This window comes from Peromyscus eremicus, chromosome 10 (assembly GCF_949786415.1).
Source record: "Peromyscus eremicus chromosome 10, PerEre_H2_v1, whole genome shotgun sequence".
NCBI lineage: Eukaryota > Metazoa > Chordata > Mammalia > Rodentia > Cricetidae > Peromyscus > Peromyscus eremicus.
The window spans coordinates 32,714,129-33,002,486 of NC_081426.1; the positions used below are offsets into that span (position 1 = coordinate 32,714,129).

Genomic DNA, 288,358 nt, shown 5'->3' on the forward strand with positions numbered 1-288,358 from the left:
CTCATTCCCTCCAGCTGCTAACAGGGAAGAAGCCTGCCCAGACAGGCAAGCCTCACCCTAGCTTCTTAGCAGGAAGACATTCAACGCTTCTCTGCAGTGTTTGCATGCTGAGCCAGGCAAGCAATCCTTATGACCCTGCATTGGGGGAGGGGTCATTTCTATACCTTCCCCTATCACTGAGGCCAGAAAATTCTGCATGGTGAATGGTGCTTCCAAGGTCATGACACCCAGCCCCAAGCTGAGGTGACTGTGTTTAGAATGGGCTGGAATGTCTGAGCCAGTCTGTCCCCAGCTGATGATTAGTGCTGACTGTGTTCTCGAGAGTTCAGTTGTGCTGGAGTCCAGAGGACCTTCATGCAGCCTTTCCCCCATGGCTCATGCTTCTCCTGGTGGTGGGTAGAAACCCCTAGAGAACTGAGTCAAGGTCAAAGCCTAAGTGTAGCTGCAACCATCTCAAGACCTTGCCACACACATGCTGTTGGCCAGAACCCAGCACATAGCCTCTACTTGGCAGCAAGCAAGTCTTGTGCCATTGCTGCTGTTAAGAAGCCCGTGATGTAGCCGGGTGGTGGTGGCACATGCCTTTAATCCCAGCACTCGGGAGGCAGAGCAGGTGGATCTCTGTGAGTTCAAGGCCAGCCTGGTCTACAGAGAGAGATCCAGGACAGGCACCAAAATACTACACAGAGAAACCCTGTCTCGAAAAACCAACCAACCAACCAAACAAACAAACAAACAAACAAAAAAAGAAGCCCATGATGTCTGTCCAAGGACAGCTGGAGCTGACTCTCAGGAGAGGGGTGATGGAGAATGCCCTGAATATTGCAGAGATGGTCAAGTGTATCCAAAATAATGATTGTGCTGAAAGGGAGGGTTGGAGACCTATACACCAGTCATCTGGTACTTAGAACATGGTTCAGTGTCTTCACCATGGCAACAGGGCTCACCTCCTTCTCCCTTTCACACCTTTTCTTTCTCTTGGTAACTGCTATAATAGTCTTGCTGGCCCTTGTATTTTTTCTCCGGGAAGGTCATTCTGCCTCAGGGCCTTTGCATCAGCTTGTCTTCTGTTCCAGAGTGATTTGCTTTGCCAAATCCCTTTCACTTGTTTGAGCACTCATTTGGAAGCAGCTTGTTCCTCCAGTCTAGATGCTCTCAGTTTGGCTTCCTGAATAACACTTACCAGGAAATAAAACTCTTATTTTGCAATTAAATTATTATGACTATCATTTTTTGTTGTTCTTTTTTTTTTTTTTTTTTTTTTTTTTTTTTGTGCTGAGGATTGAATCCAGGGCCTCATGCATGCTAAGAACAGGTTCTGCCACTGAGATACACCCTCAGCCCCCAACTGCTTATTAGCTTATTATTTGTCTCTTCTCAGAATCCAAGGCCCAGATGGGAAGGGGCGTGTCTGTGATTTTTCCCTGTGTCCCCAGGGCCTAAGCAGGATCTGTAGATCATAGTTCTGCCCCCGACATGGACAGCAGCTTTGTGTTCATAGGGACACAGCCTGTGGATGATCCGGTGATCCTCCTGCCTCACTGTGCAAACCTCTTGCTTCTGTGACATGCATGTGCTGCCCCCCTCCCATCAGCAACCGCTTCATGGTTGTTGGATGGATGGATGGAACTGCAGCGTTCCAAAGCATCTGAGAACAAATGTAGACTTGTGCACTGAGCAAATACCAGAGTGCGAGCTTGAAAGCTCGGTATCCGTTTATATCTGCATGTATCTCATCCACCTGTCTATCCACGTATCTATATTAGGACCTCATATCTAGTAGTTGCTCAATGACTGGCTGGTCTTCATGCCTATTCATAACAACCCCAGTTATTTTCCAGCATCACGAGGGGTTCCTCTCCAGGATATCAGGGTTGGGGTACAGGGTAGCTCAGGTGTGGGAATTCCCACCTGACCCATCTGGGCCTTGTGGTGACTGATCTTTCTTTGGAATGGTGCTGTTGCCTTCTCAAAGGCAGGTCAGGCATGGCGGAAGCTCAGAAGAAAGAGGAGGAGTCATGGGCAGAGAGGCAAGCAAGTGCAAGCTGATGAGCTGTCCTGAATGCCTGGTCAAAGGCCCAGCCTCACAGGGAACTTCCCAGCCAGGGAAACTGTACTATATTGCTACCCAGCTGCAAAGTAGAAAAAGAACTCTGCTTGTGGTTGAGCAGAGGGTGGGCATGGGACCAGGTCGGAGCCTGGAGGCTGGAATAGTGGCACCATAACGGATTCGGGGACAAGGCCACTAGTGGCAGAAAGGAGAGGCAGGAATGAAGGGGGACTGTCCAATTTGTGCCCTGGCACTGGGACGGGTGGTCTGTCCATCTCTCCCAGGAGAAGCCGGGAGCAAGAAGGTTAAAGGGGTAAGGGATGTTTGGGGAGTGTTTGAGGTTCAGAAGCGAGGGTTCCTGTGGAGCTGGTCCAAGCGCAGGTGCGTCTGGGGAGAGAGCCAGCAGCTGGAATAGGAGGTAACACCTACAGCAGCTGGAATAGGAGGTAACACCTACAGCAGCTGGAATAGGAGGTAACACCTACAGCAGCTGGAATAGGAGGTAACACCTACAGCAGCTGGAATAGGAGGCAACACCTACAACGGCAGCACAACCGTCAGGCATCTGCTTTCCTTCACCAGCAACGGAGCTCCACACCACCAGGAAGACGGGAACACATGAGAGGCTTGGTGTCTGAGAGATGTACAAAGGCTGGGGGACCCTGCCGTCTCTTCACGCTTTCCCCACAGTTCCCCTCTCCCTCTCCAGTTGGGCCTTTTCGGCTTTAGTTTCTGTGAAACACTGAGTCAGCAGCGCTCCCCTCCCCCCAGTAGATTGAACACATCCAAAATTAGGAAAGGAGGGACCGGTTCCAAGATGAGGGTTGGTGGGGAAGCACTCTTGTCAAGGCCGGGGAAAGCTGTGTCTCAGGTAGGCGTGAAGGAGAAGGCAGGTTCAGGGGCCACTGTCTCCTGAGCACCTTGTGGGTGACTTCCAAATTCTTATGCATCCAGAGAGTAGACCTCATTGTCTCTCTTGGGAGAAGAAATCAAGGTTCAGCGAAGTTAAGTAGGAAATTCGGGGTCCTGTGACCCAGAATACGGTTCAGGATGCGGCTGTGACATCTAAGGCCACCCTTCTATACCCAAGTCTCTGGTTTGTCTGGATCCACTGTGTCCCACCTCTCCTCTACTTGTCTTTACAAACGTGGCTAGGGCTGGGGCCCCAGAGGTGGCCCGGAAGAGACACCTGGTGTTGAAAGGGGGGAGGGGCTATTTCTCCCCGAATCGGGACGAGGGTGTGGCACTGGGGCCCCTCTCCGACCTGCGCGTGGCCTTTGGAGTCGGAAGACTTGGAGATTCCGGACGCCAGGGCACAGGTGGGAGGGCGCGCGGGCGACAGAAGCGCGTCTGATAGGGGAGGGCGTGCGGGACCTGGCAGCCACCGCACCACAGAGATCGCCCGGTGCCGGCGGCTCCGGCCCCCGCCCCCTTTGGCGGCCGCTCTGAGCTTTTCCGACTGGGAACCAGAAGGAGCAGGATCACAGCCCGGGCGACCCGCGGGCACCGTTAGCTTCCTGCCCCAGCGCGGGGACCAGAGGCGCGCAAGGCGGTCACCACTCCGGGATCCCGTACAGCGCAGGGTGAGCGCCCCTCCGGTCCGGGGACGGTCAGTTGCAGGGCCCGGTGCACCCTCTGGGGTGCCAGATGGGGCTTCCCGGGGGGCGCGGGGTCGAAGTTAGGTCGACCCTCCAGTGCTACCCAGAACGACATGCTGCCGCCTGGGCGCAATGGCACCGCGCATCGGGCACGGCTGGGGCTGCAGCGGCAGCTGGCGCAGGCGGGCGCCCCGGGGGGCTCTGCGGCCCCGCTGGGACCCGCGCAGGTGGTCACCGCCGGCCTCCTGACTCTCCTCATCGTCTGGACCTTACTTGGCAATGTGCTAGTGTGCGCAGCCATCGTCCGCAGCCGCCACCTGCGCGCTAAGATGACCAACATCTTTATCGTATCCTTGGCGGTCTCGGATCTCTTCGTGGCATTGCTGGTCATGCCCTGGAAGGCCGTGGCTGAGGTGGCTGGGTACTGGCCCTTTGGGGAGTTCTGCGACGTCTGGGTGGCCTTTGACATCATGTGCTCCACTGCCTCCATCCTGAATCTGTGTATCATCAGTGTAGACCGCTACTGGGCTATCTCTAGGCCCTTCCGCTACGAGCGTAAGATGACCCAGCGCGTAGCCCTGGTCATGGTGGGCCTGGCCTGGACCTTGTCCGTCCTCATCTCCTTCATCCCGGTCCAACTCAATTGGCACAGAGACAAGGCAGGCTCCCAGGGCGGAGAAGGCCTGCTGTCCAATGTGACGCCCTGGGAGGAGCGCTGGGAGCGAGAAGGGAGGACGGAGAACTGCGACTCCAGCCTGAACCGAACTTACGCCATCTCCTCCTCGCTCATCAGCTTCTACATCCCGGTGGCCATCATGATCGTGACCTACACGCGCATCTACCGCATTGCACAGGTGCAGATACGCCGGATCTCCTCCCTGGAGAGGGCAGCTGAGCATGCTCAGAGCTGCCGGAGTCGCGGGGCCTGCGAACCTGACCCCAGCCTGCGGGCATCCATCAAGAAGGAGACCAAGGTCTTCAAGACACTGTCAGTGATCATGGGGGTCTTCGTGTGTTGCTGGTTGCCTTTCTTTATTCTGAACTGCATGGTTCCTTTCTGTAGCAGTGGAGACGCCCAAGGCCCAAGGACTGGCTTCCCTTGCGTCAGTGAGACCACCTTTGATATATTCGTCTGGTTTGGCTGGGCCAACTCCTCTCTCAACCCCATCATCTATGCCTTCAACGCTGACTTCCGGAAGGTGTTTGCCCAGTTGCTGGGATGCAGCCACCTCTGCTTCCGGACCCCTGTGCAGACTGTGAACATCAGTAACGAACTCGTCTCCTACAATCAAGACACCGTCTTCCACAAGGAGATCGCTGCTGCCTATGTCCACATGATCCCCAATGCGGTGTCCTCTGGAGACAGGGAAGTGGGCGAGGAGGAGGAGGAGGAGGAGGAGGGGCCTTTTGATCACATGTCTCAAATCTCTCCAACGACCCCAGACCGTGACCTGGCTGCTGAATCTGTCTGGGAGCTTGACTGTGAGGAGGAGGTTTCCTTAGGCAAAATCTCACCTCTCACCCCCAATTGTTCCCATAAAACTGCTTAGAAACACCCTCATGGGAATATACAACTGCAGCCATATTTACAGGCATTCACACATACATGCACATAAATCTACACACTCCCAGTGTGCATCTGCTTTCTGTAGTCCAGCTGCATAGAAACCAAACGATACTTAGCTGAGAAAATTAGCCGAGGCTGTTGGAATAAACTCAGACTCTGAGTTCGTTCAGAAAAGTGTTCCCTTTAGGGAAGAGAAAGTGGAGCCCGGTCCTTTAAGAGCACACCTCAACTTAACCTTCCTAACACAGACTTGTTCTGTGATTCTGTCTAGGCTGCTTTTTAAATGACAGGTCTCTGAGTGGCAGTTGTTGGAGTGCACTGTGGCTTTCCAGAGACTTGGGTCTGTAGCCCGGTGCTCTGGTAGCTTCTGTTTAGTTTAGATTGGGGCTCTTTCCTGGGCCCGGGATTTTTTCCCTGATTTGTTCTGCTTTTTAAGGTGTACAATACACATGCTTAGGATTGGGGGAGGGTCATCTTTGCGTTGCCAGTTGGTGTTTGATGTTGCTCCCGGAGAAACCTCAGCATGCTCTTAGCAGACAGCTGCGTTTTGGAGCACACATTTGTTTTCTGAGCAGCTTGGTTTAGGGAGCACGCTACACAAAGGGCCTTGAGGATCGGCTGAATTCTCAGCTTTCTTACTATTAGTCAGTCACTCCTCCAGGGCACACTGAAGGCTAGTTCCACCTCCACAGTGTGTTAGATTCGGACTTCTCAAGCCTGACTAGTTCTCTTTTGACTCTTGGAAACTTTTTCTAGGATCACAGGAGACAATGGTCCCGGTTGCTACACAGATGCTCTGAGTTCATTGAAAAGACCACCTAGAATAACAGCCCCGTCATCTCCATCTCTCATCCGCAGTGTTTCAAAGTGACGTGGCTCCAGTAGACCACCTTTTCTTGGGTCTTTTAGTTGCGATATGTTTCAAAATGCTTCAAAACCAAAATCCTGCTTGGAAGCCGATGTTTTTTATTTGCAGACAGTAGCAAATGGAGTGAACTTCAACCCGCATGCAGAAAGCCAGAGGCGACAAGTGAATGGATGAACTCATGGGGTGAGGGGCTCACAAGGGAGCCCACCTGTCTTTTTGCTGTCCCTCTCTGCACTGAGTGCAGCGAAGAGTACTTTATTCTGCTGTCATTTCACTAGTCACAAATGTAAACGTATAACAAAAGCAAACGGACTCTGCATATGTGAGCTCCCACACTCCCCTGCTCCAAAGACGGCTTCTCAAGGGCAGTTCAATCAATTCTGGTTTCCTTATGGATAATTGTGTTCTAAGTCTTCTGAACAGCCGTGTCTTGTTTCTTGTAAAATGTGCAGTGCCTGTCACACCATGCTTAATAAATGTTGGTTGAATGAATCATTTTCTGAATAGTGAGGCTAAAAGCAAACCTCACTTAGTGTATTGAGTCCTACGATTTTTGTCAAACTGATGCTGGGATCTGAGGACGGTGTTCCAGTTTTGACTTCTTGCAAACCCGGAGATAAGGAGATCATCAGGGCACAGGCAGGGGCTGGGAAAGGTGCGCTGTGCCAGGATTCCTGAGGTGGCTGCATGATCCCGAGTGAGCCTATGGCCCTCTCTGGGACTCACTTTCTGGAAGCATTTGTAAATGGAAGGACTTGATCATTAACTTATTTTTTTTTCTTCTGTCATACATTACATCCCAACTGCAATTTCCCCTCCCTTTACTCCTCCCAGCACGCCCCACCCCCATATCCCCTCTCCCTCAGATCCACTCCTCCATTTCCCTTCAGAAAAGAGCAGGCCTCCCCGGGATATCAATTAAACTTGGCATAGCAAGTTACAATAAGACTAGGCACAAACCCTCACATCAAGGCTGGACAAGACAACTCAGTATGAGGAAAAGGATACCAAGAGCAGGCAAAAGAGTCAGAGACAGCCCCAACTCCCACAGTCAGGAGTCCCACGAGAACACCAAGCTACACAACCATATGTATATGCGGAGGACCTAGCGCAGACCAATGCAGGCTCCATGATTGTTGCTTCAGTCTCTGTGAGCCTCTATGAGCCCTGCTTAGTTGGTTCTGTGGGCTGTGTTCTCCTGGGGTCCTTGACCTCTCTGGCTCCTACAGTCCTTCTTCCCCTCCCCCAAAGGCCTCCCTGAGCTCTGCCAAGTGTTTGGCTGGATCACTAACTTTCAAATTGTGTTTAATGATGTGGATGATCACAGGTAGAGTCTGAGAAGCCCAGCAAACTCAGGTTTGTTGCTCATTTTCCCTATAGGGCTCTGGAGAGCTTTTTCTGAGCACGATGAATCCCAAGTGTGTGAACGGCATCTCCCAGCATCTTTGACCCTGAGAATCCTTGTTGGCTTGGATTCCTATTCTCTCTCTGGTCCTCCATTATAGGAGCACAGTTTGAGAAACTTAGAAATTTAGAAGCTAAAAGACAGCTATTCCATCCCATAGAACAGGTAGTGGTAAGCCAATATGGGGTGGTGGTGGTAAATGTCTCAGTTTAAAGAGGTCTGTGTTATGGGAAGTCCATCTTGTGAGTACTGTGAAACCTCCCCCCCCTACACACAATACATCATTCCTCCTGTGTACTATTTCCATGTCAAACATGCTCAGCACTGTCTTACACTCTGGGAATACAGTCATCTGTCAGATTCTCTGCTGTCTTGGAACCTAGTATTAGTGGGCTCAGGTAAAGTTCACATTACATTGCCTTGAATCATTCCATCCATGACATTCACCAAGCAGTGGTAATGGCTGTGACACATAAGAAAATGAAAAAGCTGTGCCTACATTTAGTATTATCAGGGGAGGTATCTCTGAAGAGGAAGAGCTGTCTGGGCAAAGGGAATGGCAGGTGCCATAGTCTGGAAATGGACTGCGCTTTGCCAGGCTAGAGAAGAGGAAGGCGGCCAGCGTGGCTTGGAGACCATGGATGACAGGACATGCGTCAGTGTCTGCAGCCATCACAGCCATTGTGACTACAGTGGGGGGCGGGGGGCAACGATTGCATGAACTTGGTGACTTTCGTGTTCCAGAGAGGCAGGAGCTTTTGTTAGGCCATTTTACAGATGCAGACATGAAGGCACTAGTAGGTGAAGCAGCCTGTCTGTGCTCACACAGCTTATGAATGGCAGAGCGAGACTTGAACCTAGGCAGCTTGGCCAAGGAGTCTTTAATCCTTTGTGTGTGTGTGTGCGCACGCGTGTGGTGTGTTTATGTACATGTGTGTTCAGAGGTAATTGTCTCTGTGACTGGGGGGGTCACAGGCTGACATTGTTGGGATATCTTCGTCAATTTTCAGCAGGAGAGGATTTCTCACTGAAAATGAGGAGCTGCTTTGACTGGACTGGTTGACTAGTGGGCCCCCAGGATACTCCTGTTGCAGAGACTCATTGATTTCATGTGGGTGCTGGGAATCTAAACTCAGGTCCTCATTCCTGCAGAGCAAGAACTTAACCCACAGAGCCATCTTTCTGCTCCCAGGGTCTTAGAGGGGCTTCCAGGAAGTTCAGAATATTCAGCTCTTAGCTCCTTGGATCATTTACTCGTATTAGCAGACCGGCCCTGTGCATCTGCTCTCCAATTTGGAAAGAGACGCCATGAGAGCAGTAGATGAGGCAGCCCTTGGGCTAAGACTAAGCCTTGCCATGGATGGGCTATGTGCTTTCCTGGGCTTTCATTTGACCTTCCCAATTAACCTTACATATTGCAATATTCCCATCTCCTTCAGTGGCTTACCCAAGGTCATATGATAAGTAAGTGATGGACCCAGAGCTTATATCTGGCTCTCAGTGGTGGTGTGTGTGTGGGGGGCTTCCTTTCCTGTCTATCACTGTCAGCAGTAGGGTACGAAGAATCATTTTCCCCAGAAGCTCTACTTTTCAGCTTCTTAGGGAGACCCAAGCAAAGGGTCACTCTCTCACACAGATTGTCCTGTGGCCTGGTCTAGAGGTAAATTTTTCTCCATGTTGACCCTCTGTGTTCTTCAAATGGTCCTGGAACAGTGGATGATGATGCTCAGCTTAGACATGGGGGGTGGGGATCCCATCTTTCCTCACTCTTGACAGTTCAGATTTGAGAAAGCATGCTTTCCACCATGACTTGTCAGGGAGGACATGCATGCCAGTTTCTGTGTCAATTTCGGCCTCATTGCTGGAGTTCTGTGATGATCAGGACTCCAGGGCTGCATTCCAATTGGTTTCAACAAGGGGCTGATTGATGATCAGTGACTGAGATGGGCATGGGAGATGAGGTGTGTGTGGTGCTACAAGCAATTGCTAGTCTAGGTCTACCAGTTGTCCTCTCTCTTATGTGCCACTTGGAACCATCAGAGATTAAAATACTGGTGTCAGAAATCTGCTCCAAATTGATTGAACACTGTTTTCTGAGGATCATGGTCTAAGCTTTGAAATTTCATGTTGTTCAGTGTGCTTGACTATGTAGTCACACCTGAGAAACAGCACAGGGATGCACTTTCATCAGTGTGCTTCATATCAACGTGCCTTGGTCCTACCTTGGAGGGTCCTGTTACACGGACTCTGAGAGTTGATGACTGTGTCTGTGGACTCTTAGGTCTCATATTAACTTGAATTATTCCTAGACATTCTGCTACATTAGGGGATTTGAGGGCAGGGGAAGTGGCTCAGTCAATACAATACTTGCTGTGCTAGCATAAGGAGTTTTACTCCAGTACCTGCTTCAAAGCTGGGAGGGGTTGGGTGAGATGCTTCTGTAACCTCAGCTCTGGAGTGGGTGGAGAGAGGTGGATGCTGGGGGCTCACTGTATAGCCAGTTTAGTGGAATCGATGAGTTCCAGGCCAGTGAGAGACCCTGCCTCAAAATTTAAGGTGGAGAGAAATTAAGGAAGATACCCAGTATTGACCTCTGGCCTCCATGCATGTGCATTTGTGCCAGTATATACACATGTACAACCATGAACATATACACACACACACATGCAACACCATATACATATTCATGAGCACACACACACACACACACACACACACACACACACACACACACAGAGGAGAATCTGATTAGTCAGTCTTTATGGTTGATGATGTAAATAAGCAAACCAGCTCAAATCTCATGGCCCAAGTATCTAGAAAGTGTTCAGAAAATGCCCTCACCGATGGAGAACTCTGGGGGTGCTTTTCCTCAAGGGAGAATCATTCAATAGTTGAAGCTAGAACCATTTGTCTCTGATTCCTAGATTTCTCATTTTTCAAACAGGAAAGCAAAAACAAAAACAAAACAAAAAAGAATGTAAAAAAACCCAAGCACATAGCAAGTATCTAATGAATGTATGTGTATTAATGGACTGGTGAAGTAAAAACAACAACAAACCCACCAAAATGTTTGCCACGACAAAGGGAGAAGCCTATGGCAGCCACTCTCTGATGGCCGCATGATTGTATACTGGATATTTGGCAGCTGTTAGAGTTCATATCCCAAATGCCACATAGGCTCATATACTGAAGTCTCGGTCCCAGCAGATGGGGTTCTGGGAAGTGGTGGAAACTTTAGTATATGGAACTGCCTTGGAGGAATCAGGTCAATGGGGGTGTGCCCTGAAGGGTAAGATGGGACTCTGGATTCCTCCTCTTTCTTCACTTCCCAACTTCCATGAAGTGAGCATCTCATGCTTGCACTATGATGACTTGCCTTGCCATATGTCCAAAGTGATGTGACTGGGTGACCACACACTCAAACCTCTAAATCATGAGCCTAATCAGCCATTCTTCTATTTTGGTTTATATATTTTTAGTGTGTGTGTGTGTGTGTGTGTGTGTGTGTGTGTGTGTGTGTGTGTGTGTGTCTGTGTGTGTCTGTGTTTATGTGTGTGTTCATGCACTTGGATATCAGAAGACAAACTTCAGGGATTCAGCTATCACCTCCTTTAAGACAGAGTTTCTCACTGGCCTGGAGCTCACCAATTAGGCTAGTCTGGCTGGCCAGGGAGCTTCAGGGAGCCTTCTGATCTCTGCCTCCCAGTGCTAGGATTACAAAGACTTGCTGCCATGGCCCACCTATTTCACCTGAGTTCACAGATCAAACTCAGGTCCTCACACTTATGTGGCAAGCGCTTTACAGACTGAGCCATCTCCTGAACCCACACTCATTCTTCTTTGAAGCTGTTTGCTTCTGAGCTGACTAACTGAGCTTATGCTTCTTTGGATCCCCAGGCTCAAAGACTGAGAGAGACTTCACCCTGGTTGCTGTGTGGAAGGCATTATTGCTTGGAAGCTTCAAAAATCACGTTGCCGGCTTTCTTCATGCTGGGATGAGGAACAGGTAGCCAGAGGGATTGAAACGTTTTTTGTTTTGTTTTGTTTTGTTTTTAAGGTGGTTAAATGGAATCTGGGTCTTTGGGCTCCCGGTTTGCTTCTTCTGTGGTACAGTGAGTCCAGTTTAGACTGAGTGCTGTCGGTTGGTGGATTATATACAGACAGGCAGGGACTTTAGCATGCTGATTAATTCTCGATAGCAAACAGTGTGGAGGATGATAATTTACAACTGACAAATGCTAGCTAGCACCGAGGGGGGCAAAGTAGCATCTCAAAGGCTTGTTTTTGTTTGTATTTCATGAAAGACACCAGGCCTCCCTGTGCTAAGTGCCAGGAAGTCAGTTTCAAAGAAGAGCTGGGGAAAAGAGGATTTTAAAATTATATTACAATCTCAAAAATAAAATAAATTTTAAAAGGGGGGAAAAATTAAAACCAAACACAAGGCACCAGCTTTTTACTGCTATGAGGTCCTTGTGCAGGCTGGAGGGGCTCTTCAAGTGTGATGGGGAACTTGCTCTCCCACCCTATTCTGGTACAGTGGGAATGTCACCGACATCCCAAGAAGCATAGAACAAAGATCTGAGTTGGGGATAAAGGACTTGGGTTCAAGTCTAATTTTAGCAACTCTAAGTGAACAATTCAATAAATATCCCAGTGTGGCCTGTTCTCCTCCAGTCAGAATAACTACACCGCTTTCATCCCTTTTAGATTGTACACCCTATCAGATGCCACATTGGAACTGACACAGTCATCTCAGAGAGCCTCCAGCCTGGCCCTTTAAGAGGTCTTGACACAGGAGTATGGGGCTATCTATCTTTGAGAATGATGGAAACTTTCTTGGCTCTTGGTGAGCTTAACCCAAAGGGCTTGGGTCCCAGAAACTCAAAAGCCACCGGGAGCTTTTAGGTTCTTGTTTTACAAATTTGAAGACTGAAATTCATGGACCACAGAGGATGGGCTTTAGGAAAGTATCATAGGGAGCTTAAGTGAGAGCGAAAGGCAGGGCTCCCATGCAGCAGGAGGGGTCCTGGCCTGGGGTATCACTGAGAGCCACTGCCTTGGAATTAATAAAGCTTTGCTGGAGGAAGGAAGGGGTGGGAGATGAACTGGTCTGACCCATTTGTATGCCAGGTGTAAAGGTGTCTTGAAGTGTCTCTCATGCTCTCAGTACGATCTCCATCAAAGGGAACTCCTTCTGTGGAGAAGGAAAAACCAACATCCATTCTGGCATCCCTGACCTCTGGCCAGTGCATTACCGAAGACATTTTGGTCTAAACACTTCTGGCACCTCTGGTCTCCTGACGTGGTGAGGCTCAGGGATAGTTCTGGCTTTTAGTCAAGAGGAAAAATTATTCACTTTGGGGTCTTTTACCCTAAATCTCCTCAGCCAGTTTCCATGTCCTGTTTTCATTACTCTTGTGCCTTTTGTACTGTCCAAGGGGCTGAGGCTCTGGAAAGCCAACCTCCTTGTTCAAGATCACACTGCTAAAATGTGACAACATAGGGTTCAACTCAAGCCCATCTGGCTTGACACTCTGCCACATGGTAAGAACGTAATGGAGAAGAAAGGGAGAGACAGAGGGATGGATGAACAGAATGAACAAGAGAGGCTGGCTTGGGGTAATGCAGCTACTGAGTGACTGAGCTACAGTTCAACCCTCCCAGTCCCTTCTTACTTCTAAACACTACCTTATACCATCTTCCTAGCTTAAGCGAATTCTTAGCTGTGACATAAATCATTCATCAAACTATGAGGAACCCACGAATGTTCGGCCTGGGGATGTTACTAACACTGGTGGGATAGATCATCTTCATTGCCACTCTGACTGGGTGTGTCTGTGAGGGTTGTTTCCAGAGAGCATTGTCTAAAGTAATTACCTGAGTGTAGGTGGCAGGTCCTATGGGCTTGGGGGCCAATTGGAATACAAGGTAAGAAGAGGAAATTGACAGAACACCAGGATCCCCCCTCTTTCTGCTTCCTGACTTGTGATGATGTGGACCAAGGTGGTCCACCCATGTGGATGGAGACCGTGAGTCCAAATCAAACTTTACTCCTTTAACCTGTTCCTATGGAGTATTTTATCTAAAAGATAAGTAGCTGATACAACTGGGATCCACTGCCCACTCATGACAGGCACACCAAGGTCTGTGAGGCCCCACAAGCTCACAGCACTCTCTTTTCTCCAAACTCTGAAGCCCAAGAAAAGCCCACATTTCTTACGGTATATTTTGATCCTGTTAGCTCCAGCAGCAGCACGAACAATTATCACCCAATATTCGACCTGCTGGCAACACATGGATGAGTTAGTTGTTCAGAACTGATAGGCACATTCCAGAATATCTGAAATTTATGCATGCCTTTCTCAATGATCAGTTAAAATGATGAATCCAACTTGCTACGTTTTAATATGGTTAGTAATAAATGTTACTGATATATGTCACCAACAAGACATAAAACTGACAGCCACAAAATCAGATGGACAATTGCTAGAACTCCATCCTTCCCAACTACAGTATAAAAGACATTGATGAGTTCCAGACAAGCCAGGGCTATAGAGTGAGAGCCCAAAAGAAAAAGAAAGATATCGATAAAATTTGATATGGAGGAAGAAATTAACCCCCACTACCTGATCATCATTGTGAAGTTTGGAGAGAAAAGATTGTTTCAATAAAAATAAATTCAGTGGATTTTTTTTAAGAAAGTGGGAAATAACACAGAAAATGGCTTTAACTGCATCAAAGAGAAAAAAATGATCAATGCATTTAATTAGCTCAGTGCATTTTACTCCAAAAAATATTAGTTGCCGGGGAAAATTCATCAGTGTTGATTATTTACTTAAATGTATATTTCCAGAGCTGAATTTTGTTCATTTCCCACAGGTCTATTCCCATGCCTCCCCACTGCTCACATGCTACCCTCCTTCAAGGTTGATAGCCACTGGAGCTACAAAATGAAAGGTCTTGGATGCAGGTTCAAGGGAACACTAAGACAGTTAGGGGTAAGGAGTTATTTCCACCATGGACAGACTGGACAGACAGACACAGTGTGGCGGGGACTCAGTGTGATGGGAGGAGGTGAGTAGGAGCCCATAAGCTGTAACTTTTTGTTTTGGTTTGTCTTTTGTGTTCCGGGTTAGCCTCAGACTCACTGTGTAGTCAGGGGTGACTTTTGTCTTGGTGTCTCTATTGCCGTGATAAAACACCACGACCAAAAGCAACTTGGGGAGAAGAAGGTTTATTTCAGCCCAGACTTCCAGGTCACGGTCCATCACTAAGGGAAGTGAGATCAGGAACTCAAGCAGGGCAGGAACCTGGAGGTGGGAACTGATGCAGAGGCCATGGAGGAGTGCTGCTTACTGGCTTGCTCCTCATGGCTTGTTCAGCCTGATTTTCTTATACAATCAGGGCCCCCTACTCAGAGTTAAAACCACCCACAATGGTCTGGGCCTCCCCGCATCAATTATTAATCAAGAAAATACCCCAAAGATTTGTGTACAGGCCAATCTGGTGGGAGAATTTTCTCAATTGAGATTTCCTCTTCCCAAATGACTCTGGCTTGTGTCAAGTTGACAAAAAAAAAAAAATAAAATAAAAAATAAAAAATAAAAAAAAATAAAAAAAATTAGCCAGCATAATTGACTTCTTGTCAACCTGATATACAAACACATCATCATTCAACTACAATTTCCTTGCTCGTTTGTCCCCAAAATGTCACAATATAAACATAATATAACTTTAAAAGTCTCGCAGTCTTTAAAAATTTTAATTCTTTAAAAATTCAGTCTCTTTACAGAGAAGGAGTGGATGGGGGACGGGTAGAAGGGAGGTGGGGGAGGGAACGGGAGGAGAGGAATGAGGGGAAACTGTGTTGGTTCATAAAATAAATAAAAAATATTTAATAAAATCATTCAGTCTTTTTCAAAAAAATCCGGAAGTTTCTTTCAAAGCTCGAAGTTTCTCTAAAACATCCGAAGTTTCCCAATCACGGACTCCCGTAAAGTTAAAACAGCAAGTGGAATACTTTGTTATTTCAAGAGGGGAGAACTGGGGCGCGGTCACAGTCATATCAAGGCAGAACCAAAGTGCAATTGTGTAGGGCTCAGTGCCAGACTTTGGGGACTCACGATCTCCTGAGCTCCAAGGGCCCCGTTTCTCCAGCTCTGCACCGTCTGGTCTTGTCTCCCAGGTCCAGGCCAGTTGCACCCACAGCGGCCGTGGTTGCCCCATAGCACTGGCGTCTCCAAAACGCTGGGGTCTCCACTGCAAACTCTGCCAGTGTCCTCTCCCAGTGACTCTGACCCTGTCCCATACTGCCAGGTCTCAGCTCCCGTGCATAACTCCTTCAGTCCTGGGGCTTTGACTGCCGTCGAGGCTGCACCTTCTCCAGCGTCTTCCCACAGTGCTAAGCCTCAGTTTCTAGTCTGACCTCTTTACGCGTTTAAAACTCTTTACCCCATTTCTGTCTTGGAAACTCTGACACATTACCGCCTTGAGCATCAAGAACCAAGTGCAGCCTTGGCTCCTTCTGGACTGCAGGTCCTGTCTGCTGACCCTGAAGAAAACACTTCCCCAGAAGATTTTGTCTCAACGCTGCTGTTCTTCTTAATCATAGCTGATTCTTCAGCCCCAGCTGACCAGTATCGATTATCCCAGAAAAGTACAGGTTTCACTTTAGTGGTTTTAAATTCAAAATGTTACATAAATGGCTCTGGTAGTCTTTGATTCCTTCTGAAACATCACAAGCCGTCCTCCATCATCTGCATTGCTCTCAACACTCTTATTTTCTGAGATATTTTGTTCTTTTTATTCTATGTGCTTCGGTGTTTTGCCTGCATGTATGTCTGTGTGAGGGTGTAGGATCTCCTGGAACTGGAGTTACAGATGGTTCTGAGTGGCCATGAAGGTGCTGGGAGTTGAACCTGGGTCCTCTCTGCAAGAGCAGCTGGTGATCTTAACTGCTGAGCCATGTCTCCAGCCCCATTCCGAGCTATTCTTAAGGCACTTTCTCTATTCTACAGTCTTAATACACAACTCTCAGGGAATCACTGTGTTCTCTATGCCATCTCTGCAGCTCCTTGTGCTTTTCATGGAAATGGCTCAGTGGTTAAGAACACTTGTTGCTCTTGCAGAGTACTGGGGTTTGGTTTCCTGGTACAATTGGTGTCTCACAACCATCTAGGGGATCAAGTCCCCTCTTTTCAGTTGTGATCACCTCTTCCCAAATGCTCCTGCATGCACACAGTGCACATAAACTCAAGTGGGCACACACACACACACACACACACACACACACAGAGAGAGAGAGAGAGAGAGAGAGAGAGAGAGAGAGAGAGAGAGAGAGAGAGAGAGAGAGCGCTTTAAAAACTGCATGGAATGAATGAATGAATGAATAAATGAATGGCTGAATAATGACTACTGATTCTATTGGAGGAGAGAGGATGGGATTGAGTTTTGTCTCCTCTGTCTCTTTTCTTCTGAAGAGATTTTGGTCAGGATGCATCTGCAGTGTCCAGACACCCAGTACCTAAAAGATGCTGTCACAGAGGGAAGCAAGAATAGCTCTCTTTGGGAGTCACAGTGAACACTGGCCATGGGATATCATTTTTCCAGATCTCCTGAGGAGTAACTGGAGGCTCCTGTGTTCTTAAGTCATCTGCCTCCTTGGGCATTATGCTAAATACTGAGCTCATGCTGATTGCCTAAGCCGGCTGACTCCTTCCCAACCTGTGTGGATATAGCATCCTAGCATCTCCTACAGTCAGGGCCTGCTACACAAAGCTAGCTATCTTTATGGGTTATTTATAACCAAGTCATAGTGGGAATCATTATGTAAAGACTGTTGTTTCTAACCTCCCCCCAGTGTCAATCCATCAATTTTATTTAATGGTGCTGGCTGCTGTGATTAGATATAATGAGTGAGATAGGGTTGGGTTACAAATGAAAACGATCAAGGCCAAGGTGGTTTGCTATTCTAATCCTTAAAGAAAAAGATTCCTAGATATCTATGCTCCTACACCATTAGCACAAGTCCTTTTTGCTTTTTGTGAATGTAAATAAGAAGGATGGTTGGCCAGTGGGAGGAAGACCACATGAATCAGGGGAGATACTGTGCGCTCAGCCCACGATTCCCATTACCCAGCTTCAATCACTTCATGCTGCTTAACAAATTGCTTTGAGGTGGGGCATTTGCATACAGCAGAAGTTACTTCTCACTGCTCTGAAGGCTAACAAGTCCAAGATGGAGGTGCTGCAGATTCAGTGTTGGGCTAGGGCTTTCCTTCTGTGTCAAGATGGTCTTGCTGTCCTCCTCCACGTGGCAGAAGGGGCAACCTGTTCTCTCACACCTCTTTTTACAAGGTCACTGGTGTGATTCCAACATGAAATGTTGCCCCCCCCCAAAAAAAAAAAAACCATGGAAGGCAGATTCCTCAGAGGGTGGCACTTTTGAGAGATGACAGGTCATGAGGGTGCCGACACCATCATGTGTCTGCATGGGTTAAGAAGAGGTGGGAACTGATTGGAGGTTGTGGACCACTGGGGATCGGCATACCCTTGAATAGCATGTCTTGTTCTGAGGCCCCTCCTGTCTAGCTCTCTCTGCTTCTGGGCTACTGTGGTTCTTCCATCATGATGTAGGGACCATAGGGCCGGACTGGCAGGTACTGAAAGCTCTGAAACTCTGAGCTGAAACCAATCTTCCCTTTAAGTTGTTTTCCACGGTGTTTCGCCACAGTGAATGAAACAAAAGAAAATGGAACTGACTAGCCCGATCACTCAGAATCACTCATGAGGGCATCACTCACATGCCTGGATCTTCTTCCACAGGCTCTACAATGTACTACCATCATTTTGGCAATTAAATCTCGAGATATGAATTTAAGAAAGTCATTACATTTATTTACTTTGTGTGTGTGTGTGTGTGTGTGTGTGTGTGTGTGTGTGTGTGTGTGTGTGGTGGTCGTTGTCGTCGTGTGCACACCTGTTGGAGGGCAGAGGACAAGTTCTAGGAGTTAGTTCTCCCCTCGCACCATGTAGGTCCCAGGGATTGACCTCGGGTCATCAGACTTGGCAGCACGCAGCATGTGCCTTTACCCTCTGCCATCTCGACAGGCCTCAAGACATGACTTTTAAAGGATACAGACATTCAAGCTATGGCAGCCTCATTCCTTGCTGTAGATTTTGGCCCATTCTCAGTCTTACATCAGTTCTGTGCTGTCCCTAAGATCCCCTCCTTGGCAGTTCTGGGGAATCCCTAAGTGACTTCCTACCCCGAAAGAGATCTTACTGGCATATCTGGAGTGGGGAGTTACCATGAAACAAATTCCTGATGCACACAGTATCGACTCTGGCCAGGTAGGGGCAGCAAGAAAACCAGCCCTGAAGGATGTGAAGATGGTGGTCTGTAGAGGGCATCTGATTACACTACTGTAGAAGGAGCTTAGGAGGCAGTATTGAACTGTTAATGAGCTCCCAGCTTAAGATGAATCGCCTGGGAGATGTAATGTTAGAAGCACTGTCTTGTTTGTTACAACATGAACAAGATGAGCTAGAAAAGAACTGGCTTATCTGTGATATGCTGGCTATGAAAAGGAGTAGGCAGTCCAAGAAGTTGGGGTCTAGTGTGGTTAGTACAATGGCTTCTCATCTTCAAGGTAGAACATTTAACTTAGAAACCATAGCATAACTAAGACCCAGTCCAGTGGCGGCTGTCATGTTGTTTGTTAAGCCACAAAGTGGGCAGCTACTAAATCCTTCAGGTGCCCGGATTGGATTAGGGAGAAAGGAATTCAGATGTGAGTCTCCCATAGAGGTCCGACAGCCTGGTTGTGATGCTGGAGTTAGAGGAAAATGACCCACATCTAAGAAGATTGTGGTGTAGGCATTTGCTCTCAGAACAAAATAGCAAAGCACTTATTGAGTTTCCCCCACACTGTTTGTTTTGGGGAGAAAGGCAGGGACTTGTTCTGTAGCCTGAGCTGATCTGGGGCTTGCAAGGTCTTTGCCTTAGTTTCCCAAGCTTACAGACATGGAACACCATGCTTGGTTATGACCTATTGAGCTTTTTTCTGAGAGTGTTGCACAGTTGTACATCACCTAAATGTGTTTATGTGTTTATGTAAACAATAGGTCAGATGTGTAATGATTCTCCCGTAAAATGGATTCACCAAGTGACATCACAGCCATTGTTCATACTCTTGAATGTCACACAAAGATGAATCACTCACACATCTCAGAATATCTCCCTGTTGCTAAGCTATGCATGAAGATGTGTCCCAGTTGTGATACACTTGTGGAAAATATACACAGCATGGAAAATATAGACACTGGTAGTTCCTTTGGGGAGGATGTCTCTCCAGTGCACCTGCCTGACCTGGTCATTCCTGGGCTTTGAAAGTTTCTTCTCTGGGAAACCTGCCAGAGCACTGTGTGATGGTGATTGATGCTCCCATGGTTTGCCTGGCAGCTCCTGTGGGTTTGGTAAGGGGTGGCTTAGACAGAACGTGTGAGACCCCCAAAACTTCCATCTGCTAGTGTGCTCCATGACTGCCCATGAGGGATGGATAGTGTGAAGGTTTCCCAAACTCAGTTGACCCTGGAACTCCTCTGTTCCAGGACTTCTGAGGTCTGAGATCTCAGGGCATACTCTGTGGGGATGATTATCTGTTAACCTTTCCTCACAATTGAAGGCAGGCTCCTGCCTATTTCTCCAGTCTCAAATCATATTCTACCTTCTAACTCGGACACAGTCTCTGGTCCCTCCAGGGGCATGCACTCCATGTGACATGCTAGTTCCTGCTGGGGGCTCCTGAGGAACAGCTCATCCCATTGCTGGGCAATGCTTTCATCCACAGCTTCCTACAGAGCTGTCTGCCTCCTCCCAGAAGCCCTCTCTGAGTCTCTTGTTCAAGGTGGATACTCTGCCCATGCAGGCATTTGCCCCCTATCCTGTGTTCTAAACACATGACCCTGGCTGTGTTTCTTGTGGGACTCCATTGCCAGGGGTTTGGGTTGGGACTCTTCTAGGTTCTCACTGCTGGCTGCACCCCGAGTGCTTCTGATTTCTGAGCAAATGGCTGGGTGGAGGGAGGCAGAAGCAGGGCTGGCTGGTAGGGTCTCTGATAGAGCAATATTCTTTGGTGTAGTGGAGGTTGACCTACTTTAGAGTCTTGCCCAATTTACACGTTGCTTTCTCTCAAAAACACTCTCTCTTCTTAACATCATGTGAGTATGGCTTGACATTTAAAACAGAGAAACTGGAATTCTTCCACCTGTGACTTGACAGCTTAGCTCACATGGGCATGAAGCCTGCTGAACCCAGCCTCTGAGGAAGGTCTACTCTCCCTGTCTTTGAGGCACACTTCTAGGGTGAGTAGTGTGAATCCTAAAAGGGAATCTCTCCCTCTACCTTTTGTGTCTATGCAGTATATGGGTGTTTTGTGTACCTGTATGTGTGTGCACCTGCTGCTGTGGAAGCCATTGGTTGATGTCCAGCATCCTCCTCTATTGCTCTCCAACTTTATTGTTTGAAGGAGTGTCTCCCACTAAACCCAGTGCTTACTGATTGGCTAGATTGGCTGGCCCACGAGCTCAGGGGGATGCTCCTGTCTCCTCCTTTTCTCTTTTGCTCCAGTACTAGGGTTTAGATATATGCTGTCATGCTTAGCTTTTTACCTGAGCTCTGGGGATCCAAACTCAGGTCTGCATGCTTGTATGGCAGGTACTTTACTGAGTCATTTTCCCAGCTCCCACCTTCCCTTTTCTTTTAGTGTGTATATACATGTGCATGTCAATGTGCATGCCTTTGGAGGTCAGAGGGAAATCTCAGGTTCTGTTCCTCAGGCACTGTCCACATTTCTGTTTTATCTGGAGACAGGGTGTCACACAGGGCTGGAGCTCAACAATAGGCCGGGCTGGTCTAGTAAACCCCAGGTGTCCTCCTATCTCTGCCTCCTCAAGGCTGGGCTTGCAAGTGTACAGTGCCACAATCAGTTTTTTTAAAAACATGGGTTCTGGCCATTGAATTCAGGTCCTCATGCTTGCTAGGGTCTTTACCGACTGGGAGAGCCATCCCCTCCTCTTGGTGGTCCCTGGGGGTCAGAGCTGCCCTGTGTAGCTCCAGGCAGGCCACTCATATGGAGAATACGCTGCACAGTGTTCTTGCTTGGAGCAGCCCCAGAGGCATCAGCTATTTTGTGCACCAGATGTCAGGGTTTGCACCACAGTCCTGGAAGTGGAAAGCATCCGTGACAGACTACCCAGCCTTTCTTGGAAGGTTGGTGATGAAACTGAACCATGAGGCAGGTGTTAAACTTGAGAATCATGAGGAGTAAAGACCAAACCCATGATTTTCCAATGAAAACAAGCTGTATTTTGGGGTACACTTGGGACTGCTGTCTCACTCCAGGTTGGGATTTGAGAGAGCAGCCTCTGCCGGCCTCTTGAGGTTATTTTTACAGTAGAGATACAGTGTTCACTGTATCTCTAGAGAGAGTCGGCTGTTATACATTGTTAGAAAATACAGCGAAAGGGAAGGAAGAAGGGGGTCACAAGTTTAGTGTAGGCTGAAAACATGTTTTGCCATTTACATCAAACCTAAGAAACAGGAACTTATTCTTTTTTTTTTTTTTTTTTTTTTTTTTTGGTTTTTCGAGACAGGGTTTCTCTGTATAGCTTTGCGCCTTTTCCTGGAACTCACTTGGTAGCCCAGGCTGGCCTCGAACTCACAGAGATCCGCCTGGCTCTGCCTCCCGAGTGCTGGGATTAAAGGCGTGCGCCACAACTGCCCGGCTAGGAACTTATTCTTAATTACAAATAGAAACCTTAACTTGCAAGAACTTAACATATATCAAACAGGAACTTATTCCTAACTGTCTTATACAAACAGAACCCTTAACCTACAAGGTATATCTTTACTGTTTTGGTCTCCCATTAACTTACAAGGTATATTGTTCCTGTTTTGGTCTCATATTGGTGGGGCGGAGTTTCTCTGGTGTAGACTGATTCTCACTTACGGCCTTTTTAATTTTTAATTAATTAATTAATTAATTTTACATCCTAACCACATCTCCTCTCTCTCCTCCCACCCCCAACCCACCCCTCCTCTGTATTCGCTCAGAAAGGGGCAGGCCTCTCGTGGGCATCAGCGAAGCATGGCATATTAAGCTGCCATAAGACTAAGCACCTCCCCCTATATTCTAGCCTGGGAAAGGCAATCCAGCATGAGGAATAGGTCCCCAAGAGCCAGCCAAAGCACCAGGGACAGCCCCTGCTCCTATTAACAGGAGTCCCACAAATAGACCAAGCTACTCAACTGTCACATATATGCAAAGGGCCTAGGTCGGTCCCGTGTAGGGTCCCTGGTTATTGGCTCAGACTCTGTTTCCATGAACCAGGCTAGCCATTTCTGTGGGTTTTCCTATGATGTCCCTGACCCCCCTGGCTCCAACAGTCCCTCCTCTCTCTCCTCAGCAGGATCCCCTGAGCAGGAGTCTCTGGGTCTCTGAGTCTGCCTCCATCAGTCACTGGATGAAGGCTCAGATCACAACCTGGGTAGTCACCAATCTGATCACAGGGGATGGCCAGTTCACGCTATGCATCCACTGCTGCCAGGAGTCTTAGCTGGGGCCATCCTTGAGGACTCATGGAAGTTACCCTTGTATCAGGCTTCTACCCCAATCCATAAAGCCCAGTCATCTCTCTTAGCACTCCGCGACTCCAGCCACCACCCAACCCCATCCCTCAAGTTCCCATGCCTACTGACCTAAGTCTTACCAGGAGATCTCTTCTATTTCCCCTTCCCAGGAAGATCCATGTGTCCCTCTTGGACCCTCCTTGTTTCTTAGCCTCTCTGGATCTGTGGATTGTAGCCTGGTTATCCTTTATTTTACAGTTAATACCCACTTATGAGTGAGTTCATATCATGTTTGTCTTTCTGAGTCTGGGTTACCTCACTCAGGATGATTTTTTTCCTAGCTCCATCCATTTGCCTTCAAATTTCCTGATGTTATTGTTTTTAATAGCTGAGTAGTACTCCATTGTGTAAATGCACCACATTTTCTTTATCCATTCTTCAGTTGAGGGGCATCTAGGTTGTTTTCAGGTTCTGGCTATTACAAATAATGCTGCTATGAACATAGTTGAGCAAGTGTCCTTGTGGTATTGATTGAGCATCCTTTGGGTATATGCCCAAGTGTAGTATTGCTAGGTCTTGAGATAGACTGATTCTCAATTTTTTGAGAAGCTGCCACATTGTTTTCCCAAGTGGCTATATAAGTTTGCACCCTATTTATTTTTTTGACTTGACGAAGTCAACTATGGTAAAATATTTATCAAAGCAGGGCTTAGAATATGTAGGGCCAAAGCTAAACTCATTGCCTAGGAAGTCAGGGTGGGTCACAGACTTCAGACTCGATTTTTAACCTCTACAAACAGGCAAATCGTTTTTGCTTTTGAGTTTCTTGATGGTGGGCTCAGGGCGAATGGGTCATGTGCCTGCTGTCCAGCTGTTCCATCTGCTGAGGCTCCCCGGGAGACCAGTACCACCAGGACTGTGGCTGGGAAAACAGCTGCTCAGCAAGCCTTCAGCTTCAAACAGGGTTTGCTGTGGGCATCGAGATGCCTTCTTCCATCCGGGTGGAAGCAGTACCGACTGCTGGGATGCTGGGCTCCAGTCCTGTGGGTGTACTGAAGCACAGAGCAGTTGGAGGAAAAATAGGGAAAAGCAGAAAGACCCCAAATCACCCTCCATTCTGGCTGTGTAGCGCCGTGACCTGCCCTCCTGTCCTCTCTTGCGATAAATTCTTTAAAGCTTACCCTTGAAGATGGGTCTGCCGCTGAACTATTATTATCTAAGTTTTCCTCATTGGTTGAAGAGCAAGATAATGCCTCATGAGCTTTAGAAAGAATTCATTCTAGGCACGTAGGAAAGAACAAGGTAGATTATGTATGATGCTATTACTGTTAATGGTTCCACTTGTTCTGGATTGCACAGTAATGACCTATCCATCCTAACAGGCCCTTGTTCATGCCACATCTTCATAAGCAGGCTTCCTGTCTAGACTTATGAATGAAGAGAGATAATTTTTTCCAGTTCACTTGTTGTATAAGAAGGTATCTGAAGCCTATGGGTAACTCTTTGATACAACTACTTTTTGTGTGTTTGCACATGGTTGTGTGTGTGTGTGTGTGTGTGTGTGTGTGTGTGTGTGTGTGTGTGTGCATGTGGGGCCAATGGTCAATAGTGGGTATCTTCCTTAATTGCCCTCTATCTTATTTTTTTGAGACGCAGCCTCTCACTAATATTGGAGCTTGCAGATTTACCTAGTCTGGCTGGCCATTGAGCTCTAGGGACCCTCCTATCTCTGCCTCCCCAGAACTGGGATTACAAGGTATGTGCCTCTATGCCCAGCTTTTAAGGTGGGTTCTGAGGCTCAATCCTGGGTCCTCTTGCTCTTGAAGCAAGCATTACTGTCCAAGCTGTCTTCCCTGATCTTATTCTTATTATTCTCTAACAATCTGTGTCAAATTTGCTTTCTGATGCTATGACACAATAGTAGGGGCGGGCCATATTAGTTACTTTTCTCATTGCTGTGACCAAATCTCTGACAAGCATCCATTTAAGAGAGAAAGCGTTTATTGTGGGATACAGTTCAAAGGGATTATTCCATCATGGTTGAGGAAACTTTGCAGCAGACAGGGAAGGCACAGTTCCTGGTTACATTATATTCATAGTCAGGAAGCAGAGAGTGGTAAATGGGCCTGCTCAGCCTACCCTTCTAGCTTTTTTATGCAGTCCCCACCTCCAGCCCATGGAATAGCATACCTACATTTTGGTGGGTCTTTCCACCCCCAGTGAACTTAGTCTATACAGTCCCTCCCAGGTATGCCTAGACTCTGTGTCCTTGATGGATCCCATCAAGTTGACAATGTTAGCCACCACACTGGGTAAGTCATAAAGGACAGGGTTTATTTAGAAGTTCCTGTTTCTGGAAGTTGATGGGGTGATTCCCTCAATTTTGCTTCTGATGAGGGTCTCCTGGTGGATGCTGTTACAATGCCAGAAGTGCCCATAACAGCAGGCACATGGCGAAACAGGAAGCGGGTTCTCCCCAGGGGTCAGGCTCACTCTTAACAACCCACTCTCGTGAGAACTAACTGTGGAAATGACGTTAATTTCTTCTAAGTGTAGCACTCTGATGACCTAATCACTAAGCAAGAAGCCCTGCCCCTTAAAGTACACCTTCCAACATTACCACACTAACACATAAGCCTTTGCAGACACTCTCAAGCCACGCCCAAACCACAGTGCCACCCAAACTAAAGGCAAGATGCAGACACCTTTAAATGCACTTTCATGTGCTTGTTATTTACACAGTGGTCATCATTGTTTGACCTTTTGTGGCCTATTTACTTATTTATTCCCTTTATTCTAGCATTTGAATGTCAGGTTCATAACAGATAGCTGGACATCGCTTAGAACATTGCAGGAGTGTAGGCGTATAGGGAGATTATGGGATGAGTGACAGGGAACTTTGTTTTTCCAGGTTAGTGTTGCTAGCTTTGTGACCCTGGGTGTGATGGTCAGCTTTAATTGTCGACTGGCACACCTAGAACCACCTAGGAAGAGAGTCCCAATAAGGGATTGTTTATACTGGGTTGACCTCTGGGCATGTTTGTGGGGGAAATTATGTTTTTTTATTTAAAAAAATTTTTTAATTCATTTTACATACCAACCACAGAGCCTCATCTCATCCCTCCTCCTTCTCCCCGCAGCCTCCCCCCCAACCCCTTATCCCCACCTCCAAAAGGGTAAGACCTCCCATGGGGAGTCAGCAAGGTCTCGTACATTCAGTTGAGGAAGGACCAAGACCCTCCATGTTGCATCAAGGCTGAGCAAAGCATTCCACCATAGGCTCCAAAAAGCCAGCTCATGCACCAGGGATAGATCCTGATTCCACTGCCATGGGGGCCCTTAAGCAGACCAAGCTACACAACTGTCTTGCTTATGCAGAGGGTCTAGTCTAGTCTCAGGCAGGTTCCACAATTGTCAGTCTAAAAGTTTGTGAGTTCTACAGGCTTGGTTCAGTTGTCTCTGTAGGTTTACCCATCATGATCTTGACCCTCCCCCGCCCTGCTCATATAATACCTCTTCCTTCTCTATGACTGGACTCCCTGAGCTCAGCCTGGTGCTTGGTTGTAATCTCTGCATCTGTTTCCATCAGTCACTGGATGAAGGCTCTATGATGACATGGTATTTACCAATCTGATTACCAGGGTAGGCCAGTTCAGGCATCCTCATCACTATTGCTAGTAGTCTAATCTAGGGTCGTCCTTGTGGATTCCTGGGAATTTCCCTATCACAAGGTTTCCCCCTTACCCCATAATGTCTCCCTCTATCAAGATATCTCTTTCAATGCTCTCCCACTCCATCCCTCCCCCAGCTCGACCATCTTATTCCCCCATGTTCTCATCCTCCATCCCTATCCCTCTACTGCCCCCCATCCCCAGTTTACTCATGGAGAGCTCCTCTGTTTCCCTTTCCTAAGGTGATTCATACATCCCTCTTAGGGTCCTCCTTGTTTCCTAGCTTCTCTGGAGCTGTGGGTTGTAGTCTGATTATCCTTTGCTTTATATCTAGTATCTACTTATGAGTGAGTACATACCATGTTTGTCTTTCTGGGTCTGGGTTACCTCACTCAGGATAATATTTTCTAGTTCCATCCATTTGCCTGCACATTTCATGATGTCATTGCTTTTTACAGCTGAGTAGTAGTCCATTGTGTATACGTACCACATTTTTCTTTACCCATCCTTCAGGTGAGGGGCAACTAGGTTGTTTCCAGGTTCTGGCTATTACAAATATTGCTACTATGAACATAGTTGAGCAAGTATCCTTATGGTATGATTGAATATCCTTTGGGTATATGCCCAAGAGTGGTATCACTGGGTCTTGAAGTAGATTGTTTGGGGAAAGTTATCTTAATTAAGTTAATTGATGTAGGAATACCCAACCCAGTTAGGGTGGCATCATTCCCTAGGCACATGGGTCTGAGTTGTAGAAGAGTAGAGAAATTAAGCTGAGCAAAAGCAAGCAAGTAGGCATGCATGCATTCATTTCTTTCTGCTCTCTTAACTGTGGATATGATGTGACCAGATGTTTGAAATTCTGGCCTTGACTTCACCACAATGACAGACTATAACCAGGAATTAGAAGCTGAAATAAACTTTCTACCCTCAGCTGATTTTTGTCAGGGCATTTATCACAGCAACTGGAGTGAAGTTAGACACTGGGCAAGCAATTTTTTCTAAGCCTTGGTAAGTGGGGCCCATGATGCCCTGCCCTTTAAAAATGTGGGTTCTGGGGCTCACTCTTAGTACCTCATACTTGCAAAGCAAGCACTTTACGGACAGATCCATCTCCCCAGCTCAAGACATTGTGTGGACCAGGGGTCTACACGTGATTTGAATAGTATTCTTTGGAGGAGGCAGGAGTCTGGACAGTCTTTCATTCTGAGCGGACACTGTGATGAGGCTTTGGGTACCACCATGCAAAGGTGGAACTTGTGATCCTTTTCTTGAGTTCCAGGTGGTCCGTGTCTTGGATTAGAAGTGATATGGCATGAGTCCTGAGCTTTGGAGTGGAGATTAAAGAGTCTGTTCTCACTGTCTCAGTACATTGCTTCCCAATGTGAAGGCCAGGCTGGATTCTTGGAGAAAAATAAAAAACAAACAACAACAACAAAAACCTTCCTGCAGAGAGAGGTCCTGTAGATAGAGAGACATCTCCATTGTCTTAGCCATTCCCATAGAGGACAGTGACATCTGAATGAAGCTATTTGAGACCAAACACTCCCCCATGACATCACCTAAATGCCCAACTGAATTCAAGGGCCACCACATGGGTGGAAAGGGCTTCCCAGGAGAGCCTGGCTTGAGCTGTCTGTCCACAGAGTTCTGAGGAGAAAAGAGCTATTCTTTCAGGCCACTGAGCTCTGGGTTGGTTTGCTTTTCAGCAACAGGTAACCAATTCATCAGGCGAGAGACAGTTTTCCCACTGGGTGGCTCAGCAGAGAAGAAGAGAAGCTAGAGTTCCTGGCTGCTACCACATGGAGAAACTGCTTGAGGAACAAAAATCCAAGCAGAGAGGAGCCACCAAAACAAGAGAGATTGAATTACAAGCCTGGATGACATCACTGAAGCCTCTGGACCCAGGCAAGACAGAAGATAACAGCCAAGACCCTTCTTAGACATTCCACAGGTAAAGCATTGCCTTCCTTTCTTTCTAACCTGTTACAAGCCAGGATTCTGCCATATGCAACTAAAAGAACCCCAACGGCTGTAAAATTGTTTCCTGGTTGTGTTATTATCTACAATTGGATTCCAGCCAAATTTGACTAGCATGGCTTTCAACATCTTTAAATCAGTTCTTGTTTCTCTCCCAATAATCCCCATTTTTCAAAACAATCTTATTCACGAGCCAGTTTAGCCGTTACACACTCCTTTATCTGTGCTTACCATACACAAGGAATGATGGTAATCCCAGGAGCTTTAACGGGCAATGTGACATGCCCAGCATCCCTGCTTTCTTCTGTGAGCTGTATAATTGAATTGTGTTAAATCCCAAGCAGGAGAAGTGAGAGTTAGGAAAATGTCTGCATCCATCCTGTTGCTCAAGGCACTGCACGTGTGTGAATGCTGAGCAGAGGTCCAGCGCAAACACCAGCATCCTTCTTTTCCTTTCTGCATGAAACCAGAGTCTTCTCTCTCTGAGGCACCTGCTCCCAGCCTGAAAAGCACCTTCTTTTTTTTTTTTTAAGATTTATTTATTTATTATGTATACAGTGTTCTGTCTGCACATATCCCTGCAGGCCAGAAAAGGGCACCAGATTTCATTACAGATGGTTGTGAGCCACCGTGTGGTTGCTGGGAATTGAACTCAGGACCTTTGGAAGAGCAAGCAGTGCTCTTAACCTCTGAGCCATCTCTCCAGCCCGAAAAGCACCTTTTTGTAGACGTTCTTTTTGTCATCCAGACTACACAGGGAATGCAACGTTTGGCAATGACTGAGGTTTTGTGCTGGCCAGGAATTGCTATGTGCTATAAATTCAAGAGGCTCCGAGGAGCTGTTAGGTGTCTGGGCTCCAAACACACTCTTGTCCTCTGTCCTCACCACCCACATGTCCTCCTGGGAACTCACTCTTCTTTTTTTCCTTTTCTCTTTCTTTCTTTCAGGATCTAGTTCTTGGCTGAGAAGTAGTGCAGTCCCCAAATGCTGCGATTTAATGGGAGGAAATTTACTTGTCTCGCTGTATGAATTTGCCAGGGGAAGTGAATCTGATCAAGATAATTACATTCACATCTTCGTGTAAATTACAGCCAATGCCTAAGAAAGGTGCCGGGTTGCTGTCACTCAACATGACCTCTGTTCTCTGGGGTTCACAACCAGCTAATGAGTATTCAGTGGAAGCCAAAGGAGAAGGAGGCTGATTGCAAAGCCCTGCCCTTCCAAGTCTCATTACTTACTCAATTAGGACACAGCATGGTGATCAGGTTTTGTCTGTCTAGCCCTTTGCTCAGCCACAGATGAAAGAGGTGAGGCAGTCTTGGTCCCAGGAGGTTTTAAGAAGTGATCTTGGCCATCATGATCTTCCAGTCTAGACCCAAACCATTGCTTAGCTTCATCTCCCACCTTTACCCTTACAGCCACTGTGTTTGACCATGGCAACAATTTGCCCTTCTCTGAATAGGTCATCTACTTTTCCATCTCCACAAAGTCAGCCTTGAAAACTGCTCCTGCAGCTGTCTGATGGCATCCTGGTCCTCATCTGAGCTGCAGCTCAGTTTCCCCACAGAGAAGTGATTTTTCTAACGATCCAGCCACACTCGCTCCCTCCCCATGGTTCCCATCACAGCCTCTTCACACCTAGATCAATGTTCATTTCTTCAGTAAGTGTGTAATAAGCACTTACCGGGCCACAGGCCTGTGGAGTCCTGAGGTGACCCTGATGTGATGATCTCAGCATTTAGCTGAGGAGGAATTCAATGAGGATAAGTCACAACAAGCCCAAAGCATCAAGAAAAAGCATCAACAAGGGAACACTCAGGCACCTGGAAGAGTCACCTGGAAGAAGGTGGCAAGGATCCAGGAAGCTCTAGAGGCAGAGGTGCCTCGGCATGAACCATGAAGGATTGATGGATGCTGCCAACATGCCGAAGAGAAGGAAGACAAGTCTCCCCAGAGAGAATGCTAGACAAATCTCCCTATCAATGTTTTGATCCTATTCTCCTGCCTCCCCATCTCTTCCCAGATCTCCTCACTTCCTTTCACACCCAACTTCGTATGCTTTTTCCTTTTCATCAATACCAATTTGTGATGCTCAAATATTCCCAGATATGTGGTCTTCCACTGTGTTGTGGCCAACTTCTTAGGGGCTAGACTTTTAGGAAAATGGATCCCTTTTCTCCCAGCAGCTAAGAATAGCCAATAGCACTTTAGTCGGGGATGGGACCTCATGTCCAACTCCCTGTCCATGCTAGGATATGGTCTGGCTTGGGATTGTGCAGGTTTTGTGTAAGCTGTTACAACCACTGTGAGTTCATATCTGCAGCTGCCTTGCAGTGTCCAGAAGACATTGTCTCCTTATAGTCATCCACTACCTCTGCTTCTTACACTTTTCCCATTCTTTCTTCTTCAATGATCTCTAAACCTCTGGAGGAGACATGTGAGCAATATATGTCCCACTTAGGGCTGAGCATTCTGCAGTCTCCTACTTTCTGCACCTGGGTCAGTTCTAGGTCTCTGTGTTGATCACCATCTACTGCAAACAGGAGCTCTTTGATTGATGGTTGGGAGATGAAAATAGTAAGTCATCAGGAATTGGTTTAATACTACGTCCATTTAGCAGAATAATAGTAATAAGTTCTCTCTTTAAAGTCTATGACCTGTCTATCCATAGGTTCTTGCTCTAGTAATGGTGCCAGTATGGGTTTCATCTTGTAGATTGGGCGTTCAATCCAATTGATTGGTTACTCATGTGACATTTGTGCTACTATTGCTTCAGTGGGCATGTCTAGACTTGTTTTTCAGCTGCCCTCAGATTATGCCCTGGAGACTCTGGCAAACCATGCCTCAGTATCCTCCATCATCTTCTCTCTCCAATGGATTTGTTTTATCCAGTTTTATATTCCCATAATCTAGCAAGGGCATATAGTAGGCTATATAAAGAGAGGGTTCAGTGGTCTCAACTGTTCCAAGATCCAAGGGACCCTCCACCAGATTCCAGCTGGCCCAAGAGGAAGAATAGAACTGCCCAGCTGATTCATGGAACCACAAGACATGGTAAGCCACTAACTTTAAAGATCTATTTTTTATTATATTTAATCATATGTATGGGGTATGTATGTGGTATGGGGGTGCATCTGAAGACATTGCCCATAAAGGACCAGAAGAGGGCATGGGATCCCTGGATCTGGGGCTGCAGGTGGTTGTGAGCTACTTGACATGGGTGCTGGGAACCACACTTGGGTCCTTCCTCTGAAAGAGCAGTACATACTCTTAACTGCTGAGCTATTTCTCTAGTCTCTGATTAAGCCATTAAATTTGGTTAATTTACTAAGCAGAAATGAATAGCTAATAGGGCCTATTATTTCTGGTTGGGTGTTTCTCCTAATGCTGTGAGTTCTCTTGCCAAGCAAGAAAAACAGAGAAATTGGTGGTGGTTCTTGTGTCCAGGCTGGCTTTGAGCAGAAAGAACAGATCTTGGAGCATACACAATGAGCCTCATAGTCTTTACTTTACAGGCCACTTCCAACATCACAGGCAACTGTATGAAAGTCTTTTCAGAGCCGGAAGGAGAAATGAACCCAGGCAGGCAGGAGGGTCAGGTCAGCACCACAGACAGCTCCAGCGCTCTGGCAGATAGGGCACCAGACGCTGAGAATCTCCATGCACCCACAGGCAGCAGTGCCCCAGGGAAGTAACGAGCAATGTGTCAGAAGAATTGGATTTGCTTCATGGATCCTCATTTGCCATGGGCACTCTCCTGTCACAACTCGTGTGGATTGAGTTTCACTCGCAAAAGAAACTGGAAATAAGAGGTGATAGAAGTCAAGATAGACTATTGAGAATTGGAGGCAAATGCCAGGGGTGGGGAGCTCAGGGCTGTGATGGTAGCTTGGACATGTGAGGTCTGGGGCATGGTCCTCAAAACCCTCTGAGGGTATGGCTCTACCTTTGTACCTAAGATGCTGGGCAATGTTACTGCAACTACACCAACATTCTTACATTTGTTCATCCTCCAATAAGACAAGAGTTTCTGGTGCTTCCCACACCACAGAGACTAAAGGGGCTTTGTCTAAAGTCATCATTCTTGGGGTTCCTAGCAGTGGAAACATTCCTCAAAATGTCTGTGAGGAGAAACAGCTAAGTTGTACCATCTAAGCAATGATCAATCTGGGTTGAGACCATGGGGGATTGGGTAAAAGACTTCCCATATCTCAAGAAGTCTCTTGGGCTCCACCGAGTCTGTATCCACTATGGAGACAAATGTCTAGAACATCTGTCCTATCTTTCTATCACTACTGTAACAAATGGCCACATACACAGTGAGTTAGCAGAGAGGAAAATGGCAGCCCCTGGGGTTAGTGGTGGGAGAGGGAGGGAGGGCTGGGTGAAATGGCACAAGGCTTCAGTTAGGCCGGATAAACAGGTCCTGACTGACGTGCTGCCTATAGCAGTGACGTAACAGACAGTGCTGTATTGTATACTTGAAGCATGAGAAGTGGTAGATCGGAAGTGTTTACATCATGTCTAAAGAGACAAGAATGTGATAACCACATCCGGTAATTGCCTTGGCTGCCCTCATCTCATACTATAAACTTAGCTCAAACCATCAAGCCACACACTTTAAATCTACACAACTCTTATTATCAAATATGCTTCCATAAAAATGGAAAATGAGAAATTGAGAAATCTGGATAACTTTTGTCTGATTTGTTTTTTTTTTCCTCTGCCAATGCAAATGTATTTCAGAACCAAGAGGTAAAAGACAAAAATTTAAAAGGAGTGATTCACGCTCTCCTCCTGGGCTAAAACAACACAGATTTGTTGTCTTACAGTCTGGGAATCGGAAGTTCTGAAGGTGAAGATGCTGGGCTGCACTCCTCTGTTGTTTGTTTTTACTCTTTACTCTTTGCTCTTTGGGGGGGGCCTCCATCCAGCTCCCAAATAAATCACACTTATTGGGCTTATTATTTCTTATAAATGTCCAGCCTTAGCTTGGCTTATTTCTAGCCAGCTTTTCTAACTTAAGTTATCCCATCTACCTTTTGTCTCGGGGCTTTTTCCTTTTCTTACTTCTGTAATCTTGCTTTCACTCTTACTCGGTGGCTGTGTGGCTGTGTGGCTATGTGGCTGTGTGGCTGGACCCTTCTTTTCTCGCTCCTTGATCTCTCTTGATTTTTGATCCCTCTTTTTCTCCTTCTATTTATTCTCTCTGCCCGCCAGTCCCTCCTATCCTTTCTCCTGCCTCACTATTGGCCATTCAGCTCTTTATTAGACCAATTAGGTGCTTTAGACAGGCACAGTAACACAGCTTCACAGAGTTAAACAAATGCAACATAGAAGAATGCAACACATCTTTGCATCATTAAACAAAAGTTTCACAGCATAAACAAATTCCATACATCTTAAAATAATATTCAAAAACACTACTCTTAGCATGTCCAGTCCCCACCTTTCCCAAACTTGAAAGGCTATCTGCAGTCCCTACCTCAGGACCCTTCCTCTCCCTTCAAGGCCAGCAAGTGGACTCTGTCCCACTTGGTACTTGCAGCTCCCTCATCTTTGTGGGGACATGGTGAGTTCAGCCAGTGCTTTAACTGACATCACTAAATCCAGCTGCCAGAAGTAGAGTCCAGCCAATTGCTAGCCATCTTTCTCTACCTGTTGACTGGGCAATTGCATCATGTTCTGGAATCGACCAGTGAATACCTGGCTAGGTACAACATTTTCTTTTTTCCTTTTCTTTTTGTTTCTTTTTATGTGTGTTTGTATAAGTATGATTGGTGTATCCACATGTAATCTATGTTTTTTTACTCTTTACTCATGGGTGTCCATGTGTGTGCCTGTGCACATGAGTGTGGGGTCCAGAGGAGGCAACTGGGTGTCTTGTCACTTTTCATCTATTTCTTTGAGACAGGGTCTCTCACTGAACATGGAGCTGTGCTGTTAGCCTGCAAGCAAGCCCCAGCAATCCTCCTGTCCTTGTCCCTCAGAACCCTGGGGTTTTGGTGAACAAGCCAATGGTCACATTTACATTTTTGCATGGGCTCTGGGATCTGAACTCAAATTTTATCTGCAAAGCAAGGACATTCTCAGAGCTGATGCTTTGGAGCTCTGTCCTACCTGGCCAGTTTCTAATCCTGTTAACACACACACACACACACACACACACACACACACACACACACTTTAGTTTATCCTGTGTATTTTGAATATTATAATGGACTCTTATTCAAATCTTCTGTGTGATTTTATTTGAAAGCAAACAGTTAGCCTGGTTAAATTCAGATCAAAAGTTCTTACCCATGCTTTGTGGGTGCTGATTCCCATTTCAGTCTCTGTGCTCTTTGTAGGTCCACCCTATGTGTGTGCCTGGGAACTGGATGGGCCTGTGCTGGGGTCCATATGCATTTTGATCCTCAAAACTCCTCTGATCAGCTTCACGCTGGTGCAAAACCAGAATCTCATCCACGGATTTAGGGTGTTCCTGTCTTCAGCTCTCTTTACCCACACACCCCACCATTCTGCAGTCTTCTCTTTTGGTTAGAATTGCAAGGTTTTCCCCTCACTACTGTGTTATCTTTTACAGGGGCTTGTATCTGAAACAAAGCAGCAATATGAGAAGGGAGAGGGAGAGCGGAGGGTTTGGGGGCAGAGAGGCAGAGAGACGCAGAGAGAATGATTGAATAATCGGCATTCCCCTGTTCTGTTTGGAGCTTAGAGGCTTATGTCCCCAGCTTCTCATCAAAGAGAAGGGTTTTTCTTTAAGTGCCTGTGTGGTTCCTGCTGTCATCTCCAGGCAGGGCCCTAAGTTTCCTCCTGTCACTCTGAAGGGAGGAATGATTTCTTCCAGAGCTGCTTCTTTGGGTACCCATTCTGTGGTCTGGACATTGCCATCTTGGAGAGTGAGCAGGTGATGTGGAAGGGAAAGGTGCAGCAACTCATGGCTACATGAGCTGTTCCTCAAGTTGGAATCCCACCTGCAATTTGCCTGCTTTCTTATCTTCAGTCTGCATGTGTTTGCATTATGATTCTGTCTAGGTTTTTGGTTATAATTAGCCAGAGAGAAATGGCCTAGTATGTGCATATTAGCGCCAGAAGCTGAAAGAATTACCTATTTCTGGGACTCTGAGAGGAGGAAATACCAACTTCCATGGTTTGGATATACAGAGAGAGATGAAATGGACCTAATGGACCTATAAGGGGTGAGGTCACCCCTAGCTTTTGGGTGAGAATCAGAAAGTGAGGCTGGTAGCTGAGTTTCTCCTGAGGACCACACAAGGATGCAGGGTGCAAACGGCCACAGCTAGCCAGCAAAACTTTGGCCTGCAGGCCCCCGTGAACACCTGGCTATGATTCCTGGATCCCTATTTTCTTCCAGCATCTGAGAAACAGATTTCTATGGTAAGAAATTCTCTGCCTCTGTGGCGGGGACCAGAATGTGCACAAAAGTCTTCAGGGTTCAGATGATGTATTTAATATCAAGTGGGAAAAATAAGGAGATAAGAGAAAGATAATTATAATTGTGTTTTATATATTCTGTGTGTGTAAGTGGATTAATACCAGGCAGGAAATGAACAGGGCTGTGCAAAAAGTAAAACGATGAAGCATGTGAGATGATCAGTTTTATTATGAGATTCATTTTTCAAAAAGTGCCCTTAGTGTGGCTTTATTATAATTTCAAATATAAGAACATGCAATAATAACCTCTGACCTCATGGTCACACTGGTCCTGGCTCTGCTCTGTCCCTTGTCTAAGAAGGCACTCTCAGCTGCCACCCCAACTCTTCCTCCTGTTGGAAGTCCCCATACCACTGTTACCCCAGGACTGACCACACTACGCCTCATCATTGGTGCTTTGACTTTCCATCTTTTCTGTCAGACATGACAGTGTCTAGGTCACAGCCTGGTATTTCCTTGCTCATAGATGTATTTTCAGTATCCAGCCAAAGCAGACTGGTTACTGACTAATAAATATTTCTTGACAGAATACTTAAATCTCCAAGTGAAGGACAGCTTTCAGATGTTAGGATTTCTGTTTTACAAGTTACTCAGCTCCCTTTGTGACAGGCATTTGTCAAATCCATGTGTTACGTTCTCTCCATACTTAAACACACTGTTCAAACCAATGCTGGATGGCATGGTGTTCTGAGCTGGGAATGCACCCATGGAGAGGCCCAGATGAAGAGTCTTCAACAGGGCAGGAAAAATCAGAGCACAGGTTTTGGTTAAGGCCACTCTCGTCTAGAATAGTCAGGAAAACAGCAGTGTTGTCTGGCCTGGGGACTTCCCTGTCTGGTACCACGCATCTTAAACTTACACACACTAATACCAATTTAAGTACCTACCATTTACTTATGACATTTGTCATAGGTATGATGGGTGATGTCACTCTGTATGCTGTGAATGTGTTGTTCTGATTGGTTGATAAATAAAATGCTGATTAGCCAGTAGCCAGGCAGGAAGTATAGGCAGGATAAGCAGACAAGGAGAATTCTGGGAAGAAGAGGAAGGTTGAGTCAGGAGTTGCCAGCCAGACAAGAGGAAGCAAGATGTGAAGGCAGAACTGAAAAAAGGTACCAAGCCACGTGGCTAAACATAAAAAAGAACTATGGGTTAATTTAAGTGTAAGAGCTAGTCAGTAATAAGCTTGAGCTAATGGCCATACAGTTTGTAAATAACTGTGTGTTTACTTGGGTCTGAGAGGCTGCGGGACTGATGAGTGAGAGATATTTGTCCTGACTGCAGGCCAGGTGGGACACAGGAAAACTTTCAGCTACATAGGCACTTTGTTTTAGAGGCAGAAGAAGGGACTCAGCCAAACGATGAGCCACATATGATGATGGCAAAATGCAAGCTTCTCCAACCAGACACCCACTCAAACACCCTACTCTAGAACTGACTCTTGGACTCCATTAACAACTGTTGAGGCAGGTGATTCTCCCAGCCTTCACTTGAGCACTATGAGTGACGGCGAGTGTCTTTCCAGGCAGCTTGTGACTTCTGAAGATGAATCTCCTTCACATTGCAAACACGAGGCTCAGGAGCAGAGACTGTCATTTTTGCATCCAGGGCAGGCATTACCAATCAATCCCAGTGTTCTTTCCCATCAAACCTAGGTTTAGTCTTAGAGTCATTTTCAGTGTCAGAGCTCAACTTGCAGTCTCTGCCCCCTACTTGCCAGAAAGTTTGTTCTTATATTATTTATTGTTCTTCTTTGTGCTCTCTGTAACAGTCTGAACTAAAGACAGCCCCAGACCTGGCAGCCTTGAGCGCTGGGGACAAAGCCTGTGTTGGTAGGATCAGCAGCATGGTGGGTTGGTATGAGGTGTTCCTAAGCCTCAAGTCCACAGGGTAGAGGCAGATTAGCAACAGGCATTTGTTAGTGTGGACGAAGAATCTTCCCATGGAAGTTGGAACACTTCCAGGCAGAACCAAGGTCCAGGTCCTTAGGGGCTGGAGGCCAAGGGCAGGTTGGGTAGGGTTGCTTAGCAACAGCACAGCTTGGACAAGCCCCGGCTGTCATTCCCTTTACAACGAGTGTCCATCAGACCAGAAGACTTTCCTCTGAGTGGGCAACCTGATGCCTTTCCTCCAACTTTATTTCAAAACTACAAGTTCAGTCATGAAGGAGGCAGCCTTTGGTCTATATAGAACGCTGAAAGTACCAGACCTAGGGAATGCTTCCAAGGGGAGTTTGGAAGGGGCCGCTGTGAAGAAACAGCTGTGAGGTCGGATTCCCTCAGGCTTCTTCCTAACACCCCAGTACAACAGTCTCATATGGCTTCAATCAGCTGAAACCTTCTAAGTTTTGGGAAAGCCTTGGATTACTGAAGTGAGAACACACATTTAGACATTTGGTTTTGGCCATGGCTGTCCAGCGTGGAGGATGGATCTGGCTCAGGCTGGCTGTTAGCCTTCTCCTCTGCCATGGCTGAGTCAGTCTTCACCTCTGGGGGGTGAGCCTTGTTCCTCTTGGCGAATGACTGGCTGATTTCTGCATGGGTTCTGTTCTTGGTCTCGGGGAGGACAAAATAGAAGTAGATAGCCCCTGTGATACACACCGCGGCAAAGACAAGGAAGCAGTACGAGTCCAGGCTTTTCTGTGGAAAAGTAGAGACAAAAACAGCCCGTAAACAATCAGCAAACGAGCTAGCGGGTTGTAAAGCCACATTGTAAGACTCTCCTCTGCAGCTAGTACTCATGCGCCAGGAGTGCTAGGTAAAACCCCACAGTGGCGGCTGCTGCTGCAAGAGCCAGGTGGAGCCACATGATACTCGAACCAGTCTCAAAGGAAGTGGAGATAAACCAGTTACCCGCCATGATCAAGATGAGAAAAAACAAAACAAAACAAAAACAAAAACAAAACTCAGTCTTTATTGTTCTGTATTCTTTTTCTCCAAAGTAGGTGTTTAAAAACTGACCATTAAGGAAGGAAAATGTAATCCTTGATGAATATTATCTTAGGTTCATTTTACTATGATCACATTCTTCCCTCTCCCATGACACACAAGAGAACTGTAAATCCCCAGTTTGTAGGAAAAATGTGGATCATGGTATCAAGGATACATATTGTTCCCCCGGTACGCAGAAGATCTACCTCACTAATTGGTACAGCCTTGTACAAAAACAGAAAGACCAGAAGAGAGATGCTGGGCATAGTCACGGTTGCTTGTGTCCTAATTAGACCTCAGTGAGATGCTGGGCTTCCCAGGGACTCTTCGAGCCTCTGTGGCCCCTGACATGGTACTTGGCTCTCAGTAAAGGTTTGTTCAATAAAAGGCTTCCTGGGCTTGAGAGATGGCTCCTGAGTAATCACCAGGAGCCAAGTTGGAATCCTTAGCACCTAGGTAAAATGCCAGGTGTGGTTGCACACTCCACTTGCCTGTGACCCTAGAACTGAGAGTAGGGGCTGGGACAGGGGGATTCCTGGGACTTGCTGGCTGCTAAGTACACACCTGTAGTCCCAGGAGTAGAAGCAGGAGGACCCTAAGTTCACGGTCATCCTTGACTTCACGGGTAGTTCACACCAACCTTTGGCTATATGAGAGCCCAACTCCTTAGCTCTCAAAGTCTTCTTGGTTACAGCTGCCGGGCCTGACTTCTTTGGACTACAGACATCATTGATCAAAGACAAGGAGACAATGGTTTTTGGGTGTCATTTCCTAAGAAGCAACGCCAGGGTTTTCATCAAGTCCACTTCATCTCTGACTGAAAACTGTGCTTTTGGGGCTTGCATTGCTTCAGAGCTTAGGTACTCATACATTCCAGATGCTCCGGCAAACATGTTTGGACTCATGGTGCCTCCGTGGTCGTAAAACAAGGACAAGAGTGGTTTTGTGGGGTTGTTACAAGGAATAATAGAAACACCCATCTCAAAGCACTGTGGGCGGTGAAGGGTGCCTTGCTCCGAGAAAGGTGCCTTCTGTTTGTCCACAGAGAGTCTGTGAGCCAAGAAGAGGAAGGAGGAGAATCAGGGTTTCTGTCGTCAGAGAGGCTGGGCCAACACAGAAGGTGAGCCACTTAAGGCAGAATTTCAAACCCCCGAGCATTAAGTTTCCTTATTTGAAATGTGGTGATGTTTGCCCTCGTGTTGTGTTGTGATAGAATGGAATGCGTCTTACAGTCCGGGCCCTGCCTGCATGCTGACTCCACATTTGAGCTGTCTAATAGAGAGATGGCAGAGGCCTGCAGCTCACTACTTCTATGGGGCCCCATCTCTCTAGAGACTTAGAGGCCAACCAAGACACCTACAGCCAGGAGGGCTCCTCTAGCCATCCTTACTCACATCTGCTCCATCAGGAAGTCATGCTGACCCCACCTTGAGATACAGCCTGCATCTGACACTTATCACCACTTCGAAGGCTACTGTGTTGGTGGAAGCCACCATTATGCTCTGTTCTCCTCTGGGTTCCCCACATCTCTCCTAGTGTCTTGGATTATTCTCAGAAGAGAAGCTGGCATGACTCTGTTAAGCAAAAGGCACACCTTGCCACAGTTCTGTTCAAAATCCACAATCATGTCCAAAGTCACTCCAAGTGAAGCCAAACTCCATCCCATGGCTGACCTCTAGTCCCTTTTACTTCTCTGAGGTCATTTCCTTTCTTCTCTGCTCCAGCTTTACCTTCCTGATGGCTGTTCCTAATATCATGCCCCAGGGCCTTTGCACATGCCATCATCTGTCTTCCTGGCACAATTGTCAAAAACACCTGTACATTCTGCTTTCTCACTTTCTCTGCCTACGGGTCCTTCCTTAGAGAGACTTTCTCTAACTCCAGTTTTGAGAGGGTGCCCTCCAGTCCTGATTCACTGTCTCTAATTGTGCATCATTATGGAGTATAGAGCATAGAACTGCCTGTTAATTAATTCTCTCCCCACTGAGGGTAAGCTATGGGAGGGTGGGCATTGCTGTTTTTCTTGCATCTACAGAATGCAGGGAGTTTGGATAGACAGAGGACCAGGAGTGGATGTTTACTGAGTCCAAGGGTGTCCCAAGGCTCTCTACCCTAGCCAGGGCACTCCTGGAGCTGTCTGGGATGTCTTTACCACCCCCTGAGTTACTATGTGCTTGTCTTCACTCCCCAAAGGACATCATGAGGCCTCTTGGGTTATTCTGTTTCACAGACTTCAGTTAACCCACAGCACCAGCAACATCTGGGGATAGGACATTTGTCCCCTTCCTCGTGAGTCTCAGGGGCAAAAGTGTAGGAAAAGTAGGGGGAGAGACTCCATTTCTTGGGCACCGAGTCAACAGAGGGACCCCCAGATGAAAAGTGCTCTTGGGTCCCTGATGCAGTTCTCCAAACCAATGTGTTGGGGCTGAATTCACAATGTGGTGAGGCCTTTATGGGGTGATCAAATCATAAGGGTGGATCCATCACAAATGGGATTTGAAACTTCATACTGGGATGAAGGGAACTAGGCAGCCTCCTCTCACCCTTCACCTTCTTCCACATGAAGAAGACACTGGGGAGCACCATCTTGGAAACAGAGAACAGCCTCCACCAGATCCACCAATCCCTTGGTCTCGGACTTCCAGCCTCATAAAGATAACTCTGTCTTTGGCACTTCGTGATAGCAGCACATAGCTAGGATAGGCCTTCTTCCTGAGGGTACTGGCCTAGGGGAGGTACAGAGCTGAGGCAGACATGCCTGCTTACCACCTCTCTTTCCCTGTTCTAGTGCTGGAAGTCGCAGTACCAATCACTGTCTCTGCAGAAGGAGGCTGTTACAGAGTCAGGTTGGGGAGGGAGAAGAAGGGAGGAGCTTTTGCAAATGAACATTTACTCTGCCCCACTACAGAGCCAGATCTTTGGGGCCATTTACAGGCCTGCCTTGTTCCTCTTTACAGATGAAAAACAAACAAACAAACAAACCCAAGCTGGAGTCAGGTTGTTACTGGAGTCGTTAGGGTCAGAGCCTGGTCCTTGGCAGCTCTATCTACCTAGGCTCAGCTGCCCATCCTCAAGACACAGCTCAGAGACAAAGGGTGTTTAAAAGCAGAGGGAGGGGGCTGGAGAGATGGCTCAGTGGTTAAGAGCACCGACTGCTCTTCCAGAGGTCCTGAGTTCAATTCCCAGCAACCACATGGTGGCTCACAACCACTTGTAATGAGATCTGGCTCTCTCTTATGGCCTGCAGGGACACATGCAGACAGAATACTGTATATATAATAAATAAATCTTAAAAAAAAAAGCAGAGGGAGATGTATCAAAGTGGCCACACTGGGCAAAGGAACAAATAATGATGTCCAGTGAGCCACAAGCCACTCTTGGAGGTCTTGAATGAGGTTTAGGTTTAACTAAGAAGACAAGAGGTATGCATAACAAAGCAGTCCTGTACCTGACCTGTCATTAATCAACATTGCCTTGGCTTCATCCTGCACATTGGTCTGGTAAGTTGTCAGAACTCAGTGAAAGCTCCTTCCCTGGAACCAGTATGTCCTCCAGCTGGCACCATGGCTTCAGCCTTTCCCTGCCTGAATTACGAGATTCCTTGCAGTACATAGCTTTATTGGTGCCAATGGGCAGGGCATAAGTGTCTCTCCTTAGACTGTCTTCACTCCTGCCAGGACAGTCCGTGTTATCTGCCAAGTTCATGCTGCTGGAAGGAGGGGCAGGAGGGGATGGAAACTCAGCAGCACGTTCTTCTCCAAAGCTGCCTTGCCCCGCATTGGACCCTGGCTTGGACTGAGGACGTGAGCCGACCAAGTCAATGCTAACCTTAGCAACTGCTCTCTAACTGCTTCCTGGCCTGGGACTGCCGACTCGCTCTGTTCACCCCTGCCCTGTGGTGTGACCTTATGGGAGAGGTGGTTGAGGGTGGGAACCGGGCCAGGCATCAGTTAAGACGCAAGCTCATGGAATCTGTGGGTGGAGTGGAGCCTCACTTGGGGTGGATACTCGGCTCTCGCCACCACCTCTTCACATCCCTGTTTTGTTCCAGCTCTCAGGGGTGCTGCTAGCCACAGTCACGTCGCTTCTGAAAACACATCTTTTATGTCATTAGACGACCATTAAAGTGGTTCAGATTTTTGTTTCAGGGAGGAAAATTTCTTCTCAGTAGAATACAGTAGAATGTTAAATGATGCTAAAAATACGAGGCAATTTTGGCAAAATACTGCTTTTAGGAAAAGGCCCTTGAGATTAAAGAAAAAAAATCTTAGTCCCCCCCCCGCCCCCCCCCCCCCGCTCTGAATCAGAACTGTGAGGGGGTGAGGGGGTAACTGCTTCCCAGAGCAAGGAAATGAGAAGCACGTTGGGAATTCCAACTCTGGATCGCACAGAGTGGACCTATGGCCTACTTTGTAGTGCTGTGGTTGGGTGGGCTCAGAGGAGGGGCATGCATTGCCTAAACACAAGGCCACAAAAACCCAGCATGCTCTGGAAGTGATGAAATTATGACCTAATGAAGTTCTAGGTTAGGTTTAGAAGCAGCTATTCAACTCATTTATCACAAGAAGGTGCTCTGAGTTGGAATGACTCATTTCTGCCATAATAATCTATACATTTGTGAAGAAGTGGCCAGAACTATGTGTCCATGCTTAGGAAGTGCCTCTCCATCCTTCACACTGGGTTCAAGCCTGTCTTCCATGACAGCAAAAACACCTATCTAAGATGTTCTCTTGCATGTGTGGTAGTGGCTCTCAGCTGAGCTTCCTACATCTTGGGGACACATGTCACTCTTTGGCATCTCAAGAATTCATCATAGCATCTGATATAGACTGTTCCTTCTGGTGTTTTCTGTGTCTGGCCGCAAATGCCCTGGAAGTGTTGGTATTCTCCCTCATCTCCCCCTCCCTTCCTCCCTCCTTCTCTTCCTTCCTGTCTCTCTGTCTAGGATATCAGGACAGACAACAACTTTTCAGTAGTCAGGATCACAACAACAAGCTTTGCTGTAGCTCCCATGCAGACACCATGTAGGGTATCTCTTAAGAGCCCTCCTGCAAAAAAAAAAAAAAAAAAAACAGGCAGGGGAAGTTAAGATTACTCTGCCCCCCGACCTCGATGCTGAGTGGCATGGCTGGAATTCAAGGTCATCTGGTTTGGCCCCAAAATTTGCTAAAGTAATCCAGAAGGTTTTTTGCCTACACACTGCCTGGCAAAAAGGGTCATGAATAGCAACCACCAACAAATGCAGTGTTGTAGGAACTGTCTTAGGCAGGGAGCCAGAGGTACAGGCAGGGCTGGAGGCAAGAGACTGTTGAGACATGATGAGGGTGGCTGTGGGTGACTGGTAACTGTCCCAGTTGCTTGGGACTGACCAATGTTTTAAGATTTGGGCTGTCTGGGAGAGTTTTGAGCGAACACCCAAGGGCACATTGGTCACCATAGAAAGGACAGGTGTTGCACAGTGAACAACAGGCACACTGAAGTCCTGGCCCCTGATCCCTGCGAATATGGCATCACCTGAGAGCAGCCTTTCCAGGTGTTATATAGGTAGTATGAGTTCAAGCTAGATTAGATGGGCTTCCAATCCGCTCAATGGTTTCCAAACAACAACAACAAAAAGCACGCACACACACACACACACACACACACACACACACACACACACACGTGCACACATGCACCCGCATATATACAGATCCCCATTTCATATTTGGAAGGAAAGAAGATGTTAATGTGGGTCATTTCTGTCCATGATATTTTCATAGTTTCTGCAGCAAACTGAATCATTTATAATTTAAATTCCCTAAGAATCTCACAGGAACAAAGGAAGAGGAGGAGGAACAGAAGCAGGAGGAAGAAATAAATGCCAATCAGTGCATGTTCCCTCCGGTCTCTGTGTTCTGGGGCCCACTCACACCCTTGGTAGTAGCTGAGTAATGAGCCCTGCAGGGCTGTGTTAGGTTTCCTGAGATAACCTACATAAAACATTGGCTGTGGGCTCATGCAAAAGGACAGCCAATGAAATGCTGGTTTGCTCAGGGCAGGGTCCCTGGTGTGTGGGCTCTCAGGCACGGGGCCGATGGAACTAAACCTTCAGTTCTGGCTCTCTGGCCATCAGCAGTGATGCTCAGGTTGTGGGTGATTTACACGTGGACTTCTTAGTGTTCTGTTTTGCACTCTCTTACTCCACTTCAACCTCAAGTACATAGGATTGAATTAACCATATCCCTCGTTTCTTTTCCTTTTAATTTGTGTGTGCATGCACATGTGCACACACATGCGCATATACACACACGGATGCTATGTGGACATCCGAGAGTCACCCACCCCAGGCGCCAGTCTTTGCCTTCCACCTCGTTGAGACTGTCGTTTGTTGTTTTCTTCTGTGTACATGTGCATAGCAGGTTGTCTAGCCCACGGGCTTTGGGGATTCACCAAGCCTCCCATCTCACGATTGCAGTGTTGGGATTACTACAGATACACTCTGGTGTTCAACTTTATGTGGGTACTGGGGATCCGGGGATCTCAATTTAGGTCCTCACGCTGTGTGGCAAGTGCTTTACCCACTGAGCCATCCCCTCAGCCCTCAACACACCCCACTTCTGGACACACTAGCACTGTGGTCTGTGCTGGGACCCCTTCTTGTTTGTGTTTATTTATTTCTCTCATTTTTAGGCTTGATCACTGCTCTTTTCTTTTGTCCTACAAATAAATAACCCAAAGTCAACTTATTGTCTAACTATATGCATGTCATCTTTTTATGTATCTATGATCAATCTATCATCTATCTGTCTATCTATCTATCTTATCTATCTATCTATCTATCTATCTATCTATCTATCTATCTATCTATCTATCTATCTATCTATCTATCTTTGTATCTACACCACCCATGTAGTTTTGTTTCACTCCCTTGTTTGTTTATTTGTGTGTGTGTGTATGTGTGTGTGTGTGTGTGTGTGTGTGTGTGTGTGTGTTATTTTATTTTAAACAAAATCTTGTATAGTCCAGACTGGTCTTGAACTCTCTATGTAGCCTGAGCTGGTGCCATTGCTTACTTGCAGGAGTTACAAGTTTCCAAGTTTGCCACAACCTATGTGACCTATGAAATAAGAGGGACTCAATCATTCTGAAGCCTCTGTGTGGCTAGAGCCCATGTTACAACCATGTCTGTCCTGTGGGCTACAAGCTGATCACAAGGTAGCACTTCTGGTAACTGGGGTAACTGAGCATGGGCTGAGAAGCAGCTGAATTTGAAGGCAAGGCTTCTGCAAGGAGGGAGCTCTAGTCAGAAGCGGCCAGATGGAGCCACTGTCCTACAGATAAGGCCTTATTGCTTTGATGATGCCTCATTTCAATTATGCGAATCTCTCCACTGGACCAGTTCAGAGGCCCTGTGCCCCACCACCACTTGGAAGAAAAGGCTGCTGAGGGTCAACAGTAGATTGCTTTTGCAGAAACAAGAGGAGAGCCGGGGGTGGAGCTGCTTGGTGGCAAAGTGCCTGTTGCCAGTCTGGCTGTCTGCTCAGCCAGGGGAGAGCATCTCCATGCAGGTGCTCCCTCATGTCCCTCACCTTGTCTTTACAGGACTTTCCTTCCCTCCCTGCTTGCTCCAGGCCTTGCTACAGGATCCCTGGTAAACCACAGACTCTGAGCCACCAGGTCTCCCTGCTCAGAGTCTCCCACTCCAATCCAGCCTCTGAGTATCTAAAATGAGGTCTTGCAGAAACATCCATATGCTTTTCTGTGTGTTGTCACTGATTTCCATCCTTCATGGGTTGACCAGATGTCAGTGGGTGCTCAGCCTTAGTGACTGAGATCAATTTGCACTGTTTTGACACATGCTGGTAATTCCACCCCCTCCACATTGCATCAGAATGTGTGATAGGCACTTCTCTAGCATTCACCAGACATCCTAAACTCCTAGATAAATCTCATGGCCTTCAGGATTGAATCCCTTTGGTCTACTGGAGCAAATGAGGATTCCTCAGTAGGACGCTTAAGGTCCAGCAGGATCTGTCCAAAATGCACTGAGAACAGGAAGTGATGGTGTGAAGACGTGCATGCAGAGACTATTGTTGGGTGCTGAATTAGAAAGTGTGTCTTCCACAACTAGCATGTCCATCCTCGTCATCTCCTGGGTGATGACTGGCCAGGTACTCAGTCACCCAGGACTGAACTCACATGACTTCTCCTGGGTCCAGGTCCTATGTGTGCTAATTGAGGGAGGTGAGTTTCCAATCACATGTCCAGCCCCTGCTCCTCAAACCCACCTCACTTCCATGAACAGCTGTATAATGGCCTTCAAAGGTCCAGCCCTAGGTTGTAAATGCCCTTTAAAAAAAGTAGGGGGTGGGGTGCGACTTTGCACATGTGGTGAAAAATCTAGTTAGGAAAGGGAGGTCCCGGACCACATGGATGGGTTCTGTATGTCATTGTCCTTACATGGGAGAGGTGGAGATACATAACACACAAAATGAGAGCCATAGGACATCAGTCACTTGGGAAGAGGGAAGAGGGGAGCTGAGTTCCCAGCTAGAATGTCCTGCTCTGAGAGGACTCCCCTGAGAACAGCATTGACATCTTCACGAAGGTGGAGCCTTCTGAACCCCTTTAAAGGCTTCAATACTGGTTTAGAGTTCTGGTTTGGAGATGAGGTCTCCCCTCAAAAGGCCCATGTGTTGAAGGTCTTATCACCATTACAGCAGCATTCCAAGGCCTTCTGGGAAGTAGTTGGCTCACAAGGGCTCAGCTTTCTAAAGTGAATTTGTTCTCTGATGGAGCTATCATTTGAATGAACTGTTGGAGATGATGGAAGTGTGGAAGTTGGGGCCTAGTCAGAGGAGAGTGCATCACTGGGGGTGTGCCCTAGAAATATACATCTTCCTCAGCTCTTCCCTGTCTCTTCTATGCTCCCCAGAGTGTATCACTGGGGGTGTGCCCTAGAAATATACATCTTCCTCAGCTCTTCCCTGTCTCTTCTACACTCCCCAGACACAACCAATTATAATTTTACCTCACCCCAAGTCCTCAGAGCCATGATTATCCGCTCACGGCAATAGAGCAAGCTGGTAATGGATGGGAAAGACTGTGGATGGAGGACTGTGAGCCACAAGAAACCACTACTTCCTCTCAGGCATTTCTCACTGTGACGAAGTCTGACCAGCACAACTGGGGACCAAAGTTCAGCATGAGTTTCGGAGGAGACGTGTCCCATTAAAATGCAGCATCAAGTATGTACCGTTACTACAGCAGCCCTGGGAAACACATACGTACCACCCTTCGGGTCTGTGATCTGCCTTGCCACCTGGAACCCTCAGAGCCCATGCCATCCCATTCCCTAAGATCGTTTGCTGGCCTGCGCTCACTTCTGCCCATGTCCTGGCTCAAGCTGCGGCCTGTCCAGTGTAAGGAGGCTTTCGTTTTTTATTTTACTATTATTTGTGTGTTTGTGTGTGTGCATCTATGCGTGTAGGCACCTGGAAGCCAGAGGTTGATGTATGGTCCTCTTTAGTCATTCTGCACGTTATCTTTTGAAACAGGATCTCAACCTGGAATTTACTGATTTGGCTAGACTGGCTGGCCAGCAAGCCCCAAGGAGCTCGCCATTCCCCGCTTCCCAGCACTGGGATTACAGGCAGGTGACTCTGCACCCAGCTTTTTTTTGCAGGAGTGCTGGGGATTTGAACTCAGGTCCTCTCTCTTGGGCAGCAAGTCCTTTATCCACCGAGCCTTATCCCCTGTCTAAGGATGCTTTCCCAGCACTGTACCACAGACTCTCACAAGAGCCCAGTGAGTAGATTCTGCTATTGTCCTTGACCAATGAGGTCTGAAGACTGTGAGGAACCTGCCCAGGGTCATGTTGCCTGAAAGTAGCAGAGCTGACATGCAAATCCAAGCTCTCTGCCTGTACTTTCTGAGCACTCACCCACAGTTTCCCTGCTCATTAAGTACCCCACACAGACTGGCACCACTCTGCCCTGAAGCATGCAGAATATACAAGATCTAGCTTGGGACAGATGATTGCAAATTGTTCCCTGACCTATGCACAGGTTTGAGGTACATGTATGCACACATGCATGCACGCACGCATGCACACACGCACGTACTAAATAAATAAATAAACATAATAAAAACAAGACACATGCTTGGCCTTCTAAATTAGCATCCTAGGAACCCACAGCTATCTGATATGTGTTCCTGGTAGGAACCCAGGACATGCAGGGCTGATGTAGGCCTGTCCTATAGCCACAGGGGATACTCAAGTGTCAGGGATGGCTGCCACCAGCTATCCTACTAGTCAAAGCAATGAGCCTCAAGGATTTTATAAGAATCAATCTAAAAATCATTTAGAGCCCCTGACATCACTCTCACCCTCTCAGCCTCTGCATGGGTGTCACTGCCTGAGATTTAGGGCTGCGTGCTACAGTGGTTGAGAATGAACATTCTGGAGCATGTAGGTTTGGTCTCATTTCTAGTACTTGTTAGCGGGCAACCCCGGGAAAGTGACTTGACATTTCTGTGCCTCAATGGCTATCTGTAAAAGGAGGCTAGTGGGGACATGGGACTCACAGACCTGTCGTGGGATTACATGAGTCACACTATGTGACGTGCCCAGGGAGAGCCAGCTACACAGTCACTCGATTGCTTGGCTTGCTTTGTATTTATTTCAATGGTTGCTGTAATGAGTTACCACAAACTGGGTGACTGGAAACAAGAACCCCTCTCCTGCCTACAGCCCTCAGTTGGGGGCAACTAGTTCTTGCAGAAAACACAGCTCATTCTGACTGATCCGTGGGAGCAACAAGAACTTCCACTACGCGGTCTGGCTGCCTAGTGACCTGGTATGTAGCCAACACCTCGTGTGCGGCCATTGCTCCCTCCACGACCTCCTCTTTGACAAGTAAGCCAACTGAGTGGACTGGGATAACCACACTGAATGAAAATGAATACGAAATTTGAGACCCAGACACCCGGGACACTGTCAAACGAGGTGCAGCCCTGCGATGCCACTGGAGGGATACGCAGATGGGAAATGATGTGTGAATCTGAGTGATGTGAAATAAAGTTCAAGTGGATCCAGATTCAGCTGGAGACCTCTCCAATGCGTGCAAAGGCATACACACACACACACACACACACACACACACACACACACACACACAATCAACACAGAGCCCTGGGAAGACACTGGGGGAACGACTCTCTGTGTAATTCTTTATCTGTCTCCATATGTAGTTTTTTAGATAAATTCACTGTCCAAGTGGAAGTGGACTTTTAGAATAGTCATCTGCCAAAAACAGTGGCCTCCTTTCTCTCCTTGTCTTACAGGTGAGGATAAGGAACGTGGGTTCAAGGTTCTGGCTCTGACATGCGTCATGGGGGTGACCTTGGGAGCCTCTCCAAAGGGCTGCTGGAGGCTGTACCTCCTGGCACTGACAGGGTTGAGCATTTGCTGATACATGGCAAATGCTCACTAGATGTTTGTGTGAATAGATGCCAGTGGATGCTTCTCACTCCCGGCCTGGCAGGATGGCATTAAGTCTGTAGTGTCTATAAGGTCTTCTACTTTGCACACCCCCAGGTGTGTAGAAGACAGGTCTGCTTCACAGACCCAGACCTGGGACCGAGCAGCTGTGAAGGAGTGGGAAAGACGACCAACAGGCAACTTGAAGCTAATTTTCTCCATGTAGTAGGTACTTTACTGACCCCAGGTTTTACTTGCTAGCTTTTAACCAAACAAGAAAAGCCCACTGAAGGTATAAAGTCCATTGGGAACCAGCTTGTTGTGTCCTAGCTGCAGCTAGCAAGGGGCCCCAAGGAGGAGAATGCTAAACATGGGTTCCTCTGTACTTCGTGGACCCTAGAGGGGCTTGGAGCACTGTGAGGTGGGAAGCCATTGTTTAAATGCAGCCAAAGACGATTTGGAGGTTGGATGGTACACCTGCCTCCTAACTGCTGGGTTGAGAAGGCTACAGTGCATGACAGATCAGCACAGAGAGAATCGGGCAGGGGAGCTGGGTTTGGTGGACACTGTGGAGCCTGGGATGACCATCTGTTTTCTGGCTTCAGTGGACTTATCTGTAAGAGAGTCAGGGGTAAGTCCAGCTGAGGGCCATGGGAGATGACATGCACACAGAAGCTGTGGTACAGAGGAACTGGGTTATAGCCGTGAGAGAAGTAGCTGTCCCACAGGTCTGCAGCTGTGCTGAGTCTGGGCATGGTGGGCTGGGGATAGTGCTTTCTTCTCCTCTGGCTGGCGCTATGATTGCTGGGGCATGCTGGCCTGGCACTAAGCAGTGGTTTTTTTTTTTTTTTTTGGATAGTGGGCCAGGGAGGATGGTGGGATTGAAATGCCCTTTGAGAAGAGATTGATAGGCTGTTTCTTGGAGGTACGTGATGTAATCTCATCTCCTCCAGGTGGACTCCCCTGTGTCGTGGGGATCAGGGAGCCCTAGAGGGTGTTGCAGTAGGGAAGTTCCACGTTCTAATTGAATGCTGCTGGGCTCTGTCTCTGTGTAGAACTCTTGCAGAGCCCCTGTCTTTCATGCTCTGACCTGTGGATAACTTCACGAGCTTACTTTCTACTCAGTCACCCTCTGCCTCACCCTGCCGCAGCTTCATTGCCTCCTATACTGTTTCCCACCCAGGCCAAGCATGACCCTGCACCGGGGATTCTGCACTGTTATTAAATTAGCCTGGACTTTGTACTTCCCAGACTCCTCTGCTCCGTACTTTTCTCATGTACCTACTCCAATGCCATTTTCTTTGATAAGTCTTTGGAGACCACCACACCTCCCAATAGCCCATATACAGCAGAACACATTTCCAGTAGCCAATACGCTTCAGAACCCCATCTCTAACAGTACACGTGCTTCAGAACCACAGGCTGGGGCTCACTCATTTTTGTTGCCCCAAACTGCAAACCCCAGTGAATTTGCATCTGGTTCTGGAATGTGTTGGCATTTTCCTACCAATCATTGTCTTCCTTGGGAGGCTTGGAGTATATGTAGGAAACATACTGCAAAATTTCTTTGAGGTTTTGTCTGACACAGTGATGAGCACATTGCAAGAGTGGTCCATGATTCATAGGTTCAGGACACAATATAGGATTCCTGCACACGCTCAGCAATAAGTGACCCATTCTACAGGAGGCAGCCCATAGCATCTGGGGCCAGCTCCCAGAAGAGACAAGACGGAGGAGGGACAGAGGAAAAGGGGATGGGATGGAGGGACAGGAGGAAGGAGGAGGGAGAGGTGGAAAGTGGAGGGACAGGAGGGAGAAAAGAGGGTCTTAGTCAAAGTACATATGCTTCCTTCTTTAGGACAATAATATGAGTTGAGATAGAGAGAGGCAAGAGAGAGAGAGAGAGAGAGAGAGAGCAGTGGGGAGAGGGAGGGAAATGAAGATGGAGAGAGAGACAGCCATCAGAATGTAACCAGAGAAATTTCACCGTGTCTTAGAGTCCCCAGGCAGAGTGATGGCTGGAGGCCCCCTAGTCAGGCCTACCTGGATGAAGGGGAAAAGGAGCCCCACAGCGAAGTTGGAGAGCCAGTTGACTGTGCCTGCGATAATGAAGGCTGCCGGTCGCTCTGACTGCTGGAAGAACTCTCCGGTCAGGATGAATGGGATCCCACCTGTGAGGGGAGAGTCAGGACAGGAATGAACCCCTAAGCAGACCTCACCCACCACACTGCCTCCAGAGCCAGGTGCTGGATCACCATGAAGTAAGGATGCTGTCTTGGCAGGAGCAGCAGCACCTGCCTGAGGGAGGGTTGGAGCCCTTAGCAGCCCTCAGCCCCAGAGACATGAACATTCCCCTGACCCAGTTCAAGGAGGACTAGGGCCAGGCTGAGATCCAGCACAGACTCTGTACTGCATGGACATGAGTGGTGCTTAAGGCAGCAGACATTGATGAGATACAGACGCAGCTCCATGTAGAGTGGGGTCATGTTCCTATAAACCTATCTAGGGTTAAAATGCATTGAATGCCACTAGCTACCCACTCGTTGCTCAGCCGCACCACCTTACATGTACTTACAGCATTTGCATGAGTCTGACTTTAGACTCGGTCTCCAAATTAGAACACTTATGGTTTGGATATGAAGTGTTGCCCAAAAGGCTCATGGTTGAAGGTTTGGCCCCTAGATGGTGGGTGTAATCATGAGATGGGACTGGTTTGTGAGGACTCCAACTTAATCAATAGGTTAATCCCTTGATGGTGTTAGTTAGAGGAAGGGTAGGCAAGCATTGAAAAGATACATGCCATTGCTGGCCACCCCTCTCTCCCCCTTCCTGTCTGTTATGGAGCGAGCCTCTCTGCTCTATCAATCTTCTCACTATGGGTTCTGCCTTCGCTAGAGGCATGTCCTAGAAAGATAGGCATTATTGCTGGTCACTTCCTCTCCCTCTGCTTCCTGTCCACCACAGAGTGAGCAGCTCCACCCATCAATCCTTCATGGTACTATACCTCACACCAGGGCCCCCAAACCCGCTGTGATCTGTAGATCCAAACCTTTGAAGCTGTGAGCCTAAATGATCTTTTAAATAGAGTCTTCCAGTAATTCATTAGAATGATGAAAAATACTAACACTAGCCTGTGATCCTTCGAGCAGGCTGCCACAGCGGCATACCTATAGGGCAGTACAGCCAGGCAGGGGCCCACACAGGCCCATCTTGAAGAGCTGTTGCAGTGCAGGGTCAGCTGGAGGGAGGGTGTAGAGTCAGACAGGGATACCAACAGGAAGCAAGTAGTTGAGAACTCTGGTGTAAGCGTGGGGTGGGGGTGTGTTGTGGAATATTGCTTTAACTATGCAAAGGTATGCTACATTTGTTTATGCTGCATTTGTTTAATTATGTAAAGATGTGTTGCTTTTTTTTACCTTATCTGCCTAAGGCACCTGATTGGCCTAATAAAAAGCTGAATGGTCCATAGCTAGACAGTAGAGGGATAAGGGAGGCTGGCTGGCAGAGAGAATAAGTAGGGGAAGGAATCTAGGTGTGTGTGTGTGTGTGTGTGTGTGTGTGTGTGAGAGAGAGAGAGAGAGAGAGAGAGAGAGAGAGAGAGAGAGAGAGAGAGAGAGAGAGAAATAGAGAGAAATAGAGAGAAATAGAGAGGTGAGAGAAGAGAATGAGGGAGAAAGAGAGAGAGATGGCCAGGGCCTGCCAGGCACCTGCCAGCCAACCAAACATCAAGTAGGACATACAGAATGAAGGAAAGGTAAAAAGCCCTGAGGCAAAACCTAGATGAAGAGAAACAGGTTAAAATAAATTATAAGAGCTAAAGGGACAAGCATAAGATAAAGTTGAGCATTCATAATTAATAAGTCTCCGTGTTATGATTTGGGAGGTGGCTGGTGGCACAAAAGAAAGCCTGCTACAGGGGTAGAAAATGTCGCCAAGTGTTTCATGGCTTCCTGTGTCATCACTGAGGTAGAGGAATACTAACTTAGATTTGCATAGATCAATCATGCAGAGAAACAGCACTCCCCTCCCCACTGCCAAAAAGCATGTTTTCATTCTCACAGAGTTCTCTGTTATCCCTCCAAAGCGATGCTCAGGCTGGAACAATGCCCTTCAGAACTTGCTGTCAGAGAAGGAAGCTGCTCACGTCTTAAGAGTTCAAACTGGCTCCACTTGTTCTGATTAAAGATGGAGTCTACTAATGTTATAATGGTGAACAGTTGGGTAAGAAACACAGAGTCTATCAGAACAAGCTCCAGTCATGGCTGGGGTAGAGTTCATCTTCCCAGTAAACATGGGGGACAAAGTTTCTCATGGGGTAATTACTTCTCAGGTAAACACCAGGTGTTGGGGTGGAATGGGGTAGGGAACTCAACCTGGAAGGTACTGCAGTTAAAAGCCAACCTTGGAAGAGGGCCAATTGAGACCATCACATCCTAAACCTAGGACTTGGTCTTCAAGGCTTCAGAATGGGCGCGTTTGGTTATTCACTCAGTGAACGCAAATGGCAGAGCCCCCACTGGATAGGGCTTCTAGAGCTGGGTTCCCACAGCCTGGCTCTGAAGGGGCAGCACCGTTAGCCCTGGAAGGTCCTGTTATCTGGTTTCAACCCAGAAGACTGGAATGGATTTGCCATTAGCTTCATCTATTACAATTTCCCCATCTCAGGATGTCCATCCCACCTCCACTTGTCTGTGGCACCCTTAGCTGAAGGTTTAGCTGGTTTTCCATAGGGCCGAAGGATGGGATCCTTTGCTCCAGAAGAGGGTTGGCCTAAGTCCTTCCTGTGGGATGCATTTTCCCTGTAGCTTCCCAGAACTCCTTTTTGGGACCATGTTGCTCTTCAGTGTGCCTTTCATTCTGGCCTGGTACCCACTGCTGCCGTCTACTGGAGTCTCCCAAGGATGCTTCTGATTTGAGTCCATTCTGAGGAAGCCCATCCTGGCTTTTCTAAGTCCCATTCTGCCCAAGACTGAAGTCCACACAGACTTGCCCTGTCCTGAGTTCCTGTGGACATATGGTTCACCCACTGTGACACCCAGGGTGACCTACTGTCCCAGCTTTACAGCAGAGCATCAGGGATCTTCTCAGGGTCAGCCAAGCAGCCATCACCCAGTGGGATCTCAGCTTAATCGAGTCCTAAATGCTTAGAGAGGAAAGCTATCCAGCTGTGACTAATCCCAAGATGCTAAATTAGTCTACTTGAGGAAAAACAGAGCAGACAGGCTAAGAAGAGATGGAGCAGGTGGGCAGGCAGTTCATCTGCTGAGGGGCATGTCTGGGACCAGGGTGGGGCAGTGGCTCACTAGTTTAGTTAGTGGAGCTGAGACTAAGTGGCTGGAGACGGCTGGCTGGAGAATGGACTTTTCTTTAGATTCTACAGCATGCTATAGCTGTTTGATGGCTCTAGTGTCTGCATGACCGGCCTGTCATAGGAGTCAAACCTCTGCCTATCTTTGCTAAGGGCAGGATGCGTGTGAAGATCCCCAGAGGCTGCCTGATGGTAAGGAGGCACACTTCTATGTCTGTTCTCATCCAAACCCTTGAGGGTGGCACTGTCATGGTCATCTGATGGCAGAGACACCAAGAGATCCGTCTTCCACTCAGGCATTTTAAGAGTGTAAGGGGGTGGGTATTTTATAACCAAATTCAGAGGCAAGTATGGTGGGTATCTGTCCCAGACAAGCCACTGATGAGGGGACAGAGACATCATCCTGGGTCCCACAAGTGGCAAGGCAGGGCAAAGAGGGGGTTGGGACCCAAATGCATTGGACTTTCCCTGCATTCTTCTCAGTCAATATGAATATCTTACCTGAAATGATATCTACGATGTACAGACAGCCACAGCAAGCTGCCTGGGCAGTTATAGTCATTTATATTTTCCTGTCCCTAAGACTCTTTCTAGGTAGGCAGTATCATCTCCGTTTACAAGAGAGGACACTGAGGCGTGGAAGAGTGAGTTCTAGGCATCTGTGGCAGAGCTAGCATTGGGAACACACTCTTTCTCAATGCCAGCCTGAGGCTGAGTGAGGATGCTTAGAGGGAAACCCAGTGCTGGACAGTGAGGCAGGATGCAGGGCAGATGGAGGCAAAGGTCCGTAAACGACAGCATCAGGGCTCTGCATTTCTCTGCTGTCTCCTCCAGCCAGGCAGCTTACTTTCCCCTTTCCAGGCATCTCCCCCAAGCTTCTGCAGCCTGTGCTAGGATTAGAGATGTCAGAGAGTGCTCTGCAGCTGGGCCACAGTGACATACTGGGGTAGCTGTGACAAACAGATGCCCTTTACAAAGTCCACTTTCCAGACCCAGAGGCTGAGCCCTGTGGGTGGGTGGGAAGCTGAAAACTCCCCTTGAGCTCCAAGCTGACAGCTGCAGAGCTGGACCTGTTCCAGGCCAGTCTCAGGAAGATGTTTGTTTTTCCTGCCTGTTTGGTTTTTTTTTGCAGTGCTAGGGATGGAACTCAGGGACTTGTGCATGCTAGGCAAGCACCTGACCTCTGGGTGACTCACAGCCCTCTTCCTGGTGCTTGAAAGGCAGTGCTAGGCTCCTCAGGCGAGGCCCCTCTGGTGGAACCTACTCCCTCAGCACCCAACTCTCTTCTCCTCAGGAATCCCCTTCCTTGTTTTCCTTAGCCCAGCCCAGCAGCCTGCCAACCAGCCCCCACTCTAACTTCTAACTGTCCATCACTCCTTCCTGGCTCTGGGGCTGGTGGCATCACCTTCTGTGCACCCACAGGGCCCTGCCCACCCTCTGGCTCCACCCATACAGCAGGTGGGGTGACCCTCTTTCTGGGAGTTTCCCATCTACTTGTCTGAAGGATTCAGCTCTGGGCTGTCCACAGGCCTTCTGATTTGAATGAAAATGGCCTCCAAAGGCTCATGGTGAGTGGCACTATTAGGAGAGGTGGCCTTGCTGGAGTAGGGATGGTCTTGCTGGAGGAAGTGTGTCACTGGGGGTGGGCTTGGAGGTTTTAGATGCTCAAGCCAGGCTCAGTGACTCACTCTTCCTTCCTGCTCCCCGAAGAACTCTCAGACCCTCTCCAGTACCATGTCTATCTGCACCCACCATGCTTCCCACCGTGATGATAATGAACTAAACGTCTGAAACTGTAAGCAAGCCCCAATTGAATGTTTTCCTTTATAAGAGCTGCTGTGGTCTTGGTGTCTCTTCACAGCAATAGAAACCCTGCCTCAGACAACTTCCTATGAACTCCATCTGCTCGACTCCCAGACAAGCTCAGGATGCACGTCTCCACTCTTACCGACCACTCTTGTCTTCCTTTATTTCGTTATCTGGTGTTCCCTCCCCCAATTTCTTAAAATTTAGTCTTATATTCATGGTATTTAGCTACTGTATGACTCTCAGCCTTGAAGTGCAAGCTCCACAGGGCTGGCCCAGATGTCTGGCCCTCATGTGTAGATGCCACAAATACAGATGTGTGTGAGATATAGAAATCTCTTTAAAGAAGGGGCCAGATGGCCTCCTGGCTTCCCGGGCCTTTGTCCCCACACTTAGAGCAGCGACAGCTGAAGAGCTGAGAAGGGAGGAAAGGCAGTGACTTGGAGGCCAGCAAGCATGGTGCCCCCATGAGTGGGATCACACAGCAGACTGCCAAGACTTGGCCCAAGGCAGGTGCCATAGCAGGGGTGACAGATGGGAGACGGAATGGGATTCTTGAGCTGCCACCTGACACACATGCTCTTGCTTCATGCGTCTTTCTCACGTATTCCACACAGTTCCCAGGACCCATTTCACCTGTGGGTAAACTGATGAAAGGGTAAGAACAGGCTGCAGCCACATGGGTCACTGAATGGGGCAGGGTGAGCACTGAAGTGGGTGAGGTCTTCCCCACTTCATGTGGCCGAGATGGGAAAGTTGCCTTTGATCTTTAAGGGTCAGGTTACGATCCCTAAAATCGCCTGTGGTTAGGTTTGGTGATGAAGAGCTGCAACCTCACAACGTGGAAGGCAGAGGCAGGAGAATCAAGAATTTAAGCTTATTCTTGGATATCCTAATGAGCTTGAGGCTAGCGTAGGCTACATGAGACTTTGTCTCAAAAAAATTATATGTATGTGTGTGTGTGTACACGTGTTCATGTGTGTATGGATGTATGTGTGTACGCATATGTGTGTGCTTGTGTATGTAAAAAAGGAAGTAAACACAATCTCCTGATCTGGCTACTTTGCTCCCAGTGTGTGGAATGGTAACAGCACCTTTACATACTTCTGAGTGACCTGAATTGAGCCTTCCCTCAGATGAACAGGAAAACAATGGTCAGAATATGAGCGGGCTGTTTTGCCTTTTTTTTTTTAGCAGCTGATTTTTGACACATTAGAGAAATGAATCATTATCATGTAATTGCTTCTCATTTGGAAAGGTACAAATTAAAAGAAGGCCAATGTTGACGCCCCGGGCCTACAAGAGGCTGCTCATTAAAGCTGCGAAAGAAGCTGTGGAGAGGAGAGGCTTCCTCATGACCTGTTTCTACAACCCACTCAGCTTGTAGGATTCTAACAGAAGCTGAGGCCGATGAAGGTGATGATGGTAATAGTAGTCATGGTGATGGTGGTGATTGTGGTGATGGCGAACATGGTGATGATGGCGATGATGATGGTGATAATTGTCTAGTTTTAGCGCTCCTCTGAGATGTATGGCCTTCCAACTGAGAATAGTATTTTGCAGCCACCTCAAAACTAGATGTTGGTACACCCAGCAGCAAATTACTCAGGGTTTCTCTGGCTGTTTAGGATCTGTTGTGCTTCCATATGAACTGTCAGGTTGTTTTGGTATTTATGGGAGGAATTCCAGTAGCATTTTGATGAGGGCTTCACTGAGTCTGTAGGTTGACCTTCAGGAGTTGACCTTTCAAAAGAGATTAATTCTGCTATATGTGAGCATGAGAGGTCTTTCCATCTTCTGGTGTCTCCTTCAGTTTCTCAGGACAGAGCTCACAGCTTTCATTGTAGAGGTCTTTCAACTCTTTAGCTAGGTTGATTCCTAGAGTTTTTGAGGTTATTGCTAATAAGATTGATTTCCTAATTCCTCTCACTGAATGTCTATAATTGATATATAGATAAGCCACTGATTTTAATGTCCATGATTGGTATATAGATAAGCCAATTATTTTAATGTCCATAATTGGTATAGAGATAAGCCACTGATTTTAATGTCAGTGATTGGTATATATAAGCCACTGATTTTTTTGTATTGGCTTTATCTTCTATTACTTTTTGAAAATGTGTTCATCAGAATCAAGAGTGTTCTGATAATCTTTTTACTCAAAATATCATTTATTTCATCTTTTCACTTTCCATTTCTTTGTATCCTTGTCAATGAGGGTTCTTGCAAATAGAAGTTAGTTGTCAATGAGGGTTCTTGCAAATAGAAGCTAGGTGAAACTTGCTTTTTAATCTGTCTAACTATCTATCTGTCCATCCATCCATCCATCCATTCATCCATCCATTCAGTCTATGCCTTTTAACTGGAGACTTAGACCATTACCATTTAAAGTTATTATTGAAAAACACATGCTAATTTCTCCCTTATTCATTTTAGAAATGTTCTAGTTTACTGAGTCAATAACCTTTGGTTCTTTTCTATTTCTCGTTTGTTTATTCATTCCTCCAGTAAAATTTGTTCTTTTCTGAGCTCTTATGATTGTGTACCACTTTCTTCCTCTTCTGTGTGTAGTATGGCTTTGAGTATCTTCTGCAGTGCTGGCTTGGTGATCATAAATTGCTTAAGTTCGTGCATATCAAGGAAGGTCTTTATTTGTCCTTTGAATTTAAAGTTAGTTTTGCTGGGTATAATAATCTTGACTGGTAGCATACCTTTCAGGACTTGAATCCTATCAGCCTGTATTCTCCAGGCCAAATGGTCTGTGCTCAGCTGTCTGCTGTCATCCTAACAGGTCTGTCTTTGTAAGTCACTCACCACTTCTCTCTTGCAGTTCTCCATAGTCTTTCTTTGTTCTGCACTCTTGGCTTTTAACTCTCATATGACATAGAAAGGTTCTTTTCTAGTCATGTCTGTCTGGGGTTCTCAATGCCTCCTGTACCTGTGTATTCATTTCTTTCCTTCAGTTTGGGAATGTCCTGCTATAACATCATTGAGTTCATTATACCTTTTGTCTGTATTGTAGTTCTTTCTTCTACATGGCAGATTCATAGGTTTGGTGTCTTAATTGTATCCCATGGTTCCTTAATGGTGTTGTTATCTCAATTGCTATCTCAGTGTCACAATTCCTCACCTTTCTTCAGCTCCTTAACCTTTCCCTCTGCCTGACCTAGTCTCTGGGGGATGTTTTCCATAGTGTCTAGGATCTACCGAGCATTTCATTACCAAGATGTCTTCTTTGTTCTTAGAATAGGCCAGGCAGAGAAGAGAGAGAGAGAGAGCCTGTGTCCTGTGTGTGAGCTACCACCTGAGGTCATGTTGGTATCTGAGGGCCATGCATGCTACTGGAGCCATGGCAATCTGGATGGCCTGTACCGTCACCTGGGGCCATGGTGACATCCAGACCCAGGCTGCTTCTGAGAATCACGTCTGGGTCCGTGGTCCTACTGAAGCCAGGGTCTGTGTTGAAGTCCATGGAACATGTTGTCACTGGGGACATGCAGAGGTCCAGGGTCTGGGACACAACCTGTGGCCTTGTTGGAGTCTGGTGGTCATGCTGTAGCTGGGATCATACAGATCTGAGTGGCCTGTGCTACTATCCAGGACCGTGGTTTCGTCTGTAGCCAAGGGCCATGTCTGAGTCTGTGGCCCTATAGCACACAGTGTCTGTACTGATGTCCATGGCTCCTGTTGCCATTAGGGCTATGCTGATTCCTGGGTTTGGGCTGCCACCTGGGGCCATGTTGGTGTCTGAGGGACACTGGGGGATCTGGGTGACTTGTGCTGCCACCTGGGGTCATAGTGTTGTCTGGACCCTGGTTGCTGCTGAGGACCGTATCTGGGTCTGTAGTCCTACCACAGCCAGAGTCTGTGTTGAAGTCCATGGCTCATGTTACCACCATGGGCTGTGTGGACGCCCAGGATCAAGTCAGCCACCTAAGTCCATGCTGGTGGACAAGGGTTATGCTGCAGCTGGGGCCATGCAGATCTGAGTGGCCTGCCTGTGCTGCTACCCAATGCCATGGTAATGTCTAGGCCAGAGCTGCAGCTGAGGGCATGTTGGGGTCTGTGGCCCTACTGCAGCCAGGGTCTGTGTTGATGTCAGAGGTTCCTGTTACCATCGAAGGCCATGTGGGTACTCGAGATCTAGGGCCATGTTAGTGTCCAAAGGCCACGCTACCACTGGGTCTGTGCCACCTGGGGCAATGGCGACCTGGTTGCTGCCGAGGACCATGTATGGGTCCGTGGTCTTACTGTAGCCAGGGTCTGTGTTGAAATCTGAGGCACATGTTGCCACCAAAGGTTACATGGACACCTGGGGTCGGGGCCAAAACCTGTGGCCTTGTTGGTGTCCAGGGGCTTTGTGGCCACCAAAGCCATCCTGATCTGAGTGACCTGTGCTTCCACTCAAAGCCAGGATGTCATCAGGCCAAAGCTGCTGCTGAAGGCCATGTCTGGGTCCATGTTCCTGCTGCACTGGGGTCTGAGTTGATGTCTGTGGCCCATGTCACCTCAAGGGTCACAGGAACCATGCGTGATGAAATCAGAGGACCATGCTGAGCCAGCCCTGCCTTCTGCTGGTCTTGGGATAGCTGATCCTGCCCTTCACTGGACACTACAGCAAAACGGCTGGCCCCAACCCTCTCTGGAGAGCCCTCCACGAACCCCCACACTGGGAGAGATGGCCCCACCCCTCACCATAAGTGAGGGAGAACTGACCCTGATGGCGTGAGTGTAGGGGAGCTGACTCTGCCCCTCACCTGAGGGGGCAGCCCCCAGTGGCCTGGGCTGACCAGCTCAGTTACCACACAGGCCCACAGGATCTGCTAGAGCTCATGAAGGGACTAGTTCTGTGGATCTCCATGACTCAGGGTGGACATGGGATATCCCAGAGGAGTTTTAGTGAGGATCCAGTGATGATGGTGTACCAGAAACCAGAGGCCTTGAAGCAGACCAATGACTCACTGCAATAAACATTTGCAAGTAAAGCTGATTAGACAAAAGGGTATGCTGCGTGACACACTGTGGCTCCCAATGACACCAGGATGAATGAGGAGGTGTTGGAGAGGTGGGGAAGATGGAGGAGTGAAGAGGTTTTGTTGTAGTTTTTGTTTGTTTGTTTGCTTGTTTTGTTTTGATCTTTTGGGGGAACACTGCAGGGATGACGGGAGGATATGGGAGGTGAGTGAAACTAGGGTGCATGATGTGAAATACCTACAGATTCAGTAAAGAAATTATGTCAAACAACAACAACAACAACAACAAAAATCCAGTCAATCAACCAATCAATCGATCATCAATCACCCAGGCTTAGCCATTAGAACTGAGAGCTTTTTTTTTTTTTTTTTTTTTTTTTTTAAGAAAGCAACTGCTCGCGATTTCTTCTGAAGACAAGCCTTTCTGAGGAGAGCTTGGCAGAAAAATCATAAAGCACACAGCCGTGTGTTCCCACTCAACTCGCAGGCAGCAAGCTCCCTAATTAACTCTACCCATGGCTGTGGGAAAAGATAAGAAGGAAAACTGAGCAGCCAGAGACTCAAAGGAGAATGGCGGTGGGGTGCGGAGGGGGGTGATCAGACTCAGAGTCAGGCAAATTCCGGCTGCGCCCTGTCTATGCTGCATGTGGCGTGGACTACGCAAGGCTCCTTGGAGCTCTCCTACTCATCAGGAGTGAAAATGAAAGTCTCCTATGCAGAGATGCTGTGGTCATCGGGATGGAAGCACATGGTAACGCTCCTGGTGGAGCAGGTGCTCAGCTGCAGGAAGCTAATGGGAGCTTTGAAGGCTCCCTGGTCTTCCTAGACATGTGGAGCATGCGCTGTACCCTCACTGAGTAGCTTGTCCACATGCCTCCGTCACACTGGATGGTGGAAGTCTTTTATTTCCAAGGGCTACCTGCTGTGTGCCTATACTGCCTGAGCTGACCAAGTGCTTTCTTGGCATGACAGTGGACAGATTAGTTTCCCGTGGCTGCTGTAACAAACGAAGATAAATGTGGTCACTTACTAAAATAGGAAATTGTCATCTCAGACCTAGAGGCTGGAAGCTTGGGATTGGCCAGTGCCTTGTTCCTGCCAAAGCCTCTGGGGGAGAATCAGCTCTGTGCTTCTTGGAATGCTCCTTCCTGGTGACTCCTGATCTTTCAAGCTGACCATATCTCAAGATCCTTAACTGTTCGAAAAGGCCTTATTTCTAGGCAGTGTCGCATTCTAAGGACCCAGTTAGATTTGAATCTTGGCCGATGTTATTCAATCCACCACAAGAGAGGAACATGTTATGGTTTAAATAGGAAAATGTCTCCTACCTACAGAACTCATGTGTTGAATAATTGGTCCCCAAATGAAAGTGTGCTCGCTCTCGCTCTCTCTCTCTCTCTCTCTCTCTCTCTCTCTCTCTCTCTCTGTATGTGTGTGAACTTAAGGACATAGGGCCTCACTGGAAGATATAGGTCTCAGTGAGTATGCCTTGAAGGTTATATACCTACTCTCAGTCACCCCGACCCTGCTCCACTTCCCGTTTGCCCTGAGGTGAAGAGCCTCTTTCTGCTCAGTCCTACCTCTGTGACCTTCCGGCCCATCATGGTCCTGCCATTGACAGAACTGAGCACTGTAACTGGAAACCCTGAGCCAAGCTCAATCTTCCCTCCTCGATGTCACTCAAAGTGACTTAACCTCTGATTAAACAGAGCATGAACCTGGCACTGTGCTGACTCGAGGAGCAACGTGTGGGCATTGTCTGTGGGGATTTCAGGGCCCCAGAGCTCCTGTGCTAACAGGGAGCAAGAAGCCTTGCTTCTAGGGTTGTTTGAGATGATGGAAGAAGACAGTTTTAACAGCATGGCTGGAACTGGCAGATCTGGTGACAGTGTCTAGGGGCTTCCAGATTTGGGGGGGCAGATTTGGCTGGGCTGGTTGCTTAGCAACTTCCAGAAGTGTGGAGGTGCCGTTCTCAGGCCAGTGGGGCCTGAGGGTGGTGGTAGGTGTTCAACCCTCAAGAGGGACCTCAAGGGTGGCCATTTAACTAGAGAACACTTCACCTGGTCACACCCGCTTCTGCTCTCGGAGAGGGAAATTGAGACCCAAAAACTTAGCTTTGCCTAAGTTCCTGTGGCATCGGACCCAGTTGCAGCAAACTTGTAAGAGTACAGAGCCACGGGGCAGTAAGAGATGGCATCTCTGTGTCTTGGCTGGGAATTAGGGCTCAGGAGTAATCAATGAAGGTTGCAGGGTCAGCTTAAGGTTAATTCACCCAAAGCCAAAGAAGGAAAATGCATTTTGGAAGAAAATGCATTAGTGAAACAAACCAGGTGTAGCATGTAGGTGTCTCTTGGGATGGGAACCTCTGAGGGTCAAACTCTTGTTTTCCAAACCAAGGAATCAAATATGCTAAATGTGTGGACATGCCCCTCTCTAGCAAATCTTGTTGCTTGTTACATGTATAGCTCTGTTTTAAACCACATAGTGCTGCAGAGAAGGGCACATTATGGTGATATTTTATTTGTACTGAAATGTAATTTTATTTGTATGTTAATAAATAGAGTTGCTTGGGGGTCAGAGCTAATAGCAAGCCATATCAGAAGCTGGGTGGTGGTGGTGCACACCTTTAATCCCAATCACATGACAGGTAGATCTCTGTGTGTTCAAGGATACAGCCAGCATGGAGACACACGCCTTTAATCTCAATACCAACCATAGAAGACCTGGAAGTCTGTATAGACAGGCAATGATGAGGAGGTCATGTGGTTGGGTTTACAACCAATGAGAAGGCAGAACAGAAAGTCAATAAAAAGACAGATACACAGGAAGTAGGTCTCTTTCTGAGGGGAAGGACGACAGTAGCAGCGAAGGGTAAGAAAGGTTTTTAGTATCAGCTCTTAGCTACTGCTCTGACCTCTTGGGTTTTTAATTCTGCATTTTGGCTCTGTGTTTCTTATTTAATAAGATTGTTACATCTATAGCACATGAATTCCTATCATGTAGGAACCACGTCCTCTCATCCATGCCTTCTCTCTTCTAGGTAACCTTTGACTACAGAGATGAAATGAACCAGAAGGGATAAATGCAAAATTCAGACAGAACGAGGAACTGCATAAAAACATATAAAATCCCCTGCAACCTCTTCATTCTATTCCACATGATTCTGAACCCTCATAAGAAAGTGAAAGCCAAACGTGCTATATGTTCTGGAAGGTGTTCATCTCTGCCTTTTTGGTAGCTTAATCTTGACTTGTGATGAATGTTCTGGTCAGTGCAATGCTTTGCTTTACCCACCTCTAATGATAGGGGGCATCCCTGGGGATCACAGTCATGTGCTGATGACCAAGACATTCATGGCTATGGCATTGCCCTGTGTTCTCCCCACAGTTTTCTGACTACCAAATATTCTTCAAATTACCCTTTTGAGAGGGGATCACCCAAAGAGGTGTCCACCCATACATTAGCCTGAGCCATCACAGACAAGTTCTGTGACCTCCAACCCTGGGCAGGAAGAGTCTAATCTTGCTTTATCTCATAAGACTGGCAGAAGATGAAGCATGGTTATCCACCTGAAGGATTCAGAGCAATCCCACTACACAAAAAGCTTGCTGACTCTTAGCTCTTACATTGTCACATTCATTATGACCATATCTGGCTGCTGAGTCGGAACACATTTTTCTCATATAGAATGGCCATGTTTTAAAGGTTTCAGCTATATATATGGGCTGAATCATGTCCTCAGAGGATGTGCTGATGTCTACCTCTGCTACCTGTGACAGTGGCCCTGTTTGGAAGAAGGGTCTGTAAAGGCATGGCCAAGTTAAGCTGAGGCCGTGGTCAAGTCATGTGTGGCTGACAACCTGTTGATTGGTGTCCTTATGAGGATAAGGATTAGGAGGCACCATGGACACCTGTCACAGCCAAGGAGCACTGAGTATGGTGGCGGCCAGCATGGGCCATGGCAGGCCAGTGGGAACTTCTTTCCTGCAGGCTTGTGGGGAGTGTGGCCCTGACTACACCCCTATACCTAGGTCTAGGACTTCTATCCCAGCCACCCAGTTTGTGGTAAACTGTTCTGGCAGCCATGGAAATGGATACAATCACTTTGGGCAAGAAGACAATAAGAGTTCTGAAGATAAATAGAACCAAGAGGAGACACTGTGGTATTTTAAAACTAAGAAGCATGGAGGGGTGTTGAAGTAGTGTGTTATGGTTTGTGTCTTGAGTGACTTTTAAAGAGTTCAAGTCTTAAAAGTTTTCATTCTTAATAGCACATGGGAAATTGTGGAAGCTTCAAGGTGGTGCTATGTGGGAGGTTCTCTGGCCATGGAGGGGGTGCCCTTGGCTGGTGATACAATCAGCTTTGCTCTGTTAGGTACTGTCTGTATCACACTGCCTTATTCTAGGACCAATGCACCCAACCTATCACAGACCTGAGGTGGTTTGAATGCAAATGGTTCCCATAGACTCACAGGGGGTGGCATTATTGGAGGCATGGCCTTTTTGGAGGAAGTGTGTCACTAGGGGTGGGCTTTGAGGTTTCAGAAGTTCAAGCCAATCCCAGTATCTCTCTTTCTCTCTTCCTGCTGTCTGCTGTATCAGATGTAGAACTCTCAGCTCCTTCTCCAGCACCATGTCTGCCTGCATGCTGCCATGCTTCCTGCCATGATGATAAATAATGGACTAAACCTCTGAACTGTAAGTCAGCTCCAATTACATGTTTTCCTTTATAAGATATGTTGTGGTCATGGTGTCTCTTCACAGCAATAAAACTTTAAGACAGACCAAAACCTCCCAAACTATGAGCTAAAATGACCCCTTTCTATTTTCTAAGTAGGTTGTCTCAAGTAATCTGTTGAGTAATGACTAATATGGATGGCAAATTACTGTTCAAGTTTAATTGCCAGCTTGACAATCTAGAACCACCTATGAAGAGAGTCTCAACAAGGGGTTATCTAGGATACATTGGCTGTCGGCTTGACTGTCGTGGATTCTCTTGAGTACATTACTTAAGGTGAGAAGACCTGCCCATAGTGGGTCAGTGCCACTCCCTAGACAGACTCACTGCATACTGTGTATGTGTAAAGAGGTGCTGACCACTAATAAACATGAGTGCATTCATTTCCCTCTGCTTTTGACTGTAGATGTGACTACCTGCCTCATGCTCCTGCCTTAACTTCCCTGCGATGATGGACTTTAACTTGTAATTGTAAGCTAAATAAACCTTTCTCATTCATCGTCACTATTGCCAGGATATTTCCCCACAGCAACAGAAACAAGACTAAAACAATGATTTCACTCTGAGCTAGTTTCCTTTTCTTACCCATCTGCCCCCAGTTGTTCCTCTGTCATCGAATTCCCTGATCTGGGTCCCTATGCACTGAGACTATGGCTCACGTACTTCAGTTGGTCACTAGGATGGCCCATATTGCAGAAGCCCATTGACAGGTCTTGACTTCAAGGCACCCAGGGCTTGAAGGGTGACAGCTCCCACAAGGCAGCCACTCTGCATCACGACACGGCCTCCCTCCAGGCTCCAGTCTCACCATGGATTTTTCCACACGTCTGGGTGGTCATGAGGATGGGACAGCTTCCCACTGTGGCTGGTCCTGGGGCCTCTGTCTTGCTGAGTCCTCTAGCCTTGCCCTCAGATCAGAGAGGAGACCATTCACACAATGGTTCTTTAAGTCCATTTGACTGCCCCGCCTTGGGGACCATCTTCTACCAGGCCCTGGAGCAGCTATAACTTCACATTGCTGTCTTAGCATTCACAAGCTGAACTCAGAAGGCTCGTGTCACAGGAACCTGTCTACAAGTCCCTGTGTGGACATGGGCATGAGGCTGGGTTTCCAGTTCTAGAAGGGGCTGCTATTAATAACACATGCCAATGACTCCAGAGGTAAGCCTCACCCTCATTTAAATTCACTGATATGTCCTTGGCAATGACAGCTAATTTTGTATTATGTGGGTTTGTCTTTCAGGAATCATGACCACATACTGGTTTGGTGTCAAGATGTGTCTCAGTTTATGGCTCTAATTATATGAGTGTATATGTACCTACTTTTCTAGCCAATAATTTCTGCTTTGTCATGAAGACTAGAAATTAATTTTCCTGTCACTCTGCTTTAGACATAATTTTCTCACTCCTCAGGGGACAGAGTCACCTGATTTGAATCCCATCTAAATGACTTAGTTCAGTTGTGAGGAGGCCAAAACCATGCATGGGAGTCTATCTGTCTGCCTCTTTCTCTCTTTCCCTCCCTTTCTCTCCTTCTCTCTGCCCCTCTCTTGCTCTCTCTCTCTCTCTCTCTCTCTCTCTCTCTCTCTCTCTCTCTCTCTCTCTCTCTCTCTCTCCTTTATCTCTCATTTGTTCCTACACCTGTTAATTATTCAACAGGTAGGAATGTCTGGGGTCATATCCACACTAGCCACTGTGCAGGAGGAGACTTGTATCTGTTGGCTCATGACCTAGCGGTGGTGGAATCTATTAGCAGGGCCAGAGCTCTTGTTCTGCGTTTTAAACCCCAAGTGAGGTGCTCCAGGCCATGTAGCTGCTGGTTGAATTTGAACCCTGGGTGGATGAAATTCACTTTCATCTGCTGTGTACTACTGTGCCATGTTAGAGGTCAGAGCCCAGACCTGACCAACTGCCAAGATCCTGGAACCAATGTCACAGACACACAGAACGAGAATGGATAATGTATAAACAGTGTTCAAATGAATCTAGAATACTAGCCATGCAGCACCCATTGGTCTTGGCCCCTCCCTCTCCTGGAAACCCCTTGAAAATGGTTACCACCAGGTCTGACTCTCCAAGGGCTTCCTTAGGTCAGAAATAACACCTTCCCACTTCCTTCTCTGTAGATGTGAGGAGGGCATGGCTGGCACTCTGTTTTATCTTTTCTCTTGCCTCTGTCCCCATCTCCTTGCTTTAGATGCTCCTATGGGGTCTGCAAGAACTTGGTTGAGATGTTAGTCCCTCTGTGGAACTCTGAATTGTGTAGTTGGGGGGCTCCTGTATCTGTCCTTCACCCAGTACTCAGGTAATTTCTACCTGCAGGAAAGGCTCCACAGGGCCAAGGCATTATGACAAGTAGACGAAACCTTTTTTCATACCGGACAGGAGTTAAGTGGGCACCTGGTACATCCTATGGGGCCAGCCCCATCATCTGGGGTGCTCATCGCCATCCTAATTCCCACCCTCAAAGACCATCCTCCCTCTGGGTACCTCTGTCCTCTCCACTAAGCCCACATCTCCCTTCCAGGTGTCAGGCTCTCATGACAGCCTTCAGACTGGAAATGAGGTGTAGAGATCGTCCGTTCTTCAAAGTAAGGCTTTCAAGTGCTTTGTTGATGAGATTCTCTAAGCTGCCTTGGGGCTGCGCACACACATAAAATATGTAGAAGGAAACCGCTGTCTTTGTGTTTTCTCTTTCCTTCTGCCTGACTTCAACTCCCTGTCAGGTTTCCTTAAATTGATTGCTCAGGAGAGAAGCTGTCTGGGGGAAACTATTATGTTCCCTCCTGGGAGGGTAATTCCAGCAGGTCCCTGGGTTACTGCCATTTCCTTATGGGGAGGGGATACTGGGGGATCTCAGCCATTTATACCTCACTGTCCTCATTCCTTACTTTCCCAGAGAGTTCCTCCTGGGATGGGCTCTGCCCTGAAGGCTTAGGTAGATGGTGATGCTCTCTCAATCCAGACTTCCCTTAGATAGGTAATCTCCCCGAGGCCATGGGCTGGGCGCTGTCAATGTGAGTTGACTGTGGTCCTAGAACCAGTCCATCTAGTGGCTGAGATCATTGCTTGCTAGAGAGGCATGGCTGCTGAGTGAACACAGGGTTTGGGGGTGAAGGGTCAGGACTGAGAGCTTATCTGTGCTTGTAGGGTGCAGGTGATTTCCCGGGAGGCCTCGTGGACACCCTGGTGGAGCTGAGCCTTTCACACCCTGAGACATGAAAGCTCTCCCATCAATACCAAGTGTTACGGCTTGGGGGATCTGAATTTAAGAGCCAAAGCCGAAGGCCAGTCCCTGACTTCTGAGTAGGGATGATGCCTGAAGCAGGGACTGATGGAAACTACGAAAATCAGCATTCTTCAGAGTCACCTTCAGCTGAGAAGGTCTGTCAGAGGGACATGGGTGACAAAACCCTGTCTTGTGTAGACACATGCAGGGTAGATTTGTGGAGATGGAGGTTAACCTCATCCTGGGAAGAAGAAAGTGGAAGTCCCCCTCCTCGTATCCAGAATTCTTGGTGCAGGCCTCTTTTCCTCTGAGTAATTAAAAAAAAAAAAAAAAGACATGTATGTATGTATGTATGTATGTGTGGGCACGTATGCGGAGGTCAGAGGACAACTGGTGGGGGTTGGTTTTCTCCTTCTACCATGTGGGTCCCAGGGATCTAACCCAGATCCTCAGACTTGGTGGTAAACGCTTTTAGACACTGAGCCATCCAAGTAGTTTTTAACCTTGTAGGTCAATCTCAGAATGAATCTAATTCTACTCAAGTTTTAGCAAACAGTTAATGCTCACCAGCCAGGTATGGATGCAAGTGTTAAGATCATGGTTCTTAGGACAAGACAGAGAAGGTCCACACCCATCATTTCTCAGCTCTGTGATGCAGAAAATCAATCTGAACTGCTTTCTTTCAGTCTATAGATTGAGAATAAGGCTAGTTTGGAAAGAAAGAATTTGGCGGCTCACCTTTAACCCATTTTCTATTCCTGAGATACGATGAGTGAAACCAAAAGGAAAAGAAAATTACCTGGTCATTTCTCTATTCAACATGCCAATCCTACCTCAGGATGGTACTGATGAGCAGGAAGGCAAGAGAGCGTCCTACATGCTCAGCACTGTTTGCAGGAGGCACCTGGTCTAAGATTAGCAGGTAGCTCAGGGATGGCCCACAGGAGAGATCAGGGCGGCTCCTGGTCCTCAGTGGTAGGAGGCATGGAGGTCCTCCTGCTCACAGATGAGCACTAGGGAAACCAGGAATGTTAAACATGCAAGGTTGTCTCTTCAAAGGGAGAGATGTATAACCGGTTTGCTGCCCAGAAGGCTGGGAAGAGAGGTGTTAATAGCCTGGTGACCTCTGCACCATCTGTATGGCCAGACCTCATGGGCTCCCACAGATTCTTATGTTTACCCCAGTCAATCTATAGCTATCTTCTCTCTGTCTGCAGATCCTTATCATGAACTTTGTTTACCATAAGCCTACTTTCTTAGTCAATTTCTATAATCTATAGAACCTGTCTTTATGGAAGTTGTCACTTGTACTTTACAAGAGTTTCAATGTAAGCATGTCTTAAGCTTTGCTGTACACATAGGAGTGTGTTAATTATCACCAAGAAGCTTTTTTTCCAAATTGTGCTGTGCTTAAATATGCCTGAAATAAACGAGCCGGTGTCAGACTCTTGAAGTTTGAACACACACTGGCTACTGAGTCCTGTCGAATGGGACCTCCTCCCTGCCTCATGTGAATCGACACTCTGCTGGTCATGGTGTTTGCAGAGACCCTTTCTGTGTAAGTGACAGGACAACAGTGGACCAAGGTGCACCCTCAGATGGCTGGGGAAAGCTGGGCATCTGTCTTGATGTACTAATTACATTCCCACGGTATTTTTTTTGGGTCGAAACATTTAGAAACAGGGCCTAGCACACAGTCAGCACTCTACAGATGCTGCTGTCCACACCTCAGGTCTCTAGGTGGCGGCAGCATGCACGGGTGTTTCTCCTCCTGACAGTCCGCTGCCCTGCCAGGCAGGTACCTGTCTTAGTTAGGGTTTCTATTACTGTGATAAAACACCATGACCAAAAGCAACTTGGGGAGGGCAGTGTTTGTTTCAGCTTACAAATCTTCAGCTTACAGATCTAAGGTCACACTCCATCACCGAGAGAAGGCAGGGCAGGAACCTGGAGGCAGGGACTCATTCAGGGGCCATGGAGGAGTGCTGCTTCCTGGCTTGCTCCTTATGGCTTGCTTAGTCTGCTTTCTTATAGCACCCAGGACCAGCGGCCCAGGGGAGGTGCCACCCACAGTGGGATGGGCCCTCCCACATCAATTATCAATCAAGAAAATACATCACCACAGGCTTATCCACTGGTCAATGTGGTGGGGGGCAGTTTCTCAATTGAGATTCCCTCTTCCAGAATGACTCTAGTGTATGTCAAGTGGACATGAGTCTAGTCTGCACATCGTCTCCTTTGTCCTTGGGCCATTCTGAAACCCTGCCTTCGTGGTGAGGGTATATGTGCATGTGCTGGTGTGAGTGGCATTTCCATGATCATTTCAAGTCCCCCTCTGCCACCTCATCACAGTTCCCTGGTACTTGGGATGGGGACAAATGCTTTCCATGCAACAATCACAAATAGGAACCAACATGGTGGCTGAAAGTAAGCAGCACTAGATGAGACAGAAGTTTAATTCCATTTGTTTTGCTCGAAATCTAATAGGCAGGTGTCATTTAGACTGATTAATGAGATTCCGGGATCATCTTGCATACCAGGCAATATATGACTGACTGAGCACCAGCCCCACAATTTAGTCTTCATTAACATAGAGAAAAAGCAAAGCAAGGCTATGAACACCCCCTCAGGAAGAGAGGGTGCAACCCTGTTGGATGACGCCCTAAACCTACCTCTCAGCACCAGTCTTAGGGAGGCTCTAGCTGGACACAGCCACAAGGCCAGGAAAATGGCAAGGCCTTCAACAATTCTCCATCTTACAGACAAGGAAACTGAGGCACGAAAAGAACCAACTTTCCCAGTTGATGGCTCCACAGTCAGCAGGCACTGGGCAAGATGGTGGATAGGAGCTGGGTTCCCCTGCTACTGAGTGACAATGGCCTTCCCTAGAGCTGCCAGGAACCCCGAGGGAGTTTACTCTCAAGTTCCTGGAGTGCAGCTGATCAGCAGTGACTCATCCATCCTAGCCACCATCATCAGTGAACTTCCTCAGTACCTGTGCCTTCTCTGAGGCGCAGATGTACCTCGATTATCTTTGATTCCTCACAAGTCGGTCCTAAGGCCGGCACACAGCATCCCAGGTTCGTCATTATTGGGCTCTTGGACATTACCATCGGCAGGCATGTCGGTTAGCATCTATCTGCCCTTTGTGGGCAGCATGAAGGCAGCCCATTGCACTTCAGTAAGGTCTAAAGCTGGAGCACACCCTTTCCCCCATTAGGCTTTGCTTTTTCCTGGGCCTGAAGTTCCCCACCAGTCAAGGAGATATCTGAGCCGCACCCCAGTCCCCCAGGCCAGGCACAACACAAGAGGGTGTCCTACCTGGGCCGCTGCAGAATGAGGCGATGATGGCCAAGATGCACACAATGCTTAGGTAAGGGACCCATGGGGCTTGGTCCTGCAGGAAAAGGACAATGTGAACAGGCAAGGAGCAGCAGGATGTCCAGGGGACCTGCATTTTCCTGACTCCATCTGCATGACAGGCCATTTCATATCCCTGAGCCTCAGTTGCTGCAAATTCCATCAGAGTCATTCTGTCCTCTGATTTCCCAGATGTGGGAAATGAGATGATGCCTACAGAATTCCACAAGCCCCAGTATGCGAGAAGCGGTAAATAAGTGTACATGTAATAGCAATTGAATGCTTTGTTTAAAGCAAAGCATCGGAGACAATGTTCAGGCATTGTTACACTGAAATTTCTCTCAGTTATCATTCTCACTGTGCAAAGCACCATGTTTACACTCCTGCAGTTCCATGAGTGTGGAGGGCTAACTCACTCCTGGAATGTCCAGAGGATCTGCCACTCATCTATAGGCAGATGCTGAGGGAGCTCCGAGGCCCTGTTGTGTGGGACTTAGATTGGGGGGATGCTTGAGGCAGAAGAAAGATAGACCCCAGGGCAGCTTCCACAGCCTCTCTCAGAACCTCAGAGGAACAGTGCAAAGCCACCCAGCTCAGGACCACTCTATGTCTGGATATGGGAAAATGTCAGCTCAGGCAACACACTGTCCCCCAAGGAGGAGCCAGCTCAGCACCACCTCTGAAGGACAGGCTTCTGACATCACCACACCACTCTTGCCTCATTCTGGAACTGTTTGGAACGTTAGCATATCCGGCTGATGACCAAGATGCCCAACTTTCAATGTTAAAATGTATTCCTGAAAATAATACCAAGACTTACCAGCCCAGTAAGTGCTTGATGAATCCAGGTTGCTCCAAGCAGGAGAGGGAGCAGGAGGGAAAGATGTGGGGCTTGTAATAAAGACCCTGGGACCTAATCCCACCTCTGCCATCATCCACCTGTGAAACATTGGTCACTTCTATTTATGATTTGGACTTTCTCTCCATAAAAGGAGGCAGTCTGGGGCTGGAGAGATGGCTCAGCAGTTAAGGGCACTTGCTGCTCTTGCAGAGGATCCAGGTTCAGTTCCCAGCACCCACATGGTGGCTCACAACGATCTTTAACTCCACTCCTAGAGGATCTGACACCCTCTTCTGGGCTCACTGGGCACCAGTCACACATGTGGTGCCCAGACATACATGCAGGGGAAACACCCATATGTGTAAAATAAAATGTTAAGTTTTTGAAAAGACACACTGAATTTTGTAAGGATAGTGGATATAATTGTTCTTCCACATAAACATACATGCACACTCCTGGACCACAAACTCTACATGCTGTTAGTTACTCCTCACAGCATCCCAGGCTACGGGGACAACTTTCCCTTATAGAGCTTGGGCCCAAGAGGAGCCAGCAGAGTGGTAAGTGAAAAAGCCAGGATTCTAGGTCAAGGAATCCAGGTGACAGGGTGGTTACTGAGAAGTCACCTGACAGGCAGTGCCCAGCTTCCCTTGCAAGGAGGGACACCTTAGGGGCATCTAACATAATCCCCCCACTCCAAAGAGAGGTAAACTGAGGCTCAGGGAAGGGAGGCGTCCTGCTCACCGCAACACAGTTCATCTGTGGCAGTGGCAGGGTCAGAAGTCAGGTGTCTTGTCTCCAAGTTCCAGGACCCATGCCCAGTGCCACCCAGGGCTCTGGAAGTGAAGCTCCATGGGAAATACGCCTCACAGGAGGGGTCTGCTGAGAGGCTAAGCCCACAAGCCCAAGGCTCCAAAGGGACAAAGCCAGAACCAGCTCTCTGCTGATTCCCTCGAAGAGGGATACACACAATGTCTCACCTGCAGGGTCAGCGTCACAGTGAGGGTCCCAAAGAAGAGGGCCATCAGCCCGAAGCCACCAATGAGGAGAGGTCTTCGTCCTAGGCGCTCTATGACCAGGCCCTAGTCGGAGAGAGCGATGGAAGTGGGAAACACAGTTATTTCACTTTGAGCCCAGTAACAAGGGACCACGGTCCTGGGAACTGATGGCAGAAGGCCATGGAAGACCTTGGAAGACCCTGAAAGGCCATGGAAGGCTAGTTTCACACAGCGGGTGTGATCCAGGAGGACCACCTTACACAGTTCCTGCAGCTGCAGCTGTGGACGTGTCCTTGGTCTCCTCCCACTGACATTTCTGTCTGTCGCCAAGGTGGGTAAAGGCAATGACCCTAAAATCTAAAGACCATAGGAAAGTGCCGGAGCCAGGCAGGCTTGGGCTGACATCCTGGCTCTACCACTTGGCAGCTGTCTGGACTTCCACTTGTGACTTCAGGTCCTCTGTGACAGGAAGATGAGCACTGTCACCTCTCCTGCCCCATTCCCAAAGGTATCTAAGAGGTTGAATGGGTTAGATAAGACACTCACTGTCTGCTGTTTAGTTAGATGACTTACCCTCCCCCTCCCCACTGTTTCACAAAGAAAGAACATCAAGGATCAGAGAGATGAAATAACCCGGAAGAGGCCACCCAACAGAAAGTAAGAGGGCGGGGAATTGAACCCAGGGTGTTGTCAAGACTCATGATTGAGCTCAGCAGGGAGGGGGTCAGCTGGAGCAAAGGCTTGGAGGTGGGAAGATTCCCATTGAGAGTGCTACCTCCTTTCGCCCTCTTGTGGTCTTCTTCCTAATATCCCCGCCTCCCCAACCCCGGCCACACACACATACACACACACACACACACACACACACACACACACACACACACAATCTCCATGGGAGACTGTAGTATTTGTTTTCTGAATCTGGCTCATTTTATTTGACATAAATATCTAAAGTTCCATCCATTTTCCTACAAATGCCATGATTTCAGTTTTCTTTGTGGCAGAACAATATTCTGTTGTGTGTTTGCACCCCGTTTTCTTTATCCACTCGTCTGTTGGAAGTGTTCCATTTCCTGGCTACTGTGAACAGAGCAGTGGTGGACACGGGTGAGCAGGTGTCTATGGCAGGCTGACTTAGAGTCCTTCGAGGGAAGGGGATTTTCCGTGGGACTGCGAGAGAAAAGGAGACAACAGAATTCCTGTGACAAGAAAGTGAAGGGGGCTGTTCAGAGGGGGTGAGAATCAACAAGAACAAATGACGGGTGAAAATGCCCCATATTGATCGATCGATCAATCAATCAATCAATTAAAATCATCTGCTTCGGGCGAGCGGAAGTGGTGATGCTGTGGAGGGTCGTGAAGATGGAGCCTCAGGTGACAAGAGGGACAAGGCCCAGAAGTCTTGGACTGTCACCGCAGGGACTCTGTACTCTGATCCCCCACTGGGGGCCGGAAGCTGTCTGGGCGGTGAGCCTTCTCTCCAGATGAATGAGGTCTGCAATCTAGGCACAGCAGGAACTAGGGCATGAGTGGCATCTGCCATCTGAGGAATACAGCCCTGCAGGCCAGATGACAGCTCAGACCACCCAGCTATGGGTAGCAGCCTAGGGCCAGGTCACCCAGGCATGACATTGTCCGGACAGGAGGGGCCTTCAGTGCATAGTCAGGCTTTTTTTCTGCAGACCAGGGCCTCCCAAACTCCGCCTTCTGGGAACCTGACCCAAGAGACCCAAGAGTCCTGGCTCTGCCTCTCAGCCTTCCTTTCATGAAGGATGGATGACTAAGTGACTGAACTTCCCTGAGCCTGAGTTTCCCTACCTGGGAAGTATGGATGGTAGTGTCTCTGCAGGGTAGCTGTAAAATGAGAGGAAAGGCATGCTGGGCCTGAATTCCGCTCAGGAGCAGCAGAGCCTGCCTATCAGAGCAGAAACTGCAGCATATCTGATTGTTGGTCTAAGAACGGCCTGGGTAGCTGCTTTCACTCCTGCCTCTAAGTGGCCCCATGGCCTTGAACATGAAGGTCAGCCCTTCATGACTTCACTTCCTTTTGTGCGGCCATGGGATTAGTCTAGGTGACAGGAGTGGGGGATCATTTCTGATAACCCACTGTTCCAGGCACAGCACCGAGCACATTTCCAGTAACAATCATTTAATCCCCACAAACACCCCAGGAAATGGGCCTTGTTGGTCTCGTTATACAGGTCAAAAAAACAAAAACAAAAAAACAAGCCAAGATTTTGGGAACTTGGCCAAGGCACACGGCTGATAAGTGATGCAGGGATGCCTACAGAATCTGTTCTGGTTCTGAAGATCTCAAGTTTCCCGAAGTAGAAACAGGCAGAGCCCCCAGTTTGCAGCAGCCCACGGCCCCATCTTCACGTCTGAGAACAGAACACTGAGCAATCGTCTGGCCCGCTTTCCTCCCTGCCCTCCCTGAAGGTCCTCACATCACTCTGTTTCCCAGAATCCAGAAGCACCCCTGGCTGCCATGGGGCCCTTTGTGCTGATGGAGTAAGCAAAGCAGGTGTGCGGTGTGCATGGACAGGCAGCGAAGACACAGAAGAGAGGGGCAGTGAGCTCACTCTGTGGGAGGTGTGGAGGGGTGTGCGGGCCAGGGAAGGTCATGGAAGAAGCAGAGAGCAGAGCTTTGTGAGGAAAGAGGGTGGGGAGAGGCAATAAGGAGAGGGAAGGGTGGAGGGAGGAAGAGAGAGAGAGAGAGAGAGAGAGAGAGAGAGAGAGAGAGTTCCTAGGCCTTCAAAAGCTGAACCCATCAAAGGGGAGGCATTAGTGGGGCCACTGGGTCCTGGGCATCAGGAACAGGGAGCTGGGTCCCTGTGACAAGAGCAAGTCAGAACCACCCAGGATCAGAGGCCCAGAGCAGTCCGGGGATGCACCCACCAAGTCCAGAGGGAATTAGCAGAAAGACACAGAAATGGATGGGCGCTCTTCCACTTCAAAGTGCTTCTGAAAACCTGCATGCTTTCTACCCATAACCTCAGCTGTAAAATAAATACCAGAGGATCTGGGTAGAAAATACATGGGAATGAAAACACTATCAATTAGTTTTGGATAGGTTGGTAAATCATCAGCATATAATTTTAAATAAGATAAATAAAGGTAAGACTAGAAAATAGTTACTGTATAAAACAGGAATTCTGTCCACTGACCCCAGGTGTGTGTGTGTGTGTGTGTGTGTGTGTGTGTGTGTGTGTGTGTGTGTGTGCATGTGTGCATGCGGGCTTGCCTGTTGAGGCCAGCAAATCACCTTTGGTCATTTCTCAGGTGTCATCCACTTTTTTTTTTAAATGTGAGACAGGCTCCCTGTTGGGGGCTCACTGGTCATTTCAAGCTGTCTACTCATGAATCCCCAGAGATCTATGCCCCGGCCTCCCCAGCACTGGGATTCTAAGCTTGAACCTCGCTTCTTTTTATCCTGGTTCTGGGGAATGAACTCAAGTCTTCAGGCTCGCACAGTGAGCTCTTCACCAAGTGAGCTATTTCCCCAGCATCCTGGCATTTCCTGTGCCCTATCATGGGTCATTTCCAACACCCACCCTCACAAATTTCTGTAGCCATTTGAAATGTCACTCAATTCTAATGTATGGAAACCACTCCTGTGACTAACCGTGAGAGGCCCAAGGCTAACAGAAACTCAGAGCTGGAGGATGGGGGGCTCTGTCTCCTCAGTGTCTCAGAGGAACTGATCTAGAGTCCCTGGTGACACTGAAATCGGTACAGAGGTTGCCAGAGATAAGCTTCAGTATCACACAGGGGACCAGGTCACAGTGAGATCAGCATATTACATTGCTATACTGATTCTGACACATGTAACAGCAGGCCTGAGGTTAGCGTGTCACAGTTAGAGATTAACGTGTCACATCGTTACTGAGAAGGCCTGACAAATAGGACAAGCTTCTAATAACTCAGTTAAAAACGAGGCCTCAGTTCCTCCCTCTTGAAACTGGACAGACAGTTTCTGAGAAAGCCACGAAAAAAGGATGACCAATCTTCAACGTCCATGACAACAGAGATGAAGGGGATAGCTCATACTAGGCCACAACCAGCAACACCCCCCCGACACCCCCCCCCCCAGTAGCTCAAGGTAATAACCAATTAAGGACAAAGCCTGGGACTTGTTCTGGTCTTCCCCAAAATGGAAAAACTGTAACTTTAACCAGCCCCTGCTAGCACTAGCCAAGTAGAACATACTAATATGATTGCCACTCATGTAAGCCAATCATATCTGAGATGAACTAATTGTCCCTAAAACTCCCCTTAGCTGTGCTTAAAGGAACCTGTGAACTTCTCTCAGGGTCACCATTTTGCCTTTGTGTTGGATGTATGTCCCAAGTATGCTGGTACCTTTATTCTTGAGATAATAAACACTCTTGCTGATGGCATACATGGATGGTGGTCTTTTGTGGGACTTCTCTAAGACCCTAACATTTACACAGAGAGTCTCTGGGGTTACAGTGGGCTGAACCTGCCTTGTGCTGTGAATCCGGGATTAAGATGTATTACACTCAGATGTGACAATATGTTCCATTCTACACAGAGATGGACATGTGCTGTTTATTCATATTCATGTTTTCAAACATTACCAAGTGTAGGGCCCTGAGCTAGATGTGAGAGAAGCTTCCTTAAGTGAGGTGAGCCAACCACAGTGTCGACATTTGAAAGTGTGCCCTCAGATACGAGCTGGCTGAGAACCAATATTTGACACCACGACACCGATATTCAGGGCCTTTGTTGAGGAGGAGACATGCTTTCCCTGGGTCATTTAAGAAGCAGGAAGTCGAGCCAGCCTGAAGCTGGAACATGCTCCTTGCATGGGAAAAGACAGAGCTCAGAAGGAGGTCTAGGAAGGCCCTGAGGAGACAGCTTTCGGAGAGACTGGATTGAGGAACACTCCCCACCCACCCACCCACCCCCACACCCAACACACTCGGTCCTACCTGGGCAGGGCACTGGTGTGCTCCCTCCTCCAAGCCTTACCGAAGCTCAGCCTGTCCAAAGGTTTCAGAGTGACAGGGTATTCCTACTCTGGACTAAAGCTGCCAGGGAAGACACTAACTCAAGATGAACAGCTGCTTTTGAAGGGTACCGATGTCAGCTAGTAACCAACTGCCAGGTTTCTGGTGCTCTGAGAAGCCCCTCTGGGGACTCTGAGCTCTAAGGTCCCCTCTGCAGTCACTGTCTCTCCCACAATGTGCTGGGACCTTTGAGCAGACAGCATGTTTCTGTTTAGGACTTTAAAAATCAATTTTACTGAGTTACAATCATGTTCAATGAAGTGTCCTCATTTTAATTCTGCAGCTTAGTTATTCTTAACAAATTACATTTGTTTTATTATATTTATATTAGTGATTACCTATTACCCACAACTGCAACTGAGATATGGAAAATGCCCACCACCACCAAATGTCCCCTATGTCCCTTCTCTCAGCCCCAGGCAGCCCCTGATCCACTTTCCAGCACTGGGTTTAGAATTTAATCAGTTTTAGAATTTCACACAGATCTTTGTAATGTTTTTGAGACCTGTCTTGTTTGTGATACACATGAATAGTTCTTTTTCATGCTTGAGCAATATTCCTCTGGGTGGATAGACCACAACTGTTTTCTCCATACTCCTGTTGATGGACACTGGGTCGCTTCCAGGTTTGGTCTCTCATATACAAAGCTGTTATGAACATCAGCATATGAGTCTCTGTGTAGACATACGTTTTGTTTTTCTTGGGTGAATACTTGTGAGTGGAATGGTGAGTGAATGGGTAACTGTCAAAAACATTCTCTGGAGGGGTAACATGACTTTAAACTCCTACCAGCAGTGTGAGAGTTCCTGTTGCTCCATTTTCTTGGCAACACTTGGAATTATCAGGATTTAAATTTTACCTGTCCTTGTGGTGAATGACAGGATCTTATTGTGCATTTTAACTTCCCTGAGAGTACTGAGAACTTTTTCCTGTGCCTTTTGTCCTTTGAGACTCTTCCTTAGTAAAGATCTGTTGAAATATTTTCAGAGTGCAGTTCTTCTTGAGTTCTCAGTGCTTTTTACATATTCAGGACACGAGCTCCCTGTCAGATGTTTATACAGTCTCCCAGCCTGTGGCTCACCTTTTCATTTTCTCAGCAATGTCTTTTAAATAGTCACAAACTTAAATTCTGATGAAATCCAATTTATTAATTAAAAATGGTCCATGACTGTGCATCTAATCTAAGAAACCTCTGCTTATCCCAATTTTATAAAATTTTCTCTTATATTACCTTCCTGGTGTATTAAATTGATTTTCTTTGCTGTTTAGATGCATGGTCCATTTCAAGGTGTTTTTTTTTTTTTTGTACATATTGTGATAAGAGTTCCTGGTGGATACATGGTTTGGGTGAGGTCCGACACTCTAGTACCCCGTTCTACAATTTGGTCCTCTAAGCAAAACAGCTGCCATCTCCACCAGGTCAGATGTGCCTACTTGCAAGAGTCCATCAGAATTGGCCTGTGGACTAATGAGGTTCCCTTAGAGTAGGGGTGGGGTGGGGAGGGTCATGTCTGCAATTCTGCCCTATCTGTGTGTAGGGCCTTGGAATTCTAGAATGCATAATAGACTGGGGAGAGTATTGAAAAGGAACTCTGTCTAGGCAGCTAAGGGAAAGCTGCCATCCACGCTGGGTGAAGACTTTAGTTCAGCCGTTCTGCCTCCTCACGCCCTGCCAGTAACCTCTCGCCCATGATCTGTAAGCAAGCCCCTCAACTCACTGGTTCCCCAGGGCAAATTTCGGTGTAGCTTGTTGTTGAGGCCTTATAAGGATGGGGTAGATATTCTTTATGTCTCACCAGGGAAAGAGTTCTTCCTATATTTGTCAAGTCACTTTGATGCTGACCCTTTGTGCATCTCTATCCCCATCCCAGCCACCTCTGACTCCCTGATCTACAAAGCCTTGGCTCCAGAAGGATGGGAGCAGGGAACAGGACGGGGGGGGGGGGAGGGGGCTGAGCTCCCACAAGGAAGTCCAGGAATATGGAAGTTTGCTTGAGAATTTCAGTTTAAATGACAACTGTGTGCAAGAGACCCATTTATGTGTCTACAGCTAAAGCATGAGTGATTGCCGGGGCTGTGGTCCTAAGAGGAATAAGCTAAAACAGACTCGAGATATTTCAACTAAAATGCAAAAGCAGAGATGGGAGGGTGGGAGCAATTGAGATATTAACCCCATGGCACTTCCCTGAGGCTTCTGGGACACTGGGTGCAACATTCCTCAAGCACCCTGTCAGACAGGCAAGTGTCAGGAGCCTGGGAATCAATATTGGGAAAGACTCAGCCTGGGATGGGCAGAGAGCAGAGTAGCTTCTAAAACCAAAATCCCGCCTTCATGAGTGAATGAACTGCAAAGCAGTCATTGAAACCGTCAGATCTGCAAGTGCTAAGTAAGTACCTTGTCCAGTTCTAATTCTCAGAACTGTCCAGCTCAGAGGAGGCTGCCAGCAGCAGCTCACACCTGCAGGGAGTGGGGTGGGGCCAACACAGATCTGTTTTTACCTGGAGTGTCTCCTCTGCTGACTTCCTCTACACTTGGTTCTCTGAACTAGGAACCAACAGCCATTGCATTAGTTTCCTTGGCAGCAGGAATAGTACATTGTAGACAGAAGGGCTCAGACACCAGGATGCTCCTCATCTTTCTCAGCTGCAACTCCAAGACCAAGGTACTGGCAGAGCCTTACTCCCTGTGAGGGTGCAGGAGAGGGCCTGCCTCTGCACCACCCCTACCTTCTGAGGGTCTGCCTCTGCCCTACCCCTGTCTTCTGAGGGTCTGCCTCAGCCTCACCCCTGCCTTCTGAGGGTCTGTATCAGCCTCACCCCTGCCTTCTGAGGTCTGTCTTGGCCTTCTGCATTCTGGGATCCTTGTCATTTAGCATCCAGACTCCAGTATTCATGTGGTGGTCTCCCTGCATGTATCTGTGTCCAAAATTTCCCTTTTTGTAAAGACATAATGAATTTGGGGGCTCAACCCACTCTAATATAACCCAATCCTAACTTAACAACACCTGCAATGACCTGTCTCTAAATGAGGTCACATTGGGAGGGACTGGGGGTTTCAGCATTTGAGTTTTAGGGAGTCATGTCACAAGTGAGAGGTCACTGAATCTCCGTTGAGCTGAGTGTGGTCCTCAGCAATACCTGTTGGGATGACTTGTTAGCACCACTACTGCCTACCAAGAAAGTGGGGGTCAGAAAAGCAGGTCGTCTGGCTTCAACGTTACCCAGGTTGTGACCAGCAAAGGGCCAGGAGACCGGGAGACTCGTGCCCTGCTCCTCTCACCTTTATGCTCTGCACGCATGAGATCCAGTATCTCATACCATGGCCACAGAGAACTCAGACTGTGACATTGAAATTGCAGGACCCCCGGGAAGTTTGGAAACCCTTAAAGATTTGTGTTTAGTTCAACATAGCATAGTCCCAAACTGTGCTGCCACAAACAGGAGCACATTACTGTGGATTCTGACCCTGACTTTAAAAAGCAGAGCCAGTGCATCCTACCAGAGGCAGAGCTGGCTCCCCATGGCTCTGGGTCCACACAACCCCAGTTCCCCAGAGTCCCTGACCACATCACAGTAGACGGTCATCCTCACGGGTGAATGACACTCCCCGGAAGTTCACTCATCTGAATAGCACAGTTGAAGCCCCCAAACAACCTGGAAAAGCCAGCTGTTCTGAAAGATGGCAATTATTTACAGCCAGCAAGCTGCTGAGTGATGGCCGCTGCCCAAATTAACCACAGATCAAAAGGACGAGAGAGCGCGTCTTTCCGTCTCAGTTTTATTACGCCTCAGAGCCATTTTAATAGACTGTCAAAAAAATCTCAGGAAAGAGAGTGGAAAAAATAATCAGGATGCCCTTTTATTGATAGGAAATTACCCCGAAGGGTTGGGTGAAGTTGTCTGAGTGGTCCTGAAAAGCAGGTCACACAAACTTTGCAAAGAGCAGAGGACTTGCTGAATGTTGAGTTTGGGGGAGGAGAAGGAGCAGCCATGGGCTTTGATTTTTGTTTCCATGACAACTCTTTCTTGCAGAGTTATCTTGCTGTTACTTTAACAAGCAGCTTAAACCAACTCAGAGGTAGCCGTTTGCAGTTTGGGCAGCCAGAGGTCTAGAGCAGGTCTCACAGGACAAAACTCACAGCACTGGGGTGGAGACTCTGGGGAGGAAGAGACGCTGGCTTTCCCGGTTCCCAGAAGCCTCGAGGGTTCTGTGCCCGCACTCCTTCCTCATTTTCCAGGCCAGGCAGCAATGGTGCTCCTTATGCCTCACATTCTGACCTCATCTTTTGCCACTTCAAAGGTTCATTGACTGCCCAGATAAGCCCGGGTAACCTCCACAGCTCTAGGTCCTTACTCTCATCTTTGACGCAATCTCCTGGCCTATGACTTCAGACCCATGGGTCTTTGGAATCCATTAATTTTGCCTGCCACAGATTGTAGTGGGTATCTGTTCTACGACCCTGAAGCGCAGCCCTAGAGATGTAGCGGGTAACGGCTCTACCTGCCTATGACCTTGAAGTACATGCCCCTGGGGTGTGGCCTCCCGGCTACCCTCAAGATCTGAGACACATGCACTTGGCTGCTCTCTTCACTCCCTCGTGGGACTTGGATGCTGGGACAGTCTGAGATGGAAGAACAGTGTGGGACCATGTCTCACCTTTTCCAGGACCCCACAACAATTCCTCTGTTCTGCTTTGTGAGTTTTCCTTTCTTAATAAATCCCTTTGCCCTTTAAGCAGACTGTGGATTTCTCACTTTAACAGATGACAAGGGTTAAAAGCTAATTTTATAAATGTGCAAATCCATTCAGAGATGTATAGCAATTTCCACAAGTGCAGCCTGCTGGTAAGTGGATGTCCCGGATGGGAGGTAGAGCTGTCCAGTTCTGAAGCTCAATCATGAGCACACACACACACACACACACACACACACACACACACACACACACACACACACAATGTCCCTGCTATGTTCTCTGCAAGGATGCAAGGACATGCACCGCAGCCTCACTTCAGGTGACAGGGTGTGACTCACCTGCCCACATAGAACGGTGGGTACCTGCTGAGCATGCACTGTCCTCCAGCCCTGCCAGTCCCTTAGTGACATTTGTTTACTCCCCAGCCCATGCCTGTGAGGCAGGAACATGTCCCTATGTAAATGGGGACAGTGAACCACAGAGAGTCACCTGTCTCATGTCACCTCTCTCAGGAGAAGCAGAGCTGGCATGGAAACCCAGACCATCCCTGTTGTGAGTAGGAAATGGAACAGAGGCTTTGGAGGACTGAAACAACCTTCATCACCAAAGCAAATTCTCATACAGACCCTTTTCTGGCTACATGGTGCACCCCATTAAAGCCACCGGATCAGTAGTAGGAGGGAAGTCATGAAAAAAAATTGGATCTGCTGAAAAGTCAGCAGTGGGGTGGGGAAACCGGCCTGCTTGTGCTGACATCCCCCTGTTCTGTGGAGATCAGCAGGGGAGACCGAACACTCGAGCATCTCCTTCGAGGTCAGAGATGTCAGCTTACTCCTCTTTCATTTCTGGAGAACCCCACAGGTACCGTGTGTCTATAGAGTGAAGCACAGACCACACTTCCACAAGAAGACAGATGTGAGTGCTTCTTCAAGAGAAGCCGCTAAGGCTCAGAGAAGTGGAGCACACAGTCCAACATCACACAGTCAGAACTAGGCTTCGGTGTGTTTTCTTTGGAGACACAAGGCATGGAGACACAGAGAAGAAGAGCCTAGGTGGGTGAAGGGTCCTGGAGCCTGAGCCTCTCCCAAAGCCAGACAGGGTCCCACGACAAGGCCCACCCTCACGAAGCAAGTCCTGTTAATCTCCCTGGGTGCCCGCATGCCACTTAGCTCTTGGGCATTCTCAGGAGCCCTTGGTGACTTACAGAGAAGATGGCAGCTAGTGTCTCAGTTCCACCAGTGCTCAGGGTGATGTATGGGATCTTGTCCTGAGGGATCCCAGCTTTGGAAAAGATGCTGTTGGTGTAGAACCAGATCTGTAACGCAGAAAAGAACAGACAGGTCATCCAGAGACCTCAGCCTCCTCCCTAAGTTAGACGAAGGTGTGAGGATCTCTCGGCACAGTGCCCCTGAGTCCAGGCTCACAGGGGAGCTGTGCCATATGGCCACGTGGCTCTCCCACTTCCTCACTAGCAAATCCCTGTGTTCCTGGGAGTGATGTCTGCCCCCCTGAGACACTGCTTCCTAGATTGTATCGCAGTTAGGAGGGTAGCAACAGAAATACAGGTGGGGGTGGCAGGAAGCTTCTTACTGTATTTTTACATCTATTTATTTATTGTGGGGGTGGGGCAGTGCATATGTGCCTGCGTGTGTGTCAGGGGAGGGGAAGTCAGAAAAGAAGCTGTAGGAGTCAGTTCCCTCTTTCCATCACGTGGGGCCCAGGGATTGAGTGCAGGTTAGACTCGGTAGTAAGAACCTTTACTGAATGAGCCATCTCACTGGCCGCCCTCGTCTCCCTCCAGCCCTTCTTCTTCCTCCTCTTCTTTTAAAGAAACTTTATCAAAGAAGTATGCTCTCAAGTTTGTTTTATTTGATTTTGGCCTACTTTCCTTTCTGTGGTCAGGGTGGTGAATGTGATGGTTGGAACCTCTGCAGCCCTCTTGGGTCATTAACATGACATGCTGGGATAAGCATGCTTTGTGAGAATCAAAAACTGTTTCTACCCCACAAAACATTTTACTATGACCCACTAGGAACTGCTATGATAAATCTACCGCAGTACATATGGTACAAATGATGCTCTTGAGGTCTGTGTAACTGTACACGTACAGTCAGGTCCAAAGGAAACTCCTGTTCCCCAAACTCCCAAAGGCAGTCCAAATATTCAGAAATAAGCTCAACCTGGACTGTAGGAGGGTGTCTGGCTGTTAGATAAAAGCCAGCATTCCTCAGGAGTTTGTGAGGTTGGTTCCCATCCATCAAAAGGAGTTGTTTCCCTTACCCCTGGCATAAGAGACATATGGCTACCTGAGGTACCTATTAGCATATCAAAGTCCCTGCTGGCCTCCTGGCTCCCTCAGTATCACAGGTACCTGTTACACATTTCAAAGTCCATGCTAACATTCTGCCCTTTCCATCTCCTCCTCTACCCTTAACTCCCTCCAGCTCATGGGCTTCTCTCCCTGCCAAGAGTCATGGCAGCATACAGCAGATGGCAATTAATAATTCAGGTGTCAACCCACCAGGTGAATGATTCTTTGATGGAGGAACCTCATTCAAGCAAGGCTTACGAGGCCACAGACTCCAAATATTGTTTGCTTCTGTCTGTAATTTTCTCATGTGCTACTATAATTCTTCCCTAAACAGCTATGGGATTCTTCCCACAGCCTATTGGTAGTGTGTTTTCCACTATTTGGGTACATTTATTTCTGTGGATTGACAGGAAGATTATTTCTTCTTAAACCGTAATTTTGATGAATGAAAATATACTTTCATAGCTAGGCCCATTGTTCCAAGAAAACTAGACCCATTGTTCCACGAAAACTGTGAGAAACTTAGAAACCCGTTTTATATCATAGCTCAGGCTGACATAGGAAAATAACAGTATTCTCAGCTACAAAGATAGCCTTTACACAATTAGCTGATTTAAAGCCCCAAAGTAAACTCAGATTAGACCAGGTGCCTTGAAGGGTGTCTTGCTAATGCGTTATAAGATAAACCTTCCCAGAAAAATGCACAAGGACAGAGTTACCAGCTTTCTGATTTGTTGAACCACGGTTATTGGGCACAAAGCAACTTTATCACGGTGCCAGCTCCTCTCTTGCCAAGTCTGGCCAATAGCATAGACCAGTGATTAACTCCCTGCACAAATTCCTCGGCAGTTAACTCTCTGCACACAAACTCCTAATCTTAGTTTTATGATACAAGACTCGAAGTTCAGCCAGAGGACAATCTAACTTCTTAGCCCTGAGAGAAAGCTACAAGTTTCCTTTTTTTGGTCTAAAGTTGCACACAGGATAGAAGAATATGTTTTAAGATTTGGGATGCTTTTAACGTAACTGTCCCTCAGCCTTCACTTTACAGCCTGTACACCAAGGAACCGCCCATGGTTCCTCCCAGCCATGCTGGCTGCAGTCCACATTTCCCCATCAGCCCCTCTTTCCCTCTCAAAGTAAATAATACAAGTCTGAGAGAAACTGACACCCTTATTATTGTTACCACAAAATGTTAGTTTAAGATGTTTATTACACTTAGAAATATAGAATATAATGCACAATTTCTCTATTTTTCGTAGACTCCCCATTAGGTTAGCTTTATAACTCCTCTAATATCCTTTATAGGCTATCTCCTTAGTAAGATAACAGAATGCCCAGATCTTCCTTTACAGCTGCAGAGCTGCAGCTGCCCCACTAATTAGGAAGCTGAGAGATTTATTATATGTGTGTTATCAGAATGACTTTGCTTATCATTTACTTAAGAAAGGAAATGTAAATTTCAAATGAAACTTTTATTGCCTGAAGAATTTCTGTTGTATCTCTGTCTATCTATTTCTCTCTCTCTCTCTCTCTCTCTCTCTCTCTCTCTCTCTCTCTCTCCTCTCTCTGATCTGTTCTCTATCTCTTGCTATCCCTCTATCTCCACTATTTTCTCCCACTCTCCCGATACCCTAGCTATACCCAGGCTCCTGCTTTCTTCCTCTGCTCTGGACTCTTCCAGATGCCTCTGGCTGTTCTCTCTCTCTCTCTCTCAAATCTACAATAAGAACCTTTAATCATATGGAGCAGTTGTCGGCAGTTTCTTCATGGGGCCCCCTCACATACAGAAACATTGGGACGTTGGTATCTCTTGGCAGAGCCATTGATGCCCACAACTCAGGCACAACACTGGGCTGCCCTGCTCCAGTGCTTGTGTGAGGAAGCCCTTGTTTCTAAATCTATCTCATTACAAACAGTTGTTTGAGAAGCTATTCATTCTCCCATGTTAGGGAAAATCAGGACTGACTTGTATCCAACAGCTGGTTAGGTTTGCAGGGACAGGTAATTCTTCATTCATAGGGTCTCCTGAACACCCAGAGACACAATTCAAATGAGTTACTTTCCTGATCCTTGGCATCAATTGGCAGAGATGGGTTTTAATGTTCACTTGAAGCAAGCAGCCACTGCCCTGGGTTATCTGCCTCCCTTTGAATGGGTGGGAGAGGTAGGACTTTAGGCTATCGGTATGAGCCTTGCTACCTTATTTGCAGGGCACAGAGGCTGTCCCTAACTAGCCCACCAGTTCTTGTGCGTTTGAGGCTATCTATCATTCCCAACCCCTCAGTGTCCCTGGATTTGTCACACAGGCTCCCTCCCCTTTGGATAGCCATGGTCCCCCAGACCCAGTCACAGCTGGATTGCAGACTTGGTTAAGAGTATTATTTATTGTCATCCCAACTCACTGGTTTTCAGTGTCGCCATGCTCTCTGCTTTCCACTCACAGGGAGGCAGAGCTTCCAGCCACCACCCACACTTGGTATATATTTTCCCGCAGAAGCTGTTCTCCAGCTCCACGTCATCTCAGCTCAGGGCCTCTCATTTGCCTCTCTAGCTTTCATGACACTGTCCTTCCCTAGTTTCCTTTCTCTCTGCAGTGGCGCAGCTGTGGACATCCTCAGCAGGTTGGAAGTCAGTGGTGAGGGTCATTGTGCATGCCATTCTGTGTTCATTGTAGTGAGGAAGGCTGAGCCATCTTGCTGAATGCATCTAGACATCGCTAGGCAGGAGTTGCCCTTCACTCCCTGCCCCCTAGCCCCAGCCTGGAGCCCGTGAAGTCTGTAGGGGTAGCCTGTCCCATTCTGCCAGATCCATGTAGCACCCTGCCCCCACACCTCATTTCAAGGAGGAGGAAGTGACTGCCTTTGCTTTGACCTCTGTGTGAACTGAAGGTGATATGATCTGACAGTTTCAGGGCCTTGTGACAGGAAAGGAGGAAGCACCTGGGACACTCAGAGTCACAGAGCCATGGAGCCAGGGCTGGCCGCCCCCCTCCCACCTCACCAAGTCAGCAGGAGCAACTACACTCACCTCCCCTTTTGCAGGTTGCCCCAGGTTCCCTACTGCAATGGTGCTAACATGCTGAAGCCTCCAGGAAAAGCCTTCATATGACAAACAACAGGCACCTTCTAGACGGTTCCATCTCTCCATGGAGATATGCAGACTCATCGGATAAAAAGAGCCTCTGTTGTCAGTCTGTGTAGGAGGCATCTGTGAGGCCATCCTCCTTGGGGATGGATCCTTAAGGAGCCCCAGCAGGAGCAGCGCTGGCATCTTTCTGAGTCTCCATTTCCATTGTCCAAATGCCTCCCTTTCAGACGCTGGTGCAGTGTTTTGATGAGGCAGTGTGTTGTGCCACCATTCTAGCCCTTCACACTGTGAGAAGACTGAGGAGAAAGCAAGAGCCCCACCCCACACAATGACACGGGAGTGGAGAGGTGCCCGCCGGGAACCCACTCTCTTCACAGAATGATTCAGATCCCTCTACTGACACCCAGGGCTCCTCTAGCTACTCGTGGCTGTAAACACAGTGGCCATGGGCTAAGAGATGTGGTCTGACCTTCTTTGCCAACATGTGCCGATGTCTGCCTCATCTTTGTCCCGTGTATTAGTGACTTTTATGGTGGTGACCAAGCTGACAAGAAGTAACTTAAGTGGATGGTTTTCGTTCTGTTTGGGCTCACAATGTGAGAGGGTACAGTGTGTCATGGTGGGATTCATGGAGGTGAGACTCCACACAGTCCACACAGACCAAGAAGCAGAGAGCAAAAAGGAACCTGGGCTGTGACCCCTGAGGCCTGTCCCACCAGGACACATGTCCAACTTGCTCATCTCCATTTTCTAAGCTGTCCATAGCATCCCTGAACAGCACCATCACCTGGGGACCATGTGCCCTAACACATGACCCTGTGTGTGTGTGTGTGTGGGGGGATAGTCCACATTCAAACTACAACACCCAGAGCAAGACAATGCTGACCTGGACATGCTTGTTGGACATGGTGATCAGAACCATGGTCTGGGAATCTTAGTTTACATAGCAAATCTGACTCTAAACGTGGTTCAGGCCCTTGAGGCAGCAGGTTTTCCTGGATCACCTGGGAGAGCTATGGATGCAATCACTCCTTATAGAGGGGAAATGGGGAGGCAGAGTTGGTCAGAGACATAGGGGAGGGAGAGACATTCAAACCTACTGTATTGCTGCTGACTCTGAAGATGGAGGAGGAGGCCACAAGCCAAGGAGAGGAGGAAGCTCCTAGAAAGCTAGGAAAACAGAGGAATGGCTTTTCTCCTGGTGTGTCCAGGAGAAGTGTGGCCTGATTTGATGTGGGGACCTCTGACCTCCTAAGCTGTACGATGGCAAGTGGTTTGAAGCCTGGGGTTGTTAGTACTGTGGTTTATTTTTGTCCGGCAGTGACAAGAAATGGATACACTGGAGAGATGTAATTCATTTATATTATGCTCTCCCCAGGGATGGGTTTTTTCCACAGACTGATCTATGGCTCTGTTTTGAGGCTTAGGCTTGCTCACGTATTAAACATCTTCTGGGTGCTTGCCTGGGCTTCATCCCTGCTGGGCGGAACCTACTTGCTTTTCCTCTGTGTGGCATGCTCAGGTCCTTATCCAGGTCAAAGCTTGGGTGCTTTTTCCTGACCCCATCCTGTTCTCTCAATAGCTGTGCCGTGAAACACCAGGCTAGCCTTCAGGCCAGGATGTGCGGAGACTAAGGGTACCTTGGGACTAAACCAGCTAAAATAGGCAGGGTTTGAAAACGGCCACACACAGGACAAACACAAGGGAGAATTGTAACCAAGTTGAAGCCCTGACCCATAAAACGCCTTTGGTGAGTGTCCTCAGCTCAGACATTAGACAGTCTGTCCCATTCCTTGTATGTCGAGTGTGTGTGTGTGTGTGTGTGTGTGTGTGTGTGTGTGTGTGTGTGTATGTGTGTGTATGTGTGGGGTGTGTGTGTGTGTGTGTGTGTGTGTGTGTGCGTGTGTGTGTGTGTGTGTGTGTGTGTGTGTGTAGATCTGAGGTCAACCTCAGGTGTCATTCCAGGTGTATCCACCCTGTTCTCTCACTAGCTTGGGCTTGCTGATTGCTAGGTGGCTGGCCACTGAGTCCCGGGTCCACTTGTCTGTCTCCCAGTGCTGGGATTACAGGCATGCACCACCATATTAGCCTTTTGAATGTAGGTTCTGGAGATGGACGTCAGGCCCTCATGCACACGGTAAGCACTTTACCAACGGGGCCCTCTCTCTATCTCTTAGTTCCTTCTTAGAGATTCCCTTTGTATAGAGAGGAGGGAGAGGAGGGGAGTGGGCAAGGGAGAGGAGTAACAACCTCAAGGCCCTTTAGCATCACTTGATCTTATTTTTAAAATAGCTGATCTTAGAGGCCACACGGCTAGGCAATGCGCTGTTAGTCTCCTGCTAGCTTGGCTGCAGATAACATTGCTGATGTGTAAGTCACGATGAGAACATCTGCTCAGGATGCTCTGCAGACTGGCATCAAATTCCCAACCCTTCTGCCTCAGCGTCTGGAGTTTCCAGATCAGTGTGTCCCACCAGACCAGCTCTCCTTTGCAGGAACGTGACACTACTTTCACTGAAAATGCTGAGTCTTGACTCAAGCCTGTCTCATAGGTGACTGAAGGGGGACAAATGGCAGGTCTGCCCAACATGATAACTAAAGGCGGATAACTCAGCACTGGCACAATCTGAAGAACATGGAAGCCAGCAGGGACTCGGGCATCAGTGAGTGGTTCTCAGCCAGGGCAACTTGACCTCCATCCAGGGCTGCAGCTGGGCAGGGGCCAAGGATGACACTGAACATCCTGTAACCTCAGGACGGTGGTTTCCAGCCTCAGGTGTAAACAGTTTGTGGCGTTGAGAAGCCCTGGCCTAGTGCAGGTGCTGGGGACTTAGAGAAGGGAGCAGGTGTGACTTGGCAGGGCCAGCACCATGCTCCCTGGACCTTGAGCTACTTGTAAGATACAATGTCTTTCTCATATAAGAAGTCCGTATGATGCATACACCCTATAAGACTTCTTGGGAACCAATGGGAAGGTGACTGGCTGTATTGACCAGTGTCTCCCAATCGACTGACCATAGTCATCTAAATGAGGGACAATGCAAATTTTAAAGCTACCTACTGTTTTTGTCTGGGTTAGTTCTTGGCCATGGCTTCTGCAGTATGGAAGAGAAGGCTGCAGTTCAGGGGAGGGCCTGGACCCAAGCCGGTGTGTCAGGCTTGCCGCTGGCATTTACCACTAACCAGCACGTGTGTTCCTTTGTCTATAAAATGAGAAAAGCATTGCTCGGTGGCTGCCTAGGGGTGAAGTGGGGACAGCGTGAGAAACACATACAGAGTACCCTGAGGGGGCACTGAGGTCCCTCACTGTTTTGGGCTTACGTATCTAGAACTTGGGACTCAGACAATTGGTGCCCAAATCTCCTATCTACAGCTTCTAGCAATGAACCTCTGGGGAAATGCCTCAGTATCTCTGTGCTTAACAGCGGGGCCTGAATGACAGCTCTGGACCCCACAAGGTGCTAATGTGTGCACCTGATCAGGAGCACAACAGAGTGCATAAAGTCAGGCCAGGGGGAGCAGATGGCCCAGGTTGCTTGCTATAGGTACATAGTGACAGCGAGGTGGGAAGCCAGGCCTCTGACTTAGTCCACAGCTCTTTGTCCTGTGTCAGGGAAAGTGTGTGAGCCAGGAAGGTAGAAACAGTCACCACCCCGCAGCCCACCAGATAGATTTTTCTGGCAGACCTCTGTGCAGTGGGGCTTGAAGACACATGGGCAGAATTCATCTGTTATAGGATCCGCAGATGGGAAATTAGGTCCTGGTGGAGGTGAAGGTCTGCCCAGCAATGTCATGGCTGTCCATCTAACTGCCTCATTAAGCATGAACCTCACATGTCCTTAAGACTCTAAGTATGAGCCTTAGGAAACAGTGCATCCTCCCTCTCCCTTCAGAACAAGGAGGGTCTGATATACCCGACCTTGAACTTGCCTGAGGGAGAAAAACCGGCAGAACCGGCCATGGCCGCTCTGGACCTAGACTGGGCTCTTAACTCTCCACTCCACATTGTTCTCTCTTAACCAGACCAAGGCAAAAAAGCAAAAATGACTAAGGAAGAAGTGACCTCATTTTACACCAGAGTTTCCGAAAATAGAATCTGGAGATGTTGACTTTAGGCAGAATGTGTGGCTGTGGTCTTCCTGGACAGTCGTTTCCCCTTTTCTGGACAGGAGCCCCACGGCCACTCCCTCTCCTACCTGAACACCACCCCGCGCAATAGTAGGGGGTGCTAGACTCTTGTTGAGCAGGTATAAGGGCTGAGGTTCTTTGGGGGCCTCCCCACAGCTCCCCTTCCCTGCCTCTGTTAAATGTTCTCGGCGCTGTGTGCCTGGAAGCCTGTCTGCATCCCTTGGTGGATGGAGAGCTGACCACATCCCAAGGTGAGGCATCCCACCTGGTTCCCCAGAAGCAACCACACTCGGCTTCCTCACTTCTCAGATTTGGGGATTTTTGCCTTCTGGAACGTTGAAGAGAGCCAGAAGCTTGGGGCCTCCAGAGAGGGCTCAGCTTAGACTCCGATAAGACGAAGCCAGCACCACCAAGATCGCTTCTATTTAAATCATTTTGGTCCGCTGTCCCTTTGACTTCCTGTGTCTGTTTATTGAGAGCTATGATACCTTATTTCCAGGGACACACAGTAGGACAACAGGTATTAGTGCAAGGGACGACTGTGCTGGCTGTGTGGATAAGTCCGCTCTATTCTATCCCGCTCTACAGAGGTGGGAACTGAGGACCAGCCAAGTTCTACAGATGTTCAAAGGCACAGCCTCAGTGGAGGTTTACAGAGCCAGGGTTTGAAGTCAGACATCCAGGGCTCACATTCTGAGCCACCCCCATTCTGGCCTCCCTCCCTTTCTCTGTTGATGCTGATGGGTATACGTTGGGGAAGGAGAGTATACTCACCGCATTGAGTCCACATAGCTGGTAGCTGGCCATGGTGATAACAACGGTGATGACCTGCCAGCGGACAAAAGGCGCTCTCAGCAGCTCCAGCACCGACATCAGGCGGAGGTTCCTCTGCACACGGCTCTCGGCCAGTACCTCCTCCAGCTCTCGGGAGACATCTGCTTTGCCCAGAAATGTTTGGAAGGCTGCGAAGAAGGACCGGCAGGGATTGGGATGTTGGCCCTCTAGGATGCTGGCCCTGAATGGGCCCCACTACCTGGACATACCCTTGTCAGGGGTCTTTGATCTCCTGGAGTCTATACCAAAACTGTGTTTGAAAATGGGGAGATGCACCCAGAGACATGCACCAATTTTCCTGAGGTCACCGAGTGGGCTGAGAGAGAAGCTGGGTCTCTTAATCGCCCGCCACAGAAAAGCAGAGCATGCCCCGTGTTCAAACCATCTTCCAGGGACAGTTGTCCCATTTACCTTCTATTTACAGTCCTGCCCCTCAAGCTGGGGAAAAACTGCATAGCATCAAGCATGTCAAACCTTGCTTAGACTCCCCCACCAGAACTGCTCTTCCAGTGAAAATTCATTGAGCACCTCCTGTGTGCCTGGCCCATCCTCACTGGGTGTCTGGAGGCTGGCCACAGGTTTGCCAACCCCAAAGTTGCCTCTATGGGTGGAAGAGGATTGAACCTAATGACCCTCATTAGGGTCCTTTTCACATGACCCTCTGGAATGGGGATGTCCGGAGTGTAATAGGTCTCAAGCAGGAGAGTGAAGAGCTACACGCTCTCTTGATGGATGTATTTCCAAGTCAAGCATTGCAAATTTCCAGCCATTGGAGGAACTGTATTTTACCCCTTGTACAAGCAGACCCTTGGGATTCTAACAGCCAGATCACACCGCATGGGTTCGGAGTAGAAGCCTGAATATTCATTGCTCTCAGTCTTCCCCTACAGGGAGAGGCAGCAGCGGTGGGTGAGGGCTCCTGTGGACAGTCCATTCCAGACACAGCAGGCAGTGTCCTTAATGACATGGCTCCTGCACCTCAGGCGTGTGAAATTGCCCTTTTTTAAGCAGAAAAGTAAAGTGGCTAAGCCTACTCCAGATTTTCCAGGCGGCGAGCCCAGAAGGGCTTCAGCGGTAGTGGGAGCGGCTTCCAAGCATCTCTTTGGAAGATCTGATTTAATGGTTTTGCCAGCACTGATTAAGGGTACAGGTGAGAAGTGGCTGGATTTTTCACTGCACACTAACCCACTGAATTTTGAAATTGTCTTCCGAGTTCAAGATGTAACATCCATGTCATAAAACAGGCCCAGAGTTTGCGAGCAGGAAAATATTTCCCTCACCTCCTTGATATGCACATTTCCATTACAAAATATGGGAAGCTTTATCCCCCCCCCCTTTCACCTTGAAATCCTCAGCCAAATTCAAATGCACAGGGCTCATCATAATTTTCCTCCACAACCTCGTCCTTGCTGACATCTCCAGGGTCTGACTCTCTCTCCCTGCATTTTCTCGTCCCAGCATCCCCTCTTGCACTGTTATTGGTTCTCTAAGCCCCCAGCACACATACCATCACCTGTCAGCACCAGGAGGTACCTGGCAGAGAACAGGTGCCCGGGTGATGTTTATTAGCATGGCTTAGATGGTAAATCTATAACCTTCCCCGACAACAGGGATCTCCACTTTGGCACCAAGGACATCTTGGACTGAGTAGCTGCAATGGGAGCACTGGTACATGGTAGGATGTTCGATGCCATCCCTGGATTCTACCCACAGTTGTGACGATCTAAAAGACCTCCCCGGATATTGTCAAGCACCTCCTGGGGTGACGCAAAGAGCAAGAGGCTCCTTGCTCCTCCCAAAGGGACACACACACACACACACACACACACACACACACACACACACACACTTGTCCCACCCTCTAGCATACCCCTTCCTCCCTTCCAGTGCAGGGCAGCGCCTCAGGACCCTAACCATTGGGCTACCCTTTGCTCGCTAATTTGCAGCTATGTTTGAGCTGCATAATCCCTGCTTTCTGTGATTGCTCTGAATGATGGCACTGTTGCTGGGGCTTTGATTTATTGGGGTTTGGGGCTTTTGCTATAGCAGGAGACCCTCTCCAACCAGAGATGTTTTTATGAGAGCGACAACCTGGCCTAAGCTGTATGAGGGAAGGGGTACTGAAAGGTGTCCCAGGCGGCTAGAGGAGGGGAACCTTTGGCAGCCGAAGAACATCCTGGAATTTGAGCAATGCAGACATCCGTGGGCACATGTGCCCATTGCTCTGTGTTCTTCGAAATTTCGGTGCCTGTCCACCATCTTGTTCATCAAGCTTCAGCTCAGTCAGTCCCCATCTCCTGCAGAGAGGAGCAAGCACAGAAGTGCAGGCCTGGGCCTGGGGTTGGGGCGAGGCTCCAAGGACATTCCGGGCCTAAGCTCACAATGGGGGTGCAGTGGTTAGGCTTCACTGACCATTTGATTGGGCTTAGGATCATCTAGGAGACAAACTTGTGGGCATGTCTGTGGGGAGTTTCTAGACTGACTTCACGTAAGGCAAGGAGACTCATTTAGCTGTGGGTGGCATCATCCATGAGCTGGAGTCCTGGGCTCGATAAAAAGGAGAATTCCAGCCCTCGTCTCTCTTCTTCTTGACTGTGGATGTGGTGTGGCAGCTGCTGCCTCATGCTCCTGCCGCCATGCCTAGCACAGCTCCTGTTGTCCTCCCTCCCCGCACAGGATGGACTGTGCCCACCAAGCAGGAGCCCAAATACGTCCTTCCTTCCTCAAGCTGCTTCCCATCAGGTAGTTCGTCTAACTAATACAGAGGGAGAGACCAGTATTTCTGGGAGCCCAGAAGGTGTCTGTCTCCCCTTGGAGCTGAGTACACAGTAATAAAACCCAGCTCTCCAGTCCCATGATGCTGTGGAACTTTCCCTGAGGAGACCTAAAGAAATATCTCATCCAGATGGGCAGACAGAGGCAGACCAAAGAAAGGTCTTGGTTCAAGTCCAGCTTGGGGAACCAATGAGCTTACTGGGGCCATTTATAGGAACACGGGGCACCCAAAGGCAGAGTGAGACATCACTGTGTTGCCCCTCTTCAGTGGCTGTTTAACACTTACATAGTGAGACCAGGAGCTCGGGACTCAAAGACAGCTCCACCACTAAGACACCCTTCCTCAGCAACTGTTTAACACTTATAGAGTTAAACTCTCAGCGGGATTCCTGAGGCCCTCACAAAGGTCCTCTAAGGGTATCATGGGCCTCTCCCCTCCCTCCACAGTGGAGTTAATGGATCTGAGCTCTCATGAGGGCCATCATGGATGCTTTGCTTCAAGATGGTGGTGTCACGTCCAACTTGGGGAAACAGTACTGATACGCTGCTCAGCCTCATTCACCTACACCAGCGAGACTGACAAAGCCTGTCCCTTCCCCTTGCCGTCTGTCCCCTGTGTTACTGTGGCAGGTGCGGTCCACAGCCTCTTGCAGCTTACCGTAGCCCCTCTCCGGCAGGGCTGTCCCCGACTAAGGCAGGGCTTGGTCCCCAGCAGTGAGCACCCATGGAGTGCCCTTGGCTAATGATGGAACAAAAACAACAAAGAAAAGCAGGACACCCGGATTCCTGGTGCCACACTGTCCCTGGAGCTGATGGGTTGTCAGGTGGGAGTGTTGTGGGGGTAAGGGGTGGAGCCCTGGTCCCCACAGCTGAACCTGCCTCTGGATGAGCCCCAGTCACCAACTGCCCTTCTTTTTTCCAGCTTTCCTTCCCTGTCCCACTTCCTAGCTGCCATCCTTACTCAAAGAAGTCCCAATATGTCCTCACAACCTGGGTCAGAGAACAGTTACCTGCTCTAAACGCCTTGTGGTCACAGACACCTAGATACCACATCTCTGAGCCTTGCTGGTTCCAATTTTTTTATTTTATGTATCATATTTTCTATTTAATTTTATGGCAGGATCTTACAATACAACCTAGGCTGGTCTCAAACTCAAGAACTCCCTGATCTAGCCTCATGAATAACGGAATTATAGCCACGCAACCCTGGGCCAGGATGCCTTTCATCTCTAGAGCCCAGGAACTCCTCCCTGCCCAAAGCTCAGGAACTCCGCATCTCCAATGGGGGCACTCGTTTCCAAGGTCTCTTCTCCAAGGTGATCAAACTGATGGCCTGTACGGGGGCCCTATCCCACAAATCCAGCTGAAGTTCTCAACTGTGGCACAGAGCTATCTGAGCTCCCTCCTCCCTGCTGCTCTGGATGCTGCGCTGGAGAAGGCATTACCCCACTCTACAGACTTGCCTCTGCTCCTGGCCCATGTTGTTCCTTCTGTCTGGGACACCCACCACTTTGCCCGCCTGGAACAGTCTTTTCTGAGGATGTGTTGAGCAGACATATCTCCCAGGAGGCCTCCTTGTCCCATCATAGCTACCCCATAACCTTTTCTCATCTGGCTTTCTTTGCCCCTGTGTCTGCTTCTCTGGGGGAACTTCTTTCATTCTTGACTAGGGTGATCTGTCTTCATGCCTGAAGTGTTTTACCCAATGAGCAATCTCCCCTGACAAAGGGACAATGTAGGGGACACTGCCATATGATGGGAAGGATGTGGGCCTGGGAGCCACGACGGCCTGGGCTTCACATCCTGCCCTGCCTCCCTTGTGTGACCCAGGACTAGTTAACCACTTCCTGTCTGCTACACTTGATTCCATAAACTAGAAATGATAAAGCCCAGCTATCAGGTTGTTTGGGGACTAAAGTTACTTTCACTCACAGAGCTGGAACATAATTGATGTTCAACAAATAATAATTTTCACTATCACATTTGTCTGCGGAGCCGTTTTGCACGTACGGTCCCCTGACATGTTCTGAATGAATGAATGAGCACAGAACTCCTGCTACAGGGAACAGGGAGCATGATAGAAACACAGATGTGGAGAGTGGCAGGAACGGGGGAAGTATGTTAAATGTCTATCTACCAATTAAGTCAGCAAAGAAGCCCTATAGCTGGCCTGGCTTCTCCTCACTGCCCTGGAGGCTGCGTCCTAACAGCCAATACGTTTGGGGGTAAGCCCCCATGACAGCTCACGAGGGGACTGAGCTTGCATGTCTTACAGGGCCTCTGAGAGCCATGCTGCTGCTGTGAGCTCTGTGCTAGCCCGGGGAACCCTGATGTGTTGGACTGTGCAGGGACTCACCAGCCCTGTGGGTGCTCATTAGTATCAGCAGGAGTTCACTTTGTGGGAGACCACCATGGCCCTTGGCTGCACTCTGAATCCTGTGCCAGGAAGACAGGAAGCAGCTTCCTGTCCTCAGCCTCTTTGAACAAATTCACATGTTCTCCCCTCCCTAGGGCCACATGCTTGCAGTCTGGAAGAAAGAACTCTGAAGGCTGTGGGACAGGGTGCAGCTGCAACCTGGGAGATTAGAGCTGGAACGGCTCTGCTTTTCCAGAGACCATGTTAGTCAGCTTTCAGGGTCCCTGGCCTGATCTCTCGTTCTAGTAAGTTCTAAGTACCGATGATCCCTTGGGGATTGAAAAAGGGGCTTTTTAAAGAGAAAGTCTCTGAGCTAATTGGCAAAAACTGTAGCCCCATTCAGCCCATGCTCAGAACATTTTCTGAGTCACTGATCTGGTCCTGATGCTGTGCCATGTACAGATGGAGGATCAAAAGCTGCAGAGCCTGAGGAGGTGGTGTCCTTATTGCATAATCATTAGGTGTGTCCCCTATAGTGATTTGAATTTGAATGGCCCTCATAGGCTCCTGATTAAATACTTGTTGGACCTGTTTGGGAAGGATTAGGAGGTGTGGCTTTGTTGGAGGAATTGTATCACTGGGAATAGGCTTTGTGGTCTCTAAAGATTCATTCTCAGTTCACCTTCTGCCTCCTACTTGAAGATCAAGATGTGAGCTCTCAGATGTTTCTGCCACTATGCCTTTGCTTGGTCATCATGGACCCTAACCCACCCAAACCGTAAGCCCAATTAAAGGTTTTCTTCTATAAGCCTTGGTCACGGTATTTCATCGTAGCAATAGAAAACTAACTAATAACTGCCCACTGCATAATCATGTCACATTTTCCCATGTGGGCTTAGAGTTATTTCTGTACTAGAAAAGGCTGCATGTTTCCTTGACCCAAACGCTGGGTGAACGCAGTTGGTGGATCAGGGTTGTATGCATATGCCACTCTCTGACTATGTCCCTACATGGCGGAGATGCCAGGTCTATGGATCAGGACCCACCCTTGAGACCTTAGTTCACTTCATTACCTCCTTACACATCCATCTGCAGGCACAGCCACTCTGTAGACTTGGAGCCCTGTGGTGAATTGGGGGACACATAGTTCAGTCTGTGGCACCTGCTGGAGTTCTTTTCCACTGCTGTCATGGATTTCTGAGTCCCCACATCCTGCTGGCCAAGTCTGGGTCAGACTTTCAGCCCTGAGCTCTTCCAGATCAATGAAGTGGTGTCTGGAGCTATGGGTGTGCCTCACAAACTCAGACAGAGCTGAAGTCGATCACAGCCCAATGCTGCACTTCAAACATCCCCCATAACAGTGCCCTGTATTTAAAACACAGAGAGCTGGGGCCACCCCAGGATGTTGCCCCTTAGCTGTGGGGCCTGGACAAATCATCCCTGCCTCAAGCCTTCTTCCTCAGGCTTGATGCAATAGCCAAGGCAATGACTTGGTGTCTGCAAAGCTCACTCATGTCTATGAGTGTGCAAACGTGTGAGATATATATCTGCATGCCAGGGCTGTGATGGTTCATCTCCACTGTCAACTTCACTAGATTCAGAATCACCTAGGAGACACACTTCTGGATGTGTCCTTGAGGATGTTTCCCGAGAGGTTTATCTGAGGAGGGAAGACCTACCCTGAGTGTGGATGGTACCATCCTATGGCTTAGGAGCCCAGACTGAAGGAAAGGCAGAAGTGGAGAAAGTGAGGTGAACATCGACATTCATGTCTCTCTGCTTCCTGGTGCCCAGAGATGTGAGAAGCAGCCTCATGTTCCTGTCACATGCCTTCCCTGCCATGATGGACTGTACCCTCTGACCAGGACCCAGAGTAAATGATTCACCCCCTACACTCCTGTCAGACAAGTAAGGAATACAGAAGCCTCCTTATGACCATACCCCCGTATTCAAACTCTGCCTTTACCACTTCCTTGAAGATTCTGGGCCTCAGTTTTCTCACCAGGAAACTGGACATAATAACATTGGGGTTGTTGCTAGTACTGAGGGAGGGAGAATGCAGCCAGCACAAACATCATTAGAATGCTACCTGGCTGCTACTGAGCAATGGGCACTATAAATAAACAACAGGGGCTAGGAATGTAGCTCAGTGATAGAGCCCTTGCCTAGCAAGGCCCTAGGTCTGGTCATCAGTACTGTGTGTGTGTGTGTGTGTGTGTGTGTGTGTGTGTGTGTGTGTGTGTATGTGTGTAATCAATACACTGACAATTGCAGTAGGTGCTGGCTACATTCTCCCTCCCTTGACCTTCCCTTCCTTCTCTTTGTCTAGACAGTGGGTACAAAATACTGTAACTTTCTGTTGTGGCTTAAGTTGTACACTTGTTATTATATGGTACCTGTGAATGTGAGCTCTGGAAACAGTACCATGTGTGTTGCTGTTGTTGTGGTGGTGGTGGTGGTGGTGGTGGTGGTGGTGGTGGTGCGGTCACCCTGGGGTGGCCTGGTTCATCTGATTCCTGTCTTTGTAGGCAAAGGAGAATGAAGAACAGATGATGGGGCTCACTGGGGCTGAACAGATGATGAGACTGTAAGTATGGAGAAGGCTGGGGGATGCAGCTGCCAGCCAAGGCACCCTGTGGGTGTGGGAACACTTGGAGGACCAGAAGACTAAGTATGCGGCAGCACTGGGGTTGCAGGAAGACTAAGGATGCGGGAGGATTGAGGATGCTAGGTACTAAGGATATGAATGACTAAGGGTGCTGGGGCACTAAGGACACTATCCATCACCAGCTAGCAGAGAAGTGGGGCTCTGTCAGTACTTTGACTTCCTACTTCCGGTCCCCAGAACAACTGCACAGAGTTAGTTATGTATAGCTAGTTGATCTGAGCTGGCAGCTTGTGACGCTGCACTGTGGTGACAGCCATACTTTATCTCTGTGATCTCTTGCAGAGTGAAGCCCAGAGTGGTCTGGAGGCTTCTTTCCCATGACAAAGCAGGCAAAGGAATGTCACACAGAACATGGCCAATGGTTCTCTGTGATCCTGTGCAGAGAGATGCTCCAAGCTCTTCGTTATGCACAGTGTAGGACTAAAGACTTCTAAAAACAGGAGCTTTGTCAAGCCATTTCTTCTCAACTGCTACTGGTATTTAAGAGCAGGACATCATGGGGCTTCCAATGCAGGGTCAAGGTCTCTTCCTTATCACAGTGTGAAAGGGTGTAGAAGGAAGTGTTGAGGGTCTATGGAGCTTCATACAATTTTACTGTGACTGGGCCTGGAACCTCATGGCCTGTATGAGGGTATGGGAGACCCCACAGTGTGGAGAAGCCAGCCAGGCAATCATTGTTTTCCTTTGTGATCAGCACATAGTGATAAATTGTTTTTGTACAGTTTACTAGTCAGTGAATTGGATAATGATTAGCAAATTGGAGGATGATAATTTTGTCTTTTGATTGAATTAATCTGACAAATATACAGATCCCACCAAGGATTCAAGGTGTGGTGGTGTATGCCTGTAATCCCAGCCCTAGTGAGGAGGTTGCGGGGGCACCAGGAGCTGAGGGTCATCATGGCTACTGTGGTGATTTGACATGTCCCCCATGGGCTCATGCATTTGAATACTAGGTCCCCAGTGGATGGTGCTCTTTGGGGAGGCTTAGGAGGTGTGGCCTTGCTGGAGGAAGTGTGTCACTGGGAGTGAGCTTTGAGAGCCTAAGGCCTTGCTTGACTTCCAGTTTGTTCTTTCTGCTTTGTGCTCGTGGTTCAAGATGTGAGCCCTCAGCTTCTGGACTGGCTGCCATGCCTGCCGCTGGCTTCCATGCCTCCCTGCCATGCCGGGCTCTTATCCCTCCGAACTGTAAGCCCAAATAAACTCTCCTGTGAGCTGCCTTGGCCATGGTGTTGTATCACAGAAACAGAAAATTAACTTTTACAGTTAGAGAGTGTGCTTGAGGCCAGCCTGGGGCTACAAGAGACTGAGTCAAAACAAAACAAAACAAACAAACAAACAAAAAACTCTTCAAAGAAATTGAAGATTTAAAAACCAACAGAGACAGCACAAACCAAGATGTGGCACAGTGGGGACACTGCCTGTACTTTAGTCACAGGGCATCGCAAGTTCCAAGGGCATTGGCTGACAACGCCTGGCAGAGCATAAAATTAATAAATAATTAATTAATAGTAATTAACAACAATACCTCCAGGTAAGGGGACATTTCTGGAGGAGTGTAAAAGTAGCAACTTTTAAATGAAATCATGCAATGAAAAGAGATCTTTGGAAATGTTTCTGTTTGGTAGTCAAAACTGTGTACTCAGATTGCCAATGAGAATTCTTGTATCTGTACACCAGGGCTGGGGAGATGGCTCGGTGGGTAAGGAGCTTGACAAAAAAAAGGAGATCTAAGTTCAGATCCCAGAACCCAGGCAATGCCAGACACAGTAGTGTGTGTCTGTATGACCAACACTCTTACGGCAAGATGGGAGGTGGAGACAGAATCCTCAGGTGACTCTGGCACACACAGCAGCAAACAACAGAGACCCTGTCGAGGACTGGTGTATGGCCACCTGTTTCGTGTGTGTGTGTGTGTGTGTGTGTGTGTGTGTGTGTGTGTGAGAGAGAGAGAGAGAGAGAGAGAGAGAGAGAGAGAGAAAGAGAGAGAGAGAGAGAGAGAGAGAGAGAGAGAGAGAGAGAGAGAGAAATAACCCCCCCAGCATCTTGTAAAGAGTTTTTTCTTTTCATTCCTGCTTTAAAATAATCCAAACGAGTTCTGTGAGCTTTGCAAAATTGCAGTTGTCTATATAAAAAGTGAATTTCTTTAGACTGTTTCACCAGGGTGGACTGATTGACACTGGGGAAGATCTCCATCTTCCTGGCCACGTTTCCATTTCCCCAGACGCTTTGTTCTGGGGATGGAGCTGGGCAGTAAATGAGATGCACTGGGCAGCAGCCTCGCCTCCTCCTTCTGAAGGGCTCTGTGAGTTCATCTTACTGCCAAGGCCAATTGTGAAACTGGTTTGGCTTCTGCTTGCTCTCTTTAGAAAAGAAAAGAGACAAGTTCTCTCTCTCTCTCTCTCTCTCTCTCTCTCTCTCTCTCTCACACACACACACACACACACACACACACACACACACACACACACAGAGAGAGAGCACATTCTGCAGACCTCTTGGCTTTATCTAGTTCACCTGTGACTGACCTATGAGGTGACAAGGTTAGCATTGTCATTCTGCAGGTAAGAAGGGGGAAGGGACTTGGCCTGAGAAGGGGTACCTGAAAGCACAGGCTGGGAGGTCTGTGTGAGGAGACTGTAGATGTGAAGGCTCGAAAGCCAACAGCACAACACATGTCATAGGGGAATTGCCTGGGACAGATAGGTCAGTCTCACTGGACTTCTGAGCAGCCCCTGCAGGAATAGCTCCCAGGATGTCCCCACAGTGGGGCTGGATGCTTATCTGAAGAGAATTAACTCCCCATACATCCACACTGCACTGTACATGGGCTGGATGGGCTCCTGGCCAAGGAGAACATATGGCGTGTTGAAGGCTGGGAAATGTCTGCACACGTCTGTGCTCACAGCTGTCTCACAGCTGGGTGCCAATTGCAGTGGATCATTGGAAGATGAGCCAGGGACAGAAGAGGCCAGGATCATTCCTGGGGCTAGGTGCTCCTGAAGTCTCCTTCTGAGCATCAGAAATGGTCCCTGGGAGCTGTCTTAGTTGACATGAGCTGCTGGAGGGAATATCCCAGATGGGGCTTAGACAGTCTCACAGTCTGGAGGCTGGAAGTCTGAACTGTGTTAGTTCTCTGGGCTGGTATATGGTCACCTGTTTTGTGTGTGTGTGTGTGTGTGTGTGTGTGTGTGTGTGTGTGTGTGTGTGAGAGAGAGAGAGAGAGAGAGAGAGAGAGAGAGAGAGAGAGAGAGACAGAGAGAGACAGAGACAGAGACACAGAGAGAGACAGACAGACAGAGACAAACAGAAAGAGAGAATGAACACTCTTGTAATGAACACTCTTGTCTCTCTTGTAAAGACACTAACAGCACCCTTGGGGCCCCACCTTCATGACCCCATTTAATCTGATCACCTCTCAAGAGCTTCGCTTCTGAATGCCATCATGCTGGGGCTTAGGACCTCCATCCAGGGGCAGGCAAACCTTTGGTCTCTAGCAGGAACTTGGAGCCAGACCTCAGAAGTGTCATGACCTTGGTTTTCTCCTCTTCTCCTCACTTTCTCAATGCTATTTTGCATATGGAGTCCTAGGCCAGGAGGCACTCCTGGCTTTTGCTCCTGAGGCCCCCTGGCTGCCAATTTCACCAGGTGAGTTCTAAGAGCTAACTTTAGTATGGGCTCCTCTGTACCCAGAAACACAAACAGGGCTGTCTGGGATTGCGGCTTTCCCACCTGGAGCCCGAGAGGAAGATTATTTCCTCCAGCTTCTGTCTCTGTATAGGGGAGGCCCCAGGCACAGGAAACTTTGGGAAGGAAGGTGTTGGCGTGCATGCTGCAGCTAAGCAGCAGCTGCCATGGTGACTTCTGTCCTCGCCCGGACCTGTCAGCACTGGAAGCTGTTGGAAACACTACTAACCTGGGGACATTTCTCGGCAGAGGCTGGGTATGGGTAGGGCACTTGCTGTCCTTGGTAAGGCCAGAATAAGGACATGGGCAGGAGCTTTGATGTGAGGGCATCAGTCCAGCATAGGAACTTCCTGACTCATGTGTCTAAGGATGGACTGGCTTTGGGGACTGTGAGTTCTTCGTCCCCAGAAGTGTACAGGGCCATGGTGGCTACCTCAGAGGTGCTGTAGATCCAGGCTCCAGCAGGAAGACAGATGGGCAAGGGGATCTCTGACTACGTGTCTGCTCTGTGGATGATGGGACCAGGTGAGGTGACAGCTTCTGAGGGGGAGGAGAGGGCAGAGCAGACACCTTCCATTTGAACTTGTTGACCCCAGGGAAGAGGTGGTCTCAGACACCTGTAATTGACAGCTCGTCTCAGAAAGACATTAGCCTGTGGAGAACGGCCCTCCATGAGTCCATTTGCCCATGTCATTGAAAAATAGTCCAGCCCAGGCCTCTCCCAGGCACTTCTTATACCCTTTCTTCAGTTTGAAAGCAAGCAGTCTCCTACAGCTTTCACGTCATTCATATTCCTGGCCATCCTCTAGTCATTAGCTCTAAAGAATTTGAAAAAGGAGAACATGTTCATTTCTCATCTGGAACGAAGCCTGCTGGGTGGTCCAGTCAGCTTCTGGGCTGGAAGTGGTGAGGAATTCAGATCTAGAGCCACTTACAGACTCCAATGACCAAAGCAGAGCTGGAACCCCAAGGAATCGGGAGCCTGGCATTAGCTGTACCTGCTACATGCACCTCACAGACCTTCTCCCTGTTGCAACAGCCTTAGAAGGTGGGTGCTGCTACATGTGCTGCCCTCCAGGGACTTGGGGAATCCTCAGATGACCTCAGGTATCTGATCACTTTTTCCTCACACCCCGAAAGAACATTGAGAAAATCCCATAGAACAGAGAAGCTAAGGGGAGACTTGGTTCAGTTCCGTTTAGCTTCAGCCTTTGTGGGCTGTTGTGCGGTGGGGGTGGGCCATACAGACCCGCCAACTAAGAGAAGCATGAGGCAGGGTTGCTGCTGCAAGGAGAAGCTAGAGAAACAGTACTGTGAGGGGGGTGCACATGAGCCGCACTAGGCCACTGCCAGCTCTGCGCTTACCGCCTTTTAGCATTTAGGAAACGAGGAACTGAGAGATCAAGTCCCTCAGGGGAGCAGGAATCTCCACTCTTGCACCGCTGTGAGTCTGTGTGGGTGATGCAAGCTCAGGTCAAGGGATGGCAATGACAGGAGGTGGTCAGAGACAAGATGACCCACTTTTGCACTATCATGTCCCCCGCACAAGAGTTTAGGGCCACCTCTAAACAGAGGGAACACCTTCTCTCTCTAGTACTATCTCTTTCCCTGAGGTGGAATTCATCGGCCCTGGTATGGGCGCTCATGGCAGTCATCTCTCCATAGGCGTGGCTTCAAGTGGGCCAAAATATCATCATGGCCACGTGCTCCTGCGGGATGGGAGAGAAAGCGGCAGCTCTACCTCTGTCCCTGTGTGAGCTCGACAGTCATGTGACAGCAGGATATGTGGCTGTCTTCAGGAAGGAATAACAATGAACACAATACAGATCGAACTCACACGCTCCTGGAGGGCCACTCTGAGCTGGGGTGCCTGAGAGGACTGCCCCTCATGAATGGGAGGCTTGAGCAAGAGCACTGGTTTAAATCAATAAATAGACACACGCGATCCCTCCCTAGTCTTTAGATGCTTGATCCAGCCACACATGTCCACGGGATTAGCACCAACCTGACTGCACACATTCCACAATTATCCTCACTTGGTCCATGCCAATCATCATCTTCCTGCCCACTCAGCTGCCACCTCCTTCAGGAAGCTCCCTCTGTTCTCCCTGGGAACCCAGGGCTTCTCTTCTGTGGCTCTTGGCACAGGATAACACTACTCTGATCTTCAAGGGCATCGAGTTCCTGGTGAACTCTCTTATGGACTATAGGCTTCAGCGCTCAGGGCCCTGCCTGGCTTTGCTCCTTATCTTATGTTCAGGGTTCTGTGTCCTGGGACATTGATGAGAGAGTCAATGGAGAAACCAATTCATTCTTTTTTTCTAGCTGCCAGGAAGCTCAGAGGTATTTGGTGGCTCTTCCTAGAAAAATGACAGAACTATTTCCTGTGGCCCAGCCATTGTCAGAACCAGGTTAGAAGCACTTCATGTCAGTTAAATAATTAACACAATGCCACAGATGGGCACACAGGCGAGTCTCTGACTGTTCCTCGCTTCCATGTTGCCTGGGTTGCCTGACTCACAGCCCCATTCTGCCATCTTGAAAGTCGGGCTCCTTCAGCCAAGTCCTTCTCATGTGATGTCCCCTGGTTTGCCCCCTGACTCCAATTCTACTTTCTAGAAGGATCCTTGTGATTGTACTGTCTCCTCTTAGGCCGAGGCTCTTCCAGTCTGAATTCTGCTGATGGGCAGCCTCAGTTCCATCAATGACCTTCATTCCTTTGTCTCGTGCCACCTTTAGTCTTGACTGTAGGCAGGATGGGGTTGAGAGCCACCCAGGGGATTGATACGGCTCACTCTAGGTGTGTCCCAGAGGATTAGATCAAGAGGGCTCTGAGATGATGAACAGTTTAATCCATGGATGGATTTAGAATGTGACTAGACTATCTGGACAAGGCGGAAGTGTGGAAGGTGGGGCCCGGCTGGAGGAAGTGGGCCACCAGCAGGCGTGCCTTTGGGAGCTGTCTCTTGCCCTGACCCTTCCCTCCCTGTGAAAGCTCAGCTCTGGTTCCTGTTCATCACAGTGTAAATTACTTTGCCACATCATCCTACTGTGATGGCCCGAGGCCTCCGAAACTGGCCTTCTCCTTATGTTGTTAGTAGTAGGTATTTAGACATGGGGCGCAAAGACTGATGAACACACCATGTCTTTACCTCAGGCTCAGGCTCTGGAAAGTAGAAAGTAGACCCCTTTTAAGGAGGGGATGGTGGAAGCCATTTTTCTGCCTTCCACACTAGTACCATAAGGACCTCAAAACAGTGGGGGCTGTTTGTAGAGCTGGAAGACCCGCTGAGATTTTGTAAATGTTCCCCTTGTTTATAAGGCAGAATTCAAGGCTCCGAGAGGCTTGGATGCTGAGCCACAGGAAGGTAGCTTAGTCAGTGCCCTGTGCTACTTCACCTGCTTAGTCAGAGGCACCAGGCCACGGAGGAGATGGAGACATCATGTGTCCACGGAGTGATGAGAGCAGACCCTGCCCCAGCACTGGACCCCTGATGACCACGCCAGGCTTTGGAAGGCAGATATGCTCACCGCTGTACTACCAACACTGCGCCAACACGCCATGCTTTAGTGTTTCCTTTAACCACGCTGCTCCTCCTCTCATCCTTGAAGTGAGCTGAGAATACAAGGTTTCCTCGGACCATCGAAACACTTTGTTCTAAAGCAGAGCCCAGATCCTCTGGATGGCGAGGGCTGAGGCCCAGAGACTCAGATCTGCATGAACCCTCCACGCAGAGGTCAAGATGGGTGCAGACACAGAATAGGTACAGCTGCTGGTCTCGACGCTCTGCCTTAAAGGACAGACCATGATGTGTGCATGCCTGTCTCTCGGCTGGTCCATCTCCCTGACTGCCCTTCCAAGCATGATGCATGGAGGCAGTTCCCAGCAACCTCAAGGCTTTTCCTTAGCTCATGCATGTGGGTGGGTTGTGTCATCAACCTTCCAAGGCATATTCTTCATGCACCAACTCATTCCCATTTCTTGCTATGCTTCCCATGGCTGCTTATATAGAGCCATGAGCCGTCAGCCTCTGGAGCCCCACGTGGCTCTACCAGCTGGTCTCAGTCACCCAGCCACTCTCACTCTTGCCTATGTGGCAGAGTGTGGCAGTAGCCAGACACCAACCCTCATTGCCCTCTTCCTTTGGAGCAGACCCTGGCATCTGTGATAACAGATGGCTGAAGAACTGCATTCCCTGCATTCCCAGGCTCTGTGGGAGGGAGGGGAGGCTGTGAGATCATGTTCTGTCCAAGGGGACATGAGCAGAAGAGTGTGACATTGATGAGGGGAGCCCTTCCTCCTCACTTGTTCACTTCTGGCTGCAACTCAGGGTGATGGCAGCCACTGTAGAAGAGGAGACCTTCTTGACCCTGATCTATGAAGTGTCTATCTATGCCCATCACATTTCCCGTGGTGACGTTTCATTTCCACTTTCTCTTGGGACAGATTTGGGCTCTTGTCCCCAGTTTTAGACTCAGACAGTGTCTCTTAAATAACTAAGATCCTGAGCTAGGACTTGATCCCTGGCCACTGTGAACTAGAAGTAGGATTGAGTGGAAATGTCTGAAAGGGCCTGTGGGACCTGTTACATTGCTGGCCCCCATTCATGGCCTTTCTATGCCTGTGTCCTTTACCCTCTGAGTGTGTAGCCTCCTCCCACTGACTCTGAACTTGGTCGTGTGATTTACTTTAACCAATAGGATTTCAGATTAGGACTGGCGATCTTCGTGAGCATCTTCCTGAGCTGGCTTGCTTGATGATGAGCCACATGGGGGAAGAACTGAGGCCAACCTTGGTCAGTCACTGACCATTGAATAGGTATATAAACCTCAGTTTACCCTAGGAAGAATTTCAAGGCCAAATCCTATCAAGGTTAACAGAATCACACAGCGCCTCGTCAGACTCAAGACAAATGCTGAGTTTTGAGTTTTGAGGCATATGTTATGTAGTATTATGGAATAGCTGACTGTTACAAGACCCTTTCCTCCAATATTTTCAACAGGGCAAGTGTATTTCTTGTAGTGTCAAGCAAGAAGCCAGGAAATGCAGTGTGCATCCATCTTTTTGTTCAAGTTCAATGCTACCATTGGCTTCTCCATGTCACTGGCCAAGTGACTCAATGCTCAGTTTCTGTCTTTGCCTTTGTCTTAAAGCAAGACTAAAGACACTATTTGTTTCCAGTGGTTGTGAGGATTTAGTGAGCTAATACAGGTGAGTGCCCAGTACAGATGGACCACTCATGGATGGTGTCTCTCCATCTTTTTCCTATTAAGACAGGGTCTCACTCTGTAGCCTAGACTTTGCCTTGAGCTCATGGGGATCCTCCTGCCTCAGCCTTCAGAATATCTGGATTGCATGCATGCTTCAGCACACCTGGACTTCTGTTTTGTTTGGAGAACTGGAGAATGAATACAAGGATTCATACATGCTCAGCAAGCAGCATACTAGCTAGGCTCTCTACCCTCAGACATGTCTGCTCATCCTGACAGACTACTCCAGTCACTCCAGGAGGGTAGGGATGCCATCGTATGCTCCCATCTTTCCCACTGCTTGACAGAATAGCCAGAATGTCAAAAACTAATTGTTCACTGAACATCTGGCGTGAAATTGGTACTGTTATTGATAGAAATGAAGATCTCAGTGTTATTTCAACTCAAGGCTGGGATCTCAGTAGCTTTGTTCTTTTTACCAGGTGAAGGTGTAGTATTTACCATGTTTTATGACTTAAGATGTATATCCACTCGTATGTACGTGTGCACACATACACATGAACATACACACATTCCTACTGTGCTATGAAATAAAATTTTAGAGTCTCACTCACTCACTGTACCGCACATGCCCATTCTGACTATATGTAATTGACACTTTTCCCAAGGGTCCTTTCTTAGCTGGGCAGGTGGAGAGGAGTTTTTCCCTAGTCAGGATGTATCATGTGCCCACAGGAGGACTCGATTTCTTCCATCAAGCCCAGCTGCTTTCTGGAATCAGATCTCTTTTCAGCCACCTTCCTCACGCTCCAGGGCCTCTGCTATCTGACTAGTGCCAGCGGCCAGAGAGGCAGAGGGAGCGACTGTCCCACAGCACCCAACACGGTGTGCTTACAGAGATGCTGCTGCTTGCCCTGTTCGGCCGCTTGGTCCTCAGCACAGCATCTTGCTGTGACCCAGGCACAGGCTGGCACTGTGTGACGAAAGGAAAGGACCCTACCTTTCATGGCTCCTGCCTCATCGTGCTTTTCAAGGAGGAGGTAGCGTGGGCTCTCAGGGAGAAATGGCAGGCTTGCCAGCTGGACCAAGGCAGGGACAACGATCACTCCAAACAGGTATGGCCAGGTGCTCTCCTGCAGGGAGAAGATTCTGCTGATGGAGGGGGCCTGTGATTGTTCTACTGGGGACACTGGACAGAGCAGCTTGAACTCCACAGGAAGTCCCTCTGCTCAGCTTGTCCCCACTGCTAAGGGAAGGAATAAAGCAGATGAGATAATGGCCCTGTGCACACAGCATTTTCCACACTGAGTTGGTGTGGAGTCCTCAGCATTTCCATGAGATGGTGACCTAGCACATCTCTGAAAAGAAAGGAGATCCTGGCAGCCAGGCCACTCAGGGGTTACCAGAGATGTTTCCCTAGCTTGGACCACCACAGCCAACCTGGGGTCTCCTTGGATCTCCTCCACAACTCCAGCACGGCTCCTCCTAGACTGCCATGGGCATGGATCAGATTTGGTTGAATGGGAACACTGGAGCAAGACCCCCGGGTGGTGCCCACCATCTTCTTATTTTCAATGAAGATGGGGAAGGAAGGATGGCCTGGTCTCCCAGGCCTTCCCTGGGGACAAGGAGCCCTTATGTGTGGAGGATCTTCACTTTCCAGACGGGAGGGAAAGACAAATGGCCACCCCCAACACATGCCATCAACTCACCGTGTGCAGTGACTCCCACACAGTGCAACTTAAATGCAGCATGGAGCATAAATGCTTGTGCCCATCAGGGTGACATCCTTTCCTGTCTGTCACTAGATTTACAAATATGCTCCCACTGTGTGCCCTGCATAGGAACAAGCCCCAGAGGCAATGTTGATGGGGAGGACAAGGGCTCTGGCTACAAGATGAGCACTTGGCCTGTTTGATTTCCTAAGACAGGAAAGGAGATAGTCCAGGAGCAAACGAGACACGCTGAAAGCTGAGACTTCACGTGATGGGCAGAGGTCTGCTGGCCTTCTCAGGCCCAATGAGTTCAGAGCCCTTGGGTGAATGTGACTGCTTGTCCTCAGCTACTCGTTGCCTGTGATAGCTCTCAGGAAGGAGAATGTCCCTATCAGCTTCTCTGAGACCTCTGAGGAGCTCTGAAGGCAGAGAGCCCATGAGAGTTCCAGACCTTACCAGGGTGCGGCAGCAGGGACCCCTGAAACACAGAGCAAGCTGGAAGGGGCCTGTCAGGGCACTCAGTCAGTGCTGACTCAGGCCTCCTCTCCAAGGTGACTCCAGTTCTCCTCCCCTTTCTGAAGTTAGTGACTACTTCTATTCAGAGGCCGGCACAGTCCTTGCATCTATCTCCCTTTGAAGGACAGGGGAGGCCATGCCAGGCTTTTCAGTTTGGAAAGGCTTGTGATTAGAAGACCAAGCAACTAGAGAAATCAGACAGCCTGTGGGAGGTCAGAGACAGCAATCGTGGGTGAGGAGTGCCGAGGGACACAGATGGGCTCCAGCCATGGATCATGGAATATTCTGAATGTAGATGGGCTCTGGTGGTACCAGTTGTGACTATTCAAAAAACCACAGGGGTGTCAGTATGAACTGGCATGCAAACTATATTTCAATTAAAAATTTTAAACCATGGTAGAAAACAGTGAACAGAGTCTGCCAGTTCTGCCTGTACACTCTGTACCCATAGGTGCCACCCACCGTGGATTGAAAATATTCAGAAAAAAAATGTATCTGCGTTGAACAGTCATAGACAGACCTCTTTCTCTGTCATCATTCCCTAAGCAATATGGTGTAACAACTGTTTAGATAGCATTTGCATGCCATTAGGTATTATAATAAGTCTCAAGATGGCTTAAGGTACATGGGAAGACATGCGTAGGTTACATGCAAATATCACACCAGAAGCATTCTGATAAGGAGCAGTTGAGGAAGGCTTTTCAGCCTGGCCCAGGTCACCCAGGGAGTGGTAAAGGGCCCTGCTCCTGAGCAGGCAGCTCAGGTCTGAATTTGCTTATTCTCCAGTAGTCATTATGGCCATGGATGAGTATCCTAAGATGTCCTGGAGGAGCCTCAAGGCCACAAGCCAGAGGCCCCCAGCTGGAACCAAGTGAGCTGGATTTGACCTTCGGTCTTTCTGGTGCAAGTGTCTTTCATAATGCTCCTTGGCATATACCAACATGAGCCAAGAAGCCAGAACCTCACTCTGTGGTACCCAATAGCTGCTTCCTGTTGAGAAACAAAGGAGAGTGGGGGATTTCTCTTATACACTGACCAGTTTCAGGGTCCCTTTTCCTACTCCTAGAGAGTAGCTTCAGCTTTAGACTGTTTTTAGAAGTTTTTTTTAAAACAAACAAACAAACAAACAAACAAACAAACAAACATGTAATTCAAGGTAACTATGTGCAGACAAATACTGCATTCTCTCTCCTGGGGATCCTTGGTTCTAGCAATGCGTTCAGGTGGGAGTAGATGTGGATAAAGACTCGGGAACTAGAAAGAGTCCCACGAGAAGGGAAAAAAGACACTTTGAGGGAAGGCAGCGAGTGAGGAATCATATAACATATGACATAGAAGAGGGGAAGGAAGTACAGGAGACAGAGGGTATGGGGACAGCAGGGGGATGAGGGATTCAGTGCAGAGAGGGCATCAAAACAAGGTATGAATGAAAATGCCATAAGGAAACCTGCTTCTCGGTAACTAATCAATCAGACAACTATATGCTACTCCCAGAGGGAGGCTCACAAAGTGCCACAAGAGTCAGCCTTGGAGGAGTCTTTGTGAGGCCAGTCAAGATCTGAGATAACGGGAAGGGACACAGGGCTCCAGCTCAGTGGCTTTGGGTCAGGGTCCTGGTACCCTGTGTTCTCATGAGGACAGGTGTTGGTTATCCTGTTGACCAAGACAATGTCTGACACTCCAGTGGGGAAGGTCTGTGGATCTTCTCAAAGCAGTGTCCTGCTCTTTCAACTGCAAGGCTTCTGTTTTAAAGCTAGGCTTCTAGGTTACTTCTCCCAGGCTCTCAAAGACTTCGGTCCTTTCTATAAATAACACCCCCACCCTGACTATTATGAGACAGCAAACAGTTTTAAGTAGAGTGGGCATCGTGGATCTTACAGAGTCAAATTCTTAATTTCGTGCAACACCAAGTGCCCAGGGATCCCAGAGAAATGGAGCAGGGGACCTGAAGGTGACCAGGCCACATTGACTACTGGCAGGAGCAGCTTTGACTGCTTCTGGGTGTGAGATGTAGAGTCATTGACTACCTCCAAAGCTCTTTGGAGATGCAGCAGGATACTCTTTATATTTCTTCATACTCGTGGTCTGATCAAAGAAAACATGTTATGGCCTGAGTTCTCTATGCAGCCCCATGAAAGGCAGCATTATCCTGGTTTCCAATGCTCTTTCTTCCAGTGGACTGTGTTTCCCGAGAGTCATCCCTGGTCTCGTATCTTGATGTATCTGCCGGTGCTTGAAGTGTGGCAGGTGTTCAGCAAGTGCTGGTAGATTGAATGTGTGCTGGGTTGAGGTGAGTGGTAACCAAGATCATTGATGCAGCTGCTGGAGATGAGACCCCTGAGACATTCTTGAAGTATTTGTTTTTAAATTTAAGCCTTTCCTATATGGATCGTATTAAAGGGCTGATACTTTACAGTAACATAATATTTCCCTATGCAGCACTCTCATGATTTTAGGTCTATTGGAGAGAAATCTGGGCCCTGAAAGGTCAGGGAATACATGTGGGATCCCTTGAGAAGTTGGGGGACTAGCTGGATGGTTGGTTAGCTCTTCTGACCCCTGCACAGGCTCTTCCCTTGTTATTGTCCCTCAGCTCAAAGCAAAGCAGAGCAGCGGCTCTCTCAAGTCCGGCAGCTGCTTGCTAACGAGGGGATTTGAGTGGCGGTTCTATTAGGCTAAATCAGTCCCCTGAGCAGAATTCAGCAGCAGTCACTCCAACTCGGCCCCAGTGCTCACCACAACATGACAGGGACTCCATCACAGGAAGAGACAGGTGCAAGTATCTGCCGTGTGCAACCAGACACCGTGTACAAAGCCGGGCCACCTTGAGAAAGGGGCTCTGCTGCTCATTTGAGTGATCTCAGAGTTTGTAGGAACTAGGCCCAGAAGGCAAATGGCTCCATCAGCAAATGATGACAGAACTCCAGTAACCTTGCCATTCCCACCTCCAGCCACTCCCCAAGGAAGGGCCCTGGTGGCCACAGCTTCCCAGTGCCCTGGGGTAAGGCATGGCTACCTGAGTGTGGAGTGGCAGTCATGGGCCACAACCAAATCTGTCCCCACGAGGCCATTCCAGCTTCTAAAACATCTGCATTCCTTACAACCAATATGCTATTCTAGATATTTCTTGTGTGTATCCATGGCCTGATTCTATTTCTATATTAAGAGAGATCCTTGTACAAGTTTATATTATCATCCCACTCCCCTCTGTTACAAATAACGACATGATAGTCCAAGGACATGACCCTCACTGTGTGGTAAGTCTTTATCAGCGCCCCGTGTGGGGAGCCCATACTCCTACACATACAATGCTCATTCCTCTTCCTTCCTGTTCCTATCACCATTTCCTGCTGTCAAAAGGATTTGCCTGTCTTCTGCCTTGCTGGGTTCTCAGGCAATCTTATAACAAAGACCAGCCTCCATTATTGCCTTTTTATAGATAAGGAACCTGAGGCTGGGGGTCTGCTAGGAAGTACTAAAGCAAAAGCTATCTATAAACCAACTTTATTCTGATTCTATTTGGAAAAGAGTCAAAATTCCACACTGGTTTTAAAAGTCACTGACCTTATGAACTGTCTGTCCCTGGCCAGCCTATTAGATGGGACAATGTTGAGTTTGTACAAATGTACTGAGTCTTTGAGCCCTGCTAGTGATCCTGATTCTCAGCTGAAGAAACCCGAGCACCAATAATTTTCTACCCTAGTGACAATTACACTCCTTATAAATAGATATGTGGGGGTGTGGGGGGGTGTACTGAACCCATGCAGATGGTCATCAGCTCCATGCCCTTAACCTCTGTTGCCCACAGGGTCAAAAAGGCCACAATATAGCTGTACCTTGCTAAAGTGCCCCCAAATTCCCTGACTATATCTTTACAGTTCTCTTGTCTGCTTCCTAAGGAGTTAGCTACCTGCTGTTCTCAGAGCCTGCTCCTTGGAGTTGAAACCCATGATTAATCCCTTTGCCAGCCTTCTGCTTTCCAGCTGAATCACCCTGGTTTCTGAGTCTCATTGTTTCCTTTGTCTGCCATGTGCCTTTTCATCCCTGGCTGATCAGCAGCCTCCAAGCAGAACTCAGAGCGGGAAGGCTTGCAAATGCAGGGGGTGTGTAGGGATGTGTATAGACATGCTATATGAACTGGATTTCTCCTTAATAACTTTGACTCTGGGGATGCAGAGGGGGTTGAGGTTTGATTTCAAATGAGGCTTGGACCTACATTTATTCATGCACCTATGACCTTGGATGTAATCTAGGGATATAGGAGTCCAAGGTCAGAGGAAGGACATCAACTGTGAAATTGGAGCAACGATCACATTCTGATTCTTCTGCTCCTAGCTAGGAGGCCTTGAACTTGTTCTTTGTTGGATCCATTTGCTCAGCCAGAAGAGGAGTAGAACCAATAATGTCCCCTTTGTAGGTTACTGTGAGGGTGAGATAATTTCCTACCATGGGCCTGATACAAGGCTGACAGCCATGAAATGTTGGTTCTCCCCTCACACCCTTGCTGGAGTCCTCAACCAACCTATAGGATCCACACTAACCTAAGAGCTGGTCTAAGGTCACATCTGCTGTCCCCCAAGCCCAGGGGCCATGACATCAGAGTTGGGTATATAGAACACATCTAAGGCCTGGGTATGAGCCTAGGAGTTAGAGAACAGACACACCCACCCTCAGGGGCTTTGCCCTTCCTCCTCCTCCTCCTCTTCCTCCTCCTCCTCCTCCTCCTCCTCCTCCTCCTCCTCCTCCTCCTCCTCCTCCTCCTCCTCCTCCTCCTTCTTCTTCTTCTTCTTCTTCTTCTCTCTCTCTCTCTCTCTCTCTCTCTCTCTCTCTCTCTCTCTCTCTCTCTCTCTCTCCATCCAGGGTTTCTGTCTAGCTATGTGAAGCCCTGACCTTTGAGCCCTCTGCTGCTGGGTGACATCCCAGCCCAAGGCCCCTGCAAATCTCCTTTGTGTGCTCCCACACGTCAGCTAGCCCTCACTAACCTAGCAATACTGAAGTGAGCACCTGCCTCAGTTTCCCTGCTAAACTAAATGGCTTATCTGATAGTATGATGCTGCCACCTACCCATCTGTCATGCCTTTGACTCCTCCAGGCTTGTGCCCAACCAGCTCATTGTTGATAGCCCTAGGGACGGGAGCCTGGAGACCTATCACGCAGTGCTCATTATCCCCAGGATTCAGTCAGGCTACTGGTGGTCTGCTTCGTGTACTCCTAGTTTTTACTTCCTTCCATCATGGTCTTCTGCAGAACACCTGGGGAATGGATGTGGTACACACACACACACACACACACACCAGTGGCACCTCCCCTCCTCAATGCCTCTAAGCACACTTTACTCTAAGGGCGCTCTCTTCATGGAGACAGTTTGATTGTCAATGATCAAACACCCTCATCCCTCAACTCATTCACACCATCACTCATTTAATCCACAGACATGCTCAGAAAGGACCAGGAGGGTCTGGGGTCAGTGATGGGCCAGCAAGGCAGCAGCTAGGCATCCTGACCCAGGCCTTGTGCCTCTTGCATTTATCATGGAATCTCTGCCATTGGCTTTCCAGCCCCCCATATACTCTTGGCTCACAGAGCTGCAACACACACACACACACACACACACACACACACACACACACACACACACACAGAGGTATGCACACACACTAAACCAATGAGTAAATGAGAGTCCTAGAAACCACAGGCTTGTGGTCTTTATCTTTTATGACCAACTTTCTGTGATGCTCTAAGAGTCTGTCTTACGGGGATTAAGTCAGCACTGATGGCGTCCATCCAGAAAGCTGACAAAAGAGTCAAGCTCTGATTGTCATATTTTCCTAACACTAAGCTCATGGCCTTAGCAGTAGCCAAAGCCCAGAGAGGACAGTTCGGTCACATATTCCTACTTAATAAGCTGGTGTAGCCACCACGGGCCAGGTGAAAGAGACAATAGCTAGCCTACAGTACAGGCTGTCAGGAGACTTCAGGAGAACACGTGTGCGGAGCTCAGCCTGTCATCTAGTTCTCAGTAATGCTCAGTCAAAGGCTGTCATTGCCAACACTACATACCGCCACAGCCTCTAGTGTAGACAGGACTCAAGTGTAGCTACTCCTTGAGAGACCTACTTAAAGCCTCATCTGCTCAGACACAGAGGTATCCTGCTTCCACCGATGAAGCTACCTAGCAGGACTTTGCCTGCATATTCCTGGTCTCTCACCCTGCCCAGATTGTCCCCAGGGTTGCAGTTGTAGCCCCAGTCATTGAGTGGGTGGTTGGCACATGCTGGCTGGTGAAGAATAAAGACCTGGGCAACAAAGAGAGGCCTCTTTCTGTCTCTTCCCCTCATCAAAGTACAGCAGCCTCTTTGGCTGGGCCAGTGTCCATTCTACAGACTCAAATGCTCCTGTGAGCACAGGCAGCAGGGAGTAGATTGGCCTTGCTTGTTGCTCACACAGCCTGGCTTGTCCACAAAGCCTCATCAGTAAAATAGGTAGTGTCTGGGTCCTGCCTCAGTCTCTCAAAGATCACCAAACTGGGCCAGTGCTAGCCATGCACAGCCTCTGGAACACTCTCTAGAGATGCAAATTCAGGAGGCCTGAGGTGCAGCTTGGATCAGGATGCTGTGAGAGTACCACCAGGCACTATGATATACAGCTACCTTCTCCTGCAAATCACTGCTAGGGAGGTAGCAAGATCATCACTAGGGGCGTTCAAGTGCAATTGGGAGCTATTGGAGCCTCAGTTCCCTGTTTAAGGGATGGATGCTTCAAGCTTTCTTTAGAGTGTTTTCCGATCCAGCATTTCATGATTTGATTATTTTAAAAATCCATTTGTTTGTGCATTGCATAGTAGAGGATCACAGAAAAAGAGGAAACTTCCCAACAAACAAGGTAGATAGTGTATGCTTGTTCATCTTTGATTCTTAAACATGGTGATATGGGCATTGACAAGCATAGTAGCCATTGGGGTGAGAGGTTGGCTTGGTGACAATTATGGAATGAGATTTTCAGCCCAGTGTTGAAGAGGGCAAAACAAAGTGGGGGTCGAGGACTTGAGCATCTGTGGGGGTACCCAGAAATATGCAAGATACTCACCCTAGAAACTCCTAATGGCTCAACACAAAGGGGCCACCCAAGACAGGGCAAGGCCGTGCATTGCAAATGGAAACTGGGAGAAAGACCCTCAAGCCCCACATCTTCTGCACCAGCGCTGTCCTTTCTCACAGAAGTGCCATTTGCCCGATCAGTGGACCCAGGGTGATCACAGCTGTGGGCAGACCAGGCCCAGCAGCAAAGCATGAGACTGATAACAAGGACATAAAGCCCAGAGCCCTTGTCACCTGCAGTGGACCTGGCCTCCAAGATAGGCATCTTTTGCTCTGGTAAGAGAAATTGACCTTTGGAGGAAAAAAAAGTAGAAAAGGCAAGCACTGGCTGATGGGGTGCAGTCACCATGGAAATGCTGTGCACATCCTCATTCGTGTGTGTGTGTGTGTGTGTGTGTGTGTGTGTGTGTGTGTGTGTGTGTGGGTGGGTGGATGGGGGAGTGGCTCAACTCGTACCAGGATCTGCTCAGCTCCTTTTAAATAGGAAAGAAAGCAGCAGACATTGGAAAGAGCCTGTAGCACAGAAGAGAGAGGCACAAAGAAACTGAAGAAAGATAAAGAGCGCTGGAGCAGAGAGAGACACAATGCAGGGAGACTGCTGTTCTGCTGTGAGAAAGCAAGCATGGGATGCTGTGAAAAGGCAAAGGCCCAGAGCGAAAGGCCTCAGCAATGAAAACTAAGACCGTCATAGTACATAAGGCATGAGGAGGGATGGGGTGTGAGCAGAGGACACATGGGACATGGATGCAGAAAGAAACTAGTGGGAGGTGACTGGAGGGGGCAGGCTAAGGGTTAGCAGGAGGTTGGGGAGATAGGACAGCAGATCTTACTGAAATACACTTCGTTCAAAAATGCCTGCACTGGGTAGTTTTATGTCAATTTGACCCAAGATAGATTCAGTTGAGGGGAGGGAACCTCAATTGAGAAATTGTCTCCATATGATTGGACTGTAAGAAAGCCTGCATTTTCTTAATTTGTGGTTAATGTGAGTGGGCCCAGCCCATTATGGGTGGTACCAGTCCCGAGCTGGTAGTTCTGCGTGCTATAAGGAAGCAGGGTGAGCAAGCCAGGAAGCAGCACCCCTTCACGGCTTCTGCTTCTGTGCCTGCCTCCAGGTTCCTGTCTCCAGGTTTCTACCCTGACTCCCCTGGATGATGGACTGTGAGCAGACATGTAGCCTGAAATTAACCCTTTCCCCCTCAAGATGTCTATAGTCATGGTGTTTATCACAGCAATAGATAAGTCAAGATGCAGTTGGAAGGGAGCAAGAAGGCAGGGCATCTTGCAGAATAACCCTTCCAGGGAAGTACCCGCCCCCATCTGTCTGAGCACTCAGTGGATAAAGAAAAGCTTTGCCGGAAGCCCCGCTGGCCTCAGCCCTAACCTCCACTCCTTTCAGAAGGGCCAGGGAAACTGCACCTTCCGGTTGTTTGAGTTGGGTCTTCCTTGAAGCGGATGGTGTAGATGGAGAGGAGGGAGCAAGGAAGATTCCCAGGGAATGCCTGAGTATTATGGGATGGTGGGAGAGCAGGGCCTACAGGGAAGGAGAGGAAGTTGCATGGTGCTAGAGATGAGAACAGATCAGAATTGGACCTTGGACCCCCAAATCAGGGGTTTCTGAATACGGTCTTCATTTAATAGACACAACAGTCTGTTTTGCATGACGGCTGTCATTTGTAGACCCCAGGGCCAAACACAGCATATACAGCATCTCACTTAATGGTGACATTGGCTCCATGGAGTGTAGGTTATTCCCATTTTACAGACACAGACTCTGAGCCTCAGAGAGCTGAAGTCACTTGTCCAGGTCACACAGCTGGAGAGCAGCAGAGGCCAGACTTTATCCCACAGCTTCCTAACCTCCAAGTCAGCTCACTTCCCACAGTGCTATGGCAGGCACATGGGAGCAGCTGGCCTGCCCATCTTATCTCTTGGCATGGTATCCTAGGCATGATTACTGAAGCATTCTCAGTTTTCAAATGTATCGACTCTCTCTCGATTTCTTTGTTTTTGCATGGGATATTCTCTCTGCCTGGAACTGTACTTCCCTTCCCTTCCACTTGGGTGATTGTCCCTCACACAACAAGGCAGATGCTACCCTCTCTAGAAAGATTTCCATTGCATTTGCTCCCATAGCTCTCCCACCCCTGGGTTCCCTTAAGGCCAGATAGGTCACACTTGTCCCGCAGGCCACTCCTCTGTATTCTGACACTTGCTTTTCTAAACAGTGAGTGTCCTATCTGTAGAGGCTTTCCATGGCTCCTCCCTTTGGAGTCTAGTGTACTAAGAAGCCCAGAAAATGAAAAGAAGTGTGTAACTATATGGGAGGCAAGGGCTATGGATGCCATGGACCTGCCAGCCCAAGGCCCATTCCAGTGGTGATGGGATCTTCACGAGACAGCAAGTTCAGCTGGGAAACAGCAGCATTCGGGAGACAGTATTTGCCAGAGAAAGTAGTGCAGTGGACGACGTGGCCAGGGAATGAAGGTACAGTCCTTCGGGGCTTGTGACTCACCTCTAGCATTGCCTCCCTGCCACCTCCCACTCAAAGCCATGTCCTCAAAGGGCAACCTTACTAATCATTTCCCCCGTGGTCCTTCCGAGAGAAGAGAGCTAGGCTCAGACAAGCTTCAAAGGCTTTCTTTACAATTCCATTTGACGCGACTTCAAGAACTGTTAAATTTATCTTTGCTTCCTCTGCTCCCTTGCTTGCAGATAGAGCTGGTGTGGCTGGGCTGACCCTGGAGGTAAAGCGCCCCCACTGAAGCATGACTCACCAAAACAGAAGTACAAGCAGCCAGAAGCCTCAGAGCTAAATCACAATTGAGACTGCCTTTGATGCGCAGAGAACTGGGCATCAGGGGAGGTGGGTTCACTCTGGCTGGACACCATGAGCACTTGGTGGCCAGCAGGAGTCTTGGCTACTCACCACTCAGGCCATAAGCATGGGGTAAATGTCTTGGTTTCTGTTCTATTCATGTGAAGGTACAACATGACCAAGGTGGCTTATAAAAGAAAGCGTTTAACTGGGCACTTGCTTACAGTTTCAGAGGGTGAGTCCATGACAGTCACAGTGGGGAGCACGGCAGCAGGCAGCAGGCAAGTATGGCACTGCTGCAGAGGCTGAGGGGTTACATGGTTAGATAACAGCTGTGAGGCAGAGAGAAAGAGCTAACTGGACGTCATGAAATCTCAAAGCCCACCCCCAGTGACACACCTCCTCCAGTAAAGGCCACACCTCCTAATCCTTCCCAAACAGTTCCACCAACTGAGGACCAAGTATTCAAATATATGAGCCTATAGAGACCATTCTCATTCAAATCACTACTGTGGGGTCCTGTTGGATTCTTGGAAGCACTAGAAAATTCAAGGTTGAAAGGGTGCCTTTCCTCTGCCCTGAGGGGGCAGACTCTGCATTTGGATCTATGACAATACAAAGAGGAGACTTTTGATCATGTGCTCCAGGAAGTAACAACAGGTAAAAATGACAGTTTGACTAGAATGTGGAATAAAGAGAGGTGGAGGAAGGAGTCTTGTGTGGAAAAAGCTAACTCCAGTGACTGGCAGGATAGGAGGCGCCTTAAGAAGAGCCTTGCCCTCGGGGCCTTGAAGGATGATGCAATTAGAGGAAATGAAAGGAAGCTGGAGAAGTAGGAAGGCAAGTTCTGGGAGGGGCTCAGGGTTGGCTTGGGATGAGAGCGTGGGGGTGTTTTAACTCTAGGTCCCCTGGCTTAGCTGTAGACGGGGGAGGTTGGCTGAGATGAGAAGGGGAGATGGAAGATGGGTCACCATGCTTGGCGCATCACTCTCCTGGGAAATCCAAACCTGTCTGAAAGAGGAGACTGAGAGGACTGGGTGTCTTAGTAATGGTGTTTAGACTTTGTTGTGACATTAAGAATACAAAGGCAGGTCAGGGGGGATGCTTGCCTTACAAGCATGATTCCCTAGGCATGATGTAGTGGGATGGAGCTTGCTGGTCTGTTATTCTGGCCTGCTTGATGAGTTTCAGGCCAATGAGGGACACTGTCTCAAAAGAAAAAGATAGATATTGCCTAAGGAATGACAACTAAGGAATGAATGTCCTCTGCGCATGTATCCAACATGCACACAGATGTATATACATATACATACACATATATATATATGTACAAACACACACACACATATATATACAGAGAGAGACAGAAAGACAGACAGAAAGAAATAAAGAAGAAAGACAGACAGATGGAGACATAGAGAATGAGAATACAAAAGTGTTCATCTTGTAGCTATTCCCACACAACCTGGTATTTTCTCGGGCTATAGAAGCAGGCAAAGGGGTTGCCCCACACGAGAATCTTCTTTTCAATGATGAAAGGTGTGACTTTCAAGTCAGGATGGCTAAGGACTCTTCTATCAGGTGCAAATGCTTGAAACAAATTCCCCCAGATGAATGTATTCTTGACAAAACCAAAAGCTCTCTCCTTCCTGGATTTCAGTGAAGTCTGTTGGGTGCTAAGCTAAAAAGTTCCTTGAGAACAAGAGCTTTCATACCCTTGGGGTGGGGTGCACTTGAGATAAACAGATATCAAGAGGGGCTGACTTCCCAGGGCTCTGCCCTCTGGGATGCCCCTCCTGATCTCTGAACAGGGGGACCAGAGGTCCTATTGCACAGATGTGGGCTTAAAGCTGGGAGGCTCAGGCCACTGTCTCAGTGCTGTAGGCACCGGAGTCAAACCTCTCCAAGGCTGAGCTTTCAACCTGGACAGAAACTAAAGTGACTCATTCTTAGTGCTGAGCATGAGCTGAGTGGTGGCTAACACCAACTTCATACCAGCTGCATGTCTGCTCCAAGCTTGCTGTGTATTTCATGACATGTGGAACAACCATGGGCAGGACACCACTATTAAACCCATTGTGTAGATAAGGAAACACTCTCATAGATGTTCATCAACTCATTCAAAGCCCCTCAGCAAGTGAGTGGCAGATGGGATGCAGCCTGGGACTGCCTGGCATGAGATACTCTAGCTGTCACGTGGTGACTGCCTGGGGCCCTTCCCTGGAAGGTCACTCTTTCTGTGACAGTGACACAGTTATCTCTGCTTTCTAATATCATGGGTAATTCTATTGATTTAAGGTCTTTTATAACCACTTTCCATGTTGGATCTGCTTTTACTGCACTGAGAAGGAGCTATACTTCTTAGGCAAACAAACATGGAGTGTTTACAAAGGTTAATCACAAAATGACCACAGAATCAACCTTCATGTTTCCCCAAGGGAGGTACTCGTGAGGTTCTTTCTACAGACAAGATAGAACACGGTGAATGGCAATAAGAAAATCAGAGCTACGTGGGATTGACGACATTGCTCTGAGTAGTTTGACTTAACTGCAATCAAAATGACAAATTATTTAGGAAAGTGTCTCTTGAGAATGTGGAAAATTAAAAGTTCTAGAAATAACACTGTCAAAATTATCTTCCAAAATGTCACAAGAGGGAAGACAGTGAAAGGTATGAGTCAAGAGTCAGACTTTCTTTCAAAAGCAACATTTGGGAAAAAAATTAAGATAATCATTGGGGCTAGAGAATTTTCTTAGTGGTTTAAACATTTACTGATCTTGCAGGGGACCCGGGTTCTGTTCCCAGAACCCACATAAGTGACTCACACCCATCTGTAACTCCAGTTCTAGGGGGAATCTGATGCCCTCTTCTGGCCTCTGCAGGTACTGCACCCAGTGATGTATATACCTACATGCAAGCCTTCATTCATTCACAGAAAATAAAAATAAGTAAAACCTTTAAATAAAAAGAGAAAAACATGACAGTTGTTTCTAATAAAGTTCCCCACAAACTCCCACTGTGTCAAGTGGCAGTGGCAGCATCCTGAGATCACAACCAGTCATGGATGTCACTAAGGAGAAGTGGCTGCTAGAGAGGAGGAGGAGAACACAGCTTTGAAAATGCCATTAACAGCCATCATTTTGAACTATCTAGGTAAGCAAGTGATAGACCCTACTAGGAAGTGAAAAGGAGTCCCAGATCAGCATATACCAACCTGTCAATCACCAGTTTGAAAACAAAATGCAGAAAAGAAATCCCATTAGCAACAAAACAGAAGAGCTTAGGAGTCAATACACAATTACAGTGTCTGTTTTCTTTGTAAAGAATACAGCAGCAGGGCTGGGGATCAGTGAGTGCCTAGCTTGTGTAAGTCTCAAAAACTTACATCCAAGAACTACAGCTGTAGTTAATAATAACACTGATAAAAAGAAATAAAATACAAGCATTCCTGTCGCTACAACTGAGTAATATGAAGGAGAAGCAAAGTGAGTAGGGAAACACGCTTCTCAGCAGAAAAACAGAAACCATCCTCAACTTTTCCAAATCAGTGTATCAGTTTAGTGTAATGTGGATCAAACGTTCAATGGTGGTTTTGTTTGAGATGAGAATGGTCCTTCAGGTTCCAGGGGACAATTAGCAAAGGAAAGGTTCCAGCTTTGACAGTAGAGGCAGAGGGCACCGTGCTGGACACAAAGTCACATAGTATTTAAATCTTTCAGGGTGGGCCAGAGAATGGGGAGGCCACAGGGACCTGATGGGCAGTCCAGAGCAGGAACTCATGTGGACATGCTAACTTGATATGTATTTAGGGCACCTTAAATATGAACGGGGGAAGGTTGTTTGACTTAGGGAAAGTGGAATAAAGGTGGGAGAGAAAAGAAAGCAAAAGTGAATGGTTTTCATAACATAGTCTGAGAGTCAAGGATTAAAACAGACACAGCTAGGGAGATGGCTGGGTAGATAAAGAGCTTCCATGCCAGCATGAAGAGCAGGGGTCCGTGCTGGAACAATGCAGATGTGAGGTGTGTGGCTGGCGTCCCTGCCTGTGAGAAGAGGCCAGCTCTGAGCTTCCACTTATCCGCCCTGATGCCTCAGCCACAGTAGCTGCCCAAGTATTCCCACACCTCTCTCCCCTATTCCTGCCTACGGTCTTCATCCAACATCTCTGCTTTTTATCCTTGTTAGAGAAATACTTCATTAATATGCCTTTTAACATGTACCCCGGAAGCAAATATTGTCACAGGACTGCCCCACCACAGGTCTGATGAAATTCGTGACATCAGTTTAATTGACTCTGCACTGGGGTTGCTCTTTCTTCTGCCCTGCCGGGTCCCATAGTAACTCTCACCATTTCCTCCTCCTCCTCCGTGTTTCAAAGAAACCACCCGAGTGGAAGCATCCCTTTTCAGTCTTTACATTTTTAAAAGCTGAGATGTCTCCATCTTTGAAGGTGAGAAACAGGATTAAAATAAAGAAATTAAATCCTTGCACCTGGTGAAATGCCCACAGCTCCTGCTCAGCTAGTACCTCACAAAACCCCAGAGGAGATGAAGAAAGAACTTTTGTCTGATGTCCTTTCTCTCATCAGAAACCCAAGCTCCACCTTCACAGAGGGTGGGCATGAAAAAACATGACAAACAAATCCAGACCCAAGATGTTTACTGGGCTATGCACACATCCTCCTAGCCCAGTGGTTCTTAACCTGTGGACTGTGACCCCCTTGGGGTCCCATATCAGATATTTACATTACAATTAGTAACTATAAAAATTACAGTTATGAAGTGGCAATGACATAATTTTATGCTTTGGGGTCACCACAGCATGAGGAACTGTATTAAAGGGTCCCAGCTGAGAACCACTGTTCTAGCCAGAGTCAACTAAGCCTAGAAAATCCAATTTGATGGGGAGTATTAGGGTTTGGAGGTGAAGTGTTCCCCTGAGAGACTCATGTGTTGAAGGCTTGGTCTCCAGTGTAGGGTTCCCAGGGGACACTTTGGGAAAGGGATTGCATCATGAGGACTCTGACCTCATGTGGCTGAGTCAGTGCGGCAATGCCTTTGAAGAATATATCTTGTTACCCTCTGTCTTTCTGTCTCCCTCCCTCCCTCCCTCCCTCCCTCCCTCCCTCCCTCCCTCCCTCCCTCCCTCCGTCTCTTCCTCCCTCCCCACTGTAGTGAGGTACGCATCTTCCCCACCATGCCTTTCTGTCATGATGTTCTGCCTCAACACAAGTCCTCAACGATGCAGCTAGCTGACCATGGACTAAATTTCTGAAATTTAAATTTGAATTTCATGAACCAGAATAAATGTTTGCTCCTTTAAGATGTTTCCCTCAGCTCTTTTATCACAGCAATAAAAACTAACATGGGAAAAGACAACTTGCAGGGGATCTATGCCTTTTCAGTTGGCCCAGATGAGGCGGTAGGCATAGTTGCTGGACCTTCTGGCCAGAGTCATGCTGATGTGCCCTGCTATTCCAGGGGCAGCACTTGCAGCCTGGGAACAGGGGTGCTGCCTGTGTTCTTAAGTCAACTCTGCTTCCCAGTAGTCTGCAACCTGGGCCATTTATTGTCCCTCGAAAGCTGTTGTTCCTCCTCCATGGCTCCTGACTTGGCGTCTTGTACTACTACTCTACCTGGCTAACAAACCAGATACCCAGAGATATCTCTGACTCTCTCCAGGCTGACGCAGGCCATCACCCACTGATCCCCTATCCCATCTGCCCCGTGCACCCTTGTTGCTGTAATTCTGAGCTGAGTGAGCTCCTGCTGGACTAGGGCAAGCCCTCTGGTCTTGACTGAGATTCTGGGAAAACTGGACATCCATATGAAACAGAGTTCTAGGGGATCTGATGCCCTCTTCTGACCTCCAAGGGCACCTGCATGCACCTGGTACACATACATAAACTCAGAACCACACACATCTACATAAAACTAACAAGTAAAATAACCTTTAAGAACAGCCAATGGGCACTTGAAGAGGCACTTAGCACGGCTAATCAGCAGGAAAATGCAAATCAAAACCCCAGTGAAGTATCACCTCCCCCCTTACAATGGCCATTATCAAAATGACAAGAGACAGAAGGTGGCTAAAGCCTGAGCAAAGGGACCCCCACCTAGTGGAGGCTGGAACAAGATCCCTGGTCTTTCTGCCGCTAAACAAATGCTAGTATTTCCTAAACTGTTTTCTCTGCTTGACAGTATCCTCTTCACTCAGTCCCCTCCCCCACCTCCCCCAGTCCTAGCCAACACAAATCCTAGTTATCCCTAAGGCATCATTTCACACCACTTCTGCAGGAAAACCATTCACCCCACAACAAGGTCAGTGTCCTACTTCTTCTGTTATCTGCCGACCTCGGGCTAATTGCCTCCCTGTGGTTTCCATGAGTGTGGCGTCTAGTCTGGCTACCCTGTAGTTGCAGTAGCAGCAGCCAGCCCAACATTACAGCGGACCGGGACCTCCTACAGACTTGCTGAGGGGGTGGATACCTGGCCGCCTCCGGACTGCAGTGCATAACCATCAGCAAGATGCACTCTGCAGTGGGGGAGGAAACATGGAAGCCAACAGAAACCTCAGAACAGGAGAGACCATCCTTGCCAGTGATGTGTTCCCAGAGGAAACAGGGTTTAAGTGGGACATGGGGATGGGGGACTTTGAGCCATGCCTGCTACCAAGAAGGATGTTGGGAAAGGGTGACCCGCCAAAGGTCACACAGTTCTTGCAGTCTCTAAAGCCTCGTTAGGATGTGACTGTATCTGACATGCTCATTGCTGGACTCCAGCACCCGACTCCATGTTTTAACCATTTGCTAACTGACTGAGTAAATGAACAAAAACAGAGGCTTAAGGAGGGCCTGGGACAACAGAAAAGCTTTAGGATTGACATCCAAAAGGTCTGATGGGTGACAAGGAATTTAGAGTCCTGTAAAGCAGGCACTTACGTTTTCAATCCCTGGAGAACAAGTAAACTAATTGCTGGCTTTAGTACACACTTCTACGCGGGCTACGGTTGTTACATTGTTTTTATTGTCACTGACAAATGTTCACTTTGGGAGCTTAAAAACATCTTTAAACAGAGAGCAAACGAATCTTGTGAGACCTCACCCCGGCAGACAGACTGTTTCCAGCACACTCACACTAATTATGGAAATTGTCAGTCAACAGACACCCGGAAGTAGAGAGCAGGTGTTGTTTCTGGTTTTGTAAAAAGAGGAAAACCAGAGTGTGCCTGGAGCCACTCTGGCAGTCAACCCAGAGAGGTGAGAGGCAGGCGGCTCTGAGGCAGGCTGGACCAGCCGAGACGTAACAAGCCACACATGATGACACGCGGGCACATTTAAAGGCAGGATGGATGGCTCACCCAGTGAAAGAGCTTGCTCTGCAAACCCGAGAGCCTAGTTCAACCCCTAGAAGCCCTGGTGGAAAGCTGTCCTTTGGCCTCCACATATTGGACCTGTGGAATCTCTCCTGAGTAAGTAAGGTAGGAGCTGGATCCAGAGTTAGCGAGGTCAGGCAGCACCCAGAAGAAGCCCACGGCAGAATAACGGCTTCTTCCTAAGCTTGAGCATCCCAGAGAAGCCAGCACTGGGTGAGACATGCCCAGCAGACAGATTTCAAAGCCCTTGAGCTCTGCATCCTCTAGCTTTTAGCTCCAGCTTCTAAGTTGTAGGCAGGACCTAGGCTGGAGGCAAGGGCAAGGCTTTGAATGACTCACTAACTAACGCAGCCTTGCCCGGGAGCACTCTCCTGGTGCACTTGCTCATTAAGCTGTCTTGTTGCAGGACCCTGCTGCCAGAATCTGGGTGCTAAGTGCTGTTGACATCAGGCATGGCTTAAGTACTCAGAACAGTCCTTGGCTTGTGAGAGCCGTGAGTGAGTTATACATCCTGTCCTCCTCCTTCCTGCACTCACCCCATAGGTGGCCAGGAGAGGCCTCTGTATCCCCAGGGAGCATCTGGGCCACCCTCCTATCATCCCCCTCACCCATCACAGGCTCACCCATCACAGGAAGTAGACACTGTGGACTCAGCTTCCTTCCAGGTCTTGGCCAATGCACTGCTCCCTACCCACAGCCACTGCTGGCTCTGGCCACATGGGTCAGCAGCCACGGCCTCCTACTGGGCCTCTGAGCCCGCCTCACCCTTCCCACTTCAGTTTGGTCCCTTTCCCTTACCTCCTCATAGCCCCTTCTGCCAGGGCTCTGGCCACACCACTGCCCTGCTGCAGTGGCCCTGGAGCATCCTGCTCTTTCCGGTTGAAGCCTGCTGGGCTCAGTGAGCAGACCCTCGCCTTCCTCCTCACTCACCCTCCTCATGCGTCTTCCTCACCCATGTGGGTCATTCCTGCTCTCTTGAGACCCTCCCAGTTACTATCACAGACCCTGCCTCTATCTGAAGGCCTTTTCCATGGCCTCATCTGTCTCTAGGACACTTTCTCTCCCAGACCCCATCACCACTACCTAACCCTCACTCACCCTTGGGGATGCTCAGAGGCCTCACCTTCTGGGAAAACCTTCCTCGGGCTCGCCTCACTCCTACACCAACCTGGATGAACACATTTCTTTGCCAAGCCCAAGCCCACCTAGCAAGTATGTGGTTGAGCGGGGATTCTAACGCACTCCTTCCTGTTCCTCATACAAACGGGAAGATGGTGCAATCATTTAGGAGAAAAAGATAAACTCATGATTGTGGTAGAGTTACTGAATATCTCCCAAAGATACCGAAAAATGTGTAAAATGAGAGCAGCAAGCTGCAGAACCATATGTATGGCATGATCCTATGAAAACAACACAAACACGGCTAATTGAATATTCAGGTAAGAGGTATGCCTGGTTTTTAAAGCAGAGGGCAAAGCCTGTACAAATGGAAATTCAGCTGTCAACAATGGTTGGTGAGCAGTGGACTTGAACACTCCGTAAGGTTTGGGTTTTTAATATAGCATTTATATTCTAAGAAAGTGAAAGGCATCTACAACTTTTCTCCGTGGATGTGTAAAACACCTGAGCCCTCAGGAATCGCCACCTTAGAGATGAGACTTCTGAGGGCTCCTTGTGACCCGGTAACAGAGAGACGAAAGCAGCCATGGCTGTCCGGGAAGCCACACTTACCTTTCCCAGGAGCTCAGGTAAGCCCAGCAGCTGCCCAACAAACACGCCAATGCAGATGAAGATGGCAGTCACCTGGCCCAGGGAGCCTCGGATCTGCTTGGGTGAGATCTCATTGAGGTACATGGGGAGTGCACTGAGTGCGATGCCTGAGAAATAGACACAGCAGTGAGAGAGAGGCCCTGGCTCCCATGTGGTCACATGACAAGCACTTACAGACGCTGATGTGTCCCTGCCCATTACACCAAGACCATGTGAGAGCACTTGTCAGCTCACAGCGATGCTAACTGCCATGGGGAAGAAGCAGCAGGGGCCACAACCCTGAGGGTGTGGTACTTTGAATGAGACATGTCCTCCATAGGCTCCAGTATGTGCACATTTTTCCCCAGTAGGTGGTGCTCTTGTGGAAGGTTTAGGTGGTGTAGCCATGCTGGGGGAAGTACATCACTGGGAGTGGGCACGGGATTTCATAGCCTTGTTCTGCTTCCCGTTTGTTCTCTATTCTCTCTCAGCTTCCTGTCCCTGCCGTCATGCTTGCTGCCATGCCTCTCCACCATGATAGACTCTTTTCCCTCTGGAACCCTGAGCTGTAATAAACTCCTCTCATAGGTCACTTTGGGTCATGGTATTTATGTCACAGCAGCAGAAAAGTAACTAATACAGTGTCGTGTTGACTTCTCTAGCTCACCAGAACAGTAGGGGTGAGAGCAGACAGGAGGGATATCTGTGCTCTGTATTATGAAAAGGAACTGCATATGCTCAGCATGCACACACTGCTATTTGTTCTTAGTTGGCCTTTTACTTAGAGAACAGGACATACAGTGAACATGCAACCTCCATTAAAGAGAAGGCGATGATGAGAGGAAAGTCCAAGAGGCTATAGGAGGGCTGCTCGGACACTGAGAATCTCAGAGATGAGGCTGATCCCTACACAGTGGGGCAAGGCTGAACTGTGGATGACCAGCTGCCTTCATTCTGATTCTTCATAAAAATATGATAGCTGGAGACAGCCCAGAGAAGGTAGATCATGAGGTAGATCATGTGGGGTGATAGCCACTTGTGTTGCCAGACTGCCGTCTCTCTCAATAAAGTATAGCTTAATGATTCAGTTCCTGAATATCTACTCACTGGTGTTTCCAGTTGAAGGCAGCTTGAACCATTCCTTGTATTCTAGATATAAGAACAGTGGAGCTATCACCATTATGGAGATGGGAACACAAACTGAATATATATATATATATATATATATATATATATATATGGATTGGTAGAGTATCTGGCACAAATTCAGCTGTTAATTTATGGCAACTATGGCTAAGCCCGTGGTGAAGAAGGAGGTAAGCCGTATAATAAGCCTATGTTTGGGTCTCTGATGCATCCTGGCTTGCCTGGTACCATCTACCCAGGGTGGTTGGTCTTCAATAAGCATCCCCATTCTGAAGCAGCCTTGTTCAACTTCTGACCCTATCCCCTGCCATCCATCCTCCCTTGACATGTGAAGTTCAGGGCTCAGGGAGAACTCTAGGCCCGTTGTGCCCTTGAAGACTGACCGTGGTTCTTCTCTTTGTTTCAAACCCTCTGTCCTCAGAGATCTGAGGCTGATTCCCACGTACGCTTCCTGTTTCAGTTCAATGTCACTTCCTACAGTAGGAGGTGGATTTGTGTCTTTCCGAAACATGTTCAGTCTCTATCCTCAATTACCTATGGGTCTGACATTACCTGGCGATAGGATCTTTACCAAAATCATTATGCCCAGATGGATGATATGTAAAAATATTACTTTAAACTCATAAATTATTTCTGGAACTTTCCATATTTTTAACAACAGAAACCATGGAGCTTCTGCTTGTAGCTGGCATGGCTTGTGTCCTGGGGAACCCCTACTGTGGCTGATGGGGAACTGTACCACAGAGGATGTGGGCAGCTCTGGGAAGGTCATGCTTGGGCCATGTCTAGTTCAATCTCCCACCAACACAAAATCCCTATTTTAAATTCTTTGATCTATGTGAATTTGTCTCTAACGTCATATTGAGTCATGTTTATTTCTATATAAAAAGTAGTATGTTGATGTTTCTCCAAATCCCCTAGGGGAAAAAAAAATCAAAGATGTCCTACATTTCTAATCTAATTCCAATGCTCTGTGAGAAGCTGAGTGAACAGCGTCTTATTAATAGATCATATTACTTCTAGGATGTTCAGGATTATCATGTGGCTTTTAATTCTTTGTTTTGTTTTGAAGCACAGTCTCAGATAGTCCAGGCTGGCCTTGAACTCAGTATGCAGTGGAGCATGCCAAGGATGACCTTGAACTTCTGCTCTTCCTGCTTCCATCTCCCATGTGACCTATGCCACCCTGCCTGGTTTTGTATGGTGCTGGGCTGGGCTTCATGAATGCTGGGCAAGCACTCCACCCCCTGAGCCCTGGATTTAAAGTCTTTATTACGAGCACACAGCTGACCTAGCCCATGCCTGGTAGTTTTCCTGTCTTCCCATACAACTCTCTTACCTTAAATGCCCTCACTCTGCTCTCTCTGCTCTGAGTGTTTGGTGAGAATAAATGGCATGAAGTCTCTGGGGCTTGGCACAGCTTCAGGAGGCTGTGTTCCAGAAGTCAGGGTGTGTTTTAAAAGTTCCCTTATTTTTCCTTGTCTTTTGCTTCTTTCTGAATAGCTCACAGAAGAGGGGCCTAGAAGGCATTTATTTCGAGTCTGTGGCTGTGAAGGAGTCACATCTGCGAACGCGGAAATCCACAAAGCAACAAGTACAGCATGAGTCTGTGAGGCAGGCGAAGAAAGCCAGGGGGAAAGCAGCTGACTAAATATAAAAACCTCCACAGAGAGTCTGGCAGAGGTCTCATCGGGGAGGCTGTCAAGCAGCCTTCTTCTGTCTTGGTTCTAATCCTGGATCTGCCCCTTACAAGGTTAGAATTAAACACACAGCAGCAGCACTCAGGACGAGAATATCCCCCACCATGCCTGGGGTGGATGCAGGCGGACTTGGATCCTGCTAGATGGAGTATTTTACGCAAAGGATAATTCTGGCATCATCTAACCAGGGCAGCCTTGCTATCTGGTCCCTCTATGTGACAGCAGAAGACTCAGACAGTGAGGAAGGCTGCAGTACTTGTCCCCATGGCAGACACATCCCCAGCTGGATATCTGTCTGCTCCTACCATGGGCCTTCCCTTGGCCAAAGTGACTGTGGCTGATGTACTGTACAGTATTTGCATGTTAAGACCTCTTCCTCCTGCTGGACTCTGGGGCCCGTGGAATTACATGAGAAGAAACCTCAGATACTCTGTTGGGTGAGACCCCTCTATTCATGGATTCTACCTCAAACTGAGCAAGAGAACCCAAAATGAGCTGACAGCGTTAAGAGTACACAACACAGGCAGGTGGGATGGCTCATCAGGTAGAGGTGATTGCCACCAAGCCTGATGACCTGAGTTCGATTCCCAGAAGCTACATGGTGGAGAGTGAGAATCTAATCTTGTAAGCCATCCTCTGGCTTCAACATATACACAGTGGCAAAATTGATAAAAGTAATTTTAAAACATTGAGAGTGTAAAACACTTTGAGCTGACTGGTAACACTGAAATTACAGATCTGCAAGTTTAGGGCAAAAGCAGTTTGCTTTGACAATTTGAATCTGTAAATCTCATTCCCTTGGCAGAATCTAGCCATTCTTCCCTTCCTGCCCCGCCACACAGTCTTGCTCAAGTCACACAGGCTGTCCCTGGTTCTCCTGACCCTACTCCTGGACCCACCTTCAGACCCAAGCACCCAAGGGGTAGCATTGAGTCATACAACAATTCGTGCCCCTCCCCTCTCGGCCCTTTCTGGCTTCTGCTCATACTCAGCACAAACACTTAGTCCTAACTGTGGGCTGCGCCATCTGGTCCTGGTTCCGTCCTCAGCTCCCGCACTCCCCTCCTTACCGAGCTCCAGCCTCCCTGGCCCCTTACTCATCCTCAGAAATGCCAATCACCTTCCACCTCAGGACCACAGCACTATCCTTTCTACTGAAATTCTGATTCCTCAGATTTTTACTCGGTTCTCAATCTCTGTTCATTCTGGTCAAAGAAAAAAAACAAAAACAAAAACAAAAACAAAAAAAAACAACAACAAAAAACAACTCCTTGCTAGCCTTCCGCCCTGCCCTGTTTGCTTCCTTCCGAGGACTTGTGCATCATTAGATGCCTTCTGCCCCCAATGGCAGCATTCTCTCCAGCATATAGAACAACAGAGGAATGAGCAGCTAGAAGCTCAGGATCCTTGGACAAGCTCACAGCTTACCACCCAGAGTGTGGATTTTATAAAGTAGGCAGCAGACACAATGTAAACCACCCGGGGCTTTGGCAGTGACTCAGCTCTGCCTTGCCTGGTTTTCTCAGGTTGGATGCTACAACACTGTATAGAGAGGCATTTAGTGCACCCCCTCTCCGACTGCCCCACTTTCTGTGGGGTTCCAGTATCTCAGTCTCTTCCAAGTCTATCTCAGCTCCAAGCACCTCTCTCCACTCCAGACAAGCCCTGGGAGTGTTACAGCTCTCCTCCCCGGTTGGGGTCAAGTCTCACCTCCATCCACACCCATGATGAACCGTCCCACAATGAGCAATTCAAAGGTTCCTGCCCGCAGTGAGCAGGCCATCAGCAACGCTGCAGAAACTGCAAATCCATTATTGACCAGCAACGTGTACTTCCTGGAAGGAAAAATGGCTTGATGAGGAAAAGGCACTATGAGGCATATCAGTGTCTTGTCCATCCCCCAAAACAGAGAGGCTAGTTCCTTCAGAAGGTCAGTAGAATGAGATTCCAACAGTGGAACGAGCATGGGTCACCCCCACTCTTCTGTGTGACCTTGAGTGACCTTGAGCCTGCCATCCACTCCCTGTCTCCCGGTTCACAATGGCGTAGACAGAGGGCACTGCCAACTCAAAAGCTATGGATTCCTTGTGGAAGGGTTTTATTTCCTCACTTCTGAGTTTTATTTAGCATTTATCAAGATAAGGTGTAAGTCACAAAGCAGGAGCCGGGCTAAGCAGTAAAACAGAAACCACTCAGTATTTGAGTGGAAAGATGTTAGCATGGGAGTTGGATAACCGTGTTAGAAAAGTGATTTATGTAAAGACTCTCTGAAAAGGGGGGCTAGTGTCTTAGAGGCTCGGGAGGGGATCCCTGAAGAGCTGGCTCAGAGTGGTACTGCTCACTGGTACCCCATCTCTGATGGGCACTTAGTCTGCTTCTCGGGATTGGACAAAAGCTGGAAACTAGAATCAGTAGCCAAGGGAAGTCAGGCAAACAAAAACAGGCCTGGAGTGTGTTGTCCAGAACAGCTGGACAGCCAGTGTGGCATCCTACTGTTCTAGCTGGCGGACTTGACCCTCTGTTTCCCTTCCTTCCTTCCTTCCCTCCCTCCCTCCTTCCCTCACTTTCTCCCTCTCCCTCAGTAAAAACAATCATATTTCTTAATACTCTATAGGCACCTTAGATCTAATGAACTACAGTTTTTGATGTAAAGCTGGGTTGGAACCATCAACCAGAGCCAGACAGATTCCCCTGGCAGTAATTACGTTTACTGCTGTGTGTCAGGACGGCTGCCTGTTTCAGGAATGGGTCCCTAAGCTCCCACAGTTGAGATTCATGCCTCACTTGGGGGGTGGGGCTGGATTCTGCAGTGGCTCTGTCTTTGAGGAGTGAGGAGGCTGTGTTTTCTTTTCCTCGCCTGCAGAACCAACCCAGCAGCTCCCATGGATTCAAGCCTTGCTGTGTGACAGGCTCTGATCTAAGCCCTGGCGTGACTAGTCACATGCTTAGGTCATACAAAGTTAACCAGGACCCTGATGAGTTAGAGACTTGCTGTAAGTCAGGAGGCTAGGAAATTAAAGAAAAAATAAAGAAAAAAAATCAAAGTTTAGGAAGCAGCCTCCCCTCACCCCTCCCCAACAGCAAAAACAGCAAACCACTAAGTCAATTAAGAAGCATTGCAATGTTTTGTAAATTATGAAACACCAAGGGTTTTCAAAGGAGATTTAGCATTCCCTTTAGCAGTAAGTTTTCTTGAGCTCCAGGACAACCGTCTCTGTGACTTCTGCCTCATCCCAGCATTTGAGCAAAGTTCCTCCCTTTCTGCATCCTTCCTGGATGGTCTCACAGTTGCTGGCTTCTGCATCTGTGGCAATGGTACCAAGATACTCACACCAGCATGCCACAGCAGCAGATGGTTGGAACGGCCCAAGTGTTCACTAACAACAAACTAAGCTGTAGTCCGCTCACGCAGGCGCCGTGCCAACATTAAATCAGAAGTAGCTCTCTATGCTCTGAGGTGGGAAGAGGTTTAAGAGAGAAATAAAAAGGCCAAAGTGCAGAATTTGCTGTAAACCATGTAGTGATCCGTGTGGAAAAAGAAGTGTGACTCTGTACGTGTATGAGTGTGAGCATGTGTGTATTCTCTCTCTGTGTGTGTGTGTGTGTGTGTGTGTGTGTGTGTGTGTGTGTGTGTGTGAGGCAGGACACCAACCGTGTAGCACTGGGTGTCTCCAGAAAGGACTGAGGGACTGGAGGTCACAAGTGGAAAGGGAACCCTGAACTTTGTGTCCCTTCTGTCCTTTAGAAATCAAAGCCACACGGATGTGTTCATTAGCCAGAAATGATGTGACTTTATTTTTTAAGTCTAATTTAAAGGGACCTTATTATAGAAAACCAGTTATGTCAGTGATATATCAAGATGGCTAAATAGGATTAGCGGATGTGTAGTGTATATGGGGTGGATATGCTAGATGAAGGGACAGTCCGTGAAGGTCGGAGTAGGACAGCATGAGATTCATTTCTCTATTCAGAACAGCAATTAATCTAAAACTGATCAACTCTTTGCTTCTGGAATTTTCTACTTACTGTTTCCCAATACAGTCGACTTCAAGTAACTGTAATATAGGAAAGTGAAATCCCAGATAACAGAGGCTAGTGTGTATAAGCAGGACAGTGCCTGCCATTTGCCTGCTTCTTCTCCATCCTCCTCCTTTCTCTGCCTTGCTGTAGGCTTGGTACGAGAGGCCTCCCAAGGGAGGGTGGAGAAGGACAGTGACAGGGTCCCCCATCACACTCTCTCTGCTCGAATTACTGAGTGTGCATCTTCCCTAGGGACCCAGTTGTGGTCCCAGCAACTGTGCCCTGCAGTATGTGGCCCTGGCCTTTGGACGCCAGTAAGACTGCCCCTCCATTTCGACTTTCCATCCCAGAGATGGGAGATGCTTGACTGTAAAAGGGGAAAAGAAATATTTCTTGCAAGCACATTTCTCTCCTTGTAACTTCCACGTATGGTCCCTGTCTTAACCCTTCAGGCCTCACAGGTCCAGCCCTATTGGTGGAATCTTATGAGAAAGGCTTGTCAAAGGTGATAAAAGGGAGGAAAGCTGAGGCCAGACACAGTGTTCTCAGATCTGTCATTGCATGGACAGAGAAATAAAAAGCCTGATTAGAAGAAGTTAAACTTCAGCTCACTCACAGACACCCCTCCATGACATCGCTACCATTAAGGTGGATGTTTGCGCTAGAGGATGTGAGAGAGAAAGCTGTAGAGCACCTCTTCTGTGAGTGGCCCTCAAGCCTGCAGCTCCTCAGGTTCACCAATAGCGCTTACACATAGTCACTGGACCTGTGATGACAGTGGTGTGTGCTCAGGAATGTGCAGTTAGCCAATGACATTGTAGGTGACATGCAGAGTGCTGAGTGTGAGCTAAGTGTCTCTGGTACCCCCTGCTGATAACCCTTTCAGCCACAGTGGCTCATACAGAGATGCTGCCAAGCCACCCTTTCAAAGCCTGTGTGATGTGTGGCTATCAAGATGGTGCTGCCTAACAAACCCGAGATTCACTATGCAACAGGAACTGTCCTAAACACTGTGTAAGTTGTCTTACGAGTTAGAGCATTCTTTTAAGTGTGTGGTCTTTTATTTGTGTTTATGCCTGCGCATCACATGACCAGAAGAGGGCACCAGATCCTCTGGAACTGGAGTTATATACAGTTGCGAGACACCATGTGGATGCTGGGACTTGGTCTCAGGTTCTCTGGAAGAGCAGGGAATGATCTTAACCACTGAGCCCTCTGTCCAGATTCCAGTTAGATAATCTTGAGGAAAAAGACCTGCAAGTACCTTAGTCAAGGCCACACTACTGAATGGAGATCTAGCACTTTAGGGACCATGATCCAATATGCCTGCAAGGGTAGCTGCCATAGTTACTCATAGACATCTATTCTTTCAACAAACATCCATTCATTCAACACAGAACTGAGTGTTGAGCACCAGTCTAGATTATGGCTTAGGGGACAAACACGGTGACATCTTTATTCTTACATCTGCCCAATAAGCAATATAAAACGTGGCATGCTGGTGTTGACCAATGCTGTCAAGACAGCTGAAGCAAAGAAGGGGATGTAATTTTGCACAGAGAGGACCAGGAGCGTGTGCTCGGGAAGATGACATGAGCAAAGATGTGAAGGAGGGATGGATGGCTAGCCAGCAACAGCCAGACATCACTGAGGTCAGTATGGCTGGAGACAGTGGAGGACCAGGGAGGCAGCAGCAGAAAGTGGGCAGGTAGAGAGGAGTGACAGAGGTGTCCCTGAGGAGTGTGCTGGGACCAGGAGGTGTGAGTTTCTACCCCTGGGGAGGGAGGTAGCCACAGATGACAAAGAAAGGATTGACTGGGCCTGACTTCTAACAAGACTGCTCTTCTGAGCTGTTCATGGCCAGGAGGGGGCAGAGTGAAGCCAGGAGGTCCCTGAGAGAGCTATCACAGGAGTGTGAGCCAGTGCAGCTCAGGTGAAGAGCTAGGGAGAGGCCGAGATGTCTTCTGAGGTTCTAGCCTGAACCTTCGCACCATCCCCTGTGGTGTCTTCGGTGCCTTGCAGGAAATGTTAGTCACATCTGAGTCAGACAGGAAGCATTTGCAAACAGGGATGCACCCCCTTTAGCAACTTCATCATATTAAATCTTCCTTCCCAAAATAACCCCAGCCTGACAGCCTCCCAGAGAGGATGGAAACCTTATTCGCAAATAATTCTCAAAGCGGACTCCCTGGGGCTCAGAGACAGACTTTAATCATCGCGTTTCCATTTTCTCCCAAGGATGAACACAGCAACACAAACAAGGGGCATCAGCTTTGAGAGCAGAATCCAAGGTCCCCAGGACTCCACCCACGGTGCCTGATTCACTGCTGGAAGCTTCTTCAATAGTGTCTGGTCTCCCCTGTGTGACCCAGAAGGTCACTAGCTCTCTGGCAGAGAGGAAAAGTGATGGGGTGGTGGGGAGGCTGGGCAGTAGGTGCTTGAGAAAGTTTCAGTGGGAGGAGACTTGATCTGGATAAAGGAAGGCCGGGGGAAGCCTGAGAGCTGCCTTCTTCAGGTTCAGCCTTTACAGGATCAGGATTTGAGGGTGGAAGACACAGGGCTTACTATTTTGGTTTGCCTTTTTAAACACTTGTCGGTGCGCCCTAGTGAATGGAGAAGGGGTGTGTGTGTGTGTGTGTGTGTGTGTGTGTGTGTGTGTGTGTGTGTGTGTGTGTGTGTCGGCTGCCTCCCCATGCCTTCTAGCAACTTTTAAGCCATATTAGGCCTGAATGCCACGATGGTACCTTGCTCCACATCAGTCATGTTCTGCATCCTTTCCTACTTCCCTGGCTTGAATTCTTCTGTTCTTCATTTCTATTCATGTGTTTGAGAGAGCTCAGTGGTTAAAGGTTACCCTAGCAAACGTACTTCTGCTGCGCTCAGCATGGCTGAGCATGTTGAAGAGCTCATCTGAACGCAGTAGTACCAACCTCCATCACTTCCCACTGTCCACCCCTCCCCAGTGCCCTAGGCTGGGGTTACGGGAGGGCAGCCACCACTCCAAGCCTTATATGTGGGTTCCGGGGAATCTGAACTCAGGTTCTTGTGCCAGCATGGCAGGTGCTTTACCAACTAAGCCTTCTCCCCAGCCCAGCACCTGGCACTTTTAAGGTCATTATTAAGAAAGGGATCACAATGCTGGTCTATGCTGACCCTCCGTGGAGAGATTGACAGGAGGAAGGTAGGGCTGAGGGGTGAAGGAAAGAGATCAATTGGGTTTCCTTACGATATTCTATGAGATGGCTGGTTCAACATTAGTTATGTGTGCCAACAAATTCCCTTTGGGGTTTAGGCCAACTTGATTTGTGCTCCGTGACAGGCATTCAAAGACGTTCCTGAGTGACGTGAGACCCCATGTAAATTTCTGTAAATTGCATCACACCCAGCCCTCATAGCTGCTCTCTGGGGTAGGTCTGCTTATTCACACTGCACAGAATTTCACCTTGGGAGTCCAGCTGCCTCTTCCTGAACCTGTCACTCATCCTCAGCACTTACAGGGACCATGAGGGCTTGCAGATGAAATTTCAATGGACCTCTCTCTCCCGGTGGCAGCCGTGGACCCCAGGAGTTGTGCTTTTCTTGTCCACAGGCCCACGTGTGTTCATATAGTGCCCCACCCATCCTGACAGTGCCCAGACATGTGGGCTGCACAGAGGTTTTTATTTTTTTTAAAGATTTATTTATTTTATGTATATGAGTGCTCTATCTGCATGTACATCTTTATGCCAGAAGAGGGCATCAGATCCCACTAGAGATGGTTGTAAGCCACCACCTGGTTGCTGGGCCGAACTCAGGACCTCTGGAAGAGCAGCCAGTGCTCTTAACCCCTGAGCCATCTCTCCAGTCCCTAGCTAGATGTTCATGCACAGACTGTCTGAGACCTGATCCAGGATTTCAAAGCCGCTGTGGGTTTGTTTGTTTCTTGTTTGTAAAAACAAGGTAAACTATTTCCAGAGGTAAGAACCAGATTCAATGACATGATCCATGAGGACACTTCTAGCACAGTTTAAAACACACACACATGCACAGGAAAGAACACACACACACACACATACACACACACACACACACACACACACACACACAAAATGCTGCTTCATCAAGCACTTATGATCCGACAGCGGTGCTCACAGCTCACGTGCCTATGGGACCATGACGGCTGACTCTAGCTGATTGCATCTACTTGAATCTCTGTGGTAGCTCTCACACCTGCCATTACTTTCTTTTTCATGCTGCCGTGAACCAGGTTAGGTTAGAGAGTTCACGTAATTCACAGACACCTCGTGAGTCACCAGCATCAAAGAGCCCAGAGCTGAAGCTGAGCCTGTGGCCGTGTCTGTGAACACAGGCTGTCTTGTGTGGTGAGGGAAAGAGGGGTCTGTGGCTGCGGCAGAGGACAGCGATGACTCTAAACAAAGGGCTGTGGTTCCACCAGAATTCTCTATGGTCTGAATTCTCTCAGCTGGAGGCTCCTGAGGAGGAGGAAACCCTATCCCTGGGGCCTGCCTAAGCTGATTGGCCCATCTCCAGAGACTGTTCCTGGCTGTTCAAACTTTCCTATCTCCACTGTTCTCTGAACATACGAGATGTTTGTGGCCCAGCCACAGCTCCCACCGACTCCCTACGACTGTCTGGTTTACCAGTAGCCAGTTCCCGCCGCCACTGATGGAATTACCAGTATCCAGTCCCAACTTGAGCAGAGAACCAAGTCTACTGAACTTCTCTCCTAATCACACACTGGGACACCCTTGAAGGCCCACCAGGCTGTTGCTGCTGTCCCTCAACCCCTCACCACGATCTGGGCTTCTTCTTCCTCCCTGACAACCCCAGGAGCAATTTCACATAACTCAAGGTTTGGTCAATTGGACCTGAATCTACATTTCAGACCAGCCCCACTCTTTGCAGTGTAAATGAGCCATTGAGCCTCACAGGGCATCAGATTCACTACTTGTGAAGTAGGGAAACTCAGGGTGGATTTCTAAGCAGCCCACCTGTGGTACATAGAGCACCAATCTCTAGAAGAAAGTTAAGAAGTGGTAGCTTGCCGGGCTGTGGTGGCGCACGCCTTTAATCCCAGCACTCAGGAAGGCAGAGCCAGGTGGATCTCTGTGAGTTCGAGGCCAGCCTGGGCTACCAAGTGAGTTCCAGGAAAGGCGCAAAGCTACACAGAGAAACCCTGTCTCGAAAAACCAAAAAAAAAAGAAGTGGTAGCCTTCTCTTCGACTTTGCTCCTTCTCTTCCCAACAGCTATTTGAGCTGAACTTCAATTTAGCCTTGATTGCCAGAATAAGAAAAAGGAGCTGGCAGTGGCTGGAGGCTTAGTGAGCAGCATCCTTTCATCTGGTCTCAGCAACAGCACTCCCACGGCCCCACTGAGCTCAGATGAGGATTACTCAATTGCTTAGAAGTTCAAGGTGTTTAAGATGTTTACAAACACATTTTACCTCTTGCTTTCTTTCTGCTTCACAGCTGCCAGGCTGTTGAAGGTCATAAAGCTAACTGCCAATCATCTCACTCTCTGTGTGAGAAAAGCACAGGCTAGAAGGTGAGGTGACAGAATCTTGAGTTCCATAGTTGGTGACTGAGGGCCCCGGCTGGCTGAGCCTTGAAATTTGGCCCCCAATCCCAGAGCACCTTCCTCTATTCCACTGCTTGGGTGCAGAGCCTCCTTAAGGGACAGCCTTGAGGCAGGAGAGCCCAGCAAGGTGGGTAGACATCACAGTCCACAGAGCCTGGGTGACTGTGACAATCTGGAATAAGACAGGAGGGCTGTGGACAGGTCTGGCATGCAACAGCACCACGGGGTCCCTGGCCAGTGGTGTCATCTGGGTGCGACTTCACTGTGTGCCTATGGCTCAGCAGTCACAGACTTCATAGTACTGTTGCCAGCGGAGCCCCTACCCAAGATCCACTTGAACTGGGAAAAGATGGTGGGATTGGGCCATTGTGTGCTGCTCTCGGCGTTAGCTCAGCCACATGTGAGCTGGCTGAGTCTACACAGCACCCTGACCTCTCTGACCTCCCATTCCCCATCCATAGATCCACCAAAACAGAGCAGATGAAACAAGAGAGTATGTGAGGATTCCTGGAACATTGGAGGACCCCAAAGGACATCCTTCACTGCCTTAGGCAATGGCTACGCTTTCCTAGTCCTGAGAGCCCAGTAGTTAGTGCTCTAGCTCTGGTGTTTTCCTTGTCCCAAAGAAAACACCAGAACTTCCCCTAGCTCACTGGGCAGCATATACCTTCAGAGGCACTGCATGGATGTCTCCAACAAGGCCTTCAGGGATTCTTGCTGCAACATCAGTATTCTAATGAGTTCTTTGTTGGAGACATCAGGCAGGGTGAGAAGAATGGGTGGGACCTTTCTTAGTGGTGTTTCTGTAACCCCAGAGTCTGAGAGATTTTCTAGGGCTTGATGAATCCTCTCTCTAGTATGTGTGAACTCAAAATAGAGGGTTATTGAGCAGTCATTCTGTGTGTATTGAAGGTAATCATAGACACATGGTGTCTGGTCACTGGGATCCTTTCCGCGGTGTTCTCCCTCCATGCCTTTTCCCTAGCACTTCTAACATTGCCTCAGTGGGAGTCATCAGCCTGCATTTTAAATCAATTAGATGACTTGGCCAAGGTCATCCAGCTAGTAGTGGGAGACTCATGATTCAAGTTCAGACATGAAACTTGCAGAGACTGTCTTGCCCACACACATCTCATCAGCCCAAAGAGGCTGTTGTTAGCAGAAAGGAGACAGAGAAGACACTGGGCTATGTATGGGTGGAGTCTGATAAATAGCACTGCCCTAAGAAGGATTCATGTCATAAATAAATTAGAGAAGAGGCAAACAAAGCAAAGTGGGTCTGATTGGAGAAGGCCTGGGTGGGAACTTAAACTGGTGTGTGTGTGTGTGTGTGTGTGTGTGTGTGTGTGTGTGTGTGTGTTGTACATGGGTACACTGTTGTGTGACTGCATGTGGAAGTTAGAGTTATTGTTCAGGCACCTTCCATCATCTTTGAAACAGGTCTGTCTTTGGCCTGGAGCTTCACCAAGTCAACTAGAAGTCAACTAGCTTCCAGGAGCCCTCCCATCTCAGCCTCAGAATCTTGCCATCCCTGGGATTATAAGGATGTGCCACTGTGCCTGACTTCTTACATGGATTTGCAGAATCTGAACTCAGGTGATAATATTCAGGGGGTAAGTGCTACCTGACTGGGCCATCTCCCCAGCTCTAAACTTGGAGTTTTCGATACTTAATTTACTGCAGCCTTATTGGTGATGGAAACAACCTGAAATTCCCCAAGTGTGCATCTGTCATATAGTGGAAGACATCCTGAATAGCTGGTAGTCTTACAAGGATGATCACCCTGTGCCTCTGTGGAACAATCTCTACGGCTGGGTGTTCTCCAGTTTTCCAGACCTAGACCATTTCCTTTCCTACTCTATTCGACTTCTTGGACGACATCAACCAGGCACCTTGGTTTCCCGCAGCAGATTGGAGGGTGGGAGAATAGAGGCATAGGGCATTTCTTCCCTGCTCCCCTCACTTGGGTTCTGCACAGCCCAGGCACTCCACAGTTTCAGCCTCGTTCGTCACTGTATCACCCAATCTTCCTGGACACTGACACTCTCTGTCTTCCCTCTGCCCTTTAGGCAGTAAAGCCTCTACAGTTAAACTGTGTGGAACCCAGTTGCCTGCCAGGACACCGACAATGATGCAGACACCTTATAATTGTTATAGACGGGACCCCCCAAACAGAAACAATGCCCGTACTGACCTCCCAAGAAACTTTCCGATGATCTTCACCATCAGTGTCCCCACCAGGCCACCAATTGCGAATATGGACACAGTCACAGACCAGAGCAGGGTCAAGGTATCCGGGTCTATGGGACGTCCATGTCTTCTGTACCAGGTTTCATTGTAAAAGGCCTTGATATACTGGAAGCAAACAAGAGGAATTATTTCCTTCTGGTCTGCCTCCACTGGAAGCAAACAAAAGAGGGTCATTACAGGGTACTTTCATCATGCTTGACACCTTGCAGAACTCCACACTTGAGCTTGCCGGGTTCTTCTAATAAATATGAGGAATGGTCCTTACTTTTATCTCCCTTTGCAGGAAGGGAAACTGAGGCTCAGAGAGACAGCAGGACTTGTTTGGAGAGTGTGAAGCCCAGGAGTCAAACAGATCTGGACGTAAGCTCTGGCTTTACTACATGGTGGCATCAACTTTGACGTGTGCTAAACGTGCACACTTCTAACAGAAGTAACACCTTTCGATAGTGCAGCTACATTTCAGAAAAGACAGCAAGCATGAAAGAAAAATGTTCACTTGAATTGAATCAAAAGTCAAGTCTCTTGTACTTCAAAAGACACCATGAAAAAATGAAGAAAGGGACCCAGTGGGGTGACTTAGTGGATAAAGGTGCTTGCCACCAAGCCTGAGGACTTGAGTTTGGTCCCTGAGATCTACACAGTAAAAAGAGAGAACTGGGTCCCTCAAATTGTCCCTGACCTCCACACATGTACCATAGTATATACCCACATACAAATAAATAAATAATGCAATTAAAAATATTTTTAAATGAAGACACACCATAGACTGAGTGAACATATTTGTAATGCATATAGCTACAAAGGAAAAGTACCCACAATACATAAAGAACTCTAAAATGTCCTTTAGAAGACAAGAGAGATGGCTCAGCAGCTAAGAACACTTGTTACTCTTCCAGTGGACCCAAGTTCAATACCCAGCATCCACATGGCAGCTCACAACCATCTCTAACTCCAATTCCAAGGAATCTGATGCCTTCTTCTGGCCTCAGCAGGTACTGCATGCTGTGGTTCACAGATATATATGTAGACAAAACACCCATACACATAAACATATTTTTAAAAAAATTTAAAAAGTGTAAGAGCCATCCTTGCCCCCTCCCCCCACCAGCTGCAACACTCAGGAGAGCAGGCCCTGCACCCCACCAGGGCAGCACAACAGATCTAACCCTGTCAGTGAAGGTGTGGGTGAGTAAGCCCCATAATTGTGAGCACGGGATAGCTTGTCCCCATTACCCATCTGGCAGACCACCCCTATAACTGCCCAGGCCCAGACCCAGGGTTATGATTTGGCCTGCCCCAACATCCACCCCACTTATGATCTGCTGGGGCACATGAAGGGACCTGACCCACAGACGCAAAGCTACAGGATCTCCTTAACACAGGGTGCCAGCAGGATATAAAGCAAGCATCCTAGTGGGGGCCCAGCATCGAACATGTAGTGGAGGCCAGGCACCTTGCACCAGACCAATGACTCTTTGCAATGAACACTTGCAAGTAGAGACGTACGGACAAAGAGGTATATGGCATGACTCGTTGGGTGGCACTGTAGCTTCCATGACGAGAGTTTTAATTCCTTCTCTTTAAAAAAATTTTCTCATTTTATTTTCTTCATTTATTTCTCTTTAATTTTGTTTTATTGGGGGGGTGCAGGGGCAGAAGGAGGGTATGAAGGGATGGGGAATGAGTGGGATCAAGATACATGATGTGAAAAACACATACAATAAATTTTTAAGAACTAAAAAAGAAGACAAATATAATTAAAAATGATCAAGAGACCTGAACAGACACTAAATGATATGCACATGTCCAATTAGACAGCCACAGACTCAATATCATTAGTCAAAGAGACATGCAAATAAACCCACAATGAGATCTATCTAGACACCCACTCATCATCATCATCATCATCATCATCATCATCATCATCACTGCTGCTGCATTTGGGGCACAGACTGGGTGGGTCTAATGTGCAACAGACTGGGGTCATGGCGCTCTGCTATCCAAGGAAGTTCATCTCCCCAGCACATTCATAGTCATACATTGCAGCTAATATGGACCCACAAAACCTCAGCACGGCTAACGTATGTCATTACAGGAAAAGCTAGGGTTTGACTCCCACAGACTGAGCACCATGCTTGTGATTTAGGCAGCTTATTCACCTGCAGGATGGAAAAATGACATTGACCTCCAGGGGCTGATGTGAGGGACAAATAAGAACACAAAGCTGTGTCCAGTACTGGAATGGAGCTCATGCAATCCCCACTTAGAAAAGATGCTTTTAAAGACCAGCTCAGCAGATCTACTTCTAGAAAATTCCATTGCACAACTTTCCCACCGGCCCTAGGATACATGTACTCAGATGTCCATGGTGACATTGTTCGTAATAACCCCAAACAAGAAACAACCCAGATGCTCATGGCAGAACAGATAAACACATTACAGAACAGTCATAACGGGAAACACTACAGCTACAAACGCGAATGAACTATAGCTCCTTGCAGAGAGGGACTCTGACACCATAACATCCATCCAAGGAAGTGACGGAAATCACGCAAGGGCTCCGTGTCCAACGGTCAGAGAAGCATAACTGAGTGTCTGCTGGTGGAATTCCACACAGGCGACAAACTGAAGAAAAGCTTTCAATGCCAGGCCAAGTGGCTGTCACGGGAGATGCTGTGAGACATGACTGCTCCATCAGGACCTTCGATTCATCACTACCCAGTTGGAGGCAACATAAATTCTAGACTTACAAGCAGCCTTTATCCTGTGGGTGAACACATGCATGAGAAACATATTTGTGTTTTATATATTCTTTTGTGGGTATAGATATATATGTAGTCCCTTTAAAACTTAAAAAAAGAAAATGGAGAAATGTTCCAGGAGGAGGGTATAGACTGAGGGGCTGGAGTAAGGTACTTGACACACAGCATGCAGACCTGCATCCTGTCCCCGAAATCCATATTTAAGAAAGAAATCTGGCACAGTGGCACATGTTTGTGATCCCGGCACTGTGGGACAAAGACAAGTGGATCCAGCCTAACCAGCCAATCTACTGAGTCGGCATGCCCTAAGCCAAAGAGAGACCTTGTCTCAAAACAAACAAGACCAAATGGACAGCTCCTGAGAAATACCTGACAAAGCTGTTGACCTCTGGCTTCCACACCCATCTATACACACGTTTGTGCATGTTCACATAGATGTGCACCCATGCATGTGCACACACACATATCCACCCACAAAATCGAGACTGCAAGTTGGGAAAAGGCTTGGGTGTTCAAAGAAGGAGAGAATCAGTGGTGTCAGAATGAGACAAGAGACAGGCAGGCAGAGGTGGAAGGGTCCTGATCATGAGTGTGGCTTCCTTGCAGTTTACTCTGGGCAGAATGGATTTCGGAGCAAGGGGTAGGCATGGTGTGTTTGCATTTTTGCAGGATCTCTCGGGCTACAAGGTGGAAATGGGGTAGAAGGGAGGTAGAAAGGAAACTGGGAGCCTCATTGAGAGAGGTACTGGGACCTGTGCAGCCTTCCAAACACCATGGAGGCCTGGGCAGACATGGGTGAATTTGAGACAGACCAGGGAGTAGAGTGGACAGGACTTGCTGGCTGACAGCCTGCAGGTTTGGAGAGGGAGGATATTGAAGAATGTGAAAGAGAAACAGAAGACCCCCAGGTTTCATGTATAAAGGTTCTGAAGGCTAGGGAAGAAGCATGGAGGGGAGGCATCCTTTCTGTGGGAGGTATTAATCTTCTTTTCATTCCCTCTGTTCCCCAGATTTACAACCTGTTTGCTCATGTCATGGAGCAAGGCTAGAACACATTGTCATCAAGTGGAGCAAGTCCTATTGATGATGAAGTTTCCACACCTTTATACACAGGACATCGATTTGCCATCACCCATTGATTCATCCGACAAGCATGTGCTGAACATCGGGCCCTGGGCTGGACATGGAGATCAACCAAATCTAATCCCAAATCTCAAAGAAATAGCAGCCCAACAGAGCTGACAACAAACTGCATCACTTAAGGATGCTCTTGGCTGTAACTAACAGGAAACCTCGGCTCAAAGTGGCTAAACCACAAGGCTATTTAACTAAATGGTAACTCACAGCAGTGGTGAGCCCAGAGAATGGGTGATCTAGTGGCTCCGGAAATCAGTCAGAATGAAGGAGCTTCCTGATGCTTCACTCTGCCTTCCATAGTCTGTCCTCATCCCAAGGCTTCATCCTCTCACAACCATAGGATGCTACTCACGGCAATTCTGTCCATGTGCTTTGCCATTTGGGTATAGCCAGAGAAAGCAATTCTGGGCACTGGTTGATGACTCTCTACTGGAAAGAACAGACTAGATCCTTCCTTCCCATCCTTCAATAGGAGCCAACCCTGCCAACGCACTGATCTTAGAGTTCTGGACTACAGAGCTGTGAGTTCATGCAGCTCTGTTGTTCAAGTCTATGGTACATGTAATAGCAGTCTTAGCAAAACCACACTGTCTCCAAGGATTCCCCACTCCCTTCTTTCAACCAGTCTAAACCACCACCTGCTCACCAGGGCTGCCACAGTGCTAAACCTTGATCCCTCACCAAATGGCCATGAGCATCCTCTCCGAAGGAATACATCTCTATCAGTGGCTATGTGTCAAACATTAACTGCTGAGTCCTATGAAGTCTCTGCACATACTAATCTCCTTCCTATTTGGGGACAGGACTCAGCTTTCTCACAAGGCCGCTTACCACTTTGGAGGCTGAGAATGTCACACACCCTTTTCCAGTATCCCCCGTAGCTAGGGAGTGAACATGTGGATAAGACTCAGCCAACCTGATGACTGGACTTCAAATGTCATACAGATGGGAATGTGGCAGCTTCCCAAAGCAGCTGTTGGGTGGTGACCTGTGCTGGGGAAGTCTGAGGAAGACGCCTGAGGACCAGCTCTGAGTGTGGATTTGGGGCCTGATCCTGGGTGTAGAACTCTGAGCCTGGCTCAACTCGTTATTCTTCAATCATGCGAAATTATTGGTGTAGCTTATACTATGGAAACCACCAAATGATACCTTGTCTCATTTTTTACCTCAGACAAATCTGGTGATAGATTCCTTCATGTAAAAATGAGACTTGGACCGATGGGCAGTGGTGGTGCATGCCTTTAATCCCAGCACTCGGGAGGCAGAGGCAGGCGGATCTCTGTGAGTTCGAGGCCAGCCTGGTCTACAGAGTGAGATCCAGGAAAGGCACAAAGCTACACAGAGAAACCCTGTCTCAAAAAAAAACAAAAAAAAGAACAAAAAACAAAAAAAACCAAACAAACAAATAAACAACAAAACCAACCAACCAAACAAACAAACAAATGAGACTTTAAGTGGTAGAGGCTGTGGAAGGGTGTCAGGCTTTCGTGAGCTAGGGGACATTTGTGCTGGAACTGTTGCCTTTAGGGCTCAAATGAGTTACTCCTGTACACACACTGTTGAACATGTGTGTTGAACCATGGGGGGGAGGGGGGGCAAAAGTGACACAGCTAAGTCCACTAGTACAATTGTAGATTTAAAAAGAAAGGCCAGGGGCTGGAGAGATGCCTCAGTGGATGAGAGCTCTTGCTGCTCTTCCAGAAAACCAGAGTTCAGTCCCAAGCCACCTGTAACTCTAGCTCCGGATAAACCAATACCTTCTACTGACCCCAACACACATGAGCATACACTCGCGCACATGTACACATAAATAAAAACGATTTTTTAAATGACTAAATAAAAACTTGAAATCAACATCAGTCAAGCCTTCGTATAGGCTAAACTCTGTCGGGTCCTCCGAGTACAATGTAAACAAGGAGCACTGTGTACAGGAGCCGGGGTGAGAGCAGCTGAGTCACAGGGAAGGAAGGGCTCCAGGAAGTGAGGGTTACAGGACATGCCAGGACCACAGCGATTATAAACAGGGGCCGGGCCTCTCCCTGCGGAGAAGCTTGCCAAAGTAATGGATGTGCAGAAATTCTCAGGCACTGTTCCTGCCCCAAATAGGCAGGACCTTAACACATGGAGGAGGCTGTTCTTGCTTCTGACATTGGCCCCTATTACAAGCCTGCACTGATTCAAGTGGTGAAACTCACTCACAAGGAGTGTAGCCAGTGCCTACGCTGGAGAGCCTGCCTCTTAGCACCCCCCTGGCAGCAATGCTCAGCGTCTGGGAATTCCTGGGAGAGAACTAATTAATAGGCATGGACTTGGAGGAAACAGTCCCTTACCCACTGAGTTCCACTACACCTGGAAGCCTGATGGGAGACGGGAGGGCAAGCGACCACTAACTCCCATGTGCCTCTTTGGGAGCCTGCAGAGATCTCTTGCTTTCATGTTGGAAAAATCACAGAGCAGGAGCCTCTATAGAAAGCTCTAGAAACTAGAAGACCTGTTAGGGACAGTCTGCGTTCCCTACAACACGCAGCTCACAGGGTCCCCGATAGCCCTCCAAAGTGCTGCCTGTGGTGACTAGTTTGTCCTCCTGCTAGCAAAGCCAGCAATGGCCCAGAAGACAGTCTGTGGTCGCTAGAACCAGGTGATGAAACCGCTTCTAACTTATCACACACACATGCACTGAATTTGGGATCCCTGGGCTGCTATCTGTCAGCGTAACCCTGCAGTGTGTGACAGAACAGGAGGCTGTGTTTTAAAGTGGCCTTTTGCTTTGTGTCAGATAGCCATGAGGAACTGCAATAATAAACAACCATGAAGCAGGCGCCCCTTCATGGGACCATGGACTCTTCTGAGATCTGGAAGCCTGCCCTCATCACCTCCGCCCACAGCCCTATGGAGGGGCGGCAGTTTGGTAATCTTTCAGAGCAGGTGAGGAATTGGGTTCAGAACAGTAAAACCCTCACCCAAGCTCACAGCACAGGCGTGTGCTGTCATCAGGAATGAAGCCTGGGCAGCGGCCTCAGACACAAATCTTAATCACTACTTTATTCCAAATCTTTTTTTAAAAAAAAATTTTATTCATTTTTGAAAATTTGATTTATTTATACAATGTGTTTTGCTCATATTCATCCACCTCTACCTCCCTCCTAACACCTCTGGGGCCCCCCACCCCATTACCCTCCCAGTCTCATGCCTTTCTTTTTGAAAATTTAGTTCTAAAGATTTTGTTTTAAATGTGTCTGAGTGGTTTTGCCTGCACATATGTCTGTGTACCACGTGTGTGCTGTGCCCACAGAGGAAGAAAACATTGGAGCGTCTGGAACTGGAGTGACAGATGGTTGGGAGCTATCATGCGGGAGCTGAGAACCTAAGGATCTCTCTGTGAGGGTAATAAGTGCTCTTAACTGGTGAGCCATCTCTCCAGCCCCTCACGTAGGCTGTCCAGTCAGTGAGCACTAAGGATGCTCTTGTCTCCTCCTCCCCAGCCCCGGGATGACAAGCAGGAAGGACGGTACAGGAATTTTATATAGGTGCCAGGTACAGAACTCAGGCCCTCATACTGTGGCAAGCACTTTACCCACTGAGTCATCCAATCCATGGAGGCCTGATTTCAACCCTTTTCTTTAAATTAATTTTCTTATTTTTATTTTTATGCACATTGGTGTTTTGCCTAGATGTATGTCTATGTGAGGATGTTGGATCCCCTGAAAATGTAGTTACAGACAGTTGTGAGCCACCACGTGGGTGCTGGGAATTGAACCCGGGTCCTCTGGAAGAGCAGTCAGTGCTGTTAACCACTGGGCCATCTCTCCTGCCCCCTGATTTCAACTGTTTATGTGGAAGACAGAGAAACGATTCTACCAGCACCTCTGTTGCATGCTGCCTAGCTTTATGCTGAGAAGATACACAGAATGCATGCTGACTGGCCGCTGAGCAGGAAGCATTTATGTCCACATTAGCTATTCCAGAAAGTTCATTTCAACATGAGCAAGACAGAATTTGGAAGAACCACAGAGCCTGCTAGACCTTGCCAGGTTGGCATTTGTTATTTTCTGCTGCCTCTCAAAGTCATGTGACTCTAGTCCTTGCACCTGGGTGAGGCTGTAGGAGCACTTCCTCCCCAAGGAGTGTGAGCAGAAGTGGCTTTGTGAACATCTGCATTCACACAGGCCACTGCGCTCACTGCCTTTCCCTGTCAGCTGGCCACCCCCCAGGAAAGCATCAGGGGGCTCAAAGGCCACTGAGAATGGTGGGGCCACAGGCTTTATGGAGCAGAACCCCATGATCACCTGCCTTTGATAGTGACATGAGTTTTGAAAAGAACGTCCACGGTGTTGAGCTTATTGTGACAGCAGCTGAGTTTCCAAAGCACAATCCACCTGATTCCAAAGCCCAAGGTGTGACCACTCACAGTGACGTGAGGCTTCAAGGGAGCAAGATTTGGGCCATAGCATGAGGGCTAATAGGAGTGGAGATAAGGACCTTTACCTAACACTTCTTTCTAACGCTTTTGGGGAAACTGTCAGCTCCCATTTGAAGAAAACATTCTGCAACTCAAGATAGTCTTCAGGTCACTGTGGTAGTGAGACTGTAGGCCGACTCTGCAGCATCCTCATCTTGTATTCCATGCTTTGTTTTTCATTGACCCTACATCCAAGAAGCCTACTCTTACATCTTTTTCCTTACCTTGAGAACCAGATCTGCACCTGCCTCCAAGAATAAGCTCCTGTCCTTCTATCTCCAGATAGTTCAAGAGCCAGTGAAGACAAGTCTACCAGGACAACATGAACACAAAATGCTGTGACTATAGAATCCAGTCACATGACCTAGATCAGAGAACTCAAAAATGCAGGCAGGCTGGGTCCAAGCTGGACAACTTTGGACAGAGGGAACAAAATACCCAAGGAGCATAAGCCGGACATAACATGGACATAGAGAAGCTGCACACGGCCTGATGGGGCTGAAGTGTGGCCCAGCTCAGGAGAAAGGCTGTAGGGCAAGGCAGGGGCTGGCTATGACTGCCTTTCCCCACGTGCTGTCAGTGTGCACTTGGTCCTACAGCTCCCAGGGGGTCTGTGTGTGGGTCAGCAGCTGTGGTTTGTTACCTGGGTGTTCGCTGTAGGTAAAGCTTGAAGGTTCTTCCAAGGTTTAGAGCGGATGAAGTCAGGGTGGTGAGGAAGCTTCTGCATTTGGTACTAGATGGTGAGCTGATAGGACTTAAGAAGGAACCCCATAATGAGTGCTAACTAGGGTTTAAACTGCAAAGAAATGCCTAAGAGGCAGCATGGGTAAAGGGAAAGAGACTGAATGCAGAGCAGTCAATGACCACCTTGACTCCAAGACTTGCTCGCACCTTTGAGTCCTTTTGTGACCTTTAGGGCAGCCTGACGCAGCTCAAGTTCTGCGTCTCTGGGCAGTGTTCTTGGGGCCAGGGACCTTGGTATCTGTTTTGTTCCTTTGGCATCTTTGCCACTTACCTGCTGGGTGACTGAACGAGTTACTTAACCTCTCTGAACCTCAGTTCCTGCAACTAATGTCACTGCCCCTTCCAGGATTTACTGTGAGGACTTATAGGAAGAGAATAAACAGCCCAGTCCTGGGTCGTTAGAGTCCCACAACAGAATCCAGGCAGAGATGTAGCTGGTGGTGAAGGACTCAGTACCATTATATTTCTGTGTCTGTAAAATAAGGCAGGTCTAGACACATTTGCTTCCTAGGCCCAAGAATCTATAAATAATTCACCATTACCTCCCATAAAAACCCAAGGACCATGCTTTGGCAATAAATTGGACTCTGCAATTTCCTTCTTCCAAAGGATGGCAGGAAATGCCAGGCAATGGAAGGCAAATTACCTTGCAGCCCAGTTGGGTTTGTGACATTAGCACCGCTAGATTCATCAAGACCCTGGCAAGCAGTCATCCGCAGCGACTCTCAGGGGGGCCATAAATATATACAGAAATAGAACACTCTGCGGGTGGTCCAGAGGGCTTACGTGTTGCCTACCAGAGCCAGACGTACCTGAGGGGCTTCTAAAGAGTCAGCACCAGCAAACACCGGCAGAAGGAGGGAATGGATATAGATGCCCTTACCAAGGCTCCTTGATCTATGTGCCACACAATCCCCATGGGGTCACCTCATGTCACCTGGCTCCCTACACTGAATTGGTACACAATAGGTGCTCTCTACATCTTAATGGCATCCCCTGTAAGCAGAAATACGGTTTCTAGATTTGTCTGAATTTCTTCACATTCTCAGAGTCTCTCCCTCCAGGTTCCCCTCCCCCCATCTGCCTGGGTCGGCTGTCCTACCTCTCTGATGGTAGTAGCCACTGCCCCATCCCCATCCTACTGAGCAAGGACTCCCTCCAGCCATGATGACACTGTGCTCTTTACCCCACTGGGGCAACAACGGCATTTTTCCAGGGGCTCTTAATGACAAGAAAGCTCTGAATCAAAGATAAAGGCTTCCCAGCTCCAGCAAGCTGAGACTCCAGGGGGCAGAGCAGGGGAGGTGGTAGTGGGGCTCCACTTTCTAAAACAACCAAGGAGGCCCCTTCTGCCAGTCAGTAACCCTACCAGTTCCGATCAAAACCAAACCACACCCGGTGGAGACTCAATGCTCCCGATTTAAATATCACAGCAGCATCTTAGAGACAAATTAGAAGTGACAGGCCCGGTTTAGAGATGTGCAGTGCAGTGTAAAAAAAAACCCCATGATGGAGACTTCCCAGTGTGTGGAAGGATGCTCATTATATAAACAAGACGCTGATGGAGGTGTGGGTGTGGGTGTGGGGGGGGGGCGGTGAACCACAAGAAATAGCCTCTGTGTTAACATGTCGAAGAGCAGGTTTACATGAAGCCTTGTCGGGGCCTCTGGGAAGAGCCCAGGCTTTGGCTGTTGGGATGATGGAACAGGCTGCCTTGAGCAGCTGTTCACTCTCCCCTTCATTAGTACCATGGGGTTGTTACCCTGGCATGGTCCTGACTCATGATTCATGCCAGGGGTTCGGTTGTTAAATCTCTGGCTCTTTTCCTAAGTCTGTTGCTTTTACAACTGCCAAACAAGACCACGTGAAAGCAGGAAAGAGAGTGGAAAGCGGAGCAGGAGGGGGGGGAGGGGGGGAGTCTCGGGTTCAGAGATGCCCATTCTATCAGCCTGCCAGCTGTTTCTGGCACAGTGACACCTTATCTCACAAAAACAAACATCCACAGCTAATTGAGCATCTCTGCTTGCACTCCCGTTTGTCTAGACGGCAGTCCTTCTTGGAGGCTCTTCCTGGGGGCTACCCCAGAGGTCATTCTGTCCAGTTCTGCTCTTCGTGGCTCAGGGCAGTGTAGGACAAGAGGGGCGGGGGTCCTACTGACATCGACACTCTACCCAGGTCTGCCACAGCCCTGCCTGCCCAATGACGGAAACTCATTCCAGCTACCCGAGAGCCTCATGTGGAGCTCAGACAGCTTACGGCAGCTGCAATGTCTCCATCCAGCCCTCCCTGGCCTCTTGAGTGCAGGCACGGGGAGACCACATGAACCAAGGCATATCTCCCTCTGCAGCTCTGGCCATCACAGACTCCTCCAGCAGTACTCACAAACCCAGCGCCCCTAAGAGCTACACTCTCCTCCTTAACAGCATAGCTTAAACAGTATGAATCTGAGGCCGATTGCCATGGGCCAGAGCATCATCTCTTGCCTGTCTGCATGACTTCTTGAGAAGCTAGGTCATGTTCAAAGATGTCTGATTAGCATGTAAATTAGTCTCGGATTCTGCAGCCTTCTACAAGGGCATCCAAATGCTTTTGGCAGACATGTAGATAGGTTGATGGGTAGATGATAGACAGAAAGACAGGTGATGATAGGGATGGTTACTGGAAACAAACAAACAAACAACAAACAAGGCCTTGGCACTCACTAATAGTCTGGCAATAAAATGAAATTCTGGGAACTTAACATCACAGGAAGACTTCAGTCCAAGTCGGGCCATGGTGGCACACACCTTTAATCCCAGTGCTTGGGAGGCAGAGGCAGGCAGATCTCTGTGAGTTCAAGGCCAGCCTGGTCTACAGAGCAAGCTCCAGGACAGCCAAAGCTACACAGAGAAAGTCTGTCTTGAAAAAAAAAAAAAAACCAACAACGAAAAAGACATCAGTCTGCGTTAGACACAATATAGCTTTGACCATGAACTAACTGTTCAGCAAGCTAGCCTCCTGCCGGAAACTAAGACATCAGGAGTCCATTGGCACCTCCACACTCTCTTAGAACCCCAAACACAGGGATTAGCCAGTGATTTCTAGCCCACGACTTGTTTTGGTAAATAAAGTTTTATTGGTACACAGTTTTACTTACTCATTTACATGTCTCTGGCTGCTTTCTCACCATAAAGGCAAAGTTGAAGAATTGCAAAAAAGAACCATTTAGCCTTGCTAAGCCAAATATGTGGTCTGGACCTTTACAGAAAAATCTGTGTTGACCCTGTAGCAGGTCCTCGTAAAAGAGCAGAAAGATGGGTCACTAGATAATTAGACCTGGATCTGGGTGTCATCTGTGAACACAATAGAGGCAGTGCCTGAATTCTTATACGGCGCAGACTCACACTGTTGATAGCCATTTGATTGGGAGAGAGAGGCCCGGAAAACTTGTCTCATAGCCACAAAAAAAAAAAAAAAAAGAAAAGAAAAAAGAAAAAGAAAATCCTTTAGAACCCTTATTTTAATCTGTTCAGCACACATGTGTTGCAAATGCTTGCTTTGTTCCAGATGGTGGGATTGCAGAAGCAGTAAGGTCAGAGAGCCTGTGTCTTCATGAAGCTTCAATTTTAAAGCAGGAAGAGAGACAAGATGCAAAGATATACCATCTTGGGTGGTGCCAAATACTGCCCGTACTACAAGGGGAAATAATCTGAGTGAAGGACGTGGGCAGGTCAGGGAAGGTGTCACTGAGGAAGACAGATTTAAGAAGAGGCAGGAAGTAATCAAAGAGAAAGCACGCGTTATCTGAAAGAAAAGTGTCCCAGCCAAAGAGAACAGAAAGTACAAAGGGCCTGTGGTTCCAGTGTGGGTGGTGTCTGAGGGGCAGCACCAAGGGTCAAAGGGGTGGGAGAGGTAAGGGGAACACACCTCAGGTTGAGAACCACACTACCTGGGAGCCAGACTCCCACAGCGCAGTCACAGAGGTCCGCGCGGTTTTCTAAGTTTGATGTGCAGGTTGTGAACGTTGATGCACCCAAATTCATTAAATATAATATCCCTTTGGTCTTTGACTGGAGGAGAGACTGTCGGGATCCAGATGGAAACAGGAAAGCTCGTTAGATGGCTCCATGAGCCAGGCTACAGACAGAACTGGGGGAGAAGTAGTTAGCAGCCATTATGGTCATCGATGCCTACTTCGTCAGAGCCTCCCCTGCCTCAGCAGGTTCAATGGCTAAAGACTGTGACAATTTCCTGCAGGCTCACGTAAAGTCTAATGTGTGTCAGACAGCTCTCCTGGGCCTGTGGGACCCTTCGAGGGTAGAGCCTCAAGTGGTTCTTACCTACCGTGCTCTGCTCACATCCACTGGCTTGAAGTGACCACAGGCCCTCTGTGGACACATGAAGCCACATGGGTGCTCCCGCCAAAGGAGCTCTGGGTGGGACAGGACAGTCAGATTCTGGGCATCCCCGAAAGCAGGGTGAATGGGTTCACTTAGGGTGATGGCATTGAGGGGGAACTTGGGGCAATGGTTACTCCAGGAAATTAGACATACTGGCCTCCACTGGCCTCAGTTTCTTCCATCACATGAGGTTAGCTGAGACTCCTCGCGGAATGGTCATGAAGTGTAGTGGACTGTGAGCCCTGGCTAGAACAACCAGAGCCCAAGTGGTGTGTGTGTGTGTGTGTGTGTGTGTGTGTGTGTGTGTGTGTGTGTGCGTGTGTGTGATTATCTGTATTTGAGGCTTCTAAATATTGAAGTAAAAGAGCTTCTTTTTTTTTTTAATTTAAAGTTGTTTTTTTTTTTTCATTTTACATACCAACCACAGTTCCCCTTCCCTCCCCTTCTCTTGCTTTCCTCCACTCCCCCTACCCCCATCCACTCCTCAGAGAGGGTAAGGCCTCCCTTGGGGAGTCAACTAAGTCTAGCATACCAAGTTGAGGCAGGCCCAAGCCCTCCCCCCTGCATCAAGACTGAGCGAGGCATCCCACCATAGGGAATGGGCTCCAAAAAGCCAGCTCATGCACTTGGTATAAGTCCCAGTCCCACTGCCAGGGGCCCTACAAACAGATCAAGCCACACAACTGTCACCCACATTCAGAGGGCCTAGTTCAGACCCATGCAGGTTCCCCAGCTGTCAGTCCAGAGCCCGTGAGCTCCCACTAGCTTGGGTCAGCTAGGTAACAAGGAAGACCCTAAGAGGCTCATGTATGGATGGCCCCAGGAAGGGGAAATAGATAAGATCTCCTGGGTAAACTAGGGTGTGTGGGGGGGGGTAGAGAGGAGTAGAAGAGCTTCTCAAGGTCAGGCCTGGATGACAGTCAGGGCCAGGGTCAGCTAGGTGTGGACTAGTCAAGCAGGGAGACACTGCCTCCCTCTTGGTAAGTAGCTGAAGCATGGGTTCCTTTTGAGACTTGTCACCTGGACCCCGTGTCCCACCACTGAAGCTGGTGACCGGGCCTCAGAGTCTGTGCGGTGCTGGGGCCACTGACCACAATCACAACTTTTCTCTCTCTGCACTCGCTGGTGGAAGCCTCTGCCACCCTCTCTGGACATCTCTGCCCTAGTGTCTGAATCGTCCCTTCCCTGGAGAGCCTTCTCCTTCACAAGGTCCCCGTGCCTCAACCTCCTGCCATGCTCCCATCTGCACAGGACTCCCTCCCATGGAGAGTCCACTCTGTTCCCAGCTCCTCTGGTGGCCTCATTCTCCCAGCGCTATCCCTCCCACAGGGGAAGAGAGGATTCAGGGACCACAGGTCACTGAGCAGGGTCTCTCCAATGTCTTTCCATCTCCCCGAGAGTGCGGGTGAGGTTTCACCATGCTCTACTGCAACCACTCCATGGAAGAGCTGGGATGCTCATTGCCAGTCTGCTGGCTCCAGCTCCAGGGAAGTCTGACCTGGAAGGGCCTCCTGAGTGAGCCTGGCCCTCAGCCCGGCTTCCCTCTTGGGGCTCACAGCCTGGCTGCTGTATGCCTTCCACAGATGGCTCCGTTCTCTGCTCCATGTCCTCATCTACACCTCCTTAACCATACCCCAACAGTGACCCTCGTCTCCTCGGAACTCCCTAAGTGGACTCGATCCTTCCACAGTCCTAAGCTCATAGCTCCACTAAGCCGGCTCTTCTTGCCAAGAAATGTTTTGGGTATCTGTTGCTGCTGGTGGTGTCAGGGAACCTCCAAGACCTGTCAGTAAGTCTGATCATCTTTTTACCTTGGCACCTGACCACAATGATGCCAAGGTAAATGCCCCCACAAAGCATCATGATGTGCTTTAAAAACGACAAAACATCAGGACTTTTGGTAGAACAGGAAAATGGGTGACATGAACCAAGAAGCTTCCAGAAGAAATTTGGGGGTGCTTCTCTGGCTAATAATGAAGTCAGCATTCATATCTCTGTTGGATCATGTTTTTATAAGGACAGGATGTACGTGACAGTGAGTCCCAGGCTGTAGAATCCTCAAAGTTTGCACCCAGAGCAGGACCATGCTTGTGTTACAGACATTCTTATTGTCTCCATGTTCACCCTGCCCCTCAGCTGGCCACGCCAAGTGTCCCTATGCTTTAAGAACCTGGCACTGGTGGCCAAGGACAGGGATTCTAAAGGTCAGGGGTTGAATTCAGACAGACCTGGGTCTGTCTCTCAGCACTGCATTCTCCAAGCTGACCTTGGGCAAGCTACTGTTTTATTGTGATGGGATGAAGGTAGCATCAATAAATTGAAATCTATCCCCCCACCACCAAATTCCTATGTTGAAGTCTTAACTCCTTGGGTCTCCCCTCATGAACCTGCTGTGGCTCCCTAGTGCCTAGAGACCAAGGTCATGCTCCTCATCTGCAGATCTGAGTTCATTTCTTTTCCTTTCTGTCCTTTCTCTCTTAGAATATTTTCAGTCTGTGGGCTTTCTTCCATCTCACCGTTTGTTTTCTCAGTCCTGGGGGTTGACTCTAGGCCTCACCCGAGTTAGGCACGTGCTCTACCGCTAAGCCTCAACCCCAGCCTCCTCAGCTTCCCACCTCCTCTCCCATCCCATCTCCTCATTCCCCCTTGGAGCCTGGTGAGTCCTACCTCCCTATCACCAGCATACCACCATCTCGTCACAGCCAGGCCTTGTGTGCTTTGGTTCCCCTGCCCCTGCCTCTGCCTCTGCCTCCGCCACTACTGGCAATGCTTCCAGCCATGCTGGACTCAGCTCAAGGGCCCCCTCCTCCAGATTGCCTTCCCGATTCCCAGCATCCAGCATGCGTCAGGTACTCAGTAGATACTTGCTGAGTGAATGACTAAATTGATTCATAGGTCAATGATGTCGCGCTATTCCAAGTTCAAGTCTCTCTTGGATCTCCGTTCCACAAAGGCCTCACCCTTTTGTGTGAATGCCCTGATGACCTTTCCAGATGAAGCAAGAGTCCAAATTCCCAGTCTTTTTTTTTTTTCCCTCAGAGACAAATCCTGCTAAGTTAGTTTCTCATCTTGAAATGACAAAGTCAAAGACGCAGGCAGCTGCAGACATCTGGAGGAGCCATCTGACATCATTTTTTCCCAGGAGCCTTTAGCATTAGAACCCATTTTTGAAATAACTTAGCTAGCACCCCAAATGTCAGCATTAACACGTTTTTTTTATAACCCAGATCTGTCCTGGCACAGATGGAGTCTGCAATCTGTGGCACCTGTACAATCTTGGAGATCCACCAGCCTTGGCTCTCCCGTATTTGACACAGGAGAAATGTTGGCGCCCAAACAAAACAAAGCCGGAAAAGCTACTGGAGCCACCAGGCTTCTATCTGCCTCGGGCTGCCCCCAACACGCCCAGCGCTCCAACCACCTGGAGCTCAGAGCCTTTGCCTAGGTTTCCCTGAATCTGCACCCTCTCAGCCCCACCCTCCACCTGCAAGCCTGGGCTCGGCGGCGTCAGCCTCTGCCCCTCCCTTTACCACTTCCATCTTGCCAGGAGCCGGCAGGAGATAACCTGGCCTCTGGAAAGCCTTCGCCTGTTACCAGCAGAGCTCCTGGAATTGATCTCAGACTGAGAAAGGAGCCAGGGGTGAGTCATAACAGGTGGCTCTTTTAAAATTAAATTTTAAAAAGGTCTGTGTGCTCCAGGCTCCTTAACTCCCTGTATTAGAGGCCGCAAGCCCTTTGGACCTCTGCAGCCTCCTCCCTCTGTGCCCAAGTGCCCCAGGATATCTCAGTTCAGGAACTGATTCAGCACTCCCCGCTCCCCCAACACACCCTCTTCTACTGTCACCCTGTTTTTCCTGGTCACTTTTCACGTGCAGCTTTGCACTCAACCCGTGTTCCCTGCGTTGCAGGTGGCCTAACGCTGGGCTGGTGCCCGGAAGGTCTCTGTGTGGGCGCAGCGCCCTCTGGCGGGCGGATCGCGCGGGCACTCACCGGTGTGGGCGCGTTCACCACCGAGAGGTTGTAGCCGTAGAGGAAGGAGGATCCGAAGGCTCCCACGAGAGCGGCCACAACGAGCGACCAGGACCAGTCCTGGGAAAGGAGAGGAAAGCGTCTGAGTGGGTTGCCCCCTTAATGGGAAGGCGGTCCAGAGGGAATTCAAGGCGGGAAAAGACACAGGTTAGGGAAAGGGGCGTGCCGCAGGCAGAGTTCCCGCCCTGAGGTCCCGCCACGTGGCTGTCTTCCTGCAGGGCTGCCTGAGGATCTGGGCCCACCCCCACCCACCCTTTAGCTGACCTCCGGGGGATGTAGCCTCTGTGACCCAGGAGGAGCAAAAAGCCAAGCTAAGTTCTTTGCAGAGGCTGGTAGTTCTTGAGCACCATGGCCAGACATTGTTCTAAGCGCTTCCTGTGTTATCCTTCTTCCCCTGAATCCCTAGACTAGTCAGTCCGGTTCCATGCAGTGTCACAGAGGAGGGAGAAAGGGGTGCAGAGCTGTCCCTGGTGCTGCCTGGGGAGGAACCTGGAGCCCGAGCTGGTTCCTATTGCAGGACAGGACTCCCTGTCAGCACAGCTGACTTCACCTGGGTCTGAGACGGGTGATGGCCACACAGATGCACATGCATGTACATGAGCATGTACACACATGTATAGTTCCAGACCAATGAGCCTGCAAACTGCTCAGCACACCTACGATAAGGACGCAGGTAGAGACGCAGGGCATATGCTGAGAATGTGGCATCTGCATCCAAGGACACCTGTCCCAGCCTCATCCATGAGGACCACAACCAGGAACTGGCTGGCCATGCTCACAAACACCTGGGGACTGGAGTGCTGCCACAGGCCTCTGGTCTCGTGGAGGAGACCAGGGCATGCATTTTGTAGGTGTGAGTTCCTGACACCCACTCACCACCCCGCGTGAGCCAAGGGTGTCCCAAGTTTATTCAGTTTAGAGACCAAGATCAGGCACGCATAGTTTGGAGGGCGACACTGGCCCCTGACAGCAAGTCCATGCTCTGTCCCTAGCCTCTTCTTGCTAGGCTTCAGTAACACAGTTGTGGGCATCTGAGCAGAGACGGGAGCTTCCTGGGGCTCAACTTGTCCATCTATAAAATGGGCTTTTAATAACAGTGCTGCTGCTGAGAAACCAATGGGCTGCTAGACACAGTCGGTTCTCAAAGAAAAACAAAACCCCCAACTCTTTTACTTCTACTCTTTACTTCCCTCTGGTCCAGCCTCTGCCAAGATAGACAAGCTTCAGCTCTCCACACTGTCCACCCATGGTCCTCTAAGAGGCTCTCTCACTTCCCGAGACCCACTGCCAAAGCCCCTTCCTCTGGGAAGCCTCCTGAAAGCCACCTGCATGCCTCGCCTTGGCGCTCGTGTTTATCTCTTTGATTCAACTTTGGATCCTAACACTGCAGCTTTCACAGTGTTGGAAGCTTTGACCAGTTACACGGCCACTCCTTGACCCGGCTTCCTCATCTTTAAGATGGGAGTGATAATACAATCCACAGCATAGTCTTGCATAAGAAGCGGACAGCCTGGCACTGGCCCCAGGCGAGTGTCAGGCTCCAGGGGGTGGGGCTTGTCCTGAGGGCTGAGGCTATGTTGCTTGCCTCCTGTGTCCCTGTAGGAAGCCTTCTGCTGAGGCAGCCCTGAGTAGATGCTGGTGGCATGGTGGGAGACAGGGGGTGGGGGTTGTCACTCCAGGGATGAGCATTGACAAATACAGTGGGTCTAGAGCAGTGCTGTGTAGGAGGAGGAGTTGAAGTATCATCGGGGTCTGAGCTCAGAGACCATTTCCTCTGAACTGCCCAGCCCGGATACACAAAGCATTTTTTCTAGGCCCTGCGCCTCCCCCTGGCTCTCAACCCTGATCTTCTTAAGGGTGGACTGCTCCCATCAGGTCTGGAGGGGTCCTGCCAGGCAGGGGAGGGTGGCAAGTGGAAGCCATCTCCTGCCTCATCCCCTTTTCTGGGGGTTCTCTGCTTCTCTATGCCTGTTGGGTCACTGATCCTGTATGGCCTGCTGCCCCCCCCCCCAACACACACACACCCATACCTCGCACTTCACACTGAGCCCAGGAAAAGATGATCAGCCCTGAGCAAGCGTGAGGTGGCTGTCCACCAGAACCTCGTTCTCAACACACTGACAGAATGCTAGAATGGAGGCCCCGGAGTCAACAGGAGGGCGGATTCAAACTCCAGCATTCCTGCTCCCGGGTGTTACGCTGCACAGTTGCCAGACACAGGCTGACACAGGGGCTGAGCTCTGACCCATAGCAGCCACCCAGGCCTGGACTCCCCACAGCAGAGAGGCCTTTCTGTGTTTACCTTCTTCCTCCTCAGCTGGTGACCCACCGGCAGCTCCCCAGGGCAACTGGCGTCACGTATCAGGGAAGCTAAGGTGAGCTCCCTGGCATCCATGTTTTTTTTTTTTCTTCTTCCTGGCCCCAGGACCCTGGACTTGCCAGGGCATCTCCACAGTGAGGAGGCAGAGTCCACAGGAAGGAGGGCAGAGCAGGAAGCGTGGCTATGTGATCATGCCTGAACAGGAAGCGAGCAACATTGCTCTCCTTCCCCTAAGCAACTGGAGAGTCTAAAAAGAACATCTGCTTTCCCCAGTCACACCCAAGTCGTGAGGCTTTTTCTTCGGCTTTTTTTTTTTTTTTTTTTTTAAAGGTTCTCTCTAACAAGGCCTGGGCTCTGGATGGCGCAGCTGGAACAGACCCAGAGAAACTTCCTAAGAATTAAGGCCAAAGGTCATTGGCTTAGCCTTCGAAGCTGGGTGAGTTCCAGTGCTGAGTCTTCTTCCACTTACTGTGTATCCACAGGCAAGTCCTGACAATTTTCTGAGCTTCCACTCTGCCAGGGCAAAATGGAATATTGATTTTTCTCTAAATAACCTGCAGAGTCATCCTGCTGCTCATATAGCCTACAGGCGGCCCGAGCAGCCTGCAGGAATGTCTGTGGACCTCCCTACAGGCCCCACCCAGCTCAATAAAGCAAAAAGGGACAAGGACACCATGCACACCAGGCTAGCAGGAGAATTAACTCATTCTGTGGCCAGTTCGCCCCAGTGTCAGTCAGAGAAGTATCTTCAGTGAGCCATGCTCAAGACAGGCTGTATACGTGCTTGGGAGAGTCTGGGAAGGGACAGAGGCAGGCTTGGTCAATGCAGAATGCCTAGGAGATGAACCGCAGAGTTCATGGCCCCACACAAGACCCTGAGAAGCTAGCGAGCTATGTTTAGTGGAGAGGACACATGGAGATAAGGAATGTGAGAAGGAGCACTATTCGGAGAACCCGATTGTCACATGCACCTGAAGGCATCCAGCCTCAGAGGCACAGCAAGGAGACAGTGCTGCCCAGGGTAAGCCGGAACCACCCTGAGCAAGAAAAAACAGCCTTAATCCTCAGCTAGGGATTCACAGAGCCCAGCTCATTGCTCAGTATGACATTCCTCAGCCAGGGACACCTCCTGCGGGCAGAGATAGTGGATGGATGCTATCTGGAAAAAAATACTACAGGTGGCAGGCAAAAAGACTACGTGGCTGGGACCTAAGGTACAGGAGGGGTAGCAGAGAATCAGGGGCTGCCACACCCCTACACGCTAAGGACGGAACAGTCATGGTCTCATTTCTTCCTTACCCACCACCCAGTTTTCCTCAGGGTACTGTTTTCTCACTGCAACAACAGATTTCATCTGCTATTAAAAGTTTGCTGAGATTTCATCAGGCGACCCCTACCCCACTTAAGCTTCCCACTGAGGCGGCAAGCTCAGGGGACCGGATCCAGGTGGTCAACAAACGCCTGCAAGTACAGCCAGGCATGATATCACGGAGGGTGCCAGGGTCCCGGGCCACTCCGAGAGCTGTCTCGGGGAACTAATTGGCTTTCTACCCCATCCTCATTCTTATCATTGAGGACTGGATGCCTAGAGGTCAGATGTCCCTCTTCTGGTGGGCTATCCCAAATTGAACCTTAGAGGGTTGCCAGGGTGACCTAGAGATGACCTCTACATGCCACCTCTCTCTCTGTCTCTGTCTCTGTCTCTGTCTCTCTCTCTCTCTCTCTCTCTCTCACACACACACACACACACACACACACACCCATGAGAGTTGACAGTTACGGTAACGATGGAAAAGAACCATAGGGGAAAAAGAGACGGGGCTCAAATTCCTTGACCTCTCCACCTGTCATGAGAAAACACATGGATATTCCCTGACTTGCTACTGTCTCCACCTCTATTCTTTGCCAAGAGTACCAGTTTGATTAAGAGAAGTGAATGAGGGAATCTGTGTCCTTGCAAAGGTCCCAGTGGGGTCATTTTGGCTGTAAGCTCTTTTGGATGTGGTTGGGGAGGTACGAGGAATACTAAGCAAGGGGATCTTCCCAGCTGCTAAGTGTTAGGTCTAAGCCAATCGGACTTGGTGTTCCCACCATTTTACAGACACTAGCAGGCACCCTGTGGTGGGATGCAGGGAGAGGTCTGTGCTAGACTCCCTGGGGTCTCCAGGCTTCAGGTTATGAGAAATCCCAGAGGTGAGACCACTCTGTCTCCTGCAGCAGTTCTCCTAGTTGACTCTGGGCTCTTTGTTGCTACAAAGGAGCAAACAGCCTGTTTAAATTTGTAAGCAATCTATCCAAACTCCAGGAAAATGATAGGCCCCTAGTGCTGGGAATCTCCACTCTGGCCCCTACTCCTCCCATTCCAGGCCCCTCAGAAAGCCCGCCAAGGGTCAGTTCCTCCACCAACCCAAGATGCTCAAGACCATGCCTACCCAGTATTTAAGATATGGTCTCTAAACTGGCCATGTGATTTTTCTCCTGTTTCTTCCCCCGAGAATCACCCAGGGATGCTTTGCTCATTAGACCTGGACTTTTAATTTGGCCTGATCTGATTTATTGCATCCTTGGAGAAACCCAATATTGGGGTATGGAAACTGTTCATCTAGGAACACACACACACATACACACACACACACACACACACACACACACACACACACACACACACACACTCAGACATCAAAGGGCTGAGGCATCCCCTCACCCACTGAAGGCAACTGAGGTGCCTTTTCTCTACAGCGACTCCCCCCCCCCCCCCACTGCTAGATCCCTCATTTCCCCATAGTGGAAGAAGATCCTTCCCTGTAGTGGGTAGCTGTTCCAGCTTTGACCTGGAAGTACTACCCCTAGTGAGGCTTCTGGTAACTGCCACAACTACCTATGACATGCCCCTGGGGTGGAGCCAAGACAGGAGCACTTAAGACCCAGATCCTCTTGGTTCTTGGTGATCCTGGATGCTAGATGGCAGACCAAGTCAGAGTTCTCCAGAGAACCCCGTTGGATTGCACCTCACCTCTCCCGGATCCTGTAACCAACCCCTTTACTGGCTGTAAGTTACCCCCAAATAAACCTCCTTTTTAACTACACGGAGTTGTCTTGATAAATCCCCACAATACTTCCCCTTCCTAAATACTTTGAAGCAGCCTCCCATATCTTCTCCAGTGCCCTGATATTTCCTCTCTTCCTTCCCTCTTCTTTTGGACTCCTGCCACATCCTCTCTGGCATTAGATAAATCCTATTGCCCGAAGGAATGATCTTTGTCAGTGTCCGCTATCCTAACGGAGACCATCTGCTAAGGAATTCCTAGAGGCAGAAACAGGTAGAGCGGGGATGGATTGCAATGCGTGTGTGTTGAAACTGCATGAATGCATGCATGAGTGTGTGTGAGTGTGTGTGTGTGTGTGTGTGTGTGTGTGTGTGTGTGGTGGGGGAGGTGTACACATAGTGTCGAGGCCAAAGATTGATGTCAGATGTCTTCCTCTTATTTTCCACTTTATTTTTTGAGACAGGATCTCTCACCGAATGTGGATGGCTTTAATTCCTTTAAGCTGGATGGCTAGTGGGTTCCGGGATCCACCTGTTTCCACGCCCTGCCTCAGCACTAGCGCTACAGATGTGCACCCGCCACCACTTCTGGGTTCTAGGCAGCAAGGACTTTACTGACTGAGCCATCTCCCCAGCTCCCCAATGTGTCTTTAGATTTAAGAACAATGACCACATTGTTGTTGTCATCATCAAGGTCCCTGCCTTGACCTTTGGAGTGGGGACCCTCACAGCAAGTCCAGAGAGCCAGCAGCATAACAGGACTCTGGAGACCATCTCCCTGTAGAGGCCATCCCAGACCTATATATAGTTCCCAGCGTCCCTCACTGCTGTCCTCCTGGCACTCTGTCTTCTGCTCTTGTCACGCCCCACCCCCACCCCCCAGGGGAGTGTGAACGAACAGGAAGGACTGCCCTGTCCTGGTTCCCAGAATGCACAGGTAAGGAGGAAACAAACAAGCCAGGACTGACCACCTTCCTCTTCTGCTGGCTTTCTTTGTCTTCTGCTGGGTCCTTCTCGCTGAGCTTCATGGTTTGTTTTTCAGGCCCTGGGCTGCCTGTTATTCCTAAGAGCAAAAGAAAGGATGTCATTTAGCCTGCTGTCAAAGATGCGTAAGTCAGAGGGGCACCGGTTACTCCAGCTACTCCAGAGACCAAGACAGGAGGTCACAAGCCCAAGGCCCTACTGGTCTGCACAGTGAGTCAAGGCCAGGCTGGTAACTTAGTCAGAACTTGTCTCAAAATAAAGTGTTTTGTAAAGGACCCAGGATGTAGCTCACTGGTAGAACACTGGCTTAGCATGCATGAGGTCCTGGGTTCAACCCACAGTACCGCACAAAAAAAAGAGGAAGTCACAGGAGGCATGCTGAAAGATGCTCTCGGGCAAGGACACCAGGATGAGACACTGCAGTGTCCTCACTGGACCCCAGATCCCCAGAAGTCCCAGTCACCTCCTGGCACAACTCCACTTAGGAAACGTGAGACAGGGCTGTGTTTCCCATGGCTGCCTCACAGCTTAGGGAATGCAGGCTGTTCCTCGCAGGAGACACACTCGGAAGGTCATGCTCACAAAGGCACACATAGGAAACACCAGACTGTCTGTCTCCAGAGGGGAAAATGAAGCCAGTGGATACTGAGACAAAGTACCAGGCTTGCCTGTCAAGTTGGGAACAGTCACCAAACCGGTAACCCAAATCACTGGGAGACAGAAGTGGGAAGCCCTGCCAATTTCTAGAGTTTTGAAATGTTTTAGAATTTCTGGAGGCTATATATGCTTTAGCTAAACTTGTCACAGCCTTTGTAAAAAATTTTCCTACAGTAAGAAAAAAAAATTGAGCACAAAGGTTTTTAGTCCAAGATATTCATTGCAACATTTTCTATGCTAGAAAATGGCATTTGCGATAGTAACTGTGTGGTGTGTTGCAACATCTTGACCCTGATTGGCTTCATTTTCATTGCCAGTTAAAGAAGCAGGGGAAACCTCAGAGAAAGCGAACAGAATCAGCCCATGAAGAAAGGCTTTTATTAGGGACACACACACACACACACACACACACACACACACACACACACACACCAGGCACACACTCACCCATACACAGCAAGGCACTCAGAAAAATCATCAGCAAATCAAAGTGGAGACACTCAGAAAGACAAAATGCAGCCTTTCTTGGAGTGCTGGGGCTTTGTGGGGCTTTGAGGGGTCTTCTTCCCCTAATTCAGAATTGGTCAGTTTGAACAGACACAAGGAGGCTGATAGGCCCTAACTTTGGAGTAGGCATATCCTGAGCCCGGTTTGAAAGTATCAGACCAACCAACATGCAGGAAGCCCTGCTGGCCAGAGAAAAAGCCCAAAAGTCCACCAGGCCTTAAGGTTTCTGTTTCTGGTCAGGAGGACGCAGAAGAAACAGCAAGTATGCCTTTTTTTTTTTTTTTTTTAATCTGCTTGTGGCTCCTTTTTCTATCTGTCTGTTCTCCTGGGGATCTCAGTCTTGCAGCAGGAAAGTTTATGTCATGGTTCACCATAATGGAAAGTGTGTGTGTGTGTGTGTTTGTGTTTGTGTGTGTGTGTGTGTGTGTGTGTTGTGTGTATGTTAGGTGTGTATTATGTATGTTAGTGTGTTGTGTATGTATTATGTGTGTATTGTATGTGTGTGTTGTCTCCTCTGTGTATGTATTATGTATGCTGTATACATTGCTTATGCATGTGTGTGTGTGTGTTGTGTGTATGTTAGGTGTGTATTATGTGTGTTAGTGTGTTGTGTATGTATTATGTGTGTATTGTATGTGTGTGTTGTCTCCTCTGTGTATGTATTGTGTATGCTGTATACATTGCTTATGCATGTGTGTATGTGTGTGTGTGTGTGCGCAGGTGCACCAAGGCTAGAGGTCCAAGTCAGGTGTCATCCTCAATTGCTGCCCACTTTAGTTTCTGAGGCAGGATCTCTCACTGAATTGGATGCTCACAGATTTGACCTGGCTGGCTGGCCGGCAAGCTCCAGGGATCCTTGGGTCTCTGCCTCCCCTGTGCTCAGATTACCGATGTTACTGCAATGCCCAGCTTTTTATCTGGATGCTGGGGATCCAGATTCAGGTCCTCATGCTTGCACATCAGGAACTCTACTGACTGAGCATCTCCCTAGCCCATAGAAAGTCTTATGGTCCTTACCAAATGTTATCTAGGGATGGAGCAATGGCTCAGTGGTTAAAAGGATGTACTGCTCTTGCAAAGGACCCATGTTCAGTTCCCAACATTCACATGAGGCAGCTCGCAACTGCCTGTACCTACAGCTCTAAGATATCTAACACCCTCTTCTGGCCTCCTCAGGCATCTGCAGTCTTAGACACACACTCACAAGGACACACATATATACATAATTTAAAATAAAATAAGTCTTGTTTAAAAGCCTATTATCTAATAGCATGTGGTGACAGGAAAAAATACTCAGAATAAATTTCTATTTAACAAGTGGAGGAAGATATATAAGTGAATATGTGTCATTTGACATTAAACACGGATGTACTGATGATTAATACTTTGTATGTTAAGCATTGCTTGTGCTTAAACTAAGACTGTGTCCTCTTACTCAAATCCAAACGTAGGATCTGTGTGTTGAGCACTCACTTAGCAAACAGATTTTCAGTGAAGATCATACAGGCTTCTAATTAGAAAAAGAAGTCACTCAAAACATTCATAGTTAGAGAGGAGAAATTGCCTGTCTTCCAAGGGACAAACTGGGACAAATACAGCGGGTGACTAAGGTAAACCGGTGCTCATTTGCCATTCTGAAAGTCTTTGGGCCTTGAAGGGTTATACTGTAGTGAATCTACTCTGTCTGTGTTCTGTATATAGAACAACAAGGCCTGGGTGATATATCTGTTTATAACATGATGTGCTGAACGTTTGATACCCATTACTGAGACAAGCAGCTTGGGGAAAAAATTAATTTAAAATATTATTACTCATTGACAATGCACCTGGTCAGCCAATGATTTTAACTGACTTATAAACATAAGAAGATTAATGTTTTCATGCCTGCCAGCACGACACTCACTGTGCAGCTCACAAATCAAGGAGCAAGCTCAACCTTTAAGGCTTAATACTTAAACGCTTTCTGTAGTGGATATAGGTACAACCATGATTCTCTGAAAGATCTGGGTAAATTGAAAGCCTTTTGGAAACAAGTCACCATCCGAGACACCATTGTGTTGTGGTTCATTGGATGAAGTAAAAATAACAACACATTAAAGGATCATGGAAAAGGGTGACTCTAGCCCTCAGAGATTACTCTCAGGGATTCAAGACTTCTGGGAAGGGAATAATGGCATGTGGCAGGCATAGCAAAAGAGCTAGAGACTGCAAATGAATTTCCATAGTCATATAACAAAACTTCAATGGACAAGCAAACAAACAAACAAACAAAAGGTGCCTTCTTGCAGTGGAATCTATTGCCAAGGAGGATGCTATGAAAATGGTTAAAATGATAACAAAAGGTTTAGAATGTTCCAGAAACTTGGTTGGGAAGGCAGTGGCAAGTTTTTGAGATGACTAAATGAAGACGATGCAGACAGGGCTGCAGGGATGAGTGGGGACAGTGGAAACAGGGATGCAGGATAAGCCTGGACAGTGGAGACGGGGCTGGAGGATGACCAAGGACAGCAATGTTTTCATGCATGAACAGATGAGTCAGAAATAGCAAAACCTAAATTGCAGTCATACGTAGCTGTGATGCTATGGAGATCTTGATCTTTTTGTTTTGTTTTCCCATAGCTTTCCAATTTTTCTACATTTGAAAAAAATGTTAATCTAACGACACATTTAATTGTTTTAATTTTTTAAAAAAAGTTCTGAAATTTTGAGTAGCCAAGCCAAGTCCCAATCTGCATGTACCACTTCCTAAGGTAAAAGGCACCACCCTGAAAACTGCAGGGTCCTCATTGGATGCTGCAGCCTGGGCTGGATTCAGGCCCAGGAGTCACCACAGCTGCCTTAGCCATTTGTCAGTGGGACACAGAAGGCCCTGCTCTGATGATAGTGGACATGGTATCACATTACATCCCTGGGCCTATTTTCCCTGAAACATTTGCAAGCCTCTTGGCAGCTGCCTAGGCTACCCTTGGCCTAGAGGAAAGGAGGAAAGGCTCTATGCCTCACTAATCCTTCCATCGCCTGCTGCCTCCTCCTGGAAACTGACCTGTGTCTGCCTGGTACCCCAGAGCAAAATCCAGTCATCCCAGAAGCCAGGACACAGAGACTGCTCTCTCTCTCTCTCTCTCTCTCTCTCTCTCTCTCTCTCTCTCTCTCTCTCTCTCTCTCTCTCTCCCTCCCTCCCTCCCTCCCTCCCCTTCCCTCTTTATATGTGTGTGTATGTGTGTATGATATGTGTCTATCTGTATCTATGTGTGCATATCCGTCTATCTCTCTGTGTTTACCTGTGTGTATGTCAATCTGTCTGTCTGTCTGTCTGTCTGTCTGTCTATCTCTATGTGCGTGGACGTCTTCTCATCAGCAGTGCTCTCCTGTGAGTGCTAGCCCATTTTATGTATGACCATGGCTAGTCTACCATGCCGCTGCACTGGTTGGATATCTGCAGAACAATTCAGAGGTTGCTGAAAAAGAGTTTTCCACTTGAGTCGGCATTTGTAACCCTCTGACTTAAGTGAAGCAGACGGCGCTCCGTGATGTAGGTGGCCTTCCCCAGTCACTTCACAACCCCAAGAGAAAAACCATGTGAGCCCTGCAGAGGAAGGGGATCCACCTCAGGACTACAACACAGGAGTGCTCCCAAGTTTCAAGTCTTGGAACATGACTACATCAATCAGCATTGCTGTAAGTTGCCAGCTCTGATCCAGCCTCACTCTCTCCCATTTCCCCATTCCGAACCCTGCTCCCTCTCAGAAAGCCCACCAAGCAGGGCCCCTCCCCTGGAGCTACTTAAGAGGCCTACAGGGTATTTAAACCACCACATACCCCCCACCCCATCTCCCCCCCCACCCCCACCCCCACCCCGTCTCCTCTCTGGGGTGGGAAAAAAAGTCACCCGGGAACGTTTTGACCAATAAACTTGTTCTTTTATTCTTAATTTGGCTTGATTTGGCTTACTGTGTCGGCTGAGAGACTAAATAATTGCTAAAGTGAATTTGTAGCTTGCTGTGTGGATTTGGGGCTTGCCAGTCCCCAAAATTGCAGGAAGCAATCCTTTAAAGGATCACACCAGACAGAAGGGGGGGGGGCGGGATTTCCCACTGTTTCTGCTTTTTCTTTATTTCTTTTTTTTAAAGAACCCTAACTGATCTCCTCCCCCATTTCTCACAGTGGCACAGTGGAAGGTCACAGCCTGTCCCTCTCTGTCCATTCTGGCACAAGACCTGACTAGCCAGAAAGGAGTGCAGCATGGAGGACCTGGGGCCTGGGGCCTGGGAGCTGGGGGCTGGGGGCTGGGGGCTGGGGCTGGGGGCTGGGGCTGGGAGCTGGGGGCTGGGGGCTGGGAGCTGGGGGCTGGGGGCTGGGGGCTGGGGGCTGGGGGCTGGGGGCTGGGGGCTAGTCTCTGTGTGACTAAGCAAGAGCCAGGATTTGAAAGACAGTGGGGAGAACAAGTCATTGGAATCAGAAGTCTAGGTCTCTCTCATCCTGGCTTCACTGCTGGGACTCTCTACAGTTCTCCCTGGTGGTGATCCCTGGAGGAGGGTGCTGCATACAAAGGGCCCTGGGAGATGCCTGGCAAAGCTTTGGTGTCTGACAGTTAGTTATTTACTCACCGTTAATGGAGGGTCCCAGACAGAGCAGAGGTGGCAGGGTGGTGGGGAGAATGTCCTACTGGTTCTGGTTCTCGTTCTCCCTGAGCTGGAAACAAAAAATAGTCTTTAATGCCACCGACTAGGAAAGGTCACCCAGGGAGAAAGAGCAGAGAGAGGACTCCTGAGGAAGCCCGCCTGGAAACAGAAGGCAGGGAACAGTGAGCAGGGAGGGAGGCAGGATACAGCAAACAAGGCCACTGAGGGCTGGGGGTGACACGTCAAGTCTGTCCTGACTCAAGGGTTGACTGACTCAAGAGACGGGTGTCATTATAGCAAGGGTGTTCTGAGTGTGCTGGCAGGGGAGGGACTGAGTTGAAAGAGGAGCCTGTGTGTAGACAGGCTTTATAGGACATCAGCCGTGGAGGAGGTGCAGGGAAGCCACAGGTGGAGGGGGGGTGCCGTCAAAGGATGGACCAGGGTAAAATCTTGGCAAAGACTGTAGACTTGGACGTGGGAAGATGGGAGACTGCTGGGTAAGGCTTGTATGTTCTGGAACCATCTCTACCCCAAAGCTACCTGCACTCTGACATCTCTCTAAGCTGTCTCGGGCAGTCTACCTCCCATCCCACTCTGTCTGCATGCCATCACCCAGTGATGTCAACATACAGAGTGAAGCAAGCAGTCCACCTAAGGGAAGGCAGGACCCGGTGTGGGTGTTTGTCATGAATTCAGTCTGGAGAGCAGCCTTGTATCCATCCCTGCCGGGGTGTTGAGGGTCCGGCCGTGGAGAAGGAAGGTAACAGGCCTTCACCATCAGTGAGTTCACAGTGACCAGCACGGGCTTACATTTGGAAACGGGTTAGAGAAAATGTGACCTTAGCTGTGGTCAGAGTGAGGCCCATGCGCCCACCACTGGGGTCATTGAGAAGTCAAGGTCAGGGTGTGCAGGCAGCTGTCAAGAGCACGGAGGCAAGAGAGAACAGATGTGGGTGGGAGGAGAAGGTACTTAGTCCATGTGACAGGGTTAAGACAAGGGGCCATGGGCCAGGGAGGGTGGACAGAGACTCGGCAAGTCCCCAAACAGTGAGGCTTCTGTGAGAGGGACGAGCTAAGTGCTAGGACAGGATGAGGGATATGCATACTCTTTCTAAGAAGATGCTATAAAGGGCCATGCTCTGGCCCTTTCTCAGGCACATCTAACTTTTGGTCCATGGGCTGCATGCACCCTAGGATAGCTATGAGTATAGCCAAATGCAAAACTGTAAACATACTGAAAATACAGGGTTTTCTTTGCCCTTTTTTTTTTTTTTTTTTTTTTTTTTTTTTTTTTTTTTTTTTTTTTGTTTTTGTTTTTGTTTCTGTCACAACATTCTGGAGCATTAACTCTGTAAATGGCAACTAGATTCTGCACTGTCCAAGTCTGGACACCTGTGTGAGAGGGCTATGAGTGATGAACTGGGCTTCCTTCTCATTCACAGACACTTGGGATTGGGTCCTATTTCCTGGTCAGCAAAGAACGGCAAGATAGCTGCTAACTCAGCAAAACCCACTGCCCACAGAGAGCCGCAGTAAGAGCTCCAGATTAGAAGCCTCACCCTTCAGGCTCCAGAGCCAAGGACACTCTTCCTCAGTTCCAGTAGGTCTCATCACCAGCACGTCTTGTGCAAGGCCACATTTGAGAGCTTATGCCTCAGGCAGCATGGACTCTGGGACCAGGGTTTCTAACCTCAGCTCTATAACTTACGAAGCTGTGCGGCTAGCAGAAAATGACTTGACTTCTCTGTGCCTCCATTTCAAAGGGAGAGGGTGACAAGGCCAACTTCGTGGGGCTGCTGAGAGGGAGGATGCACCTAGTCCACAGCAAAGGTCCAGGAGCTAGAATGATAGGGTACTCCCCACCTGAAGCACAGCCAACGGCCCCTGTAGACAGCTATGGTCCTCCATAAGGAATAGCTGATATATAAGAACTGGTTAAGGTGGCTCACTATCTAAGTCCACTTGGTATTAAACTAAAGAACTCTGCATGCCCTCCACACAACTATGCAAGGCTTAAATAGAGTAAGAAACCAACAAAACCCATGAGATAAACACAAGATCTGTTTAGGGCACTACTATGTCAGCTCCCTCCCTGTCCCTCAGAGAGAGAGGGAGGGAAGGAAGGAAGGAAGGAAGGAAGGAAGGAAGGAAGGAAGGAAGGAAGGAAGGAAGGAAGGAAGGAAATAAAACATGATATACACTGGGCTTTTGACCTCCCCTACTGGCTAGCAGCTTTTGGCTCTTGCTTTATTCCTGGTGTTCAATATTTCCTAGAGTTTAAGTTCCAGCGTTTAGCACGAAGCTAAAATGAATTCTAAAACAAGGTTCTGGAAATGAATGTAGAATAAAGGAGACTTTGAGAAAGAGAGGGAGAGAATGAGAAGGGATATGAAGATTGGGAAGAGAGAATTACAGACAATTACGAGGAGGGAGGAGAGAGGCAGGAAGGAGGGGAAGGAGGGAGGGACATGGGAATATTTACGGCCACAACCACACACAATGCTGTTTCTATAGAAAGCTTGCCAGACACCACACTAAGTACTTTATCTGCATATTCTCACTTAATCTTCACCAAAACCCTGCAAAGCTCATTCTCAAGTTCCTCCTTTATTAAATCCCTGCCTCAGTTGCTCTGGTAGTCCTCATCATTGGCAAAATCCTCCCAAAGCTGCCCGAAGTCAGGAGGGTAACTCACCTGTGCCCTGAGTCTCCTCGTCCACTTTAGTCTAAAGAGCAAATGGACTATGCCTCATAAATAGATCAGCACCCAATATGATCAGATATGAACCTGGGAACTTGCAAAATAAAACAGCATTAATGATTAAGCTGCATCCAGCTGTTATTGTAAACACCTGGGATGCCCATCATGATAAGCAATTAATGATTAACATTTGAAGATCGATGACAGCAAGCTGAGCTGACTGAAAACATGACCAGGCGTGTGGCAGAATGTGCTCAAGCAGGAATTCGGGACAGAGAAATCCAGATGAAGCCATTCCCAGAGGAGCCAATGACCTTGGCATCCCTTCCTTGTGTGTCTTATCCGAGATCCCCTTAACAAGAGGATGCCACCATGGGACAATTAAACCCCCTGGCCTGAAGCAAAAGTCAACTGGAATGCCATGGAAGAGTCATATGTGGCTGTCAATCCTGGAGCCCAGACAAGGCCACACCTCCTAATCTTTTCAAATAGTGCCATTCCCCAATGACCAAGCATTCAAATCTATGAGCCTATGGGGACCATTCTCATTCAAATTACCACAAGTGACTCCATCTAGACCTTAAGCCTACCCCCACACTGAGCCATCACACACCTGTTCCCCAAGATCCAGCCTGAGGTGCTCCTGCTCAGCCAGTGCCCTCCTACAGCTAAGAAACATCTCAAACACCAAAGACAGCAGTGAGCTTCCGTGGTCCTGCCCAATCTGCTCTGCCTCAAGCCTTGGTCTCCCCGAGCTTCCCCAAACAGCTAAGACTCTGCGGCCTTGAAAGCCCTTTCTCTGTCTGTCAAAGCCAACAAAGCTCAGCATTTTGGCTGGAGCAGAAGTCATCTCATCTCACACAGGCAATGGCCACAGCCTTCTGAGACTTCTTTGTCTACCTAGCAACATCTGATGGATGACTGCAGCAGATCAGACTCCTACAAACCACCCTCCCGAAAGCCCTCCATGGTTTTCTAGGAGCCCACCCTCCCGAGCTCAGACAGCCTTTGCACCTCATCAGTGTGGATACAGCCACTGAGGAAGGCTTTGGCACTCCAGACTGGGGCTCGAATTCTAGGGCTGCTGATAAGCCACTAGGAGTCTCCAGAAAGCCACCAGGACCACATCTGTTCCCCCCCCCCCCCCCCCCCGCCCTCCATCTCCGTCACTATCCACTCTCTTGCTAGTCCACTATGATCTCTGCCCCTGGCCTTCCTGATGTCCCAGATTGTCCACACTTCCCCTGTCCCAGGACATCCGGGCTTGCCATTCCTGCCTTCTAGCCAGGAAATCCTTCCCAGAACCCCTATAGGTGGCCTTGTTCTGGCCCTAGAATGACAAACTTCAAATGCCTCCTTCTCAGGACTGTTCAGATGCTGCCTACCCCTACCCTACTCCAAGGGCCCGCTCTCCCTGCCTCTCCCGCCTTTTCCCTCTCCATCCTGCCCTCAGTACCTTTAATTTTCTTCTTTTGGTCAATGAGTCTACTTATTTGTCTGTGGCTTTTAGCTACAGTCTTCTGCAGAGTTTAACTCTCTACGCAGAGACTTCCTCTCCTGTTCCCTCTGTGGACTCCCCAGTGTCCAGAGCAGTGATGAGTATTCCTGATCAGAGGAGTCAGAATGCCAGGCGAGGTGTTTAGCTTGTTTGCAGCTGCCTGGGAGTCCTGCTCAACATTGCACCTGAGACTGACACAGGGCAGCAGGACCGCATGACGAGCTGTATGCTGGGTGAGGGTGGGCAGACTTTTCTGTAATAGAGGTACAGTCCTAGGACCTTGGTGGCTCTGGAGCCCAGTGTCTTGTGTTGGGCCAGGGACTTCCTACCCAGCTGGCTTTCCTGGTGCTTGACTCCCACACTTTCTTCATCTGGTCAGAGCCTGGGTCTGTAGCCCCCAGCGAATCGTAAGTCTCCTGCCACCCATCCTATGGAGACCCTGAGGGGCCACTGTAGCTCCTTGCAGAGAGGGGCCTGGCTGCCTATAGAATTGCTGTAGCTGCTGTGTTCTGTGCCTCCTTGTCCTGCTCACAGGCATCCCACAAAACATGTGACTTCTCCATGAGCCAATCTTGATGGAGAGCTGACAGTTTGGGTGGGACAGTGATTGGAAATCATATAAATCAATCTCTCTGGGGTGGGGGAGTACGTACATGCACGGGCACGTGGAAGCCAGAGATTGACATCGGGCATCATTCTTCAAGCATCGTCCACCTTGATTCCTGAAGTAGGGGCTTTCATTGATCTTATCTGCTTGACTCTATCCCCCTTTCCTGTAATTACAGGTGCATGCCACCATGTCCCGCTTTTTTTCAAGTGGGTGCTGAGGATCGAATGTGGGTCTCCATGTTTACAAGGAGAGAACATTACCAACCAAGAATCCCCCAGCCCTACAATCCTCTTGGGTGAAGAAATTCAATAAACACAAACATCCCTCTAGACTTCTTCAAGGTTAGGATCATTTTTTAAAAAGTGGATCTGAACATTCCAAGATCCAGAACCTCTTCCTTGACTCTTGGGTTTCGCTTAAGTGGGAGCAGCAAAGCTCTGTACACACATCAACCAAAGTTCAAACCGTGACTGTTGCCAGCCCGCTGTGTGACCTTAGAGCACACACTTAACCTCTCTGAGTATGGCTTACCTGAATCACAAAAGTGACAACATATTCCTGTTTGGGGATTAATAATAACACGTGGACTTAACACCCAACATCCAGCAGAGGCTGGTTGAGTGTAGCTATTTTTAAGGTCTGTAAGTCAATCATTCATAAAATTCAGAAGACTCAAGATAAATATTTATACTTGGACATTCATTGAGAGTTTTTCTCAGGTTCTTGTTCTGCTTGGCTAGAGCCGTCTGGCAAGAATGGAGCAGTCTCTGGGACCTGAGCAGGTCTGCACCACCTGCTGCTTTCTGGGAGACTCAGCACACGTCCTGATGGTGAAGGCCCAAGGCCTACACACTGGCCAGCATGGGTCTTACTGAGACTTGACAAGGCCAGTCTGAGCCCTTTTGATGAACACAGCCCTGGAGAAGAAGAGCCTCAGGCTGCTGATGGTGTCTCTGCTCACTGCAGGGATCACGGGCTCCTGCTTCAAACAGCTCAGGTGGTACAGAGAATTAAGAAGCCCAGAAGATGGGGTTGTTGGAGAGGGTGATTCTGATGAAGAGATGCATAAACTGATTCATGGTGTCAGGAAGGGAGAAATGATCATCTGAGCCCCCAAAGATGCTAAAATGCACTGAAATGTACTGTATGGAGTGGGCCAAAGATACAGGTGCAGCATTCTAGTATCCTATTATTCATATTCTCTCCAGCAAGACAGGACTGGAAAAGAGACATGCTCACTCATGCATTTGTTTATTGACCATCCACATGTCCATTCAGCAGTCTGTATTAAGGTCCTACTGGGTGTCAGGCACACAGTATGTCTAGGCAGGGAAAAGTCCTGCCCACCCCACCCCACCCCCCAGTCCTTATACACAATAGACTGCAGTCAGATGTCAACAACCACACATTTACATTATAATTTAGATACAATCTCTTGGGGTTGATGTTTAGACACTGTGGTGGTTTTGTTTGTTTGTTTGTTTGTTTGTTTGTTTGACAGAGTCTCACTGTACATCTCCAGCTGGTCTGGAGCTCACTATGTAAATCAGCTTGGCCTCGAATTTATAGAGATCCACCTGCCCCTGTCTCCTGAAGACTGGGATTTAAGGCATGCACTACCATGCCTGGTTCACCATACTGGCTTGTATGTGAAATGTCTCCCCTAGGCTCATGGATTTGAACACCTGGTCCTCAATTGGTGGTGCTACTTGGGGAGGTTATGGAACCTTGAGGAGGTATGGTCTCATTGGGGGAAATGCACCACCAAGGATGGGCTTTGAGGGTTTATAGCCTCACCCCACTTCTTGCTCTGTCTCTCTGCTTTCTTCTGTGTGTAGATGGAAAAATGTGAGCAGCCAGGCATCTGCTCCTGCCAGCATGGTGTGTCTCCACGTTCCCCATCATTATGGAATGATAAACCAAAATAAATTCTTTCTTCTACAAGTTGCTTTTGGTCATGGGATTTTGTCACAGCAAATGCTAGAGATGGTAGCAGGTGGCAGGAGAGCCTGGCTTACTTGAGAATGTTTAAGGGGCTCATGTCGAGCTCGGAGTGGGGTGAGGGGCCAGTCCGTCAAACAGCAGAAGCCATCAAGCAGAATGTGCTTGGGCCAGAATGTGGTTCTCAATGTGTAGGTCACTACCCCCTTGGGGATCGACTGACCCTTTCACAAAACCCAGATATTTGCATTACGATTTGTAGCAGTAGCAAAATTACAGTTTTGAAGTAGCAATGAAAATAATTTTATGGTTGGGAGTAACCACAACATGAGGAACTATATTAAAGGGTCTCAGCATTAGGAAGGTTGAGAAGCACTGTTAGAGAGATCCGTATGGGTGGAGCCATGGTCATGAGGCGAGCTTACATTGGGAGCAATGTCAGGAATGTGGGTCTGTCCCCAGAGCAATGAGAATTCTGAGGGTTTCTAAATCGGGATGTGGGCTGGAAGCTGACTGAGTCAGGTCTTTATGAAGGTGGCCTGGTACTCCATGGAACTGAACTGGGAGGTTTGGGGGAGACAGAAAATGTCAAAGAAGTGGAAGCAGAATTACCCACTTCAGGCTGTAAGGGGATGATGTAGGCTAGACCAGGGTGAGGCCACTCACAGAAAGCTACCTGCAAGGTGGCCGCAGGGATGGTAGGAGATGACCCCTGCTGGACTCCTGGCAGCACGGTGCTTGATGCAGGGCTATCAGGGACCCTGTTATCACTTGGTCTGGGCTGTAAGTGAAGACTATCCCCTGCTTCCAAAACTCCCCAGGGAAGACAGCTTAAAGGGGACAGCCTAGTGCAGGGGTCAGTGCAGGGGCTTCAGCTGCAGACATAATGGCTGCCTTGAGATATAGATATATTTATCAAGGGGATCTTGGCTACAGCCCCAGAACTACAGCTAAATGACACTCGTGCAGAGTCAGACTTCCACTCAGGAGCTGTTTGCTGAACTTCATGCCCACTTTCCCCTCTCTCCACCATGGCACATCCCTCTCCACTGTGTCAAGTACTGAGTCTCCAAGTGGCTCCCTTCCTCCTGTGGTCACTGAGACTGTGACAGCTTGCTTGAGTCTGCAATGCTAGGTCTTGTTCCTACAGAAAGCTAAGACTGTTCCAAAACTGACGGGATGAGTCATGTGAATCTATGTCACCCTGTCCCCAGCCCTGGAGGGGAATCTTTGTTCAGACTTCTCTACCTCATCTCCGGCTACTTCTAGAACATTCTCTCTCCTCTCTGCTTATCTGCCCACACTTTGCCCTCAAAACCTAACCTGAGTTTGAACCTTCCCAAGAAATCTTAAGATTCTATATTTGATAAGTGGAGAAAGTAAGCTTATGACCTTTGACCCCAGGACCATGTTCACACTCTTCTGCACGGTACACTTTGCCTTCACTTCTGTGTCTCAGCATCCTCTCCAGCCACTACAAATTGAGGAACAGCTGATAGGAGGCCATCACTCTTCCTGTTTGCTCCCAGGGCAGACACTGTAGGGAGTGTGTGTGTGTGTGTGTGTGTGTGTGTGTGTGTGTGTGTGTGTGTGTTCATATGAGGGTGTGAGCTCACACGGAGTTTGGAGCACAACCTTCAGGTTCTAGTCCCCACTTTTCCACACTGTTTGAGACAGAGACTCTTTGCAGCTGTATAAGCCAGGCTTTCTGGAGACTCTCCTGCCTCCTCCCATCTTCCCTTAGGGATATGGCATAATTACAGCCTCCTTTGCCTCTCTGTCTGGCTTTTAAATTGGTCTGAGGTCATCAAGCCTGCACAGCAAGTGCTTTTACCCACCGAACCATCTCTCCAGCCCCCAATGGGCCTTCTTAAATAAAAGATTACCTTTTGTGTGTGTGTGTGTGTGTGTGTGTGTGTGTGTGTGTGTGTGTGTGTCTGTATGAATGCATGTCATGTCTTTACAGGTACCCAAGAGGCCAGAGAGGGTGTCTAAGCCCCCGGAAGTGGATTACAGGCAGTTGTGATCTGTCTGATGTGGGTGCTGGGATCCAGACTTGGGTCTCCTGGAAGCAGCACATGCTCTTACCTGCTAAGCCCTCTGTGTAGCCCCCAGTAGACAATTGTACTACCCTTTCCACGAGCCCAGACTGAGCCTCTGAATCCTTGTCAACAGATCACCATGAGTTCTCCGTGGGAACTAGACTGTGGGATGAGATGGCACTGGTGGCTCTTGCCACCGACTCAACTCTGCTGTGTTCACCACACCACCTAGGCACCGCTGCCCATTTCCTCTGCCTTCCCCACCCTGACCACCTTTTTTGATTGCTTCAACTCAGCCAGCGGGAATCACTGAGTCCATCATTGGCAGAGGAAGGGAGCCCAAGGCACCAGCACCAAACCCTTCCAACCCAGTGATGAATGAATTTCAAGTGGCAACTTTGTCTTGTATTGATTTACATCATGTTTTTTTTTAGTCGTGGGAGAAGCAGTGGTGGTAGGAGAAAGAGAAATACTTGAACATGGAAGAGACTCCTTCAGACTCCATCCAGCAGCTAGACCAGTATGTTTTTCAACCTGTGGGTTGCGACCCCCTTGTGGGGGGCGCATATTGGCTATCTTGCATATCACATATTTACATTACAATTCCTAACAGTAGCAAAATTACAGTTATGAAGTAGCAATGAAATAGTTTTATGGTTGGGGGGTCACCACAACACGAGGAGCTGTATTAAAGGGTCGCAGCACTAGGAAAGCTGAGAACCACTGTTCTAGACCAAGAAATTCCTTAGCTTGTCTTCCTCAGTATGTGTGGCACTCAGAATAGGTCCTGAGGGGATGATAAGATGGTTCAGCGAGTCAAAGCCCTCAACTCACAGAGATCCACCTGCCTCTGCCTCCCGAGTGCTGGGATTAAAGGCGGGCACCACCACTCTTCTGACTCCACAAAGTTATTCTCTGACTTCCATACGTGTGCTGTACACACATATATATCATCATCATCATCATCATCATCATAATAATAATAATAATAATTTTTAGGTATCTCAAAAAAATAGATCGTGGGAAAGCTCCTATGGCCAGGTCCTTTCTGTGCTTAAGGGGATGACTCTTCTTCAGCCAACTTCAGCCACTACCTGCTCTAACTCTCAAGTTCTCTGGCTAGACCCAGCTGCCCATTCGCTTACTCAGCAAAGTTTACATCATACTTGCTCCTAGGGGAGCGCAGCAAGGCTCAGAGAGGCGAAAGTGCTACCCCAAAGTCACACTGCATGGCTGGTACAGGGTTCAGAGGTCAGAGCCCTTGGTGCTGATGTGCTAAGCTGGGTCCCTGTCACCAGGCTTTACTCCCTCTGCCTGTCACGGAGGTTCCTGGTCTTTGCACCTTTGGGCCGCTGACTGGACATAAACCACACCCATGTCCTGCCTCCCTCCCAGTGGCCTTGGCCTTGAGCCAAGCCTTTTGACAGTCTCAGCTCAGGGACATTCCCACCTTCCCAGGACACGTGAGGTACTTTGTACTCTGCCTGGGCCAGGCCATGGGTGTCCCAGCTCCCCTCTCAGGCCTGAGCCGTTACTGAAACTGTCAGAAGCCCAGCTTCTGCGTCTGCGTCATTATGGGCATAAGCCCCACTTCCTGAGCTGGCTTCCGTACAGTTCCCCGGCCACAGATCCAGAGCCCATCACAGCTGGCTCTTTGTATCCAAAGGTTCTGCCGTTGGAGTCAAGCAGCCAAATACCAAAAATAGGGAGAAAAACTGTGTCTGTAGGAGTCAAGAGCGGGCCTGTACCCCCATGGCATTTACCCCTGGTGCATGAGCTGTCAGAAACCATCCAAAGATGCCGGGCAGTGAGCACAGGTGAGAGCCAATGCCAAGGTGCTTTATCTATGGGGCGTAAGCATCCAGTTTTCAAACCACAGCCATAGTTACTGGCATAGACAACAAAGTTAGAAAGGGACAGGGGAGCGTGAGCATTTAAGCGAGCCTGTTCTGGGGTGGCACTGTGCCAGCAGTGTGTACTTGTCTCTGGCATATGTCCTGCCCTCATCCCTGGCTCCAGACATCAAAAGGTCTGAGCTTCTCACACCTCAGCCCTCGTCCTGCTGCTGCCTCAGCCATGGGTCCCCTACAAAGGCCTCCTTCATCTGTGTGCCTCCCCTCGCCAGTTCAAACTCACAATCTGAATTTTCCCAGGCAGTCTCTGGGAGGTCCTGACTGGTTTATTCCAGTCGGGTGCCAGGCTCTCAGCCAGCAGGAACCCGAGGGAACAAAGAGCAAGGGCTTCAGTGTTCTCAGACAGATAGAATCAGGACCTCACTGTGACTGACTTACTCTATAGTTAATCAGCAGGCTACCCCCGGCTTGGAACAAGCTTCCCTCCGCGGCATAATGACACCAGCCTACTCTCCAGGATCCACTGCTCCCCTCCCCAGGGAGGAGAGTGGCCTCTGTCACCTACCTACACAAGTATTATCTGTTTGGTTTCAGTGACTCAGGTTCTTGGGGAAACACAGGCGCAGACAGGATTCAGATATGTCAAATGATTTGCTTGTGGTCACACAGCCGGGTGTTAAGACTGAAGTGTGCTGGGGCCTCTTGGACACCTCCTCACACCCCCTTTTCACCCAAGAAATTTTTATGTGGCCCAGGGTATATACAATAGGCACACAAAACCCAAACATTTACTGATAAAACCCTAAAGGGATCTATTTTAATGTTAGGTGAACGTCCAACTTTACCATGTATTTGCACACAGAAGCAAAGCTGTATACTAAGGAAATGGATGTACTTGTCCATTTTACACAAAATTTAAGTCTCAGCTGAAGGTTTGATTCTGCAGGACACGACATGTTCCAGGTCTTTCTGGGCTGTGTAGTATTTTGATTTCATTATTGTCAATGCTGAGAATATTACTTCACATAAATACATAGTACAGAATGGCAGAAGTGTGTTTGGGGCCGTTTAGAAATTGCTAGAAATTCTATCCTGAGCTTGGAGAGATGGCCCAGTGGTCAAGAGCACATGATGCTTTCGAAGAAGACCTGAGTTCAGTTCCTAGCATTCATATCAGGCAGCTCGCAACTGCCTGCAACTCCAACTCTGGCTTATGTGAATGCCTGCATTGACATGCATTGCTGTGGATACCGCTCTGTATAATAAAATGCTGACTGGCCAGTAGCCAGGCAGGAAGTACAGGCGGGACAAGCAGAGAAGAGAATTCTGGGATGTGGAAGGCTGAGGCGGAGAGACGCTGCCAGCCGCCACCATGAAAAGCGAGATGGAAGGTACTGGTAAGCCACGAGGTAACTTATAGATTAATAGAAATGGGTTAATTTAAGATAGAAGAACTAGACAAGAAGAAGCCTGCTGCAGCCATACAGTTTGTAAGCAATGTAAGTCTCCGTGTGTTTACTTGGTTGGGTCTAAGCGGCTGCAGGACTGGCAGGTAAGAGAGATTTGTCCTGACTGTGGGCCAAGCAGGACTGGAGAAAACTCCAGCTACATATTCATAGATACACACATACGCATAACAAAAAATAAAACAACCCTAGCACAATACCATCTAAACTTTCACTAATTTGATACCTCTATGCTGAGTCATGACAGTATGAAAATACTAAAAGTTTTGTTTCCATAATTAAGTCAATTGTGTTTCTACAAGAGCAGAAAACTTGGTTCTTACAGTTTAAAACACCATGAGTCACAGCACAAAGGAGTCTCAAATCTGAGCCTGTGGGTTTTTTGGCAGAACTGGTGGTGGCATTGAGCACGAGAGCATGCCCAGAGCAAGGCATGCATGTTGTACGTTCAGATCCAATGCTGCAGTGGCCACATCATACAACATGGGTGAACTCACTGCCAGAAGCAACTCAGATTCATTACCTGTTTGATTTTGAATTAATTTTTGGTCATTCTGTGTTCAAGTCCCTTTACCGTTGCCAATGTTTTTGTGACACCCCACCCCCAAATACACACACATTCAGTCACATGACTATATACAGGTTTGGGACCCACCAGCAAGCTCCAGTTGGCATTCTGACCATCTCAAGAGGCCCTTGTTTGAATAATCTGGAGAGGCAGAGTATGAGCTCTGGAGCCAGAATCCTGGGTCAGTTGTATGACACAGGTCAAGAACCTTCTGGACTATTTTCACCAACAGGCTTCAAGCATGACATGACATGTTCAGTGGTTGCTGGCCTGGTCACAGGCAAACCGCAGCTCGACATCCCCTTCCAGCAGTGAAATGGGTGTCAGGTTGTGCTAATTTAAAGATGTGAGTGGAACAGGGCCTGAGCCCCACTCCAAACAGCACTCACCTTCACTTCAGGGCTGCAGGATCACATTCCTAGCCACACACTCTTCTCTATGCTGGAGAGTCACAGCACTGCCAGCCCCCTCTCTCTCCAGGGCCATTAGCCCCACAGTCCACAGCTCTCCATCCTGACTGCTGGCAGTCCACTCTACTGGTGACACTCGGCTGGCTGGCTCACTGTTCTCAACTCTGGTTTCTGATGAAAAACCTACTGTGTTCTCATCAGAACTGACGATGACTCATTATTCTCAACACGGAAATGCAGGCTATCCCCTTGCTTGATTGCCGCAGGGGCCAATAAGAAAAAAGACAGAAATGGGCGAGAACTGCTTATGCAACCAGCCTGGAGCACGCAGACAGCCTGGGGCATGCCAAAGCCTGACGACCAGACCACTTGCAGAGATCTGAATAGTTGAAGTAAATATACTAAAGATGAGTTAGGGTTGCTGGGAGCCTAATTCCAGATGGTCTGATAACCTGGGATGGATGTGTGAAGTCAGCACAATGAAGAAACTATAATCACCTATTTCAAACAAGTGGCCCCGAATAGCTTGGGCTGTTTTTATTTATACTATTTTAATAATTTGCATGAACAGTTTTATAATCAAATTTGTTTCCCTATGTTTCTAATAATGGTTACAATAATTGCCAGTTTGTTCCTTCTGTCCCCCAACTTTCCCACCAGTATCCATCACCTACTTGATCTATCTCTACTGTTAGAAGCATCCGCAGAGTTGCCAGCCACCAAGGAAGTTTTCTAACTAGGCACACCTACGGGCAGAACAGTGTGTCCAGTTGGCAGCATTTGCGGTTACGGCATCATGCAGGCGAGAGACAGTTTTGTCTCTAGTGGTTAATATTTATATCTGGTAATGTCTGGGATCTCACAATCAACTCAGCAGCCAAGGCTGGATCAATTCATTCTTCATTCTGTACTACTCTATCTCAATGGAGATATACCAGGTTTTCCCCTATCATTCTGTAAGCAACATAACTTAAAAGCTTACCCTCAACAGTTGGCACTGCTTATCTATCCCTTGTTCTCATGTCTCTGCTCAACTTCCTACAGTATTGGCACAGCTATTAGAAATGAGGGCATTGTGGGTTTCTGTGATTCTGTTTCATTCCCTGACCCTAGACTGTTCCCATTAACTCTTGATACTATCTATTGATTTGCATTTCTCCTAGACTCTTGTGGTTAAAATCATTCTCTCCAGAACAGTTATGCAAATTTGCAATGTCATGAACTACTGTGACACTTTCAGGCTAGTCACAGGGTGCACTGGAAAGGCAACATCCTGTTTTTAAGAAGCCTGGACTCGTGGTCATACTTGAAACATCAAAGGCTTCAGGGGTTGAATCAGGTCCACTGTATATTTTTAACAATGTTCCCTCTGGCTGACCCAGAGGAGAGTCATCAGGGGGGAAGTTTTCCTCTTGTGATAGCTATTATATCCACAGCTCTAAGAAAGTAAAACTAGAGGCAGCCAGCAATATGGCTAGCATAGTGAAAGCCAGGAGAGTAGATAGCACATATACTCCTGGGGTCATGCCCAGAACTATGCAGGGAACTGTCCACAGGCTTTTCCAAATGGGTCAGGTTCTCCAGGCCTTGCCACAAGGAGAATTTGTTCATACTATTCCCAGGCCTTGTCCCCTGAAGAAGTCACATGGCTCCCGGCATATGGTCCTTTTTTTCCCATTTTCATATGTATGAATGTGGTACGCATGCCTGTGTATGCATTTTTGTATGTATGGGTATATGTATGGAGTGTACTTGTGCACGTGAGTGCATGTGCATGTGGAGGCCACAAGAGGGCGTTGGGTTACTCAAGCTGCAGCTACAGGTAGAGTGAACCATTAGACTTGGGTGCTGTGAACTGAGCTTCAGGAGCATGGAAGAGCAGCAAGCACTCTCATCCATGGAGCCATGGCTCTAGCACCTATAACCAAATTCTCTACTCGTCTATTTCCCACACTGGCTCTGTTTCCCTGCTGAATACTGTCTGACCTGGATCCTTGTACATGTACTGTCTTGCATAGATTGCAGCCATGTGGCCTATCATCCCTCTCTCTCCATAAAGCACTTGTCAAACTTCCTTTACTTTCCTGACAGGGCCCCTCAAGTTAAAAGAGCCAAGGGACTTAAGAAGATTTAGTGGATATTGAGTAATGGAAACACACCGAGGAAAGACAGACATTGCAAGAGCAGTGGGACCCATGGTCTGGGATGATGCTGATATCCAGGGCCCCAGCTATCATCAGCATCCTACCCTGTCCCACAGGCTGTATGGAGGAGGTGGGGCAGTGTGGATGGGACAAGACAGATAGTGATCTGGCCCTGGTGTGTCTTATGGTGGTGCACTGTAGTCATCAACTCACCACGGTCATTTCCCTGGAGTCTAAATGCACATAGCCATTGCAGGAAACTCACCTTGGCCCTTGCTCTGCAAAATGAGAGTTAACTAGAGCAGGAAAGCCAACAAAAGCTCTGGAACTCCCAACGGCTTTCCTAATGAGTGAGAAATGCCTCTGCATCCTAGATTGAGGCAGCAGCCAGGCCGGGTCACCTTCTGAGTATTGACACTTCCTGAAGGGGCAGTCTCTGTCATATTCCATCTAGTTTATCATTCTGACCCTACAAGCAGTATGTGTGGCAGTAGATACCTCTGGAACTTTAGAGGCATTGGTAAGCAGCAGACCTACTATCCCAGGTAGTGTCTCTCTCAACCTTGGTTGTGAGCTCCTGATTGGTCAATGGATTTTTCCTTAAGCCAATCACAAAGGGAGATCAAAATTGTTTATATTTGTGATGATTAACATTACATTTAAAGTTTTAATTGCTATTTTATATATGTGCTATGTATGTGTGTGTGTGTATGTATGTATGTATGTATGTATGTATGTATGTATTATTGCCTCTGGTATGTAACCCCCTAGCTTGTACAAGCTGTAGCCTGTCAGCCCACGTCCCTTTTTTCCAAGATGTTGAAGACTATTCTTAAACTGACTGATCTTGTAAAATTTGCTGTCCTTGCAAGATAATAAATAGGTCATAAGACTATATCCCACAACTGCTATTTCTGCTTTTATAATCAAACTTACTTACTCTGCTTAAAAAAAAAGAAAGTAGAGTAGGACAATTGCAAGACATATATGTTAAAATGAGACTCTGGGTGGTGATTTGAATGAAAATGGTCCCCATAGGCTCATAGGGAGTGGTGCTATTAGGAGGTGTAGACTTTTTGGAATAGGTGTCTTAGTTTGGACTTTTATTGCTGTGAAGAGACACCATGACCATGGCAACTCTTATGAAGAAAACATTTAATTGGTGCCTTATAGTTTCAGAGGTTCAGCCCATTATCATCATGATGGGGAGCATGGTGGCGTGCAGGCAGATGAGGAGCTGGAGCTGAGAGTCCTACATCTTGACTTAGAGGCAACAGGAAGTCAACTGACTGTCATACTGAGTGAAGCTTGAGGAAAAGATCTCAAAGCCCACCCCCACAGTGGCACACTTCCTCTAAGACAGCCACGCCTCCTAATAGTGCCACTCCCTTTGGGGGCCATTTTCTTTCAAACCACCACAATAGGTATGGCCTTTGTTGGAGAAGTATGTCCCTGAGGGTGGGCTCTGAGCCCAGTGTCTCTGTCTCTTCCTACTGCCTGCCAATCCAGATGTAGAACTCTTGGCTCCTTCTCCAACAGCATGTCTTCCTGTAGGCCTGCCACGAACCTTTGGACTGTAATCCAGCCCCAGATAAATGCTTACTTGCCTTTATAAGAGTTGCCGTGGCCATAGTGTCTCTTCACAATAGAAGGCCTCCTAAGACACCCTGTCAACACATAGGCAGGATACATGTAATCTTGTGGGGTTTGTCTTTATAATTCCTGGGCTGATATGGCAAGGGGCTGCATCTTGGGGGTGCTCTCAGGTGCAGTCTTGACCCCATGTTGGATGCCAGTACCTAAATAAAAAGTCTCTTTTTATTAAAATTTATTCATGGTCATGGTGAATCTCTGAGTGACCCCAGACCTGTGACGACATTCACACAGGACAAAACTTGTCCAGACAGTTCTCTTAAGCGGGAGACCTGTGGGGGCAGGCATCACCACTGGGCTGACTCCAAGCAGAATCTTGAGGTTCTGTCCTAAATCTTCCCCATCTCAGTCCCCATGTCTGACCCAAAACCTCCGAAAATGATCCTGCTGGCTTCCTGTGTGCTGAGGACCCCTAGCAGTACCTGATTCTATTTTCTTTTTAGCCTCAAGTTTCTCAGGAATTCATTGAGTTTAGACCCAAAGAGCATCTCAACCCTGTTCTCTTGCTTGGCTGCCCTTCCTGCCTGGCTCTTATCCTTCCATCCATTCCTGGCTCAGTGGTTTCCTATCACACCTGGAAGACAGCCTGTGTGGGTTGTATTCTTCAGTCACCCTGTCCACACTGCCTCTCTTGTAGACTTGGGGGCCAGCTGCCTTTCTGGGGACCACTTGAGCTCTGTTCCAGCTGAGGCTATGCACCTGCCTTGTCCACAGCTGTAACCTCACACTATCACAGTGGCTGGCTCATGGCAAGTATTCCATAAAAGCCTCTACAGCCAAGGACAAGCATCATTAAGATGGACGCGCCATTACCAGGTAGTTTCTTGAGCAATACTCATATCTGGATTGCACTGGCCACTGCCATTAAATCCAGCACTTGTACCACATGTTTCCAAAATAGTAACTTATGAGTGCAGGACCCGAGGGCAGAGGGAGGACAGGCCACCAGCAGGGCATGGGACCTCTGCAATAGCCTTTTGGCAACAGTGCCTGTGAACATTCTGAAATCATTGGCATCTTCACTCACTGTGGTAGTGATGAGAACAGCACAGTGGTCAGCAAGTAGGAAACACTGCCCTGGCTCTTTGCTTGCCCTGGGGAGGATGTCCACTTGTGGACCCTGTGCTTCTGTTCTGCCTGGCCCTCCTGTATGAAGAGTGTGTCCCCTCCCTGAAGTCCCTCTGGAGAGCGTCACAACCACTCTTTCTGCTTCCTCTTCCCACCCCCAACTTTCCAGGTGCTCACATATAAAAAGTGAAGGTCTGCTGTTTGTTGCCAAAGATGGCTGAAAAGACTCCAGAGAACCTTGCTTGGCTAAAATCTCCAGCTTGGTCCCAACTCTCTCTCTCCAAACCCTGCCCTCTCAGAGAACTGCCGAAAAAGCCCAGTTGTGTATTCTTGGCATTGGCAGTGGCTCCTTCCCCGAGGCTGTTCTGCTCAAGACCCCGCCTACCATGATGGGGCACAGACTCAGCTTGTGGAGGACGCATCATCAGGCCTCCCCACACCTACAGGATATTTAAGCCCCCTCCTTCAGAGTGGCCATTTCTCTCCTCCCCTCTTCCCCCACCTTGCTCTCTGGGGGCCGGAGGACACCCCTGGACGTGCTTTGCTCAAATACACCTGGTCTTGCACTTTTTAATTCAGCTTGATCTGGCTTACTGTGTTGGCGGAGCAACCTACTACCGGGGTCCGGGAATTTATCAAACCTGATGAATTTAGCAGATTAGCTGACGTCCTTGCTGCTGTGTGACCATTCTTCAGAGTCCCTGAGCTACGTGTGACCTGAAGGACACAGCCTGATCTTCTGCCTCAGTTGCAGTGGCATCATCAGGAACACAGAGGGACAGGGTGAACAAACAGCAGAGCCAGGGGTTTGTGTGGTGGGTTTTTTTTCTGATTATAAAAATAATTAAACCTCATTCTAAGGTCTATTTAGGTCTTCTAAGAATTAAAGAACATTTGGATTTGTTTAAGATACTTGCATAAGCCGGGCGTTGGTGGCACACGTCTTTAATCCAAGCACTCGGAAGGCAGAGGCAGGCAGATCTCTGTGAGTTCGAGGCCAGCCTGGTCTACAAAGCGAGTTCCAGGAAAGGCGCAAAGCTACACAGAGAAACACTGTCTCGAAAAACCATTTAAAAAAAAAAAAAGATATTTGCATAGACGGAAATTCACATAGGAACCTGGGAATCAGATGTCTCCCGCCTCCCCTTCATGTTTTCGTAGAGACAGAAGGAGACAGGTGAGTCAATCTTACAATACAGATATGGCATGGCCCAGCAGAGTGAGAAGGCCAGGCAAATACCATGACAGGCTCCTAATAACTCAGCTAAGAACTAGATCTCAGTTCCTGCCTCTTGAAACTGGACAGACAGTTTCTGAGGAAGCCACAAAGGGCAATTGATCACCAATGCCCCTGACAGCAAGGATGAGGAGAACTGCATGTACCAGGCCTGAGCCAAGCCAAGACAGTATATCAAGGCAATTACCAAGTAAGGACAGAGCCTGGAACGTGTCCAGACGTGCCCCAAAATAGAAAAACTATAGCCTTAGCCAACCCTTGCTAACCCTAACCAATCAGGACCATACTAATATGATTGCCACTTGCGTAAGTCAGTCCTAGATAGAATGGCTTCACTGCCTTTAGAATTCCTTTAGCTGTGTATAAAAGAGCCTACAAGCTTCTCTTGTGGTCACCATTTTGCCTTTGTGTTGGATGTGTGGCCCCAGCATGCTGGTACCTTTACTCTCGAGATAATAAACGTTCTTGCTGATTGCCTGTGTGGATGGTGGTCTTTTGTAGGACTTCTCCAGGACTCTAACACAGAGCTCAATCTGCCCTCTAGATACTTAGAAGGAAAGAGGTCAGGCTCTGAGCTCTGGGTGTGTCCTAGGTCGCAGGCAGAGGGCTCGCTGGTTTCAGTTCACCATGCAAGGGCACTGTGGAGAATCCAGACCTGATCAAGGACGGCTTGGAAACTGTTTCAAGGCCAATCCATTAGGACTAAGGTGAGACAGGACTGGAATGTGGGAACATCTGCTTCCCTAGCCCTGGGTCTGTCCCTTGTGTTTTCACTTCCCCTTTTCCCTGGGAGGGCCTTGAACTGGCTTTGGTTTCTCAGGCCCTGAAACAGGAGAGTTCTATGTCTAACTGCTGAGTTCAATTTGCCTCTGTCATCACAGCCTGAGGCACAGCCCTCTCTCCACCTTCCCCATGCCCTAGGTGTTTTAATTCAGAATCTTACTTGGTGGCCCATGCTGGCCTTGAGCTCATCATCCTCCTGCCTCAGCCCTCTGAATAGTGACAACTACCGTCTATGCCATCTGCTCAGCCCTGCACTCACGCAATGCTTCTACTCTATTCATCCTGCCCTCCATCTTCCACACTGGGAAAAAACCTCCCTAAAATATGTGGCTTATCACTGGGGCCTCACATTACATCCAGCTCTCCCTGGGCCCAAGGGCCCCTGCAATATGAGCTGATGTCTCCACCCTGGTTCCTCTGCATCACAGGCCAACATTCCAGAACAGCAGACAGTGCCATTCAACTCACAAAAATTAAGACAGGACTTATTAACTCCAGTTCTGGATACAGATTGGAAATCTGGCAATAGGGTGTGGGGGACTGAGTAGGTACTTTAGAGAAACTGAGGCCTCAGAGGGACTTTATGAAGCAGAGATCTTGGAACTTAGAGCTGAAGGTATGAAAAAGCAAGTCTGGAAGAATGTTCCAGAATGAGAAAGACCTGCTTTATTCAGTGCTGCATTTGCAGGATGGTGGAGAGCCTGAACTTGGGACAGCTCGCATGGCCATGTTCTTGCTCCTCCTAGTGGCTCCCAGCTAGTCTGTTTGTCTCTCATCAGAGAAGCTTCTAAAGTGGCACAGAATCCCCTGTGTCGATCTGAGCAGGCTGCTGTCTATTTGCAGAAGTGTATTGGGATCTCAGTGCAGAACTGCCAGGTCACAGTTCCATGACACCACCTGATTCTCATCAGTTTCAGACTGCAGAAGGCAGATAAATTTTGACCCTGAAAGTTTAATAATATTGGTGCCATCATCAACTACTAATCACTGACACCCTGCTCTGACATCTTCGCTGGGCTAGGATGAAGGACAGGTGCATCCCCTCCATCTGTGGTGGTGACTCTGGATCATCAGGTTTTGTTTACTGCAAGATACAGAAAATTGTGTTCACTGTGACCTTTGGCCCCTACATCATCAGGCTGCTGTGAGGCCACATGGAACAAAACACACAAAGCTGTTGAAACAGCGTTATTATCCTGGGTTCATACAAACAATGTCCACTGTGAGGTTGGCTGATGAGCGGCATGAATTCTCTCTGCAGCCTTAATTTTTCTTAGGACAGTAAGGTGACATAGCCAGGGCTCCTGGGATTCAAATGTGGATATCTTTAGGGATATCAGGGATGCTATTTTTACCTGCCATCAGTTGCTGAGTGGTAACAACACTACACTAAATATATATGGGGCATGTGTGTATATACCTTTGTGTGTTTATGTGTATGTGCATATGCTTATATATGTGTATATGTGGATGTGTGCTTATGTGCATGTGTTTATATACATGTATGTGTGTGCTTGTATGTGTGTGCACATGTGTATCTGTATCTGTGTATGCATGTTTTCTTGAGGTGCAGAAAAGGATTCATCTCAGTGCAGCTCAGCTTTTCCAGTTTCCTGTTCTCAGCATCATCCTAGAAACATTCTCTGAGATGTAAGGTTTCCAAATACAGTGGGATTTATAAAATAGCATGACTGTGGGGTCACATGTCCTCAGAGGATCTGCACAACATCTTGGCTGTTTAAAATTCTTACTTGCAGATGAAAAGGATAGAGCGTTATTTATTGTATAGTTCATTCCCTCCACACTCTCTTGAACTTCTTTAATGAACCTAACTGAGGCTGAATTTCCAGAGCTGGGTGTTACATCCTGAAAATCACACAAGGCTGTTACTGCCCTGGTGGCTCTCGGTTCCCCAGAGGTTCCCACGTGAGGCCATATTACTGTTCTTGGTGCCGTGACCAAATACTTGACAAAGAAACTTAAGGATTTATTTGCACTCACAGTTTGAGGGTCCGGTTCATCCTGGCGGAGAAAGCATGGAGGCAGGCATGTGAGGCAGCTGGTCACACGGCACCCACAGTCAGGAAGCAGTGGGAGATGAATGCTGGTGATCAGCTTGCTTCCTTCTTTTACTCAGGCCGACTCTGGGGTGGTGCACCAATGTTAGGGGCTGGATTTTCCCTCTCTGGTCCTTTCTGAGAACACCCTCATAGATACACCCAGAGGTGTTTCCATGGTGATTCTGAATTCAAGTTCAACAGTGATGACTGCCATCACAGGGTTTGAACTGCATCCTTTGCCTCTACATGCCAGGCACCAGGAACATCCCTCTTTGTGACCATGAAAAATGTCCCCACGCTCTGCCAAATGGCCCTGGAAAGCAAAGTCACTCTGGGCTTCTTTCTCCCTCTGTCCCTCCACTTCAGCCAGGCTGAGCTCTGCTCTATGGCACACAGTCTGAGAGGCACAAGCTCTACACCTCGTGGTTTTAAGAGCGGACCTGGAGAGGGTGCTGCATTTACCACTGGAACCAGGAGTCACAGCAAACCCTTGCCCAGGAGTTGTTTACGCTGGGTGGAGTGTGTCTGATGAGGTTCTTTGTTTAAAGAGGACAATCCCCATTTCAATGCATTAGTCAGGGTTTTCCAGAGAAACAGAACCAACCAGGTGTATGTCTACACCCAAAAATACACAGAGATAGTGAGATTTATTTTAAGGAGTTGGTCCATGGGACTGTGGAGAAGCCATAGGTCCAACATTTCCAGGGCAGATTGGAGTTTAGAAAAGCCACAGTCCATGCCCAGAGGCATTCGCTCCTGGCTTTTTCTTCTCACTGGAGCAGGTCAGTGGGGCGGTTTGGTTGGGGTTCATCCATGTCAGGAGCTCTGGCTGAAATCACGCTGTGACCCAGCAATGTAAGAACCTCATCAGACACACTCCGCCCAGCGTAAACAATTTCTGGGCAAGGGTTTGCTGTGACTCCTGGTTCCAGAGGGCTCACTCCATGCTGGACGGGTTCCTTGTTTCCGGGCCTGTGGTAAGGTAGAGGAAGCATCGTGGCTGAGGGGTGTGAGGAGGCAGACAGAAGAGTACCTTGCCGTAGAGGTCTTCCTCTCCCTCTTATTTCACCCTTGACCCCAGGCCATGGGACAGTGCCACCGACAGATAGGGTCAGGTCTCCCTGCTTAGTTAATTTCTGGAAATACCTTCACAGACACACCCAGGAACATTTTAGTAATGCCATGCACTTCTCAGGCTACAAGTTACCCATCACAGGAGGTGGAACCTTTCAGGATGTTGGATTAGCTTTCCCTGCTCGCCCTTCCTCTCCTCTGCTCTCCGCTCACAGGGACTTCTGCCACACGAGCTCCTCCACCCTGTTCTGAAGCAATGTGGGTCCCTTGCCAGAGAGACGACCACCTGACCTTGAGTTTTCAGTCTTCCAAAGAGTGAGCCAAATGAACTTCTTCATACATTATCCAGCCTCTAGAATTTTGTTTTACCACCAGGAAAAGGATCGACAGTCTTTTCAGACAGACACACACACACACACACACACACACACACACACACACACACAGGGGAGAGGAGGGGAGAGGAGGGGAAAGGAGGAGAGGGGAGAGGAGGGGAGAGAGAGGAGGGGAGAGGAGGGGAAGGATAGGGGACTTCACTCAGGTGTTCAGCCTTTCATCTAGGCACATGGCAAACATTGTACAATGTCAATTCTTTGCAAATTAGTGAAAGTTTAAAAAAATAGTTTTTTTTTTCCCATGGGAGTCATTTATAAATAATACACACATTCTAAGTACATCCTGTAGCATGCCCTGCAACTTCCAAGCTCATGGCAGCTTCTGACATTTCTGAAGAACCAGCCACTGAGTACCTGGCCAATTGCAGATTTTATCAGAGGCTCACTGGATGGCCTACAACAGTGGGTGCTTTTGGCTTAGCTGTGCCTGGGCAGGCTCAGATCCAAAGCCAATGTATTTTTGACATTGCAATTGATTTTGGAAACTGCTTTCAGGGTTTTAAAATTGTAAAACCTATTCTGGGGTAGAAACAATTATAAAATGCACACACACACACAAAACACAAGAATGAACTGTTCTCTCATGTATACTTAGGGATGATGGGGTGCGAGGGGGGTGCGTGTTTCCTTGTCACTGCCAGTGACAAACAGTGAGAGTCATGGTTGGGTAGAGAGTTGCAGATTTCCAGTGGTTAGGGAAATACTTTGAGAGCTACTTGGCTAAAAGCCATCCTTCTTAGGGGACACGTGGGGAGAGCCTGCAGTGCCGTGAGGTCCCAGCAGATGACTGAGAAGAGGACAGAAGGGTGTCACTCCTACTGTCCTTTGGCACCTTTGGGGAGCAAATCCTTGACTGAGCTAGAGAGAATGCTGTGAGGAATAGGGGAGACTGGAAAAGAAGGAACAGGGAAGCCAAGCCATCAAGCCTCCCCCAGTTCCCCTGAGCTGCAATAATGTTCATTATTTAATAGTAAAAGGAGATTTCCCCAGGAGGGATGAGCCCCAGGGGAAGCAAAGATCTCTTCTCATCCTAAACAGGGTAATTGCTGAGCAGTTCCCTGCCAGCTTGTCCTCTTAACACAGGAGGAGAGATCAAAGGTGGGTACACCTCCTGCTGTGCCCCAGCAGGCTCCCAGTGCCAGTGTTGGCTGGGGGGCACTGTCCCTTTCTGGGAGGCTTTTCAACAAACCCAGCCAGTTTCTGTGAGGGCAGAAGGCCAAGAGGCAAGGCTGCCTGCTGGCTGAGGTGCTTAAGGAGGGCCTACCAGGAGGGGAGGCCTGAGGTCCCATAGCAGGTGTCAACCTCTGTCCAGCCACAGTCACAGCTGCTCTCTGTTGTCATCTGCTGAGCAATCCAAGCAGGGACCTCAGAAACCCGAAGAGATAAGGAAAGGAAGGCAAGTATAGCATCAAGGCTAACGTAGGAGATGGTGGTAACCATGCTGGCTGTGCAGCTTGTACAGCCAGGACTGCATGAAATCCAGAAGCTGGGCTGTTTGTTCCCTTCCTATCCCCACCACAGGGTGACTGCAGTCCAGTGTGAGGCCGGGGTCCCATTTTCAGTTTTTCCTGCAGGCACCTATTCTGTCTATTATTGTCTGTTCTGTCCTGGTCTGTTTTCCATTTCTTTCATTATCTGAGCATCCTGAACTCATTGTGGGCCAGTCCCCTGGTCCCCCTACTCCCCTGAGCCTCTTTCTTGACCATTTTAAGGATTTCAGGGAGCACAGAATGGATAAGGAGACAGCAGAACAGAACAGATAATCTCAAGGCGAGCCAACTGGAAAGCCTCTGTGAGTCAGGATGTCCTGCACTTGGTACTAATTGGCCAGCAGAAGGCACTTTTGATTTCTCCATTATAGGAAAAACTAAAGATGTCATCCATAAAAGACCCAAGCATCTTGATCCGATCCCCTATATCAACATATGGGAGGGTATGGTTCATTCTCCCCCTACTTGGCTGAAGCTGCTAGTCCCGACCAAACTTCGGTGGTCTTTGCCCTGAAGGAATGCAGGCCCAGAGAACCTAAGTCATCTGCCTGGTTCTCCAGGGCAGAACAGAGGATGATTACCTCCCCCCCCCCCCATTTACCCTCTCCCTTCTCCTCTGGCAGCTCAGGGCCCCAGCCACTGCTGCTGCCTCTGCCCTCTGGGGAGGCTTAGGGCTCAGTCAGCTCAACACACCCTCACAGGCAGGTTGACTCCTCCTCCTCCTCCTCCTCCTCCTCCTCCTCCTCCTCCTCCTCCGTGGCTTAGTGCCCCAGTTGCCGCCATGGCAGCCACCCTCTGGGGAGGTTTGGGGCTTGATCAGACCACCACACACTCCAGGGCCGGCCCTTCACAAAGCTGCTGCTCATGAGCCTGATTCTACAGCCCTCTCCCTCTGAGTAGTATGAGATGACCATGGCAACAAGTGCTATAAGTACTGGCTGTTTGCTATGGCCAATCTCTATAATTGGAAAACCAGAATCCCCCATTTTCAGATAACCTGAAGGGTCTTATTAACTCTTAGACTCTGTAATATTCACCCATCAGCTGACATGGGATGATATGCAGCAATTGCTGCAGATCTTCTTTAGAACAAAGGAGAAACAGCAAATCCTGGTTAAGGACTGGAAATTGGCTCTGTGAGCCAATGGGAACCCTACAACTGACCAGGCATGCATCAACCAAGGATATCCCCTGGGATTTCAACTTGCCAGAAGGTAGGGAGAGCCTCAAAATCTACCACCAGTTTCTAATGAAGGGTCTCAGGGCAGCTGCCAGGTACCCAACTGGCATGGCTAAAATATATAACGTTCAACAGGAGACAAACAAGTCACCATCAGCCTTTCTAGAGAGACTGATGGAAGGCTTCAGGGCATACTCCCCTATGGACCCTGAGGCACCAGAGCATAGGTCAGCTGTAGTCCTAGCATTTGTGAACCAGGCAGCACCAAACATCAGAAAGAAACCTCCAAAGACAGATGGCTTGGCAGGCAAGTCCACCACTGACTACTATACCCAGCAAAGCTTTCAATCACCATGAACGGAAAAACAAGATATTCCATGACAAAACAAGATTTAAATAATACCTATCCACAAATCCAGCCCTATAGAAAGTACTAGAAGGAAAACTTCAACCCAAGGAAGTTAGCTGTACCCATGAACATACAGGCAATAGATAACCTCACAAGAGAAAAATCCTACAGAAGGGAAACACACACATACTACCACCACCACCAACAAGAATAACAGGAATTAACAATCACTGGTCATTAATATATCTTAATGTCAATGGAATCAATTTGCCTATAAAGACACAGGCTAACAGAATGAATATGAAAATAGGATCCTTCCTTCTGCTGCATACGAGAAACACACCTCAACTTCAAAGACAGACATTACCTCAGAGTAAAGGGTTGGGAAAAGACTTTCCAATTAAGTGGACCTAAGAAACAAACTGGTATAGCTATCCTAATATCTAACAAAATAGACTTTAAACTAAAATTAATTAAAAGAGATGGAGAAGGGCATTTCATACTCATCACAGGAAAAATCCATCAAGATAAAGTCTCAATTCTGAACATCTATGCCCCAAATACAAGGGCACCCACATTTGTAAAACAAACATTACTAAATCTTAAATCACACATCAAATCTCATACACTAATAGTGGGAGACTTCAACACCCCACTCTCACCAATGGACAGGTCTGCCAGATAGAAACTTAACAGAGAAATAAAGGAACTAACAGATGTTATGACTAAAATGGACTTAACAGACATCTATAGAATATTCACCAAAACACAAAAGAATATACTTTCTTCTTAGCACCTCCTGGAATCATGTCTATAATTGACCACATACTCGGTAACAAAGCAAATCTCAACAGATACAAAAAAATTAGAAAACCCCCTGTATCTTATAGGATCACCATGGCTTAAAGTTAGAATTCAACAACAACACAAATTATCAAAAGCCTACAAACTCGAGGAAATTGAACAATGCTCAACTGAATCACCAATGGGTCAAGGAAGAAATAAAAAAAAAAAAAAGAAATTAAAGACTTCCTAGAATTCCACAAAAATGAGTGTACAACATATCCAAACTTATGGGGCACCATGAAAGCAGTACTAAGAGGAAAGTTCATAGCACTAAGTGCCTATATAAAGAATGTGGAGAAATTTCACACTAGTGGCTTAACAGAACACCAAAAAGCTCTAGAACAAAAAGAAGCAAACTCACCCAGGAGTAGATGATAGGAAATGATCAAATTGAGGGCTGAAATCAATAAAATCGAAACAGAGAAAACAATATAAAGACTCAATGAAACCAAGAGTTGGTTATTTGAGAAAGTCAACAAGATAGACAAACCCTTATCCAAACTAACCAAAAGGCAGAGAGAGAATATCCAAATCAACAAAATCAGAAACAAAAAGGGGACATAACAACAGACATTGAGAAAATCCAGAGAATCATTAGGTCATACTTCAGAAATGTGTAATCTACAAAATTAGAAAATGTAAAAGAAACGGACAATTTCTGGATAGGTACCACATATCAAAATTAAATCAAGACCAGATAAACAATTTAAATAGACCTATAACCCCTAAGGAAATAGAAGTCATCAAATTTTCCCAACCAAAAAAGGCCCAGGGCCAGATGGTTTCAGCACAGAATTCTACCAAAATTTCAAAGAAGAGCTAATACTAATACTCCTCAAATGGTTCCACACAATAGAAACAGAAAGAACATTACCAAATTCTTTTTTATGAGGCTACAGTTACCCTGATACTCAAACCACACAAAGATGCAACTAAGAAAGAGAATTAGAGCCTAATCTCCCTCATGAACATTGATGCAAAAATGCTCAATAAAATATTGGCAAACCAAATCCAGGAACACATCAAAAAATAGCTCACCATGATCAACTAGGCTTCATCCCAGAGATGCAAGGTTGGTTCTACACACGAAAATCTGTCAAGGTAATCCACCATACAAACTGAAAGAAAAAAAAAAACACGTGGCCATCTCATTAGATGCTGAAAAAGCCTTTGTCAAAGGCTTTTTGACATGATAAAGGTCTTGGAGAGATCAGGGATAGAAGGAACATACCTAAACATAATAAAAGCAATTTACAGCAAGCTGACAGCCAACATCAAATTAAATGGAGAGAAACTAAAATCCACTAAAATCAGGAACAAGACAAGGCTGTTCACTCTCTCAATATCTATTCAATAAAGTATTCAAAGTTCTAGTTAGAGCAATAAGACAACAAAAGAAGATCAAGGGGATACAAATTGGAAAGGAAGAAGTCAAACTTTCACTATTTGCAGATGATATGATAGTATAGTATACATAAGCGACCCCAAAAATTCTACCAGGGAACTCCTACAGCTGATAAAAAACTTCAGTAATGTGGCAGGGTACAAGATTAACTCAAAAAAATTCAGTAGCCTTCTTATATACAAATGATAAATGGGATGAGAAAGAAATCAGAGAAACATCACCCTTTACAATAGTTACAAATAGCACAAAATATATTGGGGTAACTCTAACCAAACAAGTGAAAGACCTTGAAGAACTTTAAGTCTTTGAAGAAAGAAATTGAAGAAGATGTCAGAAAAATCCATGCTCTTGGATAGGTAGGATCAACAGTGAAAAGGGCAATCCTACCAAAAGCAATCTACAGATTCAATGCAATCCCCATCAAAATCCCAACACATTCCTTCACAGACCTTGAAAGAACAGTACTCAGCTCCATATGGAAGTTAGCCAAGACAATCCTGTACAATAAAGGAACTTTTGGAGGCATCACCATCCCTGACTTCAAGCTCTGCTATAGAGCTACAGTAATAAAAACAGCTTGGTATTGGCCTAAAAACAGACATGTTGATCAATGGAATGTTGATCAATGGAATCTAATCAAAGACCCTGACATTAATCCACACACCTATGAACACCTGATTTTTGACAAAGAAGCCAAAAATATACAATGGAACAAAGAAAGCATCTTCAACAAATGGTGCTGGCATAACTGGATGTTGACATGTAGAAGAATGCAAATAGATCCATATCTATCACCCTGCACAAAACTCAAATCCAAGTGGATCAAAGATCTCAACATAAATCCAGTTACACTGAATCTGATAGAAGAAAAAGTGGGAAGTAGCCTTGAACGCACTGGCACAGGAGACCACTTCCTAAATATAACACCAGTTGCACAGACACTGAGAGCAACAATTAATAAATGGGACCTCCTGAAACTGAGAAGCTTCTGAAGGCAAAAGACACAGTAAATAAGACAAAACAACAGCCTACAGAATGGGAAAGATCTTCACCAACCCTACATCTGACAGAGGGCTGATCTCCAAAATATATAAAGAACTCAAGAAATTAGACATCAAAATACCAAATAATCCAATTAAAAAGGGGGTACAGATCTAAGCAGAGAATTCCCAACAGAAGAATCTCAAATGGTTGAAAGACACTTAAAGAATTGCTCAACATCCTTAGACATCAGAGAAACGCAAATAAAAACAACTCTAAGATACCATTTACACCTGTCAGAATGGCTAAGGTAAAAAACACTGATGACAGCTTATGCTGGAGAGGATGTGGACTAAGGGGAACACTCGTCCATTGCTGGTGGGAGTGCAAACTTGTACAATCACTTTGGAAATCAGTATGGCAGTTTCTTAGAAAACTGAGAATCACTCTACTTCATGATCCAGCAATACCACTATTGGCATATACTCAAAGGACGCACAGTCATACCACAAGGACATTTGCTCAACTATGTTCATAGCAGCATTATTTGTAATAGCCAGAACCTGGAAACAACATTGATGCCCCTCAACCGAAGAATGGATAAAGAAAATGTGGTACATATACACAATGGAGTATTACTCAGCTGTAAAAAACAATGGCATCATGAAGTTTGTAGGCAAATGAATGGAATTAGAAAAAAACATCCTGAGTGAGGTAACCCAGACCCCAAAAGACAAATACAGTATGTACTCACTCTTAAATGGATATTACATGTAAGACATAAGGATAACCAGGATACAATCCACAACCCCAGAGAAGCTAGGAAACAAAAAGGATCCTAAGAGAGACATGCATGGATCCCCCTAGGAAGGGTAAATAGATAAGATCTCCTGAGCAAATTTCAAGGGTGGAGGGGAGGGGAAGGAGGCAAGAAAACATGAGGGAATGGGATGGTAGAGTTGGGGGAGAGACAGAGAGGGAGAGAAAGAAAAGAGATATCTTGAAAGAGGGAGCCATTACAAGGTCAGGAAGAAATCTGATGCTAGGGAAATTCCCAGGAACCTATAAAGATGACCCCAGCTAAGACTCCTAGCAATAGTGGAGAGGGTCCCTGAACTGGTCTTCCTGTGTAATCAGATCGATGACTACACTAATTGTCATCATAGAACCTTCATCTAGTAACTGATGGAAGCAGATATAGAGATCCACAGCCAAGCACTGGGCCAAGCTCCTGGAGTTCAGCTGAAAAGAGGGAGGAGGGGTTATATGAGCAAAGGGGTTAAGATCATGATGGAGAAACCCACAAACAGCTGACCCGAGCTAGTGGGAGCTCAAGGACTCTGGACTTACACCTTGGGGAACCTGCATGGGACTGAAGTAGGCCCTCTGAATGTGGGTGGGTGACAGTTATGTGGCTTCGGCAATTTGTTGGGCTCCTGGCAGTGGAACCAGGATTTGTCCCTGGCTCATGAGCTGGCTTTTTGGAACCCATTCTGTATGGGGGGATGCCTTGCTCAGCCTTGATGCAGCGGGGAGGGGCTTGGTCCTGACTCAACTTGATATGCCAGACTTTGTTGACTCCCTAAAGGAGGCCTTATGTCCTCTGAGGAGTGGATGGGGGGTGGGATGAGGGGAAGTGTGTGTGTGGGGAAACTGTGGTTGGTATGTAAAATTAAAGAAATTTAAATAAAAAGAATGTTTAAAAAAATCAAAGAGAAAGAGTTATGGATAGAGACAGAGATGAAGACATAGAAACACACGCATATACACATGTATGCCTGAATTTACATAGCTGCCTGATTCTAAAATGTTCTTTTGATTGGTTTTAATCTCACAGTGACCCCCCCCCCCGTTAGTTAATAAGTAAAAGCTTTCAATTTTACTCATATTTGCATAAAAGGATGTTTTACTGATTCAAAAATACTTTACTGGATTATGACACTTCCCCCGGGATGCCTGAGCCCACTCTTTTGATGCAACCTGGAAAGACTTTCTTGCCATAAAAGCATATCTGCACATGTGTATGTAGACATGTTATACATGATCCCAAGCAGCAAATAAATATTCTTGTCTTTCCAGTTTTTTTTTCTGTGTGTGTGTGTGTGTGTGTGTGTGTGTGTGTGTGTGTGCCTGTGTTGTCTTGTGGTTTTTTGTTTGTTTGTTTGTTTGTTTGTTTTTTCGAGACAGGGTTTCTCTGTGTAGTTTTGGTACCTGTCCTGGAATTCACTCTGCAGACCAGGCTGGCCTTGAACTCACAGAGATCCACCTGCCTCTGCCTCCCAAGTGCTGGGATTAAAGGTGTGCACCACCACCGCCCTGCTCCTTTTTATGTGTGTGTGCTTTTTTAATGAGTTTTGTGTTTCATTTTTATTTGGAATTCACACAGCAATGATTATTCCCTATTTATGGCAGCAGCAGAGATTTGGTTTCCCAGCAGACCCCGACTGATTTCTGTTAGAGCGAGCTGGTTGCTTTGATGAGGACAGAAGACAGGGCCCCAGAGCAGTAGCTCTGAGAAAGATCTTGCTGGAGGCCAGGGACATGGGAGAAGGATCTGGTTTCTTGTTATCTCCTACAGGAACACCTCTCCCTGGGAGCTACAGGTGAGTGTGACAGAAACTGAGAGGAGGCACTTGTGCACCCCTGGGCTGGGCCGATGGGACTGACTAGTTCAGGCCTCTCCATGTCTCACTCATTTCTGCCATAAGCCCCATAAAAGCAGGTAGCAGTTCAAAGCTGCCCCATTCCCTGGGAACCCTCCCTCAGTGTAGGAGCTGCTCTCTCTCTCTCTCTCTCTCTCTCTCTCTCTCTCTCTCTCTATCTCCCACCTATGAATTTACAATACAGTTCTCTAAACTCATCCTCTGTAGAATGAATCTCATTCATCCATTTTTTGAGAACAGAAACTAAAAGCCCCCAGCCATAAAGCCAAGCTCTCCCAAAGCCGAGAAAGGCTCAATGATCTCTTCTCACAGGTATCCAAATATTCCCAGAGTAAATCTATGTATTCCTCAGAGTGAAGGTGGCAGAGAATCTGGTCAGTCCCTTCATGTTCTTGTTTGTTACCAAGTTTGATATCAAACCAGTTAGAAATATAGGTTCCTGGGAACAAAGCCTTGAAGACCTGCACTGAGGCGGTCCTCTGAGCCCAGGCTTTCATTAGATTGGCATTAAGATGGACAACTTAAGACACAAGGTTTTTTGCTGCAATATTTTTCTATATATTGACAGTATTAATAAAACAGGTCATTTGTATCATATCTTAAGCTAAAAAAAAGTACCTCATAAAGATAAAATGAATTGTAAATCTAAATTAATCTTATCAATAAAAACCAGGAATCAGATATTGGGGTCAAACCTGAAAGATCAGAGAAGCAGGAGAGCAGCCACAGTCACTTCCTTCCTCTTGGGTTCCTCCAGTACCAAAGGGCCTGTACAGAGATCCTGTTTCTGCCCTGCCTTATCACTTCCTGTTCCTCTCTGTACAGACCTCCAGTCCTCTATGGTTAACTAGCTGGCTAGCTCTGCTCTCTGACTCCAAGTAAGCTTTATTTGTCAGAACACAGACAAAGCGTCACACAACAATAAGACATTCTGTAAGTTAAGTGTAATTAATATGCACCAAAAATATGGGAACCTATCATTATATTAAGCAATATACAAGTTGGGGGGTCCCCAGAAAAGCATAAGCAAGAGGATACAGAGGATGTGTAAGAGGGCAGCTATCATGGGATTGAGGTGGTTTGAATGAGAATGGCCCCCATAGGCTCTTATAAAATGGAAGTGACATTACTTGAGAGGGATTAGGATGTGTGGTATTGTTGGACTAGGTGCAGTCTTGCTGGAGAAAGTGTGTCACTGGGGGTGGACTTTGGGGTTTCTAAAGCTCAAGTCATGTCCAGTGGCTTTCTCTTCCTGCTGCCTATGGATCTGGATGTAGAACTCTCAGCTACTTCTCCAGCACCATGTCTATCTACCTATCACCATGTTCCTCACCATGTTGAAAATGGACTAACCGCCTGAAACTGTAAGCAAGTCTCAATTGAATGCTTACTTTTATAGGAATTTCTGTGGTCATAGTGTCTCTACAGCAATAGAACGTTGGCTGAGACAGGGATGTAGGTTCTGTGATCACAGAAGCTAAGAAGGCTGCAGGTCCTGGAGAACTAGGAAATCAAATCAACGTTAATTTTAAGTTCAGGAGAGCCACTGAAGAGTCTGGTGCTGAAAAGTCTGGGCCAGGGAGGAGGTATGACCAGTGTAAAGTCTGAAGTCCCAAAACTGGGGAACCAGGACCTCCCATGTCTGAGATGAATCTCTTAGCTCTGAGAAGGGGGGAAACAGAGATAGAAGAAGAGGAGGGAGGGGAGAGACAGAAGAGGAGAGAAGAAAGTAGGAGAGGAGAGGCAGGAAGAGAACTTACCTTTCCCCTGCTCTTAGGTTCTATTTGCCCTGGAGTTGGTGCCATCCCCGGGCTGGTGGTCCTGGGTGCTGTAAGAAAGCAGGCTGAACAAGCCATGAGGAGCAAGCCAGTAAATAGTGTTCCTCCATGGCCTCTGTTCCAGTTCCTGCCTCCAGGTTCCTGCCTTGAGCTCCTGTCCTAACTTTCTGGAGGATGCACTGTGACCTGTAAGCCAAATAAGCCATTTCCTGCCCAGGCTGCTTCTGGCCAGTGTTTTATCATAGCAGCAGAGACCTGATGAGGACAGACACCTTACTGACAGGGTAAGGGTGAATCTTTTTTACACTCTTTACCAACTGGAGTATAATAATCTGTTGCTAGTCTCCTCTGGTCACCATTCAGTTGCCCGGAGTCCTTTTCTTTCCCCAGATAAACATGGGGGGCAGGTGAGGAGATTCCAGGCTTTGGCAGCTTTTGTGGATTCTTATGAAGAGCAATGGCTTCGGCAGGTGGTGCCCTCTAGTGTTAGAGATCTTGTGTAGGCCTTGGATGTTGGGATGCTTAGCTGTACCAGTGCTACCCATCTAGTTAGGCCCTGAGCATTCTGGATTCCTTAACTCTTGACAGTAGCTGGAGTTACAGCCTCCAGGCAGGCCTGGGTATCAAGATTCCTCTGCCCTCGATAATGGCTGCTATTACAGCTCCTTAACCTGGGTTGCTCCCAGAGGCTCAGCAGCGTTCTATAACTGTTCAGCCACAAGGCCTGTTGCTTCTCTTGTCTGGTGCTGTACAGCTGCCTAGTCTTATTCAGCCTCAGCTCTGTGTCCTCTGCTTCCACTTTCTCCCTTGTTCCTGACCTGGCCGTTTTTCTCAAACTATCAGGCTTCGGGACATTCTCATCATTTTTACAGCTTGGGCCTCTGACTGCTCCTTCCAACCTCACTCTGCTGCCCTGGCTGTTTCTTCCTTCATGTTACTGGCCCAAGTAAACTTCCACTGGGTGAATGAAATGAAGAATCCCTGCCTCCTCCTCCTCCTCCTCCTCCTCCTCCTCCTCCTCCTCCTTCTCCTCCTCCTCCCTCTTCTTTTGCATTCATACTTTTATTTGCGTGTGTCATATATGTAAAACAATAAAGAGTAAGAGGCCATGAATTTGAAAGGGAGTGGGCGGAGAGACACGAGAGGGTTGAAGGGAGGAGGGGGAAACTGCTTCTAATTCTTTCAGTCTCTTAGGCTCGTGACTCTTCTTCCTGACAGCGCCACCAGCTTTTTAGAAATAAAAGGAATCCTTCTTCTTCAATTCAAGACACCGGGAGACATGTCTCCTAAGTTAAGGAGAGAGATGGGCATCTGGTGCTCAGAGGCTGGGGATGGGGTAGGTGGGACTTCTAAGCATCCTGCAGGGACCAGGTCTGAGCCCACCATGAGCAACTGTCTGGCCTAAATGTCAGTAGTGCAGAGACGGGGGAGCTGACGGGGGGGGGGGGGTGGTGGTGGTGGCTGCTCTCAAAAAGTGGTCCAGAGCGGGCTGAGAGCTGCATGGTTTTCTGCAAACAGAGAAATGTGCTCCAAGCCAAAATGTAAACACTGAAATGGATGAGAGTCATGTAGAGAAGGTAGATCAGTTCCTTTCCTGTTTCAGCGACAAAGCTCCTGACAGATGCAGCTTGAGGGAAGAATGTATCTGGTTCACAGTCTAAGGAGGCTGGAGAGGTGGCTTGGAGGTTAAGAGCCTTTGCTGCTCTTGCAGAGAGAATCTGGGTTCGGTTCTCAGCACCCACATGATGGTTCACAACCATCCATAACTCCTGTTCCAGGAGATCCAATGCCCTCTTCTAACTTCCTGAGCACCAGGCACACACATGGTGCATATACATACCCACATGCAAAACACTTACACACGTGAAATAAAATAAATAAAAAAACTCTTAAAATAGGATACATTTTATCACAGTGGGTAAGGTATGGTGGAGTTCATGGCCACAGCATGTGGGACTGGGGACCACTCAGTGATCGGGGAGCAGAAAAAGGAGGGTGCCAGCATTCATTTGTTTCCTATCTCTCTATGTATTAATTTGGGGATCTAGTCCACGGGACAGTCCTACGTACATTCAGGGCAGCTAGTCACCATCAGTGGGTACTCCTAGGAATGCTCTCACAGACACACTCAGAGGTGTTCCTCATTAATATCCTAGGCATGACTTAATTCAATCAAGTTGTCAATCAAAATCTACAATCACAGGTTGTAGATGTTATATTGCAAGAGCAGAAAAATTGGCTCCGAGTGAGGAAGTGGCTGGGGTTCCTATTAAGAACATGCCAACTGACCTGGGAGATGCATCCAGACCATTTGGACTGGAGCTGAAACAGCAAAAAGACAGCTTTGCTCCAGGCCAGCAATGCATGTTTGCAGTCATTTAATCCAAGCAACAAAAACTGGCTTCATCGTAATGACTAGTAGACCAGGGCTTTGCGCCCTTCAGATACTTATCAGAGTCACTTCCTGATAAGATGAATTAGATGCTGCAATGGAAAGGGGACAGGAAGAAAAGTAGAAAGGGCTGGACACCCGGGAGGGCGCCTTTCTCATACACCTGCTACAGCCTCATGTGTCCAGCAGATCCAGGAACACTCCTGGACTTCACCCAGGCTCCTCCCACTAGCCTGCTCACTCTTTGCCCTGTACTATCGCTAGTTGGTACTTATTCTGTGTCCTCCATCCACAGTGCTAGCATGTAGACAGTAGTCCATTCTTGCCAGCTCCTTTCACGTGTCCAGGAACAACAGTGAAGTCTGCAGCTTGTGGGTCAGGCCCAGTTAGGGCTTCAACGTCTCAAGTACACCCTGCACAGCCCCATGAAGTGTGTGCTATTCTGGTTCTCATTTTCAGCAATGGAAGCTAACATCACTGTTGTGGACACTGCTAAATACCCCTGACATACATTCTACTCTTCTCCATCCTGCGTGTCAGCACAGGAAAGGTTCTGCTGTGCTAGCAACCGTGTTCACGGGCTAACGAAATCAGGGTTTATTTTTTGCTCACACCTCAGTCTGGAGCCGCATTGGTTGGGTATGTATTGGCTTTGCTGGTTCTGTTCAGACACCAAGTCCCTATCCTTGGCACTCACTCCCTGAAGTGGCCCAACTCTAGTTAGTGAGATCTAAGGGGACTCAGCCATCACTCTGGGAAGATGTTTGTCTTCTTCTTCTTCTTCTTTTTTTTTTTTTTTTGTTTTTGTTTTTTGAGACAGGGTTTCTCTGTGTAGCTTTGCGCCTTTTCTGGAACTTGCTTTGTAGACTAGGCTGGCCTTGAACTCACAGAGATCCACCTGCCTCTGCCTCCCGGGTGCTGGGATTAAAGGCGTGTGCCACCATCGCCCGGCTTCTTATGGGTCTACTCTGGGGAGTGTCCATGATGAAGACCTGCAGTTCTCTGCAAAGTGGACCAAGTCCACTGTGTGTGAGACCAGATTTTCACTTGCTTGAACAAGAACAATGAATCATAGATTGGAGACAGACATTTCCTAGTATTAAACCAATGTCATTCTTCTAATTTGGGGGAGGGGCGTGTTTTCTGGTAAGTGTGCTCTGATAAGAAGAAGTGTTGGGTTTACCACATTCTTTCAGATGCACTCATATGTAGTTTCATTTGGTTTTCAGTGGCATGTCACATGATCACAGATCTTGGGGTCTTTAAGGAGGGTCTACATCTCAATAGAGGCGCCTCAGCTCTGAGGTTTATACTTCGAGAAGTCAGCTCCAACAGGTTCTGGGTGACTTGCTGAGGAAATCCACGTAAGACTAACCCCAAAGAATCCTTGGAGAAGTATTTTCATGCCTAGTTGTCTGGTGGCCACCATCACCACTGTGCTGTGGCGGGGGTCGGCTGCATGAACAGAGCCGTGACAGCAGCTTCTGTTTTACAGAGTCTCACATTCAGTTTGCATGGGTACACTTTAAAAACCAGACAGTGAAAGCTGCCCATCCCAGGATTTGGGAGCTAGAGGTAGGAAGGGCAGGGTGTCAGGGCTAGCCTCAACTACATAGCAAGTCTGAGGTCCAAGAAGAAAAGTAGTTCTGCTCTAACATATAACCCTTGAGACAGTTTAATAGGTTAGTATTGATTCCTTAAACATTAGGGAACAGGGCTGGGGTGTAGCATGAGACACCCTGGGTTCCATCTTAGCATCATAAACAAGAGTGTATTCTGCTTCTCGCCAAATGAATGGTCTTCAGGAAACTGCCCTAGTGGGGCAGTGCTGGGTAGAAACAGGCTGCATCCCTGAGGCCAAAGGAGTTAACAACCTTCTAAACTGGGCCTCTTAGCATCTAACAGATTAGTGTGAACCCAGAAAAAAGAGTCCACATACCCTGTCTTTGTCCAGATTTCCTTTTAACTTGAGCATTTTTTTAATCGAACAGACATTTTTCATACAATATATTCTGATCGCTTCTCCTCCCAGATCCTCACCACCTACACAACTCCAAGTTTTCTTTTCTTTAGTATAGAAACAGGCCTATCCAAACCAGAGCAAACCAAGCCAATACTAGAACAAAACAAACACCAAAGAAAAAGAAAGCATGAGAAACACACACACACACCTGCAGACACACACACACACACACACACACACACACACACACACACACACCCCATAAAACACAAAACTGGAAACTATAATATACAAGCAAAAGACCAGTAAGATTGGCAACTGATGGAAACAGATGCAGACCCACAACCAAACATTCGGCAGAACTTGGGGAGTCCTGCAGAAGAGGGGGAGAAAGGATTATAGGAGCCAGAGGGGTCAAGGACACCACAAGAAAACTCACAGCATCAACTAACCTGGGCTCATAGGGGCTCCCAGAGACTGAACTTACAACCAGGGAGCCTGTATGGGACTGACCTAGGTCCTTTGCATATATGTGACAGCTGTGTAGCTTGGTCCTCTTGTAGGACTCCTAACAGTGGGAGCAGGGACTGTCTCTGACTCTTTTACTGGCTTTTGGGACCCTACTCCTCATACCGGGTCACCTTGCCCAGCCTCTATACATGGGGAGGTGCTTAGTCTTACTGCAACTTAATATACCTTGTTTTGTTGATATTTATGGGTGGCTTGCCCTTTCCTAAACAGAAACAGAGGAGGAGTAAATTGGGGGGTGGGAACAGAGGGGGATGAGGGTGAGGGACTAGGAGAGGAGGAAGAAGAAGAAATGGTAACCGGGATATAAAACAAACAAACAAATAAATAAAAACAAACAAAAATCCGGGGCCATGGTATCATCTGGCCTGGGCTGTTGCCGAGGGCCGTCTGGGTCCGTGGCCCTACTGCAGCCAGGGTCTATGTTGATGTCTGAGACTCCTGTTACCATTGAAGGACATGCGGACCATGTTGGTGTCTGAGGGCCACACTGCCACTGGGGTTGTGTCAGTCTGAGTGGCCTGCACTGCCACCTGGGTCAATGGTGACATCCAGACCCGGCGGCTACTGAGGGCCATGTCTGGGTCCGTCGTCCTACCAAGGCTGGAGTCTGTGCTGAAGTCTGAGGCCTGTGTTGCCACCAAAGGACACACGGAAGCCCAGGGTTTGGGCTGCGACCTGTGGCCTTGTTGGTGTCCAGAGGCCCGTGTCACTGCCAGAGCCGTCCTGATCTGAGTAACCAGTGCTTCCACCCAGAGCCAGCATGTCGTCCAGGCCCAAGCTGCTGCCAAGGGCCATGTCTGGGTCCATGGTCCAGCTGCAGCTGGGGTCTGAGTTGATGTCTGTGGCCCGTGTCACCTCAGGGGGCCTTAAGAACCATGTGTGGCCGGGCGGTGGTGGCGCACGCCTTTAATCCCAGCACTTGGGAGGCAGAGACAGGCGGCTCTCTGTGAGTTCGAGGCCAGCCTGGTCTACCAAGTGAGTTCCAGGAAAGGCGTAAAGCTACACAAAGAAACCCTGTCTCGAAAAACAAAAAAAAACGAAAAACAAAACAAACAAAACAAAACAAAACAACAACAAAAAAAAGAACCATGTGTGATGAAATCAGAGGGCCATGCTGAGCCAGCCTCATCCTTCTTGGGCCCTGCTGCTTGCTGGCCCTGGCACTCAGGGGAGATGGCTCCACCCCCACCACAGAATTGACCCTGATAATATGGGTGTAGGGGAGCTGACTCCACCTCTTCACCTGAGGCCAGTGGCTGGGACCAGCTCACCTACCACATAGGCCTACAGCCGGCCTTGGGTTGGCCCACCCTAACATCTACTCCAACTAGGACCTGCTGGAGCTCATGAAGGGGCTGGTCCTGTGGAACGATACCTGCAGGATCTCCATGACTCAGGGTGGCCACAGGATAACCCAGAGGAGTTTTGGTGAGGATCTGGTGATGATGGTGTACCAGAAACCAGAGGCCTTGAACCAAACCAATGACTCATTGCAATGAACATTGGCAAGTAAAGCTGATTGGACAAAAGGGTATACTATAGGGCAGAGTGCTGCCAATGCCACCAGGATGAATGGTGTTGGAGAGGTGGGAAAGATAGAGAAGGGAAGAGTTTTTGTTTTGTTCTTGTTTTTGTTTGCTTGGTTGGCTCTGTTTTGATTTAAAAAAATTTTGGGGGGGCACTGCAGGGGTGAGGGGAGAATATGGGGAGCCTAGGAGGTGAGTGGAGTTAGGGTGCATGATGTGAAATTCCCAAAGAATCAGTAAATAGGTTTAAAAAAAAAGGAAACCATCAAAAAAAAAAAAAAAAAAAAAAAAAAAAAACCAAAAAAACCTCCCCAAATACCAATGAGTTTGTGTGTGCATGTGTGCGTGTTGGCCACCTACTGCTGGGCGTGGTTTGTATATCCAGTGAGTCTCCATTGGAGAAAACTGCCCCTTAGGGTGAGAAGCAGGCATCCATGTGGACTGAAGCTGGTTGATGAGCCCTGCTGGTGGACATGCTATTCTGATTCAGTGTAGCCTGGGGGAGGGGGGTGTCTTAGGATCTTTGCCACTTTGGGCAGACAGAGCTGTATCTTTTTTTTTTTTTTCTCTAGACAGGGTTTCTGAGTTTTGGTGCCTGTCCTGGATGTCACTCTGAAGACCAGGCTGGCCTCAAACTCACAGAGATCCGGATGTCACTCTGTAGACCAGGCTGGCCTCAAATTCACAGAGATCCGCCTGGCTCTGCCTCCCGAGTGCTGGGATTAAAGGCGTGCGCCACCACTGCCCGGCAGAGATGTACTTCTTAAATGTAGTTGACTGGTATAGAGCTGTTACCTGGCTCAAAGTGGAGGAGGGCAGGTCCAATCCCACTGCTGTGAATGCTTCTCCAAGAAATCAGTGGCTGCAGCCAAGGGTGCTCAGGTGTGTGGCCACCAGTAATGGCAAACCACTGGCTCGGAAAAAACTGCTTACCCTCCCAGAGTAGACTTTACCCTGACATTCTGTGCTCCCTTGGAGCTTTCACGTACAGATCTTGTTGAAATGAAGTTCATGGGTGTGGGTCACTTTTGATAAGCTTCCATAGAAACGAAGCCAACCCCACTAGCGTGTCTCAGCCAAAGACAATTGAAACGGGGTTACTTGATAGGCAATATCTTGCAGTGTGGTTTCTATTTCCATATTTTGAAGATTGTACTATTTTTATGAAAAAAAAAAATTGCCAGGCCTCAAACTCACGGAAGTGTTCCCTGGTCTGGTAGCGTCTGTATCATTTCTCACACTGTCAACTCTCTTGCCAGCATTCATTATGAATATAGTCAGATGCCACCACTTTAAGTCTTGGTTTGTCTTAGAACCAAGTTTGGGGGCTGCAGAGATGATGCGTTAAGAGCACTTACTGAACCACCTTGAGGACCAGAATCCAGGTCCTAGCACTCACACAAGCCAGGTGTCCACGCATGACCGTGCCTCCAGCTCCAAGGCAGTCAGACAGGCTCGCTGGCTTGCAGTCGGAGAGCACCGGCCCCAGGCTGTGGGAGAGGTCTGGACTCAATAGCTTCTGGCCTCTGCATGTGTGTACTTGTAGTGCACATGCACTTATATATTCACACACAAAGCTTGTATTTACAAATCACAAAACCAAACCCACTTTTCATTGAAATCTCCCTGGGAGCTTTCTACTCTGAAGCAAATGGTTCCTTTTGTCAAACATCTCACCTCTGATGACCTCTAACTTCACGTGATTTAAGAACCAGACAGGCCACCATCCCTCAGGTGCTGCCCACTCTCATCCACTGACTCCTTGAGAGGAAAGCATCTGGACTCATTGACAAAGGTGTTTCTGACCTTGTTGTGTGGTGGTTTAATGTAATTTAATTTTCTTGCTTTCTGGTGTCCTTTTACACTTGAAAGGCAAGGGCAACATCAAGAACCTGAGAAGAATATTTTTATGGGGACTACAAACTGGCATCTAAGAGCAATGCCTTTTGCTTTGAGTTGTTTTGGCTGTACTAGGAGTTTTCTCAAACACCCAGATCTAGTTCCGGGCTTGAGGTATTAAGGCTGGTTACAGACAGGAGGCGGAGGTAGCATCTAGACAGCATCAGGCCCAATGCTCAGGTGGAGGTAGCATCTAGACAGCATCAGGCCCAATGCTCAGGTGGAGGTAGCATCTAGACAGCATCAGGCCCAATGCTCAGTTTACAAATGAAAGCTGGGCCCTAAGGGGTTGGGCCAGGCCACTGGGGTCTGGAAGCAGGGATGGGAACCAGAATAAGAGTCCTGGTTTCTCTGGGGCTATCCTTCCATGTGATGGCCACAATGGGGGTGGCTGGTGGGTCCTCCAAAGCCCCCCTCCCTCCCACATGCACCACCACACAGAGCCAATGATCCACAATCAAGAGAAAAGATATTTAATTATTTCTCAGTCTAATCTCTTAAAGCGCTCAAAGTGTTTTCACAAGTGCAAGGGGAGGGATTGTTCTCAGCCAACATTTACCAGTGATTCCGACACACGCAAAGAAACTGCCAATCACGGTGCTTTATACTTACTTTAATTTCTGCACTGAAAAAGAAAAAAAAAAGGTAAAAACATGACAAGTTACAGTGACATCATCTTGTCCTTAATCTCTGCTCTTGGGGCCAGAGGGTGGGGGGTAGACAGGAAAACATTGAAGCATGGTGATCATGTGACCAGGACACCTCAGTCTGGCTAAGAAGGGCTCTACTCGCCTAGACACAGTACTCTCAGCAAGCCAGCTCAGGAACAAGACAGACAACAGTCGAGATACATTAAAAAAACAAAACAAAACAAAACAAAAAAACCCAAAACATGATTCCATTCTTAAAATCAAGCACAAAATCTGACAATGAGATCAAGGTTCACATGTCCCCGTGGGATCTGGGGATGGCTCCAGGGAGACAGCCATGTAACATGACTTACACCAAGGAGCAGACACCTGCTCTACACAGAATGCTGACAAAGGGGTCTGCAGACAGCTCCTCCTCTCCAGTGCAGCTGCATCCTGCATGGGAAAGGGGAGCCACGGCCTGCTCCCTACCCAGCTTCCTGATAAGCGGCAAGAGCCACAGGGGCTGGAGTCTGTGCTTTGGAGGCTGCTGCCTCTGGAATGTTCCACGCTCTCACGGTCTGGTGGGCTGTAAGTTTTAGGTACGCTCCACATGCTGTTTCAAGTGCTTGCTTTATTTCTCATGTGCAAACTGTTACTGTCTAAAGCTTTCAGAAGGACGCTTACAGACATGGGACACCCTGCAGAGAGGAGGGTATTCGCAGGCCCTGCTCACTCCCGGGGCAGGTGGGAAAGGGAGCGTTACAGAAATAGTTAAGAGAAGGGTGCTCCGAGGCAGTTAAAAATCTAGTCCCTGATTCAGTCCGTGGGCGAGCGGCGTCCTCAGTAGGTGATTGTCCACTCCTTCACAGAGGCGTCATGGGAGGTGGTGACTAGTGTGTGCTCGTCCAGCCAGGCCAAGCTGCTGACATGGTGCAGCCGATGAGCATCTGGGAAAAAGAGTGCATTGAGGAGATGGACCCACTCTGCCTCTCCCTATATTGGATGAAGAGAGAGGCAGGGGGCTAGAGTCATCTGTGAGAACCAGAAACTACCACAGTGGCAGTTTCATTTTCACAAGGACAAGTTTGTGAGGACAGAGGCAGGACCAGGTGAGGTCAGCCTTGTACCAATCCCAGGCGAACCAACATTAACTCCCGGCTTCTGACCACCCACACCAAGTGGCTCCTCTTTAAGTCCTAACACTTAATGATCTTCCCTTTCCACAGAGATATCAGCAGACAGACAAGACAGAACAGACACACACGTGGGTCCACAGGACTTACATTTACAGACGGAACCAATCAAGCAGGGAAGAGTCAGCTCCACAATGGCTCTGGCTGTGCTCAACAGACTAATCAGTTACTCGGATGTGGCATGTACACTGTTTCGCCAACTAACCGTGGTTTGAAGTGTACCCTATGTCAGCTTACATGCAAATGGTGCTATGCCATTCGAACAAAGGACTCAAGGTCTTTGGATGTTGAGGAGCTCCTGTAACTAGTGTCCTATGTGGCACTAAAGTGGAAGGGGCCAGGTATGGACAAGAAAGAGGGCTGAGGAACTGTCTGGTGTCCCGTCCAGAAGTCATACTGGAGTGATGGGACTCCAGCTGCCATCTCACCTCCATCATTCTTGACTCCAGCCCTGAGATCCTGGACCTCTGTGGTTCCTTCAGCCCAAACTTCTCATAAAGCCCCAGGGACCTCGCAGTTCCAGGAAAAGAGTCCTCCAACAGGATTCCCAGTCCCTAGGCCCAGGTGGCTCCCAGCCTGAATCAGCAGCCCCACCCAGGTGGGGCTCAGAGGGTCAGGCCATCCTGGGCCTGAGCACTCCATAGCTGCAGCACTCTCCACGGCAAGGCCAGCTGTGAGCAGCACCGTATGTTCAGGAGTCTGTGACCACAGCAGACAGATGCCAGCTCCATTCTTAGCACTAGCGCTGACACAGTCCCTTACTGATCCATTTCACTGTGAAATTTCTAGACTTCCTTACAAAATAAATGGCTTCTTGGAAGCTGCTTCAGGGTTCCCCCTCCTGCTCTGCTCTCCACGAACAGACACAGCAGGGAGTGGGCCTCCCTAGCTTGCAGCTGTTGGGGCTTGTCTCAGGACAGCTGTAAGATAGGCTAGGATCCCCATTCCCGTAAGCACAGAAGGTTGCTTCCTATGTAGCAGGTAGACCAAGGGGACAATATAAAAACGGTCACTCAGGACCACCAGCCATATGTGACTCTGGACCTACCAGCAGGAGCAGTGTGATACGATAATGGATAATCAGAATAAAGATTCGAAAGCATGCCTCCTTGGAAAAGCATGGTTCTCATGGCTTTTACTGAGCTCACTATGGTGAGAGTAAGCTAACTCGGCTGTGGGTTAAGGCACAGGAGCAGGGTGGGGAGAAAAGATGTCAAAAGCCTTTCCTCATGTAGTCCTCCATATGGAGAGCAAGGATTCCTACTGTAGTGAGTGTCTCAGGACCCCCTGCACAGGCCAGCAGAGTGCCTGGTGAGTGCTGGAGGGAAGGACGGAGCCACATCTCCATCAGGTCACTTCTTAAAGCACAGACCCTGGGTCACTTGACCCTAGGAAGCACGGTCAGGGAACTGACAGGCTGAGGCTCAGGGGTGAGTTACCTTGGATCTTGACTTTGGTCTCTGGGTCACTCAGTGTCCACACATACACCATCATGTCCATGCCACCAGAGGCAAAGTGTTCATTGTCTGGTGACCAGGCCAGGCACACGATTTTTGCATGGTGTCCATAAAAAACATTGTTCTCCTAGTACAGAAAGAAAATAGAGGTGTAAGGTCAGAGTGCAGGCCAGAGCACCCCGTGTCCTCCCAGCCAGCCCTCACAGTAACAGGAAGAAGCCCTAGTCCCTGATCACGAGCAGGATGCTCCCAAGAGCTCTACCAGGTGCCTGCCACTCACGGAGATGAGGACAAAGCCCAGGGGCATCTGGCGAAGGTCCTCCCCTGCGCCCTCTAGTATAGGGGTCTGCACCCTACTCACCGAGTAGCCATCAGCCACACTGAACACTGTGACCACCTTGCTGGCATCACACACAGCCAGGAAGGCACCATCATGGGAGTAGGCCAAGTCTGTCACTGGCCCCTTGGCTTCTAGGAGCTTGCCTTCATCCTTTAGTGTGGTGCCCAAGATGGAGTAGACACGCACATTGCCATCCTGTAGGCAGGGATAGAAAGCAGTCACTCCTTATCATACAAACCATGTGCCTCTGTCATAGGGAAGGTCAGGGTTTCATACTGATGCCATGGGATCAGTAGGCACGAGTATGTGCCCGGGCTCTGTCTGTCAAGAAACGGCTGGTTCCTCTTCACATACTCCCTTCAGTATTCACCTCAGCTTCCTCCTCTCCTGGGCAGAAATGACTGGACCCCAGGCCTCCCTAGTCCCATTCTGTGTGTTGGTTGGCTGCCAAGGAGGCCCCATAAATAGTGCTCGTGGTTCCCTGAAAGGTCAACCTGAAGAAAACTGCACAGACAGCTTCCCAGCCTCTGGGGGTACCAGCTGCGCCAGGCAAGCTGCATACACCTGTCTCCAGCAAGCTTCCTGTCACCATGTGCCAGGCACACCTTGTGTGATAGCTGTTCTTGGTTGTTAACTTGACTACATCTGGAATGAACTAAAATCCAAGAGGCTAGGTACATCTGTGAGGTTTCCTTTTCCCCCCTTGATTAAAGCATTTGAAGTGGGAAGATCCACTTTTAATCCGGATCTTTTGCGTTAGGAAGATGTACCTTTAATCTGGGCTACAGCTGCTGGCCGCCTATCTCAGGGACATGGAAGAAGGAAGCTTGCTCTCTTGCTCTCACTGGCATTAGAGCCTACTTCTTCAGGATTCCAGTGTAGACTGAAGACCTTGGCCTTCTCCATGACCCAAATTGCTCGGATAACCGAGGTCACAGGGTAGAGAAGAAAAGAGCCTTACCGAGCCCCCAACAGCCACTGTGTCCCCACCGGGGTGCACGGCCACAACTTCGGGCTCATAGCCAGGGCTGTCGATGCTGAAGCACTTCTTCTGGTCCTTCAGGAGGACAATCTGTGACACGGAAGATGTGGTCAGGTCAGTGGCCCCTTGAGACACTGCTCATCAGCAGGACAGGTGAGTCCTCGTTAAGTGGCTCTGGGCTTTAAGCCACACCCTGGGTCAGTCTCCATCTTTGGATGGAAGCACTTCCTTTCTCACCATAAGGACCATGTTACTGATAGGTACAGGCCAGAACTTGAGAAAACATTTAGTGACTGAAGCATGCGAAGTGCTGATCTCTGAAGGGCAAAGGGCAGAAGTGCCAGGAAGCGACTTGGCTCAATCATCGGGGCAGTGGCCTGAGTCCGAGGAGTGACCCTCTGGGTCCTAGGTCATAAGGAACAGCTAATGCCTGCGTCGTGCAGGTTTCTGTTCAGCTTGGAGGATGGTGTGTTATCCATGACAAATGCTGCTGGACACTCAGCACTGAGTGTCTGTCCAGTCCTTCAGGGCAGCAGGGGAGCTCTGTGGGAACAACTGAGTAACCCCAGATGCAGGAAGGAGGAGAAGCTGGGCAAGCATAGCACAGTGGGTGGGGGTGTGGGGGTAGGGCAGGGAGTCTGCAAATGTACTGCTCTGAGAGAACCCTCAAGTCCTACCCTGCTCTAAGAAAGGCGGAAGACTGTGTGTGGAGAAAGCTACACCACACTCAGCCATGCTGGGGCCAGCCATGCCTGCCCGAGTAGCAGACACTTCCATGTGTCCACTGTCAGGACTTTGGAGATATGTGGCAGCCTGATCTTGACTAAAGTACCTGTTGATTAGGGGTCATGATCACACATGGACCTCGGCTTGTCCTCAACAACCAGCAGATACTATGGTGTACACACAAGCACACAAGAGAAAAGCCCTCCTACTGGGAGATGGTGCTCTCATCTGCTAACACTCTGGAGGAATTTGCCACCACCTTCTGAATGGCAGGTAGTCTGAATCCTTGCTTTCACCCACCTTGGGTAATTCTTCTGATCAGCCTCAAGGACAGGGTAAGTTTATGGCCACTATAACCCCAGATGAAGTAACTGGGGCCTGGGACAAGGAGGTGCTTGTCTGAGGCCTTGCCACAGAAAAGGCCCTAAGTCCTCACGCACTGTTCACCAAGGCCAGGTGCTGATACAAGGCCGACAGATCTGTCATCGAGAAGCAGCTGCCAAGGCAGCCGTGCAGCACATTCCTTTTTGTGCCTTGTGGCTGCCCAGACTGAGTGCAGTAATTATTTGGCAGCGATATCTGATTATCTGGGACACAGAATTCACTCTCCCTTTAGCAATCAGCTTCACAGACCAGGGAAGGGTGGCAGATCCTGAATGGCCCTTTCTTCAGCAGGGTCTGTCACTCAAGCCAATAGGAACGAACCACTAGTCAGTTGCTGGTTCTGACCACATGATGGGATGCCTGGGTTTGCAGAGATGGCATGTTGTAAAGCAGAATTCTGCACAAAAGTAGGTCAGGCACAGATGTGAGCCAAGGGCTGTTCTAGATGTCTAGAGGAAAAGCTATGCAGGGACTGCAGAGCGTTAGACCCTATCATGGCCTGGGATCCACCTTAGCCTCATGTGGCAGTGTTACTCAGTGGCTAAGCTAGACAAGGAGTATGACAAATGCATCTTCATGATCACACTGTGTGCTCAGAGAGGGAGAACTTCACCAGGGGAGGGCAAAGATCTGAAGGACGATGACAAAACCATAGGCTGAGTGTCTCAGACCTCATGGACCCATGGCTCTACAGTCTGGTCTGATGCTTAAGAGACCAGCTCTGCCCTCTTCCTGTGTCTCAATTTAGGGGGCAATACTCTGCCTAACAGTTAGACCCTAATTAGTAGCACAGTGAGTTCACGCAAAGACAAGACAAATGAGCCTGCAGCACAGAACACTGGCTACAGGTACCTGTCAACCTGACACAACCTAGAGTCACCTGCAAGAGGGACCTCAACTGAAGAGCTGCTTTGATCCGACAGTTCTGTGGGGCACTGTCTGACAGTTACTAATTCATTGTGCGAGGTACCATCCCAGGCAGGCAGTCCCGGGACAGGTAAGAAAGCTAGCCGAGCAGAGTTCCTGTTCTGCTGGTCCTCAATGAAGGACTGTGATCAAGATTAAATAAACCCTCTCCTCCCCAAGTTAGTTTTGGTGTATGTTTTACCACAGCATCAGAAACGGAAACCAGAACATGGGACATGGATGAAATTCAGAAACTAAACAGGAGTTACACATCTCATATCCCACTACTTCTGGTCAAAATACAGCCAACCATACCTGTCCAATGCACACGACCACGGTATATCCCCCAGGGCCAACAGCTACACACTTTGGTTGAACATCCAGTTTCACAACGCCTTGTCCACTGTTGGGGAGGGGGAGGGAAGGGGGAGGGCAGTTACTTCCACGTTCAGGTAGCTCAGCGTGCTATCAATACACACCCCGCAAAACCTGCACCACTTAACTATGAGGAGAAAAAGATCTTACTCTTACTGTAATCTCTCCTTAAGGGCAACTTGCTAAAATCTGAGGTGACAAAATAGGGCACAGGGGTCTTTTTATCGCGAAGGGAGAGCAGAGGGGGGAAAAGGCGGCAGCACCAAGTGCAGGTTAGAGGAAACTGTGCAGACGCTTGCTGTGCTAAATGCAGACATGCTAGTCTCTCACCATCTGCAGGCCCACGACTGGAATTTTCTAGGTACATACAGAACTGAGTTCTGCTCCTTCTATGGGTCATAGGTGCTAGAACTCTAATACCTTTAATGAAGATCCCAGTTCCCTCTTATATTAGACAAATGCTACCAAAACTCATCTGGAATAACTTATAGCCATATCTTTCTTGAAAACATTACCTAGCAAGCTTCCACAGAACTGATCCAAGCCATGGTTGGCCTCTAGAAGGCCTAAGTCCTGGCAGCCATGGGTTGCCAACAGGACTTTGATGAGTCATGTCAAGACAATAGGAAAGCCGACAGCTGAGAACCCTGGGTTCTGGGGTGCCTTCATTCTCAGATGCCCAGTGGCCATTGGGCAGAACACAGCACACATGGGCAGGTTTGCTACCAGCCAGGCACATACCTGGGGTAGGGGGACTTATAAAGATGAACCCCCACCCACCCCATCCCTCTCCTTGTCAGACACATTCCAGCAAGATGTGAGTCTACCAGGAAGTGCTCTACAAGGCGGGGGGTAGGGAGGTCTTGCTAAGGTCAGTGGGTCTGCTTCTGAGCCAACAACTTAGAGCAGCCCATCTAGCCCCCTTGCCTGCTCTCACCTCTCATTGCTGTGGATGGACACCTCTGATTCAGTGTCCACTTATCCCCTAAACAGGAGGTGGCCCCTCACACCCGGCACCTAGCACGCCCTGAGTCTGTGAGCGTCACCTGACCTTTTCAATAGCCCAAACTCTGCTGTCACTACCTCCACTGGCAGAAAGACACAAAGCAGAGCAGACAAGTGAATGACGCACGGCTGCAGGCTGCTTTGGGGTAGGGGCTACAGCTGGTCATACCCGTGAACCCGGTTACCAGGGCCCTGCTGCTCAGCACGCTGGGCTTGGTACCTGAATGATGTTCAGAAACAAAGGGCAGACAGGCAGACAGAAACCACCTGACCTGGACCCTTACAGGCACTGGGGGCCCATTCTGGGCCTCTCTAGAGCCATGGTTGGCTTCCTTGGGCAGGACTTACCTGTAGTCTCTCAGCGTTAGGTTGGTGTACCGCACAGTGTCGTCCATGCTGCAGCTGACCAACTGCCCAGACTCATCCACCGTCATCCTGGACACCTGATTTGTGTGGCCTTTTCCGGAGAAGGAGTCATTCTCTCCCGTCTCTGAATCCCAGTAATGTGGAGTGTGATTAAGGAGAAACTAGGCCTCGGGATGGTGGTGACTACTGCTCTGGAAAGGCCTGGCTGCCCTTCACGCAGGCAGAAGATTCCGCAGGAAGGACAGGAGGCATTCTCACGGATGGCCAAGCTTGGAATTTCAGAGAGCTAAGGCAGTGTGAAGCAGCCTGGCTACTAGCCAAAGGACCAATGCAATAAATAGCACAGCCTCCTTTAAGAATGCATGTAAAGCCGGTATGATGGACACAGGCAGACTTGTCTCTGATGGCCAAGACAGTGGACACACTGGATGTATAACAGTCCAAAATCTATCTCTCTGGGTGTTAATACAATATATGGTAATCCAGGAAGTTCCATGACATGTGCTACTTGTAGTCAGAACACAGGCACACAATAAACACTCTCTATATAGTATTATAACCTCTGGACTGTAGGGTACACAAATTATTTCAGGTTTAGACTTGGGTCCCACTGACAAGGCAGGTATCTCTATAAATAATCTGGAAACAAGAACAAGGAGAAAAAAAAAAGTCCACTGGGACTCTGCATATAAGCCAATTGCTCATTTTGTCTTTCCTGAATCAGTAGCTGAGCTATGACTAACCCCAGGTAAGCTGGCTATGCTCCAATATTCACGTAACTATTGCCTAGGTGCTACTGGGTACCAGCCTGAGGGTAGATGAGGCCCACCTTCCAGGGGTGATGTGTGGATACTGAGCCTGGGGTGTTCAGGGATTAGAGGATGTGGTTAAAAGTGCATAACACAAGAAATTCTCAGTTCAAGTGAACATCACCATTCTGTGGGAGACTCAGCATACATGAGCTGTAGGGACAGAAATCCAGACATGAGCTCTGAAGGACCCAGTTCAAGTGTTGAGTACAGGGAGTGGGTAAGGGACACAGATGGTGTCGATGACCCTGGTTACAACTGCAGGACACACTGGCTCTAGGAGCTGCTTGGTCATCAGCTACAACACTTTTCCTTGCCTAGTAGCAGAGGGTGGGTTACTCGTCCTTCCTAGGATGGGAGATCTTCCCGGGTCTTGTGAGAACCTGAGACAAAGGAGGTTTGGGGGGCATGCTGTAGGGTACTGCGATAGCCTTCTCTGGGAAGGCAGCAGCATGTGCATGAGAGGCCATTGTGCAGAGGACGCCTTGGAGCGAGCGCACACAACAGGCGACAGAGCATGAGCATGGCAGGCATGCCTCTAATGGTTCCACACCTCCTAAAAAAGCCGACGTTCCTGGGGTAAGGGGCACGGAGAACCCACTCCCCGCTGAGTTCGGGCCCCAGCTCCGTTCTTGACAGCTCATGTAGTTTTAGGAAAGGCACCTTGCCTCTCTGGGTTCCACTTTCCTCACGTTTAAAACAAAGCGCCTCTGCTGAAGGGTCTAAGTCCTGAATCCTAAGACTCAATGACTTCATTGCCAGTGATAGACCTGGACACAGCAAGGCGCCATTATTACAGAAAAAGGAGTTCAAGTGCAGAGACCTCAAGCACCATGCTAGGCTAAGCAGCAAGCAGGGCCCAGGCTTCCTTCTGCTGAAGGCCTGGAGAAGTCAAGGTACCAGGCGCAGACAGAGGTACCAGAGGTCAACCTGCTTAGTGAGTACAGCTGGGCTGGTGCCATCTGGCTGGCCCGGCCTCCAGCACCATGGGAACAGAAAAGTCCTCTCTCTTGCCAGTGTCTGTGCCAGCTCCCCAGTCAAAGGATATTGATATGTCCATCGTGGCTCCCGGAATAGATGTAGGACTTGCCACCATTTTTATGCACTGTCAGACACTGGATGGATTTGCTGTGACCCTGAAAGGAAGACAACGGACGGGGTGAGCCGAGGTAGCACATCCTACCCTGCCAATGATCAGCTGAGCTGTGCTGGAACCCCAGCAGACACATTGCCCACAAAGAAGTCACGAGCCACAGCCAGCCAGCCATCTCCCAGTCAGCTGATCAGACAAACCAGCATATGCTACCTCCCTCAATACCTAAAACGTACCTGGGCTAAGGACAAGGTCTACACCAAAGCCTAGCACTCAGGGACCTAAGCCACCTGTAGAAGGAAACACTGCCCCTGCTGCCACCCATGAGAACATCAGCTGGGTCTCTCATGGGGGTGAGGCAGCCAGGACAGGATTGTACACTGGAGGCTCTGGAGCTCTAGGGTGACCACTTTGGCTCAGGCCCTCCTCGGTACTGATTTTCCCTAGTACTCCTTGTTGTGTACACAGGACTATGTAGAAAGCGCCTCCCTCGCACCTTCTCTGTAATTGGCTCAGATAGTACTTCTCAAGCGTGCTCTAAACTAACCCTTTCCTGGTTCCTACTAGTCTCTGCTATTTTCCAGCGACACTTGATGGCTTCCCGGTCTGCTTCATGCTTGGGGCTTCCTCCTCACATCCTGTCTCAGGGATCCTGTGGGTCTCCTTTGTTGCCACAGCATGGCATTTACCCTCCTAACAGCGACAGTCCTTGGTGAAATGCACTGTGCAACCCCTGAAGAGCTATGAGCCCAGGTTGTGTTGTTCAATGCAGCACGGGCCTCACAGGAGCCCAGCAGACTGCCTGGCCTGCTGCATAAAAACCGAAGCTCAGCAAGATTCCAGGGGACCTGTGTGCTTCCTGGTTGACTCTGGCAACAGCCTTGCCTGAGAGATTTAAGACTGCAGCCCTCGACACGGTATCTAGTCCTCTCTAAGGCAGGGTTGTTTAACAAGCTAATATTCTTAAGTGATTCTCACACACCCTCAAGCTTGGGAAACAGGCTAGAGAAAGCACCCCAGAGGCCAGCTCCATAGACCCTGACTCAGTCCCTCTGGGCAGCCAGGAAGCCGTTTGCTATAAAACTCCCAGGTAAGATGGCCAAGTAGCCAGGAACAGAATCACATTCCAATCGCAAACTTCTGGTTCACTGGTACAGGTCATGCTCTCTGTAGCCTGAGAGTGGCAGCTGCCACCTGGCACGATCCGTACAGCTGTACCAAGAGGATGAGATGTACGTTTCTCTGCGAACTTAGGTCTGCACAATTTCTCACCACTGAAACTGGAGCCCCAGCACAGAAGTGTCTGTCTCTGGGCAGCTTCGGCTTCCCATACGCACTTCCCATGCTCTGTCACACACCCAGCCCTGGTCTGGGACCTAACAATAGATAAGAGGGGCTCCCAATCCTGTCCTCAGGGCCAGCAGCAAGGTACCCTGTTCTGAGAAGTCACTCAATGGGGCTGGAGTACAACCTCACCTACAGAGTGGGGACTGTGACCCTGTATATTTGGGCCCTTTGAATAGCAGGCCACATTGGTGAGAGAAGAGCTGGGCCGGGGTCTTTACTAGAGCAGTTTAAAACGTAAACTTTGGAAATTATCAGCAACCAAAATGGGGTGGGGGTCGAGGCATGGAAACTGTATGCCGGATAGTTTTATGTCAACTTGATACAAACTGAAGTCATCTGAGAAGAGAGAACTTCAATTAAGGAAATGCCTCTAAGATTGGGCTACAGGCCATCCTGTAGAGTATCTTCTTAAGTTAGTGATTGATGAAGGAGGGTCCAGACCATCTTAGGTGGTATTATCCCTGGGCTGGTGGTCTTGGGTTCTACAACAAAGCAAGCTGAGAAAAATCCCTCCATGGCCTCTATAGCTCCTGCCTCCAGGTTCCTGCCCTGTGTGAGTTCCTGTCCTGACTTCTTTTGATGATGGACAGAGATGTGGAAGTGTAAGCCAAATAAACCCTTTCCTCCCCAACTTGCTTTTGGTCATGGTGTTTCATCATAGCAACAGTAACCCTAACTAAGGAAGCCTGGCTGTGGAAAACCTCCCTTAAAAATCATGGCTCAGTCATTAAGGGCCTGGGGGTCTTGCAGAAGACAGGGCAAAGGTGATCCTGGGCTACAGGTCTCCTGAGAGGCCGACGTGGCAAGGGCAGATGGAGGCAGAAGTCAGATGTTCACTCAGCCAGAGAAGCACAACGTGGCCTGGAGTACCTGGCTTGAGTGAGCCCCAGGGAGGGTTTAGGACCTCAAGTTATGTTTTGTCCAGGGTGGCCGTTGGGGTCTTGGCAGCTCACACAACTCCGTTTGCTTCCGTCCTCTATTCCTGTGAATGCTAGGGTCTCTTTCACACTTATGCCCATTTTTAAACTACACCACCATCCAGAATCAAGGTCCTCCCCCACACCCCCGATTCCTAGCTGAACCCCCTCATTTATTCACTCTGTCTCCCATCTCACCCCACCTGGTCTATATCCCGCCCTAACACTCAGAATGTTTCTGGTCTTGTCTTGCAGTCGTGAGGCACAGTGCAAATCCTCACAGAAAGCCAAGCCCCTCAGGAAACATGACTTTCAGCAGCAGCAGAGAACAATGTAGACCCCAACTGTGCACTGCTCACAGTGCTTCCAGGGGACGACTTCTGCTGAAACTCGCAGGGCCAAGGAAGCCTGGCATCTCTGCTTCCCCCTTTCACAGCAGACCACAGGACTTTGCTTCCTATCCACATCATGCCTAGAACAAGGCTCACCTTGATGACCCGGAGGGGCTTGCTGGGGTTGTTCTTGTCCAAATAGTTGATGTATCCAGACAGGGAGATGCTAAGGAGGTGGTCCTTCTGCCACAGGCAGCCCAGCTGCTGGTCCAGAACATTGGAGCCCATGGGAAATGTGCTGACCACAGAGTTCACGTTGACATCCCAAATCTTGGAGGTTTTGTCTCCAGAGGCAGATAGCAAATGAGTGCTATCGGGACTCCAACTAATCTATTTCAACAGAACAGTGCTGCATGTCAGAGGGAGTCAGAGCCACATGAGCCCCAAAGCAGCAGTCCACGGCCACCATTTCACAAGAGAGAACAGGGAACTGAAGAAGGCGGTAGGTGGGCCAGCCCCCGGGGTTCCTGCTCAGCCACTGACTGCTCCCATCAGTGACTATGACCTTAAAGTTCTGTGCCATGCTCAACTCCTAGCTGCTTACAACAATATTCATCTAGCTTCAAAACAACCTATGATGACCTGAATAGCAACACAGAACTAACTAAATTAAAACCAGCAAATCAGGAAACATATTCATACTCACAGCATAAATTCCTCCGTCATGGGCCTTGCTTCCTCCAAGGGCACACACTTTCTCTCCTGTCTTCCCATCGTAAATGAATATCTTCAAGAAACAAACAAGTTATGTAGAAGCTGGTGTAGTGTGCCATTAGCCCACCATTTCCCTAGCAACTGTGGCTATACAGTTGGGAGCCTTGAGCCTCTGAAATGAAATCAGAGACCTCTGGCTGTTGGGCTTTGGGAAGTGGGAACAGGGAGCACTACCACGAACCTGCCTATGTACAGCCCCCTTCTCTATCCCAGTTCTTACCTGGCCATCAGCGCTGGCTGTGGCAAATCTGTTCCCATCAGGAGAGAAGCGCACACAGTTGACAAAGCGGCTGTGATCCTGCGGGAGAGAGGGCTGTCACGCACTGGGCAGAGCTCACAAAAGCTCTCTACTTAAACCACCCCGCCCCAAACACTGGTAAGATTCATCAGTCCATAGGAACATTTCGAGCTCAGACAAAGTCCCAGGCAGTCCCTCATGGCATAGCTCAGTGTGAAAGGCTATTCTTCAGCCAGGCCTTCCTCCATTATCAAGGGCCTCCTGATGCATCCTCTTCCCTCTGGGGCCTCAGACAGCTTATGCACTAAATTGCTGGGCTCTGAGATAGCCACACGAGGCATCTCCTGTTAGGCCTCGTTAGCTCTGGGGATGTTTGCTGAAGAACAAATGACTTTTAAAAGAAATCAAGCAGTGGCTGTGACTTCCAATCAGGACGAAGCATCTGAGACCAAGGCCTAAGGCAGGCCAGGGCAGTACCCAGTCTTGGGAGACAGTGATGGCACCAAGGGCCTCCACTCTAGTTACGGAGACTCCTTTCTTGTGTTTATCTTTGCCTGTTGCTCTGCTCTTTTGGTTACTCTCATACTTCCACCTGTTTCAGAGGCCTTTATCTTCACTTGTAGTTTCTCAGTAGGCACAACTCACCACACTGCATGGAGTCCAAGTCTTCCCCAGGCAGGGTCTCATAAGCTGATACGCTTCAGCTCTGCCACTGTCACGAGCTGCCACTGTTTCAGGCACAGGGCAAACTCTTTACAGCAGAGCATGAGGCCCAAAGAAGCTGGGTAACTTGAGCTGCAGCAGTTGTGAAAATCCAGGCTCCAGTTTCTTGTCCAGCGCTGACTTGCCCACACTGGCAGGCTTGGCGTGCTCTGGCCAAGAGCCACCCTAGTGGGTCAGAGCCTTAACTCCTCAGACTGATCGCCATCCAACCTAACATCTATCTCTAGGTGCAAAGGAGCCTGCTACACAAAAGAGCCTGTGCCCACATCTGTTAGTCGTGGGGCTCAAGGATGATGGAAACAAGATCTCAGAGCCAAAGCCTTTCCTGATCACTGTGGGGTGGGACACATAGCTTCTTTGGGTCAAGGTCAAATAACCCAAAGGTACTAGCCACAACTAGACCAGAGTATCCAGCCCGCTCCCCCTTAATCCCACCCCCAGACTAAGGGCCTCACACCGGCTCCTCAAATCCCTGCTCTGCCTATTCCACAGAAAGGAAGCAAAAGAGCCACACTGGTGTCAGCTCACTCCTGGACTCCTCTATTTGGACAGGGTATCAGGGCACTCTAGACCTCAGAGGCCAAAGTACCCATTCCAATAGAGAAACCTGGAGACCAGAGGATGGACCAAGGGTGCCAATTTGTCACTGTGTGAAAAGAAGAAGTCATGAAAGGAACACTGGGGAAAAGCAGATAGCAAGCACTCAACTCCAGCCTCCAACAAACTCCTGTCACCTAGCACTTCCCTGGCCGATGCAGGACGGTCCTAGGAGGCAGTATTGGAAGCACCATCCAGGCTCCAGGACCTCCAACAGGGCCTGGGGCCAAGCTTCAAAGCTTCTACCTCTGTGAGCCTCTCTTAGAAAATGCCCTGGAGACCACACAGGTTTAAGAGGCCAAGAGACGGCTGGACAAAGCAGACAATGAAAGTGGGGACGGAGCCCACAGGAGCTCACTTAGAGCCTGAGCCCATCATTCCTTCCTGCAACTCAGGCACCAGAGTGCACACGGGCAGGAGACATGTCTGCTCCTGAAATAGACCCTGTGCAGGCAGGGACAGCCAACAGCAGCCCGTAAGCCAAAGAAAACGAGGGCTAAGAATAGCGTTTCCCACAGAGAGGGCCCAGCAGTGTGGAGGGAGAGTTTGCAAAGTGTCTCAGTGAGTTCGGAGGTTCAGCCACCTCACATGGCTGCCTGAACCCTGCCACTTACTGAGCCAGACAAGCCTTCTGGTCCCTGGCCCAGCCATCCAGAGGGGTCACATTCAACCTCACAGGTCCTGTTTCCAATATCCCTATGTGAAGGCATCCATTCTCCTGGAACTACTCTTGCTCCCCCCCCCCCCCCCCGTAGCCAATATTCAATGAACCTGAATATAGGCTGTGTCAGTGAGTTCCCCAAGAACCCTCTCTCCAACCCCACACCCATCCTCTTTCCCCTAAATATCCCCACCTCCCCGTCCTCATCTTCACCACCAAGAAAAAAAGCTTCAATTAGACATTCAAATCTATTCCATTGATGGCGATTCAGGTGCTCTTGGGCTCCTTGATGGCTTGACTCTGTCATGGACATGCTTACTACCTGGGTTGGCTCATTAAGGACCTTCTGCAGAAGCCCTCCTGGTCTCTCAAAGTGAGAACTGTCTGCAGATGAATAGTACAGCCTTGCTCCAAAATCCCAAAGGTCTCCTCTGTGGTTCACCTACAGAGGCCTGCCAAAGAGCATTAATGATCTTTGGGATGTTTCCTGACACCTTAAGTACCATCGGGTCTGCCAGAAGCATTACATGCAGGAAAGGCAAATCCATAACCAGAAAAAGTATCTACTCCAGTAAGGATAAAGCATTATCCTTTCCATGAAGAAGTGGTCCAATGTGGTCTACCTGCCTTGTTTGGCTGGTTACCCTGGGGAATGGTGCCATACTGGGGCTCAGTGTTTGTCTCTGCTGTTGGCAGATCCGGCATTCACCAGCAGCTGTAGCCAGGTCATCCTTGGTGAATAGAAGTCCATGTTGTCAATCCCATGCAAAACCTCCATCTCTGCTACCCGGGCCACTTTGTTCATGGGCCCATTGGGCAATGACAGCGATGGCCAGCAGCAAGATGGTCCCACTCACTCCTTCTAAGGCTAAGGTTGAACCCCTAAGGGAAATCAGTCCATCTCATCCATGGTACCTCCTATGACCCTGGAGGGTTTCTCCTAAGGTCACCTACTACATGCAAAAACCACAATGGGAGTGGACAGGTAGTGCTTTGGCCTATTCCACCCTCAAACCTGGACAACACCTAAGTGTGGCAGCCAGGACTGGAAGGTCTAAGTAAGTCTGGCTACAGGTGTACCTGGGCTCACTTCAGAATAGCTCAAGTCTATGCCCTGCTCTTAACAATGATGTGATGTGATGTGATCTTCAAACTTGGACCAGCAAGTTTGGTGGTTGGATATGATTTTTGTAGATCAGGTCCTATTTATCTTTCTGTCAGCTACTATTTTCCTTCTGAAGCTGGCACATCACAGGTTAGTTTCACTATATACCACACAGAAATTCCTAACAACTACTTTTTGAGGCAGCAGCTTGAACTCACCCCTCCCAGTGACACATTATGGGCCTCCTGCCCTGTGCTTGGGAAAGCTCTCACAGGGCCATTATCCACTTCAGCCTGGACACCCTTACAAGCTCTGGGTCTCTGCCTAGATACGAGCTGTAAGGGAGAAGGAAGATGGGAGATTGGATGTTTGACTTCAAGGACAGAATGCCTGTGGGCTGTTCACTTGGATGAAGGTTCTAGCAAGCACAGGCCATTTGGCCTGAAGACAGGAGAAGGAAGTGAAGGTAGCCTGGTTCCTAGCACTCATGGACTAGAAATGAAAGATCTAGTGACAAAGAATTGCTATTTGGATTTCACAGTTAAAAAAATTTTTTTCCTTTAACAAAACACGACGACAAAAAAATCCAACACCCTCACATATTTTAATTGCTAAGGCCTCACAGATTTTAATTTTTAAAGCCTTTCACTAGGAAGAGCTCAATGAAGTCCTGTGAACCACTACACCTCTAGCTTTCGATACCAGAACCCACATGTGGGGCTCAGTCCATCTTTAACAGAGAGCCTCACCTTGCATAGGTTTTCTGTTATTTCCCCACCTGTCAGCACACTTGTCCTTAGTTGGGGCAAATCGGAGAGTCTTCCTGCCCTACCCCACCCCAGTCAGAAGAAAGACAGCAGGAGGGAAGCCACAGCAGGGCAAACAGCCCCTGTCTAACCCAAAACTGCAGCTTTACTCCTGCTGGCCAAGGTCAGACACATATTCAGTTACTGACTCCAAGTCTCCAGCACCTTACTAATGGGCCCTCTCTCCCTTATGTCAGCTGGGCCTGGGAAACAGCTTTAGATGGAAACGTGAACCCTCCCTACAGCTATGGGGTCTGGAGGAGGGGCCTCCTGGTCTGAGAGCCCAGAGGCACACTTAGCTGGAGGGTAACAGAGCCAACCAGTTCTGTGCCAGGCACCACCTAGGTCTCTGCTCCTTGGTCTACAACCCTTTCTGCATCTTCTAGGCCTCTAGTCAGGATGTAGGGTTGTGGGCTCCAAGGAGTTCAGCATAAATGGTGGTGCCCACCTAGAGACAGGGCCAGCTGAGACTCTGGGCAAGGGGGCTGTGTACCAGTTGGGCTCCCAGTGAGTCCATACAGAACATGGTGCAGAGTGCAGGCACATCAACAAGCCCTGACCCCATGGCTCCATTAATGCTCTTCAGCTGCTGTGTTCTTTCTCCACCAGTGCAAGAGAAAGGATCACTCCTGCCACAGGAAAGGGAGCCCCACCCACGAACAGCTCAACCACAGAGTCCAGATAGTGTGTGTAGAGGTCTGGGGAAGGCAGACAGCATCACTAGAAAATGGTCCTGCTTCTGCTTGCTGCAGAAACCTCATCATCTTTCCTCCCTCAAGATCAGACCCCAGAGATTCACTGGCTCAGCATTCCTCAACCCAGAGCCCACGGGGCATCCACCCCTGCTTAAGTACACTGACCTTGAGCTACATCTTTCAACAAAGCTCCCAGAATAGCCATGTCACCACTACCTACCAATGGTAGCCGCAGCAGACCAGGATGAGAGCCACAGGAGGTTAAGAAGAGCTTGGCTCAGCACACCTGCTGGACACACAGGCCTCACTTAGCTTCCCCAGGGATGAAACAGAGCCTACTTCACTACAAAGATGGAATCCCTAGATAGCCATCTGTACCCTAAGCCAAGACCTGTTTATGGAAACTGCCTACTACATGAGTCCTGTCCTTGCCCCTGCCAGGGATGCTGTGCCTATTTATGACTTGTTACTAAAAGACTAAAATTAACAGTCCTCCTCAGCAAGCCACTTTAAGGATATTATCTCATTTAATCCCCAATGAAGTATGGACACTGGAACCACTGACATTTCTGGACGATGAGTCTGAAGACCTTGGAGAAGCTCCAAACTCAACTACCTTCAAGGACAGAAGACATGTCCCTTCTGGTTAAACAGGCACTCCATCTCCTATTATCAGACTAGTACCAGCTGCTTTGTTCACAGTATGTGGGAAAGAGTCGCTGAGAAAGTTGGAGCAGCTAGGAGAGCTGCGAGGGCTGCCCAGGTTGGAGAGCCTTCCCCCATCACCTGCCCTCACTCCAGCGTGTTAGCCTGACCACTGGCCCCCATCGCTCATGCTCACTCCAGAACGCCAGCCCGAGCACTAGAGCAGTGACAGGGCATGAGCACTACCAGCTAAGGCCCCACAGACCCCTATCCTGTGATGGGAAACAGGAAGTGGAGGAGCCTGTCACTTGGCCAAGCCAGGGACAACTGCAGAGCAGGGACCCCGAGACCAAAGCCCACAGTGCTCCTCAGAAAAAGGTTGAGCACTTGACTCCTCAATCAGATTCCACTCTGGCACCTCTGCTCTGCAGGGAGGTACCCTAGAGGCCAACCCAGATGTCCCGGAGGCAGATCTTTTGCTAATCTGGTGGCTTGGCAAGGCCAGCTCAACAAAGCCAAGTACACTGGCATTTCGCTACCCTTATATTATGTACACTCACATTATCCTGGGACATGTCATTCCCTGCTGGAGCCTCCATGCCCAGTCTGGGACCTAGGATTATAAGGACCAGAGATGGGAATGCCCCCATCTCTGTATATTTTCCAGACTGAATCTGTTTCCTATACATTACAGCACTTAGAGCATTCACTGTTACCTTTCTGCATCCATATCCAGGCCCCATGTCTCACATACAAACCACAAAACTCACCCAAAAACCACCCTAAGAAAAGAAAGCCCACTTACGCCAATTGTAAACTTGAACTTGAATGGGGGGCCCTCGAAGAATGCTGCACAGTTATCATCACTCCCTGTTGCTAGTCGGTAGGGCCTGCTCTGCTTGATGTCCACACTGTTGATGACTTTGTTGTGTCCTGTGATCTCACCCACAGAAGAGCCACTGTCCCATAAGAAGACAGCTCCAAACCTTTTCCCAGTCAGGTCAAGGAGAGAAAGAGAGAGAGAAAAAAAAAAAAAATCAATCCCAGAAGGACAATGGGAAAGACAATGCTGCAGCTGCTGCAGCACAGGTCTGTGGTGGATGCTGCATGCCGACCTCAGACTGCTCTAGGGACTGATTTGAGCCTTTCAAGCTCATGTCCAAAGGATGGAGCCCATGTAGGAAAGGGGCCGGCTGTCCTTGTCTGCATGGCCCAGTGTCAGCACCTCCAACATGGATGTGCTACAGGAAGCAGCACTGGGGAGCATCGTTCTGGCTTCATTACTTCCTAAGTTTCTTTAGAAAGGCCAGGCAATAGGCAAGCTGGTATCTCCTGGTGGAAAGGAGCAGGCCTGCTCTGTGCTGGCACCCGTGAAAACAAACTGTTGTAGATACTACTTGCTGCTAATGAGAAAACCTGGGCTGCAGCTCTCACCCTGCTGTCACCAGCCCATCAGGGCAGCCTCTTCCCCAAGAGGATCTGCTCACCTCTTTGTCATGAACAGAAAATCTCAGGATATGGGCCCAACTGGAAGCAAAAACATGCCCAGCCCTTCCTGCAGCTTCAAGTGGTCATGTGTAACTGCTTAGAGGGTCCCCCAATACAGTAACACCTGTCTTTTACCACCTGGTCCTTTCTTTCTGCCTAGGATGCAGGTACAACAACAGAGTCCAGAGTTCCAGGAGGTAATGGGCTTAGGACATCAGGGTGCGGAGAGAAGAGGTGCTTCTGCCTTGGTGATGTGGAGTCTCCCTGATACATGACAAACTGGCCCTGAAGGGTCAATGGCTCCAACTAGTCACACTACTGGGAAAGAAGGAGTGCTGGCATTCTCAGGAGCTAAGTCACACTTGTCCAAGCTGACACAGACTTAATGCAGCCTCTTCCTACAAGGGGGCAGACCACAGCACAAGAATGGGGTGGGAGCAGGGAGGGGCTGAGGAGAACGACTCACTTCTCCCTTCCTTCCCCGACCACGGCGATCCTCTTACTGTCTTCAGTCCAGGCAATGTCCTTGATCTTTCCAGCGAAAGGCTGATACTCATACTTCAGAAGATGCTCCTTCTGTGTGGTATCCCAGATCCTTAGCTTCCCGGAGACATCTGCAGGACATGACAGGGTGGAAGGGCCACATTTCACCACCAGCCAGGGATGCATGGCCTCAGCACCAGCTCCATTTCTTCTGGTCCAGGCTCAACACTCAGCTACTCTTAAAATCAAGGTAATGTCTCCACATATCTGTCATAATATCCTTACATTGCACCTGGCCAGCAAACCTTGTGTAGGAAGCAGAAAAGGCCAAGGGATGGACAAAATCCAGCACACCAAAAAGCAGTTTCCTGAATGATTTGCAGAGCATCTGCATGGTCTCCACAACACCTGCACTGCAACCCTCCATTTCTGAAGTATGGCAATGCTACAGAGCCTGCATCTCTTGTCAGCTGCAGGTGTACCTGAGCAGACCCTGATGCTGTGATGGCCTGTGGCCACTTGCCTGCTTCCCAAGGCAGATCTGCAGTCTGTCTCCTGAATATCTGCCACTCCTCCCCCTGAGTGAGAGCTGGGGTGGAGTAAGACGCTTCTGTGAGATGAAGGAGGTGGGCGGCACAAGGAAAGAAGAGACCGTGGTGCGTGTTGTTCCCAATGGAATGCTGCCAGCAGATTGTAAAGAAAGGAATACTTGGGGTCCCACCCACCTCTTCCCAAATTAGCACCATGCCTGTGCCATGGGAAGAAATGGGAGTGCTTTACCTAACTCTTCAGGCTTACAGAACTCACAGGGCCTCCAAGAAGGCAGACAGGGTGTAGGTTTGCCTGAGGATGCCGTAGTACCTTAGTGAGCACCGAGTAGAAGTAGCAGCTGAAAACAGCTTCCCTTTCTGGGCTAAGCAGAAGTGAGGGACAGCAAGGGCAGCACCAGCATCCTGACCTTTGAGTCAAGTGTTCAGGGACCAAATCTGTTTCTGTTGGATATGGGCTTCTTGGACCTCATCAGGACCTCATCCATGGCCCCTTTGTAAAAACATTACTTACAGGGGTTGCTATGAGGACCAAAAGAAGTCACATGTGTGAAGTCTCAGGCTAGTCCTTGGGGTGCAGGCAGTTCTTGTTACAAGTGAACCATGAACTAAGGCTCTGCACACTACAGACCCCAACTACATGCAACTATAGGGTCAATGTCTAGAGCAGTGGTTCTCAAAACTTCCTAATGCTGGGGCCCTTTATATAGTTCCTCATGTTGTGGCAACTGCCAACCATAAAATTATTTTGTTGCTACTTCCTACCATAATTTTTACTGTTATGAATTATGATGTAAATACCTGCGTTTTCCAATGGTCTTAGGTGACCTCTGTGAAAGGGTCATTCGATCCAAAGGGGTTGCGACCCACATGTTGAGAACCACTGGTCTAGAACCAGGACACGCATGAGACTTGAAACGCTGTTCCCATACCATGCCCAGCCAGGGAATATATAAGCGGGAGCACCACTTCTCCAGGAACGGAAGACAAGTTAGGTGGTGGTACGCCAGAAAGCTTTTCCCCTAGTCATCTGTGGGTGGAGTCCAGGAAGACAGCAGTGTTGAGATACAGTCCAGAAAAACCAGAGACCTGGTTAGTCACTAAACCAACAGGCCAACAAGGAAAGGATGAAGCCAGCAGTATGAGGAGCTGTGTGTGCATAGGAAAGGCACTAGCCCCTGCCAAATACATACAGAGGCAATCCATCCATACAAAGGCATCCTACACATATGTGCACACACATATGCATATGAACTCATGAGTAAATATGTACACATGCACCACACAGATAGATATCCATGTATACATGCACACTCATATGTACACTAACTCAAGCACACAAGGACAGGATGGAAAGTGTTCCTCCCTTTCAGGCAGGGCAGGACTCAGCTTTTCTATCCCCTGGTTCATCAACCTGCTGCCACTCCTCATGTAGTCCGGCCCTCCAGCTCTCGACTGGTACCCAATCATTTATGCACTACCTCCACCACCAGACGAGCAGCCTCTTCCTCTGGGCTCCCTTCACTCTTTTCAGAGGAAGTGGAACAGGAAAGAGATAGAAGGAGCCTGGAGATCAAAACCAAACCTCAACCTATCAGGGTAGACCTCAACATTCATCAAACATGAACTGGGGGCCAAGTCCCATGCTGGGTGCCGGGGACAGAGTAGTTACCAGAGACCAATAGTTGAGAAGTAGCTAGATCATTTTCAATGATCTATTGACCTGTACAGCACTGGGGAGAAAACCTGCCCAGTGCAGTGTGACATCAGGAATGGGCTTCTTCTAGGCAAACTCACACTTGGACATGGAGCAGAGCCAAGGGAGCATTCTTCTGAGTCTGCATCATCCCTCAAGCCCACACAAGTGGTACTGGGAGCACACATCTGCTCATCAAATGCCATGGGGCTTGAAGAGGGAGGAGGAGGACTTGAGCAGAGTGGCTTTTATTCTCCCAAGGAGACCCAGCCTGTGGACAGCTCCTCCCTGCGGTGCCCTTCCAGCCTTCATCTCAGGCCTTCCTTTAGGAAGCCTGTCCTGGACACTGGGCAAATCAGGCATCCTTCTGCATCTCCATGGCTGCCTGGGAACCCCTTTTAAAAGTCAAGGGGACAAAGGAGCAGATAAGCATCAGCATCACCCCAAGATGTTGAAGAAAACTGAGACTGCACTAGAAACAACTCTTATGATCAGAGGGCCTTCTCAGAGGCACAGGCTCCAGAGACCCAGACCTCTCATGTACTTAGTATTCCTGCCAGAAGGTTCTAACTTCCAGTAGCTACTAACCAGCTAGACTGAGAACATCTACATACTCAAAGAAACAGGGGCCTCTGCTGGGAGGGAGATGTAGGCACACCCGCTAGCTAGCAGCTAACCAACCCATGACAGCACAGCCTTTCCTAAGCTTCCCCACCCCATCCCTCACTTCAAACACGCAACACTATTTTTAGCCCAGGGCCTTCATGTGCACAGCAAATGTCCCACTGTTACCCTTAACAATCACTTTGCCTTCCTCAAAGAAGTACACTGGAAATGTGAAAATGTGACCTCCACCCACAAGCTCCCTCATTCTGCCAGCGAACCAGGGGTTTTTAAGAAAACATCAAAACCATACCACTATCCCCTTTCATGGACTATCCTTTGTCACACCCTCTGTATCCACCTTCTACATAGATTCTGCATTCAATCCGAAGGCCTTTGGATTTCTGTCTTGTTCAACAGCCCCAAGAGGGCAGTGAGGCCAGGTTTAGGCCCACAGGCTCTCAGATGGGGAAGGTGAGACGCAGGAGCTATGCCGAGATCGGTGTCTGCCCTTAGCAGCAAACTTCCTCTCTTAATAGATGTCTTAGATCACTCAGCACTGTGTTAAACACAATTTTAAAAGGCACTCCAGCCAAATCCTGTGGTTTAAATGAAGAGACATTTTGCTGGCAAGCAGGGCCAGAGGCAAAAAACTCTACAAGGTTTTTACAACAAATCACCGGAGTTAGTTTATAGAGAGCAGAAATATTTAAACCCAAACTCAGTAAGTGCCCTAAGACAGTCAGATTCCCAGCCCAGCCCTTCACTATTACAGCACATCCACTGTCCTGCCTCTCTCAGCACAGGGCCCCTTCTCTCTTAAGTGTGCCACGGCTTCACTGATAGCTGCCATGGCCATCCCTAGCAGGCCTTACGCTACTAAATACCAAACACATATTACCTTGCTAGATCCTCAACCCACTGAGGGAGCTTCCATCTGCAGCCCCAGTGCACAGAGAGAACTAAGGTACAAGAATGTGAATGATCCGACTGTGAATGTACAACCAGTAAGGGGTGGGCTGGGGGCCCTCCCGGCCTGCAGCCTGTGATCTAGACACCACCACCAAGGGTATGAGGTCCGTGGAGATAAAGATGGCCACAGCACCTAAAAATCCTGGTCCTCCCTGTTCTAAGTGCCGCTCACTCCCAGCCATGGCTCATTCACTCTTCCCTCCCTGTGCTGGAAACAGATAAGCTAGCAGGCCATTGTTTATTAGATAGCTGAATGAAAAAAAAAAAAAATGAATGAATGAATGAATGAATTTGAGTCAATAAATGAACAAGATGCATGGGGCACCACTCTATCTTCTTTGCTTCTGCTTCTCATCTGTAAATGGTTAAATTCTACTGCTAAGAGCTAAGAGTGTAAGCTCCCAGAAATGCAAATAACTGCCTGTCCCATCTGCCACCATCCCCTACCGAGCTACTCAGCAGTTCAGGCCGGAGGGCATAAAGGCCAGGTCTCACAATGCCAGCACTGGTTGCAAGGCTGGCTGGAAAGGAGCAGCCAGTAGATTGACACAAAATAGCCACCACATGCCCAGGCCAACCTCCAACAACAGTGCCGATACCCAGAGGCCTCAGAAGAGTTTCTGTTGACCTCCAGCTAGAACACCGCAAACTACAAAGTGTCCATTCTAGGTCTGCAACAGGCACTCTGGAGGTTTATCCTTTCCTGTCATCGTAATTAAAGCGAGTCAATGGTGCTCTCCATGCCCTTAACCAACCCCCACCCCATTCCCAAGGCAGCAGGTGTGACCTGGGCCACACATGTGTCCAGGAATAGCACTCATAGTTACCTCCAGAAGCAATGTAGAACCCGCTGGGGGCATACTTGGCCACTACCACCTGATGGGCATGTTCCGTGTAGATATCAGCAATAGCGGGGTTCTGTGGGGAGAAAAATAGAGGCTGAATGTACAGCTACCAACAGCTGCTAGCTCCCAACCCAAGACCAGGGCAAGAACACAATTTTTAACATTAGACCATTACGGACAGAGTCCTAGAAAGATACCTACCTGTCCATCCACTGATGCCCATTTGGCCTCTTGGGGTGAGGGAGTCTGAGGTCAGTTTTTGCTGGCTTGCTTTTTCATACTTCCCACAATACACAACAAATATGTACTTGTGGAACACCGCTCAAACTAACATGGATTAAAGAGTTCTATGTTTCTCCTGTCCTGTGTAGGAAGCTGTCAGCTGACAACGAATTCATCTATCTAGCCTACTCCCACATCGCCTCCCCTGAGAAGTGCCAATTCTATCCAAGCACCCCTTGGGGTCTGTCACAGAACAGCTCCTGGCCCTGATGTTCAGGAGCAGAGGAGGCATGAGGCTGAGGGCCTTCTATCAGAAACTTAGGCTTGGGAAGAAACAAGGATTCCCTGCTCCTTCTCATACCACACATCACAAATGGCTGGACTTGGAGGAAAGGATGGGGTGCTAGAAGCCTCTCTATTCCTCAGCAATGTCGATTTGGATGTGTAGTTCCTAAAAGCAGATCCTTGTTCATTCATTCCCAACCCCCTCTCACAAGCATACAATCCAGGCAGTGCCCCAGCACGGCCATAGATGCATCTCAGTCTCTCCACAGCTAAGCTTGCTTTCTGGAAGGAATAAAGATGAGGCTGTCTGTCCTGATTCCTGCTGTCAGCTTTCTCCCGACCAATACTCTCTGAGAAAATAGGCAGCTTCCCAGACTCAAGGCTGAGATCACAGGATTTTTCCTGAAGGGCCTGCCTGTCTTCTCAGGACCCTAGAGGTTGGTTTATTCCTGGTCAAGGGATCCCATACAGCACTCAATCTATAGACTGAGACCACCCACCTCTAGTCAGCCAATGCAGCCATCTTCTGGGACTCCTGAGCAACCTCACGTCTCTGTGCATGTTGGTCCCTTTCCCAGTGATCCTGCCAGCCTGCCTGCGACCACCACTCACTTATCACTTATCTTAAGCAGCATCTCCTCTAGATCCTCTACAAAACCTGCCAAGCTGCTTCACAGCTCTGCTGTAGTAATTACTGTAGTGTAGTAATTACACTACAGAATGACTTACTGTACTGTGTGATTCTGTAGTGTAGCAATTACCACATCCCTGAGGGGGCTGCATGGAAAGCTGGGAACCCCACCCCTCCACATAGCATACCTGCAAGCCCTTAATGTGCCTGCCCTTCTCCTCCAACATTTATTTCTGTGACCTGCTTCATATGACATCCCATGAACCACCACAGCACTTAGCAAATAATGTGTTACATACGTGGTATGAGGTGGGAGAAAACCATTGACAGCTTTTCTCTTTCACCTAAAACTTGACCCATAGAATAAGCATGTGCTAGTAAAATAAAAAAGATCACCCAGGGAGGAAATTGAATGTTCAATCAGTGTATAAGCAAGTGTTCAATAGCATTCACCGTTTGAGAAATGAAAATCAAAACCACCATACCTACAAGAACCAGTGAGACCCAAGACACCAGCTGCTAATGAGGACGGAGGGAAGGGGCACCAGCCTGTCCACACAGTGCTGGGGAAACGTGTGACACAGTTGGAAAATAGGTAATTACTTCCCAAGTTAAATGCATATGGGATGGCAAGATGGCTCGGTGGATAGAGCAACCTGAGTTTAAACCTGGAACCCACATAAAGGTGGAGGAGAGAACTGTCTTGCAAGTTGTCTTTGGCCTCCATACGTGTGCCATACATGCTCATCAATGATAAAAGTAAATTGAAAAAGAAAGTTAAACACATTCAGGAAAAATCTCATTCTTGGGGCACTTCAATAGAGAAGAGAAACCCCAAGTCCACAAAGGCCACCAGGGAAGCCTTATCAAAGGGTCTCAAACTGGGGACAACCCAAGTGGCTGGTGTTGTCCCAACAGCAGATGAAGAAGAAAACTAGGTATGGTATATCCATGCACTCAACACAACACTGTTCAACCACAAAATGGACCAAACTTCTAACACCTTCCCAGCTGTACCTCCAAAGCATCAGTTAGGAAATCCCAGGGGAGACCACACACTGTTGACTCATGTCACAGGGAGCGAATTCTAGAATGGTAGCCCCCATCAAAATGGATCAGGAACTGCTGTGCATACCATGCCTGGTAGGAGCCAGGGAGCTTTCTGGAATGCTGGGAATGTTGCTATGGTTACAGGACTAGTCAGATCCAGCTGGGCACCTGCACAGCACACCTCAGCAAGGCAACCCCAGTCTTGCTCAAATCAGCTCAAGGTTCACATTCTGACCAGCCCCTTCCTTCACAGCCCTGACACATCTGGAGCCAGCTCTGACCCATCCATCCTCATCTGCAGCTGCAGAGTCTGAGGACACTGAACCCTGCACTGACTACAGAATTGGGGGAACTCCTAGGCTGCATTGCCTTCCAAGGGTAGGAAGCAAGTCAGCACGAAGGGCATCCCAAAATGAAGGAAGAGGCGGCAGAGGCCAAGGGACTAAGTTCTACTCCTAACATTCTTGACCCTAAATGGACACAGGGCCTGCAGAGGGCTTGGAAAGCCCCAGAGGGCACCAACTCCCGCCTAAGCTGGATGAATCATTCACACTCTCTCTCTCTCTCTCTCTCACTCACTCACTCACTCTGGTTTGTATTCTGAATACAACTGGGTCAAAAGACTCCAAATCACAGATAATGACTTGCATCTGAGTCAGCAGCCTCCTCCCCACCTTCCTAGGCTCACAGCAGGAGTATCTACTAGTGCCAGGAAGATGGAGTGACTTCCCTGCCCCAGGCAACTGTGTGTCCCACTGCAGGAGACTCAGGCCAGAAGACAACCAGAGTGATCATGCACACCCACCCTCATCCCTATTCTGCAAGCACCCTCTCCCCAGCTGCCTCTCTAGGGTGAGCAGCCTGAGGAACCAATTTCAGGAGCACGGGGCATGGTTACCACTGTGTGCAGGGCCCATTGCCCTAGATGGGGCCAGTGTCACCATTCAGAACAGCCTCCACCTGGTGGTGGTCCTCAGCCTAGACTTCCTTCTCACACCACTGTAAGGGGTGAGGGATCAGGCAGGGATCAGGTTCTAGCCATCAGGTCAGAGACCACAGGATTCCTGGGAGAAAGCAGAAAGTGCCACGCCACCCATGGAGACCCTGTGGGGCCTCCCAGGCCTGGTTCTCCACAAGGGCTGCCTGGTGCTCCCAACCAGCCCCAGAATACAATCATCTTAACCACCAAATTTTCAACCCAGTTCTTCCTGTGGCTCCTGGTGTTAGCAACAACCATGTAACCAATCCTCTACCATATCTTTAGACATCAGCTGACCATCCTGTGCCCTGGAACCACAGGCCTTTCTTCTGGAGTTTTCAGTATTTCATCTTGCCTAGGAGAGCACCAGCAGTTAGCACAGCCCCTGCAGCTTCCAGAGTGCTCTGCCTCCAGGATGAGGAAGGGCTGGGGTCAGGATCAGCTGGAGGCATGTCTAAGTCAACCAGGGTAGCCAGGAGAAGACTTGATGGAACATGCAAACTAAACCTTAAGCCACGTCAGTCAGTATCACAAAAGGGGCCTCCATGTGCTTTTTTAATTGCCATCGGTCTCCTGGACCCCACCAAGAGGATCACCTGTATGGGGGTAGAGGCACACTTCCAGGAAGGACACTGTGTTCCAAGTACTCCCAGGCTAGAGGTGGCAGGGACTAGGAGCAGATCCTGCTATGGCAGGCCTGTGCCACACACAATGTACAGGGCCCTTTTGTTTTATCAGTGACATGGGCCAACCCTGTGTTACCGCAGTAACCCAGCTCCAAAATAGCACACACACCTTCACCTTCAGACATCCAGTATAGAACTTATGCCTGGACCAAGGTGAACCCCAGACTACATCTCGCTGAAAAGAGAATTGGAGGTGTCCAACTGGTCACGCAGAGCCACACTCACTTGGTACAGTGCCAGCCCTAGGTAGTAAACACAAGTTGTGGTTCACAAGCTGACCAGCCATGCCCCAGTAACTCATGGCATATTGGTTAACCTGACTGCGCAGACACCATACAGCACATCAGACACCTTCCCTGGTTCCATACCACAACTCTCAGCTGACCACAGTACAAAGTCCTTTCTTTCCATGTTGCACCCCTCATCCAGCCCGTGCTCCACAAATCACTGCTTAATCCCCCCACTTCTATCTAGACTGTGCCTCCTTCCCAATCCTCAACGCCCTCCCCCAACCCCAAAGATGTAGCAAAGGGCACCATGTCCACCTGGCCTTCCCTGACGTGCCCTGCCACACTACCATACATGCCCATAACACCCACATCATTTGGGATGTGCCTCCTTTTGTATGCCCCATCAACCCTCTATACTAAGTGGACCTCACATTTCAAGCAGGACTTTGTGTGTATGATTTACCACCCTAAAGAACCCTGTATTCACTATGACAAGCACTGGGTAGACCCTTCTATTGACACTCCCTGCAAGAAGATGTGGGTTATAATCTAATGCCTAGCTGAAAAAGCCAAGGCACAATGACACTGACTAGATGTGACCCAGGCCAGTTATGCTAAGGCCAGGACTTGAAATAACAAACAGTCTTCATTCCTCTATCTGGTCCCATTCTCCTATCATAGCTGGTTGCCAGCATTAGTCTGGTTCCTGGGCTCAGGAGATACAGCTCACCCTGGCTGACAGACATGTATATGGCTGGCATGCTAGATGGAGTCCTGAGAGGAGGTAGGGTGGTCACTTATAGGTCTAAGAGTATTCTAGTGTGACTTGAAAGCATAAGCGACCCTTGGACTGTGTCAAGATGCTGCCACCTTGCTTCTGTACCCCCTCCTACCTGCTGAATACCTGCTGAGCATGAGCCTTTGGGAGATGACTCCATCTACCCAAATAGGGAGGCAGAGAAGATGTCAGGAGAGAAGCAGCACAGCTGGACAGCTTTCTGCAGATGCTCTGAGAGTCAACTTGGCTTTATCTGGAGACTATTACTCTTCCTCCATCCCAACATTTGCCCTGCTCATTAAGGGGTACAAAGAGATGAAGACCCTCGACAGGGAGTGACAGCCCCGAGATATCCTGGGTGGAACCTGAAGGGGGAGATGGCTATGGAGGTGGGACAGGGCCTTTGCAGGAAGATAAAAAGTCCAGCATCAAGTCTGGGAACTAGGATCTTTCTGAAAGAGGTGTCACAAGTAGGGAACACTCTCTGAGACAGCAGAAGCAAAGCAGGTAAAGCTCTTCAGAGTCAGGCCTGAAGTAGGGCCACCTCTCCACTGGCCTCAAGTACTAGCTGCAGCTTCTCCTTTTTTTCTTTTATACCAAAGGGGTCTGTGATCGCCCTCCCTGCTCCTCCCAGAAGATACATACCAAACCAAAGCCACCGTGCAGTACAGTGGCTTCCTGTCTGGACTTCGCCCATATCTACTGTGTGTCTAAACCCTCTTCTGAGGGAACTCTGGCTCACTCTCTGAAATCTCAAATGCACCACTTCTCCAGTAGCTGCTCTTGCTACTCTTCAGCATGAGTGGCTCTTTCCTCATCTCCACAGCACTCACGACATTCTTGTAAAATGGCTAATACAGCGTGTGAGAATGTCATCTACCAGGGTTCTCAAACCCAGTACTCCTGGCATTTGGGAGTAGGATTTCTGTTACAGGATGGTCCTGAGATGTGTAGAATGTTCAGCAACATCTACCTGTTAAATATTACCAATACACTGTATTTAAACATTGGTAGCGAACAAATCACCCTCCCCCAGGAAAGCAGTGACAGAAGTCTTGGCTTACAGCTCATGGACTAAGCTAAGTAACACCCTGGCTTAGTGGATCTATACCAGAAATACCCAGAAACAATGGACAGCTACCGAGATGATGAGCTTTTGAGCAATGCATTTATCTCGAGCTTGCTAATGGGCCTCCCAGACTCAAACCATAAACACAAGTCTCAACTGCATGAGCAGCTGTCACCTTGTCACTCTCAAATATGTTTGAGTGCTTCCAGTGGCCTTAAGAACAATGCTGGACTAGGCAGAGTGGTGGCGCACGCCTTTAATCCCAGCACTTGAGAGGCAGAGACAGGCAGATCTCTGTGAATGGAGGCCAGCCTGGTCTACAGAGTGAGTTCCAGGACAGGCAGGCTACACAGAGAAACCCTGCCTTGAAAATCCAAAGAACACTGCTGGGCTACTGAAGGTAGCCTGAGCCACACACACAGCCTCTAGCTGATTCTTGAGTCTTCTCCCTCATGCCTGTTGCTATAGTTACTACTCTAGCTTTACCTAACTGGTCCCCACAGATCCTACCAGAACCCACAGACCCTGACTGACTTGTGCTGTAGCACCTTGTCTAGCCCTCATCCACCAGGTGGTCTTGGGTGAAGGGAATGGAATCAAGTTCCTGGCTCTAGACACCGAGCTGCTACTGTGTGCTCATTTCTGTCCAAATGGTCATCAACCACAATCTGTTCAGCTGCACAGAACTCAATTTGCTATGACAGTGTGCTCTACGGGCAGGCTCTTGAACCTGTACCCCCTAGGCTGACAGCCATCCTGGAAATGCAGCAATGACTCATCAGGCATGTACCTGGACAGAGGGACTGTTAGTCCTCAAGCCCTGTTTCTGCCATCCCCCAACCTGCAAGGGCCCACATAGGGCCCTTGTGCACAGGCTGGTAACAGGGTGCCAAATGCAAACAGGTTTGAGTTCAAACTCCTCCAAGAGGTCCAAAGAGACAAACCTGTGATTAGTCCAATTGCTGTGTGTCATTCCCTGAGACCTGATATTATAGAACGAGTTTGCCAGATATGTACCTCAGTTCTGCAACCAGGAACCAAACACTTTCTTTAAGTTCTCCTCATGTTGCTCTTTCCATTGGGGGGTGGGGTGGGGTGTTTCACATCTGTCAAGGTATTTAGAACTGTTCTAAAGTTCTCAAATGCCAGTTTCCAGATGGCCTCCATCACCACATGCTTTAACTCGGAAGAGAATTTCCTCTTCAAGTGTAGCAATAGAACATGGAAAAAGAAACAGGGAGCACCTTTCCTACCAGCTAATCCAAAAGCCAGGCTCACAAGGCTATTTCAGTCATAGAACGGCTGGCAGGCAGCCCCAGGAGGAGGCTGGCAAGAATACTCTTGTTTGAGTTCAAAAGGTGGGTACCAGAAAATTTAGGATGCAATGGTGCCATGCATTCTATCCCTGCACCAGGGCAGCAGAAGCAGGGGGATTTTGAATTGTAGGCAGCCTTGGCTCTATAATAAAACCCTCAAACAGGAAAAGAAATTAGGCACCGTGAACTCAGTGGGATACTGTGTGCCAGGTCTTTCATGTAAGGACATGTGGTGAATGACAGAGGAAAAGCCCCCCTTTCCTGAGTTACAGGCAAGGGGGAACATCCTTGAACACTTAGGAACTGCATGCAACAGCTTCAACAGCTTGGTTCCAGTTTACTGGCAGCAGAAAGCAAGAGAAGGCCAGAGGCAGAGATGCTGTTTAGGATAAAGGCCCTCCCTCTAGTGAGGCAATTTCCAAACAGAAGCCTAAGAGACAACAGGGAGCAGCCCTTGTGGACACTGGAGAATGACTATCCAGGCAAAGGCCACAGCACCAGGAGGTCCTAAGAGGGGTGAGAAGGATGTGTGGCATGTGAGGAGTGAGGAGACAGTGAGCCTGGAGCTGACAGAGAAGGGAAGGTCAGAGAAAGAGCACTGGGGCAAGGCTGCTGGGTGTGAGCCATGGGGTGACTGATCACAACTGCTCCAGCAGTCACAGGAAGAACAGACCTCAGGGCAGGAAGTATGGCGCTTGGATACAGCAGGGATCAAAACAAGGCAGGTCTGCAGATTCTGCAGGATTCCAATGAAATGTGACATGGCAGCCATGGGGCTCAGAGGAGTCTTGGCTCTTGTACCTTAATACCAGAGGGATAGGGTTGAATCTGGGGGAAGAGGCATCCATGAACCCCAAATGTGTTCAGGGACACAGGTGTGAGAAGTCTACAAGGCCTTCAGACCACCCACAATGTGGTGCTAGCCTTCTAAACCTCCTGGACTTGGATTCCTACCAGATGACCTTCCTTCCTGCAGCCTGAATGATCCTGAGAACTCACACATTTTCTCTAGCAACACTCTGTCCTAATAAAAATCTAACCCATCTCTGAGGACCAGTAGCCCAACAGCAAATTAGTACATGCCTGATAGCATCCAGCACACAAGGGTTGTAGTAACAGTACCCTACACCATGTTGTCCTGGCGTGCCAGGAACTTAACCTGGGTGGGAAGAGAAGTGGCTGCACCTTCGGGAGAGAAAAGTGAAACCTGGAGGGGAAAGAACTGGCAGAGGTACACCTGACTGGACGTGAACCCACCCCTTTCAACCTCCCCGTGCACTGCTCCTCTGTACCAGGCCAGTGGATTCAAGGGATAAGCTGACCCAGCACCAGAGTGACCACTCTGTGCAGTTCTCCCAACTGGAAGTAAACAGACAAAGTGCAGTGGAGGGAGGCTGTGTAGGAGGCAAAACCACAGCTCGGGGTATAGGAAGATGCTTTAGACATCTTTGTTAATCCACAGAGCTTCCATGTGGCCATCTCTATTTTCCCTTTACTTTCTCAGAACCTTACGACCTCAATCCAGTGTTAAGCCCTTGAGGAGGCTTCTCCAGTTCTAAAGAGGCAGGATCAGCTTTCTAGGAATCCAATCGACTGGCAAGACAGGCTCATATGCAAACTTCCAACTCACCTGATGTGCCCAACAATCCTTTAAAAAGAAACTGGGGTCTGCTCTCAACCAACTGGGAGGCTCTTGGAGGATATGGGTGTCTATGAGCCACCTCACCTGACCAGTGACAGCCTTGGTGGAGCAGTCAACCAACACCTCCACCTCTCTACCAGTCCTTCACCAAGCATGGTAGCAAAGTGCCCCTAACTGCTGGCTGCCACCTCCAGCTTCCACCCCATACCATTCCTTAGGGTTGAGAGGGGAGAGACAAGATTTGAGCCGCCATTCTGGAGATGGAGAGGAGGCAGACTGACTCATTTCAACAATCAGAGGAAAAACATTAATTTGCAAGGGCCTCCCAAACCCAAAAAGCTGGCCTGGGAACAGCAGGTTACCTGCAGAGAACCACCCAGCTGAACACACTACTTCCTGTTTCTTCTCTGAATGAGACTCAAATCCACAACAGTTGGGAGTTCAGATGACTGGGTGTGTTGTCTGGACTCTGGCACACCAGGAAGCCGAGGGTATTAGGATGATTAAGCAGAAGGGCCATTTACCAAGTACTCCATTTGTGCCAGGCACAGTCAGCATGAGGACGTCGGGCTGACCAGCTCATTCAGTCAGTCCAGGCAGCCAGGGGAAGTGGAGGATCATCTCACGATCTCCATTTCCCCAATGCGGAAACTGGGCTCGGGGAAGACCAACCACCCACGATCAAGCAGCAGCAGACTCAAAACCCTTGGCTTTAAGAACCAAACTGATCCAAGCCTCAGTTTCTCAGTTAATGGGGATGGGGGTGGAAGAAACAGTCCAGTCCAGTCATCTGAGCCTCCAAGGTGTGGCTCCTGGGCAGAAGGGGCGTGGCTCCCCCTTCTCCCTAGGCCAACCTGCTGGGAGGGAGCAGAAGGGCAAGAATTCCAACTCTAGAGGTAGTTCCCAGGGCATGGATGCAAACAGGCCCCTACGGGACCATGGAGTACTCACATCGATGTTCCTCAGGATGACGCACTTGCCATTGGTGTAAAGGAAATGATCGCCCTTGGGGTCTCCGCCGAGAATCTTGGAGACGCCCCGCTCCACCTGCGGGAGGCTGGCGAACACCTTCTCTGGGGAGACACAAACACGCGGTGTGTGAGGGTTGGTCCCGGACTCTCGGTCCCCGGGGAGTGCCAGGCCGTCAGCGCCTGGGGTCCCAGGCCGGTCACCTGTTGCCGCCTGCGGGCGCGGCCGGCGGACTTCCTGGTCGGCGTCGGCGGCCAGGCCCCGGGGTCGAGCAGTTCGGCCCGTCCAGCCCACAGCTCCCACTCCGGGGTTCCCGTCCCGCACCCCGCGGCCGTGAGCGACCCCAGCCGCGCCCTCCTGCCTACACCGACCCCAGAAGCCGGCGGCCGCGCGCCAAGGCCCACGCACTCACTGATCTCGTATGGCATCCTCGCCCACTTGTTACGGCGCCGTGCTCGAATGGGACCTCACAGTGGCCGAGCCGGGGGACGGTGCGGAAGGCGGCGCCGGGCGTGCCGGGGGCGGTCCGAGGCCCGGCTCCGAGGCCCGCTCGCGCCTGCCCTGCGCGCTGCCGCTGCGGACGACCCAACCCGGAAGCGCGGCCCCGGCACGGCTCGCCCCCAGCTTTGACCATATATAGTCAAGCGCTGGGCTCCGAGGCTGCAGCCCCACGAGCCTGCGCGGACCTCGCCCCGCTCCTCGCGCAGGCCCGCCCCGGAAGTGACGTGTGACACCACCCGTGAAAAAGGCGGCGCGGGCCGTACTCTGAGGGTGTGGGTGGGAGACGTGGGTTTTTCGGAACCGTGTCGCTGTCTCCCCGGGCAGTCTTCTCGGAGAGCAGATCGTCTCAAACCTTCCGCCAGCTTGGCTCCCGGGCTTGCAAAAGCCTTGAAGCCGCGGCGCTTATGGGTTTTTAAAAAACTTTTGCTTTTCCCTGGGTACGCTTAGGAACTCTTCCTTCCTTGAGGCAGAAACTTTATGAAGTACTTTCTAGACCTAAGTTCTCACTCTCCTCCTGTTCTTACTTAAAACTTACTAGTAACAAAGAAGACGGCAGGGGTAATTTCCTAAAAGTGAGGGTGGCGTGGAGGGAGCCATGAAGGTTGGAATTCGGTTGGGCAGGGGTAATTTTCCTAAAAGCGGGGGTGGCTTGGAGGGGAGCCATGGGGGTTGGAACTCGGTTGGGCAAGGGTAATTTCCTAAAAGCGGAGATGGTGTGGGGGTGGGGGCGTGAGGTTTGGAACTTTGGTTGGGAAGGGGTAATTTTTCTTTTTGTTTTTTGGAGCTGGGGATGGAACCCAGGGCCTTGCACCTGCTAGGAAAGGGCTCTATCTACCACTGAGCTAAATCCTCAACCCGGGGTAATTTCTTAAAAGCGGGAGTGGCCTGAGGGTTGGAACTTTGTTGGTAGAGGGGAAAAGAAAGCAAAGCATGATGCTTGTTCTCAGCCTCACGATGGTTCACTAGGACAAAATGAAGACTTCTGGCTACTATTTGAAAAGCTCTGAAACCCTAGTTGGGAAACCGGAGAAGTGGTCTTTCAAAGGGGAACTCTTAGGAATTTGCCTTAGATGATTCCTACTCTGCTTTAGAAGTTGGAGCCAGGTTTGTCCTGCTAATTACTCTGCAGGTCAGACCGACCCGTTCTCTGGTTCACCTGGATACCCACCTGCTTCCTATCTGGGCTTATCTTAGCTTATCCTCTTACTCTAGTTAGTGGTTAGATGAATTTACAGCCTGCAGGACCAAGTTTCATAGAGAGCGTTTTTAAGTGTCCTTTAGTCCTGTGTGGGAACCTCAATGTTAACTTGAAACTGTATCCTGTTTTCCTTAGTACCTAGTCTCTTGTGCTCCGACACATCAACATTGAGGTTCTGGGAATGCTACCTCCTGCTCTGTGACATCTGTTGTCTGCCAGGATTGCGGGTCTAGGGGTCCTACGTAGTTAACTTCTCTGAAAAGTATTGACTTAGTCACAACTTAATGAGTCTCACCTGCTGCAGCCTTGAAACTATAACAAATGAGTCTCACCTGCCCCAAATTTGAAACTGTAACCAATGAGTCTCACCTGCTCCAACACTGAAACTGTAACCAATGAGTCATACCAGCTGGAACTTTGAAACTGTAACCAAGGAGTCTCACCTGCCCCAGCCTTGAAACTGCAACCTTCTAAGGCCCTAGCCTGCTCTCCCCACTTGCTCTGTGATGTTGATGGTTGATATTATGTCTCAAGGCTTAGACAGAGAACCTCCAAACTAATGAGGCTACTTAACTACAGTTATGACTTAAAACAGTCCCTTTGTTACTCTAGCTACCTTAACGCACAGTGTTGATGAAGAACATGTGGCTGGCTCTGCTCTAAGGCTGTGCTAGAGATGTTTTCTCTAACAGCAAGATGTCTGTCCTCGGATTCTGGGACAGAAGATAATGTAGGCTGTGAGTATCTGGTCTACTAGAATCGTTCCAGATAGGTTGTTAAAGATGACCTTTGTAGGGCTGGAGAAATGGCTTAGCAGTTAAGAGCACTGAGTGTTGTCCCAGAGGAACCAGTGTCAATCTTAGCACCTGCATGGCACCTCACAACTGTCTGTAGCTCCAATTCCAAGGATTCTGGTATCTTCCCAGACATAAATACAGGCAAAACAAAAAATTCACATGAGTGAAAAAGTTATAAAAATATATGAAGCTGGACTGCTCACTAATCAGGGTGGGAAAGGCCATGCTGAAGCCTGCAGTGAGGGAGGGGAAGGAGGAGGACATTGATCTCAGTTGGCCTGTACTTCTGCTTGAATAGCTACCTTCAATTTAAAGACACCCTTAGACAGCAGTGAGGGCATCTGGGTACAGAGGAAAAGTAGGTGCAAGTGGTCAGGATAATTTCTAGAGACTGAAGGCTTTGTTCTGACAGCCTCATCTCCCACATTCAGGCCTTCATCAAATCAGTCTTCAAGAAAGTACCTAGCTTGAGTCTGTATCTCTATCTTAATAGTGCTACCCGGCTCTCTAAGCCTGCCTCATGTCACCTGGGCCTGTCTTAGCCAGCTGATTCTGCTCTACCTAGAGTCAACCCATTACAGCCTGTGTGGTCTTAGTTGGCTCCTTACCCCTCTACTCAGCCTTTGGCCTCTGAACTCCTGGAGTTACCTGTCTTGCTTGGCTTTCAGAGAACTTAATGGGTGTGGTTCTGCTCTGCCTAGCATCTACCCCAACCTCCTGTACCTGCTCTTTCTAGACCATTCCAGACACCTCCATTTGAGGTCAGCCCCCTTTACAAGCTACATACTGTGGTGTTCAGCACTGTTATGGCATTTCTCCCTTCCATTAGCACAGAGCTTTCCAGACAATTCCAGTGAAGCTGCTGATTGTCATTGCTGTGAGGAAATGGGCAGCATAAAATGTCACCAGTGTGGATTCAATAGCACTGTTGATGCTGACTCTAGAAAAGGAATTATATCTGGGAGAAATACTTCAGATACTTGTTAGATTCTGGTGCAGGGCCTGGTGGAGGGATGGGGATTGTCTGTGAGGAGAGCTGAGCTGTTAATTCCAAAAGTACTGCTGCTCTGGACTTCCAAGCCTTGTCTGAGGACTGGTTAGAGGAGTTCCGGGTATGACTATAAACCTACCCAGAAATTATTAGCCTCTGTATGGTAACCACTTTAGAGAGGGAGAACAAGGGAAATCTTCACTCATCCCCAAGGGAGCTTGTTTCCTGGATCCCTCCTGAGTGTCTCCATACATACTTTTCAATTGATCAGCCCCATGGCAAGCTCATGCGTCCTGCTGTCTGCTCAGTTTGTTCTTGTTTCTGTGAATGACCCAAGAGCAACCTGGGGAAGTTTATTTTCAGCTTGCTGTCCAGGTTCCTAGCCTCTCCCTGAAGGGAAGTCCAGGCAGGAACTTGGAGAGGAAACTGGAGGATGCCTCTTGCTTCTTGCTCTCTAGCTCATGGTCCTCATGCTCACCATCTTTCACAACTCAGCTACCTGCCTGCCTGCCCGGTGGACTGTGTCCTCCCCATCACTCAAAACAGTTCATCACAGGTGAAACTACTCTCGAAACCTCATGGGGGCAACTCCGATTGAAGTTCCCCTATTCCCAGGTGACTGAAGATATGTGTCAGGTTGACAGCACACACCAGCACACCGGCTTTCAATTCTGTCAGGGACCCAGTCACTTTCCAGTTTGAGATCATCTACAGTAGTCACTTCTAAGAACTTTGCATTGCTGCCAACATCATAGCCATCTATAATTCGGGGGATGTATCCTGTTGTGGTTCTTACGTATCTCAGTTTCCAGAAACTTTACTTCCTAGGCAGCTAAGCCTACTAGTTTCTGCGTGGTGGGGGTGGAGGTTGGTAATGATCCTTATGAGGTTTGGCTGATGGCTAACTGCTGCAGTTGGCAAATCTTGTTATGACAGACTGGGAGGGACGTAATCATGCGTCCTACAGCCATTTGGGGAATTCTCCTGTAGTAGGTATGGGGTCTGTTACTGTCTCCTGCTCTCCAGCCCCCACCTCCTTCTGATGGAGTTCAGGAGCGTCAACCTTCACCTGCCTTATGCTCTACCACGTAAAGTGGGGCCCCGAGGGCAGCGGACAATCCTGCCTCATCTGTTTGTTTGCCCACCCAGGGCTATTTTCCAGGACAATGTCTTCTGTCCTCTTCTTCGGTGCACACTTTAAGAGAGCTGGCTCTGGGTACTAGTTGTACGCTGTCTGTCTGAGCATAGTTCCCCACCCACCCCTCCCAAACAGGGTTTTGTGGTATATCAACCCTGACTGTCCTGGAACTAGCTTTGTAGACCAGACTGGCCTCAAATTCTGAAACCTGCCTCTGCCTCCTGAGTTCTGCTGGGATTAAAGGAGTGTGTGACCATACCTGGCTTAACCCCTGTCTTTATTTCGGGGGCAGCAGGGGTTCAGGTTTTACCTTGTACAAGTTTAGAAGCCATTAGTGGTATGTGACTAGGGTTTAAGATGAGTGTTTTTAGAGTTGTTGCTTAATACATAGAGAAACCCGATACACAGGAACTGATTTTGTAAACTTCAGTTTCAGCCATTCACCCATCTTGGAGTTAATAGCACTCAAGCTAGAATATGTTGCACATCTATTCCTCCTTCTGACTTAGGCTTTTCAGCCAGCCCTCTTGACTTCCAGATGTGTGGTGACATGTCTGGTTTTAAAGTTTGGTTCTGGGAACTGATGTATGTGGTCTAACTGTGCTCAAGGTATGAAGTCTTGCCCTTGTGACTACTGTGTGGGTTACTGTATTGCAGGGTGTGGTCTGAGGGTCACAGCAGAACCCATTGCTGGTTTCATGGGGCTGCTTCCACAGAGATCTGCTTGTACAGACCCCAGCCTCTCCTGACTTGCAAGTCTAATTAGCACTGTGTTTTCATCCGGACCCTGAGTGGGAAAACTATGCCATAGGGCATCAGCATGCTTCGGGGTGCTCCTTCAGAACTTTTCTATGGAACTAGCCCAGCCGTCTTGCCAGGGCCTGCTGAGGATCTCAGTGTAGGACCTGAACTTTCTGGAACTCCATCCTAGCTCCTGCCTAATAAGCTTCTGACCTTGTCCCAAGGGTTGGCTGCTTCTGAAGCCTTGTCTATTCTCTTCCTCCCTAGTCCACACTTGAATGAACAGCAACCAGAGGCCTGTTCTTTCCAAAAGCACGTCTACAGGGGTACCTTAGCTTCCATGGAGAAGGGTTGCTGATGAGCTGGTGTGTCCACTCCAGGCTTCTCTCTTCCTCATGTTTCCTAAAAAGAGTGAACTCTGCCCCATAGATTACATAGGGGAGGGCTTAAGGAATTAAATTTCATCCGAGCTTTGCCTGCTGCTGGCAGGTACTCCAATCTGCTTCCCTATGAACTGAGTATTCTCCACGAAAGGGGGCAACTGAGTTGTAGATCTGCATGTGAATAAGGAATATTGGTTGACAAGGATAACCATAACCAAATAATTCCAAACCCGAGTGACAGAAATCTGTCTTGAACAGAAGCCCACATGAAGGGGATGCTAGGGTTGGTTTCTTCTGAGACCGAAAGAGAAACCTGTTCAGTCCTCTCTCTCACCAGGCTCCTGCTATGGGCTCTGCTTGGTATTCCTTAGCTTTCAGAGTACCATCCTCTTGGACCTGACCGTCTCCCTGTACACAGTATTTGCAGGTTTCTTCTGTATGCAAACACTAGGCCTGTCTTAGCAGTTGGTGCTGCTGTTCTCCAAGCATCTTGTCAGTTTTCTGTTTTCACTGAGAATATTCTAAAGTGGAGACCACATCTCACAGGATTGTGTAGGCAGCTTGCACAGTCCTATAACACTGCAGTTAGCCTTAACGCTAGCCCCCACTCTTAACTCCGAGACCACTGGCACCATGAAATGGCATGCAGCTGGGGTAGATCTCATGTAGCTACTGAGGCATGGGAGGAGTAACTGACATAATCTGAGGCTCTAAAGGCAGATGATCCTGAGGTGGGAGGGGTCAGCTGGATGCTCTCAGGAGCAAGGCTTCAGCTAATTCCTGCTTTGTCTGAGTGTGGTTACCCTTCATGGTACAGGGACTGGCAAGTCTCCTGCAACCACAGAGGAGCTCACTGCCTAGCAGGGAATGTCTGCCTGCATCAATTTTATTTCCATTTTGAAGAGGAAATTAGTCAAGTGTACTACCAGAAACACAAATGGAAACCTGTGCTTGAAAGGCAGAGAGGCCTTTACCTGTGTCTTATCACAGAAATAGAAACCCTAAAATACCATGACCAAGGCAACTTGGAGAGGAAAGGGTTCATTTCAGCTTAAGCTTCCACATGGCAATCTATCACGGAAGGCAGGGCAGGCACCTAGAGGCAGGAACTGAAGCAGAAATCATTGGGAAAGTTCTTACTGTCTTCAGCACCCCATAGCTGGCTTAGCTTGCTTTCTCAAGTGCCATGAGCCTGAGGTGGCACCACCCAGAGTGAGCTGGGCCCCCTAATATCAAGAAAATGATCACAAGCTTGCCCACAGGCTATTCAGAGAGGGACATTTTCCTCAATTCAAGTTCTTTCAAAATGATTCTAGCTTGTGTATGTTACTGTAAAACTATCAAGCACAGCCTGTCACATGACATTTTACATCCTCTTGCCATAGGATAACATGTAATTTCTATGTCTATATGGAAGTAATATTACTTAGGTGGAGTCCCAGTTGGGCAGCCCTGTTGTTTTTCATCTAACAGACTTTAAAGGCTGAAATGGGGAGAAATGCCTAAGCTATGTCTGTTTGGCATGGATTGGAAAATGCTGTCAGTTTTGAATGAGTTCATTCTGCAGAAGCAGCAGAGAACAAAAACATGCAATTGGGTGCTCATAGCATCCAGCAGAGAGGGCTGGAGTGGACCTGCTAGAGCACCTAAAGGTGACCTTAAACTAGGGCTCACATCTAGCCAAAATCAACTTGGGGGGCAGCTTGACTTGCTAATGGAGAGTCCCAGGCAGAGCAGAGTGTGACCCCCTAGGGTGAAGTTTTCAGTGAAAGAGTGAATAGGAAAAGGAATCCAGTAAAATGGGCCAGATTTTGTTTCCACAGACATAGACCTAGAGGAGCTGGGATAATTGGCTGAGGGCAGGCATGAAGGTACTGAACTCAGAATCCTCCAGCCAACACTGCTCCAGTTCCAGGGTTGGCAAGGTGGCTGGAACTCAAGAATTCCAAGTGGCTTAGGCCATACCTCACTTAAAAGTGTGCTTATGAGAATCCAGGGACAGCCTGGGGAAGCTGAGGCAGTCAGATGGAGTCAACATTGGGAGTCACAGGCAGTGGGTCCCGTTGTCGTCTTCCAAGGATGAGCTTTCTCACTGCAGGCTTTTTGGATCCAGGGACAAACACTAGCAACCTCTGTTGGAAATGGCTTACCCCAGCCCACAACCCTTTTTAAGGGCACATCTTTACTGCTGGGTACTTTGGTTTTCTTCTCTGTCCTGTTTAATAGAACCACATGGGGCAGGGGAAGCACATCTGGAACTTTAGGAGTCTTGGACATTTGAAAATATGCTGGAGTCTGGAAAAGGATGGCCCTTGTCTCCAGAGTCTGCTTTCAAGCATCTTAAACCACACGTGACAAGGTTCCCATCACATCCTCCTTTAGATATATATCATATATATCCTGTATACATGTTGGAAGCAAGGGCCCTGCTTACATAACTGAGCATTAAAAAATGTTCACTGTAACTCCAGTCATTACAGGAAGTAACAAAATAGCAGAGCTTTGTGTTCACTGTGATATTACAGTGGGAGAGAGAAAAGCAGATCTGTGATTAGTAGGTACAGAGATTAGTAGAGAGGGACAAGTGGAAGGGGGACATAAGACAGTATAAACAAAAGGAAAATGTTAAAAAATGCAATCAGATAATCTGTAAGTTTCAGTTCTCAGGAGGCTGAGACAAAGACCCTGCAGGCCATGTTGGCTTATGGGCTTTGGGAGAGCCCAACAAGAGGGCCATGACATAAGGATGGGACAGGGCAGGACAGGTGGCCTGCTGCACTGACATTGGCCATTTGGAAGGAGGGACTATGTGTGGAGTCCTGAAGGGGACATAGGAGCCTGAATCCACCCAGTGGCTGCTGCAGCCCTCAACTCCTCTGAGGTGCTTGTCTCCGCATTCCCAGACACTGGCACCCCCCATGTCAGTTCACAGATACTGAGCCCTTCAGTGGGCAGGCTTTCATGGGTGGATCACAGGTTCTGGTCATACATCCATCTAGGTGGTCCTTCCAGAAGTGTAGAATCAGATCCAGGGCATTCCTTGGTGAGGTTGGGTCACAGATGTTGGCCCTGTCCTCATGGGGTTGGTTTGCGTGTGTGTGGGTTTTCTTCTGGGAGTTATTTTCCAGTATCCCACGGGCTACTTGAACTGAAAGCATTTCCCTTAAGTCTGACTCTGACCAGTGCACTGAGTACTGTAATGTGCTGCTGTGATTCTCAGTCCACAGGCATTTTGCTTAGGTTTCTTGCTTCTCTAGTTTCCTGACAGGTGTGGAGCAACAAGCTGCTGGCCAAGAAGGCATCTGACTGCTGCTCTGGAGCCCCAAGAGTTAACTGTTCACTTCTTTAGATAGCAGCATGGGCTTGGGAAGAGTAGGCCTGAAAAAATCAGGCCAACTAAAGTCTCCTGCCATAGCCAACTTTATTCAGAGCTTCAGACAACTACCACCTAGGTGACTCTCTTTAACCATCACTGAGTAAAATTTACAACCACAAGGACAAGCCACACATGGTAAAAACTTGTTTTTCCGTAGAGGCATAGAAACAAATAGCCGGTGGTAATGAATAATCGGAAGTGAACTCCTCACTTCTCCACTTGGGAGGGAGGGGCAGGTAGTCACATTCCAAGAACAACCCATGTCATGGAGGAACAGATTAGACTCTTGTCTTGTTTACTTGGAGTTTTCCTCACAAGGTCTCAAATCTCACACAGCTTTATTCATGGACCATGTTCCAAAACTGAGTATCTCCTTAGCTGCCATACGCAGTATCTGTCAAAAACACAAACAAACAAAAAAAATTGAGTAGTGGGCACTACCTTAAGAGTGACTTGGAGCAGGGAGGTCACTAGACTGTCCTAATCATGAGCTCCATTCCCATCCCCAGGATGGGCTCTGAATTTTCTGTTTTCTATCTTTATAATTAGAGAACTTCATTCATGAGTACAGTGGATTCTGATAATCTCTTGATTTCCCCTATGACCAGCTGCAGACTTTCCTCAACATGTCCTTCCCAATTTTATCCCACAGCCCCTCCACCCAGCCCAATTCAATTAGTGTTGCTCTTACATAGATGGGCATGGGCCCATTTATTGGAGTGTGGGCAACCTGAACAGCTGGCCACACTTCCACAGAGAATTGACACTCCATCCTCCTGTACTATCTACCTCCAGTAACCACTAAGGTAGGACCAGAGCATCCTGAACTCCTCCCCTGTCCAAGCTGGAATGTGGACTGGTGGATCTTGTGCAAGCTTATAGCCACACGTGCCATGCAACAGCCAAGTCTGGAGACAGTGGGCCACAGTCCTCTTCCAATCTCCATCTCTCAGAGTTTTCTGCCACTTCCTCAGTGTTTCTGAGCCTTGTTGGGAAAAGGGCTGGTGATGAAAATGTCCTGGTTAGAGCTGAATCCTTATCTCGGCACTTTGACTGGTTATGAAGTCTTCCTGTGTTATGGAAGAGTGGTTGATGACATTCCATTGGTTTATGCTGTGGATATTTGTTAATGGTGCAAAGACAGGTTGCTTTATGGTACATTTGCTTAACTCAGTGAAGCTGTGTGACTCTGAATGTCTAAAACACTTGATTGGTCTAATAAAGAGCTGTACAGCTAACAGTGAGGCAGGAGAAAGGATAGGTGGGGCTTGCTGGCAAAGAGAAGAAATAGGACAAATCTGGGAAGAGAGATTGAGGCACAAGAAGAGAGTGAGATCATTAAGGGCCAGCAGCCACTCAGCTATAAGCATGGTTCAGAATAAGAAGTAAAGAAAGGAGTATAGAATAAAGATAAAAGCCCAGAGCAAAAGTAGACGTGATAACTTTAGGAGAGCTGGCTAGAAATAAGCCAAGCTAAGGCTGGGCATTCATAGGTAAGATAAGTCTTCATGTGATTTGTGAGCTGGGTAATGTGCCCCAAAAGTGCCAAAGAGTAACTACACCCATGTTAACAGGAAGCTTTTCTGACCAAGAGTGAGAGAAGCCCAAATCTTCATCTATACAATACTTCGAAGGCAGTTTATGACAGGACCATTGAGCATATAGTGTTTAGTTTTTCCTTTGACTGTTGTGAAAGACAAGGTAGGTGTGAAGTTAATAGTGAGTTGAGTGTGAGATCAGGCCTCGGTGCTTCTCTTGACTCTTGCTATAGGATTAGTCTTAGTGCTTGGACCACTTGCTTACAGGTGGTTATACCCTAGAATGTGGGTTAAAGATGGAGAGTGGGTGGCCCCTCTGCACATTGACTTGAAAGTGTCAGCAGCATCCCAGAACATGGTGGGAAGATGTCATGCTTCCCTTGTGATATCATGGTTGTGTTTTTGGGAGAGACAGTTTATTTCCTTGTTCTGGTCCCTTCTGAAGGTGGAGCTCTGTGGTTCTCAGGTTCATTGCGGAAGTATAGCGTCTGAACATATGTGGTTGCTGTGTGAACCTGGGGTAGAGGTGGCCATAAAGGATGAAGGATAATAGACAGATGTTTGCCAAGGACAAAAGGCTCTGGACCCTTATTGTCTGTTTGTTTGAGGGTTAGCTCATGGGAATCCTGGATCCTACCAGCTTGGAATAGGCTTTCCTGGCAGTTTAAACATAAAATTCAAATGAGGAAAAAATAACAAAAACAAACCCAAAAAACAACAAAACCTGAGTTCAAGAGAACTAGCAAAAACAAATCTTCCCCCAAAAGGATAAATTTGTTTCTCCCACAGCCTGTCAGAATCTAGTTTCCTTACCCCAGCCTTCTCCTTTTCCCGAACATAATCAGGACTTTTAGCTGCTTTATTTTTACTTGCATGTGAGTGTATTGACATGTGTATATGAGTTCACATGTGTGTACCTGCACGGAAGCCTGGGGCCAACATCAGGTATGATGTGAGGCAGGGTCTCATGCTGACCTGGAGTTCAGCCAGGGCTAGTCTGACCTTATCTATTTTGCTCCAGGATTTCCCTGTTCACACCTCCCAGGTGCTGGTGGGCCATCACATCAGCTGGCTTTTTCGTGAATTCTGAGAATTCAAATCCTGATCCTCACATGAGTGGGGCAACCTGCTGAGCCATGTCTCCAGCTTTTGTTTGAATCTGTTTATTAGTGGTCTTAGTGCCAGTGGCAAAGGAGTATGTCCTGTGTGTGTGTCTGAAGCTCAAGGGAGTTAGCCACACAGAGAAAGCATTGTGGGTGATGTCTTGAACTTCATGAATTTGTGCTATTTTTACTGCCTGGGGAAGGCAGCTCCCAACCAGTGGACCATTAGCAGCTGGTTTAGTGACGCACACTGTCTTTTGCCTCATACCTTGTCATCAAGATTTAATATAAAACACATTAAGAATGGCAGGATTTTGTATTAGGATTCAGAATATTTTGAATCTGCCCCACTCTAATATTGCTGTCTACTGTTTCCTAAAGTGTGGCTGCCTGAATATATCTCCAATAAGTGTCCTTGCTAGTGGACAAAGATGACTATAATGATGCTTAGGCACAAATTTGGTGTACTCGTTGTATGGAATTCTATACTGTATTGGATCAAAGAACTAAGTTTCTCTAAATTTGGAAAAGGTGTAAGAAGACGCGAGTTGTACTCATACTAAATTAAATGTTGAAGTACACAATGCAGTGTTAATTATATAAATGTCCAGTTTCCTAGAGCTTACCCAGTGTGTGTATTGTAAACAGCAATTGAATCCAACAACTTTGCATTGCTTCTTTGTACCTTGTGGTAAAAATGATCTAGGATTAGCAGCACTGTTGTCTGCTACAGACTTAAAGCTCATTGTCAAGATCACAGTTGGTTCAGGAGGGGAACCAGGCATCTCCAAAGAAAGATAAGATGTATTACTGAAAGTAGATCCCACAGCATGGAGCCAAGTCCTAACTAAGGTCCCTGTAAGCTGGGAAGCAGGGATGCTGATGGGAGCAATTGAGTCAGGGTCAATGTTAAGAGCCCAGGGGATCTGGAGGCATAACTCAATGAGGATGAAGACCTGAGGGCTATAGAGAACCTGGGATGTAGCTCCCACTGTGAGGATGAAGTCCAGATAGTGAAGGTAATAGCTTTTTTCTGGCTATTATGAAAATGTTGCTCTGAACACTGTTGAGCAAGTATCCTTGTTGTATGATGGACATATCCCCAAAGGATGCTCAAACAGTAGCATTTACAGGTAGGAAAGTGATTGACTTGAGCTGCCTTATAGCCATGAGTGCAACCATGAGTTCAATGTAAATGTGGTCGCATCTCTATAAGAGTAATATATATGTTATTAGGACTCTCTTGAGGGACAAGGTTGAATTTCTGGTTCAACTAAGTCAGATTTGTCAAATGGTGGAGAAGTTGTTCAAGGACAGCTATTGAGAAGACATTGTCGAAGAGGTTGATTTTAGTGACTTAGTTATGTTGACAAGTGTCAGCCCCAAGGGTACTTGGCTGGGAGTGACCCAACCTACAACCTTCCCATTCCAAGGTTTTAAGGTCTTGGTGAGTCCCATACATACATGGGATAGTACCACACCACTGAGGTTCAAGGGTGTGAGCTGATTGATGTAGGTCCAGGCTCAGGGTAGATGATTAACTTCTGCCTGTGAGAGCTGGCAGTGTGTGATGGACAGGGTCTCCAAGGGGGTCTTCAGGAATCTAAGGGGGAAGAAGAGATGAGTTCTGGCAAAGCATGTTGAGAGTGGTTGGTGGAGTGTTGATGTCTCAATTTAGGGCCGCACTTGACACTAGGTCAGACTGCCCGCACAAGAGGGGACAATGTCCAGGCAGTTTCTACTGGAGTCTTCTCGCTCAAATCACACCACTCTTCACCACAGGCCTGTCAGCAAAACTGACTGTGGGACCAGCCCAAGCCTGAGATGAGTGATGGATACCTAATACATCCCCATGTGTTGGTGACATTCCCTCTCCCCTGAGATTGTTCTCTTCATATTGAGCATTCTCATGTTTTTTCTTTCTTCTCCTTCTGAGAAACACCATCCAGAATAAGATGGTTCAGACCTTGAACGTCATTCTGCTTGTTGATGTTAAGGGCTGCTTTCTCTATTTTTTTCATCTTAAAATCTCCTTTCTCAAGGAGTGCAATTGTATGTATGGGGAGATTGTAAGGATAGGATTGTATTCCAACCATGCTTTCCCCTCCATCTATGAAAGTAACTTTCTGAAAATATTAAAGCTCTTTGTATTAAAAATTACTTTAAAGAAAGTCTAAATACCCAAATAGGAGACAGTTACAACACATTAAATGCCAAGAGAAGCTCATAGTGAAGGCATGCCTGGTCACTGCTACCTGGAATCTCAACCCTCAGTTAGCAGAAGGATAGCAGGAACGGAGAGGCCAGCCTGGGCTATGGGAACACTGTCTCAAAATTGCTCTACATTAGAACCATTTCCTGATCCCACACCAAGAAGTCAGTATTGTCTGACGTCTACAGTTATCTCTGCCTCAGCTCCCTTGGGCACTTGGAAGCAGTGTGCTAGCACTTCAGCTCAAGTGTGCTCTGAGATGGAGTGTCAGCTGAGGGGTCAGCCTTCTGACCTGTTTTCAGGAATGTCACACAGCTCTGTCCTGGCATTGAGATTGAATCATTTGAGGGCTTTGGGAACCCTCCATATTGGAAGCACTTCCTCTTCATTATGCAGGCTTCAACACCTGCTTTTCCTTTGAATCTGAGCAGTCTAAGTGTGGTGGTTTGCATGAAAACGGCCCCCGTAGGCTCATATGTTTGAATGCTTGTCATTAGGGACTTGTTTATCTGCTGCACGGTGCCTGCACCACAAACCACCACAGCCTCATTGCTAATGTCATTTTATCTTTGGCACTGGGACTGTACCTGAACCTACTTGTGCCTCATTTGAACCTACTGTACCTTCACTGCCGCTATCGCCTGAATATGATCATCTTGGTCAGAGAAGATTCAGGGCTGCAGTACACTTCAAAAAGTGTACCTTGGAAAATGTAGACATCAGAGGAGACAATATGTGGAGCTAGCATCTAAGGAGTTTCCATAGATGGTTCTTGGCAAAGCCTGGATATCTGGAATGTTCCTAAGAAGGTGGTGGGACTGGCCTAACTATCAAGGCCTCATGGGAAAAGGGCATCAGTGTCAGTTAGGGACAGTTTGCTGCATCCATGGTGACGAGTGAGATTGTCCACAGCCATCAGCAAAGCACAAGTAGTCTGCAAAACTCAGATTAAGTAGAGGTGGCTTATCCCAAGTTCTGGCAGTATGCTTGTTTTCATGTTGGTGCTTTTCTTGGTCTGCACTTCTGACATGTGTCAGAGACTCTAGATGGTATTAGCAGTGCACCTGGGCATCTTGCTCAAGTTTTAAGGCATTTGAGGCCTCTGTGCCAAACTGCCAGCTTGATCAGGGCCAATGAGACTCATTACCACTGTTGGACTACTCAAAATTATGGAGATCTGTCCTGTGTACTGTGAGACAAAACCAGCATCCCTCAATCCAGATTCCTGTCTGTTGCTTTTGTCAGTGTTTGTCACAGCAACTTAGGGAAAGGAAAGTTTATTCCATTTACACTTTTAGGTGACAGACCATCACTGAAGTGGGGGCAGGAACTCAAGAAGGAGCTTGAAGCAGAAATCATGGAGGAATACTTGGTCAGCTCCCTCCCCACAACTGGACAATGTGCAGAGACTGAGACTTCAGAGGACTCAGGATGTCTTTATCATCAGTCCCCCTACCCACACCCCTCCTATGCTCAGAGACCTATGTGGAAGAGGGGGCAGAAAGATTCGAAGATCCACAGATGGATGATTCCACGGAAACAGCATCCTCCAGACACCCACAGGACCGATGCTCATACACATTCAGTGACTCACAAGCATGCACAAGGCCTCTGCACAAGTTCAAGCCAGACAAAGATCCCAGCAGAGGGGAGGAAGCACAAAGTCCCTCCACTAGGAAATTATTCACAAAGGACAGCAGCTAGGAGAGGGGGGAATTACTTACAGGGTAAAGAGGCAGACCCTATGTCTCCCTCACAGATTCAGACCTCTAAGTGGAAGACTCTGCATGGTGATAATTTCTCAGTGAGCACATGGGATTTGGGCTTTAAATTTTGTGGCTACTCCCCAGCAGTGCAAAGGAGTCAAGGTAAGTGTGTGTGTGTGGGGGAGACTAGCCAGGAACTCAGTGCCTAGTAGCTAAACAGGTTTGGATTCTCCAAGGAAACAGTTAACATTTGGGAGAGAATTACATTTTCTCCAAGATGAAACGTGGAAAAATCCAGCATGCCATCTATGGAGGAACAGAACTGACAGCAGTAGACAGGCTTTTTCATTGGTCACAGCTGAGGACTACCAACGGCTAGGAGGAGTGGCCAGGTGTCCTGGTTGGATGTAACTGTCAGATGACAACCTACAACCACCTGAGCGGGAGTACTGGCCCGTTCACATCAGAAGAGCCTGTGGGCATGTCCTTGGGGATTGTCTTTCTAAATTGATGTAGGAGTATCCAGCCCACTGTGGGTAGCACCATCACTAGGTAGGGGGTCTGAGGCTACAGGTCTCCATTAATAAATCTCTGAGGGTAGAGGGACACACTCATCCAGGGGTCTGGCAATATGTTATTAGAAGACATATTTCTATGTTCATTTTAGCAGAATAGTTTCCTCCAGGGTCCATGACCTATATAGTCTCAGGTCCTTGGCCTCATTAACTATACCGGGTAAGGGTTTCTGTCTCATGGGTGGCTACTGGAACATCTCTTGCAGTAGAGTGCACTGGGAAGGAGATGGATGAAGATCGCAAATGAGCATATTGTATAAAATAACTAGGTAGAAACAGGAAGGACCGCATCAAGCAGCAGACTGGGCTGTAAGCCTGGCTGGAACTCTACATAGGATTCTGATGTGATTGTGACTTGATCCTTGTTTTAGGGTGTCCTGGTTGTGATTTTTTTTTGTTCACTTAAGGCAAATGTGAACATATGTGGGAAAAGGGGATCTTAACTAAGAAATACCAATACCTGGCATGTCTTTGGGAATATTTTGTTTTCTTTTTTTGGGACAGGGTTTCTGTGTGTAGCCCTGGCTGTCATAGAACTCCCTTTGTGAACTTAGTTGGCCTCAAACTCATATCTGCTTGGATTAAAGGCATGGCAGCACAACTGCCTGACTGGGAACATTTTCTTGATTAGTGATGTGGTACCCTGCCTGTGGGTGGTGCCACCCCTGGGCAGATGGTCCAGGAATGAAGAAGATAGTGCGCTTAGCAAGCCAGGAAGTGGCATTCCTTCATGGCTTCTTGAAGTGTGATTTTAATTAGTCTTAATAAAAAAAACCTGGAGTCAGGGTGAAAGCTGAAAGGTCAGAGAAGCAGAGCAGCCATAGTCACTTCTTACCTCTATCAAATCTCAGACCCAGTGGTGGGGTCCTATCTGCAAGAATCCTCAGAACGAATGGGCCGAGATCCTGTGTCCACCTCCCTAGTGCTGAGATTTAAGGTGTGAGCCACCACATCCTGACTCTTTTAGACTGATTCAATCTCGTGTCCAAAGAATAGGTACCGAGTTCCACTGAAAGGGTCAGTGCAGTGGCAGGTGGATTTAGTTCACCAGATGTCTTCTGCTTCTCAGCTAGAAATGCCACTCAAAGGCTGAGCATTATTACATCCCAAGTTTTGATTTTATTGCATCTCTTTTGTGCCCACGTGTATTAGAATATTAAAAATCATTTCCACCCATCCATCCACATTCTCCAAGTCCTTTCATGTGTTCCTCTTAGTTTGGGTTATTTTTGCTATGATGAATAAGCATGATAAAAAATTCAAGTGGGCAAAGAAAGGGTTTATTTAACTCATGTTTCCACATCCATAGTCCATCACTGAAGGAAGCTTGGACAGGGATTCAAACAGGGCCAGAACTTGGAGGCAGGAGCTGACAGGGAGGGGTGCTCCTTTTACTGGCTTGCTCCCCATGGCTTGATCAGCCTGCTTTCTTATAGAGCCCAGGACCACCAGGTCAAAGAAGCCCCACCCCCACAATGGTTAGGACTTTACCCCATTAATGACTAATTAAATGTCCTAGAGGCTTGCCTACAGCTCCATATTGTGGAAGCATTTTCTTAATTGAGGTTCCCTCTTAGATGACATTGACTTATGGCAAGTTGACATCAAACTGTCCAGCACACCCTCCCTCTCAAACTCATGACCTCTTTATTGTTATACACATATGCAACCTCCTGAGTCCATTTAGTGTTTCTTGTATGTACATAAGTTTTCCCATCTCAAGTGGTCAGCCCTAAACACAGCTGGGGGCTTGTCTCCACAACAGACTGAATTCTCCTTTTCTAGTAGACATTAATGGTGTGTAGATCTTAATCTAGAGTGTGTCCTTGTGATGTTTCCACCATCCATGTTGGCATGCCAACTGGTGTTTTCAGTGTTCAGGTTTTGTGTAGGTCACCATATTGTTGAGACTTAGGGCCTTCTAGACCTGACAGAGCTGTGCCTACTATCTGCTCTTGGTACTCCTGTGAAGGAAAGAATTAGCTTGCCAATCTTACGTGTCATGCCCTGGTCTCTCCTACAGTCCAGCCTGCAACTGACTCCTAGGAAGGGCCTTGGTCAGTGCTGTCCTGGAATTAAGGAAGGCAGAGTCACTACTGACCTTTTCAATAGGAGAGTACTTGTTTGGGACCATGGAGCTTGTCATCCTGGAACCTGAGTCTAGCATTCCACTCTCTCCACAGGCTTTTAGTGGGAAGTTCTCTCTAGGTTAGTTTCCTTGTCACACTTTATCAATGTATTGAAGTTGTCTGCAATGGATCATTCTAGATGTTCCAAGGATATGCCTAAACACTATTTCAGAATTGGACTGCTACCATGTGGGAGCCCTTTTTCGAGTTCCTCGTGGCTTTACCCAGCATGTCCGCATAGAGGATGATTAGGACCACGGGCCTGAGTGCACGTGTCTGAAAAGGTCTGCACTTGGCTGTGCTGGGGGGAGGAGGTCTTTTGCTCCACCCCTTGGTGTCTCTATAAAAACCCTGGGGCAGAGATAGTCGGGGCCTGTTTTAAAAGGTTCCAGGCCCTCTCAAGGGTATCCTTCATTTTCTATCTGTTTATCTCCGCAATATTCTCTGCAATAAATCCTTCTATCTAATGTTTCCTGCTGCTCATACTCAAGAAAACTCTGGGGAGCTGTGGGGTTGGTGGGTAAACGCCCCACGGGATGGTACCATGAATAGGGACTGAAGAAAAAAAAAAGGGACTAAAGAAAAAAAAGGGGGGACTAAAAAAAACGGGGGGACTAAGATAAATCAACAGGGACTAAAGACAAAGTACTAGGGACTAAAGATCAAGGACAATAATAGTTTTATTACAGAGTTTTTGGTGAAAGTGTGGGTCAGCCCTGCCTATGTTTTGGAAAAAAAAAATAGATATTATTGAAGGGCAGGGGTTTCATCCTCCAGAGAAAAGGAAGCAGACTGGAAGGATGTCCAGTGCTGTAGCGCAACATTCTCTTCTCTCAAAATTTTCTATCTTCTATCCCTTTCTCAATTTCTATCTGTGAAAAATAAGTATAAGGTATAGGGTATTAATATAGTGCAGGAAAAACTTAGAAGTGTAAGATCGTGTAGAAAAAAATAAGTAAGGCAACTAGACAGAAAAACTCTTCTAACTTTGGGGGCTATGAATGCAAACTGGGCAAAAAAAACTTTCTTTGGACTTTATGGGTAGTAAAAAAGCTCTTCTCTAAGTTTATGGGGAAGAAAAAGTTTCTTATGGAAGCTTTTGTCCTGGGGACAGCTGAAATGCTAAGTCCAAGCAGCAGGAGAAAGTGTTTTTCTCCCTGAGGCAAAAACGGGGGTGTAAAAAGCCAAAAAGCTTAATGTTCAGAAGTTTTAGGAAAAGTTGGTCTTTCTCTCTTGGGGAAGAAAACTTTCTCTTAAACTAAAAAGCTTTTCTTGGAAAATTTGAGGGGAAAAATCTAAGAAGCTTTAATCTTTCCCAAAAGCTCTCAAACTTAAATACTACAGCCTTTCAGAACTTTCTAAGGACAAATTAGAATCACCTGAAGATATTAGTATGGGGACCACCTGTGATTAGCTCTAAGGGAAAACAACAAACCTCTTAAGACAACAAAACCTAAGTTCTGTCTTTCAAGCTTTAAAAATTCTCCCTGCAATGCAGGAGGCAGGGACAAGTTCCTAAAAACCTCTCTTCTAAGCTCTGTCTCTTCAAGCTAGTAAAAGGGAAACACTTGGGAGAGTGGGTAAAGAGCTACAGAGAGCCCAAAAGGGCAGGAAACTACCTGAGAAAAGCAAAAAAGCCAAGCTTTTCCTTACAGCCAAGCTGAGGCATCAAGGGTTTTGTTTGGAGTGAGCTATGACAAGGTGCTCCTAATCATCCTAATACAAAGATCCCCTGAAGCAATGCAAACTGTTAGCATTGTATCCCCCGCTTCTGACCAAAAACCCAGAGGTGACTGGCCAGCATCTGAGTTGGAGTGCATTTCGAGGACACTAGGTTTGCTGTAGTTGTAAACTTTCTGGAGCACAGAGCTGAGGCAGGAAGGTGAAGGACCCAGGGGAAGGTTGCTAATGAACAACCAAAGCTAAAGCCAGTGGGAATGGCACAGTTGTCTGCTTTCCTACAAGTCCCGGGTTGATAGGTCCACAGCTACAAAAAGAAATCTGAGAAAAAGTTTTTCTATCAGAGAAAGGACCTTTCTGGGAAAACAGTAAAGCTGAACTGTGTCTGAAGCAGTTGTGCTGCTGAGTCAGAACGCTGTCTGGGGAAAGAGCCCAGCCAGGGCAAAACAGAACTATCCAGGAGTAAAGCTTTCTTTTCTGTCAGAGAAAGCATCTCTTTGAGAAAAGCTTTGCTTCAACTGACTCCTAAGAGATGAGGGAGTGTAGCCCTAAAGAGTGATTGCCTCTGGTATAAACTCTGTCCTTGAGCACCCAGACAAGCAAACAGAACCAACTGGGGGACTGGGCCAGGTGAAAGGCCTGAGGGAAAAACACCTGTCCTAATGCAAGCTTAGATATGGCAAAATACCTCCCTTGCTAAGCTTGATTTATGAACACAAACCTCAGACCCCGAAAACAGAAATGGAAAAAAGCCCTACCTTCAGTTGCAGGGAAAGCCACCACTGTAGTGCCAGAAATGTTTCTGGGGTAGAGGGGATAAATTGAAACCAAACTGGGAACTCTCTGGGAGAAAGACTCTTAAGAAACAGAAGGGACATAATCCTCCCCAGAAAAATATGACCTGAAAAAGCTGCTAGAATTTGAGGCAAGTTCTGTGAGAGAAAAAAGCCCCTACCTCTAAAGGCAGCTATCAGAGATACAGAGCTGCAGACAGATACCTGAAGCTCTGCCTCTGGGGGGGAAGGGACAACCAAAATGAGAATAAAATTAGTGGGAGAAAATCTCTCCGAAGGAGCTATGGAAAAGCTCTGTTGTAAATGTTTTTCACTGACTGGCTAAGGCAAACACAAGCCCCTAGGAAAGTTGCTATCAGAAATGCCAGCCTCAATGCCCACTAAGGAGGCAGGTGCAGTTTTGATTTGGGGGCCAGTGTCTGATGAAGGAGAGACACCTGTTGAAGCCAGTTGAGGAGAGAATAGGAATCTCCAATGTGCCATAGCTGAAAATGTAAAATGCTTTTTGAAATCTCCGTTGCAAAAGCAAAAAACTTTGTTCAAACCTCCTGGGCAAGAATGTGTAAGCAAATCTAGTAAAAGAGAACCAGTTGACTCTCAGACTCGAAAAGAACTATGGGAAATGAAGTCCAAAAGCTAGCTTGCAATAGGGGACTGATAGAAGGGAAATGCATTCTGGGAAAGGTAGTTTTTCTGCTAAAGATGGCGACATTGTCCTGAAACACTTTTGTCAGCTGGAAAATATGTTCATGGTAAACTTAAAATACAGCTTTTAAAAGAATAAGGATGAAAATCGTCTAAGAGTTTAAGTGTCCGTTCCATTGAAAACCTGAAAGGATACGAAACTAGGTGCTTTCGCGGTTTGGGGCTCCATTAGTAAATTGCCTTATTTACGCTAATAGCTGTGCAGAGTTTTTACAGTAGTTGGATGACAAAAAGCTACCTAGAAGAGCAAACAGGCCACTTTAAAATCCTTAAAACAAGGGAAAGCCGTTTATACACTGAATGCTGTCTTAGATATGAAGAAACTTATGTTGAAATTAAAGTTCTTTGCCTTTTGAACAAACTGCCTGCAATGAGTGATTCCTTTGCAAATCTAATATGGAGACAAGGAAATGGACATTCGAAAAAGAAATGACTGCTTTATAGATGGGAAACAAACTTCAGAAAATCTAGCTGTCTTACAAAGAGTTGCTTCACCTGAAAGTTCCTTATAAGAAATCAATGCTAAATATCACAGCTGCTAATAACATCAGGAGTTAAAGCTAATGAAATGAAAATACTAAATCCTGAAAATGCTTTTCCTCAAAGTAAGCTAATGAAGGATATGTTTCATGAAAGAACATCTGTGTTCTTGAATCCTTTCATTAGTAACAATTTTGGTGAAAATATTGGAACTAACAACAATCAAGTCAAAATGTTTCAACAAATTCAAGACGCTATTCACAAAAGAAAGCTGCCATGCTTTGTGGGCCATATTAGAGCTCACTCCAGTCTTCCTGGTCCTTTAGCTAAGGGTAATGCATTGGCTGAGTATTATCCCAAGTGGAAATGGCTCAACAGTCACATGTTCTTCATCCAAATAGCAAAAGCTTCAGAAAGCAATTCAATCTTACCAAAGGAGCAGCTCGTCAAATAGTTAAACAATGTGGGGTATGTCCAAAATATTTTGCTATCCCTCACTTAGGGGTAAACCCTCAAGGTCTTCTTCCCAGTCATCTATGGCAAATGGATGCTGCTCATCTTGTAGAATTTGGCAAATTAAGATATGTACATGTGACCATTGACACTTATTCAGGATTTTTAATGGCTAGTGCACAACCTGGGGAAGCTACAAAACATGTAATTATGCACTGCTTGAAGTGTTTTTTGTGTATGGGTATGCCAAAAAATATTAAAACTGATAATGGTCCTGGATATAGTAGTAAGGCATTTCAACAATTTTGGACCCAATGGAAAATCATACATAAAACAGGTATTCCTTATAGTTCTCAGGGACAAGGTATTGTGGAAAGGGCTCATAGCAGTCTTAAAATACAACTTCAAAAAATAAAATAAAAAAGGAAGAAATTTACCCTCAATCACCACATAATGCATTTAACCATGCTCTTTTTGTTCTGAACTTTTTGAATATGGATGTCTATGAACAGTCTGCTGCAGATTTTGGCACAGTGGCACCCAAGCCACTTTTGCTCAAGTGAAATAGAAAGATCCCTGCTCGGGATTATGGAAGGGTCTCGATCCTGTTTTAATATGGGGTCGAGGATATGCTTGTTTTTTCACAAGAGAATGAAGCTCCATGGTTACCAGAATATTTGGTAAGGAGCGTGGAACTAAGGAAGGTCAGCTCCAATGACGTTCCTATAAAGCAACCAGAATGAAAGTGGCTTGATTAGTGTTTCTGAGGTTTTGTCACTGGTTAACGCAAACAGTGAGAAAATAGAGTTTGGAGCTGTGCTGCTTTTGGCTTTACTAGCTCCTTTAGAAAAAACTTTATATCACCTAATAGCTGTGCAGTATTTGTTGAAGAGCTTTACTGCAGCTAAATATGGTAATTTCACTCTCAGTGTGAAGTGAAGTTTTTTGGTGGAAGGAACCAAAAGTACTGCTGTAGTAGAAACGTTTGTCTGAATTGAAGTACTTAGGGGAGCTATTATGAATTGGAGTAAAGGGACATCCTCTAATTAAAAACGATTTATCGCTGACAGTGCATCTATGCTTGTCTGGGATGGCTGAGAGAACTGGGAAACTTTGGGGTGTGGCTTCGTCCCGAGAATGTTACAGTCCCCTAGCAACAAGTATCACAACTCTATAACAACACTCACTAAATCCCAGTATTGTAGAGCAAAGCTGACTATAAACTCTAAACTTTAGAAATGATGTACACACTTCTTGTCTAGTTAAGAGAATCTTTCTAATAGAGATAGTGATAATAATTAAGAGTACGAAGTAGAAAAATTTAAATAAGATGTGAGTTTGTAGAAATTATTCTGTCTTGTTAGATCTGTGTTAAGAAACCTTTAGGTGTTTGAAAAGTTAAATATATGCTAATGGTAGCCCTATATAAGTTTGTAAAATAGATCTACAGAGTTCCTTCAAGAATATAAGCTTGCAAGAAGAATCTAAGGTAGTCCTTAGACATGTAGTAATAAGCTTGTAAGAAGTAAAGATGCTAGTTGTAAATGTAAGTCTAAATAAGAATAAGATAGAATGAATATAAGTATATAAGTAGTAATAAGAAATATGTTTGCTAAAGTAGTTCTATAGTTTCCTTAAAGAGTATAAATAAGTAGAAGTTAATATGGTATATGTGAGTTTGTAAAAATGTGTAAATGTTGAGTGTGAGTTTATGCTTAAGCATATGTTATATGTGAGTTTGGGAAAGTGTAAATATTGAGTATGAATCTGTGTAATGTGTATGGTGAAAGAACCTGAGACACAGAAGATAGTGTCCTAGTAGACTGCAAAGTAGGCAGTCTGAATGGTTTCAAAAGCTCCTGGAGCCGCTAAGAATGGCGGACGCCAGAACCAGCACAACAAGGCATCCGCAGCTGAGATCCATGGAAAATCAACGCAACACAGGAAAAACCTGAGTGAACAGCAAAAGTGGTGCAGTTTAAAATATTACTGTAACTAAAAAGGTCACTGGCTTGAGAATAAAAGTTGCAGAGATGCTTGTTTGAACTAAAATTGTTAACTGCAAAGAGATTTTGGTTATGAATTTCTTCATATTTGGAAGGCTAGTGCCCAAATTTATCATTTGAATTTTGGGACTTAAGAAATGAAATGAACAATAGAGATGCAATTGCAATGGGACAATTTTGAGTTTACTTATAGTAATGATCTAGGAACTGTTGTCTGGAATTGGGTTAAAAATGGAACTGTTTAAATGAAGAAATTTATTGTTTCTACCTAGGGTCAAGATGTGTATGCACATATGCTGGTGATTCATGAACTCTTTTGTGTTAAAAATGCAATTGTTTTGTGGAACTGTTTATGTAAAAATGGAATTACTTACAGAACTGGTTGTGTGTTACAAATGGAACTGTTTAAACAGAAAAGTTTGGTTTTTTTTCTAACTAGGTTTGAGATTTTGTTTAAAAAATTATAAAGAAAAGGAGGAGTTACAAGGTTGAATTATGTTTGCAGAAATTATGTTTAACCTATTGATATGAATGCACCCTGGTTTTGTGGAGTTAAGGAAATATTTAAGTTTAATGTGAATACATCAAAGGTTTTCCTATGTTCTGTTAGCAAGAAAATTTAAATGATTAAGAGTTAAAGTTGTAAGACAGAGAAAATTGTTACTATATATAGCACCATATCTGCTCATTCAAATGGTTCTGTTAAGAGTTTGCTTTGTGTTGTAAGATTAGGAGAATTGTGACTATGTATAGAAATATTTATATTAACCTGTTAATGGTAATGATGAAGCTAAGGGATTCTTTAAGTTTGTAGTTGCCTTAAGAGTTTTCGATTTAGAAAGGGCTTGAGGCAGCTAAGACTGCTGTAGTCACCTTGGACCTAATTCAAAAGAGAAATGCCATCTTTATCATTCTCTACTCCCATACTGGGAGGTGTAACAGCTATGGAGATTGCTGTAAGCCATTTGTATTATTTTTTATATATTAAGAAAGGGGGACCTGTGGGAGCCCGTTTTCAGGTTCCTCGTGGCATTACTTAGCATGTCCCCATAGAGGATGATTCGGACCACAGGCCTGAGTGCAGGTGTCTGAAATGGTCTGCACTTGGCTGTGCTGGGGGGGGGAGGTCTTTTGTTCCACCCCTTTGCATCTCTATAAATACCCTGGGACAGAGACAGTCGGGGCCGTTGGAAAAGGTTCCAGGCCCCCTCGAGGCTATCCTTTATTTTCTGTTTATCTCCGCAATATTCTCCGCAATAAATTCTTCTATCTAATATTTCCTGCTTCTCACACTCAGGGAAACTCGGGGGAGCTGTGGGGTTGGTGGGTAAACGCCCCACGCTACAGAAGCTTTAATGCATGGCCCTATCTGGAAACCTTGTCTGACTTGCTCTTCTAGAGGCTGCCATGATACTGTGCAGGTATCTCCCACCCACTCTTTGCTAGAAATGGGAGCATTTTGACAGGACTGCATGTAGAAACTCACAAAATGACACTTAGGAATGCTCCATTGTCATAATTTTATTCTTATATTTTTGGTTGTGAGCCTGGCCTTTAACGGCTGAGCCATCTCTCCAGCCCCATAATTTTATTCTTGACATTGCCTCCATTGAAATCTGACAGCTTCTTGGTTCTGTTACTGTTTGACATTTTTGGAATTGTCTTACAGACTAAAACCTCAAGGAAATAAAACCTTTCATTGTGGGAGTTGGTGTCAGTTCCTTTACAATGCTTGTTTCACTGATACATATCACATAGTTACTACTACAATGAGGATGTCTGAGCCTACAGGACCCATGGTGTCTTTCTGATAGTGGGTGAGGCTGCCTGGGAGTTTGGCTGGCCAAGGGGTCACCTTAGAAACAATTATGAAAATTATGTAGATAACTCTTAATTTTATTAATTAGTAATTTTTGTAGTCATGTGACTCCTGGGAGTGTCACAGGAGTGATTGAAAACACAACTTTTCTAGTTCTAGCTGTGCTGGAGGTCTAGATCCTCAAAAGATTCCATGAGCTACTTCATAAGATGTTAGATCTGGCAGCATCTTTTACCTAGGGAAGCAATCTCCCTCTGAGCTGAATTTAAGTGTGTCCTTGAGGTGTGCTTTCCATTTGTGTGTCTATTTGCCTTGTGATCAATCAAGTCTAAACCTTCCATTTGCTGAGATACCTGATGTCTATGCAGAATGTAAAGAAGATATCAGATGCCATCTTGGGGAGAAACTGAGGAGGTGACATTTGTTACATTAAACTTTATTATAAAAACCTTGCAAATAAAATATACCATAAAGCTAACAAGACCCAAAGTCTATACACTGCAGTGAACTTCTGTACAGTTAGAACAGTCATACTGAAGGTGTGGAACTTCACATTGGATTTTACAGTTTTACTATTGAATATATTTTTATGCACCTAACATCCCCCCCCAACAGACACAAAATGACCATTAGAACTATGAAAGCAATTACCTTTATATCTTCCAGGAGTTAATGGTCCATTTGTGGCACTCAGTCCTTTGCGCCAAGTAGTGTTGTTTAAGGGATCTCTCAATTTGACCAAGTTTATTTCCAGTGTTTGGGAATAATATTTCTGTGGACCCTTCTGGATCATTACTTGGGGTTTCTCTGAAACTGGAGTACCATATATGGGATGGCAGGGATAACAATTTCCTATCTTTACAAAAAGTTTCCATGGGGGGCGTTCTGTTATCTTTAGAATTACTGGTTTTGTCCCCAACCTTTCCAGGCTAGGTGTAGCTGGAAAAGATTGACTTTTTCCATCTTGGTGGAGACTACTTATTGCATGATTTTGTGTGTGTCTTTTTAAAGCAAGATGATAGTCCATCTCTCACTGGGTATGGGATGCTCTTGGGAAGACTTGACCCAGGGGAGGTGGTATTCTCCAGCTGAGACCATTCCTACCTGCTGACAGCATTCTCACAATTAAAAGAACAGTTTACTGAAGGGAGAAATCTGATGCCTTTTCTGCTCTGCCAGAGTGTTATATGTGTCACGTTTAACTTGGGCTGAAGATGCCCAAGATAATTTGGCTCTGGATCTGTAACAACTAAACCTCTTCTACAGTGAGTGATGTGCTAATCAATTTATCAAGCTTATAGAACATTCAGTATAGTTTATTTAACTACAATCCATTCTTTCAGCTGCACAGCATCTATTTCTTCATGTTTGAAAAATAGTTCTCCACAGTTCAGCTTGCTTTCTTGTGAGAGAGCTAGGAGTTAGGGTCTGTAAAGGGAGAGACTACTCACAGCCATTTAACTGGTCTCTGTATTGTCTGCAACATCCACTGTCTGATGACATCCCTCCATCTCCATCCTTCACTTGGTGCTGTTTAAATGTGGGTGAATTTCCAGGTAGCACATGTTAGACATTTCTCCTGAAAAGCTTCTTCCCCTGACAACCGTGCTCCTCTGAGGTGCAAGTTGTATGATTCTCCTGTCCATTACCATCAGAATCGGAAATGGAGTGTCCAAGGTGGTCACTTGTGTGCCAAGCCCTCTTCCTGTCTCAAATGTGGCTCATCTGGCACAGGTTTACCTGGTAAAATCCACACCTCTGAGAAGAACCTGACTGTACTTTGTGCCTGTTGGTCCTGGGACATAAGTGACTAGAATTGTCCCTGAGCAGAAATAATTTGAATTTTTGTGCTCTTGAGGATTAGAGATCCTGGTCTTGAAATTTCTGAGGGCCCAGTAAAGATCTGTCATGTGAGTGGGTCCTTGGGAATGATGGCAAGTGGGTCACTCCTGCAGACGTTCTCCATAGTACCACAGTGGGGTCACTCCTGCAGATGTTCTCCATAGTAACACAGTGCAGTTTAAAGTACTTGAATAAAAAGTGGTGCCTTCCTGTAGCACCCTCTTAATCCCCTCTGATCTCCTTATCCTCCAGAATTCTAAGTTGACAGTCTTCTGGCTTGGTGATTGAGGCAGGTAACAGGTAGAGTCCATGGTTATTGATGATTCCTATGCTTCTGCCACTTCAAACCACTGAAGTGGATGTCTGGTCTGACTTGCATGGAATGATGTGTTTTGGGTTTGAATGTTCAAAAGACTTAGGGAAAAGAGAGGTGAAGCTTCTGAACCTAGGATATTTGCTAAAGATGTGTGTGACCTGGAAACTTCACCCTGTCCCTCCTTTGTTTGCAAGTAATGGAGGCAGCCAACTTTGTCCACAAATAGCCAATACCGCCATGTTAGAGGAAAGGAGAACTTATCTTTGAGCTTGGCACTGACTGTACTGGAGTTAAATCTTCTGAAGTGATAGCAAAAGTAGGCATGGCAAATAGTACCTTAACACATGAAATTGGCCTCAACAGTTTCTGTCTCCCTCTTTTTTAATGTAAAATCCCCTCTGCCAGCCTGTACTCCACCACCATGATGCTGCTTTTGAACTGGTTTGCCAAGCCTTGTGTCCTGTCTCTGTACTAGCCAATAATGTTCGTTTCTGCCATGGACACAGAGAATAAGCACCAGGCCACCTGTTTACTGTGGACCCATGCAAGACAATAGCCACTGCTCACTTCTGAGTGTGTCCTCTTATGCACAGGCCACTGATGCAGAAAGACGTCTTTGGGGATGTCTGTCTCCCAACTTGTGCTTCTCCTATCTGAGTAAATTATTTGCAGTGCTTGAGTCTAGCTTGAGTCTGATCAAGTTGTGACAATGTTCTTTTCGTTCAAAGGACAAAATACTGCAAGAGATTCCCATCCTCATGTCTTTCCAGGCCTTTGAACAGGCTGTAACTCTGACTTTTCTATGGATTGGTGCTGCTGGAATGAGGATATCTGCATTCCAACTCTGAAGGCATGTCTCCTGGGTTCACCAGAAGCACTACTAATACCTGTGGTGGGTTCTAGATGCTTAGAGAATCAGGAAGTGAATGTCATGGAGTTTGGAAACATTTCCTGCAATGCTGCTTTTTTGAGACTTTGGAGTTAACTGTGATGCTTGTCTAACCTTGTGAAAGGGTTAAAACATCTCATAACTTGAGTTGTCTCTGAACCATCAAGTGTCCCATCATGTGGGGTACCACGGACAGCTCAGTTCCTCCTGTGACCCAGTTGCAATCCAGACCCAGGAAACCATTCTTTTGGATAATAGGGAATGGAATTTCTCTGGTGCCCTGGGTATATAGAGTATGGTTTTTTTTTTTTAATGTGACTGCATAAGTCTCCATGTAACTTATGTTTATTAATAACAATCCCAGGAAATGAGCTTTTCTGTTGCATAGGGTCAAGTGGCAGGGCAGCTTGCACCAGCTGTCAAGTCCACTCTGGCTTGTTCTGGATTGCACTTTGACCTACAGTTTATGGATCACTTAGTAAATGGGTCTGAGCACCCAAATGTCTGAGTTTGTTACTGCTGGAATAAGAGCTTGATTGAGCACAGGCTACCTGCTTTCTGTGCTGTACAAGGAATAGCAACTCACCACCCACTGCAGAGTGAGCGTGTTCTCATATGCCAAGGCCACTGATACAGCAGGACTGACTCTTAGGAGATGGACATTTTCTAACTTGTCTTCATGCCTCATTCATCACCTAATGTGTGTGCTGCTTATTGGTCAGTAGTCTAATGAAATTCCTCAGTGATGGAGCAGTGGCTGTGGATTTATGGTAACACATAGAAATCATGGTGGGTGGTGTCATGAACTTCATGAATTTGTGCTATTCTTACTGCCTGGGGAAGGCAGCTCCAACCAGTGCACCATTGGCAGCTGGTTTAGTGACGGACACTGTCTTTTGCCTCATATCTTGTCATCAAGATTTAATCCAAAATACATTAATAATGGCAGGATTTTGTATCAGGATTCAGAAATTTTATTCTGCCCCACTCTCATATTCTTGCCTTCTGTCTCTTGAAGTGTGACTGCTTGAATAAATCCTTGATAAATGTCCTTTCTAGTGGGCAAAAATGTCTATAATGATGTTTATGTAAAATTACATGTTTTGTATGAAATTCTACACAATATTGGATCAAATAATTAAGTTTCTCCTAAATTTGGAAAAACTGTAAGAAGACATGAGTTGTCCTCATACTAAATGTTAAAGTGTACAATGCAGTGTTAATTATATAAATGTCCAGATTCCTTGAGCTTATCAAGTGTGTGTGTTGTACACAGGAAGTGGATCCCACAGATTTGCATTGCTTCTTGGCACGTCATGGCAAAAAGTGACTTAATATTAGCAACACCATTTTCTGTTACAGACTTGAAGCTCATTGTCAAGTTCAGAATTGGTTGGGGTGGGGGTCTAGGAACCTCTACGCTAAGATTAGGTTTATTACTGTAATTAGATCCCAGAGCATGGAGTCCAAGTCCTAACTAAGGTTCCTGTAAGCTGGGAAGCAGGGATGCTGATGGGAGCAATTGAGTCAGGGTCAATGTTGAGAGCCCAGGGGATCTGGAGACATAACCCAATGAGAATGAAGATCTGAGCTCAAGATTCTGGGCTGTAGCTCCCACTGTGAGGAAGAAGGGCAGATAGTCAAAGGACCAGGGAATGTAATAGCCATTATGAAAGCCTCAGAGTAGTGGATCAACTGGGCATGTAACTACCATACGAAGATATAGCCTGACAGCCCGTGTATTCTGTGAGTGTAATTCCCCCATAAAGATAAGCCCAAGAGCTAGAAGATCTAGGGCTGTAACTTTCCCATGAGGATGAAGCCTGTGAGCTCTGAGAGTCAGGGCCATCAAACTTTGCTTCTGGTACTCTTGGTTACCATGCTTCTAGCCTTGGAGTTTCCAAGGTAGATATAATCCAATAATTCTACTATCTGTATCCATGCCCATGTGGTAGACAGGTCTGCCACACTGTGGATGGATGCTCTCAAAAGCTGTGATGCCTCAGAGTGCTCCCCTGAAACGTTTACCAAGGAAACTCGGTCTCAATAATCCTCATTAGTTTTCCTACCTTTGGTGGCATTAGAATGATTGTGCCAAACAGGTGGTATAATGGCCACCATCACTGATAGTACCGTATCTACTCTGGGCAATCAGGTGGCATGATGAATTTTGGGCTCTTGTGGAGCTATGGCATGGCGCATAAGAGACTGATCCCAACACAATCTGTAAGAAGAGTCTGTCTGGTCTGCCCTTAGGGATGAGTCTCTTATTTCTTGATTCTGGGGAAATGACTCAGAGGTTCTTACCAGGCTGTAAGAAGTGAAATGTAAGTGCTCATGGTTCTAACAGATCCAATCTTGTCACTGAAACAAGATGCTTTTCTTCTAGCTGTTTGACTGTGCACAGCCTGAGACCAGGGTCTCATGCCCAGCTCTGACTCTGGAGGGATTCCTGCCATCATAGGGAAGTAAACCAGGCAGGTGGAGCAAGTGCAAGTCTGTGGAGTGCTCAGTCCTCTCCTGAGCTGCTTTCTGCTGCTTTCCTTGTAATGTTCCTCTCACCTCATGTGGATTGTCCCGCTTTCTCTCCCAATACCTACTG

At 48.0% G+C, this 288,358-nt stretch overlaps 3 protein-coding genes across 6 annotated transcripts; 1 reads left to right on the forward strand and 2 right to left on the reverse strand.

Annotated features, from left to right (window-relative positions):
• The first annotated feature begins 3,761 nt into the window (after nucleotides 1-3,761).
• On the forward strand, nucleotides 3,762-5,198 carry Drd5 (dopamine receptor D5). The gene has a single exon (XM_059275902.1). It carries the CDS (start codon nucleotides 3,762-3,764, stop codon nucleotides 5,196-5,198), a length of 1,437 nt encoding a protein of 478 aa, XP_059131885.1.
• Nucleotides 5,199-37,629: 32,431 nt separating this feature from the next.
• Nucleotides 37,630-191,578, reverse strand: Slc2a9 (solute carrier family 2 member 9). Of its 3 annotated transcripts, none has more exons than XM_059275800.1 (14): nucleotides 191,347-191,578; nucleotides 178,264-178,348; nucleotides 172,477-172,571; nucleotides 166,104-166,202; nucleotides 148,577-148,737; nucleotides 138,495-138,619; nucleotides 133,921-134,066; nucleotides 113,669-113,801; nucleotides 95,912-96,099; nucleotides 86,813-86,923; nucleotides 75,862-75,963; nucleotides 74,002-74,077; nucleotides 52,670-52,797; nucleotides 37,630-38,871 (listed from the first exon to the last, which is right to left on the reverse strand). In XM_059275800.1, exons 3-14 carry the CDS (start codon nucleotides 172,534-172,536, stop codon nucleotides 38,596-38,598), a joined length of 1,605 nt encoding a protein of 534 aa, XP_059131783.1. In that variant the 5' UTR covers nucleotides 172,537-172,571; nucleotides 178,264-178,348; nucleotides 191,347-191,578; the 3' UTR covers nucleotides 37,630-38,595. The 3 variants fall into 3 exon arrangements, with proteins under 3 accessions (XP_059131783.1, XP_059131784.1, XP_059131786.1); XM_059275801.1 differs by lacking the exon at nucleotides 191,347-191,578 and adding an exon at nucleotides 180,974-181,060; XM_059275803.1 differs by lacking the exons at nucleotides 172,477-172,571; nucleotides 178,264-178,348; nucleotides 191,347-191,578 and adding an exon at nucleotides 168,445-168,597.
• A 29,656-nt stretch (nucleotides 191,579-221,234) lies between these two features.
• On the reverse strand, nucleotides 221,235-256,941 carry Wdr1 (WD repeat domain 1). Of its 2 annotated transcripts, none has more exons than XM_059275805.1 (15): nucleotides 256,797-256,941; nucleotides 256,367-256,488; nucleotides 246,510-246,600; nucleotides 241,847-241,994; nucleotides 240,698-240,878; nucleotides 234,643-234,720; nucleotides 234,355-234,435; nucleotides 233,805-234,038; nucleotides 231,003-231,095; nucleotides 229,133-229,284; nucleotides 227,720-227,807; nucleotides 225,368-225,478; nucleotides 224,428-224,601; nucleotides 224,049-224,193; nucleotides 221,235-222,363 (listed from the first exon to the last, which is right to left on the reverse strand). In XM_059275805.1, the coding sequence occupies exons 1-15, from the start codon at nucleotides 256,810-256,812 to the stop codon at nucleotides 222,257-222,259; spliced, it is 1,821 nt and encodes a 606-aa protein (XP_059131788.1). In that variant the 5' UTR covers nucleotides 256,813-256,941; the 3' UTR covers nucleotides 221,235-222,256. The 2 variants fall into 2 exon arrangements, with proteins under 2 accessions (XP_059131788.1, XP_059131787.1); XM_059275804.1 differs by having other exon boundaries at nucleotides 229,133-229,287; nucleotides 231,006-231,095; nucleotides 256,797-256,940.
• Between the last annotated feature and the right edge of the window lie 31,417 nt (nucleotides 256,942-288,358).

Bases quoted from the DNA above. Each gene is read 5' to 3' on its own strand.
- Drd5 (XM_059275902.1), top strand. From the start codon at position 3,762: ATGCTGCCGCCTGGGCGCAATGGCACCGCGCATCGGGCACGGCTGGGG.
- Slc2a9 (XM_059275803.1), bottom strand. From the start codon at position 168,537: ATGGATGCCAGGGAGCTCACCTTAGCTTCCCTGATACGTGACGCCAGT. The intron at 166,203-168,444 runs GTAAACACAGAA...CTCCTTTCCCAG, and splicing joins ACCAGCTGAGGAGGAAGAAG to GACTGGTCCTGGTCGCTCGT. The intron at 113,802-133,920 runs GTAAGTGTGGCT...TTCTCCCTGCAG, and splicing joins TACCTGAGCTCCTGGGAAAG to GAGAGCACCTGGCCATACCT.
- Wdr1 (XM_059275805.1), bottom strand. The intron at 241,995-246,509 runs GTAACTATGAGT...CATGTCCTGCAG, and splicing joins GTTCTACATTGCTTCTGGAG to ATGTCTCCGGGAAGCTAAGG. The intron at 229,285-231,002 runs CTTTGACTGGGG...ACTCCACATTAC, and splicing joins ACGATGGACATATCAATATC to TGGGATTCAGAGACGGGAGA.